Source organism: Cryptomeria japonica, chromosome 3 (assembly GCF_030272615.1).
Source record: "Cryptomeria japonica chromosome 3, Sugi_1.0, whole genome shotgun sequence".
Taxonomy (NCBI): domain Eukaryota; kingdom Viridiplantae; phylum Streptophyta; class Pinopsida; order Cupressales; family Cupressaceae; genus Cryptomeria; species Cryptomeria japonica.
Window position 1 is genome coordinate 678,709,191 of NC_081407.1, and position 288,358 is coordinate 678,997,548.

General features: G+C 36.2%; 1 protein-coding gene and 1 non-coding gene across 2 annotated transcripts; both read right to left on the reverse strand.

The window, feature by feature from the left end:
* Positions 1 to 115,879: 115,879 nt before the first annotated feature.
* On the reverse strand, positions 115,880 to 217,438 carry LOC131055185 (protein ROOT INITIATION DEFECTIVE 3; the record flags this gene model as incomplete). The annotated part of the gene is made up of 8 exons (XM_057989781.2): positions 115,880 to 116,491; positions 132,876 to 133,123; positions 152,277 to 152,404; positions 155,201 to 155,400; positions 186,377 to 186,530; positions 186,657 to 186,790; positions 187,088 to 187,201; positions 217,190 to 217,438. Coding segments are annotated over 8 exons (1,455 nt in total), but the record flags the coding sequence as incomplete, so codon positions are not given.
* Positions 157,317 to 157,387, reverse strand: TRNAV-AAC (transfer RNA valine (anticodon AAC)). The gene has a single exon. It is a non-coding gene; the product is annotated as a tRNA-Val (tRNA).
* Positions 217,439 to 288,358: the final 70,920 nt, after the last annotated feature.

Genomic DNA, 288,358 nt, shown 5'->3' on the forward strand with positions numbered 1-288,358 from the left:
TTCGAATCAAGCTAAACACCTTGCTTTTCATCTAGTTCATGATCAATCAAGTTCAGAACTGGCATCTCCTAGACATCAAATTTTCTTTGAACCAATGTGTTGCTCGCACATTAATTCAAAGAGGGGCAAATGTAATACCCTAAAAATGGTCATCTAAACCATGGGCCCCTAATCTCGACAACGTCACCAAGGTCCTAACCAAAGCCAATTAAATAAATCTTGAGCACACAATAAATTCCTAAAATCATCAAATGTCACATGGCAAATCAATCACTCAATATTAATTAAATATTTATTTAATTAATTAAATAATTCCAAGTAATTCATTTTAAATAATTGTCTTATTTATTTTAATTAAATATCCTAGCATATTTAATTAAATAAATCAAATTGCCATAAATCTTCAAAAAATGAAACAAATCAAGAAAGAGGAATTAATTCAATTAAATAAATCAATTGAGAACAAATCTTCAAAAATGGAAATAAATAAAAAAAGGAATTAATTGACCAAGAAAGGAATTAATTGAGAAAAGAAATCAATTGGAAACAATCTTGAAAAAACAAATTAAAAATTGATAGATAATCTCAAAGAAAGCAATTAAAACAATTAAATATTAAAATTGAATGAAATAGATAAAAAATCAGTTTTTTCTTGATTTTATCTTAATTTTAGTTCAATTTCCTTTAAATCAGTTTTTTCTTGATTTAATCTTAATTTTAGTTCAATTTCCTTTAAAATTGAGAAAAGCATCCAATCACATCAATTCACCTAGATTGTGCTTCCTCTTGGAAAATCTTGACCGCTCATCATCATTTGATCTCAACCGTTGGTTTCTTTCTGAATTTTCTATAAATCCAGGCTCATCTCTCATTCAAAGGGAGGCTGGAGAATACATCGTTATTATATTGTTTTTGCTCTAGGATTCATTGATAATTGCATATTAATTATTTCATATTGATTAAATCATTTAGTTTAATATTGCAAAAATCTTGTTAGATTAATATCGCATCCATCTAGCATTCATCATGCTCATATAGATTAAAATCCCTCGTCTTGATATTGTCTAGTCACTGGTATTGCTTATAATCTAAGAGAAATCATATACTCGCATCTTTTAGAAGGCAATGGGTCGATTTGTTATGGTTTTATTATTCATTGATTATATCTGATTAACCATGCATGTAATGACTTGATTGAAGTGTTGTGCTCAGAGATACAGGTCCACTTTTCACACACACACATACCACTTGAGCTCTTCAGTCAATCTATGACCGGTAATCGTCTTTTGCAAAATACTGATAGTCTAAAGACTATACATTCAATAATACACAATACCGGTTGGAACAATTACCAGTTGAGTCATAACTCATACATCAAGAAAGTGTGCGACCATCAATGATAATCAAAACATCATCAAAATGCCAACATTTTATCTGAATGTTTTTGGTGTTTTTTTGGTATGTATTGGAGCCTGATGCTCTGTACATCTTATGTATGAATCCATTTGAGGTGCATGTTGTTGATCAGATCCGCTAGTGGTTCTTCTTCTGAAGTAGCCAACTGATATGCCCCGGACCCAAATACAGCAGTGATAACATATGGACCCAGCCAGTTTGATTCAAACTTTCCCTGATGTTCTTTATTTGGTTGGCTATGAGGATTCTCTCTGAGAATAAGATCACCTTCCTCAAATGTATAAGGTTTAACCTGGTGATTATAGCTTCTTCTAATGCGTTGTTGATAAGCTTTGAGGTGGTTGTATGCAGCTTGTCGCCTTTCATCAAGTAGTTCCAAGTCTTGAAGACAGGAGACTCAATATGCTTCATCATCTATCAGATTATGCAAGGAAACCTGTAGAGATGGTATCTCGACCTCAATAGGAAGGATGGATTTTGTGCCATAGACCATTGAGTAGGGAGTTGTGCTTGTAGGGGTTCGAATGCTAGTTCGATACGCCCATAGTGCTAGATTTAATTGAATGTGCCAATCATGGTAGGCATCATTGACTGTCTTCTTGAGGATTCTTAATATGTTCTTGTTTGATGCTTTGGCCTGACCATTTCCTTGTGGGTAATAGGGAGTGGAAAAGTGGTGTTGGATGTGAAACTTCTCACAAAGCTCACGGACATCTTGATTTTTGAAAGGAAGCCCATTATCTATGATGATGGACATGGGAACACCATACCGATAGATGATGTAATTAAGGATGATTGAGGTGATGTGCTTGCCAGTAACTTGGGTAAGTGGAACAACTTCGATCCAATATGTGAAGTATTCAGTGGGGGTAATAATGAATTTATGGTCATTAGATGAAGATGGATGAATTTTTACCACAAGGTCAAGTCCCCATTGACAAAAGGGCCATGGTGTGATTGGTTGCAATTCATGTGCTGGTGCATGTATCAAGTCTCCATGAACTTGGCTTTCTTTCATTTTCTGACAAAATAGTAGGAGTCTTTTTAGATGGATGGCCAATAGTATCCAGCGCACATGATCTTCTTTTCTAAGGAAGGACCACTTGAGTGAGTCCCACAAATTCCTTCATGAACCTCTTCCAAGGCCTTTTTTATCTCATCCTATTCCAAACATCGAAGGAGAGTACCATCAAGACTGCGTCGGTATAGGGTTTCAGCAATAATGATATATCAAGCGGTTTGGAAAATGAAGGTTTTGTGTTGGTTATTCAGTTGGTTAGGAGGAAGTGTGTGATCACGGAAATAGGTGTATAACTCACCGTACCATGGGGATTTGGAACCAACAAGGTGACATATCATCTCGGATTCAGGGATATCATAAGAGGGATGATGGACTTGAAAAGCATTGAGAGGGGGGGGGGGGTGAATCAGTGGCACCAAAACAAACACAACTTCAAACACTAACCAGTAGATGAACTTAACCAAGCATTTAAACAAAATACACACTATCCAAAATGAAATAACAACATCCACATAAAGTAGAACATCCACCATAACACAAGTGTTTATACGTAGAAAACCCAAATAGGTAAAAACCACGATGAGATGGAACTCACAAGTTTGTAAGGAAGTTAAGTAGCGGAAACAACTTCCTACACTAACCTTGAGAGGAGGGTAATGCAAAACTTTTTCAGATCATTACAACAGTTACAGAAAATAGAAATAGATACAATAGCATTCATACCACAACACAGTGATTTACGTGGGGAAAACCCTTTCGGGAGAAAAACCCCACCCTCCAAAAGCAGCTCAATATTTTATTCAGCAATCAAAAACAGATTACAAAATACTTGCAGAGCAAGCTCTTCGCAGGAGTAGCACTAAACAGAGATTCAGAGGCAACTCAATAGCCATAGGACTCTTACACACAACCTCTATCTCACACACCTCATAAATAGGAGATACAATACAAGAAACAATCAAACGGTATTACAAAACCATGGGCTAAAACCACCCAATAAGGTGTAGCCGACCTTATCTCCCTTCTATGACATGTTAAAGCACACATCAACACGTGTCGCTCCCTTTTACAGCTCATTTATGTATTCGATACAAATTATTTTTCCTATTTCAGGAGTACAAACTTCCGGAGGCCATAACTTGAGAACCGGGTGTCCGATTGACGAACCGTTTGAAGCGCCGGAAAGCTCGCGAAGTGCTCTATCACCTCGTAACCCGCTTCGCCGGTTACGGCAACTTTTCAGGGCATTTCGGAGCCTCTAAAGTCCCCAAAATTAAGTTTAAACATTTTATTGCACCCCTCCAAGACGAAAACTTTAATATCTTCAAAACTAGCTGTGACCTTGCGACGCAACTTTACCGGAATGCTTATCTAGCCAACCAGAAGCTTCAGGGAGAGTTTCGCACCATTTCGTGCTCAAATAAAAACTTACTATAAATAGTAACCTCGCATAAATGCAAGGTTGAGACACCATTTTTCCCAACAAATCTCCCACTTGTCGAACACCTTGCATGAGCGGAAGGGAATGTCAACACAATGAATCAATTGCTAGGGGCCATAAGGCCCATAGACTCTGAACACCATCTGAACTTCTCTGTGCTCACAGCCTTAGTTAAAGCATCTGCAACATTCATCAAAGTGTCCACCTTAACCAGCTTCACCCTACCATCTTCGACCATATCTCTAACAAAATGATACTGAACATCAATATGTTTGGTCCGGGCATGAAATGTCGGGTTCTTAGCTAGGCTAATTGCACTCTGACTGTCACAGTAAATTGTCATTGTACCTTGTTTTATTCCAATATCCGAACACAGTCTCTTAAGCCAAATGGCCTCTTTACAAGCATGAGTAGCTGCCATATACTCTGCTTCAGTAGTGGATAAAGCAACCACAGCCTGTCGCTTACTCATCCAACTAATTGCACCACCAAACAAAGTAAACACATAAGCACTGGTGGATCTTCTGCTATCAATATCACCTGCCCAATCTGAATCCACATAACCATGGATATCAAGGGAAGTCATGTCTCCAACTGAATTACCATGATAACACAAAGAATACTCTGAAGTACCCTTCAAATATCTGAAGACTCTTTTGACTGCATCCCAATGAACTCTACCAGGATTAGACATATATCTAGAAAGTACTCCCACTGCTTGGGCAATATCTGGTCTAGTACAGACCATAGCATACATCAAGCTTCCAACTGCACTCTGGTAAGGCACTCTGCTCATGTCTTCCATCTCCAATGGGGATGTAGGACAATCTGAAACAGATAGTTTCATTCCAACTGTAAAAGGAACACTCAATGGTCTACAATTCTGCATGTTGAACCTCTGTAACACTGAATTCACATACTTACTCTGGCCTAGCCATAGCTTTCTGTTCGCCCTATCTCTTCTAATTTCCATCCCAAGAATGTGCTTTGCTGCACCAAGATCTTTCATTTCAAATTTAGCAGCGAGCTGAGACTTCAGTTCTGAAATCATACCTTTCCCTTTACCAATGAATAACATATCATCAACATACAATGCAATGAATAAGAAATGATCACCATAAGATTTATAATAAACACAATGATCTGATTTAGAACGTTCAAATCCCAAACTCAACACATATGTATCAAATTTCTGGTACCACATCCTAGGACTTTGTTTGAGGCCATACAAAGATTTCTTCAATTTACAGACCAAATTACTTTTGCCTTTCACCACATAGTGCTCTGGCTGTGTCATATAAATATCTTCCTCCAAATCACCATGAAGGAAAGCAGTTTTCACATCCATTTGTTCAACCTCTAAATCATAAGCAGTAGCAATAGAAAGCAAAAATCTAATGGACGTCATTTTTGCAACAGGAGAAAATATCTCACCGTAATCAACACCCTCAACCTGAGAGTAGCTTTTGCAACCAACCTTGCTTTATACTTCTCAATGCTTCCATCTGAACCAATCTTTTTCTTGAACACCCATTTACAACCAACAGGTTTTCGTCCTTCAGGCAATGGTACAAGATCCCATGTATCATTCTTTTTCAAAGCTGCCATTTCTTCCTCCATAGCAATCTTCCAGGATTCTGCATCATTCATACCTAATGCCTCTTCTACAGATTTCGGTTCATCCACACTAGTATTCAAAGCAAAAATACATCTCCAATCATCAGGTGAATACCTTTCAGGTGGTTGTCTATGTCTTGTAGACCTTCGAACAAGCTGAGTTGGAGGTTCTTCCTCTTCTTCTGAAGATTCAGAGCTAGACGAGCTCTCCTCAAATTCTTGCCTATCTAGGGGTCTCGATTCAACTCTTTCAGGTGTAGAAGGAAGTTGAATCACATCTTCTTTTTTAGTCTGTTCTGGCTGCAGTGTAACAGAAGGAGACTTAATTTCTCTAAAAATAACACTTCTACTGTGAATTACCTTTTGTGCAACAGGGTCCCAAAGCTTGTATCCTTTCACACCATAACTATACCCGATGAAGATACATTTCACAGCCTTGTTCTCCAACTTTGTTCGCTTCTCCTTTGGCACATGTGCATATGCCTCGCAACCAAAAACTCTAAGATGTCTCAATGAAGGCTTGTGACCTGACCATGCTTCCATAGGCGTTTTATCAACAAGAGCTGATGTAGGAGACCTGTTAATCAGGTAGCAAGCAGTGGCAACAGCTTCAGCCCAAAACTTTTGTTCGAGACCAGCACCACTCAACATACTCCTAGCCTTTTCCATCAGTGTCCTGTTCATTCTTTCTGCAACTCCATTCTGCTGTGGAGAATACGGAGTTGTCTTCTGCCTGTTAATTCCACAGTCTTTACAGAATCTATCAAAATCATTAGAGCAAAACTCACCGCCATTATCAGTTCTCAAACATTTTATTTTCTTTCCAGTCTGCAACTCAACCATTGCTTTAAATTCTTTAAAACGACTAAAAACTTCAGATTTACTCTTTAGAAAATATACCCATGTCCTTCTACTAAAATCATCAATAAATGAAACATAATATGTGGATTTTCCAATCGAAGAGACATCTACTGGACCAAACACATCAGAATGGATAAGATCCAAAACACCACAAGTTTTATGAGAACTCGAGTAAAACTGAACGCGGTTTTGTTTTCCATAAATGCAATGCTCACAGAAATCAAAGTCAAGATTACAATCATTCAAACCTTCAACAAGGTTTTTATTTTTCAAGGTCCTTAGACCCTTTTCTCCAATGTGGCCAAGTCTCTGGTGCCATAACATAGTCTTCTCTGCAGGTAACTTTGCTTCAGACGAAAGAGCACCCTTAGGTACCCAAAAACCATTTCCATCTGCTGAAGGTGAAACCTTCAAATCTTCCAGTGAAGTATCCGCAGATTTACTTTTTACAGAAGTGCTATTACACTCAATAGTGTATGCTTCAAGCTTATACAAAGTGCCAAACCTGACACCTCTAGCAACTACCATAGCACCCTTAATCATCTTACATCCTGCTTCAGAAAAGACTACCTGCACACCTGCATCTATTAGTTTGCTCACAGATAACAGGTTTCGTTTTAATCCAGGGATATGCAACACACCATTAATCCTTTTTATTCTACCATCAGAAAACCTGATTCTAACTTTACCTTGACCAACAATGTCTAGATGTGAATCATCACCCAGGTACACCTTACCTCCATTAAATCCTTCATATTCAGAAAACCAATCTCTATTGGAAGTCATATGAAAAGATGCACCTGAGTCAATTAGCCAGGCATCATTACCTGCATGAGTCGCCAAAGCCGCAATAAATGCATCGCCATCTTCCTTGTCGGACTCAGAATCAGAATCGAACTTTTTCTTTTTCTTCTTCTTTTCTTCTTTGCAGTCCTTACGGATGTGACCCGGTTTACCGCAATTCCAGCAAATGACTTTGGACTTTCCAGGAGATTTCGATCTCCCTTTGGATTTGGACTTGCCGCGCTTCTCATTCTTCTTGCCTTTCTCCTTAGGTCTTCCACGAACGGTTAGGGCTTCCTTTGAACTGATGGATACCTTCCTTCGCATCTCTTCACCGAGTAGGGCACCCACCGCGTCTTCAGATTTCAAAACAACAGAAGTACTACCGATAGCCATAACAAGAGAATCCCACGAATCAGGCAAAGAACAAAGCAAGATCTGACATTTCTCCTCCTCATCCATCTTAACACCGACGGATACTAATTGAGCCACAATCATATTGAATGCTTCTAGGTGGTCTGCAATTCGTCCACCCTCTTCCATCTTCAAGGAATACAATTTCTTTCTTAAGAAAATTTGATTTAATAAAGATTTCACTTGATACATCTCACCAAGCTTAGTCCATAGCTTCTTTGCAGAGTTCTCTTCATGGACATTGATTAGAACAGAGTCTGCCAGGCACAGTCTGATTAGACCCTTGGCTTTTCGGTCCATAACATCATACTGAGCTGCCGCAGTAGGATCTGAGGGCCTTTGGACATTCGCATCAACAGCATCCCAAAGATCTCGATCTATTAGCAGATCTTCCATCTTCAGCTTCCACATCTCAAAATTACTTCCATTAAATTTCTCCACCTCTATTCTCCCTGACGAACTCACCATCTGAATATTCCTGCAACAAGATCAAAAAGTGTCTTCTGCACAAGCTCCCACTCAAATCTGGATTAGTTCAAAAAACCCAACTGCCCACAATTGAAACCAAAGGTGATCAGGCTCTGATACCACTTGTAAGGAAGTTAAGTAGCGGAAACAACTTCCTACACTAACCTTGAGAGGAGGGTAATGCAAAACTTTTTCAGATCATTACAATAGTTACAGAAAATAGAAATAGATACAATAGCATTCATACCACAACACAGTGATTTACGTGGGGAAAACCCTTTCGGGAGAAAAACCCCACCCTCCAAAAGTAGCTCAATATTTTATTCAGCAATCAAAAACAGATTACAAAATACTTGCAGAGCAAGCTCTTCGCAGGAGTAGCACAAAACAGAGATTCAGAGGCAACTCAATAGCCATAGGACTCTTACACACAACCTCTATCTCACACACCTCATAAATAGGAGATACAATACAAGAAACCATCAAACGGTATTACAAAACCATGGGCTAAAACCACCCAATAAGGTGTAGCCGACCTTATCTCCCTTCTATGACATGTTAAAGCACACATCAACACGTGTCGCTCCCTTTTACAGCTCATTTATGTATTCGATACAAATTATTTTTCCTATTTCAGGAGTACAAACTTCCGGAGGCCATAACTTGAGAACCGGGTGTCCGATTGACGAACCGTTTGAAGCGCCGGAAAGCTCGCAAAGTGCTCTATCACCTCGTAACCCGCTTCGCCGGTTACGGCAACTTTTCAGGGCATTTCGGAGCCTCTAAAGTCCCCAAAATTAAGTTTAAACATTTTATTGCACCCCTCCAAGACGAAAACTTTAATATCTTCAAAACTAGCTGTGACCTTGCGACGCAACTTTACCGGAATGCTTATCTAGCCAACCAGAAGCTTCAGGGAGAGTTTCGCACCATTTCGTGCTCAAATAAAAACTTACTATAAATAGTAACCTCGCATAAATGCAAGGTTGAGACACCATTTTTCCCAACAAAGTTAACTATCTTCAGTAATAGATAACTGATAGGTTAAGGTCTTACAAAGTGCTCTTCTAGGAGCGAATATTGTTAGAGATCCCAAGCTTGATTAGAATCTTATACCCTATTAAGAGTACTACCCTGTTAAGAGTAACCTCACTAAAGGATTTGAGAATCCAAACTAATGGATCACCTTGTTAGAGGATTTGTACAATCAAGCTTGTTAGAGCTTACCTGGTTAGGGGATTTGATTTTGTTGTAATGATTAGAAAACAAAAAGAAAGGTTTGATTTGTTCTAAGTAGCACAAGATTTGCTTGATCATATCATTCTAAGTACATTCAACACTAATCTTCATCTTAACACTTATTGCTCTTCAACAAAAGCTTTCACTCTTTATGCATATCAGTATTCACATAAAAATCCTCTCCTATATCAGTTCTCTCTTTTTTAAATTATTCTCTAAGATGTCTTTCAATAGACATACAAATCTTATGTCATCCATAGGAAATAAAAACACAATTTCCTAGGTGCAGTGTATCTAGACAAGTAAATATAACTCATCACAAAAATGATCGTCAAGAAAACGGTGTTGGTAACTCATCACAAAAATGATCGTCAAGAAAATGGTGTTGGTAACTCATCACAAAATCAGATATCAGTTGGAACAAAACATGTGAACCGTTGTCCTAGAATCTTTCGTTTGATCTCAATCTTCATTTTCATCTTCATTTTGATGCCAACTTAATTTTTACCACGGGTTATCTCTTAAGCACATACCGGTTGACACAGAGTACCAGTTAGAGATAGACCTTAAACATATTGGTTAACAATGTAAACCAATGAAGTTACACTAGTAGTCAATGTAATCATATGTGTGTGTGAGAGTGTTTCATCAATGATAACAAGTGATGAATACATTACAATCATCATCAAGCCAACACGAGAATCCAAAGTTGTTCCACCAAGAACTCGTAGCATGTTGAATTTTATGGAAGATCTAGGAGAGATCCAATGGTATCCATGGTGTCAGCAGCTTGATTCTGATCTCTGGGTATCTGCTCAAAGGTGATATTCGTAAATGATGCCTTTAAACTATCCACCATTTGCTTGAACGACATGAGTTTATCATCCTTGATCTGATATTCATCTGTCATTTGTCAGATGACCAGTTGGGAGTCACTATATATTTGTAGCTCTTTTAGTTTCCATTGTATGGCTAGTCTGAGTCCTGTAATCAAGGCCTCATATTTGGCTATATTGTTTGTACATGGAAAAGTTAGCCTGTAAGACTTTGGGATGTTGTCATCTTGAGGTGTGATAAACAAAATGCCTGCCCCTGAGCCATACCTAGCATATGAACCATCAAAGTATAGTTTCCATGGTTGTGCTGTTGTGATCATGAATATCTCTTCATCTGGAAAATTGGAAATAAGAGGATGATCGCCTATGAGGGGTGCATCGGCCAACTGATCAGCAATAACTTGCCCCTTGATAGCCTTACAGTCCACATATTTGATGTCAAATTCTCTTAGACTTATCACCCATGTGGCCAAGCGGCCTTTCAATGCTTCTTTGTTGAGTAAGTACTTTAGTGGATCGATCTTTGCAATGAGTTGTACTTTATGTGTTAATAGGTAGTGCCTCAGTTTAGTGGCTACCAAGAATACTGCTAGGCAACCTCGCTCAATAGGTGTGTAATTGAGTTCATGTGTGCAAGAGATGTAGTAAACAACACTCTTTCCCTTCTGCATTATGTTGTGCCAACAGTACTCCTAATGCCATATTAGTTGCTGAAATATAAAGCAATAGAGGTCTACTTGGATCTGGTGCGATTAGCTATGGCGTATTCATGAGATAGTCCTTAAGCATCTAGAATGCTTGTTGGCATCTGGCATCCATTGAAAGCGGGTTTTTTTGTGTAATAGATGTGTAAAAGGATGGCACTTATCTACTAGTTGTGCAATGAATCTTTGGATGGATTGAAGCCGCCCTTGTAATGTCCTTAGCTGACTGATGTTCTTTGTAGGTGGCATGTCCATGATTGCTTTGACCTTTGCTAGGTCAACCTCAATGTCTTTGCTTGAGACAATGTATCCTAGAAGCTTCCATGAGGTTACTCCAAATACACATTTCTTTGGGTTGAGTTGAACATGATATTGTTCCAGTTTGTTAAAGATTTTCTCTAATATTTCTAAATGACCTTCTCTTGTTAATGATTTTGCCAGTAAGTCATCAACATAATCCTCCATTATGGTATTCTTTAGACCAAAAGGCATTACATTCCAACAGTATGTTCCCCATGGACATGTGAAGGGAATCTTATGTTGATCCTCTAGTGGGATCTTTATCTGGTTGTACCCTGAAAAGCCATCCAAAAGAGAAAGCATGGCATGTCCTGTTGTTAGTTTTACGATCATGTCAATGTTTGGTAGGGGGAAGTCATCTTTAGGACATGCTTTATTTAGATCTCTGAAGTTAGTACAGATACAAATGCCTCCATTTGGTTTGCCGATAGGTACAATGTTGGATATCTAATCTGCACAATCAATTGGTCTAATAAAACTAACATCCAGGAGTTTCTTAAGTTCTGCTTTGACTAGTACCACAATATGGGGGTGCATCTTGTGAAGCTTTTGTTTGATAGGTTTAGCTCCTTCTGCTATGATGAGGTGATGCGTGACTAAATCAAGATCTAGACCAGGCATGTATGCATATGACCATGCAAAGTTGATCTGACGCTTCTAGAAGAATTATACAAACTTAGGTTGTTCCTCTGAAGTTAAAAGAGATGCCAAAATGTATGTGATGAGGAGTTTCAGGATTCCCCACATTGAATTCTTTTGTTTCCTCAATAAGGATCGTTGATCGTTCCTGATTTGTACTAGAAGGGAGAATGTCAAACCTTTCATCCGTAAGCACCTCAGAGAGGTTTTCACCATTGGATACGCTCTTTCTTTTTACTTTTTTGGGATCAAACAGTGCCACAGTGTGGTTTTCACTGGAAGATCCATGTTTTATCATAATATTTTTGTAGCTGAAAGGTTTAGCATCCACCCCAAAGTAGGTTGTGCTATTAAGTTCAATGGTGAATCCAACTTTGTGATCCCTGCTTGGTATGTTATCCTGTAGTTCCAAAAATTCAATGATCACCTCATTGTTTTGGAATTGATCAAGGCATGGGGAATTAGGTTGGTTCCATTTGATGAGTTTAGGATGGATAATGGGCATTACCTCATCGATCAGGTTAAGTTCATAAGATGTGTCAGTGAGGGTTAAGACGTTATGGTGAAGGTCGTTGATGGTACTCTCCTTGTTAGAATTAGGCATAGGATGTGATGTAGGGTTTGCGAAAGGTGTTTCCAGTTCAGGAACCCAAGAGGTTTTAATATGTGCTTCTCCATAAACAGGGATTTCTTTGTGAGGTGGAGGTGGTGACGTGTCTTCCTCATCTGAAGTATTAAGTTGTACAGAATCAAATTCCTACTCATGTGAGTTCATCTCTGAGTCATTTTCCAGCATTCGATTACTATACCAAACTAGGATATCCTTTGAGTTAAACACTGCAAGTGTGATCAATTGATGTACCTTTGGAGATGGAATAGTTGGTGCTATGGGGAGGATTATTAGGATCAGTGAATCTGATACTAGGAGTATCAGTGTTGTTGAATCTTCTACTTCTAATGGAATTGTCGATGTTGTCGATACTGTTGGGGGTTCTGATACAGCTAATGGTGTTGTTGATGCAGTTGTTGTTGTTGATGGGGTTGTTGGTTTGATTGGTGTTGTGGATGGTATTGTTGGGATTCTCAACCTCCATTGGGGCATTTGGTGTGGTTCTTGGTGCTACTAATATAATCAGAGGTGGCCTCTTTAGAGTATTAGGCTGATATAGAGGTTTGTTGGGTTTCCCTTTGAATATGAGCTTAGGAAGAGCCTCCTTTTGAAAACCTAATCTAGTGTTATCTTTAGGCTTTAATTCAGGCTGCAACAGCTCGTGTCATCCTTTCTTGTGAGGTCCCAAATCACTCTGACCATCATAGCTCATTCTTTGCATAATGGTAAGGCCTTTTCCATATTGATGTATGGGAAGCTTATCTTGTGGAATTTTCGTGGTGATAGGGTCTTTATAGATCCATTCTACTAAGTCCTCATCTCTAGTCTCCTCTTCCCGACTCTTTCCAAGGATAAAAGGTGCCAAATTGCATGCTGGCTTGACCAGTGGTGCTTGAAGTAACCTTTGAGGTTTACCATGAGTTCTAGGGGAAGTGGGTAGTTGCCCAACACAAAAGAGTTGGCTTAGATTGTATTCCCCATGACATTCCTCTGCCATTTTCATTTTTAGCTTCTCTTGCTTTGGCATAGTGGTGTTTGAACTAGAAAGAGAGTCTGGACTTACATATAATGTGGATGGGATAGCTTCTTTGTTGTTGGGAATGGTAATCTCTGGCTAATGGTTGATATTGTTACAATATGCAAATGGATTTGCATTGTCTAGGATTGTAATTTCTATATCATTATGAGGGAACTTAATACACTAATGATAGGTGGATGGAACAACTTGCATGGCATGTATCCAAGGTCTTCCTAACAACAAATTATATGGTAGAGGAAGGTCCAGAACTTGGAATATGATGCTCTTCACCACTGGGCCCACTTGGATTGGTAACATAACTGCTACTTTTGACGAATGCTTCACATCATCATAGCCTTTTATGGTTATCTTTTTGCGGGGGTCCATTGATTCAACTGCATATCCAAGTGTTGTGACCAATTCTAAGGTATAAATATTTAGGCCTGCTCCATTATCAATCATGACTCGCTTGATCTTGTGTTGGTTGATAAATCCTTCAATATGGAGTGAGGCGTTATGATGTTGTTGGAAGGATGTATTGTCGCTTTCAGAGAAAGTGAGACATGGTGATGACCTCAAATTATCAACCATAGCTTGAAATTGATCTATATTTAGATTGGCAGGGACTAACGCCTCTTGGAGAGCTTGCTCCAAGATTGTTTTATGAGATGGGGATAGGCACAAAATCTCTAAGATGGATATAAGTGTGGGCATCTTATCTAATTGTTCCACAAGGTTATACTGCTTTGGGATGGAGGTTGTGCCTTGTGGAGCTACTTTAATGGTGATCTTGCTACGATGTGTAACAACATTGTAGGTAGGGCTTGGATCTTTGATGGTAATGGTTGCAATTTATTCATCAACATCATATGTGATTCATAGTGTAATTATAGGTGGTTCGCGTATAATCATTGGTATTCATGTTTCATCCTGAAGTGGAAGGACCCCTTTGATCTTGTGATGGAAGCGGATTCTTAAACATGAGATGATCATTATTTGAGGTTTTTGGGTCATGTCCTTCAATTTCAATCTCTCCTCGTTCAATAAGATCTTGAACAAGATCTTTCAGTGTATGATAGTTACTTGTTTTATGCAATTTCCCTTGATGGAATTCGCAATGTTCGTTATACATCCACCATGGAGGTTTAAAATGAGGTTCATAATTAGATGTCTTTGGTAAGGTCACCAGATTTAAAGAGACCAATTAATGTAACATTGTTTCAATAGATTCCCCTAAGGGAGTGTATGTACGTTTTGGGTTATAATTTTGTTGTCATTGTCTCGGTTCCTCTTACGGTGCATTGCATCCTTGATTTTGTGGAGGGGCAACCGTGTTGTTCTTAGGGGGGGATTTTGCCCTACAAATCGGACCACAAGTTGTCCACTCTTGATAGTCCTTGCATCTACAACTCTGTCATTGATGATATTTTTATTTTTATTCCAGATGTTGGGTTTATCACTGTTAAAATGCGGGCGAGGGCCATCTTTCGGTTCATTATATATCTTGATAAGCCCCTTTTTTATGAGGGCTCATTCACATTTTAATCCTTGGGTGATCATGCCATTAAAGGACTCTGTACCTTTCATGTCTAGATGGAATTCCATTTCTTCATTTAAGTTGGAAATAAATATTTCCACTAGCTCTCATTCAGGTAGCTGAAGAGAATGTCTGCTAGATATTTGTCTCCATCATTGCAGGAAAGCTGAAAATAGCTCCCCCGGTTTTGTTTGGTATTACATAGATCTACCATGGTAACGTCACGTTCTATGTTGTGTGAATAATATGCGATGAACTTTTGGATAAGTTCTTCGAATGTCCTAATACCACGTGTTAGTCAGGAAAACCATTGTGTGGTTGTCCCTCCCAAACTTTGAGGAAAGAGGCGCATTAGATATGTGTCTTCATATGCCACTTCTAGACAAGCTAAGTGAAATTCCCTAACATGATATCGAGGGTCTCCTTTTCCATGATACTTTTCGAACTTAAGTATTTCAAATCCTCATGGAAAAGGTGGCATATGTAGATTCCTATCAAAGGGATAGGGACAAATATCATTAAGTGAAAACTAGGTAGTTTTCATACCATTGTGCAGTTGTTGGGCTAGATTCTTGACTTGTTACCTCAACATGTCAATGTCATTAGGAGGAGGAGGAGGTGGGGGATTTCCTTGATTAAGGTTATATCTGAAGTTATCTCGACCTCTTCCACCCTCATTATGACTATGGTGTTCTGATGCTTGCCGTAATTGTGCAGTATCAAAATCAGAGGGTAGTTTGGCTCCCTCTTGGGCAAGTCTCAAAAAGTGAGCATCAACATTATTTTTAAGGATTTCATCAAAAAGTCAGTTGAAGAGGGGGGTTGTGTTGTGCCCTTTATATTTCTTCAGGAGTGGGAGTACTAGGATTTTCATCATTTATGTTTCCTCCAAGGGCTTCTTGGAATTCATTGAGATTGTCCTCCTCTTCCTCCTTGATTTCTAGTTGTCTAGTCCTTGATCTGGTTTGAGCCATTTTAAGAGAAAGTTGTTGTTGAAGTTTGGTGAAAATGATTATGAGTTGGTGATGGAATGAGATATAAATGTTTGGTGAAGTGTTTAGCATATGGATCTCTAACACTAAAGGTTTGATGTTACCAAAGTCCTTCTAAGAATTGCTTGTTGTGTTTGTTGACAATGTTTGAGATGATAAGGTATAGCAAAGTTTGAGATGTGTTATAGACCAAGCTACCTAGTAATAAGAGGATGCACTCATAGACTAGTTTTAAACTATGTAGAAATGCCTCTTAGGATGAGTTTATCCTAGATGTAGAGACACTCTAAAGAGTGATGTGCTATTTTTTATTCAAGCAATATCTAAAAAGAACTTAGGACAAGACCTCTTTATATTTTGAAAGTTGGAATGGATTGATGATATATGAATGTGAGAATGGATGGAATGTTAACTTCAATAAAAACTTTGTGTTACAAAGGGGACAAATTCTTCCTCTTCTCTCTCGAGGGTTGGTGGTTCTTCCCAAGCTATGTTATATGTTATGCAGATGTCTGGAAAGAAAGCAGGGTTGATTTTGCCTCCCTTGTTTTTATGATAACTCAAAGCTCTATATTGAGTAAAAGCTTTGCGGTTCAAAGACTCTTGACCAAACTCGTTGGATTTTCCTTGAAGATACAGATGCATGTGACGCAAGAAGGCTCTATGTGAGACAAAAATTTGTCTATTGAGATAGGAAAATCTCCTTCTTTTGATGAAAGCCTTTGAGCTTAATGGTCTTTTCTTTAAATTGATATGTTGATGAAGATTCTTCCTTCTCAAAATGTGAAGGATGGTCATATAGTTTGATATCTTTTTTGCACTTTGTTTTGATGTTTTGCCAAATATTGGTTTTGAAATATTTGTGTTGGATCAATACTTGTTTTTGAATTGGTTTTTATTTTATTTGACAAGAAAACAAAGCAAGCACACAAACACAATAATGTTGCCTCAAACATGAACAAGAGTTAGTGAGGATAACCATGGTCAAAGCATTAAATGCTTGAAGAGACCCATGGGTTATATGAGGGTTGAGTTAGAGGTAAAGTCTCTAACCATGAGAGCAAGTGGATTTAACCATAACTAGTTATGTAAGAGCCATTAATGGTCATGTAAGAGCCATTAGTGGTTTGGAAGACTTTAGAGGTTAGCTTGTTGAACACATTACACATTAAATGATTTTCAACGACTTTGGAGTCTTTGAGAAGTGACTCCAAGTTGCTTAGGAATGTGATAATATTTAGGAAATGGATTAGGCTAATTAGGAATAATTAGAAAGTGGTTAGAAGGGTCTAGAAGGGGATTTAAGATTGCAAGTGGATTTGGTGGGTGAGGGAAAATAGGATTTTAAATTAAAATAAAATTAATTTATTTCAACTTGTGGTTGCAACTTGCATTTGTAGGAGAATGCAAGTGGGGGGGTTTAATGATTAAAATAAATGTTTTATTTATTTATTTAAAATAGTAAGGGGGATTAAATTAAATAATAAGGAATTTATTCATTTAATTGATTGTGAATTTGGTTTAATGAATTAATTGAAATAAATTAAATAATTTATTTAATTAATAGGAGAATAATTGAGGATGAATTAATTAAATGTTAATTTAATTAAATGTTGGCTAGTGGGTTTATTAATCAAATAAATAGAAAATATTCATTTAATTAAAATGGATAGATTTATGTGACTACAACAACATTTTAAACATCAGTTGCCATCAATGACAACACAAATAACTGATGAAAGTCATCCAATCATGCAATCTCAATCACTTCATCACAATGCCATCACAAAAAATCTTTTACTGGTTCAACCATCATTCTTCATCTGCATCCGTTAGGCCAATCATGCCAACATTCTACCCCTTTGGCATTGATGGCAACACCAACATATTCAACTAAAATCATGTTGCTTAGTTTTAGAACTTCTCTGCTGCACTTCACTCTTCTGTCAGTTCTTCTCTTCTCCACCTGGAACTAAATCTTCATTTCTTCTCCCCCTTTCTGTTACACATCTTTTGCTCCTTAGGCTAATATATTTTTTCCCCCCAATCATATTTCTTATTCTCCCCCTTTGATAGCAATGCCAAAGGTGCATATGCATCATTGGTCATCAAATCTGATGTTGTTGGCTTCAACATCTCTACAAATCTCATATAAGTTGCTCCCCCTGCAGAGTGGCCATCATTTCATCAATCCATAGTGAAAAGTGTTTGATAAGCATATTGGATTGATGCATCTCTTGCATCCTAGTTTTTCTTGTATAGGGTTCTGACCCCCAATTTACCTCTTAGGTACTCAAAGGTACTCTTCGTCAATGGTTTTGTGAAAATATCTGCTAACTGCTCTTTGCTTGTCACATACTCCATCCTAACTTGTTTTTCTTGTACTCTCTCCCTCAAAAAGTGATATTTCAATTCTATGTGTTTAGTTCTTGCATGTGATACAGTATTTTTTGAAATATTAATTGCACTTGTATTGTCACAATAAATAGTTATCGGTTCAAACATATCAAGTTTAAACCTTCTAACACATGTCTCATCCAGATTGTCTGTGTGCAATTCATTGATTCTGCAACATATTCTGCTTCAGTTGTTGACTGTGATACACATGTTTGCTTCTTACTTTTCCAAGCAACCAATCTACCTCCAAGAAGAAAATCTCCATTAGTAGTTCTTTTTTGGTCATCAACGTTGTTTGCCCAATCTGCATCAGTAAATACTTCCAAAGAAAAATTATTTTTATAAGAATACCATAAGCCATAATCCATTGTGCCTTTTAAATATCTGGATATCCTTTTCACCACTACCAAGTGAGTCTCTTTGTGATCCTTCTGAAATCTAGCAACCAAACCAGCATCATGTGCAATATCAAGCCTACTATGAGCAACATAATGCAACTTACCAATCATGGACCTGTATTCGTTTTCATCAATAGATGGTGAATCATCCTATTTAGACAATTTATAACCTATCACCATCGGAGTACCAACCTGTTTATATCCTCCATGCCAAATTTTTTCAACACTTCCTTTACATACTTACTCTGACAGATAAATATTCCATCATCCAATTGCTAGACCTGCAACCCAATGAAAAACTTAATCCCACCTATAAGAGACATCTCAAATTCTTTCTTCATCTCCTCAGAAAAAGCCATACATAAACCATCATCACCTCCAAAAATTATATCATCTAGAAATACTTCATCTATCAACACTTTGTCTCCATTAGTCTTAAGATATATGTTACTGTCCTCTTTGGTACACTGGAATCCTATCTTGATTAGGTGTGCATGCAATCTTTCATACCATGCTCTCAGTGCCTACTTCAATCCATACAGTGCCTTATGTAATTTGCAAAGCATATCTTTATCCTCAAACAAAGAAAATCTATCTAGTTGTTCTATGCACACTTCTTCCTCAAGGATGCCATTAAGAAAAGCAGATTTAACATCCATCTGGTAGACCTTAAAGCCTTTAAATGTAGCATAAGAAAGTTACATTCTTACTCCTTCCAATCTTGCCAATGGTGCAAAGGTTTCTCCATAATCTTCTCCTTCTTATTGTGCATAGCCTTTGCATACCAACCTTGCTTTATTCCTCACAACATTGCCTTCTTCATTCAACTTGTTTCTAAAGACCCATTTAGTGTCAATCACATTCTTGTCTTCTGGTCTGGGAACAAATGTCCATGTCTTATTCTTCTCGATCTAATCCAATTCCTCATTCATAGCATTAATCAAATCATCATCCTTCAATGCCTCTCTTACTGTTTTAGGCTCAATATAAGAAATCAGACAGGAGTTTTCTCTGATTTTCCTTCGTGTTTGTACACCAGCATTTTTATCTCCAATGTTCTTCTTAATGATTCAATCTAACATACCTTGGTATTACTGGTTTCAGTTTTGTGCCTTATGCTTCACGTTCTTCATGTTCTTCATTTCTTTCTTCATTTACCGGTTGAGCACCTATTTCTGCATCTTTTTGCTCATCATTCTTTTGTACTTCTGGTTCAATAAACACAAGGTTTGTTTCATCTTTCTCAAGTTCAGATTTGTTGGTCTTGCATATGGTGAAAATGGAAACAACAATAATGATAATATTGAAAGACTAAATGAATTCAACCACAAAACCCTAGCCTAACAACAACAAAGATCCACCATAACATTTGAAGATTACCTAAGACAATGCAAATCAAATGAAATCACAAAGATTATACCATCACATGTCCAATAGGGTTTGGATCTCCATTCTTCCTATCTCCATTGATCTTGCTTGATATATTTGCTCTCAGATTTTATATGTGCACAAGAGCTCAACAAAGAATGGAAATGTGGTTGCGAGTAGGCTTGATTGCATATGCAAGTTTGAAAGTGTAGTCGGGGCTAAATGCATAGTGAGTGTAATCAATTGATTAGGATGCATAGATTGATTAGGGTTGATAATGAAGGAAGTATCCTCTCATATAGAAGACGCCATATGAAATGGAGGGATAAGATTGAGAGGTGTAAAAGATAAATGGTCAGCTACGATTGGAGGGTAGGTAGAGAAAATAATAAAATATTGAAAGAGTAGGTAGTGTAGGAATTAAGAGATGAATGAAATGTGTCATGGGTAGAAAAGGTTAATGAATTAATTAAATAAATAAAGATTTATTTAATTAATAGAGGAAGTGGGATCAATTAAGTAAATAAGATATTTATTTAATTTAGAAAAAGGATAATTTAAATAAATAAATGTATTTATTTAAATGAGAAATAAGGCTAGAAGAGGATAAATGAATTAATTAAATAAATAAAGATTTTTTTAATTAATAGAAGAATTAGGCTCAAATAATTAGATAGGACACTTTTAGGTATCTACATTTTGCCCCTCTTTGAGACAATGCAGCTTGTCGCGTTGTTTCAAAGAAGATAATATGAACTGTACAAAGTTGGCCCAAGATGGGAATGATATGCCCCCTTGAGAGATTGGATGAAAATGTCTGAAAAGATCATAGACAATCTCTTGATAAGAAAGAAAGGCTAGCATGGACTGACCGGGTAGAGTGACAAAGTCACATGATAAGACTGACTTGGGAGACAAGGGCTAGGGCTAAGGCTAGGGCAATCTATAAGATAGACCACGAGGGGAATACATCCTCATTGTTATCCACACATCCAAGAGATTAGAGTGCAGAGAGAGAATAGAGCAGCAACAGTCAGCAGCGATGGCATTGGTGCATAGATTTGATTGCGTTCGCCAATTTCAGAGGCCAGCAGATGCAGGAGAGCCGGTAAGTACCACAAAACCTCCTTGTACTTTGGTGCATTAAATGTTGTCATAAATGCATGCTAGGTAGGGTAATATGTCTTCAAGGCCGAATCGGCAGTTTTGTGATGAACATACGCTGTCGATTGGATAAGCTGCTGAGAGGATACACTCAAGCAGGTCCTCTAGGGAAGACTAGGATAGCAAATAGAGCTAGGATTGACAATTCTATGATAGAACATGTGTTGCCAATTAGGAAACTACTCAAGAGGATACACTCAAGCAGAGGCCCTAAGATAAGATAGATCGAGGCACTTTGTGATGAACAATGAGTACCAAAACATAGTACTTTGTGATGAATAGGGAGTACTAATATGAGCAGCACTTTGTGATAAATAGTGAGTGCAAATATGAGCAGCACTTTGTGATGAACAGGGAGTGCAAATATGAGCAGCACTTTGTGACGAACAAGGAGTGCAAAAACACGTAGTACTTTGTGATGAACAAGGAGTACAAATATGTAGTAATTTGTGATGAACTGTGAGTACCACTAGGATAAATAACAACACTTTGTGATGAACAGTGTCACTAGGATAGAGCGCCATATGATAAATATAAGCACTGGGATAAAAAGCAGCATTTTGTGATGAACAGGGAATGCCACTATGATTGACATAGCTGATTTTCTTGACTGCAGGAGGACCTACCTATGCTAGAGTCATGGGAGAGATTCCCATCATCTCAGAGTTTATGATCAGAGCTGACATTTGAAGATAGAGCAGCGATTGAGGTTATGGGCTTGAGATTCATTCTGTATGTGCTTGAGTTTTAGGTGAACATGGGGTTGCTGACTGCACTTGCTAAGAGATGGCACTCAGAGACTTGTAGTTTTCATTTGTCAATGGGTGAGATGACAGTCAACGTAGAGGATATTTATAGGATTTTGAGGATACTGATCGATGGGGAGTTGGTTCCTTACGATTGTGATGGAGACAAGGATGCACTGAGATGAGTGTTTCAGGATCTAGGATTGGAGATGAGGGCTGGACACATGGCTTGGGATACCATGACACGAATAGGATTAGCACTACCAGTAGTACTAGCAGGAATGATCAGTGTGTTCCTTTGTCCAGATAGGGCGACACAAGGGTTGGTTGTGTAGCCATATGTATTTTGACATCATTGTATCATGACACTTATGATTTTTGATATATATATGAGATGATTCTTCTTTGTGGAAGCTATATGCATGTGTACCTATGTGATGAGATGTTTCATGATGTATGTTTCTATGTGATTCTTATGATATGGATGCAAACATGTACATGAGGAAATGCAATGTTTTTGTTCTTTTATGTTTTATATGTTATGCAAATGAAAATGTATGAAATGCAAATGAATATGATAATGCAAATAACTATATACATGATGAGAATGTAAAATGTGCTAACATGTGTTGTGTGCAGGATGTGATACAATTGTGATATCTATATGTATGTATGAAATGATTATATGTGGTAATGCAGGTGCAACTACATGAAATGCAAATGTTTTTGGCGTGTCATTATATTCAGTCATGTGATAGCAGGATACACAGACTCAAGAAGGATGATGGAAGTCAATCAAGAAAGGGGGATGAAAGATAGAGGATATGAAAGTGAAAGAGCTTCTTGTGTGTTATCATCATTGAGCTTTATTATGGAAAAATAGGTTATGACAATCGAGGCATATGTTCGACCCAAAAAGTCATTGTACCTGTTTGCATGGAGATAAGACAGTCTCAAACAAGGAATGCCCCAGTTCATACTAGACTCTCAGTGTCCTCATATCCTTGGACAAGTCATATCATTACTAAGAGACAATTCACAGACAACAAATAAAAATAGGTGACGATACCCCATCCTCGCCTTTCTAGTCAAAGACATCCTGGAGATAGAATCTCTAGTCAGAGGCATTCTGGAAAAGCTAAAAGACATGTCACCAAAAAGATAAAATCAAAAAAGAAAACCAAGACTCGACACCAACATCCACTGTAGTCCTCAAGTTTAGTGTCTCTTGTCACTTGTATAAGTCTTATTTGATTGTGGACACAATGTTTACTTTCACAAAAAGGATAGATAGCACTGAACCATAATGTTGTCTGAGTCTGCTGAAAGATTTGATTTGTTGAAGCCCATTGTTGCTGCTATGTCTCATCTGAAACTGACTGAATCCATGAAACTGATACTTTATTGTGGAGAAAGTGAAACTTTATTACGGACTGGTGATGCAAGTGTTCCTTTATTATGGATTGTGTGCAAATAGACTGAAGAAAACTGGAAGAAACTGTACTCCTCAGAACGTGCGATGCTCTCAGTTCCACACCCATCACTAGACGAAGGATTTTCCTTAGCCACAGATAGGAGATGATTTATTATGGATGGAAAAGGGGTGAAAAGGAATGTTTATTATGAATGGATAACCAATCTTGGGTAGATCAATAACAAGCCATGATGGGAATGGGTAAGTTTATTATGAATGGAGAGGTTGTGAGTGTGTGCAAATTTGAAAGGATGAAATGGAATCCTGAAGGAGGGAGGAGCAATGTCTCTACGCATGGCATCGGTGACCTGGTTTTCACCATGGTACTTGCCCAGGGCACCACCGAAGTGGTTTTCACTGTTGGACGAAATGTTTTTCTATTTTTCAATTTATTTTTTTTGTGTCACAAGGTGCCAATTTGCCAGGTTTTCACCAAGTAACGATTTTTTTTTATGTTTTATGATTTTTTTGTATTTTTGATATTTTTTTATTTTTTTTTGTGTTTTTAAATTAGGATACTCTGAAGAGCTATGTGTAAAACCTACGAAGGTGTATGTTGTTGATAGGATCCTCCAAAGGCTCACTCTCTGTGGTTGAGAGCTGATATGCACCAGATCCATATGCTGTTGTGATGATGTAAGGACCAAGCCAATTTGGTTCGAACTTGCCCTTCTTCTCTCCGTCTTGCTGATTTTTAGGATTTTCTTTGAGAACTAAGTCACCCACCTCAAATGTGAGAGACTTAACCTTATGATTATAGCTACGATGTTCCTTGACTGAATGATATGTTACTTGAGTGACTGTCTTCCATGATAAACGAACTGAGATAGAATTACTAATGTGTGGACTATGTAGGCCCATATGCGTGTCACCTGGAGAAATTTGGGCATCCCTGATAACAAAGTCCTTCAAGGAAGATCCATTAAAGGTCCATGATGTATCGCCAGAAGGTAAAGGATGTGTGGAACAAGTGGATGAGTGATGAAGACTTATGATTATGAAAAGAAGTGAGAGTAGGATAGCATGATGGAGACTTAGGATCAACAAGTATGCCTTTTGACTTAAAATTGTAGAACTTTTGCCCCCAGTTATTTTGATATTAGGGGAGATAAACTCTTGTTCTTTTTCTTTCATAGGATTTTTATCCTTGACTTTAAATTTTACAGAGTCCAATAGCTTTTGATTTTGATTTGGACTAAAGGACTTTTCTTTATTTTTGACTTTTAGATTTTTCTTTTCAAAGCTTGATTTTTGATCTCCAATGAGTAAGGGCCTTTGTAATTCTTGTTGATCCAAGTATGGAAGTGGAGTGGAAATGGAATGAGTGGATGATATGGTAAAGCTATGTGAGTTCTCAAGAGGGCTGGTGATACACTCAATAGATTCTTCGTTGGAACCACTCTTAGGACTATTGATATCAAGAGTTGCTTGCACCACTAAAGGAGATTTGCATTCAGACTTAGTAGCCACAACACCAGGTGGTTCACACCCAATTCCTTGCAAATTGTTTATAGATTGTTCCTGTAGACTGAATACCTTAGGAGATAGTGGGAGTTGATCAATATGAAAGATATACTCACCACATCCCAAGTCTTTAACCTTGAATTTTTCTTTGAGCTCTATTTGTTTTGATGTAGAAGCTTTCAAGGATTTTGGATCCACATATGCTAATGATGGAATTGCTTCTCTATTGGCTGGAATTGTTATTTCTGATTGACGTCACATATTGTTACAATATATGAATGGATTTGGATCCGCTTTGATGTTCACTTCAACTCCATTGTGTGGAAACTTGATACATCGATGATATGTAGATGGGGCTGCACTCATCTCATGAATCCATGGACGTCCTATTAATATATTGTATGTGAGATCCAGGTCTAGGACTTGACAAACCACATCCTTCGTAACTAGCCCAACTTTGAGAGGCAAGGTGACTGTGCCCTTGGATGAACATTCTTCATCATCATATGCCTTGAGGGTAATTTTGTTTGTAGAATTCATAGCTTTATCAGAATATCCCAATTGTTTAATAGTGCTCAATGTATAAATATTTAGACCTGCTCCTCCATCTATCAGGACTCATTTTATTCAATGTTTGTGTATGAAGGCTTCAATGTGTAAAGGTGCATTATGTGGCTGACTTACGAAGACATCGTCAGCTTCTATGAATGTAAGGGAGTGTGAAATGGAAAGGTATCCCACCATGGCTTGAAACTGGTCCATGTTCAGATCAGTAGGGACAATAGTGTCTCTCAAGATTTTATCAAGAATGGCTTTATGTGTGGGGGATATGCGTAAGAGCTCAAGGATTGAAATAAGCGTAGGTGTCTTCCCTAATTGTTCTACAAGGTCATACTCGGGCTTGGTTGATGAGGAAGTAGTGTTTTTGGCTGGAGCACCTTGCAAAGTGAATTTACCTCGACGAGTTGTAACATTACATTCAAAGGTAGGTTTGGAAGAAGATCCAACGCCTTTTAGGACAATCTTGGGTCTTTGGGTAGAATTCTCAAGTGTTTTTTCCTTAATGATAATGGTAGAGACATAATTGTCCATCAAGATGTGATTGATAGTTGAATCATAGTTATAAGATGCTCTAGTATAGTTGGTTTGGTAATCTATGGCTTTAGCTTTTCTCTTGTCATGTTTTGGGAATGGTTCCTTAAACATCTCATGTTCTTGATTGGATGAGTGTCCCTCAATCTCAATGTCACCTCTATCAATGAGATCTTGTATGATGTTCTTCAGTTGATGACAATTTCTTGTTTTATGACCCTTGCTCTTATGAAATTCACAATACTCATCATCATTCCACCAATTTGGTTTAACCTTTGGCTCATATGGAGGTAGATCTAGAATCGTTATTATTTTGTTTGCCACTAGCTTTTTGAAACCTGACTCAAGTGGTTCTCCCAATGGAGTGTACTTCCTTCATGACTTAGAAGTTGTTTGAGTATTCACTTGATTGTTTGTAGAGCTTGATCCCAAAAAAATGATTTTGGGTCGTACTGTATTGGCATCAACAACACCATCATTGATTGTGTTCTTGTTTTTATTCCAAAATCTTGGCTTATCTTTTCCTTTAAAGTCATCTTTGTTTTCCTTGAATATCTTAATGACTCCTTGTTCAATTAGGACCTTTTCTGTCGCTAATCCTTTTTCAATGACGTCCTTGAAGGTGGAAAAACAAGCTTTCCTTAGATCATAGCCAATGTCTTTGTTAACATTCTGAGTGAACATCTCTACCATTTGTTTTTGTGGAATTTCACAAGAGCATCTGCTGGCTAGATTTCTCCATCTTTGTAGAAATGATGAAAAAGATTCTCCATCCTTTTGCTTGTTGTTGCACAAAGTACTGACTAATATGTCTGTCTCTATGTTGTATGAGAAATGTTCGATAAATGCCTCTGCTAGATCACCCCATGACTTAATTCCAGGTGGGAGTTGGGAGAACCATTCCATAGCTTGATCGCCTAAGCTCTGTGGGAATAATCTCATCAAATATGTCTCTAAAGGCTGCTACCTCAATGCAAGATATGAAAAACTGTCTTATGTGTGCCTTAGGATCCCCTTTGCCTCTATACTTATCAAACTTAGGTGTCAAAAAGTGTGTAGGAAACGGAGGCATTGGAATGCTTTTTTCAAATGGATAAGGACATATGTCTCTCATTGTGTATGTTGGCTTCGGTGTATTTATATCCTCCATTTTCTTTTGTAAGTCCTTGATTTGTTGTTCCAAATTGCTCTTAGGTGGAGATCGACTTCTTGGACCATACCCCATGCTTGAGGCACCAATTGGAGGAGGAACATGTTGCATATATGGATGGTATTGATCATACACATGTTCATATGGAGGAGGTCTATAATGATGTTGTGTATATGGACCACTTGGTATAGAGTCATGGTGAGGAATGGAATATCTACTTTGTCCATGTATACCATACTCTATAGGCATGTCATGAGTTTGTTCTAGTGTGTTGCCCCCAAATTTGATGCAAGGTTTCCTTGTGTCCAAATTTTGAGCATGCCTTTGAATATCCAATTGCTTTGGTGGTTGATCCTTAGCATTGGTATGTGATTGAGCATATTTTTCTGCATAAGACTTCCATAATGGTCTGCGAAGGTGAGTATCATATGCTTGACCATAAGGGACCTCTGGTTTTTGAAACAAATACAATGGTGATTCCGACACCATATGTGGTCCTCTATTGCCTCCACTATTAGGCCTCCTTTGATCCATGTTGAAGTGAGGTTGTTGCAAAGGTTGATTTTCCATTATTTGAGACATGTCAAAATCATGAGGGATCTTGGTTCCACTTTGTGCCATCACTTGTAGAAAATATTGTCTATCTCTCCTCATTATTTCCTCAACCAATCGATTGAAATGACGATTCATAATGGTTTCTTCCACTTTTGTTGAATGTATGGAAAAGTTGTCCATATTGTCATTGTGCATCATTGTTGTTTGTAGTGTCCATGTTCTCAACATTTGGAATGTTTCTATAGGCATCCATGTCAGGTAATGTAGTATGATCAGAATTGAAAAAGATATCATTGTCATACTCATAGGAGATCATGTTTGCGGACTCTTGAGCCTCTTTAGTTTCTCTCCTAGATTTTTGGGAATGGGTTTCAACCATGAACTAGGTATTGACCAAGATGTGTGAGACTAGATGAAAATGGAAAAGAGTATGGAAGACCAAGAGTTGGATGGAATGTAAATGAATCTGAGGTTTACTTGCAATGTCCAAAATGTAAGACCAAGTATGTATGTAGTAGAGTAGGTGTGACTTCCAAAGAGAGGATAGTTTCTCTTGATGAGGTAAGTTGACCTTGACTCTAACTAAGACCAAATGAGACCCAAAGGTGATAGACCTTGATGAGGGACCGCTTAGCAAAATGTTGCTGTATGTAGTGTGTTGACAAAGTATAATGAGGACAAGCAAGTGACCTTTTGACTCAAGTTTAGACAAATGTGAATGTAATGTAAGGTGTAAAGCAATGATGGAGTTTGTGAGACCCAAAGGTAGGTTGAATGCTAGATGAAAACCTAAAGAGATAGCTTAGGAAGCTCAAGAATTCTGAAACTGATTGCTCTTGTTTGTTGGACTGTAAATTTTTCCAATTTGTGAAGTTGTTGTTGTGGCAAATCTGAATGTTTGATTGTTTCTCGTGACAAGAGGACACAATGTTGATGAGGACTCAATGTTTGCAAATGTTTAGAATTAAAATGACTCAAAGAAAAGTGTTTTGTTTGAAGTAAAATTGTTTTGCATACACTTGAAGACACAAAAGACACAATGTTTTAATGTTTGGTCTTGAATGTTTGATAATTCAAAATAAGACAAGCACAATTCTTATGGTTGGCCAGGACAATAGTTGTTGATCCCACATGGAGTTTCCCCTGAGGCTACGCTATTCAAAGAAGATACTTAAATGCTTGACCCCACTGGCTCCACCCTCGACACTCACTTCTCGGGGCAGCCAAGCATCAATCCCCATGAAAACTCCCCGTGGTGAACTTTGTATCTCTACTAAGAACCGTATGTGTGTGGGCCGCTACTAGAGGTCCGACCTCCTGCTCCAACAACTAGAGGATTTTGGCATCTAAAACAAAAAGGTGCTAGTAAGGGCATCCGCTCGTGTGGCCATACATGCGTCACTTTCAGTTCTGTAAGTACAGAAGGCTCCCAGCCGGTAGGGGTTACGCCCTACAAATGATCAAATAAATTTGATCAAACGGATTTATGGGGAGACATAGTGTCGGTATGAACTAATCAGCACACATTATCCATAATTTTCACCATGAATATAGTTGTTTATAGTGGTTCAGAAGAGGTGGGTTTTCCTCACTACCACTTGGTTCGTTCTCTCCTCACTAGTAGTCCTAATGACCACATGGGGAGACAGGCTATCTAAAGATGAAAAAAAAAGAGCCTATTGCTCAAGACACAAAAGACAATGGTTCAATTTTAGTGCACCAATTGAAGTGTTTCATAATCTATGAAAACAAGGCACACAATAAAGATCAAAAGAAAATCCTTGTCAAGGTCCTACAACAAAGATTTGTTAGTAGTTTGGAATGTTTCAAATGATCACCCCTTCCTGCAAGCACACAAGTTAGGTTAATTTTAGATCCAAAAGACTTTGTGAAATAGGGGCCTTCAACAATGCATTTTATTGACCAATTCAAAGATCTGATTCATCATAAAAAAAGACCACCTATAAAATTTTAAGAGATTTCCAGAAATGTAAGAAAATCCAAAAAATTTGCTAATTTGCTCCAAAAATTATTTTTTTATGAAAAGTGTTTGATAAGCATATTGGATTGATGCATCTCTTGCATCCTAGTTTTTATTGTATAGGGGTCTGACCCCTAATTTACCTCTTACATACTCAAAGGTATTCTTCGTCAATGGTTTTGTGAAAATATCTGCTAACTGCTCTTTGCTTGTCACATACTCCATCCTGGCTTCTTTTTCTTGTACTCTCTCCCTCAGAAAGTGATATTTCAATTCTATGTGTTTAGTTCTTGCATGTGATACAGTATTTTTTGAAATATTAATTGCACTTGTATTGTCACAATAAATAGTTATCGGTTCAAACATATCAAGTTTAAACCTTCTAACACATGTCTCATCCAAATTGTCTGCGCGCAATTCATTGATTCTGCAACATATTCTGCTTCAGTTGTTGACTGTGATACACATGTTTGCTTCTTACTTTTCCAAGCAACCAATCTACCTCCAAGAATAAAAGCTCCATCAGTAGTTCTTTTTTGGTCATCAACGTTGTTTGCCCAATCTGCATCAGTAAATACTTCCAAAGAAAAATCATTTTTATAAGAATACCATAAGCCATAATCCATTGTGCCTTTTAGATATCTGAATATCCTTTTCACCACTACCAAGTGAGTCTCTTTGTGATCCTTCTGAAATCTAGCAACCAAACCAGCATCATGTGCAATATCAGGCCTACTATGAACAACATAATGCAACTTACCAATCATGGACCTGTATTCGTTTTCATCAATAGAGGGTGAATCATCCTATTTAGACAATTTATAACCTGTCACCATCGGAGTACCAACCTGTTTATATCCTCCATGCCAAATGTTTTCAACACTTCCTTTACATACTTTAACAGATAAATATTCCATCATCCAATTTCTGGACCTACAACCCAATGAAAAACTTAATCCCACTAATAAGAGACATCTCAAATTCTTTCTTCATCTCCTCAGCAAAAGCCATACATAAATCATCATCACCTCCAAAAATTATATCATCTAGAAATACTTCATCTATCAACACTCTGTCTCCATCAATCTTAAGATATATGTTATTGTCCTCTCTGGTACGCTGGAATCCTATCTTGATTAGGTGTGCATGCAATCTTTCATACCATGCTCTTGGTGCCTACTTCAATCCATACAGTTCCTTATGTAACTTGCAAACCATATCTTTATCCTCAAACAAAGAAAATCTATCTGGTTGTTCTATGCACACTTCTTCCTCAAGGATGCCATTAAGAAAAGCAGATTTAACATCCATCTGGTAGACCTTAAAGCCTTTAAATGTAGCATAAGAAAGTTACATTCTTACTCCTTCCAATCTTGCCAATGGTGCAAAGGTTTCTCCATAATCTTCTCCTTCTTATTGTGCATAGCCTTTGCATACCAACCTTGCTTTATTCCTCACAACATTGCCTTCTTCATTCAACTTGTTTCTAAAGACCCATTTAGTGTCAATCACATTCTTGTCTTCTGGTCTAGGAACAAGTGTCCATGTCTTTTTCTTCTCTATCTAATCCAATTCCTCATTCATAGCATTAATCAAATCATCATCCTTCAATGCCTCTCTTACTGTTTTAGGCTCAATATAAGAAATCAGACAGGAGTTTTCTCTGATTTTCCTTCATGTTTGTACACCAGCATTTTTATCTCCAATGTTCTTCTAAATGATTCAATCTAACATACCTTGGTATTACTAGTTTTGGTGTTGTGCCTTATGCTTCATGTTCTTCATGTTCTTCATTGCTTTCTTCATTTACCGGTTGAGCACCTATTTCTGCATCTTCTTGCTCATCATTCTTTTGTACTTCTGGTTCAATAAACACCAGTTTTGTTTCATCTTTCTCAAGTTCAGATGTGTTGGTCTTGTATATGGTGAAAATGGAAACAACAATAATGATAATATTGAAAGACTAAATGAATTCAACCACAAAACCCTAGCCTAACAACAACAAAGATCCACCATAACATATGAAGATTACCTAAGACAATGCAAATCAAATGAAATCACAAAGATTATACCATCACATGTCCAATAGGGTTTGGACCTCCATTCTTCCAATCTCCATTGATCTTGCTTGATATATTTGCTCTCAGATTTTATATGTGCACAAGAGCTCAACAAAGAATGAAAATGTGGTTGCAAGTAGGCTTGATTGCTTATGCAAGTTCGAAAGCGTAGTCAGGGCTGAATGCATAGTGAGTGTAATCAATTGATTAGGATGCATAGATTGATTAGGGTTGATAATGAAGGAAGTATCCTCTTATATAGAAGATGCCATATGAAATGGAGGGATAAGATTGAGAGGTGTAAAAGATAAATGGTCAGCTACGATTGGAGGGTAGGTAGAGAAAATAATAAAATAATGAGAGGGTAGGTAGTGTAGGAATTAAGAGATGAATGAAATGTGTCATTGGTAGAAAAGGTTAATGAATTAATTAAATAAATAAAGATTTATTTAATTAATAGAGGAAGTGGGATCAATTAAATAAATAAGATATTTATTTAATTTAGGAAAAGGATAATTTAAATAAATAAATGTATTTATTTAAATGAGAAATAAGGCTAGAAGAGGATAAATGAATTAATTAAATAAATAAAGATTTATTTAATTAATAGAAGAATTAGGCTCAAATAATTAAATAAATAAAATATTTATTTAATTAGATAGGTCACTTTTAGGTGTCTACAGGTCTCATCAAATTTCTCAAAGAGTTCATCTACTTTCACATTTGCACTCGCAATGATCCTTTTTGTTCTCTTGTTATAACATTTGAAATCCTTACTCTTTATAGAGTAACCAAGAAAAATACCTTCATCACACTTTGCATCAAACTTTGTAGTGAAATCATCACGTTTAATGAAACATTTACTCCCAAAAAATTCAAAGTAACTTACATTAGGAGTCTTGCCATGCCATAATTCATAAGGTGTTTTGTTGTTACCTCTCTTGACAAGTACCTAGTTCAAAGTGTAAACAACAGTGCTAACTGCTTCTATCCAAAATATTTTCGGTACTTCTTTTTTAATCAACATGGTTCTAGAAGATTCAACAATTGTTCTATTCATTCTCTCTTCTATCCCATTTTGTTATGGAGTTCTAGGATCTGGCATCTGCCTCTTGATTCCTTGTTCATCACAGAACTTCACAAACTCATCAGAAGTAAATTCTCCTCCCTGGTTAGATCTCAAACATTTTAAATTATTTTCGGTTTCTTTCTCAACTAAAGCTTTGAATGCTTTAAATTTACTGAATGCCTCAGACTTTTCTCTTTGAAAAGTTACCCATGTCATCTTGGAAAAATGATCAGTGAAAATCATGAAATATTTATCACCACAATAGCTCTTTGTCCTCATAGGACCAAAAAGATCAGTATGAACCAAATCTAGAATATTTTCTGAAGACAAAGACTTACTCTTAAAAGATACAAAAGTTATCTTACCCATCTGACAAATCCTTACATAACACATTATCCAGTTTAACAAGATGAGGCAAACCTCTCACAATACTTGATTTACTAACCTTTATCAAATTGTCAAAATTCACATTACAAAATCTCTTGTGACATAACCAGTTGTCTTCAATCTTTGCCACCAAACAACTATTCACATTAGTATTCAGATGAAAAAGATTACCTCTTTTCTTCTTTTTGGTAGCAATCAATTCTTCATTACTTCCAAGAATCCTGCACACTCCACTTTTAAATTCTAGAAGATATCCCTTATCATTTAATTGTCCAACACTCAAAAGGTTATGTTTTAATCCATCAACCCAAAAGACATCATTTGCATTTCTTTTTCCATTTAGTGAAATAGATCCTTTACCTTTAACCATGTAGGGTGAATTGTTTCCAAACTTTACTACACCTCCATCAAATTCTTCAAGGGATAAGAACTTGTTTCTATCACTAGTCATGTGGTGTGAGCATCCACTATCTATTATCCATTCATCACTGCTATCCATGTTTGGTACCAAAGCTTTTTTATCAGTCAGATCTTCCTTCACAGCAACAAACATTATCTCATCATTGTCATCTTCTTCTGATTCTTCATCTATCACACCTTCATCCACTGCAACATAGCAATGTTTCTATCCTTTTCCTTTAAATTTCCTGAACTTTTCATTTTCATCACCATTAGGACAATTTGCAGCAATGTGCCCAATCTTATTGCAGGAAAAACACTTCAAGGGTAATTTACCTTTATACGTACCAGTGCCTCTCAGAAATATTTTAGCCAATAGTACCTCAATTTCCATCAAATTATCTTCAATATCATCTTCACCTCTGCTACCTCCATGACTAGATTTGTAGTCATGATTATGACAAATATCCTTTCCTTTCTTCACAGATGTAACGGTTACAAAATCTTTAAAAGAAGATGCAGACAATTTTGAAACACTATTATCAAAGTAGTTTAACTCATATGCATTCAACTTTCTAATAAGAGAATCAATAGTGACTTTATCTTTAGAAATAGATCTCAGTTCTTGAATTGGAAAAACTCTAATATCATATTGTGGTAGGAGAGTTCTAAGCATTTTACTAACAACAACATCATCATCAATCTTACCTCCAACACTCTTAATACTACCTACAACTTCTTTAATCCTTTGAGCATATTGTGCAATGTTATCACCATCAACCATTGTCATGTAATCAAATTTGCCTCTTAAACTCTCTTCTTTTGCTCTGTGTACATGTTCATCTCCTCCATAAATCAAGTCTAATTTCTCCCATACCTCAAATGTAGTTTCTATTCCATGAACATCTATATACTCAGAATCAGATAAAGTACTTACAATTGATTCCAAGGCTTGAATGTTTTCTTATTGTTCTTTAAGCTCATCTGGTGTCAAGGGGTTGATAGTAGGAGCAACATACTTTTTTACCATATGATTCCAATACTGAGCACCCAATCCTTTGATGTATATCTTCATCTGGTCTTTCCATAGATGGTAGTTGTCCTTGGTAAACTTGGGACCCTCCTTCTTCGAGATCTTTCCCTCAAGCTATTAATCTTTCTGCACATAGAGGACCAATGCTCTGATACCAATTGTTAATCTTAAAGGATCCAATTAATATTGAGAGGGGGGGTGAATCAATATTAACAACAATTTCAAACTTAAAACTTAAACTTACAAAACTTCACCAAATCAATCATAAACCAGTAATAAACTCTTTACCATTACCGGTAATCACTAATAACCAACTATTAAACTGATTTAACAAAACTGCTCATTAAGTGTTCATCAACATACATAAATGGAAAGTAAATCAAATCAACACATCGGAAACATTCACCACATGAATACCATGTTTTTCACATGGAAACCCAAATAGGGAAAAACCATGGTGGGAATTGGTACCCACAAAAATGGTGCACTCTTTCAGAATGTGCTCACTCTATTAGGAGCCTAGCGCAGTTAGGAGCTTACAAAGATGCCTTGTTAGGAGCAGACCCTATTAGGAGTCACTCGGTTAAGGGATTTATATTATTAGCCCTGTTAGGATCTTTGACCTGTTAGGATCAACCTCGCAAGAGGATTTAGAACTCAGATGTTGAGCCATCCTGTTAGGGGATTTACAATGTAAGGCATGTTAGGACCTACCCAGTTAAGGGATTTTCACTGTTGCAACTATTAGGGAACAACGGTGAATGATCTAGGTATAGCACTTAAATGCTTGCTTGATCAAATCCAATTCTGCTCCAAATCTGCTACACTCTGGTGAATCTCTCACACTCTGGTTCGGCTTCACACTCTTCTCAAAAACCACTGACACAACAAACATCAACTAAACTGACATAAATAACCTTGTCAACTAGGTCGGTTACTAAACCCTAGATACATCAAGAATTTACAATACATATCATCTTAGATCATATAAGATCATCATATAGATCATGAAAATATTATACAAGACAATTGAGTGATTGTAACTCACCACAGTAACTTGATCTGATACAAAGTCAAACCCTTAGAACACTCTTCTAAGCACTTCATTGTTTCCCAAGAAATTCCATCTTCAAACGCACCAAAACAGCAATTCATCCATATACGCGGGTTGTGCCACATCACCTCCAACATTTGAACTTGATGAAGATCACCGCCAAACCAAAAATCATTACCAGTTAAGAGAATTCTTTATCGATCCTTAAACCCTAGCAAAAATTCAACAGAAATCATAAACATGACTTTCAGTAACCAAAACATGATACATTTTTTATCATATACATATTACAATGATACAAACTCACATTCCAAACCAAAACACTTCAATAATCAATAATCACCAGATCTAATTAAAACATTTCCTCGTTTACCAGTTAAGGTCCTAATTCCCAATTTCTTGTTTCTTTACTGATAAGCTCTTTTCGGTAGACCAAAAAAGACTAAGATGACAAAATACAACATAGTAAACATCAGTTGCCATCAATGACAACACAAATAACTGATCAAAGTCATCCAATCATGCAATCTCAATCTGTTCATCACAATGTCATCACAAATAGTCTTTTACTGGTTCAATCATCATTCTTCATCTGCATCAGTTATGCCAATCATGCCAAGAAAATATTCGCTTGTATATTTCCAAATCATGAACCAATTGAACTAAGGACATGCATCAATGTCCAGAATACATCCCACACATCTGCAACTAAAGATATTACAATTGCAAAGAAATACAGAGCATAAACTAAAATACTGAATAACATGAACAATTGAATAACATCCTCAATATCGGACCTCATAAACCAATCAAATCATCATGCAAGTCACTGAAACTTATGTTGAATCAGCTAAACATGCATATCTCAAAACCCATTAATTCACATAAGCTCATCTGCAATACACAAGCTAAAACAACTCATTCAATCTAATTGTAACACTGGAATACATAGGAGAATATGTTGACATCAATGACAACACATCATTCTAGCAATTTTCAATATCTAAGAGGTCATATAATCTCTGTCTAAAGTCTCTCACTAGTTCTAAGTCACTTTTAGTCTATCCCCTCTCCAATAAATTAATCAAATCTTCAAACCTTGTCTTCAGAACACTGGAATAAGGTTTATGTATGTTGTTATTTTGTAATCATATCTTTTTAGGACTATTATTTATAATTCAAGCAAGCGAAAGTCAGAATACTATTATTCCCTATCAATTAGGAAGTTACTCATTTAACAATGTTGGATTGTATTTACATTTCAAATGGGGTGTTTCTTAACACATTATTTCTCTATCTCCCCAACAAAAATGAGCCCCACTAACTTCCGATGTATACCAATACACACACTCTTTCACTAATTGGTTGCATCTCCTCAAATGGGTTGGCCTAGGAAGGAAATAAATTTATTTAATTTTGATATTTGCCTTCAAATGGAGTGCCTATCTCATGAGATTGACCAGTAAAGAATTTAATTTGAATTCCTAGAAAGTGGACACCAATGTAAGGAGAGGTCAGCCCATCAATGATTCTTGTTTTATTTTGTTTGAGTGCCTAGGTCAAGGAGGTTGACCTTATTGGTCTACTCGCTAGTTAAAATATTATAACCTAGGTTGGTCTTCTTACTATTTTATTTCAATACTCATGTCTCCCTATTTAATGTTGTGACCCAAAAATTAGGCAGGGCAGGGCAATTCACCCTTCCCAAAATTTCTTGTCCTCAAGAAACATAGGTTTCTATTTCTTGAACTAAATCATGAAGGCCACAAATCAATCCTTGGATATTTGTATTCTAACTTTTGCATGGTATCATGGATATCTCTTTGCCTTAAAAGAAAGAGTGAGCTTATCATATAGTAATATGAGGATTAGAAGTGTGACACACATCTTTGACCTCAATTGTGAAAGGATCATGCTAAGTTTACATTATAAAATTGAGACCTTATGATGTTAGGAACTACTTTACTAAATCTCATTGTTTATATGGTATTCGTACCCTAGCACAAGTATTCGAGAGAGGGTAAAATACTATGAGTTTGATGGTTTAATATTTTTATGGAAGCTTGACATCATGATGGATTACTATGTTCAATCATTCTTCATACAATTTTTGAATATGCATTAAGTGATGTTCCACAATGTGTGATAAGCAGCTTGTGAAATGATAAGTATTGTGTGGAGTCAAAGAGTTATTAAGTATAACTTATGGTTGTAGTAGCAATTTTGAGGAAACCCCAAATGATTAGATATTGTTCATGGTAATTATAAAAATATGTCTATGTTTCTTTCTTTATAAGTTGTTAGATGACCATGCCTAAGTCAATAGTTAAGTGATTTAATGATAATTGGTGAGATAAATTTCTCAAAAATTTGTAGGGGCTACATATTTATGAAAGTTTGATCCTAATAGATCTAAAAGATGTTGTGTAAACTTGATGGAAATTACTGTTTATATTAAGAATATTTGTTACTTCTTACATTTCATGTTGATGTCTAGGACATGGTTGAATTACCATCTAACTTGGAGAATGAGATGTCTAGCTATGAAGAAGAGGTCCAAATTGCATTAGGAATCTTTTTATACAAGAATTTGGAAATGTCCAATAAGTTCTCTATATGCATGATGATATATATGGCAACAAACTCTATAAGATTACCAAGCTATGTATTTGAACTTTGGGTAATAAGGTTTTAATCGGGTAGATTTCAAAAGAGGACTACTAAGTCTTGTGTTGTAAACTTAGCACAGTGTGCCCTAGAGGAAGGTACCATTATTATGGATTATTCCTCACAAGATTATATAGTTATTTACCTATGGATTTAGTGCCTTGCTATTTTTTATCATGAATTTATTGGGGCACTCAATAATACCCACATTAGCATGCTCTAGCCTCAATTTTGTCACAATCTCCATCCTCTTGTGGTGTCTTTCTTGTCTCTCCATAATATTTTTTCATCTTCTTTCCTCTTTAATTGGGCTTTTCATTGCCACTTATTTTCCAAATTTAATTTCCTCCTTCATTTCTGTATTATTCTTATCATCTCATCTTGCCATGGGTGTTTTTGTTTTGGACTTTTATAACTCCTTTATTATCTCCCATGGTAGTTATTTGGAAACTTTTCTTATTTGTCACATCTTTTCATGGGCCCCTTCCAGACCTCTTCTCCCTTTCCATTCCCCATCCCCTTGGTTCCTAACCCCCTCTCACAAGGTAGATGTGAAGAGGATAGTAACGCAGATTTTCATATTCCCTTTATCATCCCCTTATCCTTTTTATTTGATATGTGGTTTTAAATTTGAAAATTTTCCCCATTGTACCCCAAAAAGATCTAAGGTCCCAACAATGGAACCAATGTTATCAAGAAATCCAAAGATATTTACCGGAGTTCTAAGCCCCAATGAGTTTATGTTGTTGTAGTCATATACCTTGGACATTTTCCTATTAAGGAAGATGGGGAGTCTAATCTAGACAACTAATTACTTGGTTAATAGAATATAAAAAACAAGCATAAAACATTGGATTAGCACCCAAAATCAATTGTATTCCTTTAGTATATCAAATACACCCTTGTCTCTCCTTGCACATCTATATTACATCTTATTTCTACATATTTATCTTTTCTTCTACATCTCTTATATCACCCTATATTAGCATTACTATTGGCAATTATATTTTAGAATCTATTTGTACCCACAACATGGGACATGACCTATACTTAGTACCCTTAGTTTACATACTATGTTTTAGTCTCTGAGATTTTTTAGGTTTGATCTGATAAGATATGGCATGTTCTTTGAATATTTATCTAATTTCTTTGTCCTTACCAATAGGTAGATTGCAGTATTCCAAATCACAAGCTATTCCTGCATCCGAAGGCACTTAAGATTAGAAGGCTTCAAATTGAAAAGGTAAGAAATACAAACACAAGGATTCCAATTCAAATGAGAAATCAATGGAATCAAATTCACTGGATTTTTTGGATTCTTCTTCCTCTTTTAAGAGAGATACATCTAAGAAGGAGAAATAAAAGTGTGCATATTACACTTGTTGGAACTATGTGTTGTTGTGGTTGTCATTGATTTCAAACTTGTTGTTTCAAATAGTTGTTGGTCTAGAATGTCTATGGTGCAGAGATATCTTGTTGTGTTGATGTTGAAGTTATTCTATTGGTTTTTTCAGAAAGTGTTTGGGTCTAGAGAGTGTTGTTGATGTTGTTATCTTATTTGGTTATGATTTTTCTATTATGGATGTGATAGTTCTATGGGCCAAAAATATCTTTGTGATCTTCAAAAGTTGTATATTTCATAGTAGGTTGTGATATTATATGTTAAACCTATCTTTGGATCCAGATATTGTTGGCATTTGGCATTATAATAGACAATGGGAGATTGTTGGCATTTCAATAAGGATATTGAGAAGGTTGTTGATGATTATGGATATAACTGACTAAGGATGTTTACTGTCTTAATATTGTTATTTTGTCATTGATGTCAAGAAATTGATTTTCTAATTCAGTATGATGTTTCCATATCTTGAGAAGTATGATTTGATGAGTATAAAGATGTCGGTAAAAGACATAGAAAGAATATGATGGATAAAGGGAGAAATAAGTTATTCAATCGGCAACTATTACCGAGTTAGACAATGATGAGATCATGATGTTTATATTGTTTTGATATCATACATATGTTATTCATTGTAAGGTTAATACTATACTATGTTACCGAGCAAAGAACCTAGTCGATAAACCCTAAGGAACCTAGTCGGTAAACCCTAAGGTTATCGCTATCGGTTAATGAAGGCAGAATGTCTACTGAGTGAAGTTTAGTATTCACCGAGTTGTAACCGAGCTGTAACAAAATGCATTAAATGATTACAAACGTTATTTAATGAAGGAAGTTGATGAGCTGGCCATGATTAAATGATTGGCATGTCATGAATGAAGTTTGTTAAAGAATCTATGGCAAAAGAAAATCGGCAGGAAGATCTACAGTTTAGATTGAACCGTAATACCCTAGCACAAGTTCCAAGAAATGTATGCAAGTTCCAAAGCAGGGTAAAACATTTTCAGATTGAAGGATAAATTGAACCTAGTCAAAGTTTGAAGATCTGATGGCTATGATTGATCATGGGAAATGTGATCAAGGAGATTAAGTGGTTGGCAAATTGTTTATAAATAGGGAACTATTGATAAACAATGTATACAGGTAAGTGTATGCACATGGATGCTACATAGTGATTACCGAGCACATAAGCTTGAAGACTTGTTTTGAATAAACAAAGTATAGAGCCTAACAGATGGACAAGATTAGTTCTATGTCTATATTGTATTGAGCAAATAAGAATCTGCTTTAGCATTTTAGATGTGAAGTTGCAGATAGATTTTTATTACTGTTATTTTGTGAAAGTGACAGAAAATTTCTTAACCGAGTGGACTTAACAGTCTTATTTGTAAAACCCTCTAGCAAGGTGACATTCTGATTGAGTGTTTGAAATCCTTTAACAAGGTGAAGATCCTAACACATCTGAGGGAAATCCCTTAACCGGGTCACATCTAGCAATGTGTTTGTAATCTTTAACAGGATTTGCTTTTAACTGAGCATACTCTAGAAGAGTATATTTCTTAGTGGGTCTGAAATCCCACAGTGGTTTTTCCCTATTTGGGTTTCCACGTTAAATCTGGTGTCATGAGTGTTATGATGTTTATATGCTTTTGAGTTTGCATGTTTACCAGTTTTGGTTATATTACAAAAGTATATGTTACCGAGGTTGAATCTAATGTTTTTATGGAAGATTAAGTTTGTATGATTCACCCCCCCCCCCCTCTCATCTTATTAGTTTGGCATCTATACTTATCTTTAAGTATCAGAACTATCAATTGGTATCAGAGCCTTGGACTCTAGAAGAAAATGTTTAAAGGTACTTGAGGCAAAGATCCAAGGATGTATAAGAGGGATGCACTGAAGCTGAACAAATCAAGTTTCTCTACATGGTAGAAAAGGATTAAGCTGCACCTATCAGGAATTGGAGAATATGATGTATATTATTTGGAGAATGATTTCATCACACCGAGCACCTATCCATTGACAATGGAAGAGATAAAAGCAAAGAAAGAACATATCCAAGCAATGATTGAAATAACATCTGCATTGACCGATTCAGAGTTTAATGATCTAGAAGGCTGCAATGATGCACAGGCAATGTGGGACAAGCTCATATCAGTGTATGGAGGAGATGAACATGTTCAAAGAGAAAAAGTGGATAGTCTAAGAGGACAACTTGAATCTATGAGGATGAATGAAGGTGAGAACATAACCCAGTATAGTACAAAACTAAAGGAGATTGTCAATCAAATCAAAGGAGCAGGTGGAACTATTGAAGAAAAGGATATAACAAGTAAGTTGTTAAGAACCCTTCTACCGGCTTATGCAATCCGAGTCTCTGCAATCAATAAATTGAGGTCTGCACCTAATATGCCAGTTTCTTTAGATGCTACTATTGGTAAGCTACATGCATTTGAGCTAAGTAACTTTGATAACAGTGGGTCATCGGCAAATAAAATTGAATCTGCATTTAGTTCTTTTCATCTTGATGAATCTAATGATTACAATGAAAGAAAGTATAAGTACTCTGAAGGAGATCATAGTGGAGCAAGTGAAAGATTTCGCAAGAACATGGAGGAAGTACACAAACTGTATGAGGAAATCAGAAAGCAAGAAGAGTTTGAAGCACTATTAGCCAAAAGGTTGCCGAGAGGCAAAGGCAAGTATAAAGGAAAACTACCTTTGAAATGTTTCAATTGTGATAAGATACGACATATGGCTTCTAACTTTCCTGACAAAGATTCTACTGAAAAGAGAGATTACCGAGATGATAGACAAAAAGATAATCATTACAGAGGACACCGAGACTTCAGAAGAAGAGATAGAAAGTCATGCTTAATAGCCGATGAGGAATCCAATGATGATAAATCAGATGAAACTGATTCAAAGGAAGTAGTTTATGTGGCTATCAAAGATGGATCAGATGAAGAAAGGTATGAAGAAAAAGCCTTAATATCTCACATAAATACTAATGATTCTTGGATCATAGATAGCAGATGCTCACATCACATGACAGGTGATAAACACAAGTTTGTTATGTTAGAAGACTATGATGGAGGCTATGTAAGATTTGGTAATGATGCACCATGTCTGGTAAGAGGTAAAGGATCCATAACACTTCTTGACAATGCAAGATGCAATGATGTTTATTGGGTTGAAGGTTTGAAATACAATTTGTTGAGTGTAGCATAGCTAAACAATACAGGATACCGAATAGAATTTCATAAAGGAATTGTCAAATTTCATGACAAGCATGGAAAGTTAGCTGCTACCGGGACACAAACAAAAGGTAACACATTTCACCTTGACTCAACTCAAAAAAAATGTCTGTATGCAAAGATAGATGATACCTGGTTATGGCATAAAAGGTTTTGTCATGTAAATTTTGATAATCTGATCAAAATAAGCAAGAAGCACCGAGTAAGAGGTCTACCGAGTCTTGAAAAACCTGAGAATGCTATGTGTCGAGGATGCCAGATGGGTAACATGGCAAGATCAAGCTTTACAAGTAAGTCTTACACCTCTAAGGAAATTTTAGATCTTGTGCACACTGATCTTTGTGGTCCTATAAAAGTTCAAATTTATTATGGTGACAAATATTTCATATTATTTGTGGATGATTACTCAAGGATGATGTCAGTAATGTTTATAAAAGAAAAATCGGAAGCTTTTCAAATGTTTAAATGGTACAAGGCAAGAGTTAAAAATGAAACAGGAAGACAACTGAAATGTCTTAGATCAGATAGAGGAGGAGAGTTCACATCTGATGAGTTCAACTTATTCTGCAATGATCATGGTATAAAAAGACAAGTCTCTGCACTGAGAACTCCACAACACAATGGAATTGCTAAGAGAAGAAACAGATCTATTGTGGATTGTGCCAGAACCCTGATGATTAAAAAGAAAGTACCACAAACATTTTCGAGAGAAGCAATAAGCTCAGTAGTTTACACCCTGAACCGAGTACAACTGACGAAAGGTACTTTGAAGACACCATATCAAATCTGGTATGACAAGAAACCTAATGTAAGTTATTTTAAAATCTTAGGAAGTAGATGCTATGTACACAAGGATGATAGAAATGGCAAGTTTGATCAGAAAAGTGAAGAAGGAACATTTCTTGGTTATTCTTCTAGAAGTAAAGCATTTAAATGTCTGATCAAATCATCTAACAAAATAGTAGAAAGTGCAAATGTAAAAATTGATGAATTTGCAGAAAGAAATGATGAAGGAAATTCCAAGGAACCAGAAGATTATGATGAATTTGTCTATGTTCAACCAACAAGTCCTACTGAGAAAACTACAGAAGGAAATGAAGAGAATATCTAGTTATTGAGTGATGAAGAAGATCATACAGAGCCTACCGAGCCTATATTAGCCAAGTATGTCAGAAGACATCATGCACCAAGTCAGATTATAGGAGATAAGGATGATCCAGTGATGACAAGGAACAAACTGAGACAGAACACATGTCTGATATCTGAATTTGAACCAAGAATAGTGAAAGAGGCATTTAACAGTGAAGATTGGATAAATGCTATGACAGAAGAGATTGATCAAATCAAGAAGAATGACACATGGACATTGGTCCCAAGACTGAAGGACAAAAATGTAATCGGTACAAAATGGATTTTCAGAAACAAGCTGAATGAAAAAGGAGAGGTCATTCGAAATAAAGCAAGACTAGTTTGCAGAGGTTATGCCCAAGAAGAAGGAATTGATTATGGTGAGACTTTTGCACCTGTGGCTAGACTTGAAGGAGTAAGAACATTGTTGGCATATGTTGCTTACAAGAATTTCATGGTATATCAAATGGATGTCAAATCTGCAATTTTGAATGGTATATTAGAAGAAGAAGTTTTTATTGAACAACCTGAAGGATTTGCTGAAGACAATAATAAAGATCAGGTATGTAAATTGAACAAAGCTTTGTATGGTCTGAAACCAGCACCTAGAGCATGGTATGAAAGATTGCAATCTTATTTTATTAAGATTGGTTTTATAAGGACAAGTGAGAACAACAATATTTAGATGAAGAATGATGAAAATGGAATACTGATCTCAGCCATATTTGTTGATGATATTATATTTTGTGGAAATGACTCTCTATGTAAGAACTTTGGAAATGAAATGAGCAAAGAATTTGAGATGTCATTAATCGATGAGATAAAGTATTTTATAGGGTTACAGATATTGCAAATGAAAGATGAGATTTTCATTACTCAATCCAAGTACATAAAGGAAATCTTGAAGAAATTTGGAATGGAGGATTCAAAACTAGTAAGTACTCCTATGACTACCAACTGTAAACTATCAAAGAATGATGAATATGCATCTGTTGATGAGATACTTTACCAATCCATGGTTGGACGGTTGCAATATGTTGTTCACAGCAAACTAGACATAGCACATGCAGTAGGTATAGTTGCAAGATTCTCTGTAGATCCTAAGGAAACACACATGACAGCAATCAAGAGAATTTTTAGATACTTGAAAGGCATTGAAGATTATGGCTTAGTAAATCAGAAAAGAAATGATTTTGATTTAAAAGTTTATACTGATGTTGATTGGACAGGCAACATTGATGACAGAAAAAGCACAAGTGGAGGAGCTTTCTTTTTAGGAGAAAGACTAGTGAATTGGCTTAGCAAGAAACAAGGATGTGTTTCATAGTCAATAGCAGAAGCTGAATACGTTGCTGCAGCATTGAATTGTACCAACATAGCATGGATCAAACAACTGTTGGAAGGTATACATGAGAAAGTTACCGAGCTAGTAACTATATTCTGTGACAATACTAGTGCCATTAACATTTCAAAGAATCATGTTATGCACTCTAAGACAAAGCACATCTCTATCAAATATCATTATCTTAGAGAAGAAAGTGGTGTTGATGTATGTTAGAACAAAGGAACAAATAGCAAATATCTTCACCAAGCCACTGCCAAGGGACACTTTTGAGTATCTCAGAAGTAAGTCAGGGGTCCTACCCCTATCTTCTACTCACTAATCGAGTTTGATGAAAGCATCAATTCGATGACTCTACCGAATATCTTTTAAGAGTTGATGCTGCTTTACACACTTTAGGATGTTTTCTAAATGTGTGCAGGAAACAATATAGGAAATAATACAGGGAATAGGAATTGAAAACAAAATGCTCTGACCGAGACTAAAGTTGACACATAACAGCAGGAAATCACTTCATATAGGAAGAAATTATGTTTTAGTTCTTTACTTTTTGGCATTGTTGTCAAAGGGGGAGAAGACTGGAGAAGACCAGAGAAGACTGGAGAAAAGTAGAAAAGAAAGACTGAGAAAAGAGGAGAAGACTAATGTATGGGGGGGAATTTTGATGACAGAAGGAGAGCATTTCAACATAGCAATCTGAATCAATTAGGTCAAATCAATTGGTTTTGTCATCAATGCCAAAGGAGGAGATTGTTGGGATTTGGCATTATAACAGACAATGGGAGATTGTTGGCATTTCAATAAGGATATTGAGAAGGTTGTTGATGATTATGGATATAACTGACTAAGGATGTTTACTGTCTTAATATTATTATTTTGTCATTGATGTCAAGAAATTGATTTTCTAATTCAGTATGATGTTGCCATATCTTGAGAAGTATGATTTGATGAGTATAAAGATGTCAGTAAAAGACACAGAATGAATATGATGGATAAGGGGAGAAATAAGTTATTCAATGGGAAACTATTACCGAGTTAGACAATGATGAGATCATGATGTTTAGATTGTTTTGATATCATACATATGTTACCGAGCAAAGAACCTAGTTGGTAAATCCTAAGGAACCTAGTCGATAAACCCTAAGGTTATCGCTATCGGTTAATGAAGGCAGAATGTCTACCAAGTGAAGTTTAGTATTCATCGAGTTGTAACCGAGCTGTAACAAAATGCATTAAATGATTACAAGTGTTATTTAATGAAGGAAGCTGATGAGCTGGCCATGATTAAATGATTGGCATGTCGTGAATGAAGTTTGTTAAAGAATATATGGCAAAGGAAAATCAGTAGGAAGATCTACAGCTTAGATTGAACTGTAATACCCTAGCACAAGTTCCAAGAAATGTATGCAAGTTCCAAGGTAGGGTAAAACATTTTTAGATCGAAGGATACATTAAACCTGGTTAAAGTTTGAAGATTTGATGGCTATGATTGATCATGGGAAATGTGATCAAGGAGATTAAGTGGTTGGTGAATTGTTTATAAATAGGGAACTATTGATAAACAATGTATGCGGGCAAGTGTATGCACAACTATGCTACATAGTGATTACTGAGCACAGAAGTTTGAAGACCTGTTTTGAATAAACAGAGTATAGAGACTAGTAGATGGACAATATTAGTTCTATGTCTATATTGTATTTGAGCAAATAAGAATCTACTTTAGCATTTTAGATGTGAAGTTGCAGATAGATTTTTATTACTATTATTTTGTGAAAGTGACAGAAAATCTCTTAACCTAGTGGACTTAACAATCTTATTTGTAAAACCCTCTAGCAAGGTGACATTCTAATTGAGTGTTTGAAATCCTTTAACAAGGTCACTTCTAACAAGGTGAAGATCCTAACACATCTGAGGGAAATCCCTTAACCGGGTCACATCTACCAATGTGTTTGTAATCTTTAACAGGATTTGCTTTTAACCGAGCATACTCTAGAAGAGTATATTTCTTAGTGGGTCCGAAATCCCACAGTGGTTTTTCCCTATTTCGGTTTCCACGTTAAATCTGGTGTTATGAGTGTTATAATGTTTATATTCTTTTGAGTTTGCATGTTTACCAGTTTTGGTTATATTACTGAAGTATATGTTACAGAGGTTGAATTTGATGTTTTTATGGAAGATTAAGTTTGTATGATTCACCCCCCCCCCTCACATCTTATTAGCTTGGCATCTATACTTATCTTTAAGTATCAGAACTATCAGATATGAGTTACATGGAATGTTATTTGATATGTTATAGGTCTCATCTCGGCATGTACAAATTTGGATAAGAGTAATTTGTGTTAGAAAGTTTGTTTTGATCATTAATAATCTATATTGATGCATTGCATGTTGGAATGTTGAAGTTTTTGTTTTGGTGATTGCAAATCAGTGGATTGATCTTTGGAAGATGTGTTTTGATCTCCTCTTTCTTGTAGAGTGGATCAATGTGTGTATTTTTGTCTATAAGGTGTATTATGTTTAAGGTCAGCTTGGTTCAAGATTTAATGATATATCTTGTATATAAATGATGAATGTGATTAAATTGTACGTATAGAATATCTAAAGAGGATGATAGGAAGTAAGTGATGTGATGATAATCAATGAAATTCATAGCAAAGAAGAAGAGTTGTGTTCAAATGATATGCGAGTTGTTTGAGACTATGGAAAAGGTATGTGATAGTGTTGAAAAATAAGATATGATTTTTGTGTGTTGTTGGTCGCTTGATGCAGAGTTCAAGGACAACTTCATGTTCAAGATATCCTTCTTTTCAAATCATTTTTGTATATTGCCCTGTTGCAATTAGCTTCAGGTTTGCAAATCCTCTTTTTGTATCTTGCCCCAAGAGAAGTTAGCATTGGTTTGCAAGTTTGGAGCAGTGAGCTCATTCTTTGTAATCTGATATACATAGTGGATATATTTTGTGGACAAGTGCTCACTGTGGTTTTTCCCTGTTTGGGTATTCCACATATAAAATCTTGGTGTTCATGTGTTGTATATGTGTTGCATTAATTTTTATTTAAGATTGATTCACCACCCCTCTCAATCGTGCCTTGGGTTCAATAATTGGTATTAGAGAAAGGTTCCTTTTGAATAAGCTTAAACACTTTAGGTAAATTTGGTATGGTGCAAGAGGTTCATTACAAGGTTTTGATCTTTGATGGTACAAAAATTTTGTACTTGAAGGAGAGAATGAAATCACATTTGGGGAAGAATGGAATAAGGGAAATCATTCAGAGTGGATATATACCCCTATAGGGTGGTCCTCAAACTCCAGATGAGATAAAGTTGAAGGAGATTAAAGTGAAAGTTACAGTTATAATTTATAATTGTGTACGCGATTCAATGTTTGGAAGAGTTAGAGAATTAAAAGAAGCTAAAGCAGTGTGGAACAAGTTGTGTTTTTCACATCAAGGAGATCCGAAGACAAAATAGGCTAGGCTAATGAATCTGAAGTAGAAGTATGGATATCTGAAAATGCTTGAAGATCGAGATGTTGAGAACTAAATTAATAGAGTGACAAAACTTGTTGATGTTATTAGAGTTGTCGATGGACATTTAGATGAATGTGATGTTGTTTATAAGATCTTGCTGATCCTACCAAAATCCTATAAAGAAATAATGTGTTTCATGCACGAAAGAAATGATTTGAGCAAGTATACTATTGATCATCTTATTGGTACCTTAGCATCCTTTGAAATTTCAAAAATGGAGGAAGAGAAAGAGAAAAGAAATAAGAAACATTTAATGTTTTAAGACATGATGATCTGGAATGCAGTAGAGACTTGGATGAAGTTGAAGCAAACTTGTGAGAAGAATGTAGCAAGGCACTGGAAAATACAAAGGTAATTTACCTTTGAAATATTTTTCTTGTGGTAGAATTGGACATTATGCTTCTCATTGCACATAAAAAAAATATTATGAGAGACCGAATGATGATGAGAAGAGAAATAAAACTATGAAGAGCAACTTTAATAGAAGAGACAAGAAGGTATTATGTTCTATAGAGGAACATGCATCTAAAGAAGAGATTTATGATGAATCAAATGAAGAGTCCATATTTTTTAGCAATAGAAGAAAAGAAGAATGCATTAAAGAAATCGGAACAGGAGAAGACGGTCAAGACTGTGTTGCATTTTAAGATAGAACCAAATACATGGATTATTGACTTTGGATGTTCAAATCATATGACTAGTGATAAAGACAGGTTTATTAATCTCAAGAGATATGATGGTGGATCAGTGAAATTTACCAGAGAAGATGGAGAAACTATTCAAGGTATTGGAAGTGTTTCTATTGATGGTAAGCATAAAATCGGTGATGTTTATTATGTTGAAGGATTAAGACATAGTTTGTTAAGTGTTTGTCAAATGTGTAGAAAAGGTCATGAAGTTTTGTTCAGTAGCACTAGATGTGTGATCAGAAAAGAAAAGACTGGTAAAAGAGTTGTAGAAGGAATTAGAATAGGTGGAAACGTATACTACATCAAGGAAAAGAGATAAAGCAAATGTCTTCTGGCACAAAAAGTTAAGATTGTTCCAACAATTACAAAGAAGACAAGTGATCCAGATGAGAGCAAGGAGAAGAAACCAAATGATGATGAAGAAGAAGAAGAGGAATACTCAACAAAAGCTCTTGTCAAGTATGTTCAAAAGCATCATTCAAAAAATTAGATAATTAGAGATTAGACAAAAGGTGTTCAAATAAGAAGGAAGACTGCAGAAGCTCAAGAACAAGCCAACTATTGTTTTCTATCAATGTCTGAGCCAAAGACTTATGCAAGAAGCATGTAAAGATGAGAGTTGGGTAAAAAGAATGGAAGAACTAACTTAGTGTTAGTGTAGTTTTTTATTTTCCTCATTGGGTTTATATTTTTCCCTTTTCCTAGGTTTTTCCTATACTTTTATTAAGCTTTCTTAGGTTATGTAAAGTGAGTTTAATTAGTGAGTTGGTGATTTGAGGTGTCGGCATCCTACAAGGGAGGTGGAATTTTCTTAGAAGATGCTCTTGCTATCTTTAACCCACATAGTGGCCTCTCCCTATTGGTCCATTTTGCCACCTCTCCCCTCTCTCTTGCCTATATAAACTCACTACCTCGCTTGTATTTTTGATATAGTTGGAGATAGTAATGTGATGCTATTTTGCCTTGGACCATTTCACATCAGTTTTTCTCTTGGTATCGTTGTTATACTCTTCATTTCATTTTCATTTATAATTTATTTGATCTATCTCTTTCAATTCAATCTTGGGTTGTAATCTGTTTCTCAGATTTTAACATGGTATCAGAGCTTGTTTTGGAAGATTAGATTATTTGTAGAGATCTTGTAAAATCTTGTTGTGTTTTCTCTTGTGTTTTTCATGATCTAGACAACTAGAAAAGGTTTATGAAGATCTTGTAATCCTTGTCCTTGCACGTTTGTCTTTCTCTTGATCTGGGTGATTGCAGTGTTCTGGAGGATTTTGGGAGCATTTCATTGCATCCTAGAGGCTAGAGAAAGTCAAGATTGGATTTTGTTTCATCACTTTTGGAGATCATTTGCAATAGTTACAAAATGGGGGTTTGTAACTCAGATCTGGAAGACAACTTTCAAATGGAGCATTTTTCAGGTCAAAAAGACCTTGCCATTGTTTCTGGGAGGTCTCATAGATGAATTTTGATATATAATTTTCCCCATTTCCTTGTTAGGAGCCTCTAAGGAAAAAAAATTATCCTCAAACAGGTTGTATGACCCCTGCATGCAATTCAAGGCAAAAAAAATTCAAATATATATATAAAGCACTTTTGGAAAGTGTTGCACTAATGCTAGTAGTGCTAGCAAAAAGCACTAAGCAACTGCAACTTTACCCGCTAGTAGCTTAAAACCTATTGCTCCTCCTTTGCCACCACCCGTAGACCTCCACCGCCTGAGCATCGCCATCTAGCCACCTCCACCAGCGAGCCACTTGGGTTCCTCATTTGGCCCTAAAAAGGGCATTTTTTCAAAATCATGTAAATTGGGCAAACAGAGGTGAATTTTTTCAAATGAGATATTGACGGAAAGCTAGAGATGAGCTCTTCACTTTGAAGGTGGTTTGGATCATTTTTTTTATTGTTTCTTCCCATTTTTTGTAGGTTGAAGCTTGGCATTGCTAATTGTATATGGTGAAAATGGATAACAATAATAACAATATTGAAAGGCTAAATGAATTCAACCACAAAACCCTAGCCTAACAATCAACAAAGATCCACCATAACATATGAAGATTACCTAAGACAATGCAAATCAAACGAAATCAAAAAGATTATACCATCACATGTCCAATAGGGTTTTGATCTCCATTCTTCCTATCTCCATTGATCTTGCTCGATATATATTTGCTCTCAGATTTTATGTGCACAAGAGCTCAACAAAGAACGGAATGTGGTTGCAAGTAGGATCGTAGTGTAGTCAATTGCATAAAAGATGATTAGCATGAATGATTAGGCTGAGTGATTAGGCTTTGATAATGAAGGAAGCATCTCCTTATATAGAAGACACTATATGAAATGGAGGGATAAGATTGAGAGGTGTAAAAGGAGGTCGGCTATGATTAGAGGGTAGGTAAAAGAAATAATAAAATAATGAAAGGGGTAGGTAGTGTATGAATTAAGAGATGAATGACATGTGTCATGGGTAGAAAAGGTTAATGAATTAATTAAATAAATAAAGATTTATTTAATTAATAGAAGAAGTAGGATAATTAAATAAATAAGAATATTTATTTAATTTAGGAAAAGGATAATTTAAATAAATAAATGTATTTATTTAAATGAGAAATAAGGCTAGAAGAGGATAAATGAATTAATTAAATAAATAAGGATTTATTTAATTAATAGAAGAATTAGGCTTAGATAATTAAATAAATAAAATATTTATTTAATTAGACTGGACAATTTTGGGTGTCTACATTTTGCCCCTCTTTGAGACAATGCGGTTTGTCACATTGTTTCAAAGAAGATAAGATGAACTGATACAGAGTTGCCCCAAGATGGGAATTATATGCCCCCTCGAGAGATTGGATGAAAATGTTTGAAAAGATTGCAGACAATCTCTTGATAAGAAAGACGGGATAGAATGGACTGACCGGATAAAGTGACAAAGTCACGGGATAACGAAGACTGACTCGGAAAATGAATGCGAGGGCTAGGGTAGGCTATAAGATAGACCACGGGGGAAAATACATCCTCATTGTCATCTACACATTCACAAGAGAATAGTGCAGAGCAAAAATAAAGCAGCAACAGTCAGCAGCGATGGCTTTTGTTCACAGATTCGACCGTGTTCGTCGATTCTAGAGGCCAGCAGAGGCAGGAGAGCCGGTGAGTACCACAAAACCTCCTCGTACTTTGATGCATTTATTGTTGTCATTAATGCATACTAGGTAATGTAATAAATGCGTGTTTATGTCAGGAAAGCACGTTTGTGTCCAAAAAATGTGAATTTGTGTCTTCTAGGTCAAATCGGCAGTTCTGTGATGAACATACGTTGTCGATTGGATAAGCTACTAGGAGGATACACTCAAGCAGGTCCTCTAGGAAGACTAGGATAGATCAAGGCACTTTGTGATGAACAGTGAGTACCACTAGGATAGAAGCAACACTTTGTGATGAACAGTGAGTGTCACTAGGACTGAGATGATTGATTTGTTTGACTGCAGGAGTACTTGCCGATGCTAGAGTCATGGGAGAGATTCCTGTCGACGCAAAGATTGCGACCTGAGCTGACCTTCGAGGACCGAGCGGCTATTGAGGCTATGGGTCTGAGACATATTCTGTATGTGCCTGAGTTTCGAGCGAACATGGGACTGTTGACTGCGCTGGCGGAGAGATGGTACTCTGAGACATGTACATTTCATTTGCCGATGGGTAAGATGACAGTCACCCTGGAGGATGTATACAGGATTATGCAGATACTGATTGATGGGGAGCTGATTCCGTACGATCGAAACGGAGACAAGGATGTCCTTAGATGAGTGTTCTAGGATCCGGCATTGGACATGAGGTTGGGACATGTGGCATGGGCTACCATGACATGGACAAGAATAGCACTACCAATAGTGTTGGCAGGAGTTATCAGTGGGTTCCTCTATCCGGATAGGGCGACACGAGGGGTGGCTATAGAGGACACGGGGGCCAAGAGAGATGATCTTGGGGCGGGTCCTTCTAGGGCTCAGACTCTATCGAGGCCAGCCAGCTCTGAGGGAGGGAGTTCATCATAGCTGTAGAGGGCTCCCTATGTATCAGTATTGTACCATTTTTGTATGATGATGTAGACACCTGCAGGTGATTGTAGCCATATGATTTTGACATCATTGTATCATGACACTTTATATATATATATATATATGAGATGATTCATCTTTGCGGAAGCTATATGCATGTGTACCTATGTGATGAGATGTTCTTATGTGATGCTTATGATATGGATGCAAATATGTATATGATGCAATGCAATATTTTTTATTTTTTTTTGTTCGTTTATGTTTTATATGCGTATGCATGATGCACATGTGAATGTATGTAATGCAGATGAATATGATAATGCAAATGTAAATTGTGCTAACAGGTGTTGTGTGCAGGATGTGATGCAGTTGTGATATCTATATGTATGTATGAAATGTTTATATGTGGTAATGCAGGTGCAACTACATAAAATGCAAATGTTTTTGGCATGTCATTATACTCAGTCATGTGATAGCAGGCTATGCGGACTTGAGAAGGATGATAGAAGTCAATCAAGAAAGGGGGGATGAAAGACAGAAGATATGAAAGTGAAAGAGCTTCTTGTGCGTTATCATCATTGAGCTTTATTATGGCAAAATAGGTTATGACAATCGAGGCATATGTTCAACCCAGAAAGTCATTGTACTTGTTTGCATGGAGATAAGACAGTCACAAACAAGGAATGTCCCAGTTCATACTAGACTCATAGTGTCCTCATATCCTTGGACAAGTCATAGCATTACTAAGAGACAATCCACAGACAGAAAATACAAATAGGTGACGATACCCCATCCTCGCCTTTCTAGTCAAAGACATCCTAGAGATAGAATCTCTAGTCAAAGACATCCGGGAAAAGCTAAAAGACATGTCACCAAAATAAAGATGAAATCAAAAGAAAACCAAGACTCGACACCAACATCCACTGTAGTCCTCAAGTTTAGTGTCTCTTGTCACTTCTATAAGTCTTATTTGATTGTGGTCACAATGTTTACTTTCACAGAATGGATAGATAGCACTGAACCATATGTTGTCTGAGTCTGCTAAAAGATTTGATTTGTTGAAGCCCATTGTTGCTACTGTGTCTCATCTGAAATTGACTGAATCCATGAAACTAATACTTTATTGTGGAGAAGACAAAACTTTATTGCGGATCTGTGATGCAAATGTTGCTTTATTGCGGATTGTGTGCGAATAGACTGAAGAAAGCTGGAAGAAACTGTACTCCTCGAAACATGTGATGTTCTTAGTTCCACACCCATTACTAGACGTAGGATTTTGCCTTAGCCACAGATAGGATCTGATTTATTATGGATGGAAAGGGATGAAAAGGGATGGTTAGTATGAATGGCTAACCAATCTTGGGTAGATCAATAACAAGCCATGATGGGAATGGGTAAGTTTATTATGGATGGATAGGTTGTGAGTGTGTGCAAAGTGAAAGGATGAAAGTGAATCCTAAAGGAGGGAGGAGCAAAGTCTCTACGCATGGCGCTGGGAACCCAGTTTTCACCATGGTACTTGCCCAAGGTGCCACCGAAGTGGTTTTCACCGTTGGACGAAATTATTTCTCTTTACTTTTTTCAATTTTTCAATGTTTTTTGTGTCACAAGGCGCCTATTTGCCAAGTTTTCACCAAGTAACGATTTTTTTTGTTTTTATAATTTTTTTTGTATTTTTGAATTTTTTGATTTTTTTTTTTTTGTATTTTTTTTTTTTTTTGTATTTTTGAAATTAGGATATTACAAAGAGCTATGTGTAGAACCTGCAAAGGTGCATGCTGTTGATAGGATCCTCCAAAGGTTCACCTTCTGTAGTTGAGAGCTGATATGCCCCAGATCCATATGCTGCTGTAATGATGTAAGGACCAAGCCAATTTGGTTCGAACTTGCCCTTCTTCTCTCTGTCTTGCTGATTTTTAGGATTTTCTCTAAGAACCAAATCACCTACCTCAAATGTGCAAGGTTTTACCTTGTGATTGTAGCTGCATTGTTCCTTGACTGAATGATGTGTAGCTGGAGTGTCTGTCTTCCTTGATGAAGGAACTGAGATAGAATTACTAGCGTGTGGACTACACAGGCCCGTATGCGTGTCACCTAAAGAAGTTTGGGCATCACTGATAGCAAAGTCCTTCGAGGAAGCTCCATTAAAGGTCCATGATGTATCACCAGAAGGGAATGGATGTGTGAAACAAGTGGATGAGTGATGAAGGCTTGTGATTGCGAAAAGAAGTGAGAGTAGGATAGCATGATGGAGACTTAGGATCAACAAGTATGCTTTTGACTTAAATTTTTAGAGCTTTTGCCCCCAGTTATTTTGATATTAGGGGAGATCAACTCTTGCTCTTTTTTTTTCATATGATTTTTATCCTTGACTTTGATTTTTGCAGAGTCCAATAGCTTTTGATTTTGATTTGGACTAAAGGACTTTTCTTTATTATTGACTTTTAGATTTTTCTTTTCAAAGCTTGATTTTTTATCCCCAATGAGTAAGGGCTTTTGTAATTCTTGTTGATCCAAGTCTGGAAGTGGAGTGGAAATGGAATGAGCGGATGAAATGGTAAGGCTATGTGAGTTCTCAAGAGGGTTGGCGATGCACTCAATAGATTCTTTGTTGGAACCACTCTTAGGATTGTTGATATCAAGAGATGCTTGCACCACTAAAGGAGATTTGCATTTAGACTTAGTAGCCACAACACTAGGTGGTTCACACCCAATAACTTGATATTGCGAATTGTTTGTAGATTGTTCATGTTGACTGAATGTGTGAGGAGATAGTGGGAGTTGATCAACATGAAATATATACTCACCACATCCCATGTCTTTAAACTTGAAATTTTCTTTGATCTCTACTTGTTTTGATGTAAAAGCTTTCAAGGATTCTGGATCCACATATGCTGAGGAAGGAATAGCTTCTCGATTGACTGGGATTGTTATTTCTGACAAAGGTTGCAGATTGTTGCAATATATGAATGGATTTGGATCCGCTTTGACAGTCACTTCAACTCCATTGTGTGGAAACTTGATACATCGATGATATGTAGTAGGGACTGCGCTCATTTCATGAATCCAAGGACGTCCTAGCAATATGTTGTATGTGAGATCCAGGTCTAGGACTTGGAAAACCACATCCTTTGTAACTGGCCCAACTCTGAGAGGTAAGGTGACTGTACCCTTGGATGAACGCTCTTCATCCTCATATGCCTTGATGGTGATTTTGTTTGTAGAATTCACAGCTTTATCGGAATATCCCAATTTTTTAATTGTGCTCAATGTACAAATGTTTAGACTTGCTCCTCCATCTATCAAGACTCATTTTATTCGATGTTTGTGTATGAAGTTTTCAACGTGTAACGGTGCATTATGTGGCTAACTTACGGAGGTGTCATCGGCTTCTGTGAATGTAAGGGAGTGTGGAATGGAAAGGTATCCCACCATGGCTTGAAACTGGTCCACGTTCAGATTAGTAGGGACAACAGTGTCTCTCAAGATTTTGTCAAGAATGGATTTATGTGCGGGGGATATGCGTAAGAGCTCAAGGATGGAGATTAGCGCGGGTGTCTTCTCTAACTGTTCTACAAGGTCATACTCAGGTTTGGTTGATGAGGAGGCGGTGTTCTTGGCTGGAGCACCTTGCAAAGTGATTTTACCTTGGCGGGTTGTAACATGACATTCAGAGGTAGGTTCGGAAGAAGATCCAATGCCTTTTAAGACAATCTTGGGTCTCTAGGTAGAATTCTTAAGGTTTTTGTCCTTGATGATAATGGTAGAGACATAATTGTCCATCGAGATGTGATTGATAGTTGAATCATAGTTATAGGATGCTCTGGTATAGTTGGGTTGATCATCTGTGGCTTTAGCTTTTCCCTTGTCATGTTTTGGAAATGGTTCCTTAAACATCTCATGTTCTTGATTGGATGAGTGTCCTTCAATCTCAATGTCACCTCTATCAATGAGATCTTGTATGATGTTCTTCAGTCGATGACAATTTCCTGTCTTATGACCCTTTCTCTTATGAAATTCACAATACTCATCATCATTCCACCAATTTGGTTTGACCTTTGGTTCATATGGCGGGAAATCTGGAATTGTGATCACCTTGTTTGCCACTAACTTCTTGAAAACTGACTCAAGTGGTTCTCCCAACGGGGTATACTTCCTTCGTGATCTAGAAGTTGTTTGAGTATTCACTTGATTGTTTGTAGAACTTGATCCAGAAAAAATGAATTTGGGTCGCACTGTGTTGGCATCAACAACACCATCATTGACTGTGTTCTTGTTTTTATTCCAAAATCTTGGCTTCTCTTTTCCTTTAAAGTCATCTTTGTTTTCCTTGAATATTTTAATGACTCCTTGTTCAATTAGGACCTTTTCTGTCGCTAAGCCTTTTTCAATGACATCCTTGAAGGTAAACAAACAAGCTTTCCTTAAGTCATAGCCAATGTCTTTGTTAACATTTTGTGTGAACATTTCTACCATTTGTTTTTGTGGAATTTCACAAGAGCATCTGCTGGCTAGATTTCTCCATCTTTGTAAAAATGATGCAAAAGATTCTCCCTCTTTTTGCTTAGTATTGTACAAAGTAGTGACTGATATGTCTATCTCTATGTTGTAGGAGAAATGTTCAATAAATGCCTCTGCTAAGTCACCCCATGACTTAATTGCAGGTGGAAGTTGGGAGAACCATTCCATAGCTTGATCACCTAATCTTTGTGGGAATAATCTCATCAAATATGTCTCTTCTGCTGCTACCTCAATGCAAGCTGTGAAAAACTGTCTTATGTGTGCCTTAGGATCCCCTTTTCCTCTATACTTATCAAATTTAGGCGTCACAAAGTGTGTCGGAAAAGGAGGCATTGGAATGCTCTTGTCAAATGGATAAGGACATATGTCTCTCATTGTGTATGTTGGCTTTGGTGTATTTATGTCCTCCATTTTCTTTTGTAAGTCCCTGATTTGTTGCTCCAAATTGCTCTTAGGTGGAGATCGACTTCTTGGACCATATCCTATGTTTGAGGCACCAATTGGAGGAGGAGCATGTTGCATATATGGATGATATTGATCATACACATGTTCATATGGAGGAGGTATGTAATGATGTTGTGTATATGGACCACTTGGTATAGATTCATGTTGAGGAACACCATATCTATTTGGTGCATGTATACCATATTCTACAGGCATGTCATGTTCTATTGTGTTGCCCCCAAATTTGACATGAGGTTTCCTTGTGTCCAAATTTTGAGCATGCCTTTGAACATCCAATTGTTTTGGTGGTTGATCCTTAGCATTAGTATGTGATTGAGCATATTTGTCTGCATAAGACTTCCATAATGGTCTACGAAAGTGAGTATCATATGCTTGACCATATGTATGTGGGACCTCTGGTTTTTGAAGCAAAGCTGATGGTGATTTAGGTACCATGTGTGGTCCTCTATTTCCTCTTCCTCCACTATTAGGTCTCCTTTGATCCATATTGGAGTGAGGTTGTTGCAAAGGTCTATGTTCCATTATTTGAGACATGTCAAAATCATGAGGTATCTTGGCTCCACTTTGTGCCATCATTTGTAAGAAGTATTGTCTATCCCTCCTCATTATTTCCTCAACCAATCGATTGAAATGGGGATTCATAATGGATTCTTCCACATCTGCTGAATGTACTGAAAAGTTGTCCAAATTGTCATTGTGTGTAACATTGTTGTTTGTAGTGTCCATGTTCTCCACATTTGGAATGTTTCTATAGACATCCATGTCCGGCAATGTAGTGTGATCAGTATTGAAAAATAAATCATTGTCATACTCATAAGAACTCATGTTTGTGGACTCTTGAGCCTCTTCAGTTTCTCTCCTAGATTTTTGAAGACGGGTTTCAACCATGAACTAGGTATTGACCAAGATGTGTAAGACTAGATGAAAATGAAAAAAAGTATGGAAGACCAAGAGTTGGATGGAATGTAAATGAATCTAAGGTGTACTTGCAAATGTCCAAAGTGTAAGACCAAGTATGTATGTAGTAGAGTAGGTGTGACTTCCAAAGAGAGGATAGTTTCTCTTGATGAGGTAAGTTGACCTTGACTCTAAGTAAAACCAAATGAGACCCAAAGGTAAGAAACCTTGATGAGGGACCACTTAGCAAAGTGTTGTTGTATGTAGTGTGTTGACAAAGTATAGTGAGGACAAGCAAGTGACCTTTTGACTCAAGTTTAGACAAGTATGAATGTAAAATGAGATGTGAAGCAATGATGGACTATGTGAGACCCAAAGACAGGTTGAATGCTGGATGAAACCTAAAGAAACAACCTAGGAAGCTCAAGTATTCCGAAACTGATTTCTCTTGTTTGCTGGACTGTAAAATTTTTCCAATTTGTGAAGTTGTGACCAAATCTGAATGTTTGACTATTTTTCATGACAAGAGGACACAATGTTGATGAGGACTCAATGTTTGCAAGTGTTTAGACTCAAAATGACTCCAAGAAAAGTGTGTTGTTTGATGTAAAGTTGTTTTGCATACACTTGAAGACACAAAAGACACAATGTTTTGTTGTTTGGTCTTGAATGTTTTGAATGTTTAAAATAAGTCAAGCACAATTCTTATGGCTGGCCAAGACAATAGTTGTTGATCCCACATGGGGTTTTACCCCCAAGGCTACGCTATTCAGAGCGGATAATTAGATGCTTGACCTCACTGGCTCCACCCTTGGCACTCACTTCTCGGGTCAGCCAAGCATCAGTCCCCATGAAAACTCCCCATGGCGAACTTTGTATCTCTACTAAGAACCGTATGTGTGTGGGCCGCTACCAGAGGTCCAACCTCCTGCCCCAACAACTAGAAGGATTTGAGCTTCTAAAACAAAAAGGTGCTAGTAAGTGCATCCGCTCATGTGGCCATACATGCGGCACTTTCAGCTCTGTAAATACAGAAGGCTCCCAGCCGGTAGGGGTTACGCCCTACAAATGATCAAATAAATTTGATCAAACGGGTTTATGGGGAGACATAGTGTCGGTATGAACTAATCAGCACACGTTATCCATAGTTTTCACCATGAATACAGTTGTTTATAGTGGTTCGAAAGAGGTGGGTTTTCCTCGCTACCACTTGGGTTGTTCTCTTCTCACTAGTAGTCCTAATGACCACACGGGAAGACAGGCCCTCTAAAGATTGAACAAAAAGAGCCTATTGCTCAAGACACAAAAGACAATGATTCAATTTTAGTGCACCAATTGAAGTGTTTGCTAGTCTATGAAAACAAGGTACACAATAAAAATCCAAAAACCCTTGCCAAGGACCTGCAACAAAGATTTATTAGTAGTTTGGATTGTTTGAAATAATCACCCCTTCCTGCAAGCACACAAGTTAGGTAAATTTTAGATCCAAAAGACTTTGTGAAATAGGGGCCTTCAACAATGCGTTTTGTTGACCAATTCAAAGATTTGATTCATCATAAAAAAAAGACCACCTGTAAAATTTCAAGAGATTTCCAGAAATGTAAGAAAATCCAAAAAATTTGCTAATTTGCTCCAAAAATTAATTTTTTATGAAAAATCATAAAAAATTCATATAAAATGTAAAATCGATCCAAAAAATATGAAATTTTTACTAGAGAGTCTTTATAGTCTTCCAAACCTGCAAAAAACATTTTCTGCAACAAATCCAAGCATTTTGTGAGATATGAGTAAAATAATGCAAAACCCTAATTTTCAAAGATCTGATTTTTGAAGAATAATTTTGCATCAAATTTAAAATCAAAAATAACATATCCTATGTATAATTCTGAGAGATTTCCAAAAATGTAAGAAAATCCAAAAAATTTGCTACTTTTCTCTCAAAATTAATTTTTTATGAAAAATAATAAAAAATTCATATAAAATGCAAAATCGATCAAAAAAATCTGAAATTTTTACTGAATCTTTCTGATACTTTTTTTTAAATGTAAAAAACATTTTGTGTCAAAATTCAATGCTATTTTTGAGATCTGATCAAAATAAAGAAAAACCCTAATTTTTAAAGATCCAATTTTTAGGGAAATATTTTGCATCAAAATTAAATTCACAAAGAATAGATCCTGTGTATAATTATGAGAGATTTCCAAAAATGTAAAAAAATCTAAAAAATTCTCTCATTTTCTCTCAAAATTAATTTTTTATGAAAAATCATAAAAAATTCCTAGAAAATGAAAATGTGCTCCAAAAATTCTGAATTTTGGATTGAGAGCTCCTGATACTTTCTTCAACCTGCAAAAAAAACTTGGTGCAAAATTTCTTATCCTTTTGTGAGATATGATTGAATCTCTCCAAGATCTTGATTTTGTGTCCAAAACCCTAGCTGCACAAGGTTATTCTCCAAATTGTTTTACAAAATAGCAATATAGGGTTAAAAAAATCTGCAAAAAACACAGATCTAAGAAAAATCCATGTCCCACCGGGCGTGCCAAAATATATATGGTGAAAATAGATAACAATAATAACAATATTGAAAGGCTAAATGAATTCAACCACAAAACCCTAGCCTAACAATCAACAAAGATCCACCATAACATATGAAGATTACCTAAGACAATGCAAATCAAACGAAATCACAAAGATTATACCATCACATGTCCAATAGGGTTTTGATCTCCATTCTTCCTATCTCCATTGATCTTGCTTGATATATATTTGCTCTCAGATTTTATGTGCACAAGAGCTCAACAAAGAACGGAATGTGGTTGCAAGTAGGATCGTAGTGTAGTCAATTGCATAAAAGATGATTAGCATGAATGATTAGGCTGAGTGATTAGGCTTTGATAATGAAGGAAGCATCTCCTTATATAGAAGACACTATATGAAATGGAGGGATAAGATTGAGAGGTGTAAAAAGAGGTCGGCTATGATTAGAGGGTAGGTAAAAGAAATAATAAAATAATGAAAGGGGTAGGTAGTGTATGAATTAAGAGATGAATGACATGTGTCATGGGTAGAAAAGGTTAATGAATTAATTAAATAAATAAAGATTTATTTAATTAATAGAAGAAGTAGGATAATTAAATAAATAAGAATATTTATTTAATTTAGGAAAAGGATAATTTAAATAAATAAATGTATTTATTTAAATGAGAAATAAGGCTATAAGAGGATAAATGAATTAATTAAATAAATAAGGATTTATTTAATTAATAGAAGAATTAGGCTTAGATAATTAAATAAATAAAATATTTATTTAATTAGACTGGACAATTTTGGGTGTCTACACTAATTTTTTCATTGAGCCATAGCCTTCACCCCACCACTCTATTTTTCAAAATGAATAGGCGTCGAAAAGGTGGTGAAGAGAACTACACAGCTACAAGTCTTTTTTTTCTAGATTTTATCTTTGGTTCATTTTGTATCATAATTTGTAATTTTGGCTATTGTGAGCCTATTGAGCATTGTAACTTGGAAAATGCTCTCTAAACGCACTGAACTATAAAGTACCCAACTTGTAATATCTAGGAGGGGTGATTTATGATCTAGTGAAAAGTGGGGGGGGGGGGGGCTTCATGTGCTCTTTTTGTGTTTGAGTCTTTTTTTTCTTTTTCGCACAACGTACAATCTTACTTTTTGCATTAAAATAGATCAAAAAATAGTATTAATACTCACACCCTATAACTACTATGAGTGGAAGTCAAAAATGAAAATCTATCTTAAGAAGTTGGGGTTGTTTAGAGTAACTATGTGCCTTGAAACTGAACCATCTCTAATTGCAAAAAACCCAAAATGGTTTAACAAATGTGATGAAGCTTATGGTACTCTATGCATCTTTGTATCTCATGATCTTCTTTTTCATGTTGAATCTGTTACAACTTCAAATGTTGTATGGACAACTTTAGAAGGGTTGTTTGGTAAACAAGATGAATTAAGGGGATACCAATTGGAGAATGAGCTAATAGGATTAAATCCATGTAATTTTGATACAATTTAGGACTTCTTCACAAAACTAAAGGCTATCAGATTGAAATTGAAGGTGTGTGGGATAGACAAGAAAGGTTCACTATTGATTCTAAGCATTCTTTCCAAACTTGGTCCAAACTATTCAGTTTTTGTTTCTATATTCTATGCCATGAAAAGTGCCTTAGTAAGGTCATCTATAAAATGCCTTCTCTTGATGCTTTTGCAAATGAACTCACAAAATAACAAGATAAGCTGATTCAAATGGGCACAATTAAGCCTTCTAAATCTCATGCCTTGACTACAAATCAAGGTAAACAAGATCAAAAGGGGTCATCTAAGCAAGAAAAGAAACAAAAGAACCAAGGAGAAAAGAAGAAAGAACACAAACCAATTGCACCAAAAGAAGATAATGATGCATCTTCTTCACAGGATGATAAGCCCAAGAAGGAGAAAACTAAGAGTTCCTATTGTAATAAAAATGGTCATGATGAAAAAATAAATGTCTGAAGAAGAAAATTGATCACTTGTCTCATATTATTGAAAAGAACAATGTCAAGGTGCCTTATTTTGTCAAACGAAGTTCATCTCAAGAATCTTAAAAGGAAACAAGTAAAGGGAAAGAAAAGGGAAAGGCCCTAGTTGTTGTTGCTTCACAACCTAATTCCTAGATTATTGACTAGGGTGCTTCATACCACATGGCATCATCAAAAGATAGTTTTTCCCTCCTTGGATTCATGTTCTATGTCATCTATTCTATTGGGTGATGACACTCCTGCTCAAGTGCAAAGGAGAGGGTCTGTTAACATGGGCAAAGGAACATTTTAGGATGTCCTTTATGTTCTATCTTTGTCATCTAATCTCCTATCTATCTATCAGATCACTCACACTGGCTCTGGCAAGTGGGTTGAGTTCACTCTATACATAGTGGTAATTAGTGAGATGCACAATGGGTCTACAATTGCAGTGGGAAAGGAAGATCACCAGTCCAGACTATATCAATTTTCTCACTTCGTTCCTATTTTTCTTTCACTTGCATTGCTCACTCACTTTGATGAGGTGTCATATGTGGCATCAATTATTTGGCCACCTAAACTGCCACTACTTGCAACAGCTCAATCAGAATGACATGGTTATAGGGTTGCCTTCTATTCAATTTTCTGATGGAGTTTGTCAAGGATGCATTCTTGGCAAGCATCCTGAAGAAAAATTTGATTAAGGCAAAGAATGGAGAGCCACACAGCTTTTGGAGCTAGTACACAATGATTTCGCAAGACCATTTCCACATCCTTCTTTCAGTTGGGCCAAATATGTCTTAACATTCACTGATGATTTTTCCCAGTACACCTTTGTATATTTTCTCAAACAAAAGTCTAAAGTCTTTGAGTCTTTTCAATAATTCAAAGCCTTTGTAGAGAAACAATTAGGGAAAATCATCAAAGTTCTACACACGGATAATGGGGGGAAATATGTCAACCAAAGGTTTGAGAAATTTTGTATCTCATAAGGAATTGATCTTCAACACACAATTCTCTACACTCCACAACAAAATGGAGTTGCAAAACGTAAGAACCAGTCCTTGAAGGAAATGGCTAATTGTATGATTCACTCCAAATCATTGGCACCTTAGTATTGAGCAGAGGCCATTAATTGTGCATGCTATATCCAGAATCAAGTTCCTCATCGAGCTATGAAGGGGGTAACTCCTTTTCAAGCTTGGACTGGTCGAAAACACATAGTCAAACACTTCCAAGTGTTTGGGTCTCCTACGTGGACCTACATTCCAATAGAGAAATGCAATTCTATGGATCCACAAAGAAAACCTTGCATATTTGTTAGGTATCCAGATGATGTCAAAGTCTACAGGCTTCTCCATCCTACAACACACAAGCTTTTCATTAAGAGGAATATTCATTTTGAGGAGGATACTTCCAGTTATTCTTTCGCCACTTCTCCATCTTTCATTCCTATGGAGATATTGTGATTTCATGATGATACTTCCTTTGAGGATTTTAATCCTCCTAACCCTTTTGAGGAATCTTCTTCCTCCACTTCAGATGACAATGGTGAGGATTCATCTTCCTCCTCTCTTAGTTATTATTCATACGGTGACCATTCTCCTCTAGATTCTCCTCATTCTCTAGCTACTGGGACTCTTTGGGCTCATCAGAAACTAGAGTCAATAAGTGATTGGGTTGGTGATCCTTCATATGAGAGAAGAACAAGGTCACAATTTGAGCATGCTCCACATCTCTTCTTTGCTATAGCTTCTAATCCATAGACCTTTCAGGAAACTTTAGGTGTCCATGAGGGGGATGGTGCTATGTAGGAGGAGTTCAATTCCTTGCAAAGAAACCATACTTGGGATTTAGTCCCTCTTCCTAAGGGAAGGAAACTTGTTCGGTGCAAGTGGATCTATTGAACAAATTTTTTTGCCGATGGATCAGGTGATAAGTATAAGCCTCACCTAGTCGCCAAAGGACTCTCCCAAGTTCCTAAGATTGACTAGTCTGAGACTTTTGCACCAGATGCCAAGATGAATACCATCTGACTTGTTCTTGCTATTTTTGTAGCTCATCACTGGAAAGTTCATCAGATGGACGTGAAGAGTGTTGGCATTTGACTGAACTGGTAAATGATTGATTGGTGAATATGATGAAGAGACTGAGATTCATGTTTGATGACTAATTCTTGTGTTGTCATTGATGGCAACAATGTTTTTGTAATAATATAAGTCTTGGAAGCCAACCGGTAAGGTATAACCGGTATAGAAGACAATTTAACAGAGAACCGTTAATTAGGACTTCAACCAATAAACAGGATCAGAGTTGTATTCATGCAATCGGTAAAGGCAATTTTTGGAGTTGAATGATGTAGTTTTACAAGAGTGATGGAGATAGGTATTTGGAGCTATGTTCATGACTGCATTGGCAGATTCAACTGAACAGGCGAGATTTGATGTACAGAGCAAACATTTTGATGAACACTTAACCGGTAGTGATAAAGTCACTTAAATTGGTAAACCGGCACAGGTTTTATTTTTAGTTTGTTATGTTAGTGGCCGACATAAGTTCAACATGCAATATTAGTTTGTCTATATTCATTGAACCTAGGAAATTGTTCCAAAGTTGTAGTCGACTAAGTTGATGTCTATAAACATGTGATGTTATGAGACAGACATGTATATGTTGATGAGATCGAAGGCGAATATTGAGATTTTGATTGTGTAGTGATTAGTGAAGCTCTGTATTGATGTGTTGTTGAATTTTTGAGCATCTGAAGTGGATCTTATCAGACACAAAGTTGTTATATGAAGATCATTTGAGCTGTTGTTATCCTAACAGTTACAACAGCAAAATCCCTTAACTGGGTAGGTCCTAACATGCCTTGACTTGTAAATCCCCTAACAGGGTAGCTCTATATCAGAGTCTTAAATCCTCTTGCAAGGTTTATCCTAACAAATCAAAGCTCCTAACAAATCTCATCATTTAAATCCCTTAACCGAGTGACTCCTAACCAATTATGCTCCTAGCAAGGCATATTTGTAAGACCTTAAGCGGTCAAGATTTCTATTCTGCAAATAGTGAATCTTGTGGGTATTAACTCCCATTGTGGTTTTTCCCTTTTGGGTTTCCACATATAATTCTATTATGTTATGTGGTGATATTCCTCTTATGCTTGTTAAGTTTTAATTTGTAAGTTGGTGATCAGTTCATATTATTTTTTATTGCACTGATTCACACTCCGCCGCCCCCTCTCAGTGCCTTATAAGTTTATCAATTGGTATCAGAGCCAAACTTCTTTGAGGCTTAATTGCTTGAGAAGGATTCCTAAGATAGACGTGGGGGATATGAGTTATAGAGAGTTGTCTAATAAACTTGCAGAAACTGAGGAAGCCCTAGAAAAATTGAGAGGCAAGTATAAAGCTTCACTTGCTAAGAGAATGGAGATAATTGAACAACTGTTTGAGGTTTCTGAGAGTAGTTCTTCTAACGAAGCAAATATAGGTTCATTGGTTGATGAGGTGGAGAAATAGAATGATGAGAAGGCTAAATTGAGGAGAGAGATAGAAGCCCTAACCATCTAAATGAGTGAAGAACTTGAAGCAAGGAGGGCAGAAGAAGACAAGATCAAAGATAAAGAACATGAGATCTTTAAGATAAATGAGGACAATGGCACTCTATATGCACATTGGCATGAGGAAAAAGAATAAAAAGAAGAGATAAAGGTAGAACTAGATATGGAAATGTCTTTTAGAGAGACTCTTATGAAAAGGAATGAAGACCTTACATAAGAACTTGTTGATGCTAATGAGAAGCTTGCAAAGTTTAACAAAATTTCTACCATGCTTGATGAACAGATTCAATCACAAAGGATGAACGGTGATACAACTTGATTGGGTTACAATACATTTGAGAAAGGTGAGTCTTTCAGTACTAAGGACAACATGCATGAAGGTAAATCTACACTTAATATTCATACAACCACCGGTAATAAATCCTATAAGCCTATTTGTTTCAATTGTCATAAGCTAAGAAATACTGCTAATGTTTGTAGAAGAAGATCTGATGTTACTAATGGTTATAGACCTAATACATATCAAGGATATAAGCCTAGAACCTTTAATGGTTATTGTTTCACTTGCAACATGCATGGAAATAGAGTTGTTGAGTGCAAGTATGGAGCAAGTAATCCTACACCTCACATGAGTCAGAGGTCTAGTGGTGGCTAGCAAAGAACCCTTAATGATCAGAGAAGTTCTAAATGGAAGAGACCCTATGCTAACTAGTATAGTCCCTATGTGATGGAAAAGAGGATGAATGTGGTTTAAACAATCTATCATAACTATGGTCATGTAGCTATGAACTGCAGAAGAAGGACTAGTAGAGGAAATGTTGGACCTTGGAGAGAATCTAGTATGGCTTGTTATCATTGTCATAAACCGAGACATATTGCAAAGTTTTTCAGAGCTAAGGTGAACTAGCCAGTGAATCAATTTGTTGACCAAAAAGGGAAGATGAAAGTTGATGTGGAGGAGACCAAAGCTGAAATGAACAGAATCTGGAAAAAGAAGGATGATGAGAAAATGAAGATAAACCATCTGAAGATCCTCTTTCTATACCTAGTGTGGAGAAACCTTCACCGGCAAACTAAGATGTTAAAAAACTTAGGGGGAGCTTAATGTTAGATCTATTTCAGAACCCCCTAAAGGACCATCAGGTATGTTAAATTTGCATACTTTGATGCATTATGATATTGTGAAGTGATTATGTGATCAAACCGATGGGTTTGATGTGTTATGAGAAGTGGTAATGTGTTATAAGATATTTTAGGGTTTTACCGATAATGACATTTAATGTGGTAGATAATGGGAAAATAAAAGGAACTTTTTTAATGTTATTTGTCACATTGCATTCTTATGAGCACACGGAGAATGAATAGAACATAGCAGAGTTTGTGTTTGCAGCATTGACAGAGATTTGAAGTGATCTGGTGTGATTTGTGATCAGCAATCAGTGTGAAAGCTTTGTTGGTGTTTAGAACCTTAGTGCAGAAGCGGTAAAAGGTATTTATCTAGAAATCTTGTTATCTACTTATCTTTCTGAATCATTGAAGATGGACACCCCACATCTAGTTGATGTTACCGATAGACTCCGTCTTGAATTTAAGAGGCACCCATTTAAGTCTAAGGCAATTGATCTCACCAGAGGCCTGTCCGAAGTTTCTTATGGTGTCTTACATGTTGAAGATATTAGATCGCTTTATCATTGCAAACTGGAGGATCTTGGTATTGTTGTTATTTTTTATCAATATAAAGCATTGTGTAATAAGAACAGAGTGATAAAGGAACAGTTCATAAGGGTTACTGAGAAAGGGTTTCACCATGCCCTAAATTTCATTAATGATTTTGATGATAAAACTATGAGATATGTGCTTAGAAGAATTCATGACCAGTTTATGTGGCTCGACCAACCACATAATATTTCTAAGGAAGCTATTCACACATCCACCAGATTTTGTGCCACCAGTGAGGTTCCCATACTCGGATCCATTCCTAGGAATGATGTAGAAAATTTAACAGGATCTAAATGGGATGGAAGAGAGATTATGGTGAATAATATCAATGATCCGATAGTAAAGTATACTTCTATGGTTATCGGTTACCAGATCTATTACTCTAGCAGGATGAAACGCATCCCTATTGCTGCTATCCACACTGCCCACCAGATGATAAAAGAGGATGTTGATTATGACTTGTCAAAGGCATTGAGAATTCAACTAATGTTGAACCTAGAATTCATCAAGAAGGATAAGAGGTTAAGGTTTAAATTTGGTCAATTAATTCTTGGTTTATTCTTTTATTTTCAGAAATCTTTCCCCAGTATTGGTGATATCTAATGGATAGATTCTACTTCAGCATTGGTCAAATGAAGAATAGCATAAGAATGCTTGGTAATGGTTTTGACAAGATTGCATGGGGATATTTTAAATTTTTTCAAAAGAAAATGCATGCAAGGGAAATTATATCGACAAATGTTGTCAACCGGTATGAAAACACAATTTTCTTTATGGTTGATACAGATACTTGCATGATGGAGGCAGCTGAGCCCCAGACTACATGGGTTATGCCCATGGGATATGAAGTGGACAAGGATATTCTGATTGCATATGTTGATCATTTGATTGCCCAATGGGTAGATATAATAGCAGAACTTTTTGGCACTTACAAGGAGAAATCCATTCAAGTGCATTCAAAACTTAACAGACCGGTTATTGCAAAGAAAGTTAGAAAAGAAGTTGATGCATTTGTAGAGCAAGAAGGATTCACTAAGGAGGCTATTGCAGAAGAAAAAGAAAGACATACTTCTCAACAGACCACAACATCAAGTGCACCAACCGGTACCCCCATCAGTGTAAAGACAAGAGCTAGAAAGGAGAGAGCTACAAAGAAATAAAAACCAATAGTTGTTAAGAAGGAGAAACTAGTAGCACCAAAGAAAGAGAAACCATCAAAGATTTGGTTCCAGAGAAAAGATAAGATTGTTCAACCACCCTACTGCACTGATTAAGACTAGTAAAAGGAAAAAGAAACAAGCACAGAAACCGGTAGATGTTGATAAAGAAGAGACTGAGTCCGAAGGAGAAAACAAATCCCTAAGGGCCAGTGGCAAAAGGTCAAAGGGTGTTGGTACTTCAACTGTGAAATCTTGAAAGAAACTGGTAACCAAGCTCACACCTCTTGAAAATTTAATAATAAACATTAAAGAGTTTGGCTTCTTGACTGGTGTGAAGAAACTCTATGATAAGTTTAGTGAAGATGAATAGAGGAATATTGATGATGCAGTTGTTTACATGATGAATAAATACAGCAAGGCCCTAATTGAATTGCAAGGGTAGATTCCTAATTATTTATATAATAAGATTGATGTTAGATGGCAGGCAACCATGAAACAAGATAGAGAATACATTGAATTTATTCTGAAAAACTTGCAACCTGAAGCTATTAAAGAGGAGATAGATGAATTTTTTGCTAAGGCAAAGTCATCTTTTAGGTCAAAGAAAAGGTTGGCAAGAATATTAATTGGTGAGACCCAATCAGTCCATGAGAAAACTGAACAAATTTTGAAGAAGGTATTGGGTCTGATTCCGGATGAAGAGGAAGAAGTTAAGGAAGATGAACCTGAAAGGTTTGAGGCTGAAGATATTCATGAAGGAGTCAAGATAACTGATTTTGAGCCTAATGAAATAGTGATGGGAGGTCAACCGGTGAACACACAAAATGAACCTGTGATTATCCCTGATGATGATGGTGCTGGTAATAATGATGATGTTGATGCTACTGACAATGTAGATGTATAGGATGTTGATGTTCAAATGTCTGAGCAACATAAACAGGAACAGGGATAGCAAGAAAATAAAGATGAAGAAGAAAAGAAGGATGAGGAGCCACTAATAGTAACTCAAACTATTGATACACAACCCCCACCAGTATAGGAAACTGAAAAGGATAAGGAAATTGAAAAGAAAGAGGAAGTGATAGAAGATAAGCTTCAAGATGCAGAGAAGAAGACAGAGGAAAAGAAGACAAAATAAAAAGAAAAGGAAAAGGAAGAGGAGCAAACTAAAGACAAAGAGGAAACAGAGGAGAAGAAGTCAGAGAAGACTGAACCTAAACTGACACCTTTGTCACTTGATTCTAAAAACAAAATTTTAGATAATGATGCTATAAGCATCAAAGGATCACTAGACATGGACAATTTGAGCTTAACTAAGTTGATGGATATTGCAACTTCCATGAAATCCTGAGCCAAGAAGAAGAGGATGAAAGAACAACAGAAGGAGGCAGAGACAATAAAGAATGATGTTGATATTTTGTCTAGTCTCCTACCAGAGACTGATATTGATAATTTTGTTACTCCTATTCACAAGCTTGGTCAACTTGTTAATGATGTTGGAGAATAGATGAAATCTTTTGAGGATGCAGCTTATGTCAGTGTTGAGGAGGATTACAAGAAGAAAATAACTGAGCAATTGATGAATGAAATTGACAAAGATAAAGTTGCCTTGATTATCAATAAGGACTATTTGAGAGAAGTGTTGGCATATGGACACTCCAATGAGACATTGTGTGTGATTGAAGGTTTTGTCATTGATGGCAACCTTGCAATCCTATGGAACCGGCAAGACATTATACCGGCAAAGCATTACACAGGCAACCTTGCAATCCTATGGCACCGGCAAGACATTATACTGGCAAAGCATTACTCAAACAAAACCGTGCTCCGGCATCAACAAAATCAATCTACACCAGCACCGGCACAGAAGATGTACACCGGCACAGAAGGAAATATGTATACCGACACAGAGGCCGATAGGATTTTTGATATGTAATATTTTGTTTATCATTGTAAGCTGACTTGGCAAATTGTAAAATGACTCTTGTATATAAAAGAGATCATTGTAGGCATTTGTAGGATATGGATAAAAAAAGCAATAAATAAATTACAAGGCAGACCTAATGTGCGAATTGTAGGTCAAGGGTATATGTAAAGAACAGAGCAAGAACCGGTACTGAATCTGGCATTGAAGATGGTATTGTAAAGCAGTACAGAATATTGGATTTGTGTAAATCCTCATTGTAAGTCAGTGTGACTTCTTATTGAGCAGTGAGCTCTAGGCAGTTGGCCTTCCTGCACGTGCAGGCCCCTATTGTAAGTAATATTCTCTTATTGGCCAGTAAGTGAATATTGTGGGTCACAAATCCCACCGAGGTTTTTCCCACACCAGGTTTCCTCGTTAAACATCTTGTGTTATGGTGTTCTTTTCATGTGGATGCTTTTGATTCTGTTATTTGCATTAATTCTTGCATACTGGTATACTGTTACTTTATATTCTGCATATTCAATTTTAAGAAAATTTCGCTACCAGTCAGATACTGATTCACCCCCCCCTCTCAGTATCTGTGGGAACCCTAACAAGAAGGACTTGAAATTGGGGGTAAAATCCTCTCAACTATTTCTAAATTTTCCTTGTTTTGTGTTGATTTGAAGAAGGAGGAAGCTGAGAAAGAATTTGAAGTTCTTAGTGAGTCATTCAAGCCCCTTAATGACTCTACAATAAATTTTGGAAGATTGGTTGTATAACTTCAGCATAAGCTGAAAGCTTATGAAAATGAACATGTTAAGAGGATCAGATCACTGCAAGAATTACAGACACAGCTGATACCGAAGGTGGAAATCTTGCAGAGAGCTTATAAAGAATTTGAAGCTATCCTTGCAACACCAGAGATGAGTACCATAGACGTCATGGAGGAGTTTATTGGATAGATAAGGAAACATGTGGAGATAATCGACACTATTTTGGAGACCTGGCATAATATTTTGATGCAATTGAAATCTCATTTTAGTGATGCTTTTTCTAATATTGCATTGTAAAAATATTTTGAACTCCTACATCTATATATATGTTATGCAATTTTGATGCAATTTTGATGTACATGTATTTATCTTTCTTGTATTTACTTATTTGTTTGGAATTGTTGTCAAAGGGGGAGTCACAGTTGATGAGTCAGTCAAAATTTTATATGTGAAGGGAGAAATAGTAGAGAGTCATTTTTTTGTAATAGCACTCAATTGCAAAGGGGGAGTATATGTCATGAAGTCAATTTTTGTATTGCACACTTAGTTGACAAAAATTTTCCTATGTGTTGTCATTAATGCCAAAGGGGGAGAATGTTGGCATTTGACTGAGCAGGTAAATGATTGATTGGTGAATGTGATGAAGAGATTGAGATTCATGTTTGATGACTAAGTCTTGTGTTATCATTGATGGAAACAATGTTTTGTAGTCATCTAAGCCTTGGAATCCAACTGGTAAGGTATAACCGGTATAGAAGACAGTTTAATAGAGAACTGGTAATTAGGACTTCAACTGGTAAACAAGATCAGACTTGCATTCATGCAACTGGTAAAGGTAATTGATGAAGAGTTGAATGATGCAGTTTTACAGGAGTGATGGAGATAGGTATTTGGTGCTATGTTCATGACCGCATTGGTAGATTCAATCAGACAAGCAAGATTTGATGTACAGAGCAGGCATTCTAATGAACACTTAACCGATAATGATAAAGTCACTTAACTCGGTAAACTGACACAGGTTTTATTTTTAGTTTATTATGTTGGTGGCCGACATAATTTCGGTGTGCAATGTTAGTTTGTCTAGATTCATTGAACCTAGGAAATTGTTCCAAGGTTGTAGCCGATTAAGTTGATGTCTATAAAAGTGTGATGAGTTATGAGATAGACATGTGTATGTTGATGAGATCGAAGGCAAATATTGAGATTTTGATTGTGCGGTGATTAGTGAATCTTTGTATTGATGTGTTGTTGAAGTTTTGAGGGTCTGAAGTGAATCTTATCAGAAACAGAGGTGTTATATGAAGATCATTTGAACTGTTATTATCCTAATAGTTATAGCAGCAAAATCCCTTAACCGGGTAGGTCCTAACAGGCCTTAAGTTGTAAATCCCCTAACAAGGTAGCCCTATATCAGAGTCTTAAATCCTCTTGCGAGGTTGATCCTAATAGGTAAAATCTCCTAACAGGGCTCATCATTTAAATCCCTTAATTGGGTGACTCCTAACATGGTCTTCTCCTAACATGGCATATTTGTAAGACCTTAACCAGTCAAGATTTATATTCTGCAAATAGTGAATCTTGTGGGTATTAACTCCCACTGTGGTTTTTCCCTTTTGGGTTTCCACGTATAAAGCTCTTATGTTATGTTGAATTTGTTTTATTGGGTGTTATCTTATGTGGTGATATTCCTCTTATGCTTGTTAAGTTTTAAGTTGTTTAAGTCGGTGATCAGATTCATATTGTTTTTTGTGCATTGATTCACCCCCCCTCTCTCAGTGCCTTATAATTTATCAAAGAGTGTCTTTATTTATGGTGACCTTCAAGAGGAGATATATGTGGAGCAGCCATGGGATTTCATCCAGGATCATTCACTTATTTTCCACCTTCGAAATTCTCTATATGGCCTTAAATAGACCCCTCGAGCTTGGTATGCCAAGATGGACTCCTTCCTTTTGTTAGTTGGATTCACTCAATGCCATTCTGATTCGAATGACTATATTTTGCAGTAGCATGATACTCTCACCTTCCTTGTTCTCTATTTTGATGACATATTGATCACAAGGAATAACTCATCTCACATCAAGGAAGTCAAAATTGCCCTTCATGATCGGTTCTTGATGTTTGAATTAGTCCTAATCCAATACTTTTTTAGGGATTGAGATCACTCAATCACCTTTTGGTATCTTCATTGGACAGCCTAAGTATGCTCTTGATATGCTCTCTAGATTTTGCATGGTTGATTGTAAGCCTGCACCGACTCCATTTCTATCAAGGGTCAAACTTGAGGCTTCTCGTTCTTCACTCTTGTTGGATACTACCTTGTATCGGTAATTGGTTGGAAGCCTTATATATTTAACATACACGAGGCCTTCTATTTCATATATTGTGGGCCTGGTCTCCAAGTTCGTGCAAGAGCCACATGATTTTCATTGCAAGGCAGCTAAGAGGATTCTCCACTACATCCAAGGTACTCATAGTTATGGGATTCATTATGTAGCGGGCGTGGATATTGACTTGGTGGGATATACAGATTCAGATTGGGCATGTGATTCTTAGGATCACAAGTCTACTTCAGGGTATTACAAATTCTTAATCTCCAATATTGTCAGACATCAAATCAGATTGTAGACATCTTCACCAAACCCTTCACTGAGAGAAAGTTCATTCATTTGAGAGATTTGCTTGGGGAGTGAAAGGTGTCCTATTTTGGGGGGACTTCTTAGTTCCTTCTTTCTTTCTCTTTGTATTTTATTTATTTTTATTTTATTTTTTTGGGGGGGGGGCGCATACTCTCTTTTGTTGGGGGGTTGGGGGAGGGGGGTTTATTCTTTGTTTTGTGGGAATACTATGTACATGGGTACCTCATTAGGCTTCATTTGTCAGGACCCATATTTTCACCCACTCAAGCTATACTTAAGGGGGGTGTTAGTGTAGGTTTTTATTTTCCTAGTTGAGTTTATATTTTTCCCTTTTCCTAGGTTTATCCTACACTTTTATTAACCTTTCTTGGGTTAAATAAAGCGAGTTTAATTAGTGAGTGCATGATTTGAGGTGTCAACATCCTACAAGGAAGGTGGCATTTGCTATCTTGGAAGATGCTCTTGCTATCTTTAACCTGCATAGTGATCTCTCCCTATTGGTCCATTTTGCCACTTTAGATTTTAACAGATGGATGTCAAGTCACCATTTTTAAATGGATATATAGAATAGGTATATATTGAGCAACTGGATGGATTCAAACTGACAAAAGATCTGGATATGGTGTGCAGATTGAAGAAAGCATTGTATGAATTCAAATAGACACTAAGGGCCTGGTATGCAAGATTAGATAGGTATTTGCTATGAGAGAATTTCAAGAAAGGTACAACAGATAATAATCTTTATTTCAAGATTGATGGAGAAAAGTTATTGATTGTTATAGTCTATGTTGATAACATTATTTGGATGGAATGATAGCTTATGTAAAGATTTTGCTAAAGAGATGCAGAAAGAATTTGAAATATCAATGATTTGTGAGTTATCTTTCTTTCTTGGGTTACAAACTATTCAATCTAAAAAGTAGAATTTTTATCTCACAAAGTATGTGAAAAATATGTTGAAGAAAATTGGTTTTGATGATTGTAAACAAATTACAACTCCTTTAACCATTAGATGCAAGCTGAGAAAGGATGATGAGTCTCCAACGATTGATCAGGAGAAGTGCAGATCGATGATTGGTGGATTGTTGTATTTGACTACATCCAAGCTAGATATCATGTAGGCTATGTTTGGTGGCAAGGTTCCAGGCAAATCTGTAAGTGACACATGAGAAAGATATGAAAAGAATTTTCAGATATTTGAAAGGTACTATGGATTTTGGAATTTGGTACAAAAACGGTGGAGATTTCATGTTGAATTCTTACACTGATAGAGATTGGTCTAGAAGTATTGATGACCAATAGAGAACTAGTGGTGGTGCTTTCTTTTTAGGAGACAGATTGGTCTCCTGGTTTGGCAAGAAACGGGCTTCGGTTTCCCTATCTAGTGTTGAAATAGAGTATATTGCAGCAGAATCGTGTTGTAATCAGGTAATGTGGATGAGACAAACTCTTAAAGATATCAAGGTAACATATGATGAAGCAATTACTATTATGTGTGACAATACAAGTGCAATAAATATTTCAAAGAATTTGATTATGTATTCAAGAACAAATCACATTTCAATTAGATATCACTACTTAAGGGAGAAGGTTGATGAGAAGGAAGTTCGATTGGAATATATTTCTACAAAGGAGCAGGAAGCATATATTTTCACTAAGGCATTGTCAAAGGATACATTTGAGTTTCTTTAGGAGAAGCTTCGGGCTATTGCACCCCTCCTTCTTAAAGCTAGGTGCATTATGAAAATGCATCTTTCTAGGGGGGGGATTTAACGCCTATTTCTTTACCTGGGTTGATGTTGTGGCTGCTCTCAAGGGGAGCAATGGAGTGTGTAGTGTTGTTGTAGCCTTTGTCTTCAATCGCAAAGGGGGGGAGATTAAGTATATTTGGGAGAGGTTGAGCATTTTTAGGAGAGATTAAAAAATTCTGGGAGAGATTGAGTAGTTTTGGGAGAGATTGAACAATTTTGGGAGAGATAGTTGTTTGGGATAGATAGTCGTTGAGTGTTGAGTTTATTCAAGTGTTGTCATCAATTACAAAGTGGGAAATTATTGGAATTATGTGTTGTTGTGGTTGTCATTGATGTCAAACTTGTTTTAGATAGTTATTGGTTTGGAATGTCTATAGTGCAGAGATATCTTGTTGTGTTGATGTTACAGTTATTTTATTGGTTGTTCCAAAAGTGTTCGGATTTAGAAAGTGTTATTGATGTTGTTATCTTCTTTGGTTATATTTTTGGTATTATGGATGTGATAGTTTTGTGGTCCGAAAATATCTTTGTGTTGTCGACAAGTTGTAGTATATTTCATAGCAGGTTGTGATATTCTCTGTTAAACCTATCTTTGGGTTTGGATATGAGTTGTGAAAGGTTATTTGATATGTTATGGGTCTCACCGTAGCGTGTGGAGATCCGGATAAGAGTAATTTATGTTGGAGAGTTTTTTTTTACCGTTAATTGTCTATATGGATGTGTTGCATGTTGGCATGTTGAATTTTTGTTCTGATGATTGTGGATTGGTGGATTGATCTTTGCAAGATGTGTTTTAGTCCCCTCTTTCTCCTGGAGTGGATCAACGTGTGTATTTTTGGTCTAGAAGGTGTATTTTGTTTCAAGCCAACTTGATTCAAGATTTGATGAATTATCTTGTATATAAAATATGTATGCGATTAAGTTGTATGGATAGAATGTGTGGAGAGGTTGAGAGGAAGTATGTGATGTGAAGATAATCAATGAAATTCAAAGTAGAGGAGATTTGTGTTCGAATGATATGTGAGTTGTTTGAGACTATGGAAAAGGCATGAGACAAAGTGTTGATAGATAAGGTCTGAGTTATGTGTGTTGATGTTGGTCACTTGATGTAGAGTTCAAGGATAGCTTCATGATCAGGAGATCATTATTTTCAAATCAATTTTGTATCTTGCCCTGTTGCAGTTAGCTTCAAGTTTGTAAGTCCTCTTTTTGTATCTTACCCCAAGAGCAGTTAGCCTTGGTTGCAAGTCCGAAGTAGTGAGCTCGTTCTTTGTAATATGATATACATAGTGGATATATTTTGTGGGCAATTGCTCACCGTGGTTTTTCCCTATTTGGGTTTTCCACATAAAAAATATTAGTGTTCATGTGTTGTATATGTGTTGTTGATTAATTGTTTATGTGTTGCATTAATTTTTGTTTAAGACTTATTCACCCCCCTCTTAGTCTTGGATTGGGTTCAACAACACTAATATAGGACATGATGAGAATCGATGTTATGCAAAGAAAACTGATGAGTTGAAGCATCTTCTATAGAAGAATCATATTCATCTACCTTCATCTAGTTAATTATCTTCTTTCACATCATTACCTACACAATCCATGCCAAGTTCTATGGCACATGGAGAAGACAAGATAAAGGGTCATGCTCTCTTTTCATCCTCACTTCTTCAATCCAATCATTGGCTTCTTGATTCAAGATCCTCTCATCACATGGCTTCATCTACGAGTATTTTCTCTTCATTCGACTTTCACATTACCACATATTTTCATGGGTAATAACACTTGTATGAAAGTTACTAGGAGGGGTTCTATAGAGGTTGATGATGGCACATTTCATGATGTACTTTATGTCAATTCATTATCTTCTAATTTCCTTTTCATATACCAAATTACTTATAGTGCACAAGGTAAGATAGTAGAGTTTGGACCTGATTCAATTCTGATCAGAGACCTACACAATATAGAGATTGTTGTGGTTGGGACTACTGATCATGCATCTTGAGTTATCTCATTTTTCTTCAGGTGAGCTTGTAGTATCATTGACTACTTCACACTCATGCATGTAGAGTGGATCAGATATTTGAGGAGAGGTTTGGTAACTTAATTAAGCGAGTTGATACTTCACTTCCATCTTCATCATTGTGGGATAATTTCTTGTCATATTTTTAGGGTTCATTTATTGAGTCACACATTGTTTGTTACAAGAATTTTTCCCGTGGAAATAAATTATAATAAATATAATTAAATAAATGTAATTATGAACATTATTATAGTTATGAAAGGATGTGATTTTGTGTAACCACCCTATGACATTATATAAACCTGTGAATTAATAAAGAAAGATACACAGGGGGAAAATAATAGAAGAAAAAGAAATTGAAAGAAGCAAAAGCGAGAGGATAGTTAAGGTCTGGTGGTTGGGCATTGGGAATTGGAGAAGGGGCATGCAGTGTGTGTCCAACTCGAGGTACAGCATACACTTGGGAGTGTCCTGGCCAGGGTTGTGTTTATTTCATGCCGCAAAGGCATGTGGGGTTATGTGTAGGAATTGTGTCCTCCTGAAGTGATTCCTTGCCTGGAAACCCTAGGCCTATAACTAATCCTCTGCGTGCGGGAAAATAGCCTCTCCATGATTTATAGATATGTATTAATCAATTTCATATAGTCATTTCCCTAATGCTTCACTACTGCAAATTATTATCTCGATCTTTTATTTTATATATATATATATATATATATATATATATATATATATATATATATATATATATATATATATATATATATATATATATATATATATATATATATATATATATATATATATAAAGATTTCCTCCTTGAATGTATTTAATGTATAAAATTTATGTGGTTATATTTCAAATGTTTCTTTTAAATAAATTTATAATTTATTTATTTATTATTACATTTACTTTTCTAAATGTATGAAATGTGGTACTATAGAATTATAATAAATAATAAATTAAATTGCCTTACTGTTAAGATTATTTATATTATAATAAATTAAATTGCCTTACTGTCAAGATTGTTTATATTAAGTGAAAAGATTAATTACATTAGGTTAAACTTTAAATTTTGATTTATTTAATCCGCTACTAATATTTAATTAACCATAGAGGGAAAGTACCATCACATTTGGTATCAGAGCCAAATCGATCTTGAGAGCATGTATGAGATCATCCAATTTTATTTGATTTTGTTGCTACACATTCATCTCCCCTGCATTACACATTAGAAAATAAATCACCAAGACAATAAAATAGTAGTTACTTTTTACTTTAGGTTTTGATTCAAGATTATTATATTTTGTATAATTTTTTTACCGAGGTATTTACCATCTCTTCATAAATTAATTGAATAGTTATGCAGAGCCAAATGGATCTATAGAACCAAAGAATAAGAATAAATAATTGATAAGATTAATATATCTTGAAAATGTTCTTTTATAACGATTTCTTCCCTATTATAAATCAAATGATTCAATAAATAGATGTTCTTGCATATTTAACTTTGCAAGTAGCTAATCATGACCAATTAGTATAAACAATAACCAATTAATTAATTGTTGCTTCATACTCTCATAAATTTACTTCATATGTGATCCCCACCGTATTAGGGTTATTACCATAAATCCTATAATATTACCTCAATTCTTCATAAGCATTTAGTGTGCAAAGATCACCCTGCAAAACTTTTAATCTTCATAAAGCAGACTCCCACAAGAAATATTTCAATACAAACAATAATTTCCCAAAGTATTTGCTTATGGAAATGAGTTTCGTCGTCTGTGTCAAACATATAGGTTAAAAACAATAGCTAAATTGAAAACCATAGCATCCAATTAAAATAAAATGCTCTTGTATGAAGTATGGAATTTTCCTTCATATTTGTGTAATCTCAATATACTGGTCTTTGTAGTCTTGAAATATTTCGTGGATATATTTACTTCATATTTGTGTTACTCTGCCCTGAGATACTTATCGTCACTTCCAAATATGAGTATTGTGAATGACCATTAAAACCCCTTCCTCAAAGAGAAGAAGCCCTTGAATAATTGCCTCAACAACATCAAGATCAATATTTTTTATATAAAGAACTATATGTTTAATCGCAGGTCTAAACACATCATCTCCCATTGTTGATTGACTTATTGAATTCAAATCTTTTCTTTTACCATTAAAAATATTGATACCAAAGTGCATGTTCATAATAAAACTTACAGACTTAAATATAAACATTTTCTTAAGGTACAAAAAGGAATAACATTCAATCTTTAATTTTTTTCTTTACCAATGCTAAGCTGAAATCGATCTTCCAAAAAAAAAAATTGCACACCACGAAGACTAAATTTGTTCTAAACAAGAGACTAATATCTTAATTTTATTATCTTGTAAGTAAAAAGATAAATAAAATTTTTCGTTGCTTCTTACTATATGTGTTTAGCTTTTAATTTCCTAAAAATGCTATGGGAAGTACAATGCAGTAAGACTAATGGACTTTTAGAAAATAAAGGTGATATGACATGCTAAGGTGAATAAAAGATTGTTTTTAGCTCATTCATAGTTAATAGTTAATATCCTGGAGAGAGTTTAGTTTTCTGTAAATATAACTTTATGAGTGGATTACTTCTCATTAAGAAATAATTACTTTAAAAAGATGATAGTAAGTAATAGAATAGGCCAAATTTTAACATCTTTAAATGTAAATATGGTAAATTATGTGAGAAAAATTAACCATTCTTAATAAACAGTAACTTTTAATTAACTTTTAATTAACCCTTTGTATGCTTTTTTTAAAGAGGGAGGAATAGGAATATTTGGGAGATAACCCTTAGATTACACATGATCTATCAATCTTTTAGAATTAAAGTATATTTTAGTTTTTTGTATGTATTAAAAAATTTTTGAGCCAATATGATATTTGTTTTGATTTTATTTTTATTTTTATTTTTCTATGAGTATCTAACAAAAACTTTGGATTTCAGAGAGAGAGAGAGACCCACATCAACTTTGCCTTTTGCAACTTTCTGAGGGCATTAAATCAGACGATGTATTTCTATCCCTTGTTCTAAAATATTTTTTACTAGTTCCTTGTTGGATTCCCAACTTGATATTTGTTGCTCTTGGCATAAAAAAAATCTCAATCATCTTGTAAGGAAAAATAAATTGGTTAAGAAAAGGAAGTACATTTGAAAGTACAAATATATATCTTTAATACTCGAAACAACTCTAAGCTAGAGAATCTCCTTAAGACAAAAATTTTGGTAAAGACCTTAGGAAAAAGGAAATTGACCCATCACAATGGCTTCAGAAAATGACCAAAAATCTTATGAAGACCTAGAGAGAACCAATAAAATCCTACTAAATGAAATCGTTGAACTAGCGAATCAAGTCAATCAACTTAAGAAGGAATCTATAGAACGAAGCAAACAACAAGAGATGTCAATCTCAGAAAGCAAGAAAAGTTCTCGATCAACACAGCATCAAAAAAAAAGAAATGAAAAACATAGAACAAAAAGTAAATGACAAGGAGAATCATCCGAAGAGAGTGACACTTCCGAATCAAGCAACTCTAACACTTCTGAATCAGAATCCTCAGAAAATACATTTAGCAAACAAACACAACGAAAATTAGATAATTTTGCCCATATAATCAAGCTACCTGAATATAGTGGTGACATTGGTACAGGAGAGGAAGCAGAGCAGTGGTTGACTAACCTAGAAAGATATTTTGACTTGCAAAACACAAGTAGTTATGCGAGAACTGTTGGCATTACAATAGAAAAGGAGATTGTTGGCATTTCAATAAGGATATTGAAAAGGTTTTTGGAGATCATTGATGTAACTGAAGAAGGATGATTACTATCTTAATAATATTATTTTGTCATTGATGTCAAGCAATTGATTTTCTGACTCAGAATGATGTTGCCATATCTTAAGAAGTATGTTTTGATGAAAATTAAGAGGTCGATAAGTGACTCAAAAAGAATGTGATAATGAAGGGGAATAATAAGTTATTCAATGGGCAACTATTACCGAGTTAGACAATGATGAGATCATGTTGTTTTGATTGTTTTGATATCCTACATATGATGTTTAATATTGTACTATATCACCGAGCAAAGAACCTAGTCGGTAAACCCTAAGGTTATCGATATGGGTTAAAGAAGGCAGAATATCTACCGAGTGAAGTTCAGTATTTATCGAGTAACAACCGAGATATAATAGATCGCATTGGATGGATAAAAGCATTATTTAATAAAGGATGCTAATGAGCTGGAGATGAATAAATGATTAGTATGCCCCGCATGAAGTATGTTGAGGATCGACAACATGGAAAATCAAAAAGGAAGATCTACAACACAAATTGAACCACAATAACCTAGCACAAGTTCCAAGGAAGGAATGCAAGTTCCAAGGCAAGGTAAAATGTTTTTCAGATCGAAGGATACATTGAACCTGGTCAAGTTTGAAGATCTGATGGCTAAGATTGATCATGGGAATTGTGATCAAGGAGATTTAGCAGTTAGGGATTGTTTATAAATAAGGAATTGGTGATGAACAATGCATGCAGGCAAATGTATGTACAATGATGCTATAGTAATGTTTACCGAGCACAGAAGCTTGAAGATCTGATTGAAGAACAAATTGAGAATCCTAGCAAGCCCAACAAGGGACAAGATAAATCATATGACAAGATTGTTTTGAGCAAATAGAATCTGCTTTAGCATTTTAGATGTGAAGTTGCAGATATATTTTATTACTGTTGTTTATTTTGTAAGTGACGGAAAATCTCTTAACCGAGTGGACTTAACAGTCTTATTTGAAAACCCTCTAGCAAGGTAACATTCTAAATGAGTGTTTGAAATCCTTTGAAAAGGTCATTTCTAACAAAGTGCAAGACTCTAACAAGTCTAAGGGAAATCCCTTAACCGGGTCACATCTAGCAATGTGTTTGTAATCATTAATAGGATTTTCTTTTAACCGAGCATACTCTAGAAGGGTATATTTCTTAGTGGGTCCAAAATCCCACAGTGGTTTTTCCCTATTTGGGTTTCCACGTTAAATCTGGTGTTATATGTGTTATGATGTTTAAGTGTATCTGTTTATAAGTATTGAATGATTTACAGTCTTAGTTGCATATCAGTAAAGGCTACCGAGGTTGAATCTGTTGAATATATTGAAGATTATTTTTTTATGATTCACCCCCCCCCCCCCCGCTCTCATCTCAACTAACAAGAACAAAGATCGCCACCTACCAATTGAAAACTAGTGCATTAAATTGGTGGCAACATACAGTTAGATCTTTAAAGCTATGAACTGATAGAACAAAATGGTCACAATTTAAAAAATCATTTCAACAGAAATATCTTTCCAATTACTTTTTACAAGAAAAGAAGAATGAATTTTTTGAATTGGAACAAAGGCTACAATTTGTAAGTGAATATTAACAAAACTTTGAAAGACTTAATAGATTTGTACCATTCATCGAAGGACATGATCGTGTTGTTAGATTTATCAATGGTTTAAGATATGAATACCAAGCTCAAGTATGGTGTGGCAAGCTAGTATCAGTAGATGAAGCGGCACAAATTGCAAAAAAAATTAAAAATTATCATCAAATTTCAAGACAAAAAGGAGAAAATTGTAAAAGAAATAGGGAAGGATCATATAAGAAAACTTTCAAACAAGGAAGACAATATTCCAACCAAAATACAATTCAGTGTAGATTCGCCAATATGTCCCATTTCAATAGAGACCACAAGACGCCATCAAGAATTCGGTGTTGGGCTTGTGGTGAGAATCATCTTCAATGAAATTGTCCTCAAATTCACCCTTATTGTAGGAAATGTGGAAAGAACCACCGTAAAAATGATCATTCACGAAACCCCCAACAACACCAAAATCAAGATAATAAAGTTTTCACCCCTTCCAACATGAATATTTATGCAGTTGTAGATACAAGTACGGTGCATTACCAACCTTCTTTAATTGAAATTAAAGGTTCTATAAATAATCATCCCATTGTTTTTCTTGTTGATTCAGGCAGTAGTCATAACTTTATTTCTCCTAGGGTTGTAGCACAACTAAGGATTGCATCTAAATCAATAGAACATTTAGATGTCGAAATGGCAAATGGTAGAATAGTTAGACAAACAGGTGCAATTATTGAAAATTTAAAATTTGAATTAGACAAGCTTGTAACATATGATCATTTTCACATATTAAATCTAGGTACGTATGATGCTATCCTAGGTATGAGTTGGTTGGAGAAAAAAAATGCTTTCCTAGGTTCTGAAAACAAAGAGGTTATGCTAAACTCTAACATGGCGACATGTCATATTTTACAAGGGGACAAAAGACCTCTTCACATTAAAACCATTTCAGCAATGCAAGTTTAGCGTACTACGAGGAAAAATTGTAAAATATTTTGTGTTGTGCTTTTTAAAACAGGTGATAAATTTTAAATAGATATTAATATTAAACCTGTGGTGCAAGTGTTGATAAGATGAGAGGGGGGGGTGAATCATACAAACTTAATCTTCAATATATTCAACAGATTCAACCTCGATAGCTTTAACAGATATATGTAACCAAAACTGTAAAACGTGCAAACTCATAAATAAATAACACCACAAAACATATAACACTAGATTTAACGTGGAAACCCAAATAGGGAAAAACCACTGTGGGATTTTGGACCCACTAAGAAATATACTCTTCTAGAGTATGCTCAGTTAAAAGAAAATCATGTTAAAGATTACAAACACATTGCTAGATGTGACCTGGTTAAGGGATTTCCCTCAGATCTGTTAGGATCTTCACCTTGTTAGAAGTGACCTTGTTAAAGGGTTTCAAACACTCAATCAGAATGTCACCTTGTTAGAGAATTTATAAATAAGACTGTTAAGTCCACTCGGTTAAGAGATTTTTTGTCACTTACAAATAAACAACAGTAATGAGTATGTCTGCAACTTTGCATCTAAAATGCTAAAGCAGATTCTTATTTGCTCAATACAATCTAGTCATAGGACTTATCTTGTCCCTTTGTTGCGCTCCTTACTCTACTATTCAAACAAGTCTTCAAGCTTCTATGCTCGATAATCACTATGTAGCATCCTTGTGCTTACACTTGCCCGCATACATTGTTTATCAATAGTTCCTTATTTATAAACAATTTGCTCACTGCTTAATCTCTTTGATCATATTTCTCATGATCAATCATAGCCATCCGATCTTCAATCTTGACCAGTTTCAATGTATCCTTCGATCTAAAAATGTTTTACCTCGCCTTGGAACTTGCATACATTTCTTGGAACTTGTGCTAGGGTATTGCGATTCAATCTGAGCTGTAGATCTTCCTGTCGATCTTTCAATGCCATAGATTCTTAACAAACTTCATACGTGTTGTATCAATCATTTAATCATATCCAGCTCATCAGTTTCCTTCATTAAATAACGCATGTATTCATCCAATGCATTTTGTTATTACTCAGTTGCAACTTGGTAAATACTAAACTTCACTCGGTAGACATTCCGCCTTCATTAACTGATAGCGATAACCTTAGGGTTTACCGACTAGGTTCCTTAGGGTTTACCGACTAGGTTCTTTTCTCAGTAACATAGTATAGTATTAACCTTACAAACAATAGTATATGTAGGATATCAAAACAATCTAAACATCATGATCTCATCATTGTCTAACTTGGTAATAGTTTCCCATTGAATAACTTATTCCTCCCCTTATTCATCACATTCTTTCTATGTCTTTTACCGACATCTTAATTCTCTTCAAAACATACTTCTTAAGATATGGCAACATCATACTAAATCAGAAAATCAATTTCTTGACATCAATGACAAAATAATATTGTTAAGACAGTAAACATCCTTAATCATCAACAATCTTCTCAATATCCTTATTGAAATGTCAACAATCTCCCCTTGTCTATTATAATGCCAACATTCTCCCCCTTTGGCATTGATAGCAAACCAATTGATTTGACCTAAAAGATTCAAATTCAGATTGTTGTGAGATGCTAAAATGCTCTCCCCCTGTCATTAGTCTTCTCCCCCATACATTAGTCTTCTCCCCCTTTGACAACAATGCCAAAAGAAAACTAATTCATAATTTCTTCCTGTGTGAAGTAATTCCTTTGTTGTTCGGTATCAACTCAATCTCGATCAGAGCATTTTGTCTTCAATTCATGTTCCCTATTTTTGTTTCCTGCACACCTTTAGAAAATCTCCTAAAGTGTGTAAATCAGCATCAACTCCTAAAAGGTATTCTTTAGAGTCATCGAATTGATGCTTTCATCGAACTTGGTCAGTGAGTAGAAGATAGGGGTAGGACCCCTAACTTGCTTCTGAGATACTCAAAAGTGTCCCTTGGCAGTGGCTTGGTGAAGATATCTGCTATTTGTTCCTTTGAGCTAACATACTCCAACACCACTTTCTTCTCTTGAACTTCTTCTCTAAGATAATGATATTTGATAGAGATGTGCTTTGTCTTAGAGTGCATTACAGGATTCTTTGAAATGTTAATGGCACTAGTATTATCACATAATATAGTTACTGGCTCGATAACTTTCTCATTTATGCCTTCCAACAGTTGTTTGATCCATGCTATATTGGTAAATTCAATGTTGCAGCAACATATTCAGCTTCTGTTGTTGACTGTGAAATACATCCTTGTTTCTTGCTAAGCCAACTTACTAGTCTTTCTCCTAAAAAGAAAGCTCCACCACTTGTGCTTTTCCTGTCATCTATGTTGCCTACCCAATCAGCATCAATATAAACTTTTAAATCAAAGTCATTTCCTTTCTGACATACTAAACCATAATCCCCAGTGCCTTTCAAGTATCTAAAGATTCTCTTGATTGTTGTCATATGTGTTTCCTTGGGATCTACGGAAAATCTTGCAACTATACCTATTGCATGTGCTATATCTGGCCTGCTGTGAACAACATATTGCAACTTTCCAATCATGGATCGGTAAAGTCTCTCATCAACAGATGCAGATTCATCATTCTTTGATAGTTTACAGTTGGTAGTCATAGGAGTACTTACTAGTTTTGAATCCTCCATTCCAAATTTCTTCAAGATTTCCTTTATGTACTTGGATTGAGTAATGAAAATCTCATCTTTCATTTGCAATATCTGTAAACCTATAAAATACTTTATCTCACCGATTAGTGACATCTCAAATTCTTTGCTCATTTCATTTCCAAAGATCTTGCATAAGGAGTCATTACCACAAAAGATAATATCATCAACAAATATGGCTGAGATTAGTATTTCATTGTCTTCATCATTCTTCATGTACATATTACGGTTTTCACTAGTTCTTATAAAACCAATCTTGATTAAATAAGAATGTAATCTCTCATACCATGCTCTAGGTGATTGCTTTAGACCATATAAAGCTTTGTTCAGTTTACATACCTGATCTTTATTCTCTCCTTCAACAAATCCTTCAGGTTGTTCAATAAAAACTTCTTCTTCTAATATACCATTCAGAAATGCAGATTTGACATCCATTTGATATACTTTGAAATTCTTGTAAGCAGCATATGCCAACAATGTTCTTACTCCTTCAAGTCTTGCCACAGGTGCAAAAGTCTCACCATAATCAATTCCTTCTTCTTGAGCATAAACTTTGCAAACTAGTCTTGCTTTATTTCAAATGACCTCACCTTTTTCATTCAGCTTGTTTCTGAAAATCCACTTTGTACCGATTACATTTTTGTCCTTCGGTCTTGGGACCAGTGTCCATGTGTCATTCTTCTTGATTTGATCAATCTCTTCTGTCATAGCATTTATCCAATCTTCACTGTTAAATGCCTCTTTCACTATCCTTGGTTCAAATTCAGATATCAGACAAGTGTTCTATCTCAGTTTGTTCCTTGTCATCGCTGGATCATTCTTATCTCCTATAATCTGACTTGATGCATGATTCATTCTGACATACTTGGCTAATATAGGCTCGGTAGATTCTGTATGATCTTCTTCATCACTCGGTAACTGGATATTCTCTTCATTTCCTTCAGCAATTTTCTCGGTAGGACTTCTCGATTGAACATATACAAATCCTTCATAATCTTCTGGTTCTTTGGAGTCACCTTCATCATTTCTTTCTGCAAATTCGTCAATTTTCACATTTGCACTTTCTACTATTTTGTTAGATGATTTGATCAGACATTTAAATGCTTTGCTTCTAGAATAATAACCAAGAAATGTTCCTTCTTCACTTTTCTAATCAAACTTACCATTTTTGTCATCTTTGTGAACATAACATCTACTTGCAAAGATTTTAAAATAACTTACATTAGGTTTCTTGTCATACCAAATTTCATATGGTGTCTTCATAGTTCCTTTTTTTAGTTGAACTCGGTTCAAGGTGTAAATTGCAGTGTTGATTGCTTCTCTCCAAAATGTTTGAGGTACCCTCTTTTATATCATCAAGGTTCTTGCACAATCCACAATTGATCTGTTTCTTCTCTCGGCTATCCCATTTTGCTGAGGTGTTCTCGGTGCAGATACTTGCCTCTTTATACCATGATCATTGCAGTATAAGTTAAATTCATTAGAAGTGAATTCTCCTCCTCTATCAGATCTAAGACATTTCAGTTGTCTTCCTATTTCAACTCTTGCCTTGTACCATTTGAACATTTGAAAAGCTTCTGACTTTTCTTTTAAAAACATTACTGACATCATCCTTGAGTAATCATCCACAAATAATATGAAATACTTATCACCATAATAACTCTGAACTTTCATAGGACCACAAAGATCAGTATGCACAAGATCTAAAATTCCCTTAGAATTTTAGGACTTACTTGTAAAGCTTGATCTTGTCATCTTACCCATCTGGCATCCTCGGCACATAGCATTCTCAGGTTTTTCAAGACTCGGTAGACCTCTTACTTGGTGCTTCTAACTTATTTTGATCAGATTATCAAAATTTACATTACAAAACCTTTTATGCCATAACTAGGTATCATCTCTCTTTGCATATAGACACTTATTCCGAGTTGAGTCAATGTGAAATGTGTTACCTTTTGTTTGTGTCCCAGTAGCTGCTAACTTTCCATGCTTGTCATGAACTTTGACAATTCCTTTCTGAAACTCCATTCGGTATCCTGTATTGTTTAGCTGTGCTACACTCAACAAATTGTATTTCAAACCTTCAACCCAATAAACATCATTACATTTAGCATTGTCAAGAAGTGTTATAGAACCTTTACCTTTTACTGGACATGGTGCATCATTGCCAAATCTTACATAACCTCCATCATAATCTTCTAATATAACAAACTTGTGTTTATCACCTATCATGTGATGTGAGCATCCACTATCTATGATCCAAGAATCATTAGTATTTATGTGAGATATTAAAGCTTTTTCTTCCTACCTTTCTTCATCTGGTCCATCTTTGATAGCCACATAAACAACTTCCTTTGTATCAGTTTCATATGATTTATCATCATTAGATTCCTTATCAGCTATTAGGCATGTCTTTTTATCTCTTCTTCTGATGTCTCGGTGTCCTCTGTAATGATTATCTTTATGTTTGTCATCTCGGTAATCTCTCTTTTCACTGGATTCTTTGTCAGGATAGTTAGAAGCCATATGTCCTATTCTATCATAGTTAAAACATTTCAAAAGCAACTTTCCTTTGTACATACCTTTTCCTCTCGGTAGCCTTCTGGCTAATAGTGCTTCAAACTCTTCTTGCTTTCTGATTTCTTCATAAAGTTTGTTTACCTCCTCCATGTTTTTGCGAAATCTTTCACTTGCTCCACTATGATTCCCTTCAAAATACTTATACTTTCTTTCATTGTAATCATCAAATTCATCAAGATGAAAAGAACTAAATGCGGACTCAACTTTATTTACTGAAGACCCACTATTATCAAAGTTACTTAACTCAAATGCATGTAGCTTACCAATAGTAGCATCCAAAGAAACTGGCATATTGGGTACAGACCTTAATTCATTGATTGCAGAGACTCGGATTGCATAAGTAGGTAGAAGGGTTCTTAATAACTTACTTGTGACATCCTTCTCTTCAATGGTTCCTCCTGCTCCTTTGATTTGATTGACAATCTCCTTTAACCTTGTATTGTACTAGGTTATGTTCTCACCTTCATTCATCCTCATGGATTCCAGTTGTCCTCTTAGACTGTCCACTTTTTCTCTTTGAACATGTTCATCACCACCATACACAGATATGAGCTTGTCCCACATTTCCTTGGCATCATTATAGCCTTCTAGATTATTAAACTCTGAGTCGATCAATGCAGATGTTATTTCAATCATTGCTTGAATATGTTATTGCTTTGCCTTTATCTCTTCCATTGTCAATGGATAGGTGCTAGGTGTAATGAAATCATTCTCCAGATAATATATAGCATATTCTCTGATTCCTGATAGGTGAAGCTTCATCCTTTTCTGCCATGTAGAGAAACTAGACTTGTTTAGCTTCGGTGCATCCCTCTTATACATCTTTGGATCTTTGCCTCAAGTACCTTTAAACTTGTCTTCCGGAGTCCAAAGCTCTGATACCAATTGTTGATAAGATGAGAGGGGGGGGTGAATCATACAAACTTAATCTTCAATATATTCAACAGATTCAACCTCGATAGCTTTAACAGATATATGTAACCAAAACTGTAAAACATGCAAACTCATAAACAGATATTACCACAAAACATATAACACCAGATTTAATGTGGAAACCCAAATAGGGAAAAACCATTGTGGGATTTCGGACCCACTAAGAAATATACTCTTCTAGAGTATGCTCGATTCAAAGCAAATCTTGTAAAGATTACAAACACATTGCTAAAAGTGACTCGGTTAAGGGATTTCCCTCATATCTGTTAGGATCTTCACCTTGTTAGAGGTGACCTTGTTAAAGGGTTTCAAACACTCAATCAGAATGTCACCTTGTTAGAGGATTTATAAATAAGACTGTTAAGTCCACTCGGTTAAGAGATTTTCTGTCACTTACAAATAAACAACAGTAACGAGTATGTTTGCAACTTTGCATCTAAAATGCTAAAGCAAATTCTTATTTGCTCAATACGATTTAGTCATAGGACTTATCTTGTCCCTCTGCTGGGCTCCTTACTCTGTTATTCAAATAGGTCTTCAAGCTTCTGTGCTCGATAATCACTATGTAGCATCCCTGTGCTTACACTTGCCCGCATACATTGTTTATCAACAGTTCCTTATTTATAAACAATTTGCTAACCACTTAATCTCTTTGATCATATTTCCCATGATCAATCATAGCCATCAGATCTTCAATCTTGACTAGGTTCAATGTATCCTTCGATCTAAAAATGTTTTACCTCGCCTTGGAACTTGCATACATTTCTTGGAACTTGTGCTAGGGTATTGCGGTTCAATCTGAGCTGTAGATCTTCCTGTCGATCTTTCAATGCCATAGATCCTTAACAAACTTCATACACTTTGTATCAATCATTTAATCATATCCAGCTCATCAACTTCCTTCATTAAATAACACATGTATTCATCCAATGCATTCTGTTATTACTCAGTTGGAACTCGGTAAATACTAAACTTCACTCGGTAGACTTTCTGCCTTCATTAACCGATAGCGATAACCTTAGGGTTTACTGACTAGGTTCTTTTCTCGGTAACATAGTATAGTATTAACCTTACAAACAATAGTATATGTAGGATATAAAAACAATTTAAACATCATGATCTCATCATTGTCTAACTCGGTAATAGTTTCCCATTGAATAACTTATTCCTCCCCTTATTCATCACATTCTTTCTATGTCTTTTACCGACATCTTAATTATCTTCAAAACATACTTCTTAAGATATGGCAACATCATACTAAATCAGAAAATCAATTTCTTGACATCAATGACAAAATAATATTGTTAAGATAGTAAACATCCTTAATCATCAACAACCTTCTCAATATCCTTATTGAAATGTCAACAATCTCCCCTTGTTTGTTATAATGCCAACAGCAAGAATTTAAAGATGTTTTTCCCAAAGAATTAAATAGCTTACCTCCTAAACGATCTGTAGAACATGCAATCGATCTAGTTCTCGAGGAAAAACCTGTCTCCAAAGCTCCCTATTGATAGTCAATCCCTGAATTAACTGAACTAAAAATCCAATTAATGCAAATACTTAAGGAAGGTAAGTTAAAGCCAAGTGTCTCTCCATGGGGTGCACAAGTATTATTCGTTAAAAAGAAAGATGGGACCATGAGGTTCTGCATAGATTATAGACAACTTAACAAATTAACCATAAAGAACAAGTATCCCTTGCCTCAAATTGATGACCTCCTAGACCAGTTACATGGTGCCAAATTCTTTTCCAAAATAGATCTACAGTCAGGATACCATCAAATTCATATTAAAGAATCTCGCATTTCTAAAACAACATTTCGAACAGGATATGGTCATTATGAATGTGTGGTAATGCCTTTTGGTTTAACTAAAGCACCTGCAACCTTTATGACCTTTATGCATGATATTTTCTGACCATTTCTAGATGTATTTCTTATCATTTTTTTTTTATGACATATTAATATACTCAAAAAATGAGCAAGAACATGAGCAACATTTGAGGATGGTACTAGAAACCTTATGAAAACACAAATTATATGACAAATTAAGCAAGTGTGAATTCTTTAAATTGGAGGTATCTTATTTAAGTCATATAGTTTCGGGAAAAAGGTATTTCACCAGACCCTGCTAAGCTTAAAGCAGTTCAAGATTGGCCTACCCCCAAGGATACTCACGAAGTAAGAAGTTTCCTAGGATTATGTGGGTTCTATCATCAATTTGTTAAAAACTATTCAAAAATTGTTGCACCTTTAACCGATCTAACTAAGAAAGATCAAAATTATAAATTGATTGATGAATGTGATAAGGCTTTTGAAACATTAAAAACATTGCTAACAATTGCACCTATTCTTTGCATCCCAAATTTTAGCAAACATTTGGTTGTGATTACAGATGCATGTGGGACAGGTATAGGTGGTTTTCTAATGCAAGTTGTATGCTATGAATCAAGAAAATTATTACCTGTCGAAAGAAACTATCCTATTCATGATCTTGAATTATTAGCAATTGTCCATGCCTTAAAGGTTTGGCAACACTATTTATTGGGAAACAAGTTTATTTTGAAAACTGACCATCATAGTCTTCAACACATATTTACTCAACCTCAACTTAACATGAGACAAAGAAGGTAGATGGAACACTTATATGAATATGATTTCACTATCCAGTATGTTCCTGGAAAAGAGAATGTAGTGGCAGATGCCTTAAGTCAAAAAATATTATGTGTTAATGCTTTGACGTTGGTAAGGAGCCAATTTGAACATGATATCAAATCCAAATTACCTATCGATGACTATTTCCAACCAATTTATGAAGGCCTCCAAAATCAATCCCCTAATGTCCATTTGAAAGATCGATTAGAACAATATTAAGTACCAATGGACTCCTCTATTACAAAGGAAGATTGTGTATTCGTAATATACATGGCATTAATTCATAAATATTGAAATATTCTCATGATATACCTATAGCCAGACACCCTGGATTTCAAAAAACCTATCTTTCAATTAAGAAAAACTACTTTTGGCCTCAAATGAAGAGTGAGATTTGTACTTATGTGCAACAATTCTTAACTTGTCAAAAGGTAAAAGCGGAACAGTGTAAACCTCCTGGCCTCTTGCAACCCTTGTATATTCCAAAGTGGAAATGGGAATAATTAGTATGGATTTTATCACTGGATTGCCTCGAACCCAAAAAGGTCATGATTCTATCTTTGTAGTAGTAGATCGATTAACCAAAATGGCACATTTTCTACCCATCAAGATAAAATCTTTTGCTTCTGACATTGCCCACATATTTGTTAAAGAAATTGTTGGATTGCATGGTATTCCAAAGAATATTGTTTCAGATCGAGACCCTAGATTTACATCACCTTGTTGGAAAACTCTTTTTTCTGAACTTGGCACTAAATTAAGCTTCAATACTGTGTATCACCCTGAATTTGATGGGCAAATTGAACGAATTAATAGAGTCTTATAAGATATGTTGCGCGTGTATACCATGGATAAACCCAAATCATGGGAAGACTACTTACATTTAGTTGTGTTTTCCTACAATCAAGGATATCATTCAACCATTAAGATGTCACCTTTTGAAGCCTTGTATGGTCGAAATTGTAACACACCTATCTCTTGGTCTGACCCTGTTCATAAGATCTAGTATGAAAATGAAACTTGTTAGAAATGGATGCTAGTATTAACAAAGCCAAACAAAACATGAAAGCTACCTAGGATCGATATAAAAGTTGGGTTGATTCCAAGAGGGCTACTCGAGATTTTGATGTTGGTGATAATATTTTCTTAAGAGTCAAACCGAAAAGGAGCTTATTAAAGCTTGGAAAGTATTCTAAAATAGCTCCTTGTTTTTGTGGTCCTTTTCAAATATTAGAAATGATAGGAAATGTTTCTTATAGACTTGCTTTACCTCCTCAGTTACAAATTCATGATATATTTCATGTAAGTTTACTTAAGAAATATGTTTGTAATGTAGATCATGTTATTGATTGGTATTTCTATTGAACCTTCTTGTGAATTTAAAATTTAACCAGAAAGAATAATTGAAAAAAGAACTAGAACATTAAGAAATAGAATTATAGAATAAGTAAAAGTTAAATGGAGTCATTGTGGTAATGATAGTGCTACATGGGAAAAAGTTGATTTTATTAGAGTTCAATATCCACAATTGTTTGACTAAATGTTATTTTATGTGTGTTAATGATGCAAAAACTCCTCATGCTACTGAGGGCAGCAGCTGATTTACAAGGGGAGAAATGTTACTGGACTTTTTCCCATGGAAATAAATTGTAATAAATATAATTAAATAAATGTAATTATGAGCATTATTATAGTTATGAAAGGGTGTGATTTTTGGTAACCACCCTGTGACATTATAAAAACTCATGAATTAATAAATAAGGATACACAGGGAGAAAATAATAGAAGAAAAAGAAATTGAAAGAAGCAAAAGCGAGAGGATAGTTAAGGTTTGGTGGCTGGGCATTTGGCATTGGAGAAGGAGCAAACAGTGTGTGTCCAACTCGGGGTACAGCCTACACCCGGGAGTGTCCTAGTCAGGGCTATGTTTATTTCATGTCGTGAAGGCATGTGGGGTTCTGTGTAGGAACCATGTCCTCCTAGAGTGCTTCCTTGCCTGGAAACCCTAGGCCTATAACTAATCCTTTGTGTGTGGGAAAGCAGCCTCTATGTGATTTACAAATATGTATTAATCAATTTCATATAGTTATTGCCCTAATGTTTCACTACTGCAAATTATTATCTCGATGTTTTATTTTATATATATATTGAAATAAATTTATAATTAATTTATCTATTATTACATTTACTTTTCTAAATGTATTAATTGTGGTATTAAATAATTATAATAAATAATAAATTAAATTGCCTTACTGTCAAGATTATTTATATTAGGTGAAAAGGTTAATTACATTAGGTTAAACTTTAAAATTTGATCTATTTAATCCGTTGCTAATATTTAATTAACCATAGAGGAAATTTACCATCACATTGTTGAAATTAAAGGCATGCTTGTGGATATTCCTTCCTCTTTGATAGCAACTACAATCCCCCTATCATATCATCTTCAATACCCTTGAAGTTTGTTCTACAACTATCTTTACAATTGTTTGGATTTTCTTCATTTCATGTAGCGTCTTCTAATTTAGACATGTGGACTATTAAGCATTCTTCCATGGCACACATCTTAAGGCTTTTTCTCCCATCTCCTTTCATGGAGTTTCTTCTACCTTGACTATTAAATTTGTTTCTTCCTAAGGGGGAACATATTTTTTTGCTCTTAGATCATCATTTTGAGCATTATTGTCATTCAAGTGTGTTCCTTATGGGGGGATACATCCTCTCCTTTCTCTTATGGAGGATCTTTATTGTACTTATGTTACCAAAATAGACCTTGGAGGGGATGTATCGATTCCTTCATTCTTAGTCCTATGTACTCATTTTATTTATTTTTCTATCTTTTGGAGAGGAGTTCAAATCCCATATGCTTTCTCCTTTTTTCTAATTTTGAGAAATTGCATTTGTTTATGCATAGGTACCTCATCAAGACTTATAACTAGGACACATCCATGAATCCATCTTTCCATTCATCATTAGTTTGTTGAGCTTCTCCCTAAGTTGATCTTAACGAGGGTTGTTGCAATAATGAAAATATCACCTAATTAATTAAATAATTAGGTCCTTTATTAATTTATTTACTCAAGCTAAACCTAGGAGTAACTTTTCTTTTATTAGATAAGGTTAATAATAGCTCATGTTGTCTCATTGAGTATTATGTAGACACTTGTCTTTAGCTGATTTAATCTTCCTCTAGGGTTTATATCTAGGGTTTTATTATCCTTTCTACAAGGATTCATATTTCATTGTAATTCATAATCTTTTGTGCATCAATGCAACTCTTAGTTTGTTGAACAAATATATCTTGCTTGATCTTCATTTGTGACAAGTGTTTTGCTTGAATTTGATTGTTGGGCTTATGGTATTGAATCAATAACTCTAACACCTAGAAGATGTTAGAAGTTGGAGATAGTTGGATAATAAGGCTAATAATATTAGCTTTCCAGTAGCATTAACAAAATAAGATATTAATTAAGATGAGGAGAAGTGGTTAGAAAAAATTAAAAAAAATTTAAAACTACCTTTTTAAGTAAGGGTTCTTATAATTTTTTAATCTTTTTTACTAATATTTTTTAATTGAATCTATTAAAAGACATAATAGATATATGAACATAAAAAAAAAATCAAATATTATATAATTATGATAAAGATATAAAAAAATTCAATAACTTTTTTCCATTACTAATTAAAATTTTATAATTATATATATGAAACTCCTAATTGAAAATCTCTTTGATTCTTGTACATAATTTTTTTCTTAATATAATTTCATTTAAAAAAACATTCTTTTGAATATATATAATCAAATTATTTTTTTAAATAGAAATAATAGTTTAAATGATTTGTTTCATAAAATATCACTTATAAAATATGAAAATATAAAAATTGTTAACACCTTAATAACACACTTCAAATCGTTACAACATTTTGGTGTTTAATAATACCTTATAAAAAACCAATTTGCCTCACAAACTTGAGTTTCCTTTTGGATGTATGTAATGCAGGAAACTTTTGACACAAGAATCGATAACTAACGGTCAATTAAAATGAAAATAAAAATGTAACACTTCACCCTACAAAACCCCTGAAAGGGCAAGCATTTAAAAGCCTTTCAATATTTCTAGAGAAAAGGGCCAAATTTTACATATAACGTGTGGTTTGATATTTTGGGTATAACCTTTCTAGTCTCTTTGTGGATAAATTGTATTATCTGATCAATTATATTTGATTGTTTATATATCTACGAATAGAAAGTGGCAGACATCTTTATTTTTCTTTTATCTATCATGGAAAATCTAAATAGATTCAAATATGGGTGCATTTTTTCTGTTGTTTAGACTAGGGTTCAATGGAAGGGGCTTCTTGAAAAAAATTAGCAGGTGTTGCTAAGATGTTTTAGGAATATTCTAGAGTTGTTGATCCCATGATTTATTATGCAACTCAACTTAAAAGTTTAAGCTTGGAAATTTAAGCCGGTGGTCTCATGTATTTTCTTCTAATACCTTTGAATAAAACTAATTTCACCAAAAAATTATATCTGGTAACACCACTTGAACACTATATTATATTTTCTGGATATATGTGTTTACATTTTTGCATATACATGGTTTATTACCTTTAAACTATATTTAATTCACAAGAAAAAAAATACTTGTTTACATCATGTGATTAAATGTGCAGCCTTAAGCACATTAATACATATCAAAGTTGGAAGATTAAAACAACAGGTTGGGTAATTAAAAACTAGCATCTACTATAGCATAAAGCCTATGGTGAAGAGCAACAACAACTAAACTCTAAAAAAATAAAATCCCACATTCATTGCAAATCAAAGACCATGTCAAATGTATCTTATTACCTATAAATTATTTTATTAAAAAGTAAACATAGGTTTGAGGACTTCCAATTCAAAAGAAAATGCAAATTTGTGGTCTTCCAACTCCCATATAGAAATCCCAGCATTCATATGAGAATCAAAACTTTATAAAAACAATAAAATAAATTAAAACTAATTCAAAATTGAAAACATGTTTTGGCATCTATTATATCCCTATAAATTGATGAAGCTTTTTCTTTTTATGGTTCTACATGTTTAGAGTATTCATATCACCATTTACAAAATTCAGTAATGCTTCTCAAGCAAGTGTTGCAATTGGATCAGTTAATTCATTAGATGGCATATTTGTTCCATTCTCGGCAAAAACATCATCACATGTATCATCTTCTACAAGGCCACTTAATCTTTGTCCACCTTCACACATTCTATGAAAACCTGAATCTCGTAGAACTCTAGAATTGTTTACAAAACCAAACCACTTGTAAAAATGCCCATGATATACATATGAATATCAACAATTGCTTATAATGGCATACTATGATTATGGTCATGATCATAACAATCAAAGGAACATTCATTAGGTGGAAGATGAAATTGAATGTGAGTTACATCTATAGCTCCACAACAATTTGGAAATCCTCATTTTTTTTAAAAGCTTTTCATATGCTCAAGTGCCATTGGGTTAATAGGCCATTGGAGATGACTTTGAAATCGAATATAAAAGACATTAATGAATTTATTTACAACTTTTTCCACAATTGAATGCCCACAACCAAATAGTTCACTATTGTTAAGCATTGTCATCCCATATGACAATCGTAAAACTTCAATGGCAACCTATTTCTCAACTGAAAGGGCCCTACTTTTAACAGGGGCATCAAATGAATATGGTATTTCACCTTAATTTAGGTCATCATTCAAATTTTTATAAATATTTTGAAATAATGCATACAATAACCTAAAAATGCTACTAAAACATTCATCATCACATCTAACTTGAAAAATGTAGTGGTTCCACCAATTTAAAGAGTGTGCTTTGACATTCCACTCACCCCAAATCCTTCCTTCCCACTGAGAAATGAATTAATTTGTTTTGACAATGTCACTTTCTAGCTAAGTAGTAATTGAATGAAGGATTGTTTCCATGTTTGACAGAAGTCTTGTTTCAAATAAATATATTCTACATTTCTTAAAAAAAATTGTTTACTTTTTGAATTTTGAATATGTTTCCAAATTTTTAATTTCAATTGAATAATATTTGATGTGATGACAAGAAGAAATTTTATTTTTTCTATTGAATTGGAATTCATTATGCAATAATGATCTCCTTCCTGCAAAACCGTAAAGCACAAAAAAAAATTTAAGTTTGTAAGAGTTATAAATGAATATGTAGAAAAAGGTAGAGACATATACCATGGTAAATTAATAAATGAAAAAGATATAATCGTTAAAAGATCACTCGTTCATATATGTCCTATTAAAATTGCACCTTGTTTACTATAGGATCTTATGTTCAATTTAGTTATTGTCATTGCAATTGAAAACGGTAATGAACCTATTAATTCAATTGAAGATGGCAAAGAACCTACGATAATTAAATGCACTTCAGAAATAGATTCTGAATTTTCTTGTAATAATAATAAACTTAGTTTGTCAACAGGAATAATGAAGCCTTTGTTAAGGGCAAAAATTGTAAAAAAAAGATGAAAGTAAGAAATCTAAGAGAGAAAGGAAGAACTAAAGGTTATTGTATTCAAAATAGTGCCATGCCCAAAGTGGCATCTAGTTATGTCTACAGACACATTTAAGCAAAAAAACAAAATGGTGCATGATTTCCTTATGTTACATTTGATTATGAAGCATGTAATGTGGACAAAAATTATTAATAAAGCTATGAAAGAAAGAAATCCAAGAGGGAAAAGAAGTAAAGGTTAGTGAATTCAAACTTATGTGATCCCACCTCAATACAATCACTTTGAGAAGTTTAGCACTTTGATATTTATGAATAAATTTCTAACATAAAATTAATGATATTTATTCAAAAAAATATCTAAATGTAAACTTTTAATCCATTTTAAAATAAATCAAGTATGAAGCTACAAAAAGAAGGGATTTAATGATAAAAGTTCTAAAATATCGTGGTGGGGAGGATATAATCCTAGGGACTTTGAACAATTTGTCAAACAATCAATAATCACAATGTAGTTTACCACTCCTTATACACTTTAGCCAAATGAAATAGAGGAGGGAATTAACAAAATACATGTAACAACTGCGATTACACAAGTAATGTATAAAGTTGTAGATTTTATAGATTGAGATGACAAATAAAGGCATAAAGTTCGAATTTTTTTTTGTGTGACAAGAACAAGAAGAATTGTTTAATATATTAAGAAATAATAACATGGTAGTGAAGAATGTAAGACCAAAGGTGGCTTGGACATGCAAATTTCATACAATAAGACATCTTAAAGATTTAGGAAACACTTCATACAAATTCAAACAAATAAGTAATATTGACATTTATTAATGATAAAAATTTGAAGAATATGTTCTCATGTACAATAATTAATGTGAGCCCTCCATGTTACATGAAATTAAAAAAGGGGTGTATCCCTCAAGGTCTTATCACTAAAGAAGGTCACAACAAATTGATTTGGGTACACTACAACTTCCAAAAGATAAAGAAAATAAGTTTAAATACAGAATGAATTAAGTTCTTGTTCAAGTTGGTCTTTGACTTCTTTATGATAGTATTGTAAATTAGAATATTAGTCCAAGGTGGTAACTATGAGTGTATGATAAATATTGAGCTATTTGTAAACCCTAATAATATCCAACCACTAACCCTAGATCTACAAACTTATTCGACAAACAAATAATAGAAAAATACTCTGCATGTAAAATAACATAAAATAAACAAAGTATACCTTCACATGCAACAGAGGCTTGTCTCCATTGTTCTCCTATCTTCTATGATCTTGTATTTGGTGTTGTTTTCTCTTAAATTTGTACATTCACTTGCACATGACGAAGGAATGTGGTTGTGATAATGTAAAGCTATGATTGTGATGATGTATGCTCTATAACAATTTTGGTAGAGTATATGTATGATAGAATAAGAGGAAGAAACCTCATTTATAGAGATCATCGTGAAAATGGAGGGCTAATATTAAGAGGTTAAATTGTGAATGGCCAGGATCACATAGATGAAAGAGAATCGATAAGATTTGAGGGTAGCAATGAGATTTAATGGTAGGTAAGAGTGAATAGGATCAAGAGGTTAATTTGAAATGGAGGGATGAGATTAAGTAGTGGGTTGACTTTTAGATTTACTGAATGTGAACATTGAAGAAAAGACAAAGTGACGGAAGAGGAATATGACACTTGTCACATGACTACGAATTTAGATTATGATCCATGTGATCAAGTTGGATGGTTGGGATTAAAGAGGAAAAACATAAATGAATTAATTAAATAAATAAAAGAATTTATTTAATTGATAGAAGGGGGTCAGATTAAATAAATAAAAATATTTATTTAATTTAGGAAAGAGGTAAAATATTTACAAAGGAAAGGCTTAGTGAATAAATTAAATAAATTAGACCTGTTCATGGGTTTCCTAGGGTTAATTCATTGAGTGGTCCTTTTGAAGATGATGTTGTGACGTGGTCAAAGTTGGAGAGGGGTTGGGTGAAAATTAACTTTGATGGGGCCTCAAAAGGGAATCTGGGTACTTCAGGTGCAGGGTGTGTGGCACGTGATAATGAGGGGAAGATTCTCTTCACAGGAGCTAGAAGATTACAAGATGGAACCAATAATGAGGCGGAGGCTCAAGCGACCTTGTTAGTGGTTGACTTGGCAGTGAACATGAAGGCATCGAAGGTCCACTTGGAAGGGGATTACCAGGTAGTGGTTAATGCCCTGTTCAAAGGTGATAGCCCATGTTGGAAGCTAAATAAATTCATACATATAATTTGTGAAAAGTTAAAATCCTTCCAAGATTTTTTTGTATTTCCCATGTGAAAAGAGGTGGGAATGTCATTGTTGATGGCCTTTCAAACGTGGTGTGTGAGCTTTCCAAAAGGGAGATGAGGTGGTGACATTGTCATGATTGCATCGTGCGATGGAGTTAAGACACCTAGCCAAGAATGTACTCTTGCAAATTTGATGTATGCGACTTGTGGTCGGCTTTTTATCCAAAGTTGTAAGTCAGGTTTGAGTTAATGGCCATTTAATGCGGAATGCTCTCTGAAATGGTGGTTGTTGTAGAGTGTGCCTACTTAATTTCTAATACTGGTATTTTCGCGTATTCAATGTGGCTTTTCTTTGAGTTGGTGGGAAAGCCTATAGGTTTTTGGCAGATTTCGACGGTTTTTTGAAGAGTTTGTTTTCAGTGGACGTCCATAATGGAAGCAAACTTTACCTCAAGGTCTTCAAAGTTGATGTCGGCCATCTCGAATCCCGTCTCGGTGAAGAAGCTAGAGAAAATATTTCTGGCAAAAGACCCATTGTTCTTGAAAGTGGTTTGGTTGGTTTTGGGTGAGGAGGTGGCGATTATAGGTCATAGGTATCAATGTAGAGTTGATATTTTCTCCCTAATCATGGCTTGGGGACTGGACTTGGGACATGTGTGCGAGGAAGTTAGGAAGGTGTTGAGGATGATCGTTTTGCATACTTACCTGTTAAATTTGGAGTCTTTGTTGGAGTGGGTTGTTCTGGGTTGGGGTTTTAACCTTTCTGAAGGTATTCCAGATAATAATGTTGATTTGCAGGCTAGGCATTCCCGAATTTCATTTCAACACCAAGAGGAGATCAAAGCTCGATTTAGGGATGATGCAAAGCGTGGATGGGAAGGCCTAGTGGTTTATGTTCAGATAATGGAGCTTGAAGAAATTATACGATAGGCGGGTGTGGAGGCTAGGTTGGTAGACAAGGCGAGATGCAGGAGGCCGACCACAAGATGGCTCTCAGCGGAGCTAGCAAGACAAGTTGAACAGGGTGGTACGGGTGGTGGCTCTGTTGGGTTGGTTGATTCTTCAAGCTCTCGAGACGCTGCAGATGGTTAAACAATTTGATGATCAATGGTACCTCTTAGTACATTTTTTGTTTTGTCCTAGTTACTATTTAGTGTTTTCTCTAATAAATTGTTTATGCCAGTGAGGCACGAAGTATTGAAACCTTTTCAATAGTGGGGTGGGATAGGGTTTTTTGATGACTCTGTTTGAAGATTAGTTTGGTTTTGGTAGGGTGGTTTTGTTTCTAGATGATGGTTTGGTTGTATGATGGTTTATTATTTACTCCAATTCTCCTTTTAATAATAACAAATATACTTTACCGATAAAAAAAATTAAATAAATTAAAATATTTATTTAATTAATAGTGGAAGAGGCTAATGAACTAAATAAATAAATAAAAATGTTTATTAATTAATAGAAGAAATGATGGTAAAATAATTAAATAATATTTTTTTATTTAACTGAGCACAATTTTAGGTGTCTACTCTGTGAAATAAATGTAGGTACATTACAATTTCAAAGGGGTAAATAAAAAGGGTTCTAATGTAGCAAGAATCAAGTTGCTTTTCAAGATGGTCTTTGAGTTCTTTGAGACAACACAATGAATCTAAACAGTAGAGTACATTAATTGAAGATTGGGAGAACTTAAAAGTCAATGATGGACAAAGAAATTTTTTAAAATGGTTCCTAAAGACAATTTGCAAAACACAACTTTTAAAGTATGATGAAAAAGAAAATCTAAGTGAAACCTTTACCTCAAATAGTTCCATCCGACAAGAACATAGTAAAGGGGATCCTTTGACTTTTGGGAAGGTACTAGAATCAAAAGTTAAGAAAGTGATCTATGAAAAGAGACATACCATAGGTGCAAGGCCAATACAACCAAATTGAAGAAAATATGGTACAAGTAACAAATATTAAGCCAAATTAGCTGTCAATGGATTCAAACAAAACAAAGGGATCAGCTACCAAGAAAGACTTTCTCTGATAAATAAATGATAACTATTAGATTGGACATTGGTTGGTACAACAAAAGTGAAAAGTGAACATTTAGATGTCAAATTTGCTCTACTTAAATGATAAATTTCAAATGGTATAAGAAGCATGCTTGGAAAAGAAATTCAGTTACATTGAAATGATGAAGGAACACTTACTTTGTCACCTAAGGAACACTTATTTTCACTACTTGTGCCGATAGGCTAGGTGGGGATTGTAGAGATTGGTACTCCTCTTAGACTTTGAACCCATCCCACACATGCCCCCCACCCTGCTTCCCCACACACAAGGCCTCTTGATGAACCAACCCAGGTATTTTTCATGATTTCCCGTGTTTCTTTTTGGGCATGTTACACCACTATCTCCTCATGCACATTGTCATTATTCTGATGAAGCTTCAAGTGCCACTGCATAGGAATCTTTAGTTTCCTCGAGCCAACCGAGGCCCAAAACTTTCAACAGTAGAATAGAGGGCGGGGTGGGTGGTAGATTATGCCCCTATTCGATAAACTCTTATTGTCAGTGCTAATCAAATCATTTGAGCAATGAAAGCATGGAATAGAGCTATCCATTAGAACTATCTTTTTATCTTCCCTTTCATCAGAGAACAACCATCGCATAGGAAACTTACTAGGGAGCCACCACATGGAGAACATTATCTAATGGGTAGAAAGATACCACTACCTAATGGAGATGGAAAGCTATCTGATGGAATACTACCACATGGATGTTGTTGTTATTGTGGGTGGTTATGGTTCACTGTTGTTCATTCGAGTGCAATCCATTGAAAGGCAGGATGAACCCCCTATTGATAAATGGCTCCCATGCCCCCCCTGGGAGGTAGATCGATTGTAGGGCCCCACAGAATAGTAGGGCATGAGCCAATCCCTATCCCCGCCACTAGACTACAGGAATGGGGTCGAGTTGGTCGGATTCCCTACCTTGATATGATGGCCCTAGCTTGCTAGAATAACAATTATAGTTGCATTTATCACCATGTAGAATAATTGTGGATTACGAGCCACTACTATTTTAAGGGGATTTTTTATTCAACATTGCCAATTGCATCTTGGCATTAGCTACCTCGCTGATGTATTAGTGTAGTGGATGACTCCTAGAGGGGTGCATGTGTATGCCTAATTATGCATATGGAGAGAAACGAACACTTGATTAATTTATTGCTCGAATTGGAGGGTTACTAGGCATGTGTGCTCCATCAACCATCCCAAGGTATGAACAAAATAATTTTTTCAAGAGCCAAAAAAACTACTTTTCCTAAGATCAAATATAGGAATAATTCAACTGAGCAAAAAGGAAACACCAATGAAGGTGATTTTCCCTACTCTAACTATAAAGGACCCCTAAATACATAGTTGTTGGATAGAGATAAATGCTAGAGGCAATTGTTTTCCTCGACAAATGAGAAAAGGGTAAAGGGCAATGTAACTAGTGTTTTCTCCTTTATTGCTTCTCTAATATCACCTCAACTGCAACCTCTCATAGATCACATGCATTTTTTGTTATCTAGGTTCCAACAGTCATTTATGCACTTTTGTTATCAATATGATAGGCATTTCATTTATGCGCTACTATATACTCCCCCCCCGCAACTCAATTCTAAAACTATTTTAACTAGAGGGGGGGCTCACCCTCTCCCCCTACCTTTACCTTTTAGAGTAGAGGATTTCTAATGAAGTGGATAGGTCATCAAAGTAGCATACATCTAGAGCCATGGGAGTCATCAAAGTAGCATACATCTAGAGCCATGGGAGTCTGCCAACCCAACTAGCATGAGGAAGGTGGGTCCCCCACTCATTTCCCCTATATATAGTAGGGGTTAAACACTCACACCCAGACACCTGACGACCATAACATCAATGCTTACAATGGGCTAAGCTCATTGGTGGGAGACCCACAACTTAGTGCTCATCCAAAATTGGATCTTGATCTCTCAATCGTACACCCCCTATCTACACCTAGCAAAACCCTTTAAAATACTAGAGGCTTCAACTATCTCCTCTTCAAGAGTTCGCCCAACAACTATACTCCAATATAGTTTGGGGTTGTTGGAGGTAGGCCCACCAAATCACTACCCTCCAATATAGTAATGAGCTTTTAGTAGGGGGCAAAGTAGGTAGAGCCTATCTCTGCCTATAAATTGTAGGGGTAGTAGGTCCCTATGTTTGATATGGGCCTACCCCTCAACCCCTCGATTGGACAAAGGGGAGGATACTATTCTAGAGGGTGTCACTCCACACAGAAGTAAGAGGGGATATTACAACAAGCTACATCTCTCGGGAGTCCGACAAATGATAGAAACTTTAGGTGACCCAACCAACTAGTTGAGCCCAAGCATGCTCTTACTCATCCCAACCCAACCCAACCCACCCTACCTCTCACACCCAAGAAAATTATTGGGCCTACCACCAACGAACTAAGATTCCCTCCCCCCCATTGAAACCTTATGATTGGAAGGAATGAGTCTGAGCCAGAGTGACGTCTTTTGTTTTTGGGCTATTATAGGAGATTCTAGTTCTTGTAGGCATGGATAGAGAATATGGCCAATGAATTGTTAAATTCTTTTATCAAACTAATTGATACATCATATGTGGGAGCCCTGAATTAATTAACCTACTAGTGTAAGACATTTGAGCGGTCCCATAGAATTGTAGTGTACTCTAGAGGGTGGGAGGTTTCCCCCCTTTCTTGAGGTAGGGTTGAGTCTCGAGACCTTCATTTTGATTGATCGATTGCCTCTGCCTTTGAGTCAGCCCCCTTCAAAAATAATAGTGGGCTAGAATACGCTAGAATAATGAAGCATTGTAGTCATGGTTGTCCTACAGAGATGAGTTCAAATCATTCAAATGGCAATATATCTATAAAAATAAATCAAATGTAGGAGTCTATGATAGTGGATTTTATCGACTATAATTTCCAACTATAGCTCCTTAATTTTGAGACATTAACTACCTTAAAATTATAGTGTCATTATCAACCTATGGCCCTTTAGTCCTCCACCCAATGCCACACACGCATATATAACAAGACCCTCTTTATTAATCAGTGCCCTACAATTTTATGGATGTGTACATCAATAAACCCGCTACCCCCCTCCAATGTTTTTTCTAGAGTAACCAAAGTGTCAAGCCCTCTATTTGATGGCAAGTAGTTCAATTTGAGAGGGGGGACTCAATTGTTCAAACTTGGGCAACTTTAGTCCTATTAATCACTAGAGGATCTGTTGCATATGGGTCTTGATCGGGATCTCAATCAAGAATTGGAAAACCTCTATGTTGTTAAAATTGGAAATCAAATGCCCCTAGCCTCCTACAACTCTATTGGGGTAGGGCTCGATTCTAGAACTATTTTAGCATCCCCTTTAATTCTATGGGGACTATTATGTGAAGCCCAATATTCATGAAAATGGGACTGCATTGGCATATTCTATATGTAACATGGGTGGGTGTGTGGGAAATATAGTATGGTACGGATGAAGGTTGAAGCTCTAGTTGTTGATCCATTGAATCTATATGCCAAGATGGAGGTAGGGTGCTAGGGGTGGGTGGGAGGAGAGTGAGCGGAGGAGAGAGTAAGTTTGTTCACTAAGATAGCTAGAGGGCCCACCAGCTATAGAGGTACGATGTATCAAATCTAGCAAAGTTTTTAATAGTTGCACCCCCACACAATCGAAAAAATCTTGTTAATAAATTAGTTCATTAATGCACCCCATAACCTCCTCCCACCTACCCCTACTTGACTATGCCCACAATGCTAATTGTTCTAGCTTATTCTAGTCCCCAACTATTCTAAAGGGATAGTAGGTTTATTAATGAATGACTTGCCCATAATACCATCTCTTGTTTGTTCCATTTCTTGATGACCCCCACACAATCGAAAAAATCTTGTTAATAAATCAATTCATTAATGCACCCCATAACCTCCTCCCACCTACCCCTACTTGACTATGCCCACAATGCTAATTGTTCTAGCTTATTCTAGTCCCCAACTATTCTAAAGGGATAGTAGGTTTATTAATGAATTGACTTGCCCATAATACCATCTCTTGTTTGTTCCATTTCTTGATGACCAAAATCTTGCCATGATGGGCTCTAGCAATGGGGGCCAAGTAAAATGTAGCATTCATGTCATTCTAAACTATCCATTATATTGGGTTCAGTAGGGATAGGTAAGGGTGGGGAGGGAGATGGATGTATGTTACTTGACCATGTGTTAGGTAGTCACATTTCAAGTATGACATTATGTCATCATCAATCCATCACAATGGTAAAGGAATCAATTGACTGGTCCAACTTGACTGATCCACTAGCGTGATTATCAAAACAATATCTAATTGAATCTACTATAGAAATATTGATTGAACTGGTTTCTTTTCATTCATTTGATCACCACCCTTGAAGAGGGACTCACCCTACAATTTTGTTGGGACTAATTCGAGAAAGAGGTATCTCCCCTACCCCATAGAATTGGGTGAGCGAATAGTAAATTAATTAGCCCGCTAGAAAAAGCTAAGGGCTAGTGGTTGAGCATAGGAATTGAGTATGAGGTGAGTAAGAAATATCCCCCCACTCAACCCCACAATTTTTATGGTACTAATCACCCTATAATTATTATGGATTGGGAGGGAATGGTTATTGTGGGGGGCTAAGTTTGGGGTGGACGAGTGGCAACCCTCTTCCTCCCACCCACATATCCCCTAGAGTAGAGACCTCATCATGGAAAGGAGGGAACCCATCAATCATAGTAATCATGGGTGAGATGAGGTGCTTGGAGTTTGAGGTAGGTATTATTGTTGATCAATACTGATATTTATAATTACTAGACTACCACCTCCACCTTTACTTCTCCCTCTATCACCCTATAGGTGAACACATTGACTTCTTGATTCAAAACTAATATTTTTTTCTCCCCTACTATTTTAAGGTCTAACAGGCTAATTGTAGGGTGACCTTATTGTAGAAGGCACATTGATTTACCCATAGAATTGTATGGCGAGAAGCCTGCTAAATAGTTCTAGAATAAAGGAACTATAGCTCCCTCCCACCCTGATCTTAGTTCCAAGGAATTCTAGTAGCATTCCTTCTAGCTTGTGATCCAACACTCCCTTACAATATGGTTGGCATAGTGGAACTATGATTTCTATGCAAGGGTATTCTTTGCTTCATTAGAATAATGTTGTCGTTGTAACTCTTCCAATAGTTGCTATTAAACAAAGCAAAATAATTGGGGGCTAGTATGGAACTAGAATGTGGTTTGATTCGCAAGAATATCCTCTTATAAGACCAATATCCTAGATCTTCAAAATAAGATCATTGCACTAAACTAGAATAACCCACTTCTCATCTATCTCCTCTTGATAATGGGTGATTTAATTATTGATAACGCAAAAAATATTATATATGTAACATGCCTACTTAATTTGAGAAACCTGCCTCAAATATAGGAGGTACCCAAGGTGGATGAAAAGTGGATGGGAAGTTTTCAACTATTCATTCCTAAGGGGCAATGGGTAACCATTAAATCTTTCCTGGGAACTACGGATATAGAGTTGAGGCCCACCCACCCAAGTTAGCCCTACCTTCCCTATTGGGGACTTCTTCGCACCACTAAAATTAAGGTGTGGGGGACTCAATAATAGAATTTGGTGATTCCTAAGTGTGATAGGACTTTTGTATCCATAGAAACGCTACAAAGCATATTCATTGCTAGGGCTCCTCCTAGAAAGCAGGGGTGTCGACTACACTAGAAGGAACATAGGTGGGTTCAATCCCTAGCCTTGTGGTACAATAAATCTCCATCCGCTATATTCTATATGTAATACATCTTCAGGGAGGAAGGGGAGTAATAAGCATGCCTAGCCAGGTCATATACCAATAAGGAGAGCAAGAAGAAAATGATCGATTTTCTCCACCCATCTCGATTCTGCCAACTATTGAGTGCAATTTTATTAATGAATGCATTAATCTGCCAAAGAATTTTAGGCCAAGAAGCCTACATCTAAAATAATTCTAGAATCGAGGATTTTTTGGTGAAGGCTATGGTGGCAGGGGTATAGTTATTTATTGATAGCCTAAAATTTGGCTAGGAGCTACTCACATGCCTCGCGATCGTCTCCTAGATGTGGTATTGATGGTGAGAAATCCCTTTCACCAAGCCCCTACTATTTTAAGGGGTCATGTTGGATCAATCCAACTAGTTTCATTTAATTCCCCTTGCCCGTTAATCAAGTTAAAGGAGTCATCCTTCAATTGGGTTGGTGGAAAGCCCGTGTGTGGCATTGGATGGAGTTTCATTGGTTTGTTTAAGGTCTTGAAGTCTATGATCCTCTAGTTTCCCTATTTATATTCCCCAATATCCAGACATCAATAGTTCCTACTCCCATTAGGATCACTACCTTGCCAATCTTCTTTAATAATTTGAGAGCCATAACCCATACCCATAATGTCAATAGCCCATAAGGGGTAGACATAGCTAGAGCATTTGTTAACCCATAGCTCATTGTAGAGCTCACTATCAAGTGGAGGGAAGGGCTAGCTTACTCTCGCAAGTTTATTAATGAACACTCATTAGGGACTTGGCAAATAGTAGGGCCCACCCAACCCAATCAACTAGCCTCCCACCCACCCTGCATTAGATGCTCGATTCTAGGACTATTTAGCAAACTTCTTGAATTTACTAATTAATTAAGCCACCTCGAATAAGTGGGCCCTATCTAGAGTATTGGTGCAGGACTGGTAATGAATCTAGTTTCCTACTATAGAAGGTTTGGCAAATAACCACATACTAGCCAAACATCAACAAAACCCCGAGAAACAAGATGAGTGGGAACTATATAGTTCCCACCTAATGCATGGGTGGGGGGTTAATGTTCCCCAGGTATAGTTGGTGGGAGGAATAGCGAATTGTTGCTTACTTTCCACCCAAAATTAATTAACTTGCCACTTGATAGTTAGTCATTCGAGCGAGCCATGAATTAATGACTTGTGCACTTGATAGTTGCTAGAATGGAGCCACCACAAGAAATTCAAGATAGCTCTGTCATTAATCAATTCATTAATGCAAACTACTTACTCTATCAGTCGAAATGGTAAAAACTAGTTGTATTATATCGATTGTGCAACAAATTAATATCAATTTGATTGAAAGTTTGAAATCCCGAAAAATTATGGTTCAAAATTGTGCATTCAAATACCATATTATCTCCAAGAAGAGACTTAAATTTGATTAAAATAGTAGAAGTTAATAAAAATAACATTTTTTCAACAAAAGCAACTTGTGTTCATTCTTGTTCTTGCAAATTTGACCAAGATGAACCCACAGTTATAAACAATGAAAAGAATAAAAAATTGAAAATTTTACAAACAAAAATTTCTGCTATGAAATCTAGAGACTATATATACATTTCATGGTAATTAACCAAAAAAATTCTAAAGCATTTAAATAAAAAATAAATACACATTTTAAAAGAACTCTTGATTGTATGTAATATTATATTAGTGTTCTCAATATTCAATCTATTTTTCCCAAATCGTTTATTATTACCACAAAATTAATAATCAACATTAGTTAAATTTCACTTTGCATTCCATGAAACCTAGATGAGTGAAAAAGAAAACACAATATCAACGTATATTAACGTATCCATGTAAACTACATTATATTGAAAAATAAAATCTAAATAGTAAAATCCACATTCAAAATTCAATGTATTGAAATGAATCTAAAATATAGATTTTTTTCACATATTTAGTTAAGGTCATACAAAATTACGTGAAAAAGCTAAAGATTAAGAGAGAAAAATGGTGGAAGAAGAAAGAAGATAGAAGATAGAGAAAAAAAATAGGTGAAATAGAAAAATGGTGGAAGAAGAAAGAAGATAGAGAAAAGAATAGGTGGAATAGATAGGGTTGAGAATAGGAGAAAGAAAATGATAGGGACTTTAGGTGAAAATGATGGGATTGAGGTTAGTAAAGAGAGTGGTACAAGGAAAAGGAACTTCAAGTGAAAATTGTTGGGTTAAGGGTGGTATTGAGGGTAGAAAAGAGGATGGCAAAAAGAGAAGGAAATAGAAAATTTAGGTCAAAGGGTGGGTGTGAGAGTAAGAAAGATGGATGACTAGAATAAAGAGGAAAGTGTTGTGCTTATTAGTAGTCCAAAGTTAAGTATAGATGAATAAAGGGTAGAAAACGATTAGAAAAAAGAACAGAAGTAGAGAGACTAAATGAAAGGGAATAAAATGTTTCAATTTACACTAAATATAATCAAACATTAGATATAGGAATCAAAAAGTAAATGAAAATATTAAAGGTGAAAGAAATGTTCATTTGTTTTAAAGTTTGATGTAAATATAGAGTTACAGAAGGTCAATGGAGTTGAATGAAGGTATTTAAGGTCTTGCTAAAAAGAATTTTGGAAGTTGTAATTGATACTCAAGTCTTGTGTCGAAGGAAAGAGCTAATATCTTTTGTAGATACTCATGTCAAAGCCTTTGAATATTTTGAAAGTCCAAGTAATCGTGCAAAGTTTAGAAAACACTTTAATCACCTACTATACATCTAGAGTTGCAAGCAATAAGAAAAATAATTATATCTATTTAGAGAACTACATCAATTGATCGCCTAGGAGAGCATTTTTAAAGTTTCTATTAATTTCAAATTGTGTAAAGCCCTAAGTGAGTGTTTGTGGTGTGCAATGCTTACCACTATAAACTCTAGGAGGTATTCTAAAATCATAATGTGTGAATGGAGCGTAGTAAGGAGATTAAGAGCATGAGAATAGGGTCACTTAGTGACCCAAAAGGGATCTAAAGAGATAGATTTGAAGATACCAATCAAGAACGTGACATAGAAGAAAACATTTAGGGGCTAGGATTATGGGTAAGGAAGATTGTGGAGGATGTAAGACTTACAAAATAGAGAGATTTGTATGAGAATGCATGTATGGAGGGTGTGTGAAGCCAAAAGAGAAATCTAAAACGCAATTATAGAAAGTGGAATCCAAAGTATGTAGAAGAGAGTGAACAAGAAAAACTAGCAGTGAGAGTAGAACCTTTACAAATTAGAGTTAATGAGATAATCCTTACTACTATCCATTACAAAACATAATAAGGGAGCATTAAAGTTAAGGTTTTAACTAAAGGAACCAAAATTTGAGTTTAGACCTGGACACTAGCATTTGGAGGTAAAAATGTCAAGGCACTATCATTTTAGTGTACTATTATTCTTCAAGAATCAAGCCTCCAAACTTTAGGGTAAGCTTTTGACACAAGGAAGGTCCACAAAAGTTTACATGACATATTAGTGACAAGTTTTAGGCTAAATCAGTCTTAAACATGTCTATTAAAATCGAAACTAAAATGAGTTCAACAATGTAAAGTGACAACTCACTTTGCATAATATGTAATTTTCTGCCTTACAAAAACATACAAAGAAATCTATAAGTTGCTCATTTTGATATTTATGAAATAATAATAATTATAATAATAAATCCTTTAATTAATAAATGTATATTTTTTTTTTCTTTATAATCTACTTAATAAATTCATGTCTATTTTTCTCTTTATAAATTATTTTTATCAAAGCGGTATATATCATTGATAGATTGGTAAAAGACTCCACTAAAACAATTTCCTTAGCCTTCAATTCCTTGAAAAGAAATTAAAAATAACAGATAACCGTTCCTCGTGTGTACCTTCTATTATCTACAGTTTCACAACATTTTTATAATTTTAAATATAAAAGGAGTATTTCCCATCAAAAGGAGTTGAATACGATAAAGTTGGTCACGACAAGAATTCTTTTGTTTATCTAAGCTCTCATTTCTCTATTTTAAAGAGAAGCGGAGCTTTTCAATCAAGAAGAGTAAAATGTTATACAATAAACAGATCTGGCAACTACATGAATGCTTGAAAAATAACACAACTGAATCTCCTTTCCAACAAGCAAAATGTTCTACTGTGAGTACCATTGTGGTTCCATGTGCCAGAAAAACAAGCTTAACAGTGTCATTTAGAGATATTCAGAAAACATCTGTAAAAATTATATGTGAAGATTCATTTGACTTTTCCTGCATGTATAATATCAAAAAAATGATATTTTTCATGTTTTGTGAATTTTATAGTAACCTGTTCCATCCCCACCATACCTCTCAATACACATACAAATCAAGGCTCTGCGATTCTATGATCGTCTCCAATTTGTCTATTACAGGACATTAATTTCATACATTTGCCTACTGAGCATGCACAAATAACATTTACAGCCCAAAAGGCATACAAATGGAATCAATTTAATTCTTCTAGAAATGAATAAGCTCAAACTAATCTCTACTGACTACAAAATTGTGCTCTGTATGATGTTTAAAGGGGAAAAAAACCTTGCTTGGTGAACATCCCACACAATCTACGTCATTAACTTATTTCCTTCCCGCAATCTTGGTCCTTGCCTTTTTCACCTTCTCATTGTGCTTATTGGCATCTTCATCCTCCTCTCCAACTTTATTACCACCCATAAGTTCATTCACACAGAAGTAGTGAAGGTCTTGATAAACTTGTTGCCATTGCTTTATTATATTCAAGGAACGTTGGTGTTCTGATCTCAGCCTTTCCAATTCCATTTGAGTAGCAGTCGAAGAACCTTGTTCCTGAAGATTTTGCCATGTACATGAGAAACAATCACACCAATTAAGCTATGGTCTCTTCATCGATAAATATTTTATTTTAAAATAAAATGAAAATTAAGAATTTTTAATGTACACTAATAACCTGCAAATAGCTGATGAGAAGGTAGACAAACACAATTGAAGCAAGAACTACAATGTGCTTTACACAGAACATACAATTTATGGTACACATGATGAGTCTGAGAGGAAATATTATATGTAGTTACATCCAGGATAGGTGATTTCTACATATTGATTAATAAAATTCAAACATTATTTGGATTTCTTCTGAATACAATTCTCAATTTTCGTTATTGACTATTGCTTTCACTGTTTCACAAAGTGATTTTATAGATTAAATTCAGGCTGTCAGTACTGATTATTCTTTCCAGGGCCTTGTCTCATTTGTTTTTAATCCCTTCCTAGTTACATTTTTGAGTCTCTGAGAGGATAATTTAGTTTGTGCTCTAAGATGCATTTTTTACTTTTTCTGTGTGTTCTATATCAAGAGATGATACTTCATATTTATGCCAATCCAATCAGTGGGCAATTGTTTCTTCTCCCATTACCCAAAAAGAACTTGGCAACAGCCTCGTCAACTTACCAATTATCAGCTGTGTAATGTGTTCTATATAAATAAACACTGTTCTTAATTGAAACGAGCTTGCTCTGCTTACATTCTATACAAATGTAGCCAGTTCATCTCTGTATGTTCAATCCTCAAACTCAGCTATTTTTTAAATTCTCAAAAGATTGGCAAAATTTCAAATCTGCCTTCCTTGGTAATTAACCCTTACATATAAATATAATTTTTCTTTATGTAATCAAATTTATACGCAAGTGGTTACATAAAAATAATTTAAAAATAAATCAAAAAGCGAGCGAACCAACGGAACAGCTAGAATGGGGATATGGAAATAAATCACAAACTACGTGGAAAGCTGGTATAGCTATAAAGGATAGATAAAGATTAATTAAAACTAGGTGGATAGCTGCAATAGCTGGGAAAGAGTGGATTGCTAAGAGCATCAAGAGTCGTAAGATTTTTGACCTACATATCAAATATTATATTACAAGCCTGAGTCCAGAAAATCTTATACAGCCCTTCTCCTATGTAAAGGAACACTCAGATACATTCAGAAACAGCATTACTTTACAAACCCACAAGACGAGCAAGTTTCCACTTTACAACATTATAAATCCATGATAACTGCAGATACCATAATAGTGACTACGGATAAGTCAGGTCCTCTCTAGTTTCATCATAAGCGGGCATTACCAGTAGAGAACTTATTCATCATGCTAGAAATCTAATTTATCAATAACTACACTGAAATTTAGTAGAAGCAAAAAGTGGAACGAGTTAGAAATACTATCAAGACAATTGCACATTAAGGAGAGTAAAAGAAAACTGCTTGGTTTACCTCTAGAGTTTCTTTATAAGAGAGCATCACCGACAAAGTATCTATTCATATTGGTGAAGATTACAACTCAATTCCTCAATTATTACAACTGAATTTTGTTATATAGTAATATACACATCAAGAAACAAGGGGTTTAAGAGCAAAAAGTGTAGCCTACTGCCAACTTAATCTAGATCAGCTATTATCACACTTGGAAAGCAAATATATGGCCAATGCAATAATATGATTAAGTGCCACCAAAAGGAGGTCTATTTTTACATGCAACTTCCCTCACTTTTCTACTATTACACTAGCCAAAGAAGACTGAAATCAATACCTAAAAGGCATATCTCATTACTATTGTAAATAAATTGGACTGTTTGACTTCAAGTTGTCTCCTACCATCCCTTTGTGTGTGCCCCTATCAAACCCAAGGGTCAACCTTGCAGTTACGGTGGCTAGCCTTAAGGGTCTCAAAGTTGAGGTGATTTGTATACCAATAATGCTGATAATCCCTCCAATTTATGTTTTAGCTTATTCCAATTAGGTTCTACTAGCCAGCCCGTGTTGCATTTTAAGTTTGTATCTTTTGCCTAGTGTTCAGTAAAAGTTTGCGATCCTAATTTTCAGGGTTTTGGGTAGCATTAAGATTTGTTTGCTAGCAAATATGCCCTAACCCTAATCATCAATGCTGATTTTTTAGCATTTAGGACTAGGACAATTTTGCTCAAAAATATGCCTTAACCTTAATCCCAAATCCTAAAAAAATTAGGGCTTAGGGATAAAAAGATTTTACAAGTATGCACATTACACAAGATTTTATGGTGAGTTTTGCATAAATGTAAATATATTGTTTACTATAATTTTTCCCTGAATTGCAAGCACTGGGCTCTCAGAAATCGAGTCTTGTTGTGAGACTTTCAAAATTGAGAAGGATAAATTATCAAAGCACAAATGAAGACAACTTTATGTTGGTTAAAACAAAGTCCAGCATTAAGTTGCAACACAAATTTCGAAGAATAACACAGATGACTGCAGACTACTAGCTAAATCAGACACTAGTAAATCTACATTGATAAGAAAGATTTAGACAGGTGAACACTATGCAATTTGATGAAGGAGATCATTAAACCACATTCATAACTGCAATTTAAATGGACAGATTTCACCAAAAAATTTGGCTCACCACAAAATACTTTCAATTTAATTCAAGAAATTAAAAACATAGATTTAACAATCAGAGTTGCAGAGTCACTTTTGTTGAACAATGACTTCTGCAGCATAAGCATCACTTCCACCAATATTCCTTATCTTACACGGAAATATAATTTCACTGACAATTTCCGCAGCATAAATCTGGGATCAATTCTCATTACCATCTATGTACTCAAAACACTAATTTATAAGCTCTCTAGGAGAAAGCTTTAAATAAATAATATTAATAAATGTCTTTAAAGCTGATTTAAAGCAACCCTAATACCTACCCTTGAAAAAAGAAGCAATGAAACACTTCAGTAACCTAAAATAAGCTTTCCTTTGTTTTAAAACTGCTTTCTTCTCCAAATGGTTCAATTGAGATGAGATGACTCATCCTTTTTCTGCTTTAATACACTAAAACTAGGTGCCAAATTTTGAGCTTAAAGACTTGCTTTTATTGGGATCTATTCTGGGGTGTTTGTGCCATGTCAAAAGAACACATTACATGTCTCAAATAGTGGTGGTGACATACCAAAAGCACCAATTTATGTTTTTGCCCTGTCCTTGTAGCATGTGATTTTGTGTTACCTTTGCCATGTTTTATTGTTTGGAGTGAAACTCTAAAATGGCTGAAATGATAACTCGATATATACAAAGGAGATGAAGGCTCCTTATGTAAAGATTACAAGAGGATATTTCCATAATGGAAACGATCGAGAATAGAAACACAAAAGACAGAAAGGAAACTTCCTAAAACTAACTAAAGACAAAAGACAGCATTCAACATTCAGCAAGATCACCCTCTCATACCCTTTAAAGTAATACAATAGAGATATATTCAAAGCTATAGAGATTGAAGTGATAAGGAGACTGAGAAACATTCTAAATAAGAACAAACTACAAAAAGGAAATATCCTAAACTAATTGAATGACCACTATAAAAACATTACATTATTACTTTAAAACCCTCCCTTAATGGTCATTCTACTAACTACATGTTGTGACGTATTCACACATCGCCCCATTGCAAATGGGGACCCCTACTTTTTGCTTTCTAGGGTTTGTTTTCTAGGTCTTTTAGGGTTTTGTCTGTTAGCCTTTGCAAGATGAGTGCTGTCGAGGGGATCGTTGGATTACAGGCTTTGCTTGAGTCAGGGTGAGTCCACAGGGCCCCAGAATTAGGGTTTCTTTGAGAGTCTTCCTTAGGGCCTGGTTTTGCTAATTGTGTCTTGCTTTGTGAGTGGGTATCATTCTTGAAGGTCCGAGCTAGGACGAGTTGGTGAGTGATGAAGTCTGAAATGTCATCCTGATCTTCAAATGCCTTGAAATTTGGCTAAGTCTGGAATGCCCTGATCCTGAAATTTGACTAAGTCTGGAAAACTGAAGAATCCTCCAAAAACTAGATTTTGCAATATAACTCCTAGAGGTCCGAAACCACTCTCAAACATCCTGAAAGTATATATGGAATATAACTTAAAGTATAAGTGACTTATACTTAAATGTTATATTCCATAAAATGATCCTGACGGAGAGTCCAAAATGTCAAATTTCGCTCCTGACCCTTCCAAAGGGTCCAAAGCGAATTTTGCTCCTGAGCCTTCCAAAGAGTCCAAAGGGAAATTCTCCATAAGACATTCTACTTTGACCAAAACCTAGAACTAATGCATTCCTAGGCTTGAATGAAGGCAAAAACACTTGTTTGAATGAAGAAATGCAAAAAAATGAAGTCAGGATCATGGCCTAAGGTGAATTTCGCTCGTGACCCTTCCAAAGGGTCCAGAGCGAAATTCATATTTCCTCTATTTTTCTCCTTAGCTTGACCAAGTTTGTAGACTTTTGAGGCATAATTGAGAAGTTTTGATGCAACTTTGCCTTGGAGAGGAGATTTTAGACTTTGGGATGATGGATTCTAGCCTGGGAGAGGAATTTCGCTCCTGACCCTTCCAAAGGGTCCAGAGCGAAAATCCTTATAACCCTCATTTTCCTTCCTTGTTTTGGATGGGCGTTGGTTTATTAGACATTGTGTGTGAGTCTTGATGTGTTCTTGCCTTGAGAAGTGTTTTGAAAAGTGAGGATCTTGTCCAAAAATAGGAATTTCGCTCCTGACCCTTCCAAAGGGTCCAAAACGAAACTCTTCATAAGCCTCATTTGCTCCCTTGTTTTGGATACCAACCTTGTTCCATGGGCAAATTTGGGAAGGAAATAACATGTCTCTGCCTTTTGAGGTGATAGAACGTAGAAATGTGAAGGATTTTGGCCAAGATTAGGAATTTCGCTCCTGACCCTTCCAAAGGGTCCAGAGCGAAATTCACTATAATCCTCATTTGCTACCTTGAATGGGCTTAAAACCTGGTTCCTCAAGTGGAAAAAAATCTATATTTGCCTCCAGGAGAAGATTGAAGTTTGAAAAATGAGCAATTAAAGCCTAAATCAAGATTTTCGCTCCTGACCTTTCCAAAGGGTCCAAAGCGAAAATCAACCTAAGACTCATTTCTGGCCTTATTTGACCAAATTTTGATTTGCAAGGCATTTTGAAGGGAAGAGTAGACATGTTTGGATGTTGGAAATGTTTGAAAGCTTTGAAAAAATGAAGGATTCTAGCCAAGAAGGTGAATTTCACTCCTGACCCTTCCAAAGGGTCCAGAGCGAAATTCCTTATAAGCCTACTTTTTAACCTTTCTTGGACATGAAACCTTGTTCCTAGGGCAATGAAGGATGAGATTCTACCTTGCAAAGAAGTTTCAAGTTGAAAGAATGATGATTTTGGGTCAAGAATGAGATTTTTGCCCCTGACCCTTCCAAAGGGTCCGGAGCGAATTTTCTCAAAACCTCTCTTTGCTATCCATTTTTTGCAAGATCAAGTGTGGGCTAAGGTAAAATCAAAGAGAAGTTGCCCCTAAGAGTGACTTTAAGTTGCTAGAAACCATGAAAGCTGAAGGAATTGAGCCTAAAAATGATTTTCGCTCCTGACCCTTCCAAAGGGTCCAGAGCGAAAATCCTAAAAACCATCTTTTCTTCCAAAATTTGAGCAAAGTCAAACCTGGACAAGGGTGAGAGAAGTCATTTGGATTGCCTTAGAGTGAATTTTAGTCGCCAAGAATGCAAATTTTGAAGCCAAATGAGATTTTCGCTCCTGACCCTTCCAAAGGGTCCAGAGCGAAATTCTTAAGATCACCCTTTTTCCTTGCAAATCAAGTCAAGATTTTGGTTTTTATGACCTGGAGAGGAGTGAGGCAAGGTGTTCTAAGTCTTGGAGGTGATTTGAAGTTGAAAGGATGGTGAAATAGCCCTAAAACAAGATTTTCGCTCCTGACCCTTCCAAAGGGTCCAGAGCGAAAATCTTAAAATCTACCTATTCCTTTCAAATTTATGCTAAGCTATGCCTAGACCAGAGTAAAAGATGCCCTTGTGATTGCCCTTAAGTCGATGGTTGTCTCCAGAAGTGATGATTCTAGGCCAGAGGAGGAAAAACGCTCCTGACCCTTCCAAAGGGTCCAGGACGAAAATCCTAAGAACTCCTATTTTGCTTTACAAAATCAAATCAAACTTGGATTGGGTGAAAGAGGAGAACTATTTCCTAGCCTTGTGAGGTGGATTGAAGTTGGAATGATGAAAAATGAGCTACAAACAAAGAAATTCGCTCCTAACCCTTCCAAAGGGTTCAGAGCGAAAAACACTAAAACCATCCTTTTCTCCAAATTTTGTGCTAAGTCAGGCCTGGACTAGGGTGAGAAAAGCTATTTGGAATGCCTTGGAAAGATGTTTGACCTTCAGAAATGTAAATTTTGAGCTAAAGTTGGAATTTCGCTCCTGACCCTTCCAAAGGGTCCAGGGCAAAATTCTTATAGGGTCTGTTCCTGGAGAAAATCTTGGGCAAGTTTCATGTTGATATCTTTTCGTTGATGATTTAAGTTGAAAATGCTATGCTGAAATGAATTTATCATGTGTCCTTAATCATCTTTTTGTTTGTCTTGCAATTAAAAGGAAGACCTCTTCCAGTCCAGCATTTGAAGGAAAGGTACACCATCCATCCTGCACATCAAAGACAAACGAGGTTAAAGCAAGGGTCCGTTGAAGAAGCCAATAGTTTCAGAAGAGTTAATTAAAGTTAGCTTTTAAACATCACCAAATTGAACATCAACCAAGTGTCGGACAAGGTGGCATCCCAGTCATCACTCCTCCAGTCGGGTTGGTCCACCTCAACGTGTCCAGATTCAATGTACCTGACTCATGGGAGATGGCACAAACTTCGATGTACCTACCCCGGTTCTCCATTGGTCGAATATTCTAGAGAAGACGTGTCCAAATAATGCAATTATTTCATTCGCCAAAATTGAGTTTGTTGTAACAAACCCTAATTAGGGTTTCATTGTAAAATCTTGGCCATTGATCTCAAATTGTTCTAAGCCATTGAATTGTATTGTGGGCACTATATAAGCCCTGGCTCCTCATTTGTAAAGGCTAATAGTTAGTCAGTAGTTAGAAGGTGAATAGTTAGAAATAGTGAATAGTCAGTTGATAGAATAGCAATTAGAGTAGAATAGAAAGAGAAGGCAAAGATTGTTGCCAAGATGTTGTTGTAATAGGCTTGTAAAACTTCATTGAAGAAATGGTGAAATCTATGGGTTGATTCAACAATTTGCATGGTCTCTATACTTCTCAGATTTGATTTCATGTTATTAGATGAGTGGAAGAAATGTGTTTGATTGATGGTGAAATTTGTATATCCATACTACTAGCAGTTTGTTGATTGCAGACTTGCCTTGTGTAGTCAACTGGAATCATTCAGCTTAAGCTTAACTTCAATTGTCGCTTCTTCACTGATATGCATCAGCCTGATGGTGTCTATGCCTATAGCAATGATCTGAACATCATAAAGCTTTCCTCCAAAGCTCGCACTAATCTTGTGGAGATGGTCCTGGGATGTCAAAACAAGACTTAGTTAGAATTTCATCAAATATCAATCATTGCTCCTACATTCTTAGTGTCAGAATTAGATCCTACCCTCACCCTCATCCTTTTTTCCTTTTTTTTCAAAAAATCGAGGCTAGTGAAATCCTGTGTTCCAGCAATGTTCAAAGCAAATCAGAAGTTTAGTCATCAAGTGTAAGTCCCCTTGTGATTCCAGCAAAATCACACCATACCACAAAGAGCTTATCCACGAGTAGAGAACCTACATACAAGAACCTTGGAGTTGCCTCGACTGATCCTTCGGCGAGATCTTCAGCAGTAGGGAAACTTTGCTCAAGAGAGGATAAGGTACCTTTAGGTATTTTATTTTGTGTTCGCATGTGCATGAAAAACACATCAACACTACCCTACAGAAGACTTGACATAATCTACAGGTTATTCGACCATGAATGCATAGAAAGCTGCCCCTTCTCTCAAAACACTCTGCAACATGAGCCTATTGAGCCCCTCCTTGACTCTACAGAACTTATTGATATAATCAAGATTACCACAATCTGTCGACCACAATCCTTCCAACTTGATGTTGGGTAACAAAGCCACCCCTCCCTTACACTGAGATCAACTTCTCAAAAAACTTCACAATTCTGAAAGAACACAATTTTGTCCAAAAAACCGTGAAAACGTGTGACCCAAACCAAGCTGCAAGAAACCATGATTTTTGTGGAAAAAAATTGTCAAACCCTTGAGCACACACAATTTTGTAAAAAAATCGACAAAAACCTTTTTTTTGTTTAAGAAACAATAAAACCCCATTACCACGATTTTTAGGAAAAAATAATGTAAAACCTTGCCTAATTTTTATGGAAAAAAAAGTACAAAACCCTTCCATGATTTTTTGTGGAAAAAAAATCAGAAAACCCACCATAATATTTTTTTTGGAAAAAAATCAGAAAACCCACCGTGACTTTTTTTGGAAAAAAATCAGAAAACCCACCATGATTTCTTTTGAAAAAAAATTGTCAAAAAAGAACCGAAACTCTGATACCATGAAATGATAATTCATTATATACAAAGGAGACGAAGGCTCCTTCAATGGAGATTACAAGATATTTCCATAATGGAAATGATCAAGAATAGAAACACGAAAGACAAAAAGCAAACTTCCTAATACTAACTAAAGACGAAAGATAGAAAAAAAACTTCTAAATAAAAACAAAGTACAAAAAGAAAATATCCTAAACTAACTGAATGACCATTATAGAAACATTACATTACAAATGCCACTCTAATTTGGTGCAATCTTTAGTAAACAACTTGCATCTTCTTATAGTCATGGTTCTTTGAATTCTTTTCCACATTGATCAAAATTCTTACCTGGCCATGCCACTTTGCAACTACAAATTTTACTTAGGCTTAATCATTTTTTAGGCATTTCCTTACCTGTTTGCCATTTAATCAGTCACAGTTTCCTAATTGTAAGACTGAGTAAAAAGTGCAATGCCTTTTATCTTTGCTTGTTGCAACATCCTAAGTGAATTACACCACTTAACTGGTTGTGGTTTTAGATTGGTTCTACCAACTCTTTCAAGCACCCATTTTTGACATTTGTTTTTTATCTTTCTACTCTGCCTGATGCCAACCTGATTTGGCACTCAAATTTAAGTCTTCATATCTTCATTTCCTCGGCACATTTTACCTGTCTTACTACCACTTGACATAGATTCCTCATGGTTTGGCTGCTGAGAAGGATGCCTGTAACATTTTACTTAGCCTTCAATTCTTAGCGAAGTTTTGATTTATTCTTGCCAATTTTTTCTGATGGTTGTGCCATATAAAAAGTGATACACCTTAACTTAAACACATTCCTTCTCGCCATTTCGAACTTAATTTGCTATATGCTGATGTATAATGGAGTTTACTTAGCCATTTTTTTCAATCTGTTATCTGGCTCCAAGTCTTTGGCAATTCCTTTTTTATGTTGGAGCTATCATCAATTGAATGACTTCTTCACTTCCCTTTCTATATTTGAGCGTCCAAAAGGCAGGTATTTTTTCATCTTCCACTTGGTAAGATGTAACCTTAAGCAATCAGCAACTAGACCACGACAAAGACATTTTGCAACTGGACAAGGGAGAAAACTCAATTAGCGTTAACAACATTCTCTCCTTTTGACTATTCTGCTCCTAGTCCCGCAACATTACAAATGGAAGCCCCCAGGGGAAAGGGAGCAGAAGGGCCCAGTTCTTCCGGAGGGAGGGTGGGGAAGAACTCTTTGAAGCTGTGCCCCTTGCAGTGGATTTCTCACAGGCCCTATAGGATCCCCACATTATAGAGTCCATAGCTGCAGAAACCTGTCCGGTCCTACCCACCCCAAATTGGGCCAAAGAATATATCACTCTATGCAACTGGACAAGGGAGAAAATTTAATTAGCATTAACAACGTGACAAGAAAAAACTAACTATAGGCAAAGTTTCATAGGTGTACCAACAAGTACTAAATCTGTTTGCAGGGAATCTAATATACATAAAAAATAAAAATAAATTGGTTTGTAAGCCCTTTTATATAGCAACCAACACAGCATTCAACATTTAGCAAGATCACCCTCTCATAGCCTATAAAGTAATACAACAGAGATATATTCAAAGCTATAGAGATTGAAGCCATAAGGAGACTGTAGATACTTTTCCTGTTGTTATCCTCTCTAAATATTTTTATATTCTTTTCCCTCTTTCTTCTTCCAATGATATGTCATTATTGGATAAGTTTAGTTCCCCATAAGGGGTCTAGAGATGTGAAGGGTGCTAACACTCCAATACCCAAGCCTCAAACAAATCAAGACCTTTCACGTACCATTTCTTTGGTGCCACTCTACTCTCACATGCAACTTTGCTTCCACATACTATCACACTACCACATACCTTTGGGTATAAAGACTCATAGAGGTTTGGTATATCAAATGATTTGGTATATTGAGCTCAGTTACCAGGTTCTTCTGAAACCATCCCTACCCATATGGATCCAATCCAAAGCCGAAACAGCTCTATGTTCACCTAGCATCTATCTCAAGAATTGTGGGTGCACAAGGGAGACCCTAGGCAAACCCAAAGGGACCCAAGGGCTGCCCATATGAAAAACCAATTTTTTATTTTTTTTTAAAACTTGATTACAATTAGGGGTGACAAGGAATCAGGATCTAACTCTTGAGCGTGCTGACTTAGAAGTCATTGATGCACAGCTTGCCAAATATCTCTTTGGATAAGGCATTTTCTACTATGAAATGGCTAGTGCAAGTAGCATTCTCACTCATTGTAGTTCAAATGAAATTGAACAAAAAGTTGACTCTGATGCTCTCAATGAAAAGCAATATGAATGATTGTAATTTTCATTATGTATTGGCATTTGAAAATTCATTGAATCGTCGATTTATGAATCTTTTATTTTTTGCATATTATGAGGCATGTGTGTGTGTGTAGGGAAAAAAATAATGCCATATCGGTGTACCCAAATCCATACTCATCTCGGTACTAGGACCAGCAACTTGCATACTATGGAATTTATTTTTTCAAACCATCACTCTTCCATTAATTTTAGGCATATAAGGTAGTATGATATATTGGACAATTTGGCATTGGAGATATAAGTCAAAAGATGAAAGTGATAAGGTTGAAGCAATGAGTGTTTCTTTGAAGAGTGATAAGGCAGAAGTTAAAACTTTGAAACATATGAATGCCTAAATTAATTATTTCTTTTGCAAATTTCGTCATCATGTTGTGTGAGAGAGACTTTACATCGTCGTATCACATGAGAGAGCTTTGAATTGTTTGATGAGATGATCATTGATGTAAGGCCACAAAATATGGTCCAATTATTTACAAATAATGTTACTACTAGGAGACTTCCTATGGAGAAGTATCCCACTATAATTTAGAGCCCATGCACGACATACAAACATGATCTAACGCTAGAGAACATGATAAAAATCAAATGGCTTATGGATGTTGCTGCAAATAGCCAACACAATTACCAAAGTTCATTCACAATCACATGAGGGTGTTGAGAATGATGTACACCTTCAAAAAAGGGCAAAGAACTCTTTCAACTAAGGATGACAAGGTATGCTACCCACTTCCTTGCATTGCAGAATCTTCGCCAACAAAAGATGAATTTGAAATAAATGTTCATTACAAATTGGTGAGTACTATAGCCGGTGAACATCAATTTCTGACTCTTGGGATCCAATTTGGTGCGCTTGGCATCTAGAATCCAAACATAAGATGTAGAGACAAACTTTCAGATGATTGATATTGGGCTTCCTACCACACCAAACTTCCTCTAGAGTCAGCTTCATAACGGCCTTTGTGGGAGATTGGTTCAGAAGGTAGACTGCAATGAAGACTGCTTCTGCCCAAAATTTCTTTGGAACATTTCTATGCTCCAACATAGTCCAAGCCATCTCAGTCACTGTACAGTTCCTGCGCTCAACAACACCAATGTGCTGAGGGGTGTAAGGTGTGGTAAGTTGATGCTTAATGCCATGTGAAGTTTGTAGAACAAAATTCCCCTCCATCGTCAGACCGAAGAGTGACTATCTGAGAGCCAAAGTCTTTTTCCACTAAGGCCTTAAACTTCTGAAACATGTTGAACACCTCTGATTTTTGCTTGAGAAAATACACCCACAAGCATCTGCTGAAATCATATACAAACAATAGAAAATACTTGCATCCAATGACTGATGGAGTATTCATGGCACCGAAGATATCCGCATGAACTAGCTGCAAGACCTTGGATGCTCTCCAAGCATCTCCATCTGAAAACGAAGTCCTATGCTGCATTCCAACTTGACAAGCTCCACAAACACCATAATTCTAAGTCTGAATCTCAAGTAATCCAACAACTAGATCTTCCCAAATCAACTGAGAGAGATAGTGAATATTCGGTTGCCCATATCACTGATGCCAAAGAGTGTTAATGGAAGTACTCCTAGCTGCCATGGCGTGTTCCTGAGAATCAATAGAACCAACAAGTCTATAAAGACCATGATCCTTAATGACAACAGCAACTGTAGTGCGAGTCTCCCTGTCAACAATGTTGCACCTATGCAAACCAAAGACGACATCCAATTGTGGAGAATGATGCACAATCTGCCTGAATGGCAATAGATTGAGCTTCGTAATTGGGACAAAGTATACATCGAGAAATATCAAATCTCATCCTCTAGATGAAATCTAAACATTGCCCTTTTCGACACCAGTATACTCTTCGCCTCCTCCAAATATCATTGAATCAATGAAAGGCGAGTACTCTGTAAACCAATCCTGACGATGTGTGAAATGTTGAGGCGCCAAAGTCAATGTGCCACGCTGATGATGTGACATCATCAAATGGGCGTTGGGCCATTGAACGCATAGAAGGCAAATTCCTTCTGGTCAGAATGCGTGGCAGAATTGGCCTTCTACTTGGACCCTCCTTGTTTAAATAGCATGGATTCTATCAACTTCCTACAATCTTTCAACAAATGGCCAAACTGATGATAGTACTTACACTGTAAACTCTTCTTCAAAGACTGTTGAGGTTGACCTTGACCTTTTCCTTCCTACTAGGAGGATTGAGCTTTACCCTTGTTCTTATCCGAAGCTTTGGTTGTGAATGCCTGTTCAATGGACAAACTAGCGTTGCTTCCATCTATCCTATTGTAGAAGCTTGTTGTGGAGATCAAGAAAAGAAGAGATATTGAGTGTATCTATTAAATGCTCGTAGGATCAGAGCAAGCTTTTCAGCGTGATCACTACCATATCCTCTTCCTCCATTTTTGGGTCTATAGCTTCCAACTGGTCACGGATGTCTTTGATCTTCGTAAGATGTGCCTGGAATGTATTTGCATCCATCATGATAGAAAACAGCATATTCTTCAGAAAGAAAGCTCGGTTCTTGTTAGATGTTTCATGAAGATCCTTCAAGAGATCCCAGTCTCTTTAGTTGTATGACCTGAAGGCACCCAAGGGAGTTGATCATTTGTGACTGGTAACTTGATAAGCATAACAGCCTCTCGATTTCGCCCATCAAATTTATCTTGGTCTATACTCGTTGCTGCAGGACGAGTAGCTTTGCCCAAAACAATCCAATCAAAGCAATGATACTGAAAAATGGTCAACATGTGCTATTTCCAGGTGTTGTAGTTGTGGTCGTTGAACTTCTAACAGTGCTCCAACATGATGTTGGTCAAAGATGCCATCACGAAAAATCGAGGTTGAAATAAGTCAACTTGGTGAAGGCACAAAAACGAAGGCAGAAGAATCTAATTGAAAAACCAGAAACTACATCCAACAAAAAAACTGAAAAAGTGGAACAGAATTTGAGGCACGAATCCCAATGCATGAATTTCGAGGTTTGCTGAAAAATCCAGAAATTCAATTTCCTGCAAATCTAAAAAAACTCAAAAAAAAACACGACTGAAGGTGGAAATCGCATGGGTTAAAGCGCAGATGAAAAACACGGGAAAAATTAATTCCTACTTCGTAAAATCGCAAAAAATCGCCATCTAAGCTCAGTCGGGTTTAAAAAATCACGAAAAATAGGTGTTGTCATCGCCGGAAAATCACCCAAAACACACAACAAAGACCGAAACACACAGAAAAATAACCCTACCATTGCATCACACACCCAAATCAGAAAGTCCAGCATCAGGCGAGCAAAAATCTGCATCGAGCAAGAGAAAATCTGCTGCGGGCAAGACAAAATCCACTGCAAAAAAGCACACGATATCGCAGACGAAGAGTGGCAATGAGCAGATCCGCCCGCCAAGGAAAACACGGGTTTCAACAAAAACACGCTGCAGAAATCCGAAAGAAAAAACATAGCCACAAAATCATGATTTTCAGAAGAAAAAAAATCCACCCACAAACCCTACACTGAACTTCAACTAGACCTGCGAAAGAAAATTGTTCTTGACCACGAACCCTAGCACACCCAAGAAGAGAAACTTCTGAAAAAAATCTCTTCAAAAAAACTACAAAAAATTTTCACTAAAAAAACTTTCAAAAATTTTTAATTTCCATGCTGTGATACCATGAAAAATAATTGAATGATTATATTTACGAATATAAAATGTATATATAGAGGTTTACAAGACGATGTTCTATAAAAAGAACAAATCATTTAAGTGAAACTTAAAAGCTTACAAAGTAAAAGAACTAAAAAGCTAACTCTGTCTTCTAATAAAAGAAGCAGTAGTTAATTAAACAAACTATAAGAATTAAATGACCATTAATAACCTAACTAAAGGTAACTAACTAAAAAGAATTAAATATTCCAGTAGAGTGGAGGGTAGCTTGGCCAATCAAATGGATAGCAAAATCATGGCAAGCTACATTTATCAACGAATTTTTCAAATGAAACAAATAAAGTTGTCAAATTTTCAAAGCCTCTAATTCAAGTTTTGAGAAAAGCCTATGGGGATAAATCTGTCATGGGCTATTTGTATGAGAGGTGATCAAGAGTACGATGAAGAAAAATAAGGACAAGTACATGCCATTGTGGGAGATAATGAATGAGAGATGGGTGGACAAAGAATTTCCCCCTCAATGTCATCGAACACTATCTAAATCCATTGTTGTTCTATAGAACATGGAGAGATTGTTTCCTACTTTAGAGGAGCTAGGTGCAACTATGGGAGAGTTTCCAATAGGCAAACAAGTAGGAGATTTGTTCTCCAAGATACCTACCATGGCAGGTAAGAACAACTTCAAATAAGGAAAACTCCGTAAACTTTAAACAATTTCTCTATATTCTACATACAAACATTATAGGTATGAAGTTCTGACCAAACCATGCATGATAGTATCTTGATTAAGTTTGCATTTTTTTGGCAAGATTTTTTGGCAAAGAAACCAAAAACCTTATATGGATGGGAATGCACCTTTTAAGTCAGCTATGTTGTGCGTTGGCTTATGATGCATAGTTGGAGAGCATTTGGACTTTGGACACATATTCTAAGAAATGCAACAATTCAACACAACAATGAATGAACAATTGGTGTTTGTTTGCAACAACCTTAGCCTTAAGATAAATAAAGCTTGAGGTTAGAAAAACATGTTACCGAAAATTACTTCTAAGTCCTAATTATTGTTTTGATTCATTTTCAAGGCTAATTTCTATTTTCTAGAAATTGTTTTGCCCACCTCAGTTACGTATACATCAAATTTGACAGTATCAAGTAGCATCAAGGAAGATCAATTAACTGACCTTGGCAAGATTGATCCAGATTCCAAATGGATCAAAAATGATGAGATGCTTTTTGATGAGGAAGACCTTTAGGTTTGGGAGATGCCAACATTGATCCTAAGGAGATCGATCAGATGAGAACAGGGCATACTCTTGGAGCTTCATCATTGGGAACTGCAGACCTCTAGTGTAGCATAATTCAAGCAGCAAAGAGTCATTGGCTCACTCAAATTTTTGTTACTTCGTACTTTGTGGATTAGATAGTAATACATTTTCAGTTTAGAACTTCAAAGTCAAACTACGTACTTGTTGTATGTTACTATGTAGTAATGCATTGTGCAATATAATCCGAGATCTGAAAATTAATTGAAAAAATATATTCCAAAATTCATGGCATAAACTCTTGTTTCATTTCTCTCTATCTCTATTTTTATGCAATTAAATTGCCTTTAAATATATAAAAAAAAATCCTGCATTTTATGGATTCCCAACAAAATCCACATTTTTTCAAAAAAAAAAACCTTAAGCTTTTGATTTGTACAGTTATTCCTGAGAAATATTTTTGCTACAATGTAATCAAGTAATGTAAAACAACAAAAGAATTGAAGGCGGCAATATGGAGAATTAGTCTCACCTGTAACTCTTTAATTTGTTGATTAATAGCAAAAATAGTATTGTAACAACTCCTGTCCATAAAGCCAGTATCATAAGAAGGAAGAATAACTGGTGGCCCATTGTCGCAATCAGGATTCCTTGGTTCCTTATATTTGTTTAAAGGTAACGGTGATAAGAAAGATCCACGCTTATGGTGGAGATTGCCTTGGTTATTTGAAGGCAATTGATGTTGGGAGTGTGACACCATAATAAGGGTATTTATTGGCCCTGCAGCAGAATCAGATTCTAAATTATGCTCTGTAAAAACATCTTTCTATTATGATTTAAAGCACAGCAAAAAATCCTTAACAACTTGTACATTTAAGAACAAAGATGAGATCGTGATACTTTAAACCACTATAGAATAAAGGCAGCACTGGTTAACTCTATAATCCAATTCAAACATATAGAAATCAGACAAGAACGAAAAACTACACGAGATGGTGAACAAATAGATGTGAGCAGTAAATAAAAGAGAAACACAATAAATGTAGAAAGCAGTACTTAATGCAACATAAATATACCCAAATCCACAAAAACTATGCCTACTAGCATAAGCTAATGAATTGTAAGCATGAATATTGAACACTGATAGATTTCTTCCTTGACCCTACTATCAAAAGCAGCTAAATAGCTCTACATTGATAACTATACAAACAGAAAAGCAAGAAAGAAAACAGTTTTACGTCAGACTTTGCTATACAAAAACCTATTTGGTAAAGAACACGTCCAATGGAAATATTATAAAACTTAGTAAGGAAATTTGTAACTTACACAGCCAGAGCAGGCTCATTGGCTCTTGACAATGTGTATATTAATGTATGCATGCAAAACTACTATCACCCATTGCCTGTTTTTCCTTTCATTATTATTATCCCAGTTCTAGCACACATTATAGCACACATTGAATGTAGTTAGCTTATCAACCAGTCACATGACAAGAAAATCAATGTATCCTCGTTAGATTTTTTTTAGGTCAGAACCATTTACAATTTTAAATTTTGCAAAGTCTAATTTGACCATTATTTGCATTTACATAATTTATTTCCCAAAGAACAACCAGACTGATGAGGCATGTTTTTCAGGTCATCATTATTACATCCAAACAAGACTGTGCATTGTCAAACCTCTTCATGTCGAGACTCACAGTCCAAATAATTTATTGAAGTTGCAACATCCCTACTAAACTCATACACATCCAGGCAACAGGTGCAGAGACTGAGCATAATCATATCCAACAAGCAGGGAAACACTAAAATCTATAAAATAAACTAAATCTATTTCAAGAAAAACAATATAGAATGCATTAATAGAAACTTAAACATCGAAAAACATACCCTCCATATGTTCAGGAACATGAAAACCACATTCATTGAGTCTCATAACCCATGACAGGCACATGGTATAGTACAATGATTAAACCGAAGAAAGAAACAACAAAGAAATGCATTTCAAAGGGATTTGGACCATAAACACTAAAAATATTCATTATTTCGTCCTCAAGACTCAGCACACAAAGTCCAACAGGGTACACTCATCGAGTCATCAACAATGAAAATAATGAAGACATGAATGCATAGAAGAAACTTAAATACAAATATAGTACTTTTAGGAGCATCAGAAGTCATTTTTAGGAGCATTGTAACTTCAGAATTCATAGCAAATCATATTATCTGCAGAGAGTTGATACTTGACATACAATGTGAATGAGTTTGGATTGGCTGAATTAAATATCCTAGAATTCGATAAAAAATTACAAGACTCAATCCTTGCAATCCAGATACATTAAGCTGGCTTGGTCTTGACAAAAAAAATTTACAGAATTTGCCCAAAACCCAACAAAACACTTTGATCGATCAAAAAAGACCTTTACCCTGCAAATCAGGCCTTTTTTTCTCTAATTTTTTGGAGGTCAAGCCTCATTCTTTAACTAGAAAAATCTCAACATAACTTGCAGTGTCAATCCAGATTTACTATTTTTGGGAAACTTGTAACTTAAACACAAGATTTTTATAATTACTCAGAGTTTCAAAACTATGAGGTGTGTCCTTATCTCTAGTCCAAATTTTAGCTTTTTGCATGTTCTCGGTTTTCAAACTATTTCTATTTGTAAATCATCCTCAAATGAGGTTCACCTTTTAAAGATTGCTAAAGAAGGGTACAAAAATTCAAAGAACACAAACTTCGTGAAATACACTAATGCAAGAGCATCTAGGTTCACAGGCGATCCCACATGAACCATTAAAAAGTTCAGATTCTTACATTCAGTTTTTGTTTTGTTGATTTTGATGATTTCTCATAGGAGAATGAGCAACTCAAATTTCATTAAGTGGCGAAAAGTTCAACAACTTTGGAGCAGTTAAGTGACAGAGTTAAAAGCCTTTGGATGAGTTAAACACTCAGTTTCAACACATTCGCAAGTTTGTGAACCAGAAGATTTGCCAACAAAGTTTCAAGTTGCCATAACACTGAGAAGCATTGTTGTTAAAATAATATTAATATCTTCTATAATGGCCATCTTCTATTTTTAGCAGCCATCTTAGCTGTCGACTTATTTAGCTATTTAGCTTTTTAGTCGACTTATTTAGCTTGTTAAGTTAGCTTTCTATTATTTAGCCTTTTAAGCTATATTTAGCATTTTAAGCTTTTTAGCTTATTTGATTTCACTTTAAACTAGTTCTATTTGAAGAACATCATCTTGTAACCTCTACATATACGTCTGTATATCGTTCAATGTAATTATCCGGTTATTGAATCATTCATTCAATTTATTTTTCATGGTATCAAAGCATGGAAATTAAAAATTTCGAAAGTTTTTGTTATTAACATTTTTTGAAGTTTTTATTGAAGAGATTTTGTTAAAAACTGTTTTTTTTTTTGTTTTATTAAAAAAGAGCAGGGTCTTTTTCTCTTCCTAGGTGAATTTTTTTTTGCAGATTGAAAATTTTCCTAAAGTTTATGCAATTTTCGACAAGGGTTTTGACCCTTCAGTTCAAGTCGAAATTTTATTCTGGTTGCAAATTCTTGATGGGTTTTTCAAGACCTCAACTGGGTTGTCGTCATATTTTTCTGAGTGCATCATGTTTTGTGCCTCAAATTTTGAGCCGTTGGATCTGCATTCTGATTTTAGATTCTTGGTGGGTTTTTCAAGAGCTTTTTTTGGGTTGGTCTCATATTCTCTAGTGCCTTGTTTTCTGTGCCTCAAATTTTGTGCCAACAAATTTGCCTTGGAATTTAAAAACAGACCGCGATTTCTGCTAATTTTGTGGATGTCGGGAATTTTGGTGTCTTTTGGGCACTATTTATGCTGTACATCCAACCTAGGGTTTCTGCCCCTCTTTTTTTCATACATATTTTTCTGTTTTTTTAACAAAAAAAGTCAGGTATTTTTTTATTTTCTGCAAATTATTATTTTTTCTAATTCAGGAAAAATTTCAGGTTTTAAGTTTGCAGAATATTTTAATTTCTAAGTTTCTTCCAAACCTCGAAATTTGCGCCTTGGAATTCGTGCCAAAATTCTCCTCCGGGGTTTCAGTTTTTTCAGCAGTTGCTTCTATTCTGATTTTTTTTTAAATCAGATTCTTTTGTCTCTTGCTTAAATGCTTTCACTCAGTTGACCTCGATCAACCTTGATTTTCATGATGGCATCTTTGACCAACATCATGTTGGAACACAGGTCTCAGGAACAGGAGCAAGCTCAAGTTGCAGAGCATTCTGGAGAGAAGGAGTCAGCCTGTTATGCTTTGTGATAGGCAAATTTCGTGTTTGGTTGGTTTTCACATTTTTTTCCTCAAAAATTGTTCGCAGGGTTTAGAATTTTTTCCTTAAAAATTATTATTTGTCATCCGCAAAGCTTGCATGGGATTTCTAGGTTTTCACGATTTTTTCTTCAAAAATTGTTTGTTGGTTTTTACGATTTTTTCCTCAAAAATCACATCTGCAATACGCAAAGTTCGCGTGGGATTTGTGATTTGCGAAGTTCTCTAGTTTTGATCGATTTTTCTCCTCAAAAATTGTGCTTTGTTGCAGTCAATTTTGGGTCGCACTGTCTGGGCAAACATCTGCAACCGTGGTATCTTGCAGTTTGTTTAGGAGTTGCTGGAGCAAACAGTGCTCAGTACTCTTCTGCAAAAGGCTTTGTTGATTTTTTCCTCAAAATCATGATTTCAGGTTTCAATAATTTGCGTGTGCCAGACCTCTAATTTGCGTGTGAAGGCTACATTAGATTGGATGGCTTTTGGTACTCTTGGTTATTTACATTCTGCAGATCCTGGGAGGGTCTCTGTAGCAGCAGAGTGTTCTTTGCATTTGTGATCAAACACTTGCAGTGTCTTTTGTAGGGTATTGAGTACGATGACCATTAGGGAGGGTGTTTAAATAATATTAATATCTTCTATAATGGTCACCTTCTATTTTTAGCAGTCATCTTAGTTGTCGACTTATTTAGCTATTTAGCTTTTTAGTTGACTTATTTAGCTTGTTAAGTTAGTTTTTTATTATTTAGCCTTTTAAGCTATATTTAGCTTTTTAAGCTTTTTAGCTTATTTGATTTCACTTTAACAACTAGTTCTATTTATAGAACATCGTCTTGTAACCTCTATATATATGTGTATATATCGTTCAATGTAGTTATTTGATTATTGAATCATTCATTCAATTTATTTTTCAATTGTGAGAGTTTGAAGTCTGCACGATTCGCCAAAATGCAAAGGAAGAAGTAAATTTGTTTTAGGCAAAAGACTTAGTTCACGGAGCTACTATTCCATCAAAAACTTGGTTCACGAAAGGAGGAAGAGAGGAAGAAGAAAAGAATTTGAAAATATTCAAGAAAATAGTGGTTTGCCAAAAGTCATTTGCCAAAAATAGTGGGAGCCTGGAGAGGAGAGTCCTAAAGAGGAAGCAAAGAGAATTCTGGGAATTCTAGTAAGTGAATATTAATTTCCAAGTTCACGTGTTTCTTGGGTGTTTCTTGGGTGTTTCCAACTTCTCTCTTGCTTTACTTGATTATTTTTTCACTCTTACAGTGTGTGATTCTTCTATTGCATTAACTTGCAACTAGATTAGTATCTCTCTCTGCTTCGAAATGAGCTTAGAATAAGCATCATCTAGTGAGATAAAAAAAATAGTTCATATCCGAATTGGTAAAGCGAATTTGTTTTTTATGCATTTCAATTTAGTAGAACTTAGAAGTTTTTTCATTTCTATAGTTGCTAGTAAGAATAGCTTTGTTTTTCATGCAACTTCTCTTAATACAAGTAGAGTACAACCCATACGGCATTAAGCTACTCTAAACATTATTTTCCTTAAATTTGCCTAGTCTCACTCCACTCAATCTTTCAGTGAGTTCTAGGCCTCAACTTGTCTCTCATCAAATGATGAATCTAGGGAAAGACTAGCCCCACAAAGCTAGTTGAATAGTCAAAGCTCAATGGCACCCATCAAAATGAAATCAACTCTGTTCCGAGTTTTCCAAGACTAAGACAAAGGGGCGTGTTTCAAGGATGGATTTTTGAAGGCCATTTTGGGAGATGTCAAGGGATGTCTATTAAAAAAAAAGGAATATTTTAAAAATGTAGGTAAACTTCAAACATTCATATGATAATATCGATAAGAAATTCATCATATACATTATAGATCCTTAATACACAACATTTACTACAGAATGCCCAAAGGCTACTAGTTCCAACTACAAAATGACAAAATCAAAGAAAACGTGTGGCTATCCATGAGCTTGCAAGGAACTTGCACAATCAATAAGCCTATCTCCCTTGTCCTAAGATTGTAGTGATTGATACAAGAGACAAGTTCCAACTTTGTATTAAGATTGAAAAGGAAGCTGCCTCGATATAACTGAAACTTCCATTGTTAAATGTTGCAAACCTACAATACTTTTTTACTACAAAGACAACAAAAAACTTTTGTTTTCAATGATAGAAACCTGTAATAACCCACCAAATTCGGTTCAACAAAATTGAGTAATATTTTTTTTTTTTTTTTCTCATTATGTTTTAAATTCAATTGCATACTCTGGGCATCCATCCAATTAGGATTAGGCATTCATCCATCCGGGATGAGCTTCTAACCATACGGGTTAGGCAATTGTCCATACGGAACGTAAATTTCCATCTATCCAATACGGGATAGGCATCTACCCATACGGGGTAGGCATCCATCCAAACGGGATAGGAGATGCTCTGGCCAGAGACTTAGACTCATCGGGACCATTCGGGTCCTGAGCCACTCACTAAGTACTACACTCTTCTAACAAGAATGCACCGAGGTCGCCGTCCTTAGGAGTAATTAAAAATAATACAAGCTTGAATTCCGCCTCGGAATTTGGCTTAAAGCCTCGGGAAGTCAAGCGAATCCATACGGGATTCCTTCCGAGTATGCATTGAATTAAATTTGATTATCTTATCTTTCAATTAGGATTCTTACTCAACCAAGCCTAGACCCCACCCACGAACGCTTGAGTACGAGGGACAACTCCGTCCCAAGACTGCCTACATACCCGCTTCGGCACGGGATCAAGGCGTAAAGTATGTAGTTCTATTTTCTAATCTATGGTTTGATGTAAACTGATTTGTGGGTACGCAACCCTTTCTAGGGTCAGTGTCCCAGACAGTTTCTCTGCGGTTGCTACCCACGATGGTAGCACTTAAGCGAAGGCTCAAGATGGCCTATTGCTTGTGGCCTAAACAAAATAACTAGACCCTAATACTTATCATGAGCGTCACCCAATTGCAAATCACCAATATCCCTTCGAGATGACTTAAATAAATAAAGAAAGTAAATTTCATGAGGGTATTCAACTTGACCATCCTTAAAAAGGGGTTTACTATGGTGTACCTCAACAGATGTGAAAATCATTTAAAAGTTATCTTATTAAATTATCGATCCAAGGGGGATTACCCGCCCCTTGGATTTTAACTTCCAAATGTCCCTTATTACTCCCCGACGATTTATAGGGACGATGCCACAGACGTCGTTAATGCAGCTTTATTAGGCGTTAAGTGCAGTAGTTCAACACGACGGCATTACCCGTAAGCGTGACCCAGAGGCACCATATATACCGAACGCTGCTAGTTTTGGTTTTCCAACTTCCTTTGTTTAGTTTTCTAACTACGAAAACAAAAATGAGAGCGTAAATAATTGAAGTAACTACTTGAAGTGTAATTTGCATAATAAGGACCATCACGAAACTTGCATAATAGTAATTGCATGAAAGATGTAATTATTCCACAAATAATTCGCATGTTATGAACCATCAATGAAAGCAATTAATCTATGAGGAACTTGCATGACGTAAGAAGATTTAACGAGTCCAAAATAACGATTAAATATAAGCATTTGTTTTAATGTAAGTTAATCTCTAAAGAGCAATCAAGTGTCCCAATGATTCTTAATGGGTTGAGTAACTTAACTTTAAAAGAATATAGTCTACAATTTTAAACTTACTAAGGATAATTTAATTATGAACTTGCTACATATTAGCCCAATTTTTTTTTCTAAGTCGAAATACGATATCTTAAAGCTTATACAAAAAAAAGAATTCATTATTTCCTAAATGCCATTTCTATCAAACTAAAAAAAAATTTTAAGTAATTAATTTATATATAAAAAAAAAAACCCCAATTTAAAATTTCAAATTACAAATTAGAAAGGGGAAAAAAGCCTTTAATTAAATAACTTATTTTTGCTTTGGGTAGTGAGTAGGGTGCGGGGTGGGGACCACGGGTCCCATCACCCCTGCGGCCCTGCATGCGCAGGCCCGCAGAGATGAGGGGACCCTGCGGGCCCCTCCGTACCCTGCGACGGTTACAATGTAACCGTCCATGCACACTGCCGTCCTTTTTACGTTGAACGCCGTGCGTTACGGTTTTAGGGGGGATTTTTCTTAAAGTTTGAATGATTTGATTTCCCTCTTCTTTTTTTTTGGTGTTTATTTATATCTATATATATATTTATGTTTTTATATATATTATTATTTTTGATGCAAGAGTATTGTATTTTTAAATTATTGAAATCACTCAGAGAAGGGTAGATAACAGGTCTGATAGAAATAATAATAATAATCACAGATTAAATTTCAGGGACAAATACAATGAAGCAGTAACCAGAGAGGTTCTTCTTCTTCCTTTTTCTTTCATTTCTTTTGTTCTTCACACAGGGAGATCTATTCACAGAGAAAGAGATAATTTATTCCTTTTTCTTTCATTTCTTTTGTTCTTCACACAAGGAGATCTATTCACAGAGAAAGAGATAATTTATTTATATACACAGGGAAAATCTTTCACAAAGGGGAAATGTTAAACGTATTTTTACAGAGGATTTGGAAAACCAGAAGATGAGAAATCTTAGAGAGATTGATTACAGCAAGATCCTTTCGAATACACAGTTCAGATTTTAAAACAATAACCAGAGGAAAGAATATATTTCAGACTTTAAATCAATAAACCAGAGAAAAGAGTACATTTCAGACTTAAATCAAATAACTAGAGAAAAGATTTTGGAGAAAGGAGATGAAGGTAGTTCTAAATTCAAATCTAAAACTTAATAAGATGTTTTAATCTGGATGAATCTAATTCTTATCAAAATTTGAAATGAATGGATCTAATTTTTGGTCAAAAAATCTGAAAACAATGATTCTAATTTTCATCAAATGACTCTATTTAATCTACTTCTATCAAAACTGAAACTAATTTATTTATTTTTTTATCAAGAATCTGAAACAAATGAATCTCATTCTCATCAACAATCTAATCTACTTCTTATCAAAACTGAAACTAATTCTTATCAAAATCTGAAACAAATGAATCTCATTCTCATCAAATGATTCTAATTTCTTAATAATTTAATCTACTTCTTATCAAAAACTGAAACTAATTCTTATCAAAATCTGAAACAAATGAATCTCATTCTCATCAATAATTTAATCACATCTAATCTGCAACAAGAATAAGATGCACGAAACTAAATTTGAAAGGAACCTGGGTGCTTGAAAATGGTGTAGAGTCCTCCACGAATCCCTCCTTGATCCTCCAAATTTGAAGAGAAGTCCTCCCAAACAAAATCTTAGCTGAAAATGAAAATTGACTACCAAGGAAAATTTTACTTGCAGAATTTCTTATGGAATAGCCAACCACTCTTTTTGAAACTTGTACATCTTTTATAAAAGAAATTTCAAATTTCCACTACCTAATTTTTAATTGAAAAAAAGAGATTCTCTCCCAATTTGGCCTTCATGCAAAATGATTAGACTTAGTGGGAGGAGTTACATGCAAGGTGGTGGAGAAGCCTCTAGAAGCTTCTTATTCCTCCTACAACATGTGCCTTAATTTGGGTGAGGGAATTTAAATAAAAATATATATATATTTTCCATGTGTGTGTGTGATTTATTATTTTTATTCCCTTACAATATTCATTCAATAGTTTATCCAAAGAAATATAATAGAGTTTTGTATTTAAATCAAAAGGTGATAAAGGAGGGTTGTGACAAAACCATCATCTTGGAATTGAAATACCACCTTTAGAGGTACAAATGGAGCTTGAAATCCTAGGTATTGTTTTGCCTGATTTTATCTTGAAAACCCTGCTATATTGCCAACTGAAAAGGCTGAAAGCTACTTCCAAAAAGTCAACCTAACAACATGCAACTGTCATACAACATAAAGGAACTTGAAAATTTGTTTTTTCCCAAACTGAAATCTCACATTTAGAGTTGAGAGTAGTGTGGGAGCCCACAAAATAACAAAATAATTTTTAATTCATTTAGGGCCTTTTTTTTATTGAATGTAACTGCAAGGGGACAGTTGGCCCCAAGGCCAATCAGATGACATTATTGATGTCCCCAGCCATCCCTGCATTTCCAGGATATCATGGCCAAAGAAATTGTTTGGGGACAGTAGGACATTTCCGAGGCATCCCTGCATCCAAAGAATGTTCCCAGCAAGGAGATGTGTCAAAAAATGCCAAGGACACATCCTTGGAGAACATAGAAAATTAACCTTACGCACTGTCAACTCATTCTAGGATCCACTCTCTTTCATCACTTACTTATCTGCCAATTCGATTGAGGCTTCTTTTCAAGAAGTTGGGCACTATTGGCATCATGTACAACAAGAGGATCGAAAAAGACAACAACAATCACCCCAACAACCCAATTAGTAGATTTCTCTAGCTACCATTTTTTCCCCTTTTTAGATCGCTAAGCCCATCCCTGGGAGGTCAAGTGTACCAGGCAAGTGTAATATTTCCCTCGGACATAGTTTTAGATATTAATGTATCATCATTACCATAGAAGCAAAAATCTTTGAAAACGTAGTAAATCATGATTTCCCTAACCCTAACCTGTTTTTTTCCAAGTTTAATCCCAAAATTGAAAAAATGTCTTTTGTTTGCCAAGTTATTCCCGAGAAAGAGTTTTTGCTGCTGTGATTAGTTAAATACAATGATTATAAGTTGACTATCAAGCATTACTTTATTTTGCTTATAGCTCTAGTCATATTCATTTCAAAATTTGATATTTTGTTAGGCTTAGTAAATAGATGATTGAATTTATGTAAAAAAAATGCTTTGACAACTTCACAAGTATCAAACAAAAGTAATAAATCTAAGTTACCAATTTTGTGCTCAGCCCACCCCTCTCCAAAGATCCACATCCGATTCACACAGTGAAGAATCCAGTTCAGTCCAATTTGGTAGGAATCCAGAAGATGTGATTTCCTCTCGGTCCATCCCAAACAAAACTGGACAAACCCACATTGAACCCAACAAAATGAACAAGAACCTACAGCAAATCCACAGCAATTTGGATTTTTTTTCTGTTTCACATGACTATTTCTCTGTGATTCACAGAGTAGGAACTATTTCTCTGCAATTCACCACCTTTACTTAATAGGCAAACACAAGACATGACACTCATTGAAGTAGCTGCAGGAGCCCTACCAAACCATTATGAATACCAATCCTCACCGTTCTCTTGCTATGTCATATAAAGTTTTGTTTATTTGTTATATATAATAATTAAAATATTTGTATTAAACTATATTAATTACTAATAAGTTTAATTTTTAATATTTATTATTTTTAACATTATTTATTTATTCTTTTACTTATTAATTTTAACATTAATTATTTATTTATTATTAAGTTTTATTTATTCAGTAAGTATATAATAATTAAAATATTTGTATTAAACTATATTAATCACTAATAAGTTTATTTTTCATTAATTTTAACATTATTTATTCTTTATTTTATTTCTCATGTATATTTAATATCGATTACATATATTGATATTTAAATTGCAATAAGTTTAATATGTATTAGTTTATTATATTATCAAGTTTTATTAGTATTAATTCAATTTTAAATTCTATTGATGCCGTTCTTCTAATAAACATCGAGTGTAACTTAATTTTTATTGCAATTTATTAGAGTTTGACTAATTGACATTGTAGTATTTCTATCTTTTATGGTGATTTAGTTTATTATAAGATGCTATGTTGTATTCTAAATGTAACTATTGCTGCAAATATGTATATATTTATGATTTTTATATACTTTCGTATGCACAAAACGAACCCCAAAAGAATTTTTGACCTAAACCACAAACTGAATCCCCAAACCCAAGCAGAACCAGAACAGAGTTCGGTAACTCAGTAATAAACATAGAACCAACACCAAAAAGAAAGTAAACTTATTGATCCACTTAACTGAAGTTTTCTTCTACTTATAAACACTAAAATTACCCTTGACTGCACCTTATGGAGCCCGTTTGAATTTAAAAGCTAGTATTGATGACGTAGAAAAAAAGTACATGTCAGATTACAGTTTGTAATAAATTGCACAAGATACTTTCCATATCAAGGAAAATGCCAAAATCATTCAAGTTTTGATTGCCAAGTGAAATGCCCAGGCAAACTCTGATGAACACAATTACATGCAATGAAATATTATCAAGTTCTAGGATTACAAAGCTAAGATAAGATGAATGAACCTTGCTGGGAATATGTTAGATTTGTTGTTTTTAGATAAGCCAAACCAATTTGATCTTTCCAACTGCAGTTGTAGGTCAACTAGGCATATTCAACTTTCTAAGATAAGGAATCTTCAGATTAGAAATTTTGAACATAATTTTTTTTTATAAAGTTCCCATTATTGTATTTCAGTTTTATAATTTTGAATGTTATTGCCATTATTTTGGCTGTGATCACTCTTATGACTGATATTTTACCACCATGTCATCTTAGTTACAACAAATGGGTCCAATGGAGGGTATAGAGAAAATTTGTTCAATAGAAATTATACATATAGTATGGAGATAACAAGAAACTTTACATTTCATAATTAGAAATGAGTCTTTTTCTTTTTTGATATGTAAGTGGCGATACTTGTATTGATATTAAAATAGGTACATCAATGCATGCCCTTTTCACGAGAGGTGTGACAGAAAGACAGCATAAGAAAGTCTCTCGGAAAATCCACGAAAACCTACTACAAAAACCAGTACAGCAATGCATGCTCTTTGTATAAGGGGAACATCAGAAAAACAACAAGAGAAGTATGTCCATCAATCGAACTAGAACATGCGAACAGCAAAGCTGTTAAACAGAAATCTCCGAGAGTCCCTTTTTTTAGACTTCTTACACTGGCCACAACTACTCTCATTCTTGGCCAATCGCAGCAGCATGTGGTGTTTGCCAGATGAGGAATTTCTCCTATTCTCTGACCATTCCATTCAGAATGAGAAGAGACCAGATTTGGGTCCACTTCTCTTAGGGGATTCTTTTCCCTCATATCTTCCAAACCATTTTGACCAATCTGAGTCTTACCCCGTGAGCTGAAGCCATCTAACTTTGGTAATCCCAAAGAGCTTGCTGAAAATTCTGAACTTGGAGTAGGATCACTTCTCAAAGAGTTGTGCCTATGATCGGGAAAAGCTACAGTCTACTTAATTGGGGAGGGGGCAGCCTCTGGGCCTGTCTTGAAATTACTCCCAGGTTGCAACTCTGCCTCAAGCTCAGGAAGGACATCCTGAGAGGAATCAGCTTCCTTCTCCAAATGGTGTGAAGGGGCAAGCACTGAATAGTGGTATGGAAGAGTTTCCTTCCACCAGGATTGCTGCTATACCTTGTTTCAAGGTCTAAACAATTGTGAGCCATATGTCTCATAGAAAACCTTCTAAAGCAAAAGGGTAAGCCTTCGTAGTCCGCTGGTTGTACCCAACTGCAAGTGTCAATCTTGAAAGCGATCTCCACAGGGAGATCTCATGAAATATCCAAATCCATCAAGATGCGAGCAAAAGTAGTGTGTGAGAAATTGGAAGTATCAGTGTCAGCAGCAAGAAAAACACCCACAGAATCTCCAATGGCCCCAAAACATTCATCAAACCAATATTGCAATGGAAGATTTGGTAGATTAACCCAAACCAGCTTCACCGAAAAGGATCAGTGAGGATTGAATTCAGGATACCATGGTTTGAGAATAAGTAAACTTTGTCCCCAACACCACCATTCCAGAAGAATAGCATCCCTATCCTATTTGCAGTAAAAGACAACAATGAAAAACCCCTGAGCACAAGGATAAACTTCCACATTACCTTTGAGTGTGGATTGCCAAGCATCTATGATCCAGTTGTGAAGGTCTGAAATTTTTAGCCAGGATTGATTAAATTGTCCAGTCAAACCATTAGAAATTTTAATTTGTTCACCATCAAAGAGATCCCTCTTTAACTGCTCAGAAAAGACAAGAACAGGAGAGGATGCAGACCTAGTGAGAGGGGGTTTTGATCTAAACTTGGAGGGCACGTATGAACCGGATGCCAACCCACTCTGTTTTGGCTGAGCATCCCACACAGCTACTCTAACCCCAATGTTCTGGCCCCCATTTGGCCTCAAAACATTCATCAAACCAATATTGCAATGGAAGATTTGGGAGACGAACCAAAACCAGCTTCATCGAAAAGGATTCAATGAGAGGATTGAATTTAGGATACCATGGTTTGAGAAGTGAACTTTGTCCCCAACACCACCATTCATGAAGAATAGCATCCCTATCCTATTTATAGTAAAAGACAACAATGAAAAACCCCTGAGCACAAGGATAAACTTCCACATTACCTTTGAGTGTGGATTCCCAAGCATCTGTGATCCTATTGTGAAGGTCTGAAAGTTTTGGCCAGGTTTGATTAAATTGTCCAATCAAACCATTGGAAATGTAAAATTGTTCACCATCAAGGAGATCCTTCTTTAACTCCTCAGAAAAGACAAGAACAAGAGAGGATGCAAACCTACTGAGAGGGGGATTTGATCTAAACTTGGAGGGCACCTGCGAACCAGATGCCAACCCACACCGTTTTGGCCGAGCACCCCATGCAGCTGCTCTAGCCCCAATTTTCTAAACCCCATTTGCAACAGCATCCCTAAAAGAGGGGCTCTATAGAACCTTTGAGAACTCTAAACCCTTTCTTCTAGCAATTCCATCGTCTAGGCGTTGAGAATTGGCAACTTTCCTATCCAAGACAACCCTGTGTGACGAGGGTTTGAAGTACTCAAGAAGAGACGAGCAAGTTTGTGTAGATTTAGGGCATTGTAGTGTTTGAGCTGTTCGAACTTCCTCAAAACGCACTATGCCAAATGAGTCTAATCCCAGTTTCGAGCAAAGCACACCAAAGGCAAAAAGACCATCAAGATCCTTGGTCGAAGATACATTTGAGCCCTTCTTGGATGAAGAATGAACCAAGGTTCCATTCGTTGCAAAGTCATTTTGAACTGTAGACAAGTGCAGGGCAGGAGACACAGATATTTGGTAAATAATAAAATAATTAGAAATGAGTCTTTTACTAATGAATCAACTTAAGATTTTTATAAGAAATCTGTTTGGAAAGAAATGAAATGATTTGAAATCAATGCATTTAAAGTAAGTTGCAAGCTATGAAGTCATTAATTTGCTCATTGTTTATCATGCATAAAGATGAACTTCTAATCAGCACCAACAACAATAACAAAATAGTTCTCATTGTTTCCTTCTCTTCAAATTTTTAGAGAATCTACTCTCAACTTTGAAAGTTTTCCATGAAGAAAAATAATCAATCCCTTATCTCATTATAGCTTTTCATGTAAGTACTGGCACCATTTTTATAGGGATATATCAAGGTTTATTCAACCAGGCTCCTAGCAACTTCTCTTATGGTTGCTGTAATCCTAGAGTTATAATGGAAATATTATGTATTTGCCATAGATTAGATTTATTAAGGATATCCGATATTGTGATAGGCAGGGTGCATTTCACTAAAAATAGACATTTTTCTCTGGTAGAATAAATAAACCAGCTAACAGATTTCTCTTAATTTTTTCTAAGAGATGTTAATGCCAGGTTTATTAGAAGAGACGGATTTTTTTAATTTCTTTTTTTGCTTATAGCCAAGAAGGTATACTTTTGAGTTTTTATATTGGCATTAACACAAATAGCTATAAAATGAACAATAACTTTTAGAATCATTTTCTGTGTATTAACTTCAATAACTTCCAAAGGAACTGTCTTAACCATGTCTCACATGGTGAATTTTTTGATAGCCTAGATAACTCTAAATTAAACTTTTTACACTCATGAAAAGAAAATCTACAAAATTCCAAAATATAAATTTCTAAATGTTAAAGTAAACAAATTTAACTGAACTTTATGCTAGGAATAACTCTAATCTGATCACAAGCAGTACATAGAACAGCTCACTCTCAATTTTGTTAACAACCAATCTTCAATTATGTGCAAAACGTATAATTGCATTCCATATAATCATGTTACCTTATAGCAACATAGCTTGCCAAATTTATATGGCACAAGGAAACCTTCCCTGAAAATGACTACACTTGGCTTCGCCACGAACTAATATAGTAAATAACTATATTTTGTTTTTATTCATTTTTTTTCCTTTTAATTTAGTATTTCCTCTTGTGATTATAACGATTAACCATTCAATAATAAATACTCCCAAAATAAAACAATATCCTGTAATAAGTAAGACACCAAAAAAATGGCACTACTTTATACACATCAAGTTTGATCTCTATCATCTTAACGGACATGCTTCATCAAATAACAATGATGGAAATATGAAAAACTTCATTTTAACAAACAATGGTTTGTAACCAAAATTTAATGTAATTGTCAATAGATGTCAATAATGATAGCATCAATTATGACGCATAATGCTGAAGTTGACTTCAATTAATGAGATGCACTTTTCTTTCTTGTTACTAATTGGTGAAATTAGGGCAATAGTTAAATTTATTAGCTATATGGATAATTCTCTTGGAATCTTAAGTGCCTAAACGAAAATATGTACCCACATCTAAAACAATTCCTGGAACAAAATGCTTGTTACATTCTCGTTCTCTATCATTTGAACCATTAAATATATATAAAGGGCTGGAATTCTTTTGTATGGTTTTACCTAAATTCCTGATTCAGTGAGCTAAAAAAACTGGTAACCAATCCAAACTGAGCACTAATAATAGTTTTCCAACATTCCCCACTTAGTGCGAACATGGTAAAAACTCACACTTCCCACTACAGTAAGCCCAATTCTTCTAGCTCATGATCTTGATTCAAATGAAAGGCACATCCTATCATCCTTTCATGGTTTTCACATAAGTTTGCCACAAAACCTGAACATAGGCAGGAACACACTTATCTATCCACCACAAATGGTTTTTTGGATTACCATTAACCATTTCAAAACCCCTGAACTGCATTACACTAGTGCATTTTTTTTAACTACAATATTTTCACCAAGAGGTTAATAAAAAAATGACACACTCATGAATAGAAATAGTCATTGTTGCTGATCATGCCACTCAATCTCCAACAACATAAGAAATTATCATTACCACGAGAGAAGAAATATTGTGTTAAATTCCCCCCATGTTGTGAAATTTCTAATTATTAGATACATAAAAAGTAGAAGCACACATCACAACAGACACCAAAATGCCACCAAAGATGATAAGCAGCCTCGTCGTTGGCAACTGACGAGAGCACATTGATTCTCCTCCTTCCTCCATTGCCTCCAACCTCCAGTATTGAATTTATCTAAAACACAAGTTCACCATCACTAGGACAAGATAGCTCTTCACCATTGGCATGGTTTTCCCAATCAGTTTCTTCAGCCAAGGAAGCAAATTGATGTAGCTTGTCATCGAGTAGATCTTGCACCCTCTTCGTACAATTCAAAATTACATGTCCTTCATTACAATAGAAACATTTTCTTTTCCCTTTTAAAGAGAAATTCTTAAATCTGTACTTTCCTTTTCTTGAAAGTGAATTTGCTTTGTTATGTACATATAAGACTTCTTTAGACTCTGAGTCTTCGTTATGGTCAAGTAGAGTAGAAATTACTCCTTCAAGACTAATATTTACCTTGCTCAATGTAAACACCATACCAAACATATTTTTAGGTAAACTATTCAAAAGTATTGCTTTGGCACCATCATCCTTTACTTTGTCATTAATGCCTGCTAACTGATTTAATACGGAGTGAAACTTACCTATATGATCTGCCATTTTTGTACTTGTACCCATCTTCAATCCAGACAATCCCTGCTTCAATGTCGTCTTAGCACTTTCTGCTTCAAATCCAAAAAGTTTGTTTAATGACTCCACAATCTCTTTTGTAGACTTTGTGAAATCCACATGATGTAAGTACGCTTTTGACAAGCCAAGGCCAACAATCTCCAAAGCTTTTCGATTTTTGATATTCCACTTGGCAAGGTCATTTGCATCAATTGGTGAGACTTAATTTGAATTGACAACATCCCAAAGGTCTTTTTCTATCAAATGTAATTGCATCTGTATCTACCATGTATGAAAATCTCTACCTTCAAATTTCTTGATGAAACTTAATTTGTCCATGACTACTCCTTAACAAAAGAAAATCAAAAGTGTCAAGCTCCACCAATAATGCACCTTGACTTTCGGATTATGAGACAAAAAAACTATAAAATATTAATAATAAGAAACTAGATGGAAGATAAATTTTAATAAAAATTTAACTTCTCAACTATAGACATAGACTTTTAAAAACACTTAGCTGAATAAGACCAAATTACAAAGTTAAATGACTAACGACTCAATGGTCATGACTGCTACACAAAGTGAACAACCAATGAAATTTTTTGCAATTATTTTCCAAACCATACAAACCAAAACACAAATATCCAAAGCAACACAATACCATATCACCCTTATGGGTCGTCTTCATTACGAAGCTAGGCGGTATCAGGATTTGATGGAATCCTCACTTCTGATGACAAAACAATGTTCAAGTTCAATGTGCAAGGATCAACTCAGATAGCCTCCAACTTAGGCACTTCTCTATGTGAGTCTTAGAAACAGATCTGATGCAGATGTATCTGGCATGAGCCCCTTCCTATTTGAAAAGTCTGCAGCATCAAGCTTCTACGTATAGCACTCTGCAGAACTGAAACATAAATATGCCCCAACAAAACAGGCCTGCCAATACCGTACCACACTTTGCAACCTTCAAATCCGGGATGACAGCAAACCGCTTCAATTAGATAAAGGGCTTTGTAAATCTCAAGAAAGTTGTGTGCCAATCGCAAACAAGGGTGCTAATAGGTATGCTCTACAACAGGTGATGGAGCAATAGAAAAAAAATAATTTCCTTATGCCGTGTGGAGCTATATGTAGTATATGCTCTATGAGAATCTACGTCCATACTGCTTCACCAGCTAGAGCTCACTGTGGAATCATCTGATCCAAAGAAGTAGCAAAATAATAGAGCTTGCTCGCTCCATCCATGATTCAACATTGCTGCTCTGACACCATGTTTCGATTCAGAGCTAAACATTAATAGAAGATGCTTGTTACATTACTGTTCTATATCATTTGAACCATTACATATATATAAAGGACTGGAATTCTTTTGTATGGTTTTACCTGAATTCCTGATTTAGCAATTTGTTAAAACTTAAACCAACTCGTAACCAATCCAAACTGAGCACTAATAATAGTTTTCTAACACTAACCCCCAGCTCAATATTGCCTATTCTTGTGATGATATCCTAATAGATGCTTATGGAAGCAGTTCAGTTGTATAGTATGAGCATACAGATGCCAATTAGTAGCAGGGTTCTTTGAAAACAATGTTTCCTATTCTGCCCGAATTATTAAAAAAGCAAATATTCCCTGCAATTCGGGTATACAGAAAAACATCTAGCCATTAAGAATGTACAAGAAATGCAAATAAACACAAGCCATCCAGCAGAAGATATTTAATTAACAAATGCACATTAAATCCATCCGCATACCAATTGTTTGGATCATATTTCACAGTCTAGACAATAATTTAATCAGTCACCTTTGGTGTGCTTGAAGATCCGAAGAACCTGGCAGCTTACTGTATCCCAAACACGTACTGTACAATCCTCAGACCCAGAAACTAACAAAACCCCATCCATGCTAAATGCTAATGCTGTTACTGCTCGGCTATTCCATGGCAAAAGAAAATAGATAAGTGATCCAATTTAAGATGATCAAAACACATTAAAGTTAGAACATGCATACTAAAACAATGTTGACACCTAACCTGACATCAAAAATATAACATATAGTGAATGCAAAAACTTCCAAATATCCAGAGAATACCATCATCTTAGGCCACACTGAATAACTAATACTGTTGTTAATTGTTTTCATTTATAAAATACTATCCCTCTCCAAGAACAAGGAATTTCTCAGATGCTATGAAACCATCATAAGCATGATTGCATGTAAGATTACTCAATCACAACAAACATGACTTGATAAAAATAGTTTCCCCATTAACAAGTCTGTATTGACTAAAATCAACAAGTGATGCAAGGCAGATGAAATCACAGAGAGAGAGAGAGAGAGAGAGAGAGAGATTCCTGAATTGTTTTCTTCTAGAATACAGATGAACTCAGAGTCCAGCATGATTCATCTTTGAACATACAAGACATCACAAATACAATATTTTCCTGTGCAGAAAATGAATAACTGAATATTTTCTGAACATCACATAGTAATCAAGATGCACAAAAAGGAACAAAATACTGATAACACATTTAACTGTAATATAACATTATATTACATAAGAAATATATATATATATATATATATATATACCTTGGTGTCCCGGTTAAGAGGCAGTTAAAAGGTAAATAAAATGGTAGAATGACAACCTATTAAAGCTGAAACATCAGCCCCAACCCAATTGTTGAAAATGACTCCCAAATGTTAGACTTGCTTGAACAAAGGCCCATCAAAATCTGCAACGACAAGTGAATGATCTAAATATAAACAACATAAAAGAGGTGGCCATTATATATTATATCCCCAACCCCAACATCTAACTTTAATTATAATAAAAGCAGGATTTATTGGAGTTAAGCTCTAGTATCCAATTCCATTCCTTCATGTCAATCAATGTGCCAGAAAATAATTTGGAACCTCCTCTAACTACACCTTTTAAGCACAAGCTTCTAAAAGATGAAACGGATCATACAGGCATCACTATGACAAAGCTTGCTTGTATTTTAAGGAACAATGTCCTTCCCTATTCAAATTTCACTTGCACCATTGCTTACACTATCCCCCGCTATTTGTGGTTAGTCTAGCATGCCTTTGTTATGTTTTGTACCCTACTATGTATTATTCACTTGTCGACTTTATGTTGTTAATTGTTAGCTGTTGATGGTTGTGATTTGGTTGACAACCATTAGGTGCTTTATATAGACTTTTCCTGGTCAAAGAAAGCAATCTAATCCTTCTAATCATCTATGGTCTACTTCTAAAAGAAGTTTATATGAGTGAAGATATATATCTATTACTTTATCCGGTTTGCATTGTTATTTCCATTCAATATTTCAAGTACTAACTAACTTTATCAGATTTGACATCATTGCCTTGAAGAAGTCAGGGCCAATTTTAGATAGTTCATGACCTTTCACCCCAATTAAGGCAGGATGAGGCCACAACTATTTCATTGATGATAATCACAATATACATGAGGACTTCGCTAACTAGAGAAAAGAGAACAATCCTTCGTTCATATAAAAAATACGTAATTACATCCTACCTATCATAGCTATTAAATTTTGCCAAGTTGCATATGTCCAAGAATTTTTGTTAGCAGAAACTAGATAATCATACTTGAAACTTAACAGCAGTTTGGATCTGATCCACAACAGATTTAGTGGGTACAAAATTGCATTTTCACAGCCATGTCCCCAGTATTACTACCTAATCTCCAATATCTCCAATCCATTCATCTTAAGGATTAAAGCAAGGAGATCATAAAACAACATGTATAATATCAAGGTTGAAAGTCCAGGCAGATAATTACAAGCTTTCAAAAACACAAGAACCAGAGGCTTGCACTACTGAAACCCTAAGTCATGTTATAGTTTGCAGGTGACTAGTAGAAGTTGAATTGGTCAGTGGTTATTTGGTGCCACTTGCCAGATACGGCCACTAGATCTTTAAGGCTAAACCTTAGCAAACAACCTCAATTTCCTCGTAAAACAGTTTGCAGAATGATAACTAAAATATTAATTTATAGTTCTTCACCAAAGTTTGCTTCTGCTATTCCTTTTCTATAGCCCTGTAGTAGTGCTGTGACATTTTATAGTCTCTAACATAGATTTTGGGCTCTAAGAAGCCTCGATTCCAACTCATTACTACATTTTAAGACAAACTATTTTCACAGGGTGAATTCCATACATTGCAAGAACATAAGATTACTAGCATTGTTTTCTAAAATTGTGCCTCACTTTTTTTAAAGTAAAAAACAGTTTCCCTTATCAATTAATAACTAAAACAAATAAAAAATACAATCCTCACAAATTATATAAATTACTAATTTAACCACCATTTTTGCAACAAACCTTACTAGCCGTTATGGTATTAACAGTGAGAATGTTCAAATACTATAATGACTGCACAGCAAACATTGTTAAGCTGAAACGTATCAGTGTCAAAAAGAAAATGCTATACAAAAACCATCAACCACCCCAAAATGTGATCTGAATCTTTTGTTCAATGTACTGCTATGCTAAATACAGACAAAGAAAAACAAAAATTAAATGACCATATGTAAAATCCTTACATCATCAGTTCCATGCAATGTAGATACATATTTCAGACAAAGAAAAACATTAATAACAGAAGATGGCTAAAAGCACAACAAATACGTGTGACTTAGAATCCTTCAGATCAAATAACAGCAGATCAAAACATGTGGGACTTGTTACTGAAAATTACCTGTGGTCAACAAGTGTACCGACAATACCATCTCCATGAATACTGTCAGTTGTTGTTCCAGCATTCAGAGTAGCAATATATATTTTGCCATCTGTACATCCAGCATATAATGCATATTCACCAGGATCTAGAACAACAGCATTAACTGCTGCTGGGAATTTGACAGTTCTAAGAAGAATTCCCAAAGCCAAGCTCCATATCTGTCTTCAGCAGTTTATACGCTTCAGAAATAATGCAAATTACATAAAAAAGAATAACCTTCTAATTGGCATCATTTATTTTTATCTCATAACTGTCAAATAGGGAAAGCATCATAACAAGTGACAGCTATAATTTACATGATTTTTTATTGGTATTCAGCTGCATAATCTTGTGTCAATCTTTTTCAAACCCATATTGCATGAGTAGTGGTTTAAGATAACCCATCTCTCATGACCATGATTCATAAATGTCAAATAGGAAAAGCATGTCAACAAGTAACAACTAAAAATTCTATATGATGTTTTATTGGGATTCATCTGAGTAGTTTTAAGTCAATCTTTACCAACCCATATTTCATGAGTACTTATCCAGAAAAACCCATCTCTTGACTCAAAATTACTCAGTTGAATCCCAAAAAAGTATCATATGGATTCAATGCACTACAAAAACAGCACATAAATGAAAACTGTAATCTAAATAAATCACTTCTATAGTCAGCAAGAATCTAAACAAGGCTCAACTATTAAAAACTGGGATATTACGATACTAATTATTCTAAACAAAATATAAAATTACTAAAATAACAATCATACAAACATAGATTTTACACATTACACAAGATATACAGGAGAAAACTCACTCGGATAAAAGATCCCATAAAGCATCATTTTATTAAAAAAATTAATAAAAAAAAATCTTTTGAAAATAGAATGAACCTAGAGACACTCCTCAACATACTTCCACATGGCAAACAATGCCTCATGTGCATAGTGATATAATTCCCTATAAATCTCCAAATTCACACTCTCTCAAATGAAAGAGAACCTCCTTAAATATAGAAGAAAGGGTGGTAAATACCTTAAGGGGCATTAGCCACACCTATTTAAAGCAACCATTAGGAAATAATTAACAATCTAACAGTTATTAGATTAATTATTAAATAGTATATGCTTTATAACGTAAGGTTTTATAACCTTGTATTAGAACAATATATAAATGTTATAAGGGTATGACCCCTAAGAACATTATGTTCTAACATCAACAAAACGTACTCCACATGCAAAGAGGTTAAATTTTAAATCTCTATGTGTTGTGCACATTTCTGTGGAGATTATCACACTACTTAAATTGATTGTTAAAGGGGAAAGTAACGAATCTACAACATAATGGCCTTTCTATACAAAGAAAAAAATGGGTCAAGGATCAAGTCAATTACATAGTCAAAGGACACTAAGTAGGACTATTTTGCTTACTTTTGTTTAAAGAATGAAGATGGGATTGGCATTTCTTAATGACTAAGTCAAAATTGAAAGGCTTAGATGAAGTCTTGTCATCTTTTCAAAAAGTGTTTGCAGAACCAAAAGGGTTGCCACCAAGGAGCATAAGATTCCACTACTATCAAATTCTATTCTTTCAAACTGGTTCAAATTGTATTGGCAGTAGTAACGAGGTAAAAGGAAGTTATTGGAACAAGGAATACTTCGCCCTAGCACTTCACCTTGCAAGTCACCCATAGTGGTGGTATCGCAGAAGATGGTTCTTGAAGAATATGCATATAGATTATTGGGCTTTTAATAAAATTACAATTAAGAATAGATATCCTCTCCCAAGGATATATGATTTATTAGATCAACTAACGTGCTGAGTATTTTACTCAAGTGGATCATACGTCAAGTTGCCATCAGATGCAAATGAAAGAAATGATACTTCAAAGACGGCTTTCAAAACAAAAAAAAGGACTTTATGAATGATTAGTGCTTCCTTTTGGCTTGAGTAACACACCTATTACTTCATAAGATTAAATAATGACATTTGTGATGGTCTATCTAGATGACAATTTAATATCCAATGCCACATGGGAAGAACACTTAATCCACATTAGGCAAGTCTTGCAAAGGTTAAAAGTGTTGAGACATGGACCAGCTAGGACTCGAACCTAGGACCTTCCAATGTTGTTGGAGTGCTCTACCACTGAGCTACTGGACCCTCTTGGACCAATCCATCGTCGGTCCGAGTGTGGCTTATTTCCAACACCAACACCCCCCCTTAAGCCACACCTCTCGTGTGCTTGGGGCTCCTAACCTGAACCTGGCTCTAATACAATGTTGAGACATGGACCAGCTAGGACTCAAACCTAGGACCTTCCATACGCTGTTGGAGTGCTCTGATACCATGTTGAGACATGGACCAGCTAGGACTTGAACCTAGGACCTTCCATACACTGCTGGAGTGCTATACCACTGAGCTACTGACCCCTCTTGGACCAGTCCATCGTCGGTCCGAGTGGCTTATTTCCAACACCAACAAAAAGAACAACTATTATGCAATTTAAAGAAACATTTATTTGGCAAAGAATAACTGATATATTAGGGCATGTTGTAGGAGAAGAATTAAGAATAGACCCATCTAAAGTTGAAGCAATTGTAAATTGGCCTACATGTAATGAAATAACTTGCACTAGAGAAGACTATAATAGGGAATGTGCTACAAATACTTGATAATAATAAAACATTCCAAGGGGTTGCGGTGGGAGGCTCCAAAAGTAAGCCACTTCAAAGGGGCTACCTCCAATAAATAGTCTTCAATAAGAACACAATATATCAACATGAAGATAATAACCTAACCTCTACCTCTTATACATATCATACTTGTGCCATGGATGCTCCCAAGGCCAACCTAGTTACCAACATAAGAATATGTAAATGACCATATAACTTAAGAGGTATACTAACCATAAGTTGACTATACATATCCCCATGCTTACATCAAATTAAGGGCATACCATGCCCCTCCCCTCAAAACCAACATTGTCCCCAACGTTGACGAACTATCGATGCTTTTGAAGGAATGCTTCATCTTCCCATGTCACATCTTCACTAGTGAAATTCATCAACCTGATCAAATACTCTATAATCATCCTTGTATGCAACCTCTTAGTGTGTTTTTGATTGATTCCCTCAAGTTCCAAAATGATCATGCCCCTATCATCAAGCTCTTGTAATTCTCTCTGTGTTGCAATTCTATGCTAACCAGTTTATTTCATTCTATCATGTGCCTTGGCCTTTTTCTCCTTGTGACTAGAAAGTGCCTCTTATCAGTGATGCATGTGTTCTATTGATCGAAACTTTGTGTACCCTCAACTAAAAGGTGTTCGACGGTTATAATGTCCCGTTAATAGAGTAACTTAGAATGTTGGGACATTTACCTAACTTCTCCTTCTCACTCTATCAAATGATTGCAATTAAACCAAGTAATGGAAGTTACACAAGTTAAAAAACTGCAATTTCTAATATAAAGATATTAACTGTATGCAAGATGATATAGAATTGGTAGCAACATCTGATATACAAATATGCAATATGCTATTAATGAGATTACTTAATCACTTATAGTGATATAGAGATGATGCTATGTCTGACATAAATGATATATTTATGCAATTGATTTATATTGCTTTCAGCAATGGTTTGCTATATCTGATATATCAATTTGATTATGCAAATATAATAATATATTGATATCGCTAGAAGCGATATGTTGCTGTTTCAGATCAATATTTGAATTCTTGCAACTCGATATCGGATGCTATTTCTGATATGCAATCTTTAATACTCGCAATCCCTTGGTGCCGTCTCTGATCCACATGATATTACTTGCAACTGATAATGCCAATGGTACTTGCTCTTACAGAGCAGATCCAATAAGGAATGATATAAAATAAATAAAATGTCTAATAATATCTTTGGATGATCAATGGGAATGAATGCTTTTCTATTCTGTCATTCTTGAATGAGGAGCTGCATTGGATGAGACATGTCTCATATCCATTCATATCTGTCACCCTTCATTATTATTACTAATCGCACCATTTCTATATTAATCGATGCCTTCATGCCTTTACACTTGGTGTATTCATCATATCCCCTCATAACTTATACAAATTGTGCCTCTTACTAATTGATGTCATTAATCAACTGACTAATCAATTGCTGATCATACTTTTGTTATCTAATCAAAAATGTTGTTTTCTTCATTTGTGATTCGCTGTCAAGGTAGTATGGTTTCCTTATGGTCGATAAAACTCTTATGGCAATCTTCTGATCCCAATGCTAACAATCGATTATTGATTAACTAATCCTTGTGTTAACATTGTTGATTAATTTATGTCGTGTATCAAATCTGTGACTTCTCCAATGAACGTCCATGGAATGGTATTCTGTGACCTGATTCCCTCCCCCAATCATGATTATATATGGTATTCTGATGTATTTCAGATCTGATTATTGTGCCAACTAGCTTACTCTGATTGGTGTAGATGTATTACATGATTCTGTTACCATTTTCATTATCTGAATCGGCCCAATATATAGATCCTCCTGGTTACTTCATGAACAAATATATGTATACCTTCCAATGATGTGCATCATTGTTGTCTTGCTGATGGGTTTGGAAAAGCTTCTCGAAGTTATGCATCTATCATTGGTTAAGTTGATCGATGGTCATGATTTCATAAGTATGAGAGTGTTGTTTCACCATGAGAACTTGGATGCTTGCCAATCTTTATGCCTTGATGGATGGATAATATATCAATCTCTTACTTGTCTTCAACCTTATGGGAATAAGATGATGTCCTCAATGTGTGCTACTTTACAGAAGATATACAACCTAATATTGGTCCTATGTACACTTACTAACTCTTAACTACTTAGATTGGTCAAGACTGCCCACCCTTGATCAATGATTAGGGCCGACATAGCAAATGCAAATGTGTAATTGGCCTATCGGCCTTACACATTTAACTTGTTCGACTTTTATACATTGCCGACTTTCATATTTATATTGAATCGGTTTGTTAACTAAACATAACTAATATATGTTCCACCACCTTGGAAGATGTATTAATTATATTATAACCAATTTATAATTAAGAGACGTGATGGTTTATAAGAAGCCCACTATTGGGATAATCGTGTTGATTGGATGCCCACTTGTGTGGGTATATATATAGTTCGTCATCCTCCTTTCAAATGCATTGAACATTCAGCAGATCGTATTAGCATATTGACATCCTTCAGCAGTGCGTATTCTTCTCCAGCGGATTGACATCATTCTTTACCAATGTGCTTTCTTCTTCAAGGCAATTATTGATATAGAAGTCAGATTGATCAAGATAGATCTTCATCAGCAGATCGGACTGCATCCAGCAGTCTAGGGTGAATCCATATCATTATACAGCTTCAAAGTGTGAAGCAATTCTTTGTAAAGATACTTGTCATATTTGAAATAATAGAGACATATTTTGTTGCTGGGTTTTTCACCTTCAAGAGGAAGGTTTTCCCAGGGTATACACTGTGCAATTGTGTTTGAATTATTATCTATCTAATCTGATCATAAAAACTTAACATGGTGTATGGTAGCCTAGTGTCAGTTGAATGGCATGATCATGATTTATTTTGGGAGGCAATCCTTTTGGCACATCCCCATAAACTTCTGAGTGCACATCTATAAGTTCTGGTAGATTTGATGATGCAGGAACCTTTGACTCTTCTTCTTATTCCCAATCTACTTGTTCTCCTCCTTCTCACAAAACCTTTGTTTGCTACATAGTTGGCAAACTCAAACTCAGTAAATACTTGGCAAACCCAAAACTGTGACTTGGCAAAGACTTGGGAAAAGCTTGGCAAAAAACTTGAACACTTAAAAAATTGCAAATTTTTTTGCAAAATTTAATGACAATATATCCAATGAGTACAAATATATTTTCTATTATAAAAATTTATTTGAATACAAAATGAGTACAAAACCGCATGATACAATAGTTAGCTGACAACTATGAATTTATGGTGTTTAACTTTGAAAATCATCATCGTAATTCATCAGTTGCATATTACAAATTTTACATATTCCTCCTCCCTAGTCTAATGAAAACTTGGCGAGAGGTTCTAATCCTTGCACTCCATTGCAGCTCCTCACTCAACATTGAAGGATATGTTTGTGGCTTTGACTCAAGCAAATCAATGACCTCTAATTTGATGTCTCACTTTCTTGTGCAAAGCTGAAGGTCGTCTTGTATTTTATAACAATCAAGCATTTGAATCTTTGAAATTGATAGTATGATACTTCATCACAAATCAATGATATTATGATACTTCATCTATCTACTTATGAATTAATTCTAAGCAGTGTTATAGGTGTATATATAGACAATATATTTCATGCTATGAATCGAAGAGTCGCTAGGAAGTTGAACCGTTTCCTATGGAAGTGGAACCATATCCTTGTATGACTTCTCATCTCCCAATGATTGAGGATCTAAACCATTTGTCTATAGTTGCGTAATGTGCTAGTGGATGCCCTGGCATACTACAAGCCTCATGAGGTTATCATGTTGACTACAATGATTGAAGCCTACAAAATGATTTGACACAATTGTAAGATGCAATAAGAATTGGACTTTGCAAATTGGCTTGGAGTTGTGCTTCCTATTGAAGCCATGGTAGAAACTGCAAAAAGTCTAATCGAGGTATGATAACAATAGAAGTCTTCGACTCTATGCAAAGTGCTCTACACTATTTCTAGAGCATGTGCAACATTTGTTGGAGACCATTCAATGATCTTAAGTTACTACAACCATTTGTGAGGTGCTTAGGTGTACAACATAGTTACAAACCATTGTCATGTTATTGCATGTACCGCAACCATGAGAATGGTCTTGGCATTACTGTATGTACCACTACTAGTGAATCCTCCTAGATCAATTTGACCTATTTCTAACCTTTTCCTTGCTCACAAAAGGATATAAAAATGGGACCCAAGTCAAGACACGGATTCTATATTTCCTATATTCATTATCCGCTTGGAATCGCTTATACTACATATTTGCATTATTGTTTTGGTCCAAGAATAACTTTAATCCAATAATAAAAAGATTGGGTTAGCTTCACCACCCAAACAAACTTTGGAGAAGGTCGGCCCCAATTTAATCTACTCCAACACTAGCTTAACTAACACTTGCAAAGAAAAGAGGAGGTAAGGCTTTTTAAAGAAATGCATAAAAGTAAAGGAGGTGATGTGCCAAAATAGAAAACAAGTAACTCAATAAATAAATTTATAACACACAAGAAAAAACCACAAATAATGCAAAACCATAACTTTAAGGGCGAGAAGAAAATCTTGGGACTTTAATGTAAACACCAAACCTCCAAAGTACACTCAATCACAACAAGAAAATTATAGTGAAATATTCTTGCTAATATTTTTTACCAAATTAAACACACAAAACTAAATGCAAACGAATTGAGCAGTTCTTTTCATTAATTTTATAACTATAGGTATAAGACTTTTATTGCAGATAATCCTTTAGTATTGGTTTCTAATTTTATAACTAAACATCAATCGCCCAGCTATAAGCACTAAGTATTTTATTACAAATAAGCCTTCAATGATAAACTTGTGCTTTGTTCATACCAAATTGTCCCTCCATTATTGACAGCAAACCCCCGCCAATCACTATATATCAGATCACTGGAAAGTGTGACTGTCAGCACTCATATTCAGGCACTGGCTGCATTGTGTGTGGAGTTGGCAGGCTAAGCTAGCAGCGATTCCATTCGGGAAGTTATCAATGCTCATTAAAGGCCTGAAACCCTGTGATTTTTATATAATATTCTGCATTTTACCCTGAATGCGCCGCCCAAGATTTTTCTTTTATTTGTCACTGATTTTAATGAAACTGTAATTGCTGATTGCTGGCTGGGGCTACGTCCAGACAGCATTTACAGGGGTATCATCCTGTATCAGATTCGAACTTGCAAAGAGACTCATAAATCAAAGAAAGAAACAATAGTAGAATGAATCCCCAATACCTCTCGATAGCTCTTTATATCTTCCTCCAAAAAGCCATCGATGCCTCTAGAATTCATACCATAGGCGACTTAGGCATTTGAAATAATATTTCCAACAAATATTCATTAACTTCCCACCAAGTGAATTCACCTAGTAATAACATTGTAACTTAATGTAGCCCCAACTTAAGTCATAATGAACAATTAAAATATATTTGCCTAAGACTTAAGCTTTTTGGGCTCCATCTTTAATTAATCATTTGTTCCCTTTTAATTCTTTAATTCTCCTAACCCCGGGAATTAAAAGGCTAGGATAATTCATTTTGAAGGCCCATCATTCAAGAAGGGACATTACAATCCTCCCTTACCGGAATTGCCGGTCCTCCAGCAATTGCAAATTGGGATGCTGCAAGATTTCCTCCCCTTCCCAAGTGGCATCCTCAATTGGTAAATCCTTCCATTTTATTAGATATTCCCGGACCATTTTGTTTCTAAGCTTCATTTCTCTTCAATCAGCAATGCCTTCAAGAACTAATATCAAATTCCCTTCCTCATCTAATGGTGGCAACTCGGGAGATGCAACCATGTGTTGGCCCAACGCCTTCTTGAGGCATGAAATATGAATCACATTATGTATTTTGCTGCCTTCCGGCAACTCCTACTCATAAGCAACCTCTCCCACTCTCCTCAGTATCCTGTAAGGCCCATAGAAACGTGGTTTTACTTTTTTTGCGCCACTTGTCTTCAATGTGGATTGCCTATATGGCTATAGAATCTACACGCAAGAAAACTGAGTCTCCAACTGCAAAAGACCAACACGGTGTTGGTCTGCATACATCTTTTGCTGATTCTGTGCATGTTGAAGATTGTCTTTCAGTGCCCTGAGAATTCCCTAGTAGGTCTACACTATCTCCTTAGCCCGAGGAAATTTGCTATCATCAAACGCTAAGTCTATGAATGACAAGGCATTGTATCCGTAGAGTGCTTAGAAAGGAGACATGCCAATGGACATGTGGTAGGCGATATTGTTGCAATGCTCACCTAGATAAATCCATCTCACCCAAGCATGCTGCTGCCTTGAAACATAGTTTCGTAGGTAGCCTCCAATCCACTTATTCACTATTTTTGTCAGTTCGTCTATTTGAGGATGGTAACTCATGTTGGGTGTCAGTTTTGTTCCCACCAATCAACAACTCTTGCCAAAACATGCTCAATAATCGGCTATCCCTATCACTCACAATTTTTTTAGGTAGCTCGTGCAATCTAAAGACCTCTTTGAAGAGCAACTCTGCAATCTGAGGTGTTGAGGAGTCTGTAGGTACAGCAAAGAAGTGTGCATATTTTGTGAGTCTATCAATGGCTACAAATATGTAATCTTTCCCCTACACATGAGGTAGTCTTGTGATAAAATCCATAGATATCCCTTCCCACTTCTGCTCAAGTATCAGAAGTGGTTGTAGAAGGCCTACAAGTAACATGTGTTATAACTTGTTTTGCTGGCAAGTTAAGCACTCTCTAACGTACTTAAGTACATCATCCTTCAATCCCTTCTAGGCGAATCTCTCACGAATCTAGCAATAGGTTTTGAAGAAACCTGGATGTCTTGCCATAGGTGCATCATGTAGTGCTCTCAAAATTTGGGCCTTCAATCTCGATCCTGGTACAAGGCAAACTTTGTTCTTGTAGTAGGATGATGTCATCAACCACTAAGTATCTATTGTCCTGTACTTTGTCGTCAATCAGATCACAGGCAAATGGATTCTTTGAATATTCATATAGCAACTAAGATTTCCAATCTACTGAAATCTCTGTGAGAGAGAAGAGTATTGGTCTTTGTTGACGTGTATTTTGTACACTATCAAACACAGAATAAAATACCCAAGGGTACCTTATCCTCTCTTGAGTAAAGCCTCTGATTGCTGAAGATATCGCGGAAAAGGATCAATCAGGATGACTCCAAGGTTCTTCGTTGTAGGATCTCTATGTGTGGATAAGCACCAGTGGTCGTTGTAAATGCTGTTTCTTCAAGGGGCCTTACGTTTTCGATCTGCAGGAACAGGATTTTTCTAAAGCTAACAGGTTCTCAAAAAAGATCAAAAGATAGGGTTTGCAAGAGATGAATTCTAATCTAATCCTAAGAATGACTCAATGTAGGCTAGACTTGGTAAGATTCTACCAATTTCAGTATTGCCAAGGAACTACAACTCTACTGGAATTGATGCGATCTTCTAAGGTGATTAGTGATTTTCAAATCATCAAGAATTATAGATACTACCATAAAGATATATATCAATAGTTCAATAATGATTGAAGGTTCAAGCAATCCAAATATCTCCAGTTGACCACACAAGGCGTCCTTACAATTAGTAAGAAGCTAGTGGTTTGGAACGTGAATCTCACCAAAGATCAAGCCCAACACTTAGTCCTTCAAACTTAAACACTACTTTGACCGAGAATGATTCAAGAAAGTAAACAACCATGAAGATAGCCACAAGAATTGCAATAAAACAGCATAACTTCAATATTTCATTGATCTCAAAGCCAAAATAGACAACAATTGTTTGAAATTCTTTCTTCAATGCTCAATCTTGCTACAAAATAACTTTCTTCTCTCTCCTTAATATCTAATCTCTAATCTTCTAATTTCTAATGACAAAATGAAAATGAGTGAGGGTATATATAGCATCCTCAATTACAATGAATGGCCCGATCAAAGAAGATCAACGGCTGAGATTTTGACACCTAAACCCAAATTAGGGTTTGTTACAAAAAGTTCCCTTTTTAGTTGAACATTATTAAATGCATAGCCAAATATTTAATTGGCACAAAAATCGAGGAAACATAGACCAATGATAATTAAGATGCCATATCATTTTATAACCTTTCCTCTAGAACCTTATTCCCCTTCCAATGTTCTTTCTTAGCATATGCAACGAATCTAGACACAATTCCTTCAATCTCAGCAATAGAAATCTCGGGAAGATTCCTCATTCGCTCCTCCAAGTGGATAACCTGATCAAAGGCAGTGAGAAGAGCAGCTTCCCATCCAGGTTCGAGTTCTTTGATCTTCTCAATCAGGAGCATAGTAGTGAACATGAGATCTCGTTGCTCATCTGTGATGACATTCTCATCTTTGCAAAAGATGACCTTGACTCTTTCTTCCAACTCTTGAAGGTCCACATTTGTCTCAACTTCGATCCTCCTGCCAAGAATGGTACACAACACTTCAAACACCTTATCCTGAATTGGATGGATGACGCCCTCAACTTGATTGCATTTGGTGCTGATGTCCTCGAAAAGAACCTCTTTCATCTGGAGTAGAGTTGACCACTGAAGTAAATTATGAGCTCCTCCATCCATTATCTTTTCTTGTGCTAGGATCTTCCTTGATGTTTGCCTGATTACTTGCAGAACAGGAATGATAACATCTCTAGTGTGAGCGAAAGCGGCTACCGTTATCATTAGGTTGTGGACGATCTCAAGGACCTGGATAGCTCGATGGATTGTCTGCATCATTCTTGTTGTAAATTCAATGGCTACTTGTGGGATTTGTCAATCCAAGAGCTCATAAGCTGAACCAAGCTCTTGACTCTTTCTGCCTCGCCAGCTGATTCAAGGGGAAGTGCTTGCACAGGAGATACTGCTGGATCTTGACGTCCCAAGGGCTGATTGAGATGGCTAAAGTAACCTCTCCAAGCACCGACTTCTCTCTCAAGTTTTCTATTCTTTTCCATTTCTTCCTTAAGCTTGTCTTTAAGTGTTTCAAATGAATCGGTTGCCTCATCCAGTGCCTGTTCAGCAGTGAGTGGACCAAGCTCAAATGTTTCTACATCATATTCTTCTGCAAGAATTTCACCTTCATACTTGTCCACTACTGGTGTAGCTATCTACAATTTCCTGGATCCTGCCTCATCTCTAATCATCTTGGACATCTTGGTGGCCTTCTTCCTCTCCGTTACTTCTTGAGAATTTCCTATAAGGCTCTCTAAGTCAATTACATCATCTTCATCTTCAATTACAATCACCCTCGTCAGTCTCAGCTTCAACCAATCTAGAATGGCGGATCTCGTCTCTCTAACTTGTATTTCTTTAGGCAATGGTTTATCTTCTCGGAGAGGAGATATCACTTCATCATCATTCTTCTCTTCATGTAGCTCATCAACTTGGGGGGATCGACTTGATGAATGCTGAGGTGCCTGCCCCTTTTCAGGTTTATCATTCTGTACCATCGACTCCATAGATTCATCAACCTCATGTACCGTCTTCTCTTGTCCTTCAACTTGACTTGTCCTTCTTTCATGTCAAGAAGATGTGCCTGATGAGCGATCTCGATTGGCTTCTTGCTTCTTCTTGGAGGGTTCTCTTTTCTCAGGTCTTTCTTTCCTCTTTGCGCCTCTAGGATGAGAATTGCCTTCACTTGCGCTTGCTCCTCCTTCTAGTCTTTCCTCCAAAGTAAAAGTCATTGGTATGTTCTGCTCTCTTAGCTTCTGATGTTGTACATCCACCCATCTGCGAGTACACGATAAAACTAGAGCCATCAAAGCCCTCAAGTCTAAAACCTCAGGTTCATTCCAATCTATCTTCACTGCTTTGTCCTCTCTGTCATAGGATGATTGGAGATGTCTGCCACTATCCTGAGCTTGATTGGCCACTCTGTAAACTTTGCATTTCCTGATGAAATATAAAGGTAATCTGGAATGCATCTTTCTTTTCACTTCTAAATCACTTGAGAGATTCATCCAAAAGTCCTCTACCTGAAATTCGTGTCTGTACTTCTTACGAGCTATCTCTTCCATATAACCATGAGGATCAAAATTCTCCCTCGAGGCGAAGAACGTGAATGAATATAAGGCCAACTCCTTCTCTGCATCTTCCAAGGCTTGAGCATTAGGACATACCTCAACTGAATTCCCCAATATGATGGGCACGGGAACTCCATTTCCATGCTTGTGTCTAAATGCCTTTGCATAAGCTGCTAGTCGTCTGGTCACCTCAAGTAGCATTATCCTGTCTGTCGGATACCTCGGCAACATGTAGGGAGGTGAAGGACACCCATGAACCCTGATATATGTAAACTTTTGAAACTGGATGAACCAAGCACCATACCTCTTCACAAGCTCTTGTGCATCCAAAGATAGTCGATTGTGAATCCCACCTTGCAATATCCTAGTGATGTTCATCGTGAAGGTGTCATTGACTAACTTGTAGTCACCTCTAGGAGGATGATGCAAATGAACATAAGAGTCACAAACTCTCACCTCTCTGGGTCCTCTTCCGATCACTCCTCTGTGAGGTAGCCCTGCATATTCAAAACTCCTGATCAAGGCATATATGACATATGAGCTCATGTGGAATGATTTGGTAGGTTTTAGTCTTCTTAACTGCACATCCAGGCAATGGCTAATAATTCTGGCCCAATGAATCGTTCCTTTTCCTTGGACTATCACTTGGATGAAGTAGAACATCCACTTCTCAAAGTAGAAGGCTTGTGGAGCCCCTGTAACTCGATTGAGCAAAGTTATCAAATCTCTGTACTCCTCCTGGAAGTCGATCCTATGTGGTGTGTTGGGAATCTTGCTCAGGCGGGGACGACTTTTGAGTAACCAATTCTTATTGATGATACTCAAGCAAGTGTCGAGATCATCTTCATACATTGACCTGGCTCCTTCTAGGCTTTTGTAAATCATATCTTTATGCTCTGGAAGATGGAGAGCTTCACTTATAGCCTCCTCTGAAAGGTAAGCCAAAGTGTTCCCTTCCTTGGATACGATCGATCTTGATTGTGAGTCATAATGGCGGGCACACTCGATCATCTGCTCATGGCACTGGACTGCTGGAGGGAAACCGGTCGCCTTGATGATGCCACTTTCAATTATTCTCTTCGCGACAGGTGATGGCTTGCCAATGTAGGGGACCTCTCGAAACTTCTTCACACTGAAGTTTCCCAAGTTGGTATCTCCGATATTGCTCCACTGGACACGAACCTGGTCTCTAACTCTTCATTCCTCTGATCTTCCTTCATGAGAGCTGGATGACTAGTAGATGCTCCCGCCTTTGGAGTCGTCATCTTGACACCTATACAACATTTCACAATGAGTAATACATCTTGGAAAGTAGCAAGGAAGACTCAAAAGGAAGATAAAAGATATTAATTAGGAAACTTCATGATAAATCTTGAGTTATCATTTCCTAATTAATTACGTCAAACTTAGAATTTTCAAAACAAAGCTCAAAATTCAAATCTTCAACAATGGTGTTAAGGTGATTTCGCCATACCTCCTCTTGAGTACTAACTCTAAGAAATGATGCAAAAATAGGTGAAATTCGCTAGGCAAAATGTAGATCAAAGCTCTCCTTGAATAAAATGCGCCTCCTTTAGCCTTCACAAGAATCAACTCCCCTTCCTCTTAATCTCCAACACTTGAGATAAATTCACTCCAAATAGGCCAGATTTCGCACCTCCTTCTTGCTCTCCAAATTCGCACTTGAAGCAATGAGTGAATGATTTGAATGATGAAGAAACATACCTCCAATATATAGAGCGCTCACCACCTTGCTCTTGTTGAGGCCGACCTAGCAAAATAGGCTTAAAGGAGAGGCCGACTTGATGAAATAAATAAAAACAAGACCTCAAGCGCTCCATTTTTTAATTTTAATTTAATAAAAAAAATTAATTTTAAATGCCTTTATAATAAAAAATTCGATTTTTTTTAAAGGCTCAAATTAATTTATTAAATGCCAATATGTCTTTTATTAAATGCCAATTCAATTTTTTTTCAAATGTTTCGAAGTTAGCAATTTTGGCATCTAATGCGATCTAGAGGATATCAACGCTCAAATATGGTAAAAAATAAAGAATGCCACTAACTTCGCCCTGGACCCTTGGCAAGGGTCAGGAGCGAACTTGCAATTTTGCTCTTGTATTCCTCATTTTTTTTGTCCAAAACTTCATCTGGGCATTTAAAATGGCATTTTTAATTGGAGTTGGAGTTTGACTTCATTTTATCTCTAGGAGGAAAGTGTCTTTAGGACTTTTTCGCCCTGGACCCTCAGAGAGGGTCAGGAGCGACTTTTCACTTTTGCTCTTAATCCTTGATCTTTTATTTATCAATTCTCGATGTGGGGTAAGCAATGATCTCTTTTATCCATTCCATGTACGTTTAATTTGCTTTGCAAAGCAAAATAGGTGTTTCAAAGATTTTCACCCTAGGCCTCCAATGGGGGACAGGGGCGACTTTTGTATTTTAGCCTAGGACTATCAAGTTTTGAAGTCAAATCTTTGTTCACCATGCTTTAGAAGACCTTTTCCATCCTTGCACAACCTTGCCTTAGTGTAATCTCGGAGGGAAGTTATTGGTTTTGTAAAAAATCGCCCTGGACCTCCAGTGAGGGATAGGAGCGAACTTGAGTCTTTTGCACAAATTATTGATCACCTCAATCCTCAAATTGTTCTAAGGCGTAGAACATCATTCTCCACTCCCTTTTGAGTCTTGGAAACAAAAAAGTTATCTCGAAATGCAAGGAAAGTGGGCACACTTGGAAATTTCGCCTTGGACCCTTGGTGAGGGACAGGAGTGAATTTGCAAATTGTCATCAAAATTAGTAATCCTAGTATCTCAATTCCACTTCAAGGCATTTTAAACATCGTTTCAAACTTGTGCCTTGGCTTAGATTTGTCCAAACTTGGAGAGAAAGGCTAGATATTAGGTTTTTCGCCCAAGGCCTTCAGTAACGGACAGGAGCGATTTTGCAAATTCAAGTTTATCCGTCCTTTGTTAGCCCTCCAAATTATCTTCAATGGTCAAAATACGCCCTCTTCCATTCATTTCAATCACAAAACTTGTTTTGTCCTAGCAAGAAACTTGCACTTTTTAAAAAATCGCTCTAGACCTTCAGTGAGGGTCAAGAGCGCCTTCTGCTTTTTGGGTTGATTTCCTCTTTTGATGACCACTCAAATTATATTCAACGCACAGAACATGCTTTCCTTGATCTCTTTCAATCATAAAATTACTTTGATCCTGCAAGAACAGTGCAAATTTGAAAATCAAGCTCCGGACCTTCAGTGAGGGACAAGAGCGAACTTTGCCTTCTAGGCCAAAATGCTTCACTTTTCACCATGAAATGTCTTTGCTGGGGAAGATTTCATCTTGTTTCACGTTATGAATAAAGGTTCATGTCCAAGAAAAGTCTAAAGATGTGCATATAAAGAATTTCGCTCTGGACCCTGAGAGAGGGTCAGGAGCGAAATTACCCCTCTTAGGCAAAACTCCATCATTTCATTATCTTCAATCAAGTCTGGATGCTTTATCACGCTCATTTTGTCCTCCACCACGCCTTTGATATCTCAATTTGACCAAACAAGGTCAGGAATGACTCCAATAAGTCTTTTCGCCCTGGACCCTTCGCAAGGGACAGGAGCGAATTTGATGATTCCAATAAGATCCTTCATCATCCCAAGCCAAAACTCTTTCAGGCAGGTGGAGAAAGTCACTTGTTTTCCATTCATGTTCAACACTTTGTCCTCTTTCACTGCCAGATGAGGGAAATCAAAATTTCGCCCTGGGCCCTCAACAAGGGACAGGAGCGATTTTTCCCTTAACCTCCAAAATTCATCATTTTTTATGCCTTCAAGTCTTCAAAAGCATCAAGTCACATCCAATCATCTCCCCTGGAGACCCTGCACAAAACAAAATAGAAAAGTCAGTGACAAATATGCCTTAAATAACATTTTCGCCCTAGGCCCTCAACAAGGGTCAGGAGCGATTTCACCCTTTCTGGCTAAATTATTCAAAATTTAAGTCTCCAATCACTTCACAAGGCAGAGTTAGGTCATTCTCAAGGCCAGGAACCAGTTAGCAAGCCTTTTCAAAACAAGAATTTGCACTTAGAATGAATTTCGCCTTGGGCCTTCAGAGAGGGTCAGGAGCGAATTTTGTGTTTCAGGCATCATCTTGCTTCAAAAAATTGATCAAAACTCATCTAGGCAAGAACACACAATTTCACCTTCAAAATGCTAACACTTAGACAAAATTTGGATTTTTACCCTAAAAACCCTGATTAGACCTAACCTGAGACCTATCTGACTTTCCTGACAGGCTTACCTTATTTCAACAATCTCAATCCTAGGGAGGACGCTTAACAACTTTCAAAATTTGACTAGACTCAGCTTGAATAACACCCAGAAGAAACACCTAAGGTTTAGCCCTAGCCCAGACAGACAACTCACTCACTCAAAACCCTAAAAGCAGAGAGAAGAACAGGCAAAACAAAAACGAAAAAGAGGGGGTCCCCATTCTAATGGGGCGATGTGTGAGATGGTCACAACAGTCTTCTAGGTAAGGCATCGGCAACAACATTTTTCTTACCATTTACATACTCCACATCGAAGTCGTAAGCTTGGATCTTGCTTACCCACTTATGCTACCACTCATTCAGGTCCTTTGGCTCCAAAAAGTACTTGAGATTGTTGTGATCAATCCCGACCACGAATTTTGTTCCCACCAAGTATTGTCTGAACTTAGCTAGCACATGCATAATAACTAGCATCTCCTTATCATACGTGGAGTACAGTCTCTCGGTGTCTCTCAATTTCCTGCTCTTGTACGCAATCGAGTGTCGATTTTGCATTAACGTTGCACCTATCCCTTACCCTGATGCATTAATGCTGCACCTATCCCTTACCCCGATACATTAACTATGAAAACCCTCTCACAAACCATCTGTAGTAAGAGCACAAACCCAAGAAGCCTCGCAATTCTGTTATATTCCTGGGTGGCGGCCAATCTATGATTGCCTGAATTTTCTCCTGATGCACTTTCAAACCATCTACACCAATAACATGTCCGAGATATAGTATCTTTGTCATCCCAAACTCACACTTGGAAGCTTTTGCATAAAGCGACTGATCCTCCATGATACTCAAGACCACATCCAAATGATGCAGATGATCAGTCCAGATCTTGGTGTAGATCAAGATATCATCAAAGAAAACTACAACATATTTTCTCAACTGATCACGACACACGTGATTCATGCAGAACCGAAATGTTGTCTGCACATTCGTGAGCCCGAATGGCATGACTAGGAACTCAAAATGTCCGTAATGGCAACGGAAAGCAATTTTAGGAATGTCTTCCTCTCGAACCCGTACCTAATGATAGCTACACTAGAGATCAATTTTTGAAAAGTACACAAACCCGTGTAACTCATCGATCTTGGGTATAGGATATCTGTTTTTTATAGTCGTCTTATTCAACGCTTTGTAGTCTATGCAAATGCGCATAGTCCCATCCTTCTTCACCAGAACCACCGATGAGGCAAAGACTCAAACTAGGCCGTATATGTCCCATGCTAAGAAGCTCCTTGATTGTCTTCTCAATCTCCTCCTTGAAGTGGCGTGAATGATGATAGGGCATGGTAATTATCGGCTTTGCACCCTCCTCCAACTCAATCACATGCTCGAACCCCCGATCAAGTGCACATCCAGGAGGTATGTCACCAAAGACTATGCTATGCTTATCTAGCATTGTCTGGATATCCACTTAGCATTTTGGTTTACTGTTGGAAGTAGGCTTAGTAGACACAAAACATTGGGCTGCTCAATCCACATCACCATGTCTGAATAGAGCCTCCATCCTTCTTGCTGACACAACTTGTGGATCGCCATCAGACTTTGCCTCAAGCAACATCTTCTTATCATCAACCATGAATTCCAGATCCATTTGCTTAAAGTCTTGAACATAACATTCAAGTGACTCTAGCCACTCCAGTCCCAAGATAGCATTACTGAGCCCCAGCACATAAAAATCACCTGTCAATGTGTAATCTACAATCTATATACTCAACTAAGGAACTACTCTGGTTGAAGGCAACAGAAAACCATCTGCAACTATGACACTGAATCTTGGAAACTACTCAGCCTGAAGTTCGTGCTTCATTACTAATCCCTCATCTATAAAGTTGTGTGTGGCTCCACTATCTACTAAGCACACCATTCGCTATCCCCTAAGAACACCCTTCAGCTGAAAAGGCCAGATGCGAGGTACTCCCAATAGAGCGGCAATGCATGGAGTATCTTTGGTTGAAGAGTCTTCCAACTCTATCTACGGTTGTTGATCCTCTTGTTCACTATCACCTCCCACACAAGCCTCTTGCTCTTCTATTTCTTCATCATCAGACACGACTTCAATTAGGTGAACTTTGCCTTTCTCAAGGCAGTGGTGTCCAAGTTCCCATGGTTCTTTACAGTTAAAACATAATTTTTTCCTTCTAAGTTCATTCCTAGACTCTTGATCAGCCTTTGATGGAATATTTTTCCGCTAATTAAAAAAAAAATTATCAGATTTCCATGGGCTAGAACTTTTTTTCTGAGGCTGAAAAGGTGTAGTTTCCAAGTGGTGTCATATGGTGTAATGAAGTGTACTAGGCTTATTAGCCTTCACCAGTCCCCTCAGTCTATCACTCAAACCTTCCACAAACAGCATAGTAACTCTCCTTTCAGACATGTCAGGGACCATAACTGAAATTTTATAAAACTCATTGATGTAAGTCTCAACATGACCAACCTGCTTCAATTGAGCCAACTCCCGATAATAAACCTCAACATCCTTCCTGTCAGACCGTGCAATCAGCTTATTGACAAATTCCTCATATAAATGAATCAAACCATGATCCTATGATACAAGCATGTGGTGCCACCAATCGTATGCCACACCCTACAAATGCATCATAGCAAATTGTATGGCCTTAACCTCCTCTGTAGGCTTCAATGACAAGAATGTGTCAAGTTTGTGAACCCAAGACTCGGCACTAACCTTTCCGCTTCCATCAAATGTGGGCAAAGAGACCTTATTTAAAGCATCCTTGAATTCTTGAGGTTGTGTGCCTTTCCTAGTTGGGCCTCTAGGCCTCCTTTCCCGTCTCTCCAAGCAGAATCTAGCTTTATCCCTTCGCTGGTTCATGAATTGATTTAGGTTCATTAGCTGCCTTACATCATTTGGAAGCATTCTATACTCATCATATGCTACTATGACATCATCCGTGATTTGAGTCTCATCTTCGTCCATCTCTAGAACCGCTTCCTCTTCAGCTGGCCTTGGCACAAACACAGGTCTTAAAGGTCGATCGGATCTGGTGTCCGCTGTCCTAACAGCATTAGAAGCTGTCCTTTCTTGTTGATGATTACCAGCATCACTTCTAACTCCATCTTTGACCTACGGTTGTTGGATTAAATTTCCAATTGCAGCTACAAGTTGCTGCTGAGACTGCATAAATGTTTGCATCATCTGTTGTTGCTGCTGTGCCATCCATGCCATAACATCCCAAAGGCTCCGTTGACCATTTCCACCATCATTTCTCTGTTCAGCCATGTCGCCATAATCAAACAAGGGATTCTCTTCTTCTCCCAACTGTTGTTCAGACCTACTCCTGGTGAAGTATCTATGTGATCTAGACCCTCTCGAGTGCTTAGAAGCAACATGCAACCATAAATTCTGACATGCAACTACTTTAACCACCCTCAAACCGACATGCACAAGAAATACCACACAGGCTAGCAAGAAAAGTGGCTCTGATACCACTGAAATAATTTTGCTAATAATTTTTACCAAATTAAACACACGAAACTAAATGCAAACTAATGGAGCAGTTCTTTTCATTAATTTTATAACTACAGGTGTAAGCAGTCAAAAGTTTTATTGCAGATAATCCTTAAGTACTTGTTTCCAATGCAAATGCTACACTAAGCATCAATTGACAAGCTATAAGCACTAAGAATTTTATTACAAATAAGCCTTCAATGACAAACCTGTGCTTTGTTCATACCAAACTATCGCTCCAATATTGACAGCATACCCCCACCAATCACTATATATCAGATCGCTGGAAATTGTGGCTATCAGTGCTCATGTTCAGGTACTGGCTGCATTGTGTGGAGTTGGCAAGCTAAGCGAGCAGCAATTCCAATCTGGAAGTTATCAATACTGATTAAAGGTCCGAAACCCTGCGATTTTTATATAAAATTCTGCCTTTCACCCTGAATGTGCCTCCCAAGATTCTTTTTTATTTGTCACTAATTTTAATGAAACTGTAATTGCTGATTGCTACCTGGGGCTACGTCCAGACAGCATTTACAGGGGTATCATCCTGTATCATATTTGAACTTGCAGAGAGACTTGTAAATCAAAGAAAGAAACAATAGAAGAATGAATCCCCAATACCTCTCAATACCTCTTTATATATTCCTCCAAAAAGCCATCAATGCCTCTAGAATTCTTACCATAGGCGACTTAGGCATTTGAAATAATATTTACAATAAATATTCATTAACTTCCCACCAAGTGAATTCGCCTGGTAATAACATTGTAACTTAAATGTGGCCCCAACTTAAGTCATAATGAACAATTAAAATATATGTGCCTAAGACTTAAGCTTTTTCGGCTCCAACTTTAATTAATCATTTATTCCCTTTTATTTCTTTAATTTCTCCTAACCCCTGGGAATGAAAAGGCTAGGAAAATTCATTTTCACAACCCACCATTCAAGAAGGCACATTACACATAGGTTGGTAGTGTTGAGACATGGACCAGCTAGGACTCGAACCTAGGACCTTCCATATGCTGCTGGAGTGCTCTACCACTGAGCTACTGGCCCCTCTTGGACCAGTCCATCGTTGGTTCGGGCGTGGCTTATTTCCAACACCAACACCCCCCCTTAAGCCACACTTCTTGTGTGCTTGGGGCTCCTAGCCTAGACCTGGCTCTGATACCATGTTGAGACATGGACCAGCTAGGACTCAAACCTAGGACCTTCCATATGCTGCTGGAGTGCTCTACCACTGAGCTACTGGCCCCTCTTGGACCAGTCCATCATTGGTTCGGGCGTGGCTTATTTCCAACACCAACAGGTAGGAGCCTATTGTAGTTGGGGATGAGGAGTGTGGGAACTCCAATACCAATCTCAAATGCCTATAAGATTCATTATGCACCAATAAAAAGATTGGAACAAAATCTTTAGAGAAATTACAAGGTGCAACTAGTCTTCTTCATAGTGGCCACCTTTCCTATGCCCGCCCCGCCCCACCCCTCTCTCTCACCCAAAAAGAATATTGAAATCTCTTATTTGTCGTTTACCCTAAAGAGGAAAGGTGATCCATAGCCAATATAATTCAACAAGAGATCTGAAGTGTGATATTCTAAAATCATGCTATTCATCATTATTGAGCATGCCACTTTTGTAAAAATTAAGAGTTAGTACAACTCATTATCACAATTAGGATCTTCCTTGATTTGGGGATCATGTAGACATGTTTAAATTTAGACTTCATTTGATGGAGGATGATGACACACTATTCATTTGGTAGGGGAGCAAGTGTGCTTAGAGAAAGAGGGATAAGCAAGAGAGTATTACATGTTGAAGCCCAATTTCAAAGGTCTGAATGATTGCAAAGTTGGCTAAGCTTTGTCCCCTCTTGTTCATTTACCATTACAGTTAGCTGATCTAAGAAACATCTAATGGACTCCTCCCCTTTATCATTTTTTGCCTAAGGATGTTCAATTTATGTAATTTTGTCATTTGTCCTTAGTAAAGTTATTTGGGTGGCATCCCTACAGTGATGTTTGTTCAAGTGTTTGGGTGTTGGTGTGTTTATTCTCCCTCCAAGGATTCCCAAAAATTCATGGGATTTGTGCAATTTTGCATTGGGTCACACAGTCCCAAGGTCCTTCAACCTCAAACCCCCACCCCTTAGTGCTCCTTTTGCATTCCTTCCCTCAAATGCAAACCCCAAAGTGGAACCAAGACCTTCCAGGTTCCCGATTCGCCCACACTCCTAGTCCTCGATCCCATCCTCAAGGCCATTGATGAACCCTAGACTAACACCCAATCCCTTGGTGCCAAATCTGCCCGACAATTTGATCCCCACGACCTCCCATTTCTCACCCCCTTTCCTAACCCAACTTGTGCTCTCCTTTCCAATTACCCTCTAAAATTCAAGGTTGCCAATGAACTTTGGACCTTAGCACCAAGTCCCCAATGCAAGGCCCACCCCACACCCCGTTACCTACAACCTCCTTGTCCTTGTGCTCTCTAATGCCTTGGTCTCCATTCCCTCCCCAAACCCAAGGCCAAATCCTTTCCCATCCTCTCCTTCCTTGTTCCTAATTCCTCCAAAGGTTCAACACCCAATATTCTCCAATCCTTCTTCCTTCTCAAGACCTATCTACACTCTCCTTTGTTCTCTCCAAACCATATTCCTCTAGGGGCTCTTTGCACCCTCAATCCACTCCTCCACTCCCCATTCACTTCGATGACCTGATTCCCATGGGCTCTACTCTCCCCAATCTTTGAGGTCCATGGTCCCTCCTAAGACCCAACCAGCAACAATCTCTTTTCCCAATCCCTAGTGTCGAGTTCTTCCCAACCCCTTACACTCAACTCTCTTTTGGTCCCAAGTCCCAGTTTCCTCCTGCCACTTGACACCTAGCAAATTTCCTTGCCTTTAATTTCTCAAATCTGCAAACTTCCTCAACACACTAGAACCTAGTTCCAAGGTCCCTCTTGGACCTGATAAAACTGCCAAATGGCCTATCATGCCCCCGCAACCCTCAATATGCAATTTCACCTACCTCCACAACTCGTCCACTATACCTTAATGCTTAGATTTGACCCTTCACCATCCAATTCGTCCTTTCCCACCTAAAATCCATGGTTTAATCTAATAAGTGTGATTTCAAATGAAGATTTGATGTAAAGATATGCGTGACCCTACCACCATTAATACGGTTTGTTGGAGTTCTCTCTGCCCAAATCTCCTTGCAAAGATTTCTACCAATCGTTTTAAAGGTCCCACAAACTTGTGCGACCCCTACACACCATTTTTACAACTTACTCTTCCACTCAAAGTTCCTATGAGTTGTTGGACACCAAAACAAAAAATTATAAATAGCAATTCATTCTTCATTTAATGTGTTACTCATTTCTTGTTTCCAAAAGCTCATACGCAAGTGCCAGAATGATGTAGGGTTTCAATCCACACCAATCCATTTTATTTTTGGAGCAACATATTTGATCAACCACAAGGAGGTTAAATATTGCAAGTATTAATTGTAATGAAGTGTCTCCATGATATTTCTAGATTTTCAAAGGAATTTCTTAAGTCCCAGCTAGAGTATCTTCTTTGCCACATTTGCTAACATGAGTATCTAGGTTTCAACCCACACGAGTCCGTTTTATTTTTGGAGCAACATATTTGATCAATCACAAAGAGGTTAAGTATTGTAAGTGTTATTTGTAATGAAGTGTCTCCATGATAATTTGTAGATTTTCAAAGGAATCTCTTGCTAGGGTTTCTTCTTTGCCACATTTGCTAGCACAAGTATAGTACTAGATGTGATGAATGTGACACCATTCTAATGCATTGCAAGCCTTGTAATGATCTCTTTCAAATTATACATGAATCTCAACGATTTTGTAATGGATTATTAAGCACGCTTTGTTATAAGATATCACATGTTTGGTGTATATAAAATGCATTGCACATAATTCCTTTGTGATTTCAACTTGTTTTTCATTTGATAAACTATGACTTTGTAACTCATTGGATAGGCATCATCTTGGGTACAAATGATTCAATCATACTCTTTAAATGAACAAATTTTTAACCAATATTTTAGGAATACATGTAGGTTTCTAGGCACATCATGATTCAATGTATAACCAAGGAAATATGAAGTAAGCCTTGAAAGCAATCATCTTAAGTGAATCATGATTTGCACATGTACCAGCTATGTAAGAGGCTAATCATGCGATTAGTTTGTTTTTAACCTAAAGATAGTCTTCGATGTTAAACTTACTTTAGATACAACTACAAACTCTATACATTACTCCATCTTTCAACACCTTCAATCCTTCAGGAGAGCTCTAGGAATACCCTCCTGAGTTTAAGCTGAGCCTGAAGCATAGAAGAGCTTATCCACTCTCGGTAATTGACCTTAACCCTGCTCAATCTATTGATGAACCTCCATTTTACTTTCTTAATAACAAACCCCTGGCCTTGAAGGTGAAATTGAATTTGAGGATTGTGGAGCAGCGATTTTGGGACCTGTTGTGACGTATTCACACATCGCCCCATTGCAAATGGGGACCCCTACTTTTTTGCTTTCTGGGGTTTGCTTTCTAGGTTTTTAGGGTTTGTCTGTTAGCCTTTACATGTTGAGTGTTGCCAAAGGGATCACTAGGATAGCAGGCTCTACTTGAGCCAAGGTGAGTCCACGGGGCCCCAGAATTAGGGTTTCTTTGAGAGTATTCCTTAGGGCCTGGTTTTGCTCTTGTTGCTAATTGTGTCTTGCTTGGTGAGTGAGTATCATCCTTGAAGGTCTAAGCTAGGTCAAGTTGGTGAGTGATGAAGTCTGGAATGTCATCCTGATCTTCAAATGCCTTGAAATTTGGCTAAGTCTGGAATGTCTTCCTGATCCTGAAATTTGACTAAGTCTGGAAAACTGAAGAATCCTCCAAAAACTAGATTTTGCATTATAACTCCTGGAAGTCCGAAACCACTCTCAAACATCCTGACAGTATATATGGAATATAACTTAAAGTATAAGAAAGAAGAAAGATATAAGGAAATGTCACTTATAAACCTCATTTTCTCCCTTGTTTAGACCAACATTCTAGTTTTGAAGTGATGGAATGTGAAAATGTGAAGGATTTTGGCCTAGATTATGATTTTCGCTACTGACCCTTCCAAAGGGTCCAGAGTGAAAAATCCTTGTAAACCTCATTTTCTTCCTTGGTTTGGTTAACTTGAAGATTTTTTGCCTAAAGGATGAATTTCGCTCCTGACCCTTCCAAAGGGTACAGAGCGAAACCCTTATTTTGACCCTTTGTTTTGCCTTGAGCACTAGAAGAACCTTGTTTTGAGCTTATTTGGTGGTGGATTACCTTGATTATGGTGAAAGGAGGTTGGATAAATCAAGTTTGAAGGAGAATTGAGACAATGGAATGTGAGATCAACCTAAATTGGAAATTTCACTCCTGACCCTTCCAAAGGGTCCAAAGCGAAATTCCTAGATGGCACCCACTTCTTCCTTGTTTAGACCAGGATCTTAGTTTCTAAGGCATATTGTGAAAGTTTGGACATGTTCTTGCCTAAGGAAGTGATTGAAAGCATTGAAATGTGAGGGTTTTTGTCCAAGAATGAAATTTCGCTCCTAACCCTTTGAAAGTTTGGACATGTTCTTGCCTAAGGAAGTCATTGAAAGCATTGAAATGTGTGGGTTTTTGTCCAAGAATGAAATTTCGCTCCTCACCCTTCTAAAGGGTCCAGAGCAAAATTCTTTATTAACCTTATTTTTTACCTTGTTTGGGCTTAAAACCTTGTTCCTTGGTCTTGGAGGTGAATTGGAGTCAAAAAGAATGAAGGAATATGCTAAAAACAAGAATTTCACTCCTGACCCTTCCAGAGGATCCAGAGCGAAATTCCTAAAATCCACCTTTTCCTTTCATTTTGTGTCAAGCTAAGCATGGATAAAGATGAATAGAGCTTAGGCATGCCTTGGAGTTGATTTTTTGCCATCAACAATGATGATTTTGAGCTAGGACATGAATTTCGCTCCTGACCCTTTTAAAGGGTCCAGAGTGAAATCCAAATGGGTCATGTCCTTGACCATGGTCTTGAGCGAATTTCTCCTTCCAGGCCTTCTTGGGGGTCAAACAAGTGTTGTCTTCATGAGGAAGGAGTCCAAAGGTGAGAATCATGGCATAGCAAGGGAAGAAGGAGATGGAATTGTGTCCTAATCTTGAATTTCGCTCCTGACCCTTCCAGAGGGTCCAAAGCGAAATTCCCCAAAACCACCCTTTTTTTCTCAATTTTATGCTAAGTCCAATGTGGATCAGGATTGGGAAAGATTGGAGAAGTCCTTGAGCAAAACTTTGAGTTGCTAGTGATCCATGAACATGAAGGAATTGAGCCAAATCAAGAATTTCACTCCTGACCCTTCCAAAGGGTCCAGAGCGAAATTCCTAGGATCACCTATTTTCCTTGCAAATCAAGTTAAGTTTTTGGTTTTTATGGCCTAGATAGGAGTGAGGCAATGTATCCTTGGTCTTGGAGGTGGATTGGAGTTGTGAGAATGAGAAAATAAGCTCAAATCATGAATTTCACTCCTGACCCTTCCAAAGGGTCCAGAGCGAAATTCTAAAATCCACCTATTCCTTTCATATTTGTGCCAAGCCAAGCCTAGCCTAGACAAAGATGATAGAAGCCCTTGAGATTGCCCTTGAATGGATTGTTGTCTCCAAAAATGATGATTTTGGGCTAGAGAAAGAAATTTGCTCCTGACCCTTCCAAAGGGTCCAAGGCAAAATTCACCAAATGTCCTTTTTCTTCCAAATTTGTGCTAGACCAAGACAGTGATCAAGGTAGATTGGGCTTAAAGATTGCCACAAGCATGTCTTAGAAGGGGTTGTGAGTGAAAGAAGCGAGTGTTTTGTCCATGATCAAGAAATTTTCTCCTGACCCTTCCAAAGGGTGCAGGGCGAAATTCTCAATTTCAACTAACTTGCTCATGATAAAGGTCAAAGCATGGATCCCTAGGCTTTGGAGGAAGGAAAGTTACCATATGTTTGCCTTGGGAGGAATTTTGGAGTAAACAAGTGATAGAATTATCCTGGAATGCAAAATTCACTCCTAACCCTTCCAAAGGGTCCAGGACAAAATTCTTATAGGGCCTGTCCCTGGGAAGGATTTTGAGCGAACTTTATTTTGAAGTCTTCTTGTTGATGATTTAAGGTGGAAAATGCTTTGTTGAAATGAACATGTCATATGTACTTAATCACCTTTTGGTTTATTTTGCAAATGGAAAAAACCAGGCCAGGGCAAGGACGACCACTTCCAGTCCAGCATCATCAAGGACGACCAATTCTAGTCCATCATCATCAAGGACGTTCCACAGGCAAAAGGGAAGACTCAAGGTGTTCAAGGAATTGACAGCTACCTCCAGAACCTTCACTTTGCCACACTAAGGAACCACAAGATGACAATGAAAGGCGTTGCCAGCGTTTCAAGGAAAGGTACACCACCCATCCATCACGTCAAAGACAGAGGAGAATCAAATAAAGTCAATGCAAGGGTCCACTGAAGAAGTAGATAGTCTCAGAAGAGTTAATCAAAGTTAGCTTCTCAGCATCATCAAATTCAACATCAACCAAGTTACAAGTGTCAGACAAGGTGGCATCCCAGTCATCATTCCTCCAGTTGGATTGGTCCACCTCAGCGTGTCCAAATTCAATGCACCTGACTCATCAGGGATGGCACAAACTTCGAGGCACCTACCCCTGCTTCCTATTGGTCTTTGTATATGGTGAAAATGGATAACATTAATAACAAGATTGAAAGGCTAAATGAATTCAACCACCAAACCCTAGCCTAACAACAACAAAGATCCACCATAACATATGAAGATTACCTAAGACAATGCAAATCAAATGAAATCACAAAGATTAGACCATCACATGTCCAATAGGGTTTTGATCTCCATTCTTCCTATCTCCATTGATCTTGCTTGATATATTTGCTCTCAGATTTTATGTGCACAAGAGCTCAACAAAGAACGGAATGTGGTTGCAAGTAGGATCGTAGTGTAGTCAAGTCCTTAAGATCATCGATTAGGTCATTAGGGTTTGATAATGAAGAAAGCATCTCCTTAAATAGAAAACACAATATGAAATGGAGGGATAAGATTGAGAGGTGTAAAAAGAGGTCGGCTATGATTAGAGGGTAGGTAGAAGAAATAATAAAATAATGAAAGAGGTAGGTAGTGTAGGAATTAAGGGATGAATGACATGTGTCATGTGTAGAAAAGGTTAATGAATTAATTAAATAAATAAAGATTTATTTAGTTAATAGAAGAAATGGGATCAATTAAATAAATAAATATTTATTTAATTAGGAAAAGGATAATTTAAATAAATATATGTATTTATTTAAATGAGAAATAAGGTTAGAAGAGGATAAATGAATTAATTAAATAAATAAAGATTTATTTAATTAATAGAAGAATTAAGCTTAGATAATTAAATAAATAAAATATTTATTTAATTAGACTGGACAATTTTAGGTGTCTACAGTCTTCACTCCTAGAATGTAATTTTCTAATTGGCTAAGAAAGTTTGTTGTAACAAACCTTAATTAGAGTTTCTATCTTGCAATCTTAGCCATTGATTCTAAATCAATCAGAGCCGTCTGTTTGTAAAGGGTTCTCTATATAAAGCCCTAGCTCCTCGTTTGTAAAGGTTAATAGTGAGCTAATAGATAATAGTTGGTTGATAGAGAATAGATAATAGTGAATAGTCAGAGAATAGGAAATAGTTAGAGTAGAATAGAAAGAGAAGGCAAAGATTGTTGCCAAGATGATGTTGTAAAGGACTTGTAAACTTCATTGAAGAAATGGTGAATTCTATGGGTCGATTCAACAATTTGCATGGTCTCTATACTTCTCAAATTTAATTTCATGTTATTAGATGAGTGGAAGAAATGTGTATGATCGATGGTGAAATATGTATATCCATACTACTAGCAGTTTGTTGATTGCAGACTTGCCTTGTGTAGTCAACTGGAATCATTCAGCTTAAGCTTAACTTTAATTGTCACTTCTTCATTGATATGCATCAACCTGATGGTGTCCATGCTTGCAACGGTGATCTGAACATCATAAAGCTTTCCTTAGAAGACCGCACTAACCTTGTGGAGATGGTCCTGGGATGTCAAAGCAAGACTTAGTTAGAATTTCATCAAAGGTCATTCATTGCTCTTACATTCTTAGTATTAGAAATAGATCCCATTTCAACCTTTCTCCTTTTTCCTTCTTTATTTCAAAATCAACGGCCAGTAAAATCTCACGTTCCAGCAATATCCAAAGCAAATTAGACCTTCAGGTCATCGAATGTAAGTCCCCTTGTGATTCCAGCAAAATCACATCGTACCGCAAAGAGCTTATCCACACGTAGAGATCCTACATAACAGAACCTTGAAGTTTCTCCGATTGATCCTTTGTGCGATATCTTCAGCATTCAGGAACTTTATTCAAGAGAGGATAAGATACCTTGGTATTTTATTGTGTTCGCATGTGTACAAAAAACACATCAACAGGACCCAACATTACATTCATTAAAGAGGCTGCTAAAAATTAAAAAGCATTCCCACTCAATATGTTGTGTGATACATGGAATTTAATGAAATGGGGATTTTTTATCAAAATTCAAGGTGTAGTAAAAAGCTAACGACCCTTTAGTATGTTCATGCATACATGTTTTTCCCTTTGATATTCTTTTAAAAAAATTAATTTGGAGCCAAAAAATCTATGGTTCTCTCTAACAAATACACAAAATGTAGTAAGAAAACAAGGGACTATGATAACTTCCACATTAGCTGAATTTAATTTTAAAAATAAACAAACACCACCCAAGAAGAACCAAGGTATAGTATATATAAATTATCAAGCAATTTCTAATTCATAAACATGTTTAGGAATCAAATCTTATTTAAATCTTCCTATGAAGATCTTCAATAGACACCAAGAACCATTTGAAGTACCTAACTTTTAAATGATAAAGCTTACTGCTACGTATGTTTTAAGCATTTGCAATGTCACATAATGCTAGCATGAAAAAATGTATGCTTAAAAATCAGAACATACAAATCTGCCTCATGCTGACAATAATAACTTCTGAGAAGAAGATTTTTGTACTTGAAATAGCATTTGTCCTTTGGGAGTTGATTGATACAGAAGCATATGATTAGAAAAGGAAAACAAAATGACTGATTGAAAGCTAAAAATCAAATCTTCAATCATTATTTGCAAGTAGAAAAAAATTGTCAAATTTTATGTTATTTTACCAATGCAGTTAATTTCCAAAGTTAGATCACCTTATTTCTCCTCAAATTGATAAATATAATACCACCCAGCAAATCAGACACTATTATTTCTCATATATCAATAACTTATCAGATTAAAATTTTATAAAGAAGAGTCTGACCAGTCCTCCTAAAACTTGTTCTTTTGACTCAGGCATCAGTTTGTGATTTCACACTCTTATAATTTTTTGGATTTAATGGACACATACAGGACTATATTACCTTGCAAGTAAAATCTAAAGAGCAAGACACGATAATTGCACTGCATCCTCCATAGCCACATACAATATCTGTTACAGGTAAAGTATGAGCAGAAAAGTTGTGCAAAGGTTGAAAGTGAGTTTCAGCTTGAAAAGCTGCTTCTTCATCCAAAGCTCTGCTATGCAAGACAATATATATGTCAGAACACAAAGCCTGAATCATAATCAGTAAATGTAGAAAAAATAAAGTGATCAGGCATTTATCAACTGCAATAATAAGATAAAAAGGAATCATATCTTACATAAGAAGAGGCCATGCCCTAACAAATCCATCCTCAGCTCCAGATATTAGAAGAGATTCATCATCAGAGAATATCAAACGAGTAACAGCCTTATAATGGGCAGGCCATACTCTAAGGAGTCTTCCACTTCCTATCTGCAATTAAGAAATTCCTGTTATACTGATCATGCGTACACAACATATGGAACCCCCAAAAGAAAAGAGAGAGAGCATCCCTTCACTTGTGCCCAGACACAGAAAAAAAATGACAAGAACAAAAAGGAAAACATCAGTCATTTCTGATTTTCATCTGTTCCTAGAGGAAGGCACTTTCTTGACATCCAGATTGTTTGTTAATAGATATCCAATACACCACCAATAAGCCATGCTGAATAGATCCAACTTGTGTGATAAAAATCAAAAGACAAGAATAGGAAAAGTCCTGATATATACCTCCCACAGATAGATTCTTCCTGATGAACCTCCACCAACAATATATGTGCCATCACTATTGCAAGCGATTGGCCCTATAGGCTCTACTGGAAAGCTCCTGATTTCAGCTTGAGGCTGCAAAAAAACAAGTTTTTGATTAGACAAAAGTATCATACCAAATAGAAATACTTTCTACAATTATTCTCAATCAGATATAAAGCTTAAAGATGCATGACCCATATTAATATATTGAACTTATGAAAATATGCATGATCCAAAATTACTGAGTCATATCTAATGAGTGTTTTTCCAACTTTTCAGGATGGGGGGATGCTGAGATGGTTTTGGGGATGGCAATTTTTTTTCTGGATACTGGAGATGTCTGTTACACAGCTGTTAAAATTATACAATTTGAATTTCTAAAATACATGTAAATCAAAAATACCTAAAAATAACATAGAACAACCAAAAGAAGCTGAAATTCTAAAGAATGAGTACAATAAAAATTCATTGATTCCATGATCCATTTGCTAATCCAATGATGATAGGCATGATACAAAAGATGCCGAAAAAAGAAATGTTGCGTCATGCATACTACATAGTAGATAGGTACATCGAGCAACAAACTCATAAACAAGAGTCAGCATCCAATTGATATCTCAGAAATTCATACTTTTCTTCTCTTATACTATTCACCTCTATTCCTTTTCTTTTTTGTTTAAGGAAAGAATTTGGCTGCATTTTCTTGACTTGATACTTCCTTCACCTTCTCCTCACAAGCGATTGCACTAAAATACACTGCCCCTTTAGAGCATACTACATTCACAATAATCAAGGGCATTTTTTACAAATTTTTCATTTATCAAAAACAAGATACGCCCTTATTCCATCTTTGAATCATGGCTAAACCATTCAAACTTGGCTTATGTCGCACAACTTTCCTTAGTCTTGATCAACAACACAAAACATGGGGCTGCTACATGACATAAATTGGCCAGCTAGTGGCATAAAACTGCCACAGTTTGCAATTCTAATGAACCATTTGATGATGTCCATGCTCTCAATGATGACCAATATGATGATTTGTATTGAGTTTCTATATGCAGTTGCATATTTGATCCCTAGGTGATGTTGTATTGTTAAGAAATGATTGATCATCTTAAAAAAAGCATTGTGCTGAATAAATTACAAAATCCTTTTGGGAAACACACATGAAAACACTTGATTTACTCTGGGAAACCATGATTTACCTTGGGAAGTCAAAGCATACACACATAAAAACATCGGAGACCCTTTTGGAAAAAATCTCGGTATCAAGAATACCACTCTGATATATTACCTCAGAAACAAGAGTGCAATATACATGAGATTTGCTAAGAGAGTTCTTCACCCTCTATTAAATCCGATAGCATGCATCTTCAAAGAAGTTGTCCTCAATGCAACATGCACTCTCAAAGAATCTCTTTCAATGCACTATAGAAGTTGCTCTCCTTGTCATAAATCCAGCAAGATCTAGAAACCTATTACAATACCATGTATTCATACATTCATTGTCATGCCTTCTATAAACATAGATGGAAAACTTGGCAAGTACTTGTCTAAGTTCCCACAACTCGTGAGGTTTACAACTGTTAAAACTGGAGCCAAAAATAAAAAATCTGAGAACAGAAAATAGAGAAAGAAACACAAATGAACAAGCCCTCTTATCCTAGGAAAACCCTCCACCTCAGGGTGAAAAACCCAACCCACTCAAAATTAACTTTATTATATCTCAGGAAAGAATACAATTGATGATAGTCTCGTAATACTATCAATCATAATAATGTGAGCTCGATTCTCTATGAATCAACCAAAAAATGAACTCAGCTGATACAACTTAAACCAAAAAACTTCCTATATCTGAAACTCAGTATGCAGAAAGAAATACACACTATTTCTAATCTGACAGACGCGATCATAAGGAAGAAGAAGCCGATCAAGAAAGTTGCCAGAGAAGAAGACATGACAAGGAAGAATGACAAATATAACATATCGGAGTATCAAAGAAGAGTCACGCGAAGGAAGAGGTAGAGGCATGGACAGTTACTTCTGCATGGACAGCCTCTTCACCTTCACCGACAGCCTCATCATCTCCACCAACAGCCACATCACCTTCACCAACAGTCGTTGCAACATGAAGAGTCACCAACAGTAAGCAAGGCAAGGAAGGAATGGAAGCTAAAGAGCCGATGCTAGGCAAGATAAATAAGGAGCCACTAATCTCTATCGAAGCTATATCTTCAACACTCCCTCTTAGCAAGAGAGAGATCTTCATTATATCAACATATAACAAGTACACATACCTGCAACTCAAAAAAATGTCAACAAAAAAACATCACAGTTTTTATTCAATAAGGTTGTTATCTCAGTATAACAATATTCATCATAGCTACTCCTAGAGGATGAGTAAAACCAAAAAATTAAAAACATAAAGTCATACACATGACTTCCACCATAGCTACTCCCAGAGGGTGGAACAAGGGATTTCACCTCGAACTTTTCTCGTAGAGAAGAACTCATTAATCAAGGGATTTCACCTTGAACTTCTCTCACAAAGAAGAACTCATTAAACAAGGAATTTCACCTCGAACTTCTCTCACAGAGAAGAACTCATTAAACACTGGCAATGTATCACTGAAACTGAAACTCTCTCTCAGCAAGTGCATCATTCTCCATCATACCAAGCTTTTCTCGAAAGTAACAGAACTTCATTCTCGGAAGTGGCTTGGTGAGAATGTTTGCAGTCTACTCCTCTGTAGAAATGTACTTGAGTTCAACAACTTTTCGCTAAACCATGTCTCTCAAGTAATGATATTTAATTTCCACATGTTTGCTTCTATCATGAAATACTGGATTAACTGAAAGTTTCACACAGCTTTGATTATCACACATAATCATAGTAGGTTCCAAAGGCTGTCCAAACAAGCCTGCAAGTAATTTCCAAAGCCACAGCTTCTCTTGCAACCACACACACTGCAACATATTCTGCTTTAGCTGTACTTTGTGCAACACAAGATTGTTTCCTGCTGCTCCAGGAAATCATAGCTGAACCTAGACTAAAACAGCAACCTAAAGTGTTTTTTATGTCATGCACACCGCCTACCCAGTTTGAATCAGAAAACCCCTGCAAGTTCATCTCTGCACACAAAGAAAATTTTAAGCCAAATCCAATTGTACCACGTACATATCTCAATATATGTTTGGCTGCCACAAGGTGAATATGTCTTGGTTCACACATGAACTGACTCAAAGTATTAACTGCATAGCATATATCAGGCCTTGTGTCTATACATAGTAGGCTCAACTAAATCTGAAGTAGTTGCATCCTCACGAAATTGCTTTAGATTTACTTCCATAGGAGTCACCATAGACTTACACTCTAACATGTCAAATCTTTTCAAAATATCAACTGCATATTTACCTTGACTCAATATGATTTCATTTGGTCTTTGCCATACCTCAAGTCCAAGGAAATAATGTAACAAACCAAGATCCTTCATTTCAAACCCTGAAGCTAAATCCTTCTTACATTTGTCAATGAGGTCATCATTACCAGTGAGGAATAAATCATCAACATATAGTACTAAAATCAGCACCTTATCATCACATACCTTGAAGTATAAGTTTGGATCAGCATCATTCTTTAGAAAACCCAAGCTCAAAAGATAGTGGTCTATCCTTTCATACCAAGCACGAGAAGCTTGTTTAAGACCATACAAGGCCTTTTTCAGCTTGCATACATGAGAGTTTCTATTGTGAATAATAAAGCCCTTTGGCTGCTCAATGTAAACCTCCTCTTCAATTTTACCATTCAAGAAGGTTGTTTTCACATCCATTTGATGAAGTTTCCAACCCTTAACAGTTGCAATGGCTATGATAGTCCTAACAGAAGTGTAACGTGCTACAGGTGCAAAGGTTTCTTCGAAATCTATACCTTCCTTTTAGGAAAAACCTCTGGCTACAAATCTGGCCTTGTACTTTTCTATACTCCCATCAGCTGCATGTTTGATTTTGAACAGCCACTTAGAAGAAACCACTTAATTTTTTTTAGGCCTTGGAACAATGTCCCATACACCATTTTTCATAATAGATTGATATTCCTCTATCATGGCATCCTTCCACACTTGCTGATTTAAAGCCTCTTCGATATCTAAAGGCTCGGATGCTAAGATATGACTCATCAAAGATACATAACCAACAAACTTGTAAGGTCTTTTGCTTTCTTTGAAAGTACCACGAGGGGTTGCATATTTTTCAGCATCTTCCATAGTATGTCTAGCCCACAACGGTCTTTTCTTGTTAGCTGAACTAATACTGGGACCTGCTGATGTAACTATAGAGTCAACTGGATCAATTGGATCAGCTGAATCATCAGGATCTTCTAAATCTGTAAACTCCCTCTGAATGTTTGAAGATGGATTCAGATCAGCTGTATCTAAATCTTGAGGGTGCTCAAAATCTTCTTTATCAACTTCTATGCTAGATTCTTTGAATTTCATGCAAGCTACATCTTCATCAAAAGAAAGATCCCGGCTGATCTCAATCTGTTTTTGTCCAGGAATGTAGATTCTATATGCTTTTGAAGAGTCACTATAACCAATAAAGATGCATTTCTTGCCTGAAGGTTCTAATTTAGATATTTTCTCTTTAGGAACATGAATATAAACAAGGCATCCAAAAATTATGAAATAACTTACATCTGGTTTGACACCTATAAAGGCTTCTTATGGAGTCAAGTTGTTTAGAATCTGATGAGGACTACGATTCTGAATGTGAACTGTTGTCCTGCAAGCCTCTGCCCAAAGAAATGTTTGAAGACTTTGGTCATGAATCATAGCGTTTGTTGCTTCAACAATTGTCTTGTTCTTACGAGAAAATTCATCAATAAAGGTGACATAATACCAAAAGCCACTAAGAGAAGCAATTGACATAGGTCCACATAAATCAGAATGAATTAATTCTAGAGCATTCTTTGCCCTACTTTCACTACTATGAAAAGTGCTCTTAATGTTCTTACCTAGAGCACACCCCTTGCAAACACCTTTATGGTTTTGATTCAGGTTAGGAAGACCAATGACAACCTTCTCCATTGAAGACAAAGTTTTGAAATTTAAATGACCAAATCTTTTATGCCATGGCTCACTTGAACTTGAAGAATCAGGAGCTAAGACTTGAATAGGATGAGCTGAAAGCTTGTAAAGACTATCATGACGAACAACAATAACATGAGCTGATTGAATACTAGAGTTCTTTTTCCATGCAAGTACTTTTCCTTCAGCAAAAGCAACATGATAACCTTTGTCTTCTAATGCAGAAATAGAAATCAGATTCCTCTTAATACCAAGAACAAATAGGACATCACTTAAATGAAGAGGAATACTAGAGTCCAACTGAAAAGAAGTATAACCAGCACCCTTCACAGAATAGCAAGCATCATCACCAATGATAACTTGAAGATGAGAGTCTTTTTCTTTCAAGTTTGAAAGGTGCTCACGAAAACCAGTGATATGACGAGATGCTCCACTATCTATCAACCATGTATCACAGTTAGTAGGAACATTACTAGAAAGTGCAGAAATAAATAAGAATCCTTCAGAATTTTCACTTGACTCTCTTTGAGGAGAAGGATTCTCAACATTTGCAGCAGCTGCTTGAGTCTTAGATTTTGAAACACAATCACGGGCAAAGTGACCAAATTTGTCATACCTAAAACACTGAATTCTAGAAAGGTCCTTCCACTTTTTCTTGGCAAAAGGGGCTGACTCATCATTCTTGTCTCTGAATCTTTTGAAGTTATCTTTCTTTTCTTTCCCCTTAGATGCATGGGCAGCAAGCACATGATCATCTTCATGATGAGATTTGCGACCATAACCTCTTGCTTCTTGTCTGCATTCTTCTTGAATGCAATCTGCCCTCAACCTATCAAATTTAGGAAGATCATCTCTTCCACTAATGCCTTGAATGAAGGATTCCCAAGAGATGGGAAGTCCATTCATAGCTAACATAACCAAGTCTTTATCAGCAAAAGTATCTCCAATTGCACTGAGCTGATCTTTTAACTCAGAAATCTTCGTGAAATAAGAAGTAATAGATTCTCCTCTAGAAATTTTCACATGCAGCAGTTGACGCCTAAGGGCTAAAGCTCTGCTGGTATTGTTGAATTCATAAAGATCCTTTAGAGTCTAAAACATTTCCTTAGCTGAATCCAACTTAGAGATGATAGGCACTAAATGATCCTTAACAAAATCAATCAGTATTTTCTTAGCCATGGTCTTGTTCTTTCTCCATTGAACTTTATCTGCGTCAGCAAAAGGTTCTTCTACATCTTTCGAGACATAGTCAAGGAGATCATTCTCTTCTAGAGTGATCAGAATTCTAAATTTCCAAGAAGAGAAATTTGACGAACCATCTAGTCTATCTTCTACTTTCAATCCGTCCACCATAATGAATGACTTAGTCAAACAACTGAAAGAAATAAAGAACTTTAAATTCTGGTTTCGGATCGATCTTCTAGACCTGCTCTAATACCATGTTAAAACTTGCACCAGAATATAGAAAATCTAAGAACAGAAAATAGAGAAAGAAACACAAATGAACAAGCCCTCTTATCCTAGGAAAACCCTCCACCTGTGGGTGAAAGACCCAGCCCACTCAAAATTAACTTTATTATATCTTAGAAAAGAATACAATTGATGATAGTCTCATAATACTATCAATCATAATAATGTGAGTTCGATTCTCTATGAATCAACCAAAAAATGAACTCAGCTGATACAACTTAGACCAAAAAACTTCCTATATCTGAAACTCAGTATGCAGAAAGAAATACACACTATTTCTGATCTGACAGACACGATCATAAGGAAGAAGAAGCCGATCAAGAAAGCTGCCAGAGAAGAAGATGTGACAAGGAAGAATGACAAATATAACATATCGGAGTATCAAAGAAGAGTCACACGAAGGAAGAGGTAGAGGCATGGACAGTTACTTCTGCATGGACAGCCTCTTCACCTTCACTGACAGCCTCATCATCTCCATCGACAGCCACATCACCTTCACCGACAGCCGTTGCAACATGAAGAGTCACCGACAGTAAGCAAGGCAAGGAAGGAACGGAAGCTAAGGAGCTGATGCTAGACAAGATAAATAAGGAGCCGATAATCTCTATCAAAGCTATATCTTCAACAACAACTTGTTGCTGATGGGTTACCAATTTGTCCTTAAAATGTCACTTCTTGTACCGTTTTTATCCTTTTATTTCCTATTACTTGCTAAGACTTTCAGAAGTTTTTATTATGATTTCCAAAACTTATGATAAATATGCAAGTACTAAACATAGTTTCTAATATTTTGATGAATATTTGCATGAGTATATGGTTATTAACTGAAATGTGATGAAATAGAATGATAAATCATGATGGATAAGTGTTTTGTGAAAATACTAATTTACTGTGCAGCAAAATGGAAAGATGAATTAATTGCCTAGACAGCACGAGAGACCCTACAGCCAGGTGATTTACAACAAAACAGCAAAAAAGGTTGAAGTCGCTGCAACAGGGAGAAGTGTAAATCCGCATCAGCCTGCATTTAGAGCTGATCTGGCCATGTCAAAGGGAAGATCAAGTAGCTGCATCAGACCTCTATTGCTAATAGACAACTACTTAAGCTAGGACTCTTATACTGCAATTAATGTCAATGTTTTCTATTGCATGACTTGTCCACGCATGCCTCCATGATCGGGTTTGATGTGTAATGCTAGAACAATTGTGTTAGGATTTCTATCCCTAAATCTCTAAGTTGTCTGATTTTGAAGGAATAACTCTCCCTGCTTAACAAGGATGAGTGACAAGTGTGGCAATGAGTTTGAGTAAATTAGGATTAGTTTATTTATATATTGCAAGAACAATGGGATACAAGTTACCAGGTATTCTGTATTTTTCTCTTTTGAAGCAAGTATTTGAATGCAGCAAGTTTCATATCTATTTAGGTGACGTGATTTACATGAAGTTTTGTCTGCTGATTGGTAAAACCTATCACAGCTGATGGTTGCTTAATATAGCAAAACCTTGTCCTTTAAGTTAGCATAACCTTGTCCTTTAAGTAGGAGTTCATAAGGAATGCTTGGACACTCTGGACTTTATAGGATCAAGAGACATATCTCACGTTCCATGGGAGGATGTTTGCCAACGATTTAGAAATTATTCATGTGCCACAATGAAAGAGACATGCAGCTTGAGAGCAATGACTAACAAAACAGTTGCAAGTGTCTCACAAATGGAGCTCACCAACCTGTTGACAGATATGAAGCAAGATAGAATCACCCAAATGACAACCCTACTGGATATCCTACATGCCAGAAAAAAACAAGAAGATGCAAAAGCAGCTCTAGCAGAATATTGTCCACATTGCTGCCAGAAGAAACAAGACTGCAAGTGCAAACAGGTGGCATGCATTGAAGATGGATATGAATGACCAGAATTTGGTCAGCTATTCTACCTAGTGCAGTGGAAACCATGGAGTCAATGGCAAGGTACTCCTCAGGATCCGTTATCTTATCATGCTCCTTTCTTGAATTCTTTTGCAAACAATTCTCCATGATTTAATCAAGCTCCGCTAGCATAGTTGATCTATGGGCCACCTGGATAGGCACCCCCTTAAGGAGTTTGGCCACAACAGCAATATCAATCACAAGGCCAAAACCAGCATTGGCAATCACCTCAGTCTTCATGGCAGCGATAGCAATGGCAGGGTGGACAACCTTCGTCTAACCCCACTATAGGCTACCCGCAGCAACAGCAAGCATTGCTTGCACACCCACCTATTCTGCCAAAACCTGCTAATCTTGCTCCCAATCCACCAAGAGCCACACAATTACGAGCCCAACTTGCACCTAATCCTAACAATAAAAAGTTTTGGCAAGCTTATGCTAATGATGCTATCCAGTACCCCATCTATGTCGTTGAGATCAGCAACAAGCAGCTTCACCCAAGAAAAACTGTATCTACTCCTACATCAACATTGATCGTGGATATTCCCTCCAAGGAACCAACCAACATTGCTAACCCACAATTAAATCATCCAAATCAACACCCTGAGCAAGAAGTTATCAATAAGAAGCCACCATTCCCAAAGAGACTTAATACCAGGAAGTATGAACCTGAACCTGAATTTGACTTCCTCGGATAATTGAAAAATGTTTGTTAAAAACCATAAAAAAATGTCCCAATCTACAGCAAAACAAGACGAGAATTGTGTCTAAAGAAACCAAGCAGGAAAAGGAAAGATCCCTAAATCATTCACAAAGTTGGCCAACTTGCAGATATCATGTTCAGCAAGGTAGTTGTTCCAAAATACACAGGCAACCCAATTGTTGATTTGTCTATTAATGGCATTCTAATACACAACTCCTTTATTGATTTAGGTGCAACTATTAATGTCATGACCAAGGAAACCATGCAAAATCTCCAACTAAATGACCTTTGACCTACTCCTATAGTACTACAATTACACTGTTAAACCTAAATCTATTATAGAAGAATTGATCATTGCACTTTACTCATAAGAATACCCTACTGATTTCATGACTTTGCAGCCAAAAGTTAACTTGGAAGGATATCTTCTCATATCGGGTCACCCATGGTTGGCAACAACAGATGCTTTCATCAGATGCAGGTCTGGGAATATGATCATTTCTAATGGAATGCAACAAAGAGATTAGTCTTATACCCACCTGCACAACCTTTCACTAAGATAGATCAACCAGTTTGGCTAGACCTTGGTAATAATGATTTGAATGCTCTGCAAACATTAATGACAATAGAGAAAATGCCCCATGATTGAACTACAAGATGAGGATACCATACTCTCTAACAATTATTCAAGAGACCCGCAGCAAAACTCCTATCTGGCATGTCTGTCTTGCCCACTCCTTAGTGTTCTTCATGCAGCCTCTTCCACTAAATACATTTCAACTGCACCAGTGTTTCATGAGCTACTACCTTGAAACTTGTTGTCCTCGATTTCAGCGCGGCTAAAATCGTGGTACAACCCCTACGAAACGTGTCTATTTCGTAGCCTACGTCCTCCAAGGTCAGTCGACTTCCCTCATAAATCGTGTCGGTTTGCATCTTCGTTTTTGTCATTTTCATGTTTTTGCCTTCATCTTTTATTTTATCTTTGTCTGCACTTCGGATTTTAAAACCCGAAATGCAGTGTTTCTTGTGTTTTCCTGCACGTCAGGTTTTAAAACCCGAATTGCAGTTTTGGTCTGCCAAGTAATGCAAGTCGGGAAAAATTTCCCGACCTGCACATAAAGAAAACGTGTCTATTTCGTAGCCTACGTCCTCCAAGGTCGATTGACTTCCCTCATAAGTCGTGTCGGTTTGCATCTTCGTTGTTGTCATTTTCATGTTTTTGCCTTCATCTTTTATTTTATCTTTTGTCTGCACTTCAGGTTTTAAAACCCGAAATGCAGTGTTTCTTGTGTCTTCCTGCACGTCAAGTTTTAAAACCCAAAGTGCAGTTTTGGTCTGCCAAGTAATGCAAGTCGGGAAATTTTTCCTGACCTGCAGGTCTGTCTTTATGTGCAGGTCGGGAAATGTTTCCCCGACCTACCGATCTATATGCAGGTCGGGGAATTTTTCCAACCTGCCGATCTATATGCAAGTCGGAGAATTTTTCGCGACCTGCAAGTTTGCCTATATGTAGGTTGAGGAATTTTTTCCCGACCTGCAGGTCCATATGCAGGTCGGGGAATTTTTCTCGACCTGCCAATCTATGTGCAAGTCGGGAAATTTTTCCCGACCTGCCGATCTATATGCAGGCGGGGAATTTTTCCCGACCTGCAACCTAGGTTTTGCCCAACTGCAGATCGGGTTTTAAAACCCGACTTGCAGCCTTGACCTACCCAAGTGCAAATCAGGTTTTAAAACCCGATCTGCTGATTTTTCTGTCTTTTTGTCTAAGGGTAATTTTGATCTTTCAGGCATCTTTCCGGATCTTTTGAAGCTAGCGATTTGATGGTGAATGTCGATTTTCGTGATGAAAATGTTGCATATTTTAGTGAATAGATGACCTTTCTCCAATTAAATCCAGAGGGAAGAAAATGAAAAATAAAGTGTCCTCATTGACACTATCTTTTCATGTAGTTGTATTCTTAGTTACTGCAATTTTTCTTGCAGTTGCATTTTTATTTTTTGCAATAGTTGTAGTCAAGTGGGACTGTGCAGTTGAATTAGTCAATTGTGCCCACCTTTTTCTCAACTTCTTTTCCTATATAAGGAGGACCTGATTTGTAAATATTTATCTTTGAATATGCTTAGCAAAACTCTGCTGAAATTTTGTGCCAAATAAGACTTTGAGCTTTTTGGATGTAAAATTGGATTCACAGTAATATAAGAAAGCAATCCATTAGACCTCAACTTTGAGTGAGTAGAAGATTGTGGTTGTGATTGGAATTACTCCTATGTTTAGTTCTCACAATCATTCTTATATATATTAGAATCTCGTTGGCAAATTTGTCTATGTTATTGAAAGAGATTTCCCAATGTGTTGAGTAGACTTTGAGCTAACAAAATAGTTGGGAAATTTTCTGATAAATTAAGTAATTAGTGGGAATTCATACTCGAAGACTTTGAGCTGCGAGTTAAATTTCTAACTTTTTGTAATAATCAATTTGAGTTACTATTACATTCAAGAGAGACTTTGTGCTACTTGATAGTAACTTTTAGCGTAGTTTGTTAGATACATTGTTCTTTTCTTTAAGTATCTAAAGAGGTAGAGAAATTGTAACAAGGTGAAGGGAGAATACATAGACTCTGAAAAAAAGGAGTTATATGCCCAACACCAACCCACAGATTTTGATTTCTTATTAATTAAAGAAGAAATTTCAAAGGGAACCTCCCCTTGATGAGAGGAGAGATTAATTTCTCAACATAGTTGTGTGTGAATCATATATTTTGCCATTAGTACGCTGGTGACAAAATATTCACCCGACAAAACTATGATCTTAATATGTCCTGCTTAGACGCTACCTCCATGATAGCCTTGACCAAACAGATTGAAATATCACCAGGCAAATTTCTCGATATAAACAATCAGCTAAGCACACAGCAGCAAGTAGAACTAATTTCTATGTTGCACATACATAAAATAGCATTTGCCTAGGACTACCATGACATGAAAGGTCTAGATCCTAATCTATGTAGACACAGAATATACATCAAAGAAGAATGTAGACCAATCAACCAACCCCAAAGAAAAATAAATCCTGTTGTCCACAAAATAGTAAAGACTAAATTACAAAAGCTCTTAGATGCTAGTTTCATCTATCTCGTATCAAACAATCAATGGGTCTCACCCCCTGTGATAGTCCCTAAAAAGGTTCAAAAATGGTGAGTGCATGTGGATTATAGAGAACTTAATTCAACTACCAGAAAAAATCACTTTCCCCTGCCTTTTATTCATCAGCTTTTGGACTATTTAGCAAGAAAGAAATACTCATCCCTCTTGGATGGGTTCAGTGGTTATAATTAGATAACAATTGCACCAGAAGATCAGGACAAGACAAGATTCACTTGTCCACGGGGCATATATGCTTATTTGATCCTTCCATTGAGGCATATATGCATATTTTCTGATTTGACCCATGATTGAATGGAAGTATATATGGATGACTATACCACATATGGTGACACTTATGAAGAAGCAATGAAAAATCTTGAGAAAGTATTGCAACGGCATACATGCAGCCAGTTCGCCCTTTGCCATCTGTTGGAACCAATGAAAAATCTTATGAGACCATCCATTGTCATAGTAATTCCAATAGCAATAGAATCCCTGGTTGTTTTACACACAGCCATTAGCCGCAGAACCTATGGGACTTGTTCATGTAGTCACTAGCCGAGGGACCTATAAAGTCGTCCATTCAACAATACATTATGGACCCTGTCACTACTGCCACATTGCTATCTCCATCTACCACTTCATCTGTCTACATGAATTCACAACATGCAACCATTCAACGACACAAAGCCATGCTTCCCACAACCATCAGTGCTTTTCAGCACATATTCCAGTGTGTTTTGTTAGTTTTTATGAACGCAATTGGCTTGTCATTTCACTTTCTTCTTAAAGTGACATGCCCTCTACCATGCAATAAATTTTTCCCGTTCTATGATTTCATCAACTATCCCGTTCTATGATTTCATCAACTATCTTTTCACACAAGGACTTCAACAAATCTTTCCCAAACTAATGTGGGTGGTACACCTATTTCTCTCATGATTTGTCATTATTATTTCTCACATTTTTGTTTAATGTCAATTGCATTCCATTTCTTTGTCATCACTATCGTAATTATGAATAGTGCTTCCCATACTCTCCATTCCACAAGCCTCACTCCATGAGTTGGCATGTGAGGACACGTCATCCTTTAGCTTTGGGGGGTACGCCTATTTCTCTCACGAATTGTCATTATTATTTCTCACATTTTTGTTTAATATCAATTGCATTCCATTTTCTTTGTCATTACTGTAGTAATTATGAATAGTGTTGTTGTATGTAGCTAGGTCGGAGCCCTTCTAGGGCCGACCTAGCACACGTAGCATGTGTATGAGCCTATCGACATTAAAAGGCGTAAAACATATTTGTATTAATCATGCCCTATGTGGGCAGCATATGTAACTTGTGGGTTTATCTTGCACCTAGCACGTTTTGTTAACCCTACCCTATCTTGCCTAACGTGTGGGGTTATTTGGTTTTGGCGCCAACTTATATTTGTGTATTGTAATTTAGACTCCTAGCCGACCTAAGGCAAACTGATGGCTAGAGTCTCATATATATGTAATGCTAATGCAATTGCTAAGACACACATTCAGCGAATACCTTCTATCTGTCATCAAGCACTGAATTGTCTTCAGTGATCAGCGAATTACCTTCAGTGATCGGCGAATCTCATCTAAAGACAGCGATCATCATTGAGAGCACAGCGAATATATTTAGAAGACAGCAAACACCTTTGAAGCATAGCGAACACCTGTGGAAGGTCAGCAAACTCCATCCAAGGGCAGCGAACTTCTCTGCTACTGCTCCTTCTGACAGAAGTCTTCATTTGGAAAGTCACTGAACTATCATTGGGCTGTCGACATCATCAACAGCAACATTTGCAGATAAGTTCGCTATTACAGTGTACCCTAGGTTGAAGATATTACTGTGATTAGTTTGTTGTTAGCTTCAAGTGTTGAAGCTCATTATAAATTCAATTGGTTATTGCCTAATCAAGATCTGAGAATTGTTGCTGGATTTTTCACCTCCAAGAGGAAGGTTTTTCCCAGGGTATCTTGGTGTTCTTGTGTATGTGTGTATTTATTTATTTCTGAGTCATGTTAATTCTGATCACTAAAATCAACAAATAGTGCTCCCCATACTCTCTATTCCTCAAGCCTCGCTCCATTAACTAGCATGTGAGGACACGTGTCATCCTTTAGCTTGGGGGGTGGGGGTGGATTACCTTAGATTACCAATTCAAAATCTATCTATTGTCTACCTATGTAGGTTACCCTACTATGAGGTACATTTCAATGTACATTCAAGTTGCCAGTTGTCATGATATTAAGTAATTAGCTTCCTCTTTGTGTTTGAACCAAATCAGTAGTCATTCATACACATGCAGTAACACTCTCTCATGCCAATCGACAATAAACAAATTTTGGAGTCATAACTGATAGTTCAAACTATAGTAGCAAAAATCGTTTGGGGAAAAAATCGGCAAACCAAAAGTATAAGATTTTTTGAAAAAATCGGGAAAAAATTGATTTAAAAAAAAACATAAAAAATTGTATAAAAAAAGACAAAAACAATTTTCTTAAAGGGCATTTCCATAGCATAGAGAATATAAAGAGCAAATGAAATAGAGTTTAACCAGAAAATAATTTTCTGTTGTTTATATTCATATTGCTGATTAAATAGGCAAATATTCAGTTAACTTTTTAAGAGGGCAGTCATCAAATACACCAAATAGTTGTCTAAGTCTGAGATCAAATATTAACTAAGTCTATTAAGTAACTGAGATCAAAAGTTAACAGACAAATAGTAAAAGTGGAAGCCATTTTGAAGTGATCCAAGAATTTCACTGTGATTGAGGCAAGAGTTTTGTAGGGTTAATTCAATATTTGAGAAAGTTTATCAAATCATATCCCACAATTGCAATGCTTTATATCGTAGCAACAAAAATCGTTTGGGAAAAAATCAGCAAACCAAAAGTATAAGATTTTTTGAAAAAAATGGGTAAAATTTGGATTTTAAAAATTCATAAAAAATTGTAGAAAAATAGACACAGACTATTTTTTTTAAAACTTAAGGGAATTTCCATAGCATAGAGATATAGAGAGTAAATAAAATAGAGTTTAACCCATGAATAGTAGAAAATAGATTTTTGTTGTTTATATTCATATTTCTGATTACATAGGCAAATATTCATTTAATTTTTTGAAAGGGTAGTCACCAGATACACCAAATAGTTGTCTAAGTCTGAGATCAAAGATTAGCCGAGTCTATGAAGTAGCTGAGATCAAAATTTATCAGATAGAGATCCAGCTATTGTTATAGGAATTTAGTAAACACGGAATTCAACTTTTTAAAAGGGTAGTCACCAAATACACCAAATAGTTGTCTAAGTCTGAGATCAAAGATTAACTGAGTCTTGTGTCACAAAATTCGCCGAATTTCAAGGTAGAAATTCGAAATTCAGCGAACTTCATAAAAAATATTAAAAATTCGTTTAAGTTCGCCCAAATTCGTACAGAGAAGGCATTGAAGTTTGTTTATTGAAATATATTTTTAAATGTAGTGAATATTCGAAACCTAGGGCAACAATTCTATACTAGCGATCAAACGGCCATAGCTCCTGTATGAACCACCAAGGAGATCATGGCAAGGAGGTCATGGCAATAGCTCCTATGTGAAGCCGAAGTGTTGCACATCACTGGAATGGAGGACAGAATGAGATGGACAGTGCGTACAACCATCGAACAGGTATCCACGAGCAAGTCTTCCCGTCCATCGAGCAACTCTTCTCATCTGCTAACTAAAACCCACGTTATTAAAAGGGGGCCATTAATATATTCTAACTATTGAATATATTTTATTTATTTGTCCTCAAGGAATCAACGTGAATGGGTGGCTATTAAAATACGACCCTATTTTTTATTTTTTATAAAATTTAACATATTAAAACATATAAATATTGTAATATTGTTTAATTTTTTAATTTTTTTCGGTTCAGCTTAACAAATCACCAAGCATGCTAATCAAATTGGACATAAGTAAAGCTTATGATAAAGTTGATTGGCGCTTCCTCTGCAAATGCTTGGAGGCCTTTGGCTTTTCCAAAACCTGGATCAACCTTATCTTCGAATGCATATCCACCCCTAAATTCTCGATTCTAGTTAATGGCTCCCCGGAAGGCTTCTTTAGTAGTTCGAGAGGGCTTAGGCAGGGTGACCCTATATCTCCCTTCCTTTTTATTATTATGGCTGAAGCCCTAGGCAGAGCTATTTCGATGGCCAAAGAGAAGGGGAAGATCCAAGGTATTCCCATCACCAGTGGCCTCCCCTCCTTTACCCACCAGCAATTCGTGGATGACACTATGCTTTTTGGGCAAGGTGACACGGGGGAGGCTCGTGCCTTTAAAAATATTCTCAATTCCTACATGATGGCCTCGGGTCAAGAGGTTAATCTAGCTAAATCTGTTGTCTTTTTGTCAACATAGACCCCCTTTTAGAAAAAGAAATCTGCAAAGTCCTGGAAATTAGTATAGGATCCCTTCTTTGCAAATATCTAGGCATTCCCCTTGACAGAGGTAGGAGACCCTCTAATTTATGGGACAACTTAATGGATAAGATCAAATCTAGAATCAGCACTTGGAAAGGGAAATGGCTCTCCTCAGCTGGCAGGGCCACCTTGGTTAAATCGGTCTTATCAGCTATGCCCATTTTCCAGCTTTCCCTTCAACGGCTGTCCTCTTCCAAACTTGCTGAGATCAATAAGCATCTTAGAACTTTCTTCTGGCAAGGAACTGATAACAACCACAAAATCTCACTCATTTCCTGGGACAAGATATGTTCACCCAAAGAGGACGGTGGTATTGGCATCAAAGACCTTCGAGACCAAGGTAGAGCATTGGGGGCAAAGCTGGTTTGGAGATTATTCAGATTTCCACACCTCAAATGGGCAAGATTACTTAACCTCAAGTACCTTAATGGAGATGATCCATCCCAAATCTTCAGGGAGCCCAACCCTCCCAGAGGTTCCTGCCTTTGGAATTTTATGCTTGATTGTAGGAAGATCATCTCAGATAGGCTAACCTGGAACCTGGGGTCTGGGGACAAAGCCCTCTTCTGGTCAGATTCTTGGGGAGGATATAAAGCCATTGAAAACATCCATGACTTTGGGATTACCCGAGCCCTTCTTGAAGCAAAAAGAGGTCCCCTGTTAAATAGTTATCTCACCCCTCAAAGGAAGGGGTTGGTTGGCAATGGATCGAAAGGGACGATGAAGCCATCTCGGAGGGGGACAAGCATAAACTCTTGTCAATTCTCAATTCTAGGAACTTCATCCTAAGTTATGATGAGGACAAGCTCGTTTGGGAAGGCTCCTTAAAAGGAGAATACAATTCCAAGGATGGGTACTCTCACATATCCAAAGCAGTTTTAAGACCTAAGGTAGAACTTCCATTGAATCTTTGTTGGGATAGAAATTGTCTGCCCAAGGCAATCATTTTTTTCTTGGCTAGCAATCCAAAGCAAACTCCTCACTGCGGACAAATTTAAGCGTATGGGCTATGAGGGTCCTAGTAGATGTCCCCTATGCGAAGCAGAGGAGGAGGACACCAATCATATACTCCTTAACTGTCCCTTTGCTCATCAATGTTGGATCTGGTTCACCAATAAACTTGAATGGTCTGCAGCCTTCCCCAACACCATCTTAGGGATGCTCATGGCTTGGCCTCTACTTAGGCGTGGTTGTCTCTTTGAAGGTTTATGAAGAGCTCTCCCATCATCCATAATGTGGGAACTTTGGAAAGAAAGAAATAGGTGCATCTTTAAGAATGAAAAACTAGATGTCCTAAGAATCATCAATAAGATAGAGTCAGTTGTCACTGAGCTTGTGAATAATAGACTCACCTCAGGTTCACTTAAAAACGCTTTTATATCTTATTGGGATGAAAGGATTAAAAAACGATGGAAGGGCTTGTCCTTTCCCCCCTTTGTAGGTGAAGGCCCTCCGGCCAGCCTCCGATCTAGAGCAACATGCAGATGGCAGCCCCCTGGTGAAGGGTGGCTGAAGTTAAACTTTGATGGGGCTTCTCGAGGCAACCAAGGGCAAGCAGGGATAGGATGCGTTGTTCATAATTGGGAAGGCAAGGAAGTAGCATCCCTTGCCTCTCCGGCTGGCATCAATACAAACAACTGGGCAGAATTGTTGGCCCTGGTGGAAGGCTTGCTCTTATGCAAGAAACTTGAAGCTAAATGCTTAGATATTGAGGGAGATTCGGCTATAGTTGTCAATGCTCTAAGAAAAGGTAGCATGCCCAATTGGAAACTTAATACCTTGCTATCAAAGGCTATGGACCTATGCAAAGGTTTTGATAGGTTCACAGTTAATCACGTCTATAGGGAAGGTAATAAAAGGGCAGATGAGCTTGCCAACATGGGGGCTGATGGCATCAAGCTCCTGTCTTTGCCAACCTAAGACAAGTTCTGTCCTCATTCCCTCTCATCTCGCATGTCTGGACCTTAGTCTCCTCGGTTTAGCTCCATATTCAAACCATCCCTTGAACCATGCAGTTCAGAGAATCATTAATCTCACAGATATATCTAGGCATACCTAGAGAGTTCTCATTTCCATATTTAGATCTATGAAGAGATTCTGGGCGACCTCAAAACTTTCTCTAATATATATATATATATGTGGATGTATGAATATATATAGTATATATATACATGTTTAGATATATATGCATGTGTGTGTATATACATAGATACAATTGCATACACACTCATACATTAATACATATAGATAGATATATATATACAATTATATGTATGTATGTATGGATGTATGCATGCACAAATGTGTGTATATACAGACATTCACACATATATTTCTTCAAGTTATATATATATACACATATCCTTGAGAAAGATATATCTATATACATATATCTACATATATATATAAATACATTTTCATGTATAAGTTTTACATATATATATTAAGATTTATTAAGATTTAAACTTATATATATATAAACATATATTTTGAACTTATTTATGTCTAAGATAGGTTCGGATCCCAGCAAGCCTATCTTTAGATTTAGAGTCAGCCCTAATTGCTCAAATCCTCCAAATTGCTTATCCAAGACCCTCAGAGCCAATGTTTAAATATTCAATTATTTAATTAATCCTCGAGGAATTTCTCCTTTAACCTTACTCAGATAGGCTCTAAATCATATGGATACTTTGTGATGTAATTGGTATCATTTTCCCTTCTTTCTGGGCTATACCTAAATTTAGCTATTGCCGCGATGTCACGCCTAGATAAGCTTGAGGATTAGAAGAAGACTAATCCATACACCAAATAAGTATAGGATTATAATCATGATTTCATATCTCATCTAAGTATATGTGGCATGGATATAAAGCTAACATTATTAATGTAAGGATAGCCTTCCTCTAAGATTTAAGCCTTTCTAGGTATCCGTAGCTATATTTTCCATTGTCCAAACCCCTTTAGTTGGAGAGCTTTAGGGGCTGTATGAATCATTATTGTTGGATATCACACGTCAACTTCCTTTCTCGATCAATGCCTTTTGACGGCTAATTGCGAAAGGTGAGTTTATGTCTCCGCAGTGATGGGACAGTTGAGTTACCCTAGGCTTGATGGCTGCAAGGTTACTATTAATGATCTTACGCCTTGAAATTCACACTCCATGTTTGATATTTACTATTTAGTAATTGCTCATTATTTAGCTTGTAGAGTGCGAGTCCTATTTTGGAATGCTAAGTTTCTTCTTGCTAAGCAACAATGGATACAACACTCAGACTTATGGGGTTGAAACATCAGATGGCCTTTGTTGGTGAGATTAAGGATGAGAGGCTGAAAGGTATTCTTGTTCAACAGAACCCTTTGATTTCTGGAGCGGTAATGAAATTTCTTGGGAAGGATTTCATTATGAACGAGGATCGAACCAGAGCCAACTCAAATATTGCCGCAATGTTTCTTGCCCTGGCAATGTATTTTGAGAGGGATAGGGATACGGTGGCGAAATTATGTAAAAAGGTCTTCATTAAAGACATTCTTGGTGAATTGGAACGGGTTATGGTTAATATAGATGAAGAACTCACAGCTCCCAAGCCACGGGACTATGATGTCCTAATCAGGAAAAATAACCCGGTTCCTCGTTTCCCTATTCTGGTTATTGAAGACCTAGTGGCTTTCGAAGCTCTGCGCTCTGTCAGAAGCAGGAATTTCCTATTTCTCTCTTGGATTCTCCAAGTAAAGAAACCCCCACGGGAGAAGTGGTTGCAGAATTATCTGGAGGTGGAAAATATCACGGTCGTCCCTGATCACATGCCTATCCCTCATTCCCCTATTGCCCTCTCAGCAGAAGCACCAGAGGGCTCTGGGCCTCGTCCCCCCCACAAGACGAGCAAGAAAGGATAATGGCCCTGGAATGGCATTCTTCAAGGACGAGGTCTCGTTATTAGATATAATCTTTTTTGTTTTTAGAAGTTAAAGAATACTTAGAGACATTACGCTTAACAGCCTTTTTATCCTTTTTTGAAAAGGAATGTTGCATAGATGATCTTTCAAACTTTTAGACTTGACTTGGTTTTTTACTTGGCTGTTTTTTGATATACGAAGACATGGAGCTATTTAGCTAGGAGGAATATAAAGTAAGTGTTTACATAAAGGCAAAATATGGATTTCAATCTTTGTTTTTTCTGAAAGAATTCTACTTTCCGAAGTCTTTCTTATGTTTCTAGGCTAAAAAGGGGAAAGTGTCAATTATGCTTTGAGGCTGCGTTTATAAGGGTTTTTGTGCTTTGATACGGGTACTGGTAGTCTTAGTTTCCAGGAGTCATCCTAAGGCCCTCATTAACACAAATCTCTTTCTACGAATATATACACATTCATATCTTCATACCTATCTATATATATAAATAGATATATACAGATATTCATAATTATTCCCAAATATATACAAACATATTTTCATATATATATATATATATATATATATATATATATATATATATATATATATATATATATATATATATATATATATATATATATATATATATATATATATATATATATATATATATATATATATATATATAAACTCATATTTAAACTCATTCATAGTCATAAATCCATATATTGGCATATTCATATATATATATATACATAGGTATACATGCTAACATATGTATACGTATATATATATATATATATATATATATATATATATATATATATATATATATATATATATATATATATATATATATATATATATATATATATATATATATATATATATATATAGATTCTTATATATTTATACTCATATACTAATACAGATATACATATTCATATATATATATATATATACTCTCGGCCATCTTTCAAGATTATTCTTAAACATCAACCTATATAACTATATTTACATTAAGTAAGGTAAATTTGCAGATTCTTGCCTTCTCTTAGTATGCAACCTTCGTATTCTTACATTCTTATCTTCAGTCTTAATAAGGTATCACTCTAGATAATAGATCAAGGTCACTGTGGCAGGCGATAATTTCTCCACTAAAATGTCTGATTATACTGGTTTTTTAAGCTGTCTACCATCCCTAGTAAAATAGGATTTTACCTATAGTTAACTGTGAATGAGGCAATATAGTAGTGAGCATTGATTCTTTAAGACAAATGTATACATAGTCATAATGTAGCATTTTGCTCTGCAAACCCAGTAAATTGTATATTTACTTCAGACATTAGCAAAGCACTTGATTGTATGGATTTTCTAGTATTTACTACTCTGATGATATTTATTTTAGAATTCGTTTCTATGTGAGTATTCTAGCACCACTAGCCTGTCATATCTTAAGATTATGGTTTCAGGGAGCTAATTCGGGGTCTGGATAGAAATTTATTGCCTGCAGGGTATAATCACACGCCGTCATCCTCTTTGCTAGAAATAATGGGGATAGGGAGGGGAGACTGACTGAATCCCACTTACTTACTGTTGTTATTGTAGCCTGGATCTCATCCTTCTCAAGGAGCACATCCAGGAGCATTAACAAGAGTGGTAAGATGGAGATCCCCTAACTGATAAAGTCTTGGCTATACACTCAGTTTCGAGTTTTTCATCTCTTATGCATATTCTGTGAGGATAGGTTTCACAGAATATTTTACTAAAGAATCTCTCTAGATGGACACTTAAAATTTCTTTCATGATAAAGGATTGATCGATACTAACATATCTGCCTAGTGTTTTAATTACTAACCATGCAGGCCAAACAGGTATTTTTTTGAGCTATTTAAGGATAGTATTTACAATCGAAGAATATATTCAAAGCCATGCAGGAGGAGTTGAAGGGACAAATGATTTCTGAAATTCAAAATCTGAAACTTGTAAATTAGGGCTTGTAAAGGAGGGGTAAAATAGAAACACCCCTCCTAATCACCCTGGCCCGGAGTAGTGTTGCATCAAAATTTGGAATTTATTGTATTAGTGGCTGGACTATGGTCCCACGCAAGGCCGGAGGTTTTCTCGCCTCCACTCTTTCCTACCGGCGCCCGCACGAGTGGAGCAATGTAAATTTCAAATAATTAATAAAAAATTTTGGCCTCGGCCTCTTACCGATCAAAAAAAAAAAACAATTGTTTAATTTTGTTTTGTCTTTTCTTCTTTAATATATTAATGTTATAGATTAAAACTTAATATTTTAAAATAGATTTTTTAGATTTTTTATTATTAATATATATAAAATATAAAAGTTAATATATTAAAGATTATTTATTTTAGTAATTTTATAAAATTATTTATTTATATTAGTCGAATTTAATGTCGAATTTTTACTTTGCCGAATTTCATCTGAATTTAATTGTTGCCGAATTCGAACCTTGTGACTTAGGCTGACTCTATGAAGTAGCTGAAATCAAAATTTATCAAATAGAGATCCAGCTATTGTTAGGAATTTAGTAAACATGGAAGCCATTTTGAAGTGATCCAAGACTTTCATTGTGATTGAGGCAAGGAGTTTTCTATGGGTAGTTCAATATTTGAGAAAGCTTATCAAATCATATTCCACAGTTGCAATGCTTTATATTCCCTGATGGCAATTGGTGAGTCTTTTATTTGGGGTAGAATTCAACAAAAGGCATTTGTTTAGCTGAAGTAAAAGATTAGCAAGCCACTGGTTTTGGCAATACCTAGCTTGCAACTACTATTTTAAGTAGAGACAAAATTTAATGATGGCATGTTGGAAGCTCTTTTATTACAACTAAGCTTGTTTGTTGTCATTCAGATTTATTTCGTGGAGCACTTTGGATATATTGCTCACATAATGAATTGTATGTCTTTGTTTGAGCAAAAATTAACTCTCTCAATTATAAATTAAAAATCAAATATCTATATCTATATATATTATATATGTCTTTGGATGTTTAGTGTTGTGGTAGAAACAATCCATTGTTGAGGCAGCCACCAAGGTTCAAACCCCTGCTGGGCCATTGAGCTCATGGGCATTCTGCCTTTGTTGGGTTATTGAGCTTGTGGGTTTGAACAAGTGAAGTGTGTGGAATGATGAACCCCCCAAAAATGGACAAAATAACAAACTTTTTCAACATTGATTCCACACTGACTCTGATTTCATCTTGGATCAATCATATTTCTAAGCAATTCAATAATTTCACGAGTTTTTCTAGGATTTTTCAAGTAATTTCAATGATTTTTTCACTTTTTTGCCATTTTTGGGGGTTTTTAACATGATTTAAATGCAAAATATCATTGAAATTGGGTCAACGGTTTTTTTGTGAATTGGGGTTTTTTCAAGGAATAAATCGGGTAGCTCTTGGATTCAGGATTAATCAGGTATAATCATGATTTTTTGCAGACTATTGCATCTATGGTTCAAACAAGTTGTTCAACACAAAATAAGAAAAGGGGACAAGGCAGAACTCATTATAGGAAAATACAAGGGTAAAGCTACAAAGTTTGAATTGTTACAAAATGGGTAGTGACCCAATGAGAAGGGAACCGACAAATCATACAATGATCCTAAATGATGGGAATTGCTTGTCGATTTTTCGACAAGGAGGATGGCTTGATTATTTCCAACGACTAACAAGCTATGATGATGAAATAGCTAAACTTTTCACCCAGAAACTAAAGAACAATGTTGCAGTGGTTAGAACTTGCAAGTAAATGCCTTAGAGGCTGCAATTACAAAAGTGACTGGATTGTCTACTATAGGGAGAAATTCTCAGCTCATCCTAAAGTAGTTGCAACCCACAACAAATTTCTTATGCTCTACAGGCAACTTGAATCTTCTTTGCAAGGTACAAAGCATCTTTCCTTACCCTCGAGGTGGGCATGCATTGGAATTTATATTATAAAATATCTTACTTGTGAAGGAAGACACACTTTGTTATATACAATCCATTTCAAATTTTCTTTGCCACCTGTTGTCACACATGACCATGGAATTTCAGAAGGGTAAAGCTACTGCATTATCTCATCACTATTTAAAACAATTACTGGTTAAAACGAATCTAAACATTCATTTCCCCAATATGCATTGGGAAAAAAAAATTATAACAAAAAGGGTAAGATGGATAAATGTTGGGCCTCATGGCCAGCCACTGACATTTAAGCAAACTGCAAGAATGAGTGTTCAGGGGTAGGACAAAGAAATGAAGAACCCATAGCATCATCTGAGCCTATAGCTTCTTCGACAAGAGCAACTTCTTTTGTGCATGAAGCTTCCCTTGAACCGACAGCCTCTTCAAAATCTACAATCCCTCCTAGCAAGGATGTACTTGCTCAAAGCCATCAAACTCCAAACAAGCCACATCCTTTGCTTCAGAGACTCCTTCAAAAAGACTCGCCTTCTTCTAAGCCTATGGCTACAACTGCACTTGCCACAAGAAAAAGAAAGGTAGCTCAACCCTCTATTAGGAGTGGACATAAGAAAGCCACTTCAAAACCCTCCAGGCGGTCACACCGCCTTAAAAAGGAAAAGGCAACCACAAAAAACGGTACCCACAAAGCCACAACCATTGCTAATTGAATCAAAAACAAATTATGAAAGGGAGTACTTGTTCATCCAACGAGACCACCCAATTCACTTTGTGGTATCATCATCCCCTGAATATAGTACTGAGAAAAATTCATTTGATAAGATGATTCAAGATTGGGAAACACAACCAGAAGGGGAACAGCAGTCGTACTTCCAGCTAGAGATTTCAAATAGGAGAGAACAACCAAAAGAAGAACCACTACTATACCTATAGCAATCTAGTTTGGAGCAATTGGCCCAAATGGCTGCTATTGCAACAGGGGAATGTATTAGAATGGGACGGCCAAGAGCTGTATAGTTGACTCCAAAAAGTTTTTCATGGCCAAATATTTCCGTACATCTATGGAAGCAAGTGCAGCAATTGAAGTTGCAGGAAGAGAAGTGGAATAAAGAGAAAGAGGAAATGTAATTAAAATTTGATTCAGATATCCAACAGAAGGATGAGGAGATAAAGAAACTAAAAGGCAATATTGATCTAATGGCTCTCAATATACCTCAATTTGTCAATTGTAGACCACCTACAAGAGTTTATGCTTTATTTTAAAGGAAGAAAATTCTAAGTTTCCAGTCCAAGCAGTTGTATTGGGTTTTGCCATTTTACATGGCCACTCAAAATTTTTGGGACTTGCTAGTTTTAGCCATTTGGACACTTGTCTGACATGCACTTGCATGAGTCATACCTCCTATTTTGGAATGTTGTCTTCAATTAGGACCCTACAACTTGGATATAAAATGCTATTAGAAGTCCTGTTTTCTGGACACTTTTGAAGATTGTTGTAACTGTGAAAATTCCTAAGAAATATAATACGAAAGATCTTTGCCCATGGATCTTTTCCTAGTATATTTTTACCAGGTTTTTCCACATAAATCTGTGTTTATGGTTTATTGCTTTCTCTATATAATTTTGCACTGTATATTTTCCTAAGTTACCGAGTTCGGCACTTTAACTCTGGATGCGGGTCCGGGTTTGTGCCAAGTCCAAATTCAGGTCCGGTGTGGCTTTCGATTCGCTGCGGCTCTGATTCAGCAGTCAGCAAAGATCAAAAACAAAATCGATTCCTCCAAAGCGGCTCTGATTGCATATTTCAAAGTGGCAATCAAGAAAGCGGTGGTGTTATCTACCGATGGGCCAAAGTTTTTTTATAAATTAAATGCTATATATTATCCAGTATAATATATATGTATGTATGTATGTATGTAGATACATATATACATACACACATATATATGTATACATACATACATACATATATATATGTATATATATACACATACATACATACATCTATTTATACACACACGCACATATATATATGTATGTATGTATGTACATACATATCTATTTATACACACACACATATATATATGTATGTATGTATGTATGTATGTATGTACATACATACATACATATATATATATGTGTGTGTGTGTATAAATAGATGTATGTATGTATGTGTGTATATATATATATAGAATATAGATGTATGTGCGTGTGTGCATATGTATTATATATATACTATTATGTATGTATGTGTATATATGCATTATGAAATAAAGATGGTGTGCAAGCATAAAGGTTTGTCTAGTCTCAATGCCTTAATTTGGTCTGATCGTGAGGGCTTTGCCTCTAGACCCTGCCCTGTATTGCACTGGAGAGACTGCCCCTCAACCCAACAGGGGTCCAGGCCTAAACCCCCACTTATTGTTGTCCCAAAATCCAAGCCCTTCATCCCCCCCATTCCAAGAATCAATGGAACTATATCATTTATTGTTTGAGAGTCATATGATGGTATATGTAATATTTGAATTATGGCAAACTGACGATCAGAATAGACTCAAGTTCTCTAAATGCGTTAGTTTCTATTTTATAGTGTCACTATCTTCCCTTTGCTGATTTTTCGCCAAGAACAAGTCAAAAAATTGGGCTGCCAGGTCTGCACCTAGTCTAAGTTTTTGAACTATGTTCTAGACCCAATCACAACAATATGCAACTTGAAACTTTCTTGTGTGTCCTTACAATGACATGAGCTTATATTTATAAGCACAAAGCTCATAAGAAACATCAAGTGGTTTTACAATACAATAGGTACAAACACATGGGCCATGAGTCTTCACTCATGAGTTGCATATTACTTGTCATGCCCCACACGTGACTTAATGTTCCACAAATGAAACCAAATGCCTAGGTGTGACTTGTATCATCTCCCAAGAGTCCCTTCACATTCCAAGGCATCTTGTGATTCTCGTTCACCCATGTGACCTTTCACCTTCTGATACTTTGTCTCTTTTCTTGTCAATTGTAACCCCCAAATATGTTTGCAATTCCAATGTCTCATACAGAATTACACTAAGTGAAATCAACCAAACAACTAAGTGTAGCATACCATTCCATGACAACCACAACTTACAATGTTTGATGTTATTACACAAGGTATACAACACACATTCCTAACAAAAATAACAATAATGTCATTATGCAAGGTGTACGATACACTTTTCCAACATGTATTTTGAACAGATACAAACCATTTTAATTTATCTTTAACATTTTACATTAAAAAATCAGTTATCAGCTGTGTTCTATATTTAATTTTTTTTATGTGTTGGTTGCACCCAGCTGTAACAAGCCCAGATTAAAAAAATGGGTGAACAGATACAAAACGTTTTAATTTATCTTCAACATTTCGAACAAAATTATCAATAATCAGTTGTGTTCTGTATTTAATTTTGAATGTTGTGTTCTGTATTTAATTTTGAATATTTTGAGCAAATTATGGAACATTATATACAACAGAAAAAAGAAAAAAAATCTGCAGTGGGGGTAATGTGTGAGCCATCTGACTAGGCCGGACTTTAACCTTGGTTACCATCAGGCAATTTCTAGGTGATGAATTGTTAATAAGTTTGCCCTGCAATCTGTCATACAGATTATGGAGAGTAGACCTACAGAAATGGTAGGGGATATGTTCTTCAGAGTCCTGAAGCCTCTTAGTCAATTCATAGGCTCCTTAGCCTTCATAAACCAGGCATGCGAACAATATATCTCTTGCATTTCTTCCTCAAAGAACAACCAAAGAAAAGCAGTTAATCTATGGTTGTTCCAATTTAACAAATAAATAAAATCTGGAAGCTAAAACCATTGTAATCACAATCAAGATGCACACAGAATGTCCCTTCTATTTGTCGCTATCCTATGTGGTCTGCTGAATCTGATAACATTCAGATGGTAGGTTCAAATTAAGCACTTGCACATAACCTTGACACAATGCCAGAATGCATTTATGAAAGTAGTAGGAGGAACAAATGTTTGGATGATACTTTTAGGTGTTTTCAACACACCATCAACAACTATTAAAAAAGGAATGTAAACCATATTCCATAAGTCATAAGCCTCTCCTGTGCAAAACTACAACGCAGGCTAGTAAAATGAGGATAAAATCCTACACTCACAAGTGACATCGTGTAGAAAGCAAGGCAATCACGCTGAAGAAAGAACGTCAAAGCCAACACACAACACTTAATCTATATGACAAAGTCATGAAGAAAGCTGTCATTTAAAAAAATTATCACAAAGTGCAATCGTTTTCAGCCATACTTTATTTATTACTAGCATCTTATATGTCCTGCCTCCAGCTGCGAAAGATCTTAAGCTATATCAGTATTAAATTATTAAATTTTTAGAAGTCTAATAAATGTAAGTTATCATTAGAATAAGCAATCAAAGTGATATTCCTGGCTGCCTGCATAGCTCATTAAAATAAACAATTGAATCAAGCATGTTAGAATCTAACTGTGCAGATGAGAAAGCCTGTAAGATGCTTTATGCATTTAGATCGGGCATAAAGATCTGATTGTTCTTCTCCTCAGAGGGTTCGTCAGCGAAATAAACTTTTATGGCAGAAAAGGATTCCTAAACAGGGGATGCCAAACAAAGATACTGTTTGGAGGAATCATAGGTACTTTCTGTCAAGCTAGAAAGAGGATTCAGATTGTTGTCTGAGAATCCAAAATGGTTGGATAGAAATGGATACTCCAGCACAATTTAATTGGAAGAATTGTTCTGCTTCTTTGAAAGTTCATCATCAGGCATCAGATAGCGATGAGGTTTTGGCTTGGTAAAAAGAGGATTGCTTACTTCATGATTTCCCATCAAATCAGGATGTGCTGGATTGCTTGGGGAAGTCACTTCCATGGGGATTTTAATGCTAGCTAATACTTCTAAGAAAATGAGAAGTTGCAGGATGAAGACGGAAAACCGTCAGTCAGAGGCTTGAGACGGAAAGCCTGCTTCTTGAGCCTTATTTTTTGTGTGCTTTTCTGTCGAGCCTGCCCTTCAGCATTCTGTTTATTTGGCTTCGTTATAGTGATCTTCTTGTGTTAGTGGTTTGTGATCTTTATTCTGATGTTGATATTCAATCATGTGGTATGAGTCTTTCCTTAGTTCTCTGAGGTGCAAAAGCTTTTATGGTTGTATCTGTAAGCATGTTCCTTCTGGTTTGGATGACAACCCCTATAGATCCCTCTCTGATTGAGGCATAATCGAAAAACACAACTAAGATTGCTTTAGTTTTCTAGATTGCAAAATTAGTTATGAATGGAAAAACACAAGGAATGTTACTTTGTTTTTATAAATTGCAAAATAGATATCTATTGCTTTAGAGGAAAACCATAAAATGTCATCAATCACAGTTCCTCACTGAAAAAATTGTACCTTATTCCATGCCCAACAAAATATAGCCCCACTAGCAGAAGTGGAGGTTTTCTGTATTTGCGATGCAGCGACAAAGTGCAGCCCAACTGCAGCTAATCCATGGCGAGATGAAGAACAGGATCTAAGATGAACACGCTCTGCACCTGTTGCTAAGTCCCAACCAGTGATACCAGCATCTACGGGTGAGGCAACAACCACTACTTCTCCTGGGGACGCCAGTTTATCCCATCCACTCACGGCCAAAGGCCGTCACAGCTTCAAAATTTTATCAGGCTCTTATCTCCAACTCCGTGCTTGTCTTTAAAATCGATGAGAAAGTAATGGGCCAAAAATTGTCCTGCAAACGTTAAAATGCATCAAGTTATGTCTCTTATTACATATATCACAGACAAGCAGTCTGAATTACAGCAATTCCGGCAGGCTTAAATCAATAGCAACAGAAATAATTATTCACGTATCAACCTGAGCTTGAAGGAAAACCCTAAGATTTCTTCATGAACAATTAATGTTTTCTCTCTTTTTCCCATTAAAATTATGTTATCCATGGCTTTAATTGGAAATCAAATACAGAGATTGTAACAGCATCATCTAATTTTTTACTTGCTGGCAGCTGGTCACCAGTTCAAAACCGAGAATATGAAAATTCCACTGTATTTTATCCTCATTTAAGTACTGTACAAATCTAAAAACCTTAAAAACACCTCTTCTTCAAATGTAGAATAAGGGGCTGGCGAAGAGAAAAATATATAAATTTCATCAGCGTAACGGCAAAAGGTTTGCGATGAAAAAAGTACCTTTGAAGCCACGTAGAAATTGAAAATGATATACAGAGGAGATTGTAAATGTTATAATGTCTGTAGGAAAAAGTTTCAACGTGCCCGCCCAACCCAAACTAAAACTGCGCTGCGCAGCTCTTCCGCTTGATAACTTTGCCCGCTTTTACAATTTTGTGCTTTTCACATTTTCCCATTTTTGGACTTCTTGCTTAGGTTTTTCGTAGGGTTTAGGGTACTTGGGTTTCGAGTAACTTGTATTCGTCGATGGAGTTTTAATATGAATGAATATAGGTATGGAAAGTTTTGTTAATCAGTGTATTTGTATGGGTTTTATTATAGGGTAGAGTTTTCATTTTAAGTCGAGAAGTTTTTAAATGTTGGTAGAATTTGTACAAGTTTAATATTAGGATGTAGTAGTTATTTAGATGTAGAGGGTATGGGAATTTATGTTTTATGTTTTAATGTAATGTTCTTGTGGATTGCGTTAGTGGTGGAGGGTAGAAAAGAAAAGGGAGAGGTAAGATGTTTGTTAAGGTGAGAAATTGTAACATTCAATATTTTTTTTCTGTTTAGAGGAGAGAATAAAAGCAAGGAGTGGTTAGGAGGAGGGAAAAGAGTGGAGGGCAAAGTGGGGGAAATTTAGGCGAAGATTGAGGGAATCAGGAGATTTAAATTAGATTACCGTTTGGACTAGTAGTGGTGAAATGTATTGAATTATGGTTGTGGGTCCTAGTTATTGTCATTTATATTGTACGTGAGATATTGGTGTATGTTGCATACACACATTTGTTTGACAACAATTTAAAGTTAACAGCAATGGAGATGGCATTGAACATCATGGTACACACGAGAGAAGTGGTAAGTATCACATATTTATCATTTTTAATCACAGTACATTCCTAAAATCAGACTTGAAAATATATTGAGCAAAGACAAAAACAGAAAATAAGAATACTAGTACTAAATTTGCTGAAAATATAGCAAGATTAAAATGTTAAAAGATATATATAATTTATAAAAAAAAATGATTGATTATTTTATTAAATTGATATATAATTTATTAAAATAATTTTGGAATTTAGATTTAAAATAAAAATTAAGATAAATAAATTAAATACAAAATTCAAATATGAATCTTTACAAAGGAAAATGTCAGTTAAATATGAGCATAGAATGAAGCTTTACAAAATAAAATGTTGATTACGTCTAAGCATTGAATTAATGTTGATAATGAAACTATATATCTTGTGAAGATGCTCATGGTTCAGTCATACAATTAATTACACACAGATGAAATATGGCTAATTGATCATTCTGGGATAATTGGGTGTGGGAAGTGAGAATCCCTTATTTCAGAACCAAAATTTGGAACACAAGGCAATAGATGCTCCATCTATACAAGTTCTCCTCATACGCCATTGAGCAAATTGGGCATGTGCGTTGGGCAGTTGCAAGGTTTTCTATGATTAGCTATCTCTGGATTTAGAGCTCTCAATTTAACTGAGTTAAGAAGTTTTAAAGAAACTTGTATTGTGAGCTTTAAATTTTAGAAACCCCTCACTTAAATTTGAAGTTATTGTAAAGGGGGGGAATGATTCCCTAGGGTTTTCACCCAAGGAATGAGGACCACTAGAGATTTTTTTCACTTTGGGCCTTTACATTCAAAAGAGGATGAGGATTTCACTAGATTTAGTCATGAATCAGATCAAGACTAAACGCTAAGTGAATTTGGATTGAAGGGAATTTCCTCTTTTGTGAGTTGAAGTGCTCAAATTAAGTAAAATGTTGAAAAATGAAGGTAAAAGCATGAAAATAGTGAGCTACAGTTGCAAGATTTTCGCATGCACCTGGAATCAAGCAATGTAAGTCAAATCGAACTCACTCTCTGAAACTACTCAATATTTGTTGGCACCGTGGCGCATCACAACGATCCTCTAAACTTTTCGCACACCAAAGGGAGATGATCAATCGTTGTGAATGGAGCCTAATTCGAGGAGTACAGCTCTGTACCTATTTCCTACACACAGAAAGAAAGGGAAACGTATTGGGAATAGGGGTTTCCCTTAGGTCAAAGCCCGATTTTTGAATTAACCATGAAATTGAAATAAATGTAATTGCAATGATTGAAAGGAAAGGATCTCCTTTTGAGGGAAATGTTGAATTATGATTGAAATTGAATTATGGTACCTCCTTGTGAAATTTTGCTTGCCTCCACATGGAATTAGGGTTTAGGAAGTCTTCAACAAAATGGGATGAATAATGTCTCCTCCAATGCTTGAAACTTGACTTTACTGCTGCTCCTAAGTTGAAAGAAGATTGATGATGCTCAATTGCTTGAATGCTTGATCTCATGTGTGCTTGATATCATGTGTGTGTCTCCAAATGAGAGGGGAAATCCTCTTTATACACTTGCCCATCAGTGAAATTAGCTAATTTTCCGACATGAGCCAACACAAAGAGGGAAATCTCGCTTAATTTTGAAAGTGTTTTGAAATAGGACCAAGGGGTCAAATTGAGCCCAATTTAGGGAGGACCATGGCATGGTGCTATGGTCCTTCCCTATTCTGGGGTAGGCATAAGGTGCCAAATGAGGTGTAATTTGAGTTTAGATGCCATTTGTGATGTGCAAGAGCATAATTAGGTCTTTAATTGGGTCGAGGGTGCAAACACTGAGGTGAAGACCCAAATACGGTTGAAATTGCAAAGGGTGCAATTTGTGAACACTACAGTTATGAAGATTGCTTTAGCAAGTATTATATTCATAACGAATTATTATGTTTTGAAGATTTGAAGGATTAATTTGATCATCGTGTGTCAATGCATGGCAAATGTAGAGAAAATGTGCAATACATTTGGAGAGGAATTTGATTCTATGCTTGTTTATATAGGAAATTTTTAGTAATTCAAAGGTCATGCCATACAAGGTCAAATGGAGTCCCAAGGAGTGGTCGCAGAGAACGATGTCAACTGCAACAATTCAGCCACGAGTTTTTGTTAATGGCCCTACGCATTGTCACAATATTTAGAATAGTGATGCCTTTGAAAATGTCATTTATACTTCTAAAATATATTTTTATTAATTTCTCTTATAGAAAAAGAGAATAATTTCAACGACATCACCTAATGATAGTAAGAATAAATAATTTTAGCACAATTATTAAATCTATTTAATTATGAAACCATTTGCAAGACGTGAAAAGCTAAGAAATACTTTACGGTGATTGGACGAAGTCAAATGTCAAATGTATGCAACTGTTGCGTTAGTATCCTGCCTATCGACAAGAACTGATAAGAATGGGTTTTCACTAGTTGTGATATCTTAAGTATGCAATGATCAAATAATTAACTAAATTATTGTATTTTTCACTTTAAAAACTTCATATATAATTATTTAAAGATGGAGCTTGTCATTGCTAGATATAAATATGTTATTTATATATATTAATGTTGTTCATTGATGAATGGATTCTTGTTTTATTAAATGTGTTATGTCATAGAAATTTGCTTGAATGGGACGACACGATATGTCATATTAACTAGTTTTTATGCTTTCTATTTGAAAAAAAATTAGATGTCATTTTCATATGGGTGACAATATAGTGTAACATTTTTCAATATTTTATTAATAGGAAAGACAAATTTGCTAGGCATGGGGAGCTTCTTTTAGCAAGTTGTATGTATTGTTTTCAAGATATTATTCAAAATAATACTAAAAACAGTACCTTCTGCAGCTAAGAATAATTTTAGGCATAGTTACTCTTTTATATTAACAACCAATGGGATACATGCAACCTTCTTTTTCTTTTTTTGGTGAATTTGCCTCATATTTAAAAGATAAATAAGATTTAACTAATTTTATGGACATGAAATGTAATATAATAAATGTTGGAAGAGCTAAGAGGTGTTATGAAAAATATGTATAGGTCACCAACATCTTCATTGTCGTTTTCACTTCCAAGTTGAAAAGTATAAATAAGGTTTAATGCTTCCAACTTTTAAGTTGTTATCCCATAGGTGACAAAGGGAAGTTCTCATTACAATATTTTCAAATCTAAATGGATTCAAATTAGAGCTTAAGGATTGGACTCTTAATTAAAGGTGTGATATTGTCTTGTCTACTAAAATGGATGCATGGAATGGAATTAATGGTCTCTCTCTTAAGTATTGAGATTTAGATTTACTAGAAAAGCATTAGTCAAGGCCTTAGAGAATTTGTCGGGATAGATCCCTCTTCTCTAGATTCGTCATATGCTTTATGTGTCAAAGTGAAAGTTAGGAAGGACCTTGATTTACCACATCCAAATCACATCAAACTCTCCACTTTTGTTGGCTTCTATATATGGGAGATTGACTATTAAAAAAATCTCTTTTATTTCTACTCTTATCAAGTTGGGTTAGACATTGAGAAAATGATTACCATTAGAGATATGGGAAGTGTAATAACCATCACTCTACACTATTAATTGACTAGTCAATCTATAGGAGTGTAGTTGTTTAGCAAAATCTAATGGACACATGGGCAATGAATGATAAATTATTTTAAGCAGTCAAACTTAGTTGTGATATTAATTATAAAGATGATAAAATACTATATATTTTAATCTTACATTAACAATATAGTACTATTAGAATATAGTATAAGTAATATGAATAGTTATTATATAGAATTGCCTAAAGAGAGTCAAATAACTATTGTAATCGATGGTGTGTGCGCACTTCAACCCCTTAAGAACACACTACTGGTTATTTAGAATGAATCTACACCTTGTTATGTTCAATAATATTTTTATAATATGATATCATTAATAATGTGAATATTATAAATTATCAATGCATATAATTAGTATATTTGAATTATTAGATTTTTCTATATACTTGTTATAATTAAAATAGTTTAAATAGCTAAAGTTTAACTTGTTGGTATTAAATAATGCAAACACTAAATAATTATTGGATATTATGGAATGAAAAATTATGTTCGAAGTTGAAATAAATGAGACAATCATTGTTATATGTAAGAGTGGAAAATTCTTAAGTTGAAAACATATATTTAATTTAAAATTAAATAAGTGGTAAAATAAAAACATTGAAAAATATTTGTAATAATTGATTATAAGTTTGAAGGAAATTACTTTTATTTTTTTTAAGAAAAAATTTGTAAATTATTTAACTTAATTTTGAAAAAGTAGGACATAGACATTATTTTTTCTTTTGGGAAATGGGTATATAAGGAAGAAGTTAAGTGGCACCATTACTCACAATGTTGAAAGTTTTTCTTAAGAGAGATTTGGATCTCTAAGAATGATCATCGTAGATAACAAAGGAAAGAAAGAGGGGAGTAGATATCAAATAAAGAGAAAAATGATTTTGAAAGAATTGTTTTAGACAAGAGATGAACTATTTGAACTTTAAATCTTGTTACTTCATTTAGAATTTTATTTTATTCTATTTCATTAAATTATAGATAAAAAGTGATCTACATTGCTTTTCAAGCTTAGTTCTATAAACCCTCTAAGCTTTATCACACATGTTGTTCTAGTTATAATTTTTATTTATTTTTATAAATTTATGGAAACTGCATGTATACTATTTTGTACAATGCAAGTATAATTGAGAATGAAAACAAAAAAAAATGTAATATATAAACAAGAAGAGGGGAATTAAATTGGGCGCACCCCACTAGATGGCCATGTATATAGGGTCAACCAACCAGGCATACCCCTCTCATAAGGTGTAGGCATGTACACAAGTTACAACTTATGTGTAGACTAATGTGAAGGGCAAACAATATACTAGGAGGAGGGGTGAATCAATTATCCGATTTCAAATTAATTGAACATTTATTATCATTAATGACTTCTTAAATCATCATCTTAGAAACATCAATGCAACTTATTCAAATGATATAACAATGAAATAACACATAACACGTCCATTCACATAATGAACACCATATATTCATGGAAACCCAAGATGGGAAAAACCACAATGAGAATAACTACTTGGATCTACTACCCAAATCTAGCCTCACAAAATATAGAATCTCTTATAATCATGAAGTAGGCACCAACTTATTAGAGACACCAATCCTCAACTATCTTTGCAGGCACCAACCTACTGACGACACCAATCCCCAACACAAAGACATGAGCACCAACTCAGTAGGTAAGACACTAATCCAACCATATTACATAGATATGATTTGTGGGCCTTCAATAATGACAACTCATATTTCATTTAATCTAATCATTCATTAGTTACTCTTTTTCATAACATATAATATTTTGGTAATGATAAACATTGGAACTCACATTACATCAAATTGGATTATACGTTAAGAATTCATATTATTGCATGAAGTCCTAACTATATCATGTGTTGGCCCAAAACATGGAAATAATATTGACAAGTTAGCCACACAAACACTCCTTAATCAAACATATTCAAACATGCAATAGGTCGGCTCTAATAGCTCACGCACTACTCCAAAATACTGTCATGTGATTCTCAATGTATCCTCATATGTTCCCAACAATCATCTGCATGCTACCTTCGAAGGGTACACACCACAAGTCACTACCACATCAAATTAGAACTACAACAATTTAATTCCCTCACACAATGACCCTTCTATTGTTACAAACATGCAAACTGCTACACACCAACTCTAGAAATTTTGGATAAAGATAAATTATGTGAAATATACTCTCTATTGTAAAGTAATGTGGATCAAAACGAGTTACCAAAAGAAGCTCATTGTTTAGGTAGCTTATCTCAAACATTTTGAATCACTTTCACCAGTTCCTAAATAAATGCAACATGATATTATAGATATATTCCAACTAATTCCATCTTTATATCAATCCATTGTAGTACCTATAGCATCCTAAAATTGCACCCCTTGCAATTTTCGATCACATTTGGGTCTTCGCCTTAGTGTTTGCACCCCTCGACCTGATCAGAGACCTAATTATGCTCACACATGTCAAAACACAACATTCAACTCAATGATCCACTCAACTACCACATTGATCCTACTCCAAATTAGGGTAGGACCATAGCATGTCACCCTGATCCCCCCTTAATGGGGACCTATCCTTGGGCCCCTCCCCCTGACCTATCTCAAATTTGAAGCGGGAAAACCCCTCCATGTTGGCTCATGTTGGAAAATTAATGAATTCATCCTACATGCAAGTATATAAGAGGAATTTCCCCTCTCATTTGACAATCCACAATCATTATCAAGAATCCAACCATTCAAGAGATCAAACATTCAAGAGAAATTGAGGATTTTCAGTCTTCCTTAGAGGTTTGGAGCAACAATAGAGTCAAGATTTCAAGCATTGAAGAGGAGATCATCATTCTAATTCATGAAGTCGTAATTTCATGTGGAGGCAAGAAAAACTTCACAAGGAGGTATAAGCATTTCATTTCAATCAATTCAACATCCCCACAAAGAGGAGGATTTTTGCTTTCAGTCATTTCAATTACATTATTTCAACCACTTGGTTAATTCTAAAATTGGGGTTTGACCTAAAGGTAAACCCCTATTACCAACACATTTCCCTTTCCTTTTATGTGCAGGAAGAGGTGCGCAGTTGTACTTCTCGAATTAAGCTTATTTGCAGAGATGGAGAAACCCTTTTTGACGTGCAAAAAGTTTAGAGAACCAAGAGGGTCGGTAACCTAGTCCAAACACACAGTCCCTGCTATTTTTGATAGATTTCATAGAGCAGCTCTGAATCATCTCAAACTTCTTAGATCCCAATGCACGATGAAATCTTGAATCTGTAGCTCACTATTTTCTCATATTTGTCTTCATTTCCAACACTCAGTCTTAATTCAACTAGTCAACTTACAAAAGAGGGTCAAACATATTCTATTTCAATCAATCTGCTTAGTATTCAATCCTAATTTGATTAGTGGTTGAATCTAGTGGATTTATCGCCTCTTTTGAATGTAAAGGAATCTCTCCCCAAAGCAAAAATAGGTGATTTGGTGATTTCTCCTTCCACCTTGCAAATTGCCAAGACACCAAATTTTCCCCTTTATAGTATGATAACTCAAAATGTACCATGTGGCATGACAAGTAATTTCATTCTACCCGAAAGCAATGACCATAACTTGTTGACACTCCTTTGTCATCACATTATTTGATATCAATGACAACATATGCTCAACAATCTCCCCCTTTTTCATTGATGGCAAACAACAAAATGTTGTTGGCACATCAATAGAAATCCAATATGTCAAGATTAGGAACTTTCCCTATCAGAGACAATTGAATCTATCTTGATATTGAGTTCCACATTTATCTCCTTGGAGTATTTAGCATTTTGAGTTCATTTATCTTCATTTGACTTCAATGGTAAAGGTCAATTGCTCGCTACACAATCTATAAACCTATCTTTCTAATAGACTCCCCTTGAGTCCATACATCAATAATAAGATTGTTAAGTCTTCTTGCGAAAGGGATTCAACACTCACACACAACCTATACTTCCTCTAGATTCAAGAGGAGGGAGCAACCACTCCCAACTTATTTTGGAGATACTCAAAAATATTTGCAGGAATGATTTTTGTGAAGATATATGCAATATGTTCCTTAGTTTTAACATACTCCGACTTCACCTCTTTGTTTGCAACCTTTTCTCTTAGTAAATGATACTTAATTGAAACATTGTTTATCCTTGAATGCATCCCCAGGTCCATTGAGATATTAATAGTACTTGTATTATCACATAGTATAGAAATAGGTCAATTAAACTCTATCTTCATCTCTTTTATGTTCTACTTTATCCCTAATACCTAATTGTATAGGAAACTGCTGCAATGTATTATGCTTCTTTAGTAGACAGGAACGTTGAATCCTACTTCTTACTCAACCATGACACTAGACTATCACCAAGAAAGAATGCTCCTCCACTCGTACTCTTATATTCATCAATACATTCAACTCAATTTGCATCAATGTATGTAGTTGAGCTGAGTTTCTCTCTCTCTCGGGATACCATAAACTAAAATCCATTATGGCTTTTAAGTATCAAAAAATCATCTTCACAACATTAACACAAGTTTTCTTGGGTGTTGCCTAAAACCTAGCCACCATTCCAATTGTTTGCATGATATTTGGTTTGGATGCAATCACATACAGCAAACTACCAATCATTGATATGTATGTATCTGATTCCCTAGAGAAGAATCATCATCATTACTCAATTTATACCTAGTAACCATAGGTGTGCTCAATGATTTTCACTCTTCAGTCTTGAACTCTCTCAGCATCTCCTTTACATACTTAATCTAAGAGATGAATATACCTTTTGTGATTGATAAATCTGTAAATCGAGAAAGAATGAAAACTCACCAAGCATTGACATCTCATATTCCTTATGCATTATATTTAAGAACCCCTTACACATAATATCATTACTTCCTCCAAAGATAATATCAACAACATAAACCACAACAATCAACAATTGATCACCATGTAATTTTATATACAATTTACTATTTGCACAACCTCTCCTAGAACCTTGTTGTTGCAAATACATATCTAAAATGGAATCCCAAGCTTTTCAAGCTTGATTAAGTCCATATAAATCCTTCTTTAACCTATACACAAATTTTGGTTTGACTGAGCATGGAAATCCTTTCATTTGTTCAATATAAACTTATTCCTCTAACTCTTTAAATATGTAGACTTAACATACATTAGATAAACTTTAAAGTTCTTAAATTTTGACAATACCAAAACGTTTTGATAGCTTCTAGTCTAGCTACTAGAGCAAATATCTCCTTGAAATTTGTATCTTCAACTTGAGCATAACTTGTGCACACTGATATGACTTTAATTTGGATCACCATTCTTCTCCATTCAACTTATTTATAAAGACCCACTTAGAGCCAATAATTTTTTTGTCTTTAGGTCTCAGAGCTAACTCCCATGACTCATTTTTCTTAATTTGGGACAATTGTTCTTCCATAACCAAGCTTGCCAACCTTTCTCCCTACTTGCCTTTGCATAACTACTTGGTTCAATCTTTTATAGTAAGATAAAATGCACTTATTCACTCCTTATTTGTGTTCTTCTATGGGCTTGAACACTATTGTGCCTCCACAACTCACACCCCCTTTTCTCCTTTTGAGAAAAGAGGACCCCGCTTTTTTGTGTCTATTTTGTTTTGTTGTTTTTGTCGCCCCCCTTTATCCTTTCTTGTTTGTATCTTTTCTTTCTCTCCTCTTTCCCCATTTTTCTCTTTTCTTTCCCTTCTTTTTTTCATTTGTTTTCTTGTCTTTTCAAGTATCAGAGATTGGATTTTCCATCTCCCTTTTCCTTTTTTAGGGATAGGGGAAAGCCTCATCCCCGACCCTCACCTTTCTTTTTTGTGTGTTTCACTTGGATGAATTAGATATTAGGGATGTTGTCATCCCTGACCCTCGACTCTCTCCCAAAGGGGATAGATGATCTTTGACCCCTAATCCCTGATGGTTCCACCTCCCTTGTTTCAGCATTTAATGAGCCCTTTTGGGCATATAAAAGTGACACTTTCACTATCTTTTCTCTCATTTTCACTTAAGCTTCCTTGGTGTTCCTTCATGCTTTCATTCTTTCTTGTCTTGTCTTCGAATCTACATTGTGAGTTAATGAGTGCAAGAAGCACGATAGTTGATTCAGAGGTTGATTTTTTTAGGTTGGTTGTTTTGCTTCTGTTCCTCCATTTTTTGTTCTCATTTGTGTTTCTTAGGTTTCATTAGAGGCCCATCCTTCCCCATATTGCTTCAATATTGCTTTTGGGATTTTTGTCTTGTGTTTGCCCTGAGACCCTATTGGGATTTGGTGTGTGCCCTAGTCATTGTTATGTTCGTTTCTTCATTTTGTTGGGTTGTTTTGTTTTCTTTCCCTACCTTAGTCTTAGTTTTGTATCATCAAGTAGATTAAAGCCTGGTTTGAGAATCGATGAAATCCAAAACTAAGGTTTTTTATTTACTTTGGGTTTTTTCTTTATTCGTGAGATCCTTTTCAAGGATTGGGGATGCTCAATCCCCAATTACTATTATCAAGGATCAGGGATTGAACATCCTCGATAAGGTTTGTCTTTAAGATTGGGGATCATGGATGTTGTCTTTTAGACCCTCAATACTTTCAAAATGGGGATCGAGCATGGTAACATCCTTGATCTCTATCAGTGCCATTGTATAAAGCAATCAAGTATTGAGGGTGATGACTTCCCCAACCCCTGGAGAATCCTAAGAGATCATTGTAAAGCAAGGATAATGGATGCCTTTACCCCCAACCCCTGAATATTACAAAAAGTTAAACTTTTGGTATTGTCTCGATAAGGTGTTTTCACCATTAGTGTAGTTATCTGTTTTAACTAATTTCACTAATAAGACTCCTAATATTACGTTTTGGTACAAATTTGCTAATGTCTGAATCAAGGGTGGTCACAATGACTGTACAAATTTGATTCTTATATTTCTCCAATGAAGTTGCATTCTTCAGACCTAGATGTTATTGATATAGACATCAGACATGTGGATCTAAATGGGTTATTGCAAAGGATGACTAGGCCAAATGGAAGGACCATTCTAGCCACTTCATTAGTTCGATCAAGGTTATTTCAAGCAACAAGGTTCCCAGTAGCCTGATAGTCTCTTGATCAAATAATGACTTATAAATACAACTTTGATGAAAGAAGGGTCTATGGTCCACACGATAACATGATCCTAGATATCTCCCTTGACGTTATTGAAGATATGTTCCATATTCGCAAATATGATTCATATGCACATGTCACAGTAACGCAAGGGGAACAATAATACCAAGAAGAAAGGGACCCCATGTGCTACATCAATGATAATTTAATGGATAAGTCCAAGAAACCAAGCCAGCTTGAGCAGATAAATATCTTTCATCAAGCCTATTTTCACTTAGATGCTAAGGATTATGTCACTCTCCTTAGTAGGGTGGTAGGGCTACCAAATGCAAAAGAATTTTTTCCTTGGATGTTGTTATTTATCAAAACAATCCTTTCTAGGATTGAATATATTGATTGGAAAAGAATGATAAGTCACAATTTTCATGAGCATTTGTAGCGAATTAAGATAGACCCAGAGTTTTATATGAATTCTTATGTAGTATACTTGCAGCTCAGTCCACTTACCCCAATTTGAGAAGAGATTGTTCTCTTGCAAATACTCCTATATATTATCATTACCCTCAACTTCAATTGGATAGGAGCAGGAAGGATTACCGTATAGTCAATGACTTCTTTGTGTTTGCAGCAATCAAGTCAATTGAAGAAGACTTTAGTAAAAGGTTGTCCCATAAATCTAACAAATAAATCTGTCATTTCGAAGCTCCTTCACTCATTATAAGACTTTCACGTACATAAGGGTTGTCGATTGCATCACAACTCCCTATAAACTACCTTGGTTTCCTTGCAATAGAATAATTGTGTTGGAATTGTGCAAACAAATAGCAGATGCTCACAATTTGGTGAAGAGAAAGCATAAGCCATGCTTCTAACTTCCATTTAGTATAGGAGCACATCCATGCTCAGATGTGAAAGTGGCTAATAATTTAGAGGTAGAGTTGCTAGAATTATCTTTGGACCTATTGAGAATTGATCGAGATAAGTTTGATTCAATGAGCACATTTAGTAAGGGTATGGGTTCTCATTTTAAACATGTGTCACGCATTGAAGATCATTAGGCTATTTGTATGGAGGATCATGAAGTCTGAGTCAGGGACTATTGTAGGTTGAGCTTGGATTTGGCAGTTAATGCAACAAATCTATGGGTTTCTGAATAGATTAGAAAGGATAATGATGGGAATGTGTTGCATCCTTTATATGAAAAAAAGAAGACTTTGGTATCCCGATTCATAATTTTGATCTCAACTTAGTAAAAAAAAGGATATTGAACTAAGAGATAAGGATGTATTACATTAGACCAAGAAATGGATGGGTAATCCATACCCCATGCATATGATTCATTCAGTGGAGATTTCATCACAAGGAGAACCAACTATTGCAGCAAAGGCAAACAAAAATCCATGACACTCTTCCTCAAATAAGTATTTGCTTAAACGAAACCCAACAAGTCATGCTAGACCTTATGTGGAGCAACTTCCTTCTAAGGTGCAAAAGCAAATAAAACAAAAGAAGACAAAACAAGCTACACCTTCTCCAACCAATCCTCTCCAATCTGGCAAGAGAAAGGACCAAAGCCTAGTACACCTACTGCCCCCACTCCTTCTTTAGTTCATCAAAGAACAAAATCAAACAATGTAAAGGCTAAACAAAAAGAGAAAGTCATGGTTGTAGTTGTCTACCCCAACTATAATGACAATAATAATACCTCTAATTGAAATCTCAGTCCGAAGTTTGCACATTCATATGGTAGAGTTTACTATTTTCATGGCTGGTGTTCATTTAGTTATCAATCCAGGAACGTAAAACTTGAAACGGGTATGCAATATATATGCACTAAGCTCCTTAAATGATTATTCTGGATTACTGCATTGACTAACATTATGCAGAAAGGAAAGGTAGGAATGGAAATCATAAAAGGCTAAATGAAAGCTTCACAAAACACTGCTGAAATGATTTAATGAAAATAACAGAAATCACACCGTTCTGTCTTGGCTATAGGAACAGTCAACGGATCTATTTCCAGTGGCTGCAGGAACAATCCAGTCATGAACTTCTATTGCAACTAAGTAAAACTAACTTCAATGATCTTAAACACAGGATCACTCACCAAGTGGGCCCCCTTGGATGAGTGATATCAAACTCTCAGCAAAGAACTATTAATAGATCAGAACAACATATTCTTATTCATTTCTTCCTGAAAAATGATTACATATTCTAAAAGAGAAAATTCAGAATGCTTGACAAAACTCTGCTCAATTCCTTTCCATTTTGTCTAACTCTTAGAAAAGAAGGAAGAGCTTATTATAAAGAAAAGATCAACTACAATGGACGACTCAAGTTACGCCCAAAAGAAGAGGTGGATAATTGTCAGATGAAGGAGATAACTGAGAGCTTAAATGCAGGAACCGTGGATCTGAAACCGAACCACAGTCTTTGCACACCAAAGCGATATTTTGTGAATCCAATATGCATCAGAGTTAAACTCCCATGGTGAAGTACAATTGCTCCAATTATGCCATACATTGCGCTAGCTTGAATCTCCTTCAGTTTGACCTCCAGCTATCTGAACGTGATTCTCCAGTCCTTAGGCGCGAAAGAAAATCATCCACCGCAGCATCAATTATTAGCTGCACTAAAACAAAAACAACATACAAGGACATGCATATGTATCTTACTTAATTAATACATTCATTAACTCACATATGAAATTATCCTAAATAATTTGCATATCACAGGGACAAATCATTTGGCTACAGAAATAAATTGGCATGGCTGCAGGAATTAACTGACAAAGTTCAAACATGATTTCTTAAGTTCAGTTTTAAAACATGGATTACATATAGTCAATTCACAATACCTTACTATCACAATGCAACCCAAAAGATACCAAAAACCTAAGAGTCCTGATAAAAAAACATGTCAATACATCGACTTATCAGTAGCATCCTAAATTGTTATCCCCTACAATTTCATCCTCATTTGGGCCCTCACCTCGGTGTTTGTGTCCCAAGGCCTAATCAGAGCCCTAATTCTACTCACACCATGCAATAAACTTGGACACCTAAAACTAATTAAATTAATATTTAATTAATTTAAGCCTGTCAACATAATTAACCAGTTTAATTGTGTTAATTCCCTTCTTCTTAAGGTTAATTAAATCAGATTTAATCAATCTTATCACTATAGTCCAATAATTAATTTATTAATAAATTAATTATTTCCCCATTCTTCTAAAGTCACCTCAACCATTATTTCTTCTAAAACCCACTTAGTTAATTAATTTTAATTAACCTAACCAAAGTGATTCATACAAATCACTTTCCCCAACCTCCACTTATCCTAAATAATTCTTCTAGAAACCCTCATAAGCATGCTTATCATTATTTGTCCATTTTACATTCCTCCACTCATGTCACATCAACCTTGAGCCTTTCAAATAAATTCAAATTTCTTTGAATCCCCCCATGCATCCTTTATTTTTGGAATTTTTAATTCCTCTCCCCTTTCCCCAAGGAATTTTATATTCCTCTTTATTCTCCCATGTCATCCTTGATCCATGTCTTCCATTCCAAATCAATCTCAACCCTTCTTCCTAAAATCAATTTTGGCCCTCCATTGGCTTCCTCCAATCTATAAATTGGGGTCTTCTCCCCTTCATTTTTCATCTCCAATCAAGTAATCTCATGTTGTTAACACGGCTCTAGAAATCCATCATAAAGCATCATCGTTATAGGCAAGAATCCATAACATCCATATCCTTATCATGTCCTCATGATCCTTCATCAAATCCAAATCTATTCCATCTAATCCAAATCCAAATCTTATCAAATCATCCATCAATCTTGTTGTACATATGGAGAGCATTCCACATCCCTCAAGAAGAGAATATCCAATCAAGTGGAGCAATAGGGCACCTCTACTTTATCATTTTCTCAATTGGAGGAACAAGGGAGATCTTCTCTTGCAAGGTATAAGTTAGTTAGTTTATTGTTCTCTTTTGGTTTTATATGCTTATTGGTGTTTAAACTAACCATCCAACCTTGCTTGAGGTTTTCCCTTGGTTCAAAAATATTTTTTATCTCAAAATGCAGATCTTTTCCCCCAACATTATGTCCTTGATTGGCTAGGACCAAAGCACTAGCACCCTGGTCCTTAGGGACTAGAACACCCCTCGTTGTGGTCCTCCCACCTCCCAATCAAGGCCCATTTGTGATATATGTAAAAAAAGGTGATAAAAGGCAAAAGGTCTAGCAAGGTGTGTTATGTTAGATGACTCATCTTGAAAAAGAAAGAAAGATTATGAAACAAAACCCATTGTTTGTTAGACAATCTACTACAAAATGGGTGACGTAGTGACACTAGACAAGGATAACAAAATAAAGCATTTTGTTTGTAAAGAAATCCTACTACAAAATGGATGTTGTAGTGACACGAAGACAAGGGTCCATAAATTTAAGTGGGATAACCTAACAAATCCTACTATCCACAAATTAAACAAGGATAACCTAACAAAGCAAGTTGTTTGTAAGGAAATCAGCTAATTGAACAAGGATAACAAAAAAATGTTAGTAAGGAAATCCACAAATTGAACAAGGATAACAAAAAAAGTCCATTATTTGGAAAAAAAATGCAAATTGAACAAGGATAACCAAACAAAGCCCATAGTTTGTAAGGAAATCCGCAAATGCAACTGCAAAATGGGAGTTGTAGTAACACCTACACAAGCAACAAGGAGGCCATGCATATTAGTCTCTATTTTTGTTGACATAAATAAGTTTCTCCCTATGTTTTAATGGTTAATAACTCTTACAAGAATGAGGTCTACTCGACCTGGGTGTCAAACGTAAAGAATCACTTTTGTATTACAAAAACGTTTGTAATACAAAATACTCACTTTGTAGCCTTTATTGTTAAAACAACTTTTCTTTCAAGTGATATTGTTAAAAAATACAAATTGAACAAGGATAACTGTTAGAACATAATATTATTAGGGGTCAAACTTTGATAATATATAATGTTTTATCATAATGCTTGAAAAGCATTCAACATTTCTTGTGAATAATTTTATGAGTAATGGTTTTCCCCGTGTAAATTCACGTGTTATTCATTGTTTTTCTAATATTTCTATAGTTTACATTCTTAAAATCATTTAATTTAATTATTTCATTACCATAGTTTAAATATTTTACATGTTCAAACATGGTGTCAGAGCCAATTTAAACGGTGATAATTTTTTTTAAAGAATAATCTAATATTTGATCATTGTGCAAGAAAAGAGATAAATGATAATTTAACATTGATGAACATTATAGGAAAAAGATATAAAGGAGAATTTAACGTTTGATAATTGTTGCAGGAAAAGATATGATGATTACTATTAAAATTTAATTAACTAGTTAATTATTTCTATTTATTTATTTTAGAATTCTTTTTATGTGACTTAAATAAAAAAAATTAAAAATAAATATATAACCAAAAAATTAGATTCAAGCTATTTTGTAAGGTTATTAAAACTATAGAAGTTAATAGTTTGGAGATCAGAAATAACACAAACATAGAATATGATTTACTCATTGTAAAATTAAATATAATTTTTCATCTCTTTTACTTTAGATTTTCACTATAAAGTTAAAGATTTTTTTTACTACAAAATTAAATTTTTTATTTTGCTTATTCTCTATTCACCATGAAGTTAAAAACCTTCCTTTTACTTAGAGAAATTTATTTCTTCTCTTATTAAAAAGGTTAAAAATTACATATATAATATTAAAATTGTTATTTTTTAAAAATTATTTTCATATTTACTTTATTCATTTATCTCATAAATATTTCTAATATCAGACAATTATCACAAAAAGAAAGAAGGGGTGATTTTTTTAAAAATAAGGCACTAATATATTTTTTTATCAAAACTTCTCCTAGGTTATTTTATTATAAATTATTCAAATGGGCTCACATATCTTCACAATTGATAAAGCTCACATGTTGTGTGGAGATAATTACTCTGTATGGAGATTCGAATAAAAGCAGAATTCATGGTCAGGAAGCTATGGGACATTGTGGACGGTAAGGAAAAACAACCTACAGGTAGAAATATTAACCCTGATCTTCTAAGTTCCTTTAATAATAGATCACAAGAAGCATTGTCAATTTTATTAAGAAGTGTAGGAGATGATTTTTTATTACACATTGGGAACATAGAATCAACTTCTGAAGCTTGGAAATTATTAGAATCCATGCATGAAGGATCTAGGCTTTCAAAAATAATAAAATTAATTTTAGGATTATTTACAACTCCCATTAAAGGGGATGAAAAAGTAATAAACTATCTTGCCAAGGTAAAAAATATTAAATCTCAATTGGATGGATGCAAATGTGATCTAATAAAAGATAAACTTTTGTACTTAATGATACAAATCAACATCCATGAAAGATTTAGAAATATTCGATGTAGAACCTTGTAATGAAAATATATATTTAGGAGATAATTCAATAATTAAAGTTGAAGGAATGGGTAAATTTAAAAATTTTAATTATACCATTGGACATGCATTATTTGTTCCAAATTTAAGAAAAAATTTGCTATCTTGTTCTCAACTTACCCAAGATAATTTTAAAATTTCTCTTACAAAAGATAAATGGTACATTAAAGATCAAAATAAAACCATTGTTGCAGGAGGCATTCAAAAAGATGGATTTTTTATTTTTTATTTTTAATAATACTTCAAAATAAAATTGCTTATCTACACAAATAAAAAATGAAACACAACTATGGCATGAAAGATTAGGACATCTTAATATTAGGAGCTTAAATGAAATGTCTCGTCATAACCTTGTAATTGGATTACCAAAAATTGAAAATAAATTAGAAGCTTGTAAAGGTTGCCTCTTAGGTAAACAACATATACAACCCTTTAACAAGAATCAAAATCGAAAGCAATATGAAACCCTAGAATTACTTCATAGTGATCTAATGGGGTCGAGTTCAAGTTCATTCTCTTAAGGGATCCCTCTATGCCCTTACATTTATCGATGATTGTTCTAGAATGATTTGGGTATATTACCTTAAAAATAAAGATGAATTTCTCTCTAAATTTAAAGAATTTAAAACTCTAGTTGAAAATCAATCTAATTACAAAATTAAAATTCTTAGAGCTGATAATGGAACGAAATACATTAATAGAGACTTTGACAATTTTTGTGCAATATGTGGGATACAAAGACAACTAACATGTCCTTATTCTCCCCAACAAAATGGCATTGCTGAAAGAAAAAATTAAACCATCTTAGAAATGGTTAGATCTATGACACACTCTTCTAATACACCAAAATTTCTTTAGGCTGAAGCTATGAATACATCTATATATATTTTAAATAGAGTTCCTACCAAATCTTTACATCTTTCAAATTCCTTGGAAAAATGGTCAAATGAAAAACCTAATATCTCACGTCTTAAAATATTTGGGAGTCCTGCATATGTTCACATCCCTACACAAAAGAGATAAAAACTTGACTCCACACCTACTCAATGTATATTTGTTGGGTATGGGATAAACACAAAAGGAGTTAGACTTTATGGTCCCTCAAAGAGAGATATTATTCTAAGTTGAAATGTTCACATCTTAGAATCCCCCTTACGTAGCTCAATTAACAATATTGTTGAAACATCAAATTATGAAGAAAATAATGAATCAACCTTTAATGATAATCTTGTACAACCTTCTAGAAAACCTAAGTGGGTTCAATCCTTAATCCAATATTCAAATGTAGAACCTTCTCTTCCTAAAATGACTAGAAGTCAACACATGTATTTTACCTTAATGACACTATATGAAATTGAACCCCAAAAATTTGAAGAAGCCAATGAAAATCAAAATTGGAAAAATGTCATGCACATAGAATATGATGCTCTCATTAAAAATAAAACATGGGAACTTGTTCCACTACCCCATAATCATAATATTATTAATTATCGTTGGATTTATAAAATAAAATATGATCCTCAAGGAAATATTGATAAATATAAAGCAAGATTAGTGGCCAAAGGTTTTTCTCAACGACAGGGCATAGATTATGACGAAACATTTGCACCAGTAGCCAAAATGGGGACTATTTGTTTACTTCTTGCACTAGTTGCTCAAAATGGATGGGAAATTCACCAAATGGATGTTAAGAATGCATTCTTGAATGGAGATTTACGAGAAGAAATATATATCCTCAAGGATTTGTACAAAAAAATAAAGAGAGCTATGTATGTAAACTCAAAAGATCTCTTTACTCAAAAAAGCTCCTCGAGCATGGTATTCTAAATTAAGAAACTTCTTTCAAAACTTAGGTTTCTCTAGTTGCAAATCTGACAATGATTTATTTTTTAAATTTGAAAATGATCATATAGTTATTATTGTAGTATATGTAGATGACTTACTCATCACAAGTAGTCTCATCATTAATACTAAAATATAAACAAAAACTAAGTCTTACCTTTGAAATGACTGATTTAGGAGTCCTTCATCATTTTTTAGGAATGTCCATTTTTCAAGATCATCATTCGATCATTATATCTCAAGAAAAATATGCCCAAAATTTAATTTCAAAGTTTAATATGTCTGATTGCAAACCATCTATTGCTCCTATTGAAACTAGTATCAAACTTGAAGCTCATCCTCCTTGTGAAAAGTTTGACTCCACTCTTTATCGACAATTAATTGGGAGCCTAATTTATTTAACTATCTCTCGCCCTGATATTTCCTATGCAGTTGGTGTTGCATCTTGATTTATAGAAGAACCTTATGTTTAACATTGGAAAATGGCAAAATGTATTTTAAGATATATCAAAGGAACCATTAACTTTGGTCTTTATTATTCTCATACTAAAAATGCACATATATATGGATATTGTAATTCTGATTTTGCAAGGGATTCCATAGATCGAAAATCCACTTCTGGATATGTGTTTAAACTTGGAACAGGTGCAATCACATGGAGTTCTAAAAAACAATCAACTGTAGCACTATCATCTACAAAAGCTGAATATCGAAGTGCCTCTAAAGTAGCTAAAGAAGTTATTTGGTTAAACCAACTTCTAAGAGAAATTAAAATGGAATCCAGTCCTAGCACCACACTCTTATGTCATAATCAAATTTGTATTGCACTTGCTAAGAATCATGTTTATCATCAAAGATCTAAACATATTGAAATTCAAGCTCACTTCATACGTGAGAAAGTATTAAATGGAGATATTTCTCTTCAATATTGCCAAACTGAAGATCAAGTTACAAACATATTTACAAAGCCATTATGTAGTGCAAAATTCTCCAAATTAAGATCAATGCTTGGCCTCAAGGAGCTTCCATTGAGGGGGAGTGTACATGGCAATGCCACCTCCTAATGGATATATCCTATATGTAATATGCATAAGTCCTATGGGCAGCTTGTAAAATCTTTTCTCTGTAAATCTTCCACTTGTATTAAGACCTACGGGCACATTGTATTAAGACCTACGGGCATATTGTACTAAGTCCTACGAGCACTATTAACCTGGGGAGAGGCTAATTTGAGGAGGCCCGGGACTCCAACAAAAATCTTATAAGACCTTTTAAGATACCATCTATTAAGAACATCGGGATTATAAATTATGACAAAATGAGCTTCATGTAGTCCATAATGCATGATTTTTATTTTAGTATATATTTGTGTCCCTATTTATCCTTGTCAAGAAGACCTGCATCATTGGGGTACTTCATGTTTTTCTTTTAAAGAAATTGACAGGATTTGTCCCCTATTAATATTAAGGGGGAGTGTCAGAACATAATATTATTAGGGGTCAAACTTTGATAATATATAATGTTTTATCATAATGCTTGAAAAGCATTCAACATTTCTTGTGAATAATTAATAAATTAAAGAACTATTAAAAGTTATTTATTTATTAATTGTAAACAAGATTGTTATTGAAACGGTATGGTAACTACCCTTTCGGGTATTTTACCAACCTTTCTCCCTATATTTAAGGGAGGATTCCTCACCATTTTGGGTGGTGTGAAATATTATTAAATTTATGTAAATTATTAGAGAGGCTTGTGGAAGTTTGAAGAGAAGTCTCCCCAGGTTGTGTTCTTATAATATAGATGCTATATTTGTGGGGTTTTTTACCAGTAATGGTTTTCCCCATGTAAATTCATGTGTTATTCTTTGATTTTCTAATATTTCTATAGTTTACATTCTTAAAATCATTTAATTTAACTATTTCATTATCATAGTTTAAATATTTTACATGTTCAAACAATAACTAAATAAATCCCATTGTTTGTAAGGAAATCCACAAATGCAACTATAAAATGGGAGTTGTAGTAAGATCAACACAAGCAACAAGGAGGCCATGCATATTAGTCTATGTTCTTGATGACATAAATAAGTCCCTCCCTATGATTTATTGGTTAATATCTCTTACAAGAACGATGTATGCTCGACCTAGGTGTCGAACGTAAAGATTCACTTTTGTAATATACAAAAAAAATTGTAATATAAAATACTCATTTTTTAGCCTTTACTGTCAAAAAGGCTTTTCTTTCAAGTGATATATGCCCCCTCTTAAGATATCAACATAGACCTATGTTGATATCTTAAGATAGAAAAGAACAAGGATAAACACCTCATCAACTAGGAGATCCTCTAAGCAACAATGCACATACATTCCAAGAAAAAAAAAAGTATGATTGTCTTAAGCATCGAATAGATAAATATAAAAGAGATGTATTGTAACAAGTGAAAAGGGATTGTTTTGATGAATGCATAATGAAAGGAGGAAGAGATATTTTTCCAAAGATATCTACCTCCAAGAGGATATATTTAATAAAAAAAACATCTTAACCAAAGAATGCACACCTCTCCTAATGCTAGGAAAAGGGATTATTGATGAAGGATTACATACTTTCAATACCACTGAGAGAATATTTATAAAACAAATACTTTCAAGCAAGGAAGATATCCTAGTAAAGTATATACACCTCCAATCAAGATTAAAATCTCATGAAGGATGAAAAATTCTATGCAAAAAAGGACATATTTATAAAAGATGCAACTCAACAAAGGAAGAGTGTATCCTTGGAAAGGAGAGATCTAAAATATTAAAAATTATTCTTTCCCCCTAAGTGTGGAGATAAGAATGCCAAGGGTATTGTATTGCTAGCTAGGTATGATTGCACATTAAATTGTACCACCATGAATGACAAAGAGGCCCCAAAATGGAAAGCTACTAGTGCCACATGGTGAGGAGCAACATAACAGGGCCTTAGGAGTGCTAATGTACTACTTTCATATTTAGATCGAGAAAAAGCATAAGCTTAGGTGTAATGGGAATGAGAGCCTTATCATGTAAATCTTGAACAAACTATTTAAAATCTCTACAATCACCAATAGAATGAGAATAACTACGAGGAAAAAGACAAAATGTACTACCATCATTTTTCTTAAAATTATTTGTGAATTTTTTGAAAGGAAAAGTAATATTTTTGTGATATTTAAGTTTCTAAAATATTATCTTTGCTAGATTCACATTAGCATCAATATAGTTAGGACACGCTTCTTGTGGGAAAGGAGGACTAGGTTTTGGTAAAAAAATTGATAAGGGAGAGGAATTCATATACCTTATCTAGTGCATTGTGAAGGAGGTTCTATAGGGAATTTGATTCTTTGTTCTATTTTCCAAGACCTTGTCCACCATATCTTGTTTAGAATTCATATCATAGCCAACCTTACAATGTGTCTTCAATTAGGAAGGGAAAGGACTTTTATTATAGACCTTATTGAATTTTTTTATGTAAGGATGAATAGATGAACACAAAAGGATTTTTTTAGGGAGATTCTTATTTCTATCACCATTCATATCCACTTTATTAGGTTGGGAATAAAAATTCTCATCATTTAAAGCTTCATATTTACTCAATGTTATGTTAGGATATTTATCACGAATAAAAATCATAACATCATCTTGTCCCAAAATATGTTGATGGTTAAGATAAGCTCTTGGAGAGTTGTGAGGATCTAGAGTGAATGATGCACCAAGATTGACATGCTTATCTTGTCCCTCTTGCACCAAAGTACCTTTGTAAGAAGAGGATTCATTATTACTCTTCAATGTTACATCTCCATTGAAACGACCATTGATAGGAGCATTAACTATTTATTCATGAATAAAAGATTCTTTGGGAGAGGTACAAGTATGATTCATTTGAACATCATTTCTAGGAGGACTACCAAAGGTTCCACTTGAAACATCTACTCAAGCTTTATTGAAATTTAAATATTCCATAAGCTTCTCTTAAAAAAATCAACATATAACAACGTGAAACATTTATGAGAGGTTTAAGAAATGAAGTGAATGTAGGAAATATCTTTGAAAACCTTATGATGCAATACATAGAAGTGGTATGAATGAATGCAAGCAACATAAAGTGGAAAAGGTTATTATCCAACTTATTATTTTGGTAAATATAGATGATATAAAATGTAATCACATGTAAAATTGGAAACCAAACAGATTTTTTAAATTTCATTGTGAAAAAATTATATCTAAAAACACCAAATCAAAAATATGCAAAATGTTAGAAGCGACAGGTTCACCAAAATGTGATAGCATGAAAATTAGGGTTCACTAATCTACTTATTTGAACTAGAAATGAAACTCGTTCACAATAAATTCATATTAAGGAGAATAAGATTCAATTGGCTCATCCTCAAACATATGGGAAAGGGATAAGCACAAATTGATGATTGTCTTTACTCTCCTTGTTTGAGTTGAAATTAAATTGATAATGGAAAGGGTGTGAATTTTGGTTAACAATGTAAAATTAACAATGATCAATATAGAAAAATAGTTTCATAATAGATATGCAAACACCAAGTATAGATCTAGAAATGGAAGGCAAAGAGGAACTTGTATCTAAAATGTGGGCTTGGAAATGTAGGTAAATGTTGCTAGGTGATGTTGACCCAAAATTATCAGATGTAGATATAAAAAATAGTTTCATAATTATGATGCCACTTTGAGTATCTCCTTGAAATTTTGTTGGAAAAGTGTCGGTCATTTTTGTTAGGTGACCTTGAACTAGACTTTTGTTTCTTTAAAATATGGTTTAGTGTGTCTTAGTCTTCTCTTTTTGGATCTATATTTTCTCTTTCCAAAATATATCACTTGCACACACGAGAGGGGGAAAATGGTGTTGGAACTCAGGTTGATAGGGGTTTGATAGTCAAACCCCAAGTTTGGAATTACCCATTAATTAAATAAATGAAAGGAAAGCTTTGAAGTAAAATGTTAGATCTGCGATAGTATACCTAAAGTTTTTTGATGTCATTGATGATGCAATTCTCTTTGAATATGACCCAAAAGTTTTGATTCAATAACATGACATGAGAGTACATAAAGATGATCAGTTATGAAAAGCATACTTGCATGAAGATTGTTGCAACTTGTTGCTCCATAATGCTGAAGTCTAAAGAATATTTGAAGGATATGGTGGGTTGAAATAATGTCTCCTTGATATGTTATAATATGTTTGTTGATGGATAATAATAAATTAGCAAAGATGCTCTTATATAGGGTTCTCAAGGTATTTGATAAATTATGCCAACCTCCAATGGTCATATTAAAGTATCGGGACCAGGAATCAACCGGTGGAACCATTTTATCAACATCTTTGAAAATACACCCATTTTGGAGGGGCTAGGGAAAGGGAACCTTGCATCATTTTCCACCCAAAAAAGGATGAAACAAGGGTGGCTTAGGTGCACTTAGGCTTTAGATAGAAACTCGGAACATCATATTGTCATATGATAACAATATTTTAGTGTAAAGGACATAAATAGACCTAGAAAAGAGCCGACATGAGACACATTAAGGAAAGGGCACACAAAGGTGTGTAAAATTGTAAGGGGTTACAATTTACGACACTACAGGTAGAATCCGTTGATGAGAGAATTTTTGTTTGATCTTCCTTTAGTTTGAGAAGTTTGCTAGCAACAACAATGAAGAAAAACTGAGAGGGGGGAGGGGGTGAATCAGTTTTCACCAGATTGACAAACTTAACCACAAATACCAATCTGATAAACAATAGCAACAACAACAACAACAACAACAAAGATAAGAAAATTAATAGCACAACACCAAGATTTTGACGTGGAAAACTTGGTTAAGGGAAAAACCATGGTGGGAACCTACCCACAATAAGATGATACTCTATAGTAGTATGTGTAAATAATTACAATGGGGAATGTACCAACATTCAGGCACACTTCCTAGAGCTCACAACTCAAGATACAAGAACCCAAAAGGCTACAACCCTCAAGGAAGTCTCACTAACTTGCAACAAGATTTAGACTACAATTCAGAAGGAATGAACTGCAATAGTAGTATCTCCTAATGCCTAATGATAGTTCTGGTTAAACACATGTCTTCTCTACACCAATCTCTACTCAATACACTACACAAAAAGATGAATCCTTTTGTTTGCACACACACCACTCTCTAACATTGCAAACACAACCTCAAGATCCAAATTACATGACTTTATCACCTATTTATACAATTCATCAACCTTGACAACAATGTCAGCTAAACCCTCAACACCCAATTACAAAATTACATTACATGATACAAATATTGACCACTGGACCAATATAATGATATAACATGGACCTAAATCAAATCTTCAAATATGCAACACCACTGAAAATCATGCCAAGATCAATCGCAACACACTACACTACGAGGAATACCACATAACATGAAGAACATCATCGGTTTAACAAAATCACCAAAAAATTGCACAATGATCAATACAAATCATCAAAATAAATAGGACACAATTAGGAAACACTAGCAAGAACATTAGAATCATCAACAATAGCTACACCAACACCACTTATCAAATCTTCATCAATCAACATCTGAAACTCAAGAACACTCAAACAACAACAAATGTTACAAAGAAAGGTAATCCTATGGATCACCAAATCATGAACCATCTGAAATAAAGATACACAAGAACATCCCAAACAATCTCTCAAAATCTCAGCGCAAGATCCAATCACACCCGAATATACCAGAAGAAATACCAAACTCTGCAAAGCACTGATCAGGAAAACCAAACTGCAAAGCAGATCATATGATATGTTCAATTAAGCTTCTCAGATCACTGAAACCAATACAGAAAGATGTAATAATACTAGAAATACTCCATACACCAAGCCATGATCCTAATAAACCAATCTACAATCACCAGAGTAAAACATCATAGGAATATGTTGACATCAATGACAACAACATATCCTAGCAGCAACAATATCCAACAATCTCCCCCTTTGGCATTGATGACAAAATATGAAAGTGAAAAACAATCAATGCAAAGAAAAAAAACATCTCCAACAAACTCCCCCTAAGATCACGCAGATAAAACAATTTTTCACATGCTTCTTTCCCCCTTTGACATCAATGAAAAAGATTCTCAAAGCAAAAACCAAACTCTCCCCTCTTAAATAAACAAATCATGATTATCTCCCCCTTAAACACACTAACTACTCTAGCAGAGTAGTAGCACCAACTCATCAATCTAGACAAAAGAATAAGATTGTGACGTCCACCAGATTGATGCAACTCAATGCATCTAGTTCTCATAAGGAGGGGTAGATACCCCTAACTTGTCTCTCAAATAGAAAATTGTATCTACAGGCAAAGGCTTAGTAAAAATATTAGCAACTTGTTCCTTTGTAGACACATACTCTAACTTCACTTCCTGTTCACTAACTTTTTCTCTCAAGAAATGTTACTTTATTGACACGTGTGTTGCATTGGGTTCTTTAACATATTAATAGCACTGAAATTATCACAATATATGACAGTAAGCTCATCATAGAAAACTCCGATACCCTTCAATATTTTCTTCATCCAAACTAACTGAGTACAGTTACTAACAATAGTAATGTATTCAACTTCAGTAGTAGATAGGGACACTAAATCTTGTTTCTTACTAGCCCATGAAACCAATTTCTTACCCAAAAAGAATACACCACCAGAGGTACTCTTCCAATCATCAATATCACTAGCCCAATCAACATCAGTGTAAGCACATAACATGAAATCATCATTCCTTAGATACCACAAACCATAATCCACAATTCCTTTCAGGTATCTGAATATCCTCTTTACAATATTGACACGACTCTCTTTCAGATCGGCTTGATATCTAGCATCCATGCACACATCATGCATGATGTCAGGTCTAGGCCGAGTCAAGTATATCAGTCCACCAACCATAGATCTGTACAAATTTTGATTAGCTTTCAGAGATTCATTTTTAGATAATTTGTAGCCAGTCACCATAGGAGTTCCAACTAGTTTAGATTCATCTAATCCAAACTTCTTCAATAATTCCTTCACATATTTAGTTTGAGATATAAAAATACCTTTTTTAGTTTGTGAAATTTGTAATCCTAAGAAAAATTTCATCTCTCCTATCATAGACATCTCAAATTTTTTCTGCATATCCCTGGCAAACTTAATACTCAAGTTAGATCATCTCTTCCAAAGGTAATATCATCAACAAAAACTTCAACAATCAAGATGTTATCATTCTCAATCTTAAAATATAGATTACTATCATCAACACCTTTATTAAATCCCAATTTTAGCAGGTAATTATCCAATCTAGCATACCAGGCTCTAGGGGCTTGTTTCAATCCATAAAGAGCTTTCTTCAGTCTACATACCATGTCTCCATCATTTGATAATGAAAATCCATTAGGATGCTCGATGTAGACTTCTTCCTCAAGATCATCATTTAGAAATGTTGACTTGACATCCATTTGATATACCTTGAAATCTTTATAAGCAGCACATGCAAGCAATAGTCTAACAACTTCAAATCTGGCTACTGGAGCAAAAGTCTCCTAATAATCAATCCTTCTCTTGTGAATTTCCTTTGCATACCAATCTTGCTTTATTTCTGACAACTTCACTGACTTCATTCAATTTGTTCTTGAATACCCATTTAGTACCAATCACATTTTTATCTTTAGGTCTAGGCACAAGTTCCCATGTGTTATTCTTTTCAATCTGATTCAACGCTTCTTCCATATCCCTTATCCAATTTTCATCTTCACAAGCCTCAACAACATCTTTAGGTTCAATTTTAGAAATCAAACATACCTCTTCAACAACTAGCCTTCTTATAGCCCTCACACCTTTATTTTTATCACCAATAATCTGATTTTTAGAGTGATCAATCTTACATACCTCGAAGTCTTTTGATTATTCTAATTTTCAGGTTCTCGTACCTCTCCATTGGCAGCAACAATATCCAGATTAGCTATCTCTACTAGATCATTTTGCTTCAATTCTTTAGTTTGAATAGGTGTTAGAACAACATGCTAACCATCATCACACTTGCATGTTCTAATCTCTTTTCCATAGTTCTCATCAACCTTCACATTTGCGCTTTCCACTATCTTTTTTAGTCTCTTATTGTAGCACCGGTAGGCTTTGCTCTTTGTTGAATATACCAAAAAAATTCCTTCATCACTTCTTGCATCAATATTTCCTATATCCTCATCTCTCTTGATATAAAAATTGCTACCAAAAATTCTGAAATATCTCACAGTAGGAACATGACCAAACCATAGCTCATAAGGAGTCTAACTGGTATCAGCTTTTATATGCACTCGGTTGAATGTGTAAACAACCGAGATAACAACTTCCCTCCAATAGATCTTCAAAACATTCCCTTCAATCAACATAGTCCTTGCAACATCCAAGATATTCTTGTTCTTCCTTTCAACAACTCCATTTTGTTTTGGGGTTCTAGGAGTAGATAATTGTCTTCTAATTCCATGCTTCTCACATAATGAATCAAACTCAACGAAACAAAACTCTCCTCCTCTGTCAAATCTCAGACATTTCACCTTCAATCCTTTCACAGTCTCAACCTTTGCTTTGAATATCTTGAATTTGTCCAATGCTTCTGATTTCTCCTTCAAAAAGACAACCCACATCATTATGAAATAATTATCAATTAGTAACATAAAATATCGATCACCTTGCACACTTCTAATAATTGTAGGTCTACATAGGTCAGTGTGCACAAGATCTAGAAATCTATCAAATGTATGTTGGTTACTCTCGGAAGAAATCCTTGTTTGCTTACCCATTTACATTCCTTACATACCGGATTAGCAGACTTGACAATTTTAGGTAAATCTCTAATAACTTGCGTATGATTGGTCTTAATCATTGAGTCAAAATTAACATGACACATTCTCCTATGCTACAACCAAATTTCATCAATTTGAGAAATCAAACAACTTTTCTCACCAGCATTCAAATTAAAGATATTACCTTTAGTCTTAGTTCTAGATGCAATCTCTATACCAGAGGCATTTAGGATCTTGCATTTTCCATTCTTGAATTGTAAATCATAACCTTTGTCAACCATTTGTCCAACACTTAAAAGATAAATGCTTCAAACCTTGAACATACAAGACATCATCAGTGTTATTCTTACCATCGAAGGAAATAGAACCTCCACCATGAATCACATGGGTTTTGTCATCTCCAAATCTTTCTATTCCACCATCATACCTTTCTATACTCACAAATTTTCTTTTATCAACGGTCATATGATGTGAACAAGCGTTGTCAATTACCCATTCATCTTTCTCTTCAACTTTAGTATCTATATCTTTCTCCTCAATAGTGTAGCTTGTGGAATCAATAGGTACCAGTCCATATTCTTTGATAGCAATAAACACAACTTCATCTCCTTCTAATTATTCATCAGTGACACCTTTATCATCAACATAATAATAGTTCTTCTGATGCTTATACTTTTGGTTAGGCTCGTAAGGCTTATCATACTTCTCATGCTTATCATATCTAACATTCCTATCACGCTTATCAAATTTATCATGCTTATCATATTTAGACATTCTCTTTGGGCATCTAGAAGCAAAATGTACTATCTTATTGAAAGAGAAACATTTTAGAGGCAATTTTCCATCATACTTACCAGCTCCCTTAGGCAATCTTCGGGTAATCAATGCTTCAAGCTCATCCAATTCTCTTTCTTTCTCTTCCATCTCTCTTCTCTCTCTTTCATATCTAGATATTTTGCATTCATCAGGATCATAGTTCTATTTTTTGGATACAGATGCTCTAAATGTTGTCTTAGACTTTCCATGTGATTCACCAAATTCACTCAGTTCAAATGCAACAATCTTTCCAGCCAACATATCTCTTGTCACAGTAGTCACACTCCAGATCTCATCAATAGCAGCTACCTTATGTTTGTAAGTAGGAGGCAATGATCTTAGCACCTTAGGAACAATTTCATTTTCTTCAAGAATTCCACCGACACATATGATATCTAGGACAAGTTCATTCACCTTAGCCATAAAGGAATTTATATTCTCATCTTCTCCCATCTTCAGTATCTCATACTTCCCTTTCAAACTCTGCAACTTAGAAACTTTGACTTGTTTATCTCTGTAAAGTGGAAAATCGGACCCTAGGTGTTCCCCCCACTCCAAGGAGAGAGAAAGGAGGTCACTAGGATTGACGGTTTTCATTTAGGAGAGACTTTACATTCAAAAGAGGGGTTGAAACTCACAAGATCCAATCCCACACAATGCAAGATTGAATTCTAAATGAGTTTCAAGGGTTGAGATAACAAGGATACCCTCTTTTGTAAAGAATGTAGATAGAAGGATTGAATTAGGAGTGTATGTAAAAGTAGGAAAGATTCACTTGTAAATGAAGATAGAGACACGGGATGAAGTTACGGACCTGAAATTAGCAGTAAAATGTCGAGACGATGTTGTCCTGCAAGTTTGAGCGAAAGTTGACGGGACGATGGCACCCGGAGTGCACACGGTCCTCCGAAAAATCCGCGAAACGAAGGGGGATCTGTTCGTCTCTGCACAAGGATTCTAGATCTTCAATTACAGCCGCGTACCTGCAACCTACACACAGAAAAGAGAAGACGATTGGGGGGTTAGGGATTAGGGGTTTGCCTTCAGGTCAAACCCCGGTTTTGGAATTAACCAAGAAATGAGAATGCTGTAAATGTAAATGTTTGTAATGTAATCAAGTACTAATACCTTGTTGTAAGAATGTTTTTATTCTTACATGCGAAGGTGTAATGATGTTGTATGTTGTAAGTTGTAGGTTGTAAGTGATCTCCTCTTCAAAGGTTGAATCCTTGTCTTGAATGCAACACTTAGCCTTGAATGGAGACTTAGAATGCTCAATTGCTTGAAGAAATGCTTGAATGCTTGAATGTTTGAATGTTTGCCTATCGCTTCCGCCTCTTGAACGCGTATGTTTTTTTTCCTCCCCTTTCCGTGAGGGGAAATGTAGTTTATATACTTGTCAATTAGGGTTAGGAGACTAATTTTTCTGACCTTAGGCTGACCTAGGAACATTATTTTCCAAATTGCAAACTTGAAGACCTGATGCCCAACAAGAGACCGGACCCAAAATAGGGCCAGGGACCAGGGCGCTGGGCGCCATGGTCCCACCTCTCGGGATAGCAGGGTGCAAGGAGGATCAGGCCAAGGTGCAGAAAGATGCAGTTTTTGATGTCGTAAACAAGTTTCGGGGTCTCCATTCAGGTTCAACGTTGCGCCGCCATCGTGAAGACCCAAATGCAGTCGAAATTGCAAGTGTCACAATTTTAGGACGCTACATTTAGCCCCCACTTTAGCGGGAGTATAAGCGTACGCCCATACTTCCGGTAAAGTACAAGGAAACAACATTGAAAGACTTTCACCACATCAAGGAGGAAAGATACACCAAGCCCCCAGTGGACTAAGGATCTTACGACTTCGATTGACAAAGTAAAAGGGAAGATCACAAGGGAGAACCATGACTGTCAGTAGTAAGGTTCCCTCACTATGAGTCATGCAAGAAAAATACCAAAAATATTCAAGGCAAAACTAAGTTTGCCAAGAAATTTTTAAGAATCTTGAAGAGATATGAACGGAGTGTATGCCCCCTATGTTAAAGCGATCGCACATGCCTCATCGGGGGTGATTGCTTTAAGGTAGTGATACACATAGGAAATGAGAAGGGAAAGGAGCATGTTATCACAAAGATTTAGCCCCCAAGTGTGAGATAAGCCCAAGGATAATAGACACGAAACACAAAGCACAAGGTGAATTCTCTTTCCTTGGGGTCACTATGTTGTATGATAATTCATGTATATCATATGTATGTATGCATAATTGTTCTTCATTCCCCAATCAAGGAAGGTCACCTAGAAGAAGGGAACACATGTGTCTTTTGAGTCAACATGAGAGAGACCAATAGAGATCTCAATGCTTTGCATCGTCCTCAAGTAGACAACACTAAGGACAACAAATAGAAGAATGAGAATAACACATAGAAGAAGTAACAAAAGAGATCAAGAGAGGAGGAGAGAGTCTGCTGTGCTAATGAACTAGTCTAGCACATTATCCACCCCCCGATCTTGCTGATCAATATTTCAGGAAGGCAGGAAACACGCTAGAGGAGGAACATCCAACACAGCAGATGGAGCTATCACAAGATCCAAACAAGGGCTATGTTCATGTTCCAAGCCACGTTGTTCTTGTCTAGGAGCTAGGATAAGTGCTTTAGAAAATTCGTTAGATAAATGGTTATCAATATCAACATATTCATATTCAGTATCAGAAGCAAGAGAAGTAACATTTTCATCATGAATAAAATTTTCATCTATATCATCATCAAGATTTATAAAAATAGGATCTTTGACTTGCACAGGATCAAAACCATCATGCATCTTATGCTTAGGAGATTTTGGCTCAATTTTCGGCTGAGGAGAAAATGGAATAATACTAGCTGAAAGTGTTTTTGGGGATTGCAAAGTTTGAGAAGCAACTGCACGAGCTCTAAGACGATGCTTTCGTCGGCGTTCACGTGCAGAATGATTTCATCTAGTCTTAGTAGGAAGTTGAGGAGATTGAGGAGGAGGAATATTCTCATCCTTATCACTTGGGTGTTTAGGTTGTGGTCTCTTAGGTTGGATAATAGGAGAAGAGGAAGGTCTCTTCTCTTTATAAGAGGAAGGAGGAGGAACTGCTCCATATAAAGGAGGAATATTTGGTTTAGGAAGGAGACCAAGTCCATCATGACGAGGAGGTATAGGTCTACTTTTAGAAAGTTTATTAGACATAGACATAGCCACATCCATAGGAATGGGTTGGGAATCTTCTTGAGGAAAGACATTAGTTTTATCTTTCAAAGGAAGAACTTCCTTCTCAAGAACGATAGGAATATCAAGTTTGGGTGTTCGAGGTTCACTTAGAGATAGGATCATATCTTTTTTCCACTTTTGATAAGATTTGAAAAGATGATCACTTCGTGGTGGAAGAGATTGGAATTGTTTAGGCCAAAAATAATCAATAGGAATGCTAGAAGTTCTTTCAGCTGGTTTAAAGAGACTATGATTAACAGTAACAACTTCACCATTATGGGGAAATTTCAAACACTTGTGAATAGGAGAAGCAATAGCTTTCATGGAAGATAGCCAAGGATAGCCTAGCTTCACACAAAATTGTTCGGATGATGGAATAATAGCAAAGCTCACATCAAGGGATTTGTTATGGACCTCAATAGGTAATGTAATAGAACCAATTGCAGGAGAAGAAAATGCATCAAATAATTTCACAACCACATTTGTTTTGTCATAGATCACTTGATTCAATTGCAAAGTAAAAAGAAATTCTTCAGTAATGACATTAACCATGCAAGAAGGATCAATAAGCACTCCACGGCAAGGTGTATTCTTGACTTTTGCAACTATATATAAAGGACCATCAGGTGCCCTAATAGTTTCACTGGAATCAAATGTGATGGAAGGTTCTTTAGGGATTTTCTGCTGCTCTACAAAGTTAATCACATTCGGAGTCATAGACACAAGACCATTAGGTGAGAAAGAGGAACCATTAGTCTCAATCACATTAGAGGTATGAGAAGGTAATGGATCAGTAAAAATCTTAAGATTTTGGTTAGGAAGAGCTACAGATGTGTTGCCTTTATCATTCACACCTGAAACAAAGATAGTATTATTATCAATCAAATCTTGAATTTTACCCTTTAAAGCAAAACATTTTTTAGTATCATGCCTAGGTTGACGATGAAATTGACAAAAGGATTTGTTATCAAAATAGGGTGAATTAATCTTTGCAGGATCTATTTGCTTTATAGGAGGGAGAGTAAGCACATTTTGTTCCAATAACTTATTCATAATACTGTGCAATGATTCATTCAAAGGAGTAAACTTTCTTTCTTTCTTGAAAAACTTAGAAATAGGAGGCACACCTGATGCTGCATTCACATTGTTGTTGGTGATGTTTTCATTGAACTTAATGAACTCTCTATTCAGTTTAAACTTCCCAAATGGTTGTTGACTACTATCACCCTTATCACTCAGAGCCATAGGATTTGCTTGCTCCATTTGACTCACAACTGTTGGAAAGAAGTAAACTCAGAAAACATAAGTTTTTCTCTAATATCTTTTTGTAAATTAGAAATAAAGATTCTTTGAATATCATTGTTAGGTACTGGAAAATAAATTTGAGCACACAAATGCTTATATCTACCAATGAAATTGTGAAGAGTTGCACACAACTATTGGAAAGAAGTAAACTCAGAAAACATAGTTGATAATTGTGAAGAGTTGCACACAACTATTGGAAAGAAGTAAACTCAGAAAACATAAGTTTTTCTCTAATATCTTTTTGTAAATTAGAAATAAAGATTCTTTGAATATCATTGTCAGGTACTGGAAAAGAAATTTGAGCACACAAATGCTTATATCTACCAATGAAATTAGTCACTTTTTCTTTAACACCTTGTTTACAATGCATTAAATCAATCAAAGTAACTTTAGGACTTATATTGTTTTGAAATTGTCGAATAAAAGCATTTGCAAGTTGTTGGAAAGAAGTAATAGAATAGGAAGGCAACGAGCAATACCATTGTAGAGCCTTATCTCTTAATGTTCTAGTAAACAGTTTTGCAAGCAACCTTTGGTCATGAGCAAAATCAGTACATATTGTTTGAAAGGTCTTAACATGTGTTAGAGGATCACCTTTACCATTATAAAGCTCCAACTGCGGGATTTCAACATGCTTAGGGGGGATAGCTCGAACAATGTCAAGAGAAAGTGGGCTCGCAACATCAAATGTGGGCACACTAAACTTAGATTGATTCATAGAGGCAATTTGTTGCTGTAAAGAAGAGACAGTTTGTGCAAGATTGTTAATGGTCGCTTCAGTCGAAGAGTTCATATTAGACATGTTAGATTGTGATGGAGGTATTATGTTATTGAAAGAAGGTATTGATTGAGAGTAAGGTGGCGGGACACTATGATAGTTAGTCATAGGAGATGATTGGAAAAAAGGAGCACTACAAGGAGGAATGGAATGGTTGAATGAATTGCCCCCTTGCGTCATGTTCATTTGTGGAGATGTAATAGGGACACTCATTGAAGGAATGAATGAAGAAGTCGGATTGAATGAAGGAAGAGGGTTGATTGAAGAGGAAGGATTGCCCCCATGACTGGTGATCATAGGTGGAATGTTTTGTATTGAAGTAGTCATTATGTTTGATGTAAAAGTAGGTATACTAGCAATAGAAGTTGTCAAAGGGATAGAATGATTGACTTGAGTAGGAGGTTGTGTATAACCTAAAGTTTCGGCACAACTCTTCATAGGCATCACATTCGAATCCATGATGTGTGCAATACTTTGCAAAATATCTATTCCATTCTTATCACTTTGAACCATACGTTTTAGACCCTCAATTAACGAAAGAGCTTGACTATCGGGGTATTCTTGAGACATCCATTGCTGAAAATCATCAAATTGGTTATCCAATTTTGAAAGTTGTTCTACAGAAACCTCATGGAGAGCTTCTTCATCATTAAGAGGATTAGAGGAATTACCCATGTCCTCGTTTAAAACGCCATTGAAATTAGGTTCCATCTCCTCGGTAATTAAACCTTGGAAAGACTTAATTCTAAGGTTTCGTCTAATGGGAATAGTGTAAGTAGGGCTTATTGTTGTAAAACTCATGCACTAGAGAGAGAGAGAAGATTTTGAATTTTGAAAATAAAGTTGGAAAAATTGAACAATGAGATAATGATTATCCAATTTGAACTTTGTGAAAGAAGAGGGAAACACAACTTCCAAGAAAGGTAGGCACAATTGAAAATTAGGGCCAAGGAGGGTAGCTCTTAATTTTAATTGTTATCTTGAAAATTGAAATCTTGAATTTTGAATTTATTTTCGAATTTAGAGGTATCAAATTTCAATAAAATCAGCCAATCTCCTAGATTTAAGCTGTTAAATGCAATCATGACAATCTCCTGAAATTTCAAAAAAAATGTCGGGGACCGTGGCTAACGGAGTGCACACGGTCCTTGCAACTTTTTTCAAAATTTTCAGGGATGAAGGTTATGATGATTTTAAAGCTAATCTGAAAAAATTGAGTGATTTTACGATCTGTAGATAGGCCAAATTAAAGTTGCAATCTCAAAATTGAATCCTACTAAGATTGTTGAAAAATGCAAAATTTGAATTTTGAAAAAAGAGAGGGAAACTGAAATTTTGAATTTTATGATTTTAGAGGGAATACTAAAAGCAATGCAAGCTTTGAAATTTAAAAGTTGACTCAATTTCATGCAAAATTCAATTTTGAAAGCAGAAATCAAAGTTGTTGCAATTAAACACTTAATTTCAAAAGTCACAAATTGCAAAAATTTGAATAAAGCACTGAAACTTTGAATGAATGCCAACACACTTTTCAGATTTAGGACAGTAAGAAACACAATTTTAACACAAAATTTCAATTTCAACAGTTTTTGAATGATTAGAAGCCTTAATCCAAGCAATCACTAGACCAACTTTGACTTTAATTTTGAAAGTGTTAGAATTGATGAAATCAACCAAGATTCTGGATTCTAGCAGAAAAATACAGTAAGATCTAGCTCCCGAAATTTCAAAAAAATGTCGGGGACAATGGCGCTCGGGGTGCACACGGTCCTCACAACTTTTTTCAAAATTTTCAGGGATGAGAGATATTATGATTTTGTTGCGGAATCCAAAGTTACAGCCGATTTGGAGGTGTTTTGATCAGTGAAATCATCGGTCAAAGGTTGAATCAAGAGGGTTAAAAAAAATAGGGTTTTGACACTTAACCACTTAATTTTCAGAATTAAAGCACAAATATGAATTGATAATTTGCAATAGAAGGGTAGATCTGAAACAAGCATTAACAATTAGACATTTCACAAGCTCAATTACTAAAAAGAAAATTTAGGGTTTTTTTATGCAATTAACCTCTAAATTTTGCAAAAGATGGAAATGTAATTAAGGAAGCAAAATTTTTCAGATCTAACCATGAATAATCAGAATTAGGATGTTCACGTCGGGTTCACCAAAATGTAAAGCCAAAAATTGAACCCTAGGTGTTCCCCCCACTCCAAGGAGAGAGAAAGGAGGTCACTAGGATTGACGGTTTTCACTTAGGAGAGACTTTACATTCAAAAGAGGGGTTGAAACTCACAAGATCCAATCCCACACAATGCAAGATTGAATTCTAAATGAGTTTCAAGGGTTGAGATAGCAAGGATACCCTCTTTTGTAAAGAATGTAGATAGAAGGATTGAATTAGGAGTGTATGTAAAAGTAGGAAAGATTCACTTGTAAACAGAGATAGAGACACGGGATGAAGCTACGGACCTGAAATTAGCAGTAAAATGTTGAGACGATGTTGTCCTGCAAGTTTGAGTGAAATTTGATGGGACGATGGCGCTCAGAGTGCACACGGTCCTTCGAAAAATCCGCAAAATGAAGGGGGATCTATTCGTCTCTGCACAAGGATTCCAGATCTTCAATTATAGCCGCGTACCTGCAACCTACACACAGAAAAGAGAAGACGATTGGGGGGTTAGAAATTAGGGGTTTGCCTTCAGGTCAAACCCCGGTTTTGGAATTAACCAAGAAATGAGAATGTTGTAAATGTAAATGTTTGTAATGTAATCAAGTACTGATACCTTGTTGTAAGAATGTTTGTATTCTTACACATGCGAAGGTGTAATGATGTTGTATGTTGTAAGTTGTAGGTTGTAAGTGATCTCCTCTTCAATGGTTGAATCCTTGTCTTGAATGCAACACTTAGCCTTGAATGGAGACTTAGAACGCTCAATTGCTTGAAGAAATGCTTGAATGCTTGAATGTTTGAATGTTTGCCTATCGCTTCCGCCTCTTGTACGCACATGTTTTTTTCCTCCCCTTTCTGTGAGGGGAAATGTAGTTTATATACTTGTCAATTAGGGTTAGGAGACTGATTTTTCTGACCTTAGGCCGACCTAGGAACATTATTTTCCAAATTGCAAACTTGAAGACCCGATGCCCAACAAGAGACCGGGCCCAAAATAGGGCCAGGGACCAGGGCGCTAGGCGCCATGGTCCCACCTCCCGGGACAACAGGGTGCAAGGAGGATCAGGCCAAGGTGCAAAAAGATGCAGTTTTTGATGTCGTAAACAGGTTTCGGAGTCTCCATTCAGGTTCAACATTGCATCGCCATCGTGAAGACCCAAATGTAGTTGAAATTGCAAGTGTCACAATTTTAGGACGCTACAATCTCATTCATATAAGGCTTCAATCTTCTCCCAGATATCATGTGTAGTCTGAAGTCCCATTATATTAGTCATTTATGAATCAATCAAGGTGCTCAACAATGCTTCCTTTGCTCTAATGTTATTTTCAACTTCCTTGATCTCATCAGTAGTAATTGGTCTATAATGGAGGGAATTTTCCACCTCAAGGACAATACGTCCTTTAGGATAAATTGTCTTTCTAATTACCTATGTGAACTGGTGCTAAGATGAGCCAAGGGATAACAAAATTATGCAAGAAGTGTCAGACACTTAAGAGGCATCTCTAGATGGCTCTACGAAGCCTCTGTCCTCAAGAAAAACATGTGAAGATGGGACACCAATGCGGTGCGTTGTCGTCTTGTACTGATGGAGCACAAAACACACATAGAGTCTAGGATGTATTAACAAAATTTGCAAAATGACTAGACAATGCTAAAATGACTGAAAATCATGAATCACGAAATAGGATAAGAAGATATTAAAGGAGTAAGAAAATATCACAACAGGTCCACACTATTAAACCTCCTGCAACTTGACATCCTCCTCACGATGATATTCCTATACACATACAAGAGAGAAAAATGTTGGGGTTGTGTTTTGGAGCTTACCTAAGTCAAACACCCATTTTAGTGTTTCCACCTCCACGAACAACCCAAGAAGCCACAAGAATAATAATATGATAAAGATAATTGAAAGGGTGCAATAAAAGGTTGATAAAAAGTATTGGAAAATGGAAGAAAGAGTTAAGGAAACTCCCCTTCTACGAACAATTATTGGAAATGTTGGTGTAGTGTGCTTGAGATGTTGCAATAATGGTGTTGTTGATGGAATTATGTCCAAAATGGTCTCCAAGAGCTCAACCTGCAAGAAGATTGCCAAACTTGCCAAAAGATCCCCTCAGAATGCCTCCAAAGTGAAAGATAAAGGTCAAGGAAGGGATTTGGGTGTTAGTGGGTGCATGCAGAGGCATTACATTTCCTTTTAGGCATAGGCATAATTCTCAAACGACCACCTGCAGACTATTAGATTCATGGGACACTAGCACGCCACACAGACGTCTCCATGCCACACTTGTGTCCTCAAAGATGACAGGTTCGTAGAGTTGGTAATGCTTTGGCCAGAGTTGACAAGGATGATCTAAGTGGACAAAAGGACAAGATGGTGGAGCCTGACCTCCGATGACATGGAGAAAATTGTCATTTGTCTCATTAATTACAAGGGATAACATTTTTTATATTAAAATTTTCCCCCATTTTAACAAGCATGCCTTTGTTGGGGGATGCAGAGCTAAAGTAGAGGAAGATACAGAGAAAGAAAAGTCGTGACAGGGAGGCAAATTTTCATTGATTAGATAAGGTTTCCCCCAATGAGATGATGTCAATATTTGGTACAGATGTTACTATTTGGTAGATGATGTCAAGATTTGGTACAGATGTTGCTATTTGGTAAATCTCAAACACACTAGTTGCAGACTAGCGTGATGGATGATAAGATAAAGAAATGGATAAAATAGCATAACAAAAACAAACCTCACTCTGGAGGAAAGACCCTGGCTACGGAAGGATTCAAGATAAGCGACCGCCATTGGTATAAGATATGTCGGTATGGGTAGCAAGATGCATTATACTAGATGGCCATACGATAGGGCGTGATATGCTAGTATGGATAACCATACGATAGGGCAAATAAAGATAAATTTTGTTGTCATGGGAAGCGATACGCTAGATAGCCATGCGATAGGGAAAATCAATTTGGTAAGTAGTATATTGGCCCCTACAAAGGCACTCAAGGATGGTTTGGCCCCCATGTAGGCGATCATGGGAAAAGAAAAGATCAAGTGGTTTGGCCCCCACCAAGGCAATCTTAAAAAAGAAAAAAGATTGAGTGGTTTGGCCTCCACCTAGGAAAATAAGGAAAACAATTGATAAAAGACACCAATGCAAAAGCTGAAAGGATAAATGAGAAAGCTAAAAAGATAAATGCAAATATGATGGCCCCCCCTTAGAATGATAGGCATGGAAGACATGTCATTCTAAGAAGAGCATTTGTGGCATGTCAACATAATGAGATGTTTCCGTGGAATACCACCAATAAATAGTGACATATAAATCTCCACAACATCAAAAGATGCAATGCAAGAGGACAAGGAATCCAATAGTTTGGCATCAGAACCCGTAGCAGTGTCAAAAAGATATATAGTATCACCACGAGATGGGTGTATCATCATAGTGCCGAATTTCTTGGACATGAAGAAGAGCACATGAAGATAAAGAGAAAATAAAAAATCAGGTCAATATGGAAGAGGGCGAAGAATTCCCCCAACGCTTTGCATCGTTCCTGAATGTCAAAAAGCAAGATACAACAAATAGAAGGAGGTAGACAAATAGAGGAATGTGTACAACAAAAAAGCCCCTGTATTCAAGCACCTATGGAGTAAGGTCCTTCAGGAGAGCACAATGGATAAAATAGTCAACCTCCTGTATCCAAGTACCTATGGAGTGACTTGGGTCCTCTGGGAAGGAATAAACAGATAAAGAAAGCATGGGGAAACACAATTGCACACACATGGAAGTAGATGTAGATAAAAAATAAACATCCTAATGATCATCCCTTAGGAGGGGATCGTACTGCAGGAGAGCATTATCCTCAAGAAGAGCCTCGTCCTCCCAATCTAGGTCATAGGGAGAAGGGGGTGAGCTTAGAGAGGGACTATTGCAAGGGCTGCATCGGGTGCCTCACCAGTAGCAAGAGCAATAGACAAAGCAACAACGATGTCTTCATCTACAGTCTCAGAGGAGCCGAGGGTCAACAATCATGTGAAGATCGTAGACAAGGACAGGATGTCCTCCAAGGTGTCGAACATGTACGCCTCCATGGAGGAAGTAGGTGACTCACTTGGAGAAGATAAAACAAGAATAGCATTGCTAGCCTCTAGAAGAGGGGCAGTGATAAACTTGAGAGAAGGTGGGGCCTTCTCGATCATGTAAACATAAATAGGAAAACTAGCAGGCACTGAGATACACAAATGAAGGGATGAAGAACAAACCTGTGAAGACTTGCACCATCAGAATTTCGAAATAGGGCCCTGCTCAAATTTGCATTTACATGGGGATAGGAGTGTCAAGTCTCCTATCAATCGTAGCAGGCTGAAGGACCCTAGGAAAAATTAGATGCTGGAGTGCGGGTGAAGCAGGCGAGGTACACAAAGCTGCACTAGGAACCACCTGTGTATGTTGTTGGCATTTGGTATAATTGATGCAGATGAGGTGATGCAGTTGAAGACTGATAATTGCACTGGTAAAGGATAGAAATTTATTTGTGATGAAGAGTTTGAGATTTTGTGATTAGATTACCTAATCAGTTATTTATGTTGTCATTGATGGAAACTGATGTCAAATGATGATTATTGATGTTCCTGATGTTTTTTTTTTCTTCATATAAGTGATTTTATTTACCGAAAGACAGGGTTTACCAGAAAGAACTAAAGTTTGTGAAATAGGACTTTAACTGGTAAAGCAAAGATGTTTTGATTGGATCCAACGATCGATGATGATTGGTGATTTGCAGTTTGGAAGGTGAGCTTGTATCATGGAAAGGAGTATTTGACCGAAATCGAAACTTGTGAAGATTACTGGAAGGCGTGTTTCAAATTTTTGATGAAGTTTTGCTAAGTTTTTAGTAGGGTTTAAGACCGGTGAAGATATCATCAAACCGGTAATAATTTATGTTATGGCAATGATCGATGACAAGTCTACATGAAGCTAGTAACACGACACAACCCGCATGAATAATTTAATTGTTGTTTTGGCGCGATTCAAGGATTAATTTCTTCGGAATTAGCGAAACACTTAGTAGAGTGTTTTAAGATTTTGAATTTGGTATAGATCGGATTTCTGTGATGGGTTACAACCAACCAACGGTTGATATTACATTGTAATTTATTGTAATGATTTGTATATCGATTTGTGATGATCTCTTATGATTTGTATTGTAAATTCATGATGTAATTAGGGTTTAGTGGCCGACCTAGTTAAGGTGGCTATTTAGGATGACACAGTTGACGTTTATGATGTCACTGGTCTTAGAGAACGTGTTATGTCATCCAAGTGAAGTGTGATATTTGCCTAAGAGTTGCAAAGTGTTGAGCATAACTGGATCTGATCAAGCAAGTAGAGAAGTGCAAGTAACAAATCATTTTCTTACTGTTGTTCCCTAACAGTTGCAACAAGTTAAATCCCTTAACCAAGTAGGTCCTAATAGGCCTTAAAAATTTAAGTCCCCTAACAGGGCATTTCTCAAAAGAGTGTTAAATCCTCTCACGAGGTTGATCCTAATAGATCATCAAGCTCCTAACCGGGCTACTAGGCAAATCCCTTAACCAAGTAACTCCTAACATGGTCTACTCCTAATAGGGCATATTGTAAGCTCCTAATAGGGCGTACTTCAAAAGAGTACAAATATTTGTGGGTGCTAACTCCCACCATGGTTTTTCCCCTTTTTTTTTTTCCACGTCAAAAACTTATGGTGTTCATGTGTGGAATGTTTATCATGTGATGTTCTTGTTTATGTTTCATTTCATGCATTATTTCTAAGACACCGATTATGATGTTTTATCAGAAGTTTATCAGAGGTTACCAATATTGATAAGAGTTGTTAGAGAAAGTATTTGATCTAATTGATAAGGATAAAGAGTGGGTAAATGATCAAGTCTATATGATTGCTTAAGTGGTGAAAGAATTGATGGATGTGGTAAATGATTTGATTAACGTGTTAAGCAAATATGATTAAGAGGTTGTTAGATTTGATGAAAGAAGTTGAGTTATTTGATAAATGGTTTCAGATCTGATATAAGTTTGATTTTGGGTTAAAATTTTTAATTGGTCTTAATGTGGATTCACTCCCCCTCTCAGTATTAACTGAATCCTCATAAGATAAAAAATTGGTATCAAAGCTTTGGTCCTCTGTATCTAGAAAGCCTAACCTCTTGAGGGAAAGATTTTGAGGAATTCAAGATGATGAAGAAAGATGGTCCTAAGTTGAACAAGGATAACTACAAGATCTGGAAAGAGAGAATGAAGATCTACATCAAAGGTCTTGATGCACAAAATTGGAAGCAAGATGAAACAACATATGTTGCTCCTACCACTACTCCCTTGACACTAGATGAACTCATAGAGCTGCAAGATAACATGCAAGCCCTAGAAGCCATTGTAAGTACTTTATCTGATTTAGAATATATTGATTTTCAAGGATTGGAAACTACAGGTGAGGTTTGGGAAAAGTTAGAGACAATCTATGGAGGAGATGAGCATTTTCAAAGAGCCAAAGAGGAAAGATTGAAAGGAAAGTTCGATGACATGAGAATGCTTGAAGGAGAAAACATTGCACAGTATGGTTAGAGAATCAAAGAAGTTGTTGGCGGCATAAAGAGTGCTGGAGGTAAAATGGAAGATGATGCAATAGTAAGTAAAATGCTTAGAACTCTTCAACCTCAGTATGCTATAAGAGTATCTGAAATCCAAGAACTTATATATATTTTAGAGGATAAGGTAATTGTTGATTCATTGATTGGTAAGCTTACAACTTTTGAGTTAAATAGTTTTGACAATAGTCTGACAAAATCTACCGAATCTGTCTTTAAAGCTTCTATTACCAGTTCATTTGCTATAAAAGGAAAAGATATTGTAGACGTCTAAAAATGGTCAATGCTTGCGGAATCATACTTTAACATTTACGCATTGCCTTATTTTAGGGTTTTTGCGTCGCATTAACATTTCTCCTATGATTCGCACTTGGTCTTTATCATTTGCGAGCATCGAATCCTTCTTCTGCATTCTTCATTTATCTCGCTTTCGAATTTGGTCTTGTCGATAACAATCTTCAATCATGATTTTGGTCAATCTTATTCTGTCGCATCAATGTGCGTGCTCATTTGTCATCATTTTGGACATCGTCAATCCTAATTAGGGTTTTGTCCTCTTATCAATCTTGTCATCTTGCGATCGATTTGTCATCGATCATTGTCATTTTCAATCTTGTCATCATGCGATCAATTTTGTCATCAATCGTGGTCATTTTCAATCTTGTCGTCTCACAATCTATTTTGTCATCGATCCTTGTCCTCTTGTCAACTTTGTCATTTTGTGATCGATTTGTCATCGATCATCGTCTTTCTCAATCATGTCAATTTGGATCAATTAGTCATTGTTCCTCGTCAATTGGCACCTATCAATTTGGTCTCTTTATCAATCTTGGTCAGTTTGTCAACCGATCTGAATCGTTTGTCAGCATTGGTCTTTTATCAAGTCAGAATCATGATCAAATCAATTATCTTCAATCACGACCTAATTGTCATCCTTGCATTGCTAATTCATCTTCTAGGGTTTCATGATTTAATCATTTAACCTTGTTTGTCATTTCTCTCTCTAGGATTAATAAATTATTTATTTATCCTAAGTCTTTGTGTCACAATTAAATGTTTATTTAATTGGCTAACTAATTATTCCTCTTTTTGTGAATTAATTAATAAATGACAAATTATTAATTAATTTACCTAATTTTCCAATTCACCTAATTTCCTAATTTCCTCATTTTCTAATTTCCTAATTTCTATTTCATCTAATTTTCAATTCTCTCCTATTTTTCTCCTAATTTCATGGGAATGACATTTCAATTTGTCATAATTTGTCATAATTGACAATCAATCAATTTTGACATAGAAATTTGTCATAATTTTATCATAATTGACAATCAATCAATCTTGCATAGAAAGTGCAAATTTGTCATAATTTGTCATAATTGACATTCTTGATTTGCAATTTCCATTCAAATCGAATCATGCTAATCTTGTCATCTCTCCAATTTATCTATAAATTGGATGAATTTCTTCAATCAAGGTCCCTGATCCCTGGTCGAATCAATCACGCTTCGAGTATTCTTGAGCTACTATCTTGTCTACTTGCTTTCACATCATGCTTATGCACTAGTAGGTGAGATCCACAAACAAAGCTATTTGAAGGAGAAAGAAGGACAATGGAGCCACATGAAGGAGACATTCAAGTTTGCAATGGTTTGCATTTGAATTGATGTCTTGTTTTCATGTCTTTATTGAGTGTAATTAGGATTGTTATCATTGCAATTGAGTTTTTGTGATTGAGCTAGACTAATATTGATTTGCTTGTGATGATTTCCACATTTCCTAGCTACATTAATTGGTGAACTCGACGTGAACTAACCCCCTAATCATGCTTTTGAGATTTGCAGGTCAAAAACCCAAGAAACAGGGTAATGCAGGGTTTTCTGGGAACTTCTATGCCTGTGTCAAGGACAATTTGTACATGTGTCAAGCATTCTACGCCTGTGTCAAGCATTCTGTGCCTGTGTAAGTCCAGAAACAGAGGTAAAAAAAGCAGTGTTTTTACTTGCAAATTGTTTTGTTTTGCATTTTGTTTCTGCTTTTTGGTTTTTGGTACTGATTCTTTGTGCAGCACCTTGGCATTACGCATGACAAAGACAACAAATGAAACTACTCACACATTTTATGCAGGTTCAATAGTCAAAGACTAAACATATCAAACTTCTGACTTGGGTTTTGCAGGTTGCCTTGGACTACAACTAAACTTTGTGTTTATAATTAATATTTAGGCACCTAGTATGATTTCTAAATAGGATGGAATGAATGTATGTTTTCCTTGATAGTTGAGTTTGACATTGGAGTAGGAGAGTATGCTCTCATCCTTCTTAGGGTGATCAGAAATCCAGATCTTCAATACCATGCTCAAGTTTTTGATTATGTGTCACCTTTAGAGACCCTGCCTTCCCGACCATTTGCTTTTGCAAGCAAGTGATAATCGTGAGAAGGGAACGACCGAAAGTGAGTACGACTAGAATACCTTGGCATTCTAACTCACTATAAATAAATACCTGATGAGCGAAAGCTTTGAAGGAAGGGTTATGTGGGAATTGTAGTTACTTGGGAAGTGATGACCCTTAGACTCTTTCTCATATCAACATCTAAGTAGGGCCTCAAGGTCTAAATCGTGCTTGCGTGACTACATTTTTTTGGTATCTTGGTGGGCTTAACGTCTCAATCACGCTTGCATGACACCAAGGAGTAACGCTTAACAGAAATCCTTACTAAACACCTTGTATTTAGAGGCCAAATATCCTTCTAGTTGCTTGAGAAGGACAAGTTCCGATACTTGGAAGAGATACTAAGTTCACCATGGGGAGATTTCCATGGGGACTGATACTTGGCTGCCTTGAGAAGTGAGTGTTGTGGAGGGGAGCCCTTGGGGTCAAGCATCTATGTATTCTCCTTGAATCCCATAATGAGTCTACCTCTCAAGTACCTAATGTCCTTGCCTACCATAAGAAATGTGTGAATGAGCATGATTGTCTTGAGTCTAAGTTGAAATATCTTGTCTTCTTTGCTTGTCAAAAGTTGAGTTGTGTCTCATTTCAAAAACAAGACAAATTGATTCAAAACAAGGTTAAACACAAGAGTATTTCATCCAACAAAGTTCAAAACACCTTCAAACATGGTTGTCAAACATTTTTCAAAATCTTGTCTCAACATTCACGTCACTTAGATTTAGGTCCTCACTTAGGTATCATATTGCATGTCCAACATTAGGTTCATCCTAGGTTTGCATTTTTGCAAATTCATTGTCAATTACCAAGGTTAAGTTTCACCTAGTTCATACTCCTTTGCATATCAATAAGGGTCATCCATTTGCATGTGTCCTCTTACATTAGAGTAATACCATTGTCATGCATTTGCATTTGCATACCCTAGGTCTCTTCATTAAGCGTAGGTCATCATCATATCATATTAGGGTCATTTGCATAGTAATTGTCCCTTAGCATATAGTGTCAAAACTAGGTTTTGTCATACTTGAGTAATCCAAATCTTTGATAAACCCTAAGTCATTGTTAGGAGGTCTAGACCTTATCAAACCTTTTCTCTTTTTGTCATCAATGTCATTTGGTCAAACCTAGCTTAGTATCCAAGCATATAGGGGAGACATTGCCATTTTGTCCTTTTGTCACTTGGTCCTTTTGTCCTTTGAGGTCTAGACATCATTTCAATTTCCTAAGGGTCTCATTTTTAGAATTGCATTCATAAGTTTGTCAAAATCTTGAAAAAACAACAAAAACATTAAGTTGCATTGTCATCCTTTAGGTTGCATTTGTCAATCCCACTAGTTGCATTGCATAGTGACATGTTTGTTGAAATGAGGTCTCAACCTTCTTACTAAGCCATGTCATCACAATTGAGAAATCAATCATGTCAATACAATCTCTACATGTCTCAGAACTTGGATCAAACTTTTTATGATGAAACAAGTCTCCAAATACAAAAACTAGAGGAAAAACTAGCTCAAGAAAATCAGATTTTGGAACAAAGAGTGAAAAACATTGAGAAGAATAGATCACAAATGTCCAAAATGTTTCAAAAATTTCCAGGTTGAAATCCAAAGATTGAGCCAATTGATGTAAGATCTCTCCTTGAACGATCAGACATACCATCTCTCCTCTCACAAATAGAGATGATGAAACAATTTCAAGAAAAGAGACAACAATAATTTCAACATTATATGCCTCTACAACAAGAACAAGAAGGTGTTTACTATCAATCACATTTTCAACCCTCACAACCAATGGTTCAACCAGTTGTTCAACATTTCCAACAGACACAACCAATTGTCCAACATATACAACCAACACAACCAATGGTCCAATTTCAACAATATGTCCAACCAACTATACAATGTCAACAAATAGTTCAACCAATGGTGGAATATCAATAAGTTCAATCAACATATCAATGTCAACAACCACAACCAAACATTCAAAAACAAAGGTTGCAACATGAACCAAGCCAAAGTTTGAACATGTCAAACCAATTTGATCAACATCTAGTTCAAAATCAAAACATGACATCAAACCAGGACCAAATTCTTGCCAAACAAGTTCAAATTCCAGATACAACCATGTCAAAACCTCGAAAGAAAGGTGGCTTTATTGCAATGATCTTAAGGAAACTACCAAGTGAGTTCTTTGAGGAAGATCAAGATAATACAATTATGTCTAGCAATGCCTCATCCCCCCACAAACAAATTGACTCTCCAGTGGCATCTATCCCTACACCTTTAGAAGTTTCACAAGAACCTTCCATATTGTCCTCATCAAACAATACACCCAAGGATGAAATTATCCAAGGGCTATCCATAATTGATTGCCAAAATAATCCAATTCATGATAAACATCCTTGTCATGTTTCAGAAATACAAGACCCAATGCCACCATGCACTTTATTGCCATTACCTATTTTAGAGGACCCCATTCGAAGTCCCTCTTCCTCATGTTCAAGCATTGAATCCTTGCCAGAATCCATCACAAATGTTCAAAATGCATTTCCTTCATGCCAAAACATTGATTCCTTGTCCGAATCCCCAATGCATATCCAAAGTCCAATCTCATGTCAAGAGGATAATTTAGAGCATGAAGAAATGTGTCTTAAAATAGATCAAGATCAAGATCCCAAAACCTTATCATCCCATCCAATTGTTGACCAAGACTCCATGTTCCCAGACACTCATGATGATTCCCCTATTCTTGTCCATCCTATCCAAAGTCCTATTGACACTCCATTCCTTAAGTAAGATCAAGATATCCCAGTCCATCCAATCCCAAACGATCCCATTCCATTTCATGAAAAAAATGTCCTTTCAAATCCCATTGACATTCCAGATATCCCTTCCATCCTTTCCAATGATCCCATTGAAAGTCAAGAGAAAAGCACCTTTAAAGAGGAATCCAATGATCTTCCTCCTTGTCAAGATCAAAGTATCCTTTCAAATCCCATTGACATTCCAGATATCCCTTCCATCCTTTCCAATGATCCCATTGAAAGTCAAGAGAAAAGCACCTTTAAAGAGGAATCCAATGATCTTCCTCCTTGTCAAGATCAAAGTATCCTTCCAAATTCATTTCCAATGCAAGACCCTATTATTCCTTCAGATCCTCCACAAGATCCACTTGTTCCTCCATCTCCACGTCCTAATCCAGCATATCCACTCCAAGGTATCATTTCTTTTGATGATCCCATTATTTCTCCCATTCCATCTCTTGAAGAGTCTGTCATTGAACCATGTCCACTACAAAATCCTAGTCCCCCTCATGATCCTAATTCCCCTCATGATTCTAACGTGTCAGTGAAAGATGTTCATGAACCCTCGACATGCATAATGGGTTCTTCCACTTTGGTGCAATCCGATCCACTTCAAGATCTCATTATTTCTCTCATATCATATCCACCTCATAATGGACTGGCGTCTTCTTCCCAAAGAAAAGAGTATCCTACAAGTCAAGATATTCATAAAGGCAAAGGAGTAGACCTTCATGAGAAAGAACCCCTCCATATCAAAGAAGATCTTAAGGGTCATGTCTACACAACTCACTCTCAAGACGTTGGTATCCCTCCATCAAAATCAAAACATACACCTTCCCCATCATACCTTCCATCCATCTTAGGTCCTTATATCCCTTCATCCTCTATGCAAGGTCAACAAAGGCACACATCCTTGAGTAAATTTCATCAATCCAAAAGAAGTCCATTTCATTCATATCCATCCATGGATTCCTTTCCCCCTCCAAGCAATTTGGATGCCAAGCATAAACATCATAAGTCTAAAAATCCTCATGTATTCAAGGATCAACATGTCCAATATAATCAACATGTCAAAACAAAGAACAATATGATCTATAAAGAAAAAGAAATATCCAAAAGGCCACAAAGGCCCATTGCTCAAAAACAAAATTCAAAATACATATGGGTTCCTAAATCCCTTGTGCAAGCAATGCACTCCAAGTAACCACAAAAGCATGAAAAATAAAAAACCATGTGGATCCCTAGGCAGCTCCTTGAAGCACAAAAGCCTAAAGAAACATCAAAATTGGCATCCAAAGTTGCTATTCCTCCATCCAACCCTCTCAAATTTGTTCCTCCATCACCTTCTTCATCCATTTTGGGCCCGTATGTCCCAAAATCCCAAGCTATTCCTCCATCCAAATCTCACAATCTGAGATCCATTCTTCCTCCATCAGTCCATCACCCCTCAAGGTGTGTGCCAATGTCAATCTTGCCAACATTTATATCCACTCAAGCATAGTTCTTCCAATATCCTATCCATTATCCAATGCATATTTTCCATCCTTCGATCCCTTTGGTCCAATCCTTTGCATAAATCCTTGCCTTAGTTTCATCTCATTTTCCACGTCCTTATCCTACCAACATCTTTGAGCATACTTTTAAAGGTCATGGTCCATTTTTTTTTTTCAAGGCTACTATCCAAAAAAAAAAAAAAAAAAGACGCTTGAGTCCTTCTTCCATCCCCTATCATGTGTCCATCTTTTATTGAAAAAGTCAAAATACAAAAAAAAAAGTGAAAAAAAAAGACAAAAGAAAAAAGTAAAGCAAAAATAATTCCTCCACTGGTGAAAACCTGGCAAACAGGCGCATTGGGCAAGTACCGTGATGAAAACCTGGCAAACAGGCATCATGCGTAATCTATGAACTTCTTGCATACCGTACTTGGGGGCAGGTTTTATCCTATCATATCCTTTTGTCCTTCATTGTTCCATTATCCTATTGAACCCATGTCATACTCCTTCATATCCTATTGCCCTTCATTATCCTATCATACCATGTCATACTCCTCCGTTATCCTATTGTCCCTCCTATCTAGTTTCCCTTTCCACCTTTGATCTTGACAAGGCTGGCGATCTTTATGAGCATCATGCATCTTGTTTGTAGCTTTCAGTCTATCATAGCTTTTGGTCATTTATCCATTTGCTTATTATAACCTTTCATTCATATTCCCTAGCTTATTGCGACTTTCTGCCACTATCCCTTAGCCTACCCCGACCTTCAGTCCATGTCCCTTATCCATTCTTGGTCGGTCTTATCCTATCCATATCTTATCACTATCCATACACTCTTTTTCTATCCCTTGATCTTGATCTAACATAAGGACACAAAATTTAAACATGGTTTCAAAAAACCTCTTGACATGTCCCTCATGCCCTGTCACTGCTTTACATTGTCATATCCAGTCTCTTGTCCCATCACACCATAGCCCTTGAAAATTGCATCTGTATTGTTTCCATGATAAAAGACCTTTGTCTTCCCTCTATCCACCAACATTTCATCAAGATTGTTTATCCATTTGTCATATTCCTTGCCTTGCTAGACACTGGGGGCAAAATCATTAAAAAAATTGAAAAATGTCCTGAAATAATTCAAAAAAATTGAAAAATGTCCTGAAATAATTCAAAAAAATTGAAAAGTGTCCTGAAATAATTCAAAAAAAATTGAAAAATGTCCTGAAATAATCCAAAAAAATTGAAAAAAAACATCTTGAAAAAAATCCTAAATAGTCAAATAAAGTCCTGAAAAAAAAACGAACAAAAACATCATAAAACTCGCAAAATAAAAACAAAAATGATCCCTTTGGGCATCGACAGATCACTGAGCATCCCTCCAATGACACGCAATCACACACTATGCTTTAATGAAATCACGTATTCACAGATGACCTTTTTCGATCAAACCAGACATTCAAACTGATCACAATTGTCATATCAATCAAATACCACCATCAATCATTTGTCCTTGTTACTACTATCATGGGTCTTATACAGGGTGTGGTATACTCGAAACCAGACTATGTCCTGTCTTAGACAGGGTACCACATGTCCTAAAACTAGACAACATGATCGTCCTATCAGCACTTTCAACTTTTGACAATGAAGATCAAGATGTTTGTTTGACTTGTTGGAATTAGTGAGTCTTATCATTTATTGATTTATCTTCAATCATGTTCCTATGTTGCTTGATGATGTCACTGAGTGATTTAGAGTGACCAGGATGGTTCATGGTCCCTTTCTTTTTTGTTGTGATTGCTTTTTGTCTGCGATGTGTCTATTGCAAAAAGGGTTGCATTTCAGCTCTGGCCTTCAATGCCATGATGCTACGCATCCATTTTGCTATATTAAAATAAAGGTTCTCACCTACAAAGTGCATTACTGAAAGCAAGTTTTTCTTCATCTCTAACTGTCCTCTGTCTCATTTCTTCTTACTAACATTTCTTCCATTAGTTCGGATAGTCAGTCCGGTCTAGTGCTCCGATCTCCAAACACATATGTTGCATCCTGCATTCAGTGGTTAGTACATTTGCATTATATCAAACATCACATCAAACATTACATCAAGCATTTTATCCATTTCATATTATAAATGCATAAAAAATACATAAAAAATATATCCATACATGTTCCACAATAAACAGTGCATAAGTCATCCATACATGGGAAAATAACTATAAGTCATAACACATTTGCATCCCATCATATCGATGCATATCATATCACATATCACAATAATATCGGAGTACAAAATTGGACTGTCTGTCCTCAGTATGGCCCGCAGGCTGACCACATAAATGTCAAACTACATAATGTCATCTGTCTGTCATAAGGAGCACGTGCCTCTGTCACTGGGTGCTCCCTTTATCCTCCTCATCCCTGCCATGTCTCAAGGATGATGTCCCTCCTATCCCAGGTCCTGGCTGTGGTGGTCTCATAGGTCCACTCACCCCCATGCTGCTCAATGACCTCCGAGAGCGTGCCCTGCTCTCTATCCTCGATCATGCCCGATATGATGTTGCTCTCTGCTCGGGTGGAACTACACTCTCATATAGTGTCCTCTAATGGCATATCTCCTCTCCAGTCTCTACCAGCATCTGTGCCATCTCACGTGCACTAGCATCCCTAATTAACCCAATGTACTCAGTGACTCTCTGTTCTTCTTGCTGTGTCTGAGCTATTGCTGTATCTCGAGCCGCTGTGAGTCTGGCTATCTCCGCTCTGAACTGCTTGTGCTCTGTCCTCAAGATGGCATTCTATCTCTCTAATGTCACAATGTGATCCTACTGACTTGCTATGGTAGCCCTGCACACCTCCATCTCCTCTATCCTACTGTCTCCGGCTCTATGGGTATATCCTACAATGTCTCCTGATTGGCTAAGTCTGCCTCATCATCATCATTCCCCTCATCATCTCCATCCTCATCACCCCCCTCATCCTCATCTCCACCCTCATCCTCCTCATCCTCATCATCTCCCTCCTCCTCTCCTGTGAGTGGGAAGTCCTCCTATCGCCTAGGTACTGGAATATCAGGATCAGCCAATGGCACTGGCCGTCATCATGCAAACCATCACTCATACTCCTCTGTTGTCCCAATGTCCACCACATCTGACCTCCAATCCCACTATTTCTGATGTAGCTGTACGAAGTCAGCATATGTTATGTGTGGCTGAATCATCCTCCCCTACTGACTCGTGTCCCTGTGAGATCGGGCAAAGTGTGCAGTCCCTCTAGGTACATCCTGTCTCTATCCAAACTGTCGTCTGACTCTCTCTGGCAGGTACATCTCAATCACTCTCTGGTGATTCACTGGTCACCCAATCAGGTACCTCTCCTGTCTACAATACGATATCTCATCACTATCATCTGACCATCCAAGGCAATCAAAATATGGCCTCCATGTGAACTCTCTCAATCTGCCTAGCTCGTGTCGCCAATACAATATGTATCCAAATGGACCCTGTCTTAGTGCTCCCCCATAGCATTACACATATGGTCGGTGTGGTACTACATGTCTCTCTGTAATCGGTTGACATATGGCTATGTGCTCAAATGCCCATACCTGTAATAATGTGACTCCACAGCTCAAAGTCTGAACTCCCTGATATGCTATCTGATGCAACTGAAAATACAGCATAGCCAGTACACATGGTTCCCATGCGTACACCGTCCCCTCTGTCACCATCCGCTCTAGCACTCTTCCCCATCCAATAGAGAATCCATGTCCTCGCCTGTCTCCTGCTAGTAGACATGCTATAACCACTGCTATCACCACATATCGTTGATCATACTTTGATGCCATGGTCTCCCAGCCAATCTCCCTCTCTATGATATCCAGATCATCTGCGTTGAACTCAAATAGTCTCCACAACGCGTCTCTCCCTATCACTGGGTCATACTCTATCATCTCCCCATGAATCAAAATGTGGAGGATACAATGGAACTTAGATCAAAGAAGTTGTTGGCAGCATAAAGAGTGTTGGAGGTAAAATGGAAGATGATGCAATAGTAAGTAAAATGCTTAGAACTCTTCAACCTCCGTATGCTATAAGAGTATCTAAAATCCAAGAACTTAGATCTATTTTAGAGGATAAGGTAATTGTTGATTCATTGATTGGTAAGCTTACAACTTTTGAGTTAAATAGTTTTGACAATAGTCTGACAAAATCTACCGAATCTGTCTTTAAAGCTTCTATTACCAGTTCATTTGCTAGAAAAGGAAAAGATATATGTCAAAATCATGAGTGTAGGACAAATCATGGAAGTAACTGAGGAAAGGAAGACAATGAAGATCAAGTGATGGAAATTGAGGCACTGTTAGCAAAGAGATTTCCAAGAGGCACTGGTACGTATAAAGGAAATCTACCTTTGAAGTGTTTCTCTTGTAATAAAATTGGTCATATTACTACTAACTGCCCTAACACCAATAAGAAAGAAAAGTTTGGAAGATTCAAAAGAAAGGGAAAGAAACATTGTTATGTTGCAGTAGATGAAGGTGTGACCGATGAGGAGTCTGAAGATGAAGATGAGAATGAAGAAATTGTGTTTGTAGCCGTGAAGGAGGAACTGTCAGATGAAAAGGCACTAGTATCTCATATTGAGAATAGTGTTGAATGGATTATAGACAGTGGTTTCTCACACCACATGACCAAAGATAAAAGTAAGTTTATAACCCTTAATGAATTTGATGGAGGTGTTGTTAGATTTGGAAATAACTCTCCTTGCATGGTGAAAGATAAAGGTTCAATCTCTCTAAATGGGAAGAGTAATGTTGATGATGTGTTTTGGGTTGATGGTCTAAAGCATAATCTTTTAAGTGTTGGTCAGCTCAATGATAAAGGTTGTTTGCTTGAGTTTAAAAGTGGAGTCTACAAAATTCTTGGAGGGAATGGTGAACTGATTGCTACTGAGAAGCAAACTGGAGGTAACTTATTCCATTTCAATAGTAATATTAATAATTGTCTAGTTGCAAGAATGAAAGACAGTTGGTTGTGGCATAAAAGATGTTATGTTAATTTTAATTAATTGGTTAAGATAAGCAAGTCAAGTGTTGTAAGAGGATTACCCCAACTTGCCAAACCGGATAGTGTGATATGCAAAGATTATTAAACTGGTAAGATGACCTCTATTTCTTTCAAGAGCAAGAATTATATTTATGAGAATATCTTAGATTTGGTACATATCGATCTCTGTGGCCCTATGAGAACAAAGAGTTATTACGATGATTGGTATTTCATTATTTTCATCGATGACTATTATAAAATGATGTGGATGACATTTTTGAGAGAGAAATCAGAAGCATTTTGTAAATTTAAATCATTTAAAGCTCTAGTTGAGAATGAAACTGGTAAGAACTTGAAGTGTTTAAGATCAGACGGAGGAGGTGAATTCACAACTGATGAATTTGTTAAGTATTGTGATGAACAGGGTATAGAGAGACAACTGTTTGCTCTGAGAACACCACAACAGAATGACATAGAAGAAAGGATGAACATAACAATAGTTGAAGTTGCAAGAACCATGCTATTATAGGGTGATGTATCCAAAATGTTTTGGAGAGAAGCGGTCAGTACTGCTGTATACACTTTATTACTAGGTACTGGTAAAGAGAGGTAACAATAAGACATCCTATGAGCTATGGTATGGAAAAACTCCTTGTGTAAGTTATTTTAAAATTTTTGGATGTCAATGTTTTATTAAGAGAGATAACTACACTGAGAAATTTGATGCAAAATCTGATGAAGGAATTTTTCTTTGTTACTCTTCTAAGAGTAAGGCATATAAATGTTACAATAAGAGAACTAAGAAAATTGTTGAAAGTGATAATGTAAAAGTTGATGATCTATCAGATAAGTCAGAAGGTAGAAGCAGATCATAACCTAAAAAGGATGATAAAGAGGAAAAGTTTGTAATAATTGAATTGGAGACAAAGAATAATGAAGAATTGACAAATGCAAAATTAGATGCTCAACTGCTAAGCGATGATAGTGAAGAAGAAAATGAAGAACTTGATGCAGAACCGGCACAGGTAATACCTAGATATGTTAGATTGAACCATTCACAAGAGTAGATAATTGGTGATAAGAATGCATGTGTGCAAACTAGGAGTAAGATCTAAGAGAAATCATGTTTGGTATCTACAATAGAACCCAAGATAGTTAAGGAAGCACTAAAGGATGATGATTGGGTGAGTGCAATGAATGAAGAATTAAATCAAATTGAGAAGAATCAAACATGGTGACTTGTTCCTAGACTGGAGAATAAGAATGTAATTGGAACAAAATGGGTCTTTAGGAATAAATTGGATGAAGAAGGAAGAATTGTAAGAAACAAGGTGAGGTTAGTCTACAAAGAGTATACTCAAGAAGGCGGCGAGGATTATGGTGAAAAATTTGCACCTGTTGCTAGATTAGAAGGAGTAAGGATGCTACTAGCATTTGTTGCATATAAGGGATTCAAAGTTTATCAAATGGATGTCAAATCAGCCTTTCTAAATGGAATTGTAGAAGAAGAAGTATACATTGAACAACTGGATGGATTTTCCTTGACTGATGATAAGGACATGGTGTCTAAATTGCATAAAGCACTATATGGTCTAAAGCAGGCACCGAGAGCATGGTATGAGAGATTACATGCACGTTTGATCAAAATTGGATTCCAACATACTAGTAAGGACAACGACATTTATTTGAAGACTGATGGACACAAGATGCTGATAGTAGAAGTGTTTGTAGATGACATAATTTTTGGTGGAAATGATGATATGTGTATGGACTTTGCTGATATAATGAAAAAGGAATTTGAAATGTCTCTAATCGATGAAATAAAGTTCTTTATTGGCTTACAGTCTGACAACTAGATGGTGAAAGTTTTATTTGTCAGACCAAGTATATCAAAGAGGTGTTGAAGACTTTCAGCATGGAAGACTGTAAACTGGTAGGAATACCAACCATGACAGGCTGCAAGTTGTCAAAGCAAGATGATTCCCCTGATGTTAGTGAAAAAGAGTATAAATCTATGATTGGCAAGCTACACTATGTTGTTCATAACAGACCAGACGTTGCTCATGCTGTTGGATTAGTGGCTAAATTTCAAAAAGAGCTTAAGGAGAGTCACATGGTGGTTGTGAAGATAATTTTTTAGTATCTGAAAGGCACAATAGACTATGGTTTATGGTATCCCTATAAAGGATATTTTACTTTGGATGCCTGTATTGATGTTGATTGGGCAGGTAATGTGGATGATTCAAAAAAAAATAACCGGTGATCTTTTCTACTCGGTGGAAGATTAGTGGCATGGACGATCAAGAAAAAAACATGTGTTTCTCAATCTACAGTTGAAGCTGAGTATGTAGCTGCATTCATGAATTGCACGTAGGCAATATGGATGAGACATGTGCTAGAAGGATTCAAGATAGATATGTCAGAACTGGTGACTATCTATTATGATAATACAAGTGCAATAAATATTTCTAAGAATCTTGTGCTTCATTCTAGAACTAAGCACATTTAATTGAAGTATCATTTACGAAGGGAAAGAGTTAAAGAAAAAGAGGTGAAGATGGAATATGTGAAGAGTAAAGATCAGTTAGCTGATATCTTTACTAATCCCTTACCAAAGGCTACTTTTGAGTTTCTTAGGGGTAAACGAGGGGTTAGACCCCTACACCGGAAGAACTAGAATGTTGGAGATGAATCAATACTATGGTTTTCATTTATATCTTTCACTAAGGATGATGAAGGTGTAGGCTACTCCTTTGGGGGAGAAAGTCTAATGTAAAGTTCTGATTTAATGCTTTGTTATAATTTTTCTGATTTGATTAGTAGAGATGATGGAAGAGGCAGCAATAGAATTGAAGACAAGTGAAGTGCCTTTGGCATTGTTGTCAAAGGGGGAGAAGAAAAGAAATCATATATGGGAGAAGTTGAAGATTAGATTGAGAGAAGAGTTGGTTAAGGGGGAGATGACAAAAGGAGGAGAACCAACAAATGATGTGATACCGGCAAGCAAGTTGCAGATGATGATATTACTCTAATTGTATATATGATTGGTGTTACTAATTGGTGTTGCTATAAATGCCAAAGGGGGAGATTGTTAGCATTTGGCATAACTAATGTAGATGAGGTGATGCAGTTGAAGATTGATGACTGCACTGGGAAAGGATAGAATTGTATTTGTGATGAAGAGATTGAGATTTTGTGATTAGATGACCTGATCAGTTATTTATGTTATCATTGATGGCAATTGATGTCAAATGATGATTACTAATGTTCCAGATGTTTTGTTTTGTCATGTAAGTGATTTGGTTTATTGGAAGACAAGGTTTACTGACAGAGAACTAAAGTTTGTGAAATAGGACTTTAATTGGTATAGCATAGATGTTTTGATTGGATCCGACGATCGGCGATGATTGGTGATTTGCAGTTTGGAAGGTGAGCTTGTATCATGGAAATTAGTATCTTACCAAAACCGAAACTTGTGAAGATTACTGGAAGATGTGTTTCAAATTTCTGATGAAGTTATGCTAAGGTTTTAGTAGGGTTTAAGACCGATGAAGATATCATCAAACCGGTAATGATTTTTGTTATGGTGGTGATTGACGATGAGTCTACATGAAGTTGGTAACACAACATAACCTATGTGAATGATTTAATTGTTGTTTTGGTGTGATTCAAGGAAGAATTTCTTGGGAATCAACGAAATGCTTAGTAGAGTGTTTTAAGGTTTTGACTTTGGTACAAATCGGATTTTTGTGATGGGTTACGATCAACCAATTGTTGATATTACATTGTAATTTGTTGTAATGATTTGTATATCGGTATGTGATGATCTCTTATGATTTGTATTGTAAATTCATGATGTAATTAGGGTTTAGTGGCCGACCTAGTTAAGATGGCTATTTATGATGGCACGGTTGATGTTTATGATGTCGGTGGTCTTAGAGAATGTGTTAAGCCATCCAAGTGAAGTGTGAAATCTTCCTGAGAGTTGCAGAGTGTTGAGCATAAATGGATTTGATTAAGCAAGCAAATAAGTGCAAGTAACAGATGATTTTCTTACTATTGTTCCTTAACAGTTGCAACATGTTAAATCCCTTAACTAGGTAGGTCCTAATAGGCCTTAAAAATTTAAGTCCCCTAACAAGACAACTCTCAAAAGAGTGTTAAATCCTCTCACAAGGTTGATCCTAATAGATCATCAAGCTCCTAACCGGGTTGCTAGGCAAATCCCTTAACTGGGTGACTCCTAATAGGGTCTACTCCTAACAAGGCATATTGTAAGCTCCTAACAGGGCATACTTCAAAAGTGAACGAATTTGTGGGTGCCAACTCCCACCATGGTTTTTTCCTATTTGGGTTTTCATGTCAAAAACTTATGGTGTTCATGTGTGGAATGTTTTTCATGTGATGTTCTTGTTTATGTTTCATTTCATGCATTATTTCTGAGACACCGGTTATGATGTTTTATTAGAAGTTTATTAGAGGTTAACAGTACTAATAAGAGTTGTTAGAGAAAGTATTTGATCTAATTGATAAGGATAAAGAGTGGGTAAATGATCAAATCTATATGATTTCTTAAGTGGTGAAAGAATAGATTAGTGTGGTAAATGATTTGATTAATGTGTTAAGCAAATTTGATTTAGAGGTTGTTAGATCTGATAAAAGAAGTTGAGTTATTTGATAAATGGTTTCAGATCTAATACAAGTTTGATTTTGGGTTTAAAGTTTCAATTGGTCTTAATACTAATTCACCCCCCTCCTAGTATTAACCGGATCCTCATAGGATTAACATATGGGACATGTGGGGCTAGGACAAGAAAGGCATGTTCGAAAAAGAAGTGATAAGAGGTGGCTCCAAAGAAGGAGCAATACAAAACTACACCTATTTAGAGGGAGGTTGATTGAAATCACCTAAAGCAGGAGGGAGCGAGATAAAAATAGGTGCAAAGATAGGAGAAACTGAGGAAATAGGCTTTGGAACAATAGTGCTGGGTCTCGGAGCCACACTAACAGATGGTAAGGCAACATCATGCTCTCGAGCTTGGGCCCATCAAAAGTGTTTACTCTCACGAGAATGCTGATTCCGATGGATGTGAGGACCACCAACCAAATCCAAAGATGATTTAGGAGCATCGTGCTCCATAAGAGAGGCCTCTGAAATTGTGTCAAGGATGGGAGAAGTCCCAACCAATGAAACAGGAGGTGCATGCTGGAGAGGCACCACATCCACAGCAACGGGCGCTCGACCTTGTTGCACTTGAGGAGCGACCAAAGGAATAGAAGGTCCTAACATAGGCTATGATGAAGGGACACGAGAAGAGTGCTTCCTTTTCTTATAAGGAGAGGACTGAGGAATATCGACCATGATTGGGAGCTCAAAGGGAGGGTGGGCCACGAACTTCAACAACATGGGTGTCTTTCCCTTGATTGCACAAGACGCAGTCGCAGGAACAATAGACATCATTGAAGGGTGTGTGGCCCTAGGTAGACACGAAGGTCTATTTGAGGGAGCGGGCTTAGCCTTGACCCCTGATGATGAGGGGACATGAGGCACTACTCTCTCCAAGACCAAAACTAATGGAGGAGGGGTCAATGCTAGAGGTGGCAACGAAACACTAGTCTGCTTAGATTTAGGGGCCGACTCCCCTCTTTTATACTAATAATAAGCGTGGTACATTAAATCACCATGGGAAGCATGGGCCCCACCAGAGAAGGCCAAAAGTGGTCCAATGAAAAATCCCCATGGGCGATCAAGTGCCGGTATCCAATGTCCTGGATGACATGCATCGTGCCCTCATGGGGAAAATTGAGACATTTGTGCACAACCGAGGGGACTAATTCCATAGCAATTAGCCAAGGAATGTTGAGCTGAACTCAAAAGAGGTTCGATTCAAAAATAATGACGAACATAGAGGACACCGCCTTAGGCCCTATAAAGACCATCAAGGTGATACCACCTAAGGGGCAGACAGAGAACCCATCACGTGTCCTCAAAGTTGTGTGACATTCATCATACACCGGTCTATGCCAGTTGTTCACAAAGAGAGTCTCCTATGTGATAACATCGACTCTGCTAGATGGGTCAACCATCACACCTATGAAAGTTTGACCATTCAACTTGGCAGAGACATAAAGGGGAGCAGGCTCATTGCAATACAAGGCATCTAGAGGGATAAATGTGAACGACAAATTAGATACCTTCCCCTTCTGAGCTAGAGGTGAGCTAATGGGGGTGATGGTGACCATGTTCACATATGGACCATCATTCGAAGAAGGATCAGATGCAAAAATAAAATTTGTCGAGTGCAAAGGGTAGGGATCAGTGAATATTTGCAAGTCATTGTTGGTTTTGCCAATAGACTTGTTTGATTTGTGCTTCTGTGCATCCACCTTGATTGCACTACTGTCGATGTGGTCTCGGACAACATGTCGAAGGCGATAACATTGCTCAGTGTCATGACCAGTCACATGATGATAATGAAAAAACTTTGAACCATCGTACCAACATGGATAAGGCCAACTATTAGACAATGGTTTGATTTCCGGAGTGTAATAAGGTTGTCTTTCAACAATTGATGCATTATGCTCAGGTAGGAGTCATTCAACTTAGTGAAGAAACTATTTTATTATGGGGCTTGGGAAGTAGCCATTGGAGGAATAGCCGCAACATTAGTGACAACCTTATTCTTCCAGGACCCATCTATGGACGTTCCTGCAAAGGACCCACTGCAAGGGTTCGAACAAGTATCTCCAAACTATGACACAGTGTGCTAGTAATCGGTGAGAGCAGATCACATGTTAGTGATATTCTGATATTGATTAAGAGATCATTTGTCCCTCAATGTCAACTATAGATTGCCTATAAACATCCTCTACAAATCACTATCTGGCAGGGCAAAGGTGATCCTTGTGGAGATAGCTTGATATCTTGAAATAAAATTAGTGATCTTCTCATTGGGCTTCTGTTTACAATAAACAAGGTCAACGCTAGTGACCCTGCTACCAATGTTCACCTGAAACCGCTTGAGGAAAAATATCCATAAGTTGATAAAAGGTACACATATAATGGTCAGGTAAGGAGCTATAGCATTCTAATGTTGTCCCCTTAAGGGAACACGAGAATAGTTTCAGCAACATGAAACCTAGACTATGGTAGTCACAACACATAGTCATGAAGGAATCTATATGCATGTTCGAGTCCCTATAGCCATTAAACCTATCAAACTTCAAGTACTCACTAGTAGTTGGAAGGATAGTATTCAGGATGGTGATATCAAGGGGACTCAACCTGTAATACGCAGACATAGATTATTGACCAGAAGTAGAGGCTAAGTTCGTCAGATGCAACTGCAATTGCCTCATGTTCTGCAAGATTGTTTCTAGGACAAGATTAGAAGGTGGAGGAGGTGGAGGTGGGCCAGATCTATTGTCGTCTCCATCAGAACCTCCAAAAGGACTGGTGCCATTAGTAGATGAAGTGCCAACATTGATTACTGAAATTTGAGTAGCGACGGAGGTCGAACTACTAGCCATGCCTGTGTAGCCCAAGGGAGTGAGTGAAGCACTAACGCTAGGTATGGTGGAGATCACCATGTGCACACCCTTCCTAGAATGCTAACACTAACCTAGGAACCAAAGGGATCATATTGATTATCCACAGGGGGTGCATCCTCCAAGGGCACATGGCTTTTAACAATAATGGATAAAGCACTTAACATCTCCAAGCCTCTCTTGTTAGAGATTAACATATCTCTCAAGGTACTCATGACATTTCTGACCTAGGGGAAGAAATTCTCTCTATTAGAGAAACCCTCAAAGTCTCCCAGATTTTGCTCCAACATATTGATCTTATCAAAGTCTACAGTGACCGCAGAATCGTAATCGACCATAGGAGGGGAAAACAGGATAGAACTCCTAGGAGAGTTAGGTTGCGAATTATAAGGAGAAGGCCCCCCTAGTCAGAATAGATTTCAAATTGTGAGAGCTCAAGAACTCATTGAGATCAGATGACTGCTCACCCTACATGGTGCCAGGTAGAGGAGGGTTGTAGCGATTAGGGGGAAAAATCTACCTAGACGACCTCCTCACTACGACTCCAATTGTAGTTTGAGTCATAAAGCTCATAGACAAGCCACACAATGTTTAGGGAAACACTACAAGGACACTGAATGATGAAGTTGGTTTTAAATGTGGGTAGGGGAAAAAGTGAGACTAGGTTAACATGCCCTAATCCTACCTTTTGACACACATTATGGAATACGAAAGAGCCTAGAGGTATCACACAATTGGCTACTTCTTTTTGTGGAAGAGAGAGCCACGGGCTACCTATTAGGATTTCTATTCCTTTGTTGTAATTGAAAGATAAAATGATGCAAGTTCAAGTCCTAACCCCAAAATGCAAGTATGAACTAATAACAAGATTGCAGAATTGAGATTAAACAATGAAAAGCTGTAAACACAAGGACAAAACAAGAATGCAGATGCGTACCCGGAGTCAAAATCTGAGTGAAAATGTTCGGGATGGGGGCGCGGGCGCCACTGTCCTGGTACTGCCCCAGAAACTGCTCCTGAAATTGCTATTTTACAACCTGGAAAGCTGTCAGAAATGTTGAAAATTGCTGTCTGTCAGAAGGACCAGGGCGCCCAACGCCTCTGTCCTAGGGACCAGGGCGCCCAACGCCCCTATCCTGGTAGGACCAGGGCGCCCCACGCCCCTGTCCTGGTCTTTTGCTCTGAAAGTTGGTATGAAGTTCCGTCTCAGTCTGCTTCTCCCGGATCTGCAACTTGCAACGTCGTCCAAATCCCGAAACCTGCACTTATATCTGAAAAGGGTATGGTGGGCGGCTATATAGGGTTTTGCCTTAGTCAAACCCCCGCTTCGGTGATTTCCACCTCCACGAATAGCCAAGTTGTATAGTATTGTGTGTGCAGACCTTGTGTGTGTGCAAGATCCTAAAATGCAAGTAAGCAAACTAGAGCAACCTAGAAAGTAAACCCTAATTGCTTGTAAATGACAATGTAAATGCTCCAAATCAAGATGCAAAGTGATCTAAAGCATGAATACGAATGATATATTGAGGCTTATGCAAAGACCTGAAAACAACATGAAATCATATCCAACCCCAAGGGAGGGGTACAAGCCAATCTTCAGTCGGTGATCCCTTATTGCTCTTCAATGCCTTCAAAGCCCTAAATGGATGAATAAAATTGATGAATTCTTGATGGATGGGTGTTGAGTGTTGTTGAAGTCTTCAAAGATCTGCTCTTTTGCTGCATATAAGGTCCTGAAATCAAAAAATCGGATCCTTTCAAATGAAGAAAGAGAACTCTTATATAGGAAACCCTAGGTCGTAATTTCGACTTTTGGCCGACCTAGAGATTGAATCTCCCGCCAATTTCTTGGGGTTAAGCTTTATTTTATGATTGGATTGCGCTCCTAAAATTTTGGGAAAAATGTCCGGGACCGTGTGCACTCCGGGTGCCACGGTCCCGACAACTTTTCACCAAATTTTCAGGGCCGTCGGATATGATGATTTTAGAGAGAATCCCGAAGTTACAGGTGATTTCGAGATGTTTTGACCCCCGAAATCAAGCCCCCAAGTTCAAAATAGGACTTAATTAGGGTTTTTGATTGAATGATGTATTGGAGGAATAAAATGAAAAGGGCCCGCTTTAATGAAAGGGCCCAACTTTATGATGTGGAAGATGATGAAATAGAACCTTAGACCTAATTAATTTCATTAATTAAGTGCTAAAGGGGAAATGCAATGCAAGATGTAAGATGCACCAAGGCGGGTGCTAAACTAGGTGTGAAATTGTACCACCCTAGCAAGTGCGTACAATTTACGACGCTACAAAATGATAAGCAAAAAATGTAGAAATTTAGATTAAATGCAAATGAAAGTATTTTTGTTTTGCTTTTGGTTGTCCTCTTTTTTTTTAAAAAAATTGTTTTTAGATTTTTAAACTTTTGAAAATTTAAAAGGCCAAATGCACCTAAATGAAGCGGAAAGCAAGTAATGCAAAGATAATCCTGTTTCATGTTGGGTTCATAAAAATGTAATGGAGGGAATTTGCCACCTGAAGGATGATAAATCCTTCTCAGTACAAATTGTCCTTTTGATGACCTCTGCAAACTGGTGCTAGAATGAGACAGGGGATAACATAACTATGCAAGAAGTGTCAGACACTTGAGAGGCATCTTTGGACTACTCTATAGAGCCTCTATCCTTAGGATGAGCATGCAAAGCTGGGACATTAGTGCGATGCACTATCATCCTGTATGGAAAATGCACACAGAGTCTAGGATGTACTAACAAAATTTGTAAAATGACTAGACAATTCTAAAATGTCTGAAAAGAATGAATCACGAAATAGGATAAGAAGATAATAAAGGAGTAATAAAATCTCACAATAGGTCCACGCTGTGAAGCCTCTCACAACTTGACGTCCTCCTTATGATGATATTCCTACACACATACAAGAGAAGAAAATGTTGGGGTTGTGTTTTGAAGCCTGCTTAAGTCAAACCCCTGTTTTGGTGTTTCCACCTCCATGGACAACCCAAGAAGCCATGAGAATAATAATATGACAAAGATAATTGAAAGGATGCAATAAAAGACTTTTAAAAAGTATTGGAAAATGGAAGAAAGAGATTAAGGAAATTCCCCTTCTATGAACAATTGTTAAAAATGTTGGCGTAGTGTTCTTGAGATGCTTCAACAATGGTGGTGTTGATAAAATGCTATCCAAAATGGTCTCAATAGGTCAACCTACAAGAAGATTGCCAAACTTGTCAAAAGATCCCCTCAGAATACCTCCAAAGTGAAAGATAAAATCCCAGGAAGGAATTCAGATGTCGGTGGGCGCATGCAGAGGCATTACGATTCCTTTCGGGCCCAAGCATAATGCTCAAACGACCACCTGCAGACTATCAAATTTGCGGGACGCTAGCATGTCGCGCAGATGTCTCTACATCGTGCTTGTGTCCCCAAAGGTGATAGGTTGGTAGATTTGGTAATGCTTCGGCTAGAGCTAACAAGTATTATCTAAGTGGACAAAAGGACAAGATGGTGGAGCTTGACATCCGATGACATGGAGGAAAGCGCCATTTGTCTCAGTAATTTTCTAGTAATCCTCTCCAAGACATCTCAAGTGCACCTCCATCCGGTTCTTTGATATAGCATAGTTACTTCATGAAATCTTGGACTCTCCTTCTTAAAGATAACACCTCCAATTGCCATCCCAGATCTCCTCAAGTGGTTAAGCTTCTTTAAGAGGATCTAGCTTTGATACCAATTGTTGGCAACAACAATGAAGGAAAATTGAGAGTGGGGGTGAACTAGTTTTCATCGGATCGACAAAATTAACCATAAATACCAATCTGATAAACTACAATAATAACAAAGATAAGAAAATTAATAGCACAACACACAACACCAATATTTTGACGTGGAAAACCCGATTAAGGGAAAAACCATGGTGGGAACTATTATCACTGTTTTAAAATTGGGTTCTTCTTTTCCCATAATTGGCTATGGTACCTTGAAATTTTTCGAATAGGGTGTAATCCCAAGTGCTTCAGCTTTGTTCTAAACCTTGGGGGTTTAAGGGTTTTTGATTTTTTTTAGATCTTATCTTTTTGTGTTAAACCCTCTGGTTTCTAATCTTCCGTTACTTTATTCACTTAAGTTATGGGTCGCGGGGTCGTAGGAAGTGTCCCCCCTTGTTTTTTGCCTAGGTGGCTACGTTGATTATTTGAAAATTTTATGCCTTGTATGCTTTTCTTCTAAAGTTGTCGGGCCTAGTAATTAGTGATAAACTGCAAAGATGATCCGACGGCCGACGCTATTTCGCAAGGGTAAAATGCTCACCCTTTAGGCCCGCGAAATAGCGAGAATGAACGAGGGTCGTCCATGTGTCATGACGGAGGAAGTAAAGGGTGTAGCTGTCAAAGGTGGTTGGATCCCCGTGGCTTTCTTCTGGCGTATTAAAAGGTAGCACGTGGCACAAGTCACCACAATCAGCGGGTCAGGATTAAAGGTTCAAAGTGGGCCCCAGAGATGAGTCAAGTCGCAGGTGGAGATGACCTGGCAGGTACAGCTGTTAACAATTTACTGAGACCTAGTGGCTCCTTCTAGCAAATGACAGAGTGACAAGTCAGCTCTGAAAGTGACAAGGCGCCAGGTGTCCATGACGGGTCAGCGGGCCCACATCTCCTGAGAGCCTTCTCAGAAGATTAAATGCCGATCAACTTAAAAGATGATCCAACGACCTGCGCTATTTTGCAAGGGTAAAATGCTCACTCCTTATGCCTGCGAAATAGCGAGAATGAACAAGAACCGTCCACGTGTCATGATGACACGCGGTCTAAAAGGAAAATGTGGGTCCCTATGGTTCCCTTCTGGCAAATAAGAAAATGACAAATCAGCTCCGCGAGTGATAAGGATGCCATGTGTTCGTGATGAGTCCACGGGCCCACCATTCTTGAGAACTTTTTTAAAAAAGATTAATTAGTGATCAACTTGAGGGATGATCCAATGGCCCGTGCTATTTCGCAAGGGTAAAATGCTCACTCTTTAAGCCCGCGAAATAGCGAGAGTTAACAAGAGCCGTCCACGTGTCATGATGATGACATGGTCAAAAAAGAAAATGTGGGCCCGTCACAATATAAAGAAAGACACGCGGTTAGTATCAAGTGGAATGCAAAGGGATTTTTAAGGCCAATGGTAGGGTGCCACGTGGTATTATGTAGCCAATAGAAAAGCGGGACCCAGACTAAAGACAAAGCCGTCAATAATGAAAAGGTAACAGTGAAACACTTGCAGGAATGTTGTGACCCGTTGGAGCTAAAAATATGAATTCTCGTATGAATTCGATTTTGAAGGGACGACCAAAGCAAACGGAATCAATGTTATAGTTAAGGCCCAGAGTACAAGTATTTTATTTCCTAACAACCAAGTGAAGATATCTTTTAAAAGATTTTGCAGAAGAGTAGACGCAGAGTTATCTTTTTCAGATACAGAGCAAGCGGTTCAGTTGCAGAGCAAATTCCTTCAAGCAAGCATCAGGTTCTTTCATGTTTTGTAGCAATTCTTGTGTGGTGTTTTAAATAAAATCGTTCTCGTGTTGCAGGATTGTTTAAGAGTGTATTCATTTTCTTGCATTTTCAAATGACTCCTAAAAGGGAATTTTCCAGCAAGGTTGATTATTTAGAAAGAAGTGTATGTGACGATTTTTTAGAACAGTTGACGTTGTCAACTAACCAGGCATCAAAGGCCAAAGAGTTAGTGCCCAGGGCTCCCCGTCTGAAGATAGGAGAAGGATTGTATGACAAAGGTAATTGGTTGAGAGACCCACAGGTTGGACTGTCCGGGTTGGGGCTGTTTAGAGTCGGATTTGGAATAAGGAATTCTCCTGCTCCTCAAAACAGTATTTGGGAACTAGATGTTGGGAAATTAGTAGTCCCAGGGGTATTCATGGATACAGACTTGCTAACCCAAATGGCATTGAACTATGATTCAGTCACAAGATGCATCCGGGATGTAAATGGGAAAACCCTTGTGGAAATCAATGCGGAAGAATTAAGAACAACATTTGGGCTCAATGAGTTCACAAACTTCCTGGAACCCATAAATTTCACATCATTAGCCCAAGTGTACAGTGCACAGAGGAGTCATCTTAGGAATGGGCCTCTTAAAGAACTTTTTCTGAAAATAGGAGGGTTAGCGGTTGTAGGGCCCAACACACAAGAGCCTTTTTCATTGAGTATGTTTACCTTGAGGGCTAAAGGAATGTATTGGGCAC